Raw genomic sequence first — 253,999 nt, forward strand, 5'->3', positions numbered from 1 at the left:
TTAACGAACAAATCGCTAGTTGTTGTTTGAACTTGCTATTAGGTGTTAACGAAGACGCTCGATTAGAAATGGAAAAGTGCCGATGACTGGATTTAATCAAATTACAAATCAAAATTAATATTTCTCTGGGAGGTGACACCCGGGTCAAAGTTCGATGGCCAAGAATTACCAATTCCAGCGCCCACAAAAGCTCACAAGTGATGAAAATCACTGGGTACATTTAAGCAGACAAACTAAACCAAAGAGACCAAAAACAACCAACGTTTCGAGTAAATTAACTGTTCCTCTTCAGGTAGTATAGGTATTTAAAGCCATAATGTACGATTTCAAATTGTGACACGATCTGGTCCATGGGGACCAAAGGCGGCAAATTTGAAACTGAGATATAGGTAAAAATAAGGAGTAAAAAACAATAAAATACATAAGAAAATAGACATTTAAAAACTTCATAATTTCATAACCAAGTATGCTAGGCCTTTGGTGTTTTCAGTAAATGAAAGCCAATTGCAAGTATAACATGTATAATGTAATAATTATAGTAACTCAATTTTCAAAAATGCCTCCTTTGGCCCCCCATGGACCAGATCGTGTCACAATTGTAAATTTGTCATTCTTTACCCTAATAACTACCGGGAAGGGTTTTTGTCCTATTTAATCCGAAACAACAAGGTTAAGTGAAAGAACCCCCACTGACTATGGAGTTGCATGGTGGACTCCAAGTCATTATTATGCCTCAAGTCAAAATTATCATGTTGACCTATACAAACACAACAAATTTGGCAGATTCCATTTTAAAAAAGTGCGAACAAATCAAGTTTCAAAAATAAAATTCATATTCTAAGAGCTTACATTATGGTTTGAAAGAAATATGCAGCAACCAAGCAACATGCAAATGAAAATAATAAGAAACGCCTTTCATTCACCTTACATTTAGATATTTAAGTGTTAATATCTAACCTTTACCGTCTAAGCACTTGCTGCAAGACAAAGTACCTTGTGCAAGTGTATATGTAATACAGTATTCATTGCTTTACGTACAATTGTGACAACGTTATATCTGTTGGTCATTTCATATAGGCCTATTGCACAAATAGCTGTGTTACACAGGGATATATTGGAATTTGAATCGCTAAGGTTGACTAGTCAGGTCATTTGTGTAGGCCATTTGATAGCTTATAGATATTAACTGTGAGTGTGATGGTCAAACTTTAAGTCAAAGATGAATTGACCCATACCGTGAGCCGACACGGCAAATATAATGGATCAATTCAACTTTTACGAAGTGATTATATTTATATTATTACACGAATTTAAGACAGTCAATATTTGTTGTATATCACTAATCCAAAGCATGAAGAATATCTCAAATTTAAAACATTTACGGAACGAGCAATTTGAGACCATTGTCGTTCAAAACTGACAGAAATAAAAATGACAGAAATAATTAGCTTGTTAACCAGATTTGATCAACGTTAAAAGTTGCCCTCTGTGTTGACCTTTGGCCTTGAATATGGCCGAAGTGCCAAGAATTATTTTTGTTAACATCTTCAATGTGTTAATGGACCGGGTTGCAACATTTGCACAGTATTTTGAGTGGGACATGAGTGCACATCAGACATAAATCGAATCGCTTTCTGAATACGAGGAATGTACTTCTGATATCAAGTTGTTGTTTTTTTGGCAAATTATTTTAAAAAAATTCATTTTTCATATTTAACTGTCCTCGAAGTAAAATTTATTTTATAAACATACTGATATGTACTTTAAGTGCATGTAGCTGGGAGGAAAAGACGATGATCATTTGAAAATGTTGACCTTTCACATTGAAGACACACATTGCTTTCCCAAAAAGACCTACATTTTGTTAGGTCTGTTAAATAGCAAAAATATCAATTTTTTAATTTGCCATAAAATTTGTATTATATCGCAAATTTCAAAAAATCTAAAGTATTTGATATCAGAAGGATATGCTTTGTATCCAGAATGCAATTCGGTATGTCTGATGTATTTAGGCCACACATAAAATCTGGGCAAAGGTAGGTGTCCCACCCCTTAAGGGAAGTTAAAAAAGTTGGTTTGGTAGAAATAGAAATACACCTCAAAACTTGATATACACTGGACTAGGCCGTGGTTGGTTCGTCAGACTGTGGTAGTTAATGGCAAAAATATCAAATGGTATCAGCCAACAAATTGCACTGTCTAGAATTTATGTACACCTCATCAAATTATTACACCTCATAAATATTCATAAGCAAATCATGTCACATTATTGGTCAATCGCAAGACACTTCACTCTACTTGCTTAGTGCTTCGGAGGGCACTTTAAGCTGTCGGTCCCGTGTACATGCATATTTTCTCACATTAATGTAGTGTGCACGTTAAAGAACGTCACAGGCTATTCGAAAAGAGCAGGGGATCATCCCGGTCATGTTGACTGTACTTCAAAATACACTCATCTACTCTAGGCTCCAGAGTAAAAATAAGTACAGCTTGCCTGTACGCAGTGCGACAATACTCATACATATGAGGGAGGCACTTATAAGGAAGAAGAAGAAGAAGAACACGGGCTATTTTCTGGTGTTAAGTGCAATATTTTCTAAGCACCATGTGGCCTGTACACAAAGCTGAAAGATGAAGGTCAGCCAAATCCAATGATATTTGGTACTTAGTCTAGCTAGGTCAGATGGTTCACAACTATGATAGTAAAAAGATCAGGTGACCCCCCCCCCCGGGGGGAAATGCCATGACCCCCCCTAAAATGGGCCCTCCTTTGACCTTCCTCAGAATTGATATAGCTTAAAAATGAACAACGTTTGACATCATGGAAATATACTTCAAAATAGCCTGGGTTTGATAGAAAATTGCACATATTGGAACTGAACTATGTTTTATATGATGATTTATTCAGAATTTTAAAATTCCTCTGGTATAATTATGTAAAATCATGGTGAATTTGGGGTAAAAACAGGAATTTTCATAATTTTGAAACTAGCGAAAAAAACGCATTTTCAAATCACATTTTCTGCTATATTCAGGCTAACATTGGATCAAACCTTGGGGATAGTATAACCAATATGTTGTACTTTTGAAATATGTTTTAATTTACGTGGTACTTTTTTCCTATACTGCAGGGGAGTTTGATTATTTTGGCGGATTTTCTGTTTTTTTGTAAGGCTTAATTGATGTTTCCCAAACTTATTACTCGGGGAGCAAGGGGCACATCCTGTGCATCCCCCAGGACTAAACCAAACCAACTTTTTTAGGTTTCTGAGATGACCCAAAAACATAATCAGGATGTTCCCAAAATATAAATTGGCTCCAAGTGGGTTTTTCCAAGATGGCGTCCAAAATGGCCCCCAAATGCAGGTAATCACTATAAATGACCATTATATGAATACTATTTCTGAATCAAACTAACCGTTTTAGCTTAATTAAAGAGCCCAGCATAAATGCAAGTTGATATAAATGATAAAACGTCCCAAGAGTCAGTGTATATTCAAAATGGCGCCCAAAATGGCCGCCAAATGCAGGTAAGCACTATAAATGACCATATATGAATAATATTTCTGAATCAAACTAACCTTTTTAGCTTAGTTAAAGAGCCCTGCATAAACTCAAGTTGATATTAAGAAAAAGAATTCCCAACAGTCAGTATATTTTCAAAATGGCGCCCAAAATAGCCGCCAAATACTGAAAAAAGACTATATGTTATCATATAACAGGATTTTTCTGAACCAAACTATACATGTAACCTTTTGGCTTGATTTAGGGCCTATTATACTTCTAAGATAAGATAAAGGGAAAAAGCATCCCAGCCATCAGTGTCCTTCTGTGATAGCACATAAAATGGCCTCCGAAATTGGCACCAATACTAAAAATGACTAAAAATTCTCAAATATTAATGTTTATTCAGTCAAATATAAAGTCACACTTGAGACATCTTTGAACCTGAATGAAAAAAAAAACACAATTAAAATATATAGCAAATATTGTTTCCTCCCTATTACAAGTTTACATCACTAATGATATAAATAAATAAATGGAAGTTTCCTATAGCGGATGTATACTTTTCTCACTATTGAACAGGTTAACATCAACAATGACATTTGATCAACGTTGAAATTTGCCCTCTGTGTTGACCTTTGGCCTTGAATATGGCCGAAGTGCCAAGAATTATTTTTGTTAACATCTTCAATGTGTTAATGGACCGGGTTGCAACATTTGCACAGTATTTTGAGTGGGACATGAGTGCACATCAGACATAAATCGAATTGCTTTCTGAATACGAGGAATGTACTTCTGATATCAAGTTGTTGTTTTTTTGGCAAATTATTTAAAAAAAATTCATTTTTCATATTTAACTGTCCTCGAAGTAAAATTTATTTTATAAACATACTGATATGTACTTAAGTGCATGTAGCTGGGAGGAAAAGACGATGATCATTTGAAAATGTTGACCTTTCACATTGAAGACACACATTGCTTTCCCAAAAAGACCTAAATTTTGTTAGGTCTGTTAAATAGCAAAAATATCCATTTTTTAATTTGCCATAAAATTTGTATTATATCGCAAATTTCAAAAAATCTAAAGTATTTGATATCAGAAGGACATGCTTTGTATCCAGAATGCAATTCGGTATGTCTGATGTATTTAGGCCACACATAAAATCTGGGCAAAGGTAGGTGTCCCACCCCTTAAGGGAAGTTAAAAAAGTTGGTTTGGTAGAAATAGAAATACACCTCAAAACTTGATATACACTGGACTAGGCCGTGGTTGGTTCGTCCGACTGTGGTAGTTAATGGCAAAAATATAAAATGGTATCAGCCAACAAATTGCACTGTCTAGAATTTATGTACACCTCATCAAATTATTACACCTCATAAATATTCATAAGCAAATCATGTCACATTATTGGTCAATCGCAAACAACACGGGCTATTTTCTGGTGTTCGTTTAAAAACGAAAAATCAAGAAGAAACACAACATTGTATAAATGATCTCTGAATAAAATAAATAAAGTTTGTCAACTAGTGTGAAAGACCTTACCAAAGTAGTCCTTTTGTTGCAATGACTAAGAAATAGTATAGTTTTGCTATATGTAAATAAAGTTTGTCAACTAGTGTGAAAGACCATACCAAAGTAGTCCTTTTGTCGCAATGATTAAGAAATAGTATAGTTTTGCTATATGTGACTTACCGTTTAAAACGGTGACGTCTTTGCCAGGCAGTTTGCTGACAATTCCCATTGTTCTTTGCTGATGGCAATATGCGCGCGCATCATATTTTATTCAGGACCCGTGCTTTTGAAACTCCCGCCACATAAGGGTTATTGAACAGTATAGTGGGTGTATGCATTTCGCTCAAGCATATCGACATACCAGTCCCTTGCTTTTGTTTCTTAAACATTGAGGTCAACTTATCTATAGTTCAAAACCTGACAAAAATGCTCTGATCTTTACCAAAATACTTTTAAAGTGTTCGCCAAGCAACCCAGAAAAAATGTATTGCGCAGCATATTCACTTACATCGGTGAGATAGATCAATGTCTACAGTCAGCACAATCAATAAGGTAGCAGTTCATAAATCACAACCTTATATAGCGAAAGTGAGAGTCGATTTTTATAGTAACCTTGATTTTCGAAATCGACCTTCACTTTGGTTATAAGGTCATATTTCATGACCTGCTACCTTAGTTATTGTGATGACTGTATATGGGACTCAATAGACATTATTTTTTTACCATAAAAGATTATCCTGGCTATTGAAAAGCTATAAAAATAGAAATAAAAAAACACTTGTCTGCTTTCTGACCTCTGTCGAGACCAGATTGTGACCTCCTTAGACCTTCACAGAACTCCAGAAGGATGTCAGATACAGGTAAAAGTAGTGTTTTTAAGAGATCTTTTCAAAACAAAAAAGAAATATTTGGTGAACCTTGCAACAATTCGATTTGATTCAATTTATTGACCAATCATCAAAAGAATAATTATACACATATTTATTAGAAATATTACAATGTAATCAATTATATCTTGAAGAGTAAATACATTCCGATACAGGATCATTGTAAAGTTAACATGTTAAAAATATTTCAATACATTATTATAAGTGGTACAAGTGAATACATTCTGATACGGGTAACATAACGCAAATATTTCAACAGTATAAACTGTAACAATAAAAGGTATAGAATTACAATTTTGCTTTTTAGAAAAAAAATACATAAAAGAGATTCTTTAATAGATAATGTAATAGGTAATGGGATAAATATATAACTTCTTGGCATACGGAAAAACACCTTTACTTGGTTTCTTTACTACTATCTCATTTGACTAAATCTTCCAGAAAAGGAGTTTGACCACTTTTGATATTTTGGCGCATATCAAGCTTAAGCTTGCATCGCGTAAAATTGGTTTTCATGCATAACAGCTGCATTTTTGCTTTTCAGAAAAAATAAAAAACAAAAGGGGTCACGGCATAAATATGATTAGCAGAAGAATCAGTAATATATAAAAACTTGAATTGGTTTCCTTCCTATTTTAGGTTCAACCGCTATGCCCGATTTTACTTAAAGCCAGAATTATTGTAACATTTGCTGAGGAAGACGCCACCAATATGTTTCAACCCATGATTTTATTGTACTTATTAAACTAGCATACCCTGCAAAAATCAAGAATATAATGTGATAAAGTTTTGACAAAATACGAGATTTTAAAACTCAGGAACCGTCGTTTAACTATTACGATGGAAATATTAGTCGAACGCGTACATGATATTCATAATACAGTACGTAATCCTGGCGGGACGGATTTACACATCAAAGGATCGTACCGTAACACAACCGACGGAATGACACGTATTTGCGATATCGGCGCTGGTAGTAAATTCCAATTTTCTTTGTATTACCTCAGTTGTTTGCCTCACAATTAAAAGAGGACATATCTGATAAAAACATTTCATGGCAAATAAATACTAATCTAAATGTTACAATACGGCTTTAGTCGTCCGAGTTGGGTCATTTTTTTGTTGACATGTTCGCGCGTATCAAGTTTGTACCGGGAAAATGATCTTTCATACTAATCGTCAAATATTTCAGAAAAAAGTAAAGGGTTTTCATGTTTTTTCACTTAGTTGACATTAGTAAGTAAATAATATGACATTTATCTCAAATTTATAAATTACCCATCTTATGAGCACCGACCAGATGGTTTATTATTCAACTCAATACACAAAGACACAGAAGTGACCAAGCTTTTTCATGACTACTTTACACAACTGGCCATATCTTTGCTTGTAGACCACCAATTTTACTGAAACAAAGCTTGTGTAGTAGCTTTAAAAATTATCACGTAAAATTTAACACAATCAATAAGTGACAAGTTTGCCAAATACAACTGTCTAAATTGTGGGTTTTTTTTTTTTTACAACCTGTATAGAAAAAACATATATGAAATGAATATTAAAAGAAATAAGCCAATGGTAGACAAAATAGCAAGGATACCGGGTGTCCCAAAAAAGGTTACATGTAGATTTTTTGAAAACAATCTAAGTTAATGTTAACAAATATAAATGTGCTTTTTACTACATAATATATGCACAGCTGTGTACTAGTACCGCTGTGAATGTCAAGTTCACAACGTGCGTACTGAGCCCACATTTCACGCATTCCTGAGGAAGCTGTTTACGTGACATAATGCAATACAAGGCTCAGTACAACAGTCACAGCTACCGTGCATTTTGCGGGGTATTTGAGAAGGCCCAACCGTATTATGGTAGATGCTGTATTTTATTGACAGAAAAGAAAACTTTTCAGCTTTATTTCAAGAGTTCAATCAGAAATATTTTTACAGTGTATTACACAACACAGCAGTGATTTCAACAAAACACAAACAAAGTATAAATGCAAGCGCAAAGATTGTTACTAATTTCACAATGTTGATGATAGGAGATACAGCGTGCAGAAACCCCTTCACCCCTTCGTGTTATCTCTAACATGTCTAATGACCACATTTCTTAATTTGCTACCACCAATGCAGTGTACAATATTTAATTTTTCAATATGTTTCTTTTGTGCAATAAGTTCAACCATGAAAAAAGAAGAGAAAAATAAAAAGTAATGAAGGAAAAACAAAGATGTGCTTTTGATCAACTTCCGTTGTGCGACGATTTGATGGTTAACTACTCTTGACACCGCTGTCATCTTGCGCTCATAAGTTAAGTTGGGTTTAATGAAACTCTGCAGACAACTACAAAGCAAATGAATGAATAATACCTGAAAATATTACATTGTTTTGTTGTACCATTACAAAATGCGTTTCATTTTCTACATGTAACCTTTTTATGGGACACCTTGTACATACTACAATGATACGTTCATCAGAAGAAGACGAATAAGCCCAATCGCCATTGTAATTTCCGCTTTTTGAGAGCATTTTTGGGACACTTTGACCTTTGACATATCGGAAAAATAGCTGTAATTATTATTAATCAATTTATTGATTCAGCCTCATTAAATACGACAATTAACAAATTAGGCAATTTCACTATAATATGAGCACCATAATGTAAACTCATGGAAAGCACATTTTATATCAAACTATTAGTTAACACACCGTCTCCATACACACCCCAATTACTTTTTAGCCCGTGTGGTTTATGCAAACCCCTTACAGACTAGTATTGGCACTTCGAGAAACAAATTCCATAGTTAATGTCAAGTTTGTAATAAGAATGTACATAGAAGCCAAAATATGTTACAAGTCAGTAAGGCATTTAATAATAAATTCTACTATGATAATACTGAAATATACAAATCGATAATTGACGAGGCCCCCGCTAAATACAGAGCGTGGGGTGCAGAAACAGAGGCATTAAAGTAAAATGAAATTGGTGATTTTCTCAAAACACTGCTAAAATGAATACTTTTATATAAATTATATTATCATCAATTTTAGACAATATAAACCAATAATCCTCGAGGAAGGCATACAAAGCATTATAAACAGGACCAGATTTTTATATTTGTGCTTTAAAAAAAGTTGTAGGTGGGTTAACAAATTTTAGGATAACTTCCGGGTGCTGAATCCAAAACAATTGCTGCATTTTGGCGTCTTAACCTTCAAATCCCCCCCCCCCCCCGAAAGCTAAATGGCTGCCATTTGCAACATATTTTCCCTAAATCTTGGCTTCCCATGTTTATTATGGTGAGGATGTTAACTTAAAAACTATACAATCTTTTAAGTTGCAATCCTTTTAATGGCCGTCTGTCCGATTTCAGCATAAGTGCCCTATACTTAAAACTACCAAAATTCACGATCTTTGCTCTCTATATCCCATGACGTTTGACCTACCACATGGGTTATTTGCCAGCATTGTATATACCAAGTATGTGCCTCGTAGCCGATACATCGCAGGCAGGGTTGCGCCTTGTTCTTGCGCCAGAAGAGAAAAAAAGCCGCGCAAAGACGCGCACTAACGAAGGAAGATAAGACTAAACACAAGGAGAATATCTCTGCACCGTTTGTTACACGTTGTGACTTCAGAGATCAAATATATATTGGAGTTGAAGTCCGAGTTTGATAATTTAACCACCAAAAACTTCTTTTGATGAGTTATATCCATATAACCAAGATCAGGTCATTGGAAGTGGCATGGTTAGATAATCTAAATCACCTTGTCTTTTGGACAAGATCAGGTAGTCGATATCGTGAAGTAAATAATTATTATCTGACCAACATCATACTGATTCTATATTTATCTCGTTATGTCGTCAAATATATCATGATATAGGATGGCTATTGACGCTTCGTCATTGTTTGCATCTCATGTACAGTAAGATCGCATCACAAATATTTTGGATCAGTCAAACCTGTTTTCCCAAGGAGAGCAGATAGTTTCTTCTTCCATTCTTCAGCTGTTCAGTATTTAATTACTTATTACATACAAAGTCATGTTTCATTCATATGTTGCTATGGAACTTAGCGTCCTGCAATACAATAAAAGGTACAATAATTAACGAATAAAATCAATAATTGTGCGCACAGATAGGTAATAACTCCCTTGCTGAAACCTGACCGAGATCTGATATCAGGGTTATGCACACAGGGAGTATGATATATGCGAGCTGTAGATGGTGCAATTATGGACCTTTACTGGTTGACAGCGTTTGATCGAGATATCTCGAATTTGTGTTTTGGTGGGTGAGTGCATATATAATATACATTTCATCAAAACAAAAGGTTATTTTACTGACCTGACAGTTTTTAAGATCTTGAGCGATGGACATTTTCAGATCCAGAATAATATATGACTAATATAATGTTGATCCAACTTTTATCTGCAAACAGTTGCTACACTAAGCCGAGAAGTGATTCGTTTAAGTTACTAAAATTTTGTGTACCCATGTCTCTTTTGACTTTCGAATGAATCAACTTTTCTTTTCAATAAAATGCTTTCTAAAAATGCGAGTGACCGTCCCCGTCATTGTTTCAACAAGTCATTTCCTTTTTCAGTGAAATTCTTGTTTGCTTTGTTGCCTCTTTTCATTTAATCATGCGTAATCTTGCGCATGGTTAAATGTCCACTCGAAACAGTCATCATACTGTTAAATGTTTATCCTCCTTTTCTGACAGAACACCCCAGCAAACACAAAATGTTTTCGACATCATTCGCAAAAGGTTAGAAAAGGTTGCCAGAAAACATTTAAATGTCGAGTTATAGAGAGGGTATGTAAAGGGTGTAAAACGGATTCATAGCATTCAAAAACATTTTTTGATAACGTGCTGTAAATAGTCTAACATAATGTTATTTAAGTATTGACAAAATATTTGGCAACAAATGTTTGCAACAATATTTTACAATAACATTTTTAAAACAATTTACAAATATTTTGTATTATTTGTAGTGTGTTTTCATACATACATTTAAAATAAAGTATATCAAAACTACAAAAACATTTCCAGAAAGAGTGACAGAATTCACCCTATACACATACTTGCACCCAGGTATAATTTCCGCATCCACTACACTTCTGAAAATATAAATTACTAGATTTTGCGGTTCTCGGGTTGTGCGGTTCTCGAGATAGACTTATCTCTAATTACCTTGCAATAACAATTTTAAACTACAATGATATACGTCTCTCAATGATTAAAGACCCTATTTGACACATCTAAAATCAACTCAGTTTTGTAGCTGTGACCACGGTGACGCTTACTTTGGTACCCATAATCTGGAAACCCATCGTTCGCCTCTTCCATGCCCTGTCCTGCTACCACATGAGGACCCCGAAAATACCCCCGAAAGTAGTATCTGGCCGTTACTAAAGTTTGTTCGGCTTATATAAGGCGGAAAAACTAAGACTCATAACACCATTTATCAACGCATTTGGGTGCAATGATACGCGTGAATTGGGACTTTATTGACGCGTGAAGTAACAAAAGCCGAATAATTTCCGCCTTATATAAGCCGAACGCACTTTAAACATGCTAAAGTAATGAAATCATAACGGGTTATAGGTTAGAGTTAGGGTTTAAGTTTATCCTATTCAAATGTTAACTACGGGAAAAAAATATTATGATTATATACGTGTGCCGTATTGAAATGTGAGTTGAAAATCGGCTTATTAATCTGATGAGATGCACCTGCACGATGAGTTGATGAGATGCACCTGCACGTTTATGCGCACCGCGTGCACGCATTAGCGCCCGCGCGCACACGATAGCTCGCGGACGGACGGACGGACAGACGGACACGCCGTGATTCATGATGCAGTCATGTTTACAGTAGAATTCATCTCGACCTTTGCAGGACTTAAACCCCATTAAAAGCTATTAAACCAAGATAACACTCATTGAAACAGCTCAACTGATTAAATCGGATCTTCTCCGGTTGTGCACAAGTGTCTGTTTTACATGTGCGATATCGCAATAAAGCTGGTATTATAGCTTCAGTTGGGTAACCGATTATAAAGGAAACGAAAGAAAACAATGGTATGTGTACCTTTGTTCACGAAATGAGACAATGGCGTGCTTTTTGTAAACCAGCATTCTTGAAAATGAGCAACATAATGATTGTTGACTTAACACGGTTTGGAAATAATTTCTTCATATTTTTGGTGTTATCTGTCGTTTACATATCCTTCCTAAAACACAAAAGTGCGACCCTCTCCAAACACCTAAATTAGCTAAAAATTTAGGCCATGTTACAAAACTATATTTTCTAGAATTTCATAGAATAATTTAAATGTAGCTTGTACCCTTTTTTGTGGCATCCTTCAGAAGTGAGCGGTCCGATACCAATATTTTCGGTCAAATCTCCATTCAATTAACACGGGGAGTTGGCTAGCTATGCCTTGCCCTCACTCATATTTTACAAACGTGCGACCATTTCTGAACATCTAACCTAGCTGTAATATTAGGTCATGTTAGAGAAATATATTTGCTAGAAGTTTGGAGAATAAATTAAATATTGGCTGGTTATTTTTCACACAGTGATGTTAACTAGGCAAGTGTCCATTCTTCCAACATACATCATTTGTAGAGGTCACGCGTCAATGGTGAGAGCACTGTGTATTGTGTATAGGAAAACGGACAGTAACTGCAGTATGTAGTATTATGATTCGCACTGCTGTTGGAATAACACGGGCATTTAGGTCAATGTTATTATTATATGTTTATAAAAAATGAAATTTCACATACCAGGTGGTGTCGTGACGGGTTTCGGAATTATAGAGATACGTACAACGTACATTTCGTCACTCATTAAACCATGTAACTTTTTTCTTCTTTCATCTGCCTTGGCATCATCCATGCTATTCCACTCATCAGTGTCAGATATTCGATATTCAATCTGAAACCCCTCCACTGGAGAATCGATTGGAAACGTCCAATACACCGAAAGCGATCCATTAAAGCTCCATAACGATCCTTCCTGTATTACGCCTTGATCTTGAGGAAATACAAGAAAAAAGCAGTAATCGTAATAATAATTATAATAAAAAATAGTAGTAGTAGTAGTAGTTGTAGTAGTAGTAGTAGTAGTAGTAGTAGTAGTAGTAGTAGTAGTAGTAGTAGTAGTAGTAGTAGTAGTAGTAGAAAAGTGCACGCAGACAAGAAGTAAAAAGATTCGTATACTGTTTTTTCGTTTCTACCTAGCGTTTTGTGATTTCTCACCCTTCTGTGTATGCTAAGTTGGCTTACTTGTAATTACTATTAATAGTATTATACCTATCACGTGTCATCGCATCATCTTTAACACAATCCTCGCTGCTGTTGTGATATATAGGATAAAGACAAATCATATACAGTATAGACAACTAGGCATATAATTAAAATATTAAATTAATATTAAATTGATTAAATAAACCAGAATTTAATGCCTATTAAAAAACCCAGAATTTGTTTGTACATTCACGAATCATGAACCCAAGTGCATTTATAATAGTTCAGCAGTTCAGTCATGGTAATATTCGGTAAAGGATATTAGAGTGTAGATGCATAGCACCAACGGGACTGGTCAATTCTAAGCTCTATGTAATTCCTTGTAAAATGTAGATTTAATTTTATTAAAATTTGATATACTTATGATTAATATATTTATTTGAATTGAAGTGTTTAACAATGAGGACAAAGGTATTGTTTTAGCCGCTGTCGTGCATCTATCGTCTCATGTAACACGCAACGTTATTATTTTGTCGTAAAAAAACTCGGCTTCGCCTCGTTGTTTTACTTAAATGTTATGATTGCCGGAGTAAAATTGGTTGTTCAGGTCAACTGTTAATTGTTAAAAAGTTCAATTTTTAACAAGCGTGTTGTATTGTGTAGCTATACAACATACACGTATATAAAACACACATTCACATACCAGGTATCGGGACTGTTGTTGGCGTGATAGTAAGCGGAATGCTAGAGATCCGTACGTAATACAACCTTCTAATCAACACCTTCAATCTTATCATTCTTTGATCTACAGTTGCATACTCGATATTCCACGCATCAGTACCATCTAAATTGTATTCAATCATAAAGCCCGCCACGGGAAACTCAGTTGGCCATGCCCACACCACCAGTAGCGAATAGTCATAAGCCGTTAACCATCCATCGTATATTATAACATTTTGACCTTTAAAGAGCAAACAGAACACGTCAATGCAATTTGTATGATGACTTTATATATCATATAGGCCTACAGTAACACTTTATGCAGTATGGGGATTGTGATAGGAGATACATTTGATAAATGTGATTGTTAATATCCAAAAGTAGAATCGTGTTCAACTAATAAAACAGATATAAAGGTCCAGTAAAATATGAAGTAAGGATAAACAATGTTTGCCTAGCAATGATGTAATTGCACTAAAATATGTTATGGTGGACACTTTTCAAATAAAATAATGAAATAGCACAAGGATATATCGCAAAAGATCAAACATGCACATCCTGTCATATGGCTCAGCTCTAACTCCCAAGGGGTGGTGTGGAGCACGTGGAGGTTTCCGCTGCGTATTCCTGCCAGGTGAGCGAAAAATAGTGTAGTGTTGAAGTTAAAACTTTAATTCATTTTTTCTACCTCTACGTATGAATATCCACTCGTATATTGTTAATTCTAGTCTGCAGGACTTTCATGAATCGATGAGAGAGTTTTTATCTCAATATAAAATTAGCGTTGTTAGTAGTTTTCGGATTTTTCAAGGAAAACGAAAATGTGAGATTCTGAAGGACAAACCAGAAAGAGTATCCCAAAAAGACTTCAAAGTGATTCTCGTTTTCTATTAAACTTGATCTGTATAAAGGTTTCCTAAAGCATTTCAAAGTCTTAAATGTGTTGAAAAAACTATACAAAATGACTAATCCCAGAAATTGAGGCAGGAGGGGAGAAGTACCAGAAAATTCATTTTAGACGGCCTTATTTGAATTTCATATACCTGATGTCGGATCCGTTGTTGCATGAACTGTCGATGGAACAATTGTGCTAATAAGTTGAACGGCGGAAATCCGTAGATCATACATTCCTTTCGTCAACTCCTCCAAATTTAACATTCTTTCATCCTCAGTGGCAAATTCGACACTCCATGTATCAGTCCCGGATAGTTTATGTTCAATCTTAAAACTGTCTACTGTCAAAATTATTGGCCATGTCCATCTCACCAGGAGCGAATTATTATAGCATATTAACCATCCGTCATATATTAAGACTGGACCTTATAAGGGATTAACCAAAACAATCCAAACATTACGTTTTTAATGATGATGATGATGATGATGATGATGATGATGATGATGATGATGATGATGATGATGATGATGATGATGATGATGATGATGATGATGATGATGATTCGTAGGGCTTCGGAGGTTCCATTTACGTAGGGCAAAACTACTTGTCATTTTGTCCCATGTATTATACTTGTTGCCGTTCTTGGACTTGCCTTCCTTTGCTTTCGCAGCTGTGTCCGCTCTGTGGTGACGGGTCTGAAAGTTTAATTAGTCAACCTTGTAAATCACTGTAACTGTAACACGGTCAATCTATCCAAATCTATGAATGGCCAAGTGGTCCAAAAAACGCGTAAGATAAACGTGTAAGGTTACACGTGTAAGATTGCATCTTATACGCGTAAGATTGCTTCTTATACGTGTAAGAATGAAGCGGGATTTTTAAATTGACGAATCACAGAGTAAGAAATCAGAAACAACCAATCATCTCACGCGTAACAAACTTCAACCAATAATATGTAAAGACGTTTTGTGATTTGTAACACCCACGACTTCTTATACGTGTAAGATTTGGATTTTAGTGATGGACGATATGTGATATTATTGGCGGCGTACCGATGATAATGAGAGCACGTCACCAAAATCGTAAACGAGGCATTTTCTTAATTTGTATTGAGTGCTACAATGTCCTGTATTTTATGACGAATCTCTGTCAGGAATTGTTCCGACTGTTGGTCCGTCATGGTCACATCCCGATTTATCTCACTTTTGACTACTTATCAGTTATCTGGAGTCAATTAATACTCATATCAATTAAATTTCAAGAGGTGATGGTAAAATAATCACGTTTGCGAAAACTACCGCGGTGCAGATCGATATCGAGGCTGAGATTATTCGACACTCGTCGTACCAGTCAAATCGGAATACCGTCCATCCCTAAGAGGCAATTCTTACGCGTATAAGAAATGATATGGTGAGATTTCATTGGTCGAAGATGAATACGCGTAAGATGATAGGTTGTTTTGGGTTTAAATATGGGTTCTTTATATATGATTCGTCAATTTAAGCATCCCGCTAGATTCTAAGACGTATAAGATGCAATCTTACACGCATAAGATGCAATCTTACACGTGTAAGATGCAATCTTACACGCATAAGATGCCATCTTACACGTGTAAGGTTACACGTATAATCTTACACGTTTTTTGGTCCACTTGGCCATTCATACAAATCTTACCAGCTGTTGAGGATAGATTATTGATCATCTTGAAAAGTGAGGAATACCATCACAAGTGTGATAAACATCTTTAGTGACACTAATACATATAAGAACCAGTAACTAAAAGAAGCAATTAGACATTCAGCTCAGACCCATTGTTTGCAGCATCGGGACAATTACATACAGTTGTGCAAAATTGTTAGCTGACATATTATCCCCTCTTGCTGGTAATACAACACACCACGTTGCCAAGTCCTAGGATTTCACTGACGGGATACAGATATCCCCTATCGTCTGTAACTTGTATATGGAACAGTTAGAACAGGAAATCATAAGATAAGCTCCATATCCCCTTGTGGTGGATCCGTTATGTTGACGATACCCATACAAAGTTAAAGAACCAATGTGCGGAGGAACTTACGAATCTCCTTAATTCAGTCGATCCTGACATCAAGTTTATGGAAGAAGGCGAAGAATATAGGTAACTTTCATAACTTAACTCTCACACAGTCATCCAATGTCATGGCAAACTGAAAATAAAAATCTACAGGGAACCGACTCACGCGGATCAGTACTTGAACTTTGAATAAAATCATTCCGTCCAGCATAAACTGGGTGTAATCCAGACCCTACACCACAGAGCAAACAGCATTATTTCTGAACAGGATGACATAGATGAGGAGAAATCACACATTAACAGTGCACTAAAGAAGTGCGGTTATCCAGAGGGCATTTGACAAATCTACAAAATAAAAGGAAGCCAAATAAAAAAAAAAAGCAGCAAGAACAGAACCAACGTTAAGACAAATGGACAAGCAGTTCTGCCCTACCAATATATAACATCCACTTTCAGAATGTCCAGAATGTTTTATATTGCTGAGACAGAACGATCATTGCAAACGGGATTCTTAGAACACCATCGTCCGGGAGAAATACTCTCGGACGAAGAGAAAGCATAGTGTATGGTCAATAAAATTCGCTCTATTAAACGTACATTCTATAAATTTCTATATATTTATGCTGCTGATGATGATTATGGTAATAATAAAATTATTATATACCTGGTGTCGGATTGGTTGTGGCATGACCTGTCGATGGAACAGTTGTGCTAATAAGCGGAGCGGCAGAAATCCGTACATAATACATTCCTCTAATCAACCCATGCAAAATAAACAGTCTTTCATCCGTTGTGGCAAATTTGACAGTCCAAGTATCAGTTCCGTTTTGTCTATACTCAATCTTAAAACTGTCTACTGGCAATGTGATTGGCCACGTCCATCTCACCGGGAGCGAAGTATCATAGCATTCTAGCCACCCGTCATATATGATGTCTGGACCTTAATAATAATAATAATAATAATAATAATAATAATAATAATAATAATAATAATAATAATAATAATAATAATAATAATAATAATAATAATAATAACATAATAACAACAATAATAATAATAATAATAATAATAATAATAATAATAATAATAATAATAATAATAATAATAATAATAATAAAATAATTAAAACATTAAATTAATTGGTCTAAACAAAATATGGTTATACCTGGTGCATTTGTAGAAACTGATATCCCTGCTGTACGTGATGTTTCAGTAAAGCTCACTACTTCTGTTGCTCTGGAAACACTAGTGTATAATATTTCATCTGTACTCGATGTCTCTGTAGCATCCACTAGTTCTGTTGTACTAGATTCCTCTGTCGTACCCATTAGGTCGCTGACACCAAATGTCTCTGTTGTAATCAATTGTTCGATTGTTCTTGTTGTATCTGTTGTACCCATCAGATCACTTGTACTCGATGTCTCTGCTGTAATCAGTTGTTCCGTTGTACTTGGTGTATCTGTTGTACCCATTAGCTCGGCTGCACTTGATGTGTCCGCTGTAATCAATTGTTCCGTTGTACTTGGTGTATCTGTTGTACCCATCAGTTCGCTTGTACTTGATGTATCTGTTGTACCCATTAGCTCGGCTTTACTTGAAGTCTCCGTTGTAATCAATTGTTCTGTTGTACTTGGTGTATCTGTTGTACCCATTAGCTCGACTTTACTTGAAGTCTCCGTTGTAATCAATTGTTCTGTTGTACTTGGTGTATCTGTTGTACCCATTAGGTCGGCTGTACTCGATGTCTCCGTTGTAATCAATTGTTCTGATGTACTTGGTGTATCTGTTGTACCCATTAGGTCGGCTGTACTTGATGCCTCTGTTGTAATCAATTGTTCTGTTGTACTTGATGTATCTGTTGTACCTATTAATTCGGTTGTACTTGATGCCTCTGTTGTAATCAATTGTTCTGATGTACTTGATGCACTTGATGTACGTGTTGAATTCATTAGTTCAGTTGTTCGAGATCTCTCTGTTGTAATCAACTGTTCTGTAGTACTTGATCTGTCTGTTGCATCCAATATTTCAGTTTTACTAGTAATCTCTGTTGTTCTTATTTTATCTGTTGTACTTGATAATTGCGTAGTACCCAGAAATTCGGTGTTACTGAATGTCTTTGTGTTGTCGAATGGCGTTGTTATTGGTGGTGGTGTTGCCGTTGTATTTGTTTTTAGTTGATGAGGCGGTTCTGGTAATTGTGGCGGTGGTTGTTCTGAGCAATTTTTAAATGACTCTGAGGTACCCAAATAATCCATTATACTCAATGTATCCAATAGTTTGACTTTACATGTCCCTGCGATGCTCACTAATTCTGATGTACTTGATTGTTCTGTTGTACCGGGACGTTCTGCTGTGCTAAATCCGTCTGTAGTATCCACTGGTTCTGTTGTATGTGTTAAGTTTGCTGTAGCTAACGGTGTCATTGTGGTCGATCCTAAATAAAGTTTAAGAAACAAAACCCGTATTATGGTGTGCATCCACTGGTACCAAAGGTCAGCTAGTCGTAACGGACACCGGTACAAAGCATCGCCAATCCGAAAGCTCGATAGCACCTTAAGCCTAACACTAATTCTAAACCAAACCCTAACCACATGACCCTAAACCTAACCCTAACGTTAACTTTCGGAATAGCGAACCGTTTTCAATTTTCGGACTAGAGTAGATCTTTTTTCGGATTTGCGAACCGTACTTTCAGACTAGCGAAAATCGGAAGTAGCGAACTTTATGACTAGCGGTCACCCACAGTCCTTTATACTCTCTCCAATTAATTATTTCATATTTTCATATTTTGATAATGCGATAATGAAGCTTTAAAGTCAATCATTGAGATATTCCAGTTGAAATACATTCACCCCTACAGAAGACATGACCTTTGTCTCCTACACATGGAGTGTATATTTTCAAATAGATTCACCCGTTCAGGTTTACTCAATTTAAAATGTAAACTTGACATTGAGTATGGAATATTTCTTCCCAAGACTAGCTTAGAAGACGTCTGCATGAACCACACGGGCTAAATATTTATGATGTAAAATAGTTGTTTGATAGAAAATGTGCTTTTGATGAGTGTACATTATGGTGCTTTTGGGGGGACACAATTTCGAACTTTATGCACCAATGTTCTGTTGTTATCAAGTTTATTGGGATTTGAGGTGATATGTCCTAAACATCGTCAACAATTGGCATTCGTCAGAGCTGAAATGTACCTGCAATGTACCATTTTTTTTTCAAATGGGAGCAGCTGAAAATATGGCCCTTAAAGGTGGTACATACTCAGAAAGTTTGAATGTCCTCCTCTTGGGTCAAATGTTATAAACTTACGCATATGGAAAGGTTTCTATACAAAAACAATTCTCTTATAAACCATCTATGCACAATTTCCACCTCGATACACCTAAGCACACATTTTCTTCCAAGAGCGTCCAAGCAGAGAACAGCAAGCAGTGAATTTTCTCCACGCAGTCTTTGATTAGACTACACGGTTGAGTGCATAGCATCGTATGAGCTGTGGAGCTTCTAGCTGGAAAATGGGCCTCTGTAATTGGTTTTTGTCGAAACCTCAAGTGTTCCCTTCATCCAATCAGACCTTTTTTATATTAAAAAAAAGCTAACACTTCTACCTAAAAACACTACTTTCGTCACTAGGTCAACAGATAACACAACTCAATGTTATAGCAAGGCGAATGTGGTATATCTGTTGAAAACTACCTATCCAAGCACAATTTTTGACCAAAATGGAGGTTTTAAAAGTCAAAACCTCAAGGGCTCCTTACAATATTTGTCAAATTTTATATCATTAAATGAAAAAGCACACTTATATTGTCCATAGCGTCATTAGAATGAGCAATGGTCAATTCTCTTTAAATTGCAAATCTTGTGCAAAAAGTTACTATTTTCGCCTGTTTTGTCATACGCACTAGAGTTTTGAATGAGAAAACCGACATTTTGGTGAGAAACGACCAAAATGGAAAGAATTTAAATTTTCTCATTCAAAACAAATTATTATTATTTTCTCATCCAAAAGAATGAGAAATTTCGTCTAGTGACGGTTGTAAATTCAATGAACTATGACTTTGCTAAAGAGCGCTCACAAATTGATATGGTACCAAAAAACTGCGCGGATATCCGGTTGTCCAATGAATTCACGCTAGTTATTTGTGTATAGTAAGTTTATAACACTTGGGCCCAGGGGCCATTCAGAATTTCTGAGTACGTATCATTTTTAAGAGTCAAGAGTGTTTTTCAGTTCTGATCAACACTTGTTTGTATTTAGGATCAGTACATATCACCTCAAACTGCAATAAATTTGATAATATCAAAACAATGTTCAGAAATTCAGAACCCCCCCCACACACACACACACACACCCCCCCACACACTGAAATTCAGTCTCATTATATCCGCCATTTTTAGCTAGTTTACAACATTATGAGCACCATAATGTTAACGTACGGAAAGCACATTTTCTATCAAACAATTATTTTACACACCCCAATAATTAATATTTAGTTCGTACGACTTCCAGATCAGTCTTGGCACGTTAAGAAATATTCCATACTTAATGTCAAGTTTGTGCATATTCCCTGTGTGAAAGATTGAGGCCATATCTTAAATAGGGTATACATGTATCATGAATTTTAGCTAGAATAACCCATTACAAACCTTTTAATGATGAGAAAGATATGCTGCAGATGATTATTTCTTAATTTCACTAATTATGCTTGTAATTAGCTAATGCAATGCTAAGTTCGGATCACGTACATATGTGCAGAAGAATATTGAGTACAAATTGTAGAAAAAGAATAGTTAGGCGACTGGTGTTTTGCGCTTAAGTCAAATAATACAATTTAATGCAACTCGGTCTTTTAAGATACTGATGTATTGTTAACTTTGAACAAACGGGGTATCAAAATGCGGTACATAAACCACCTTTCTTTCTATATTGAAATAATTATTGTAGTTCTGAAGGTATTTGTAACGGCTTTGTTATTTTATGTGAGGTATTTTATATTTAATTAAACCGAGATCATACATACCTAATACAGTGGTTGTGTTACATAAATATACCGCTTCGTCACTGCCATCAACGCAATCAGAAACACCGTCACAAACAAAACTGCCATTAATACATCCACCAGCGGTACAATTGAATTCGTTGTTTGTAGCATTACATACACAGCCATCAACTTCATCACTGTAGTCTCTGCAGTCATTGTAGTGGTCACATCTCCAATGTTGAGGAATGCATATGCCATTGGGGCACCTATAAGATCCTTCAGCACATTGGGTACAGTTGACTTCATCACTACCATCTGGACAGTCATCTAAGGAATCACAGCGTTTAACTCTTGGAATACACATCTGACCATCAGAACAGATGTACTCGTTTTCAGCACAGTCAACTTTAATAGAGTAAATAAGTCGGAATAAAATATATGTGTTATGTTACTGCTGAGTCTTAGCTACCTGTTAAAGCGATGATTTTCGATGTTTTAAAATGAGTTTGGTTTTTTTTTTTCAAACCTGATTTTCTGGTATATTTGTATTGGTTACATTATGTCCCAACTTACACCTAATTGGATTTAGCCAAATTCATAGTGTTTTTTAAGACAACAGAGTTTGTTGAGCAACAGTTTAGCGGCTAAGATAGTAAGTATTTTTTTGTGTTATTTTACCTTAATGGCTTAATTATTATCAGAATACTACTAATATTTTACAATATTTGCCAAAGAATTTTACCGAAATCGAATAATTATGGCTTATCCAACGGAAAATCATTATATTATTATTATCACGAATACCTAAAACCCACGTTTGCTTTTTGTCAAATTGACAGATTAAAAATAGGTAATGAACGTAGTAGCAGTCAAATTGTACATAATCTATATGAATTGGTATGACTGATGTTTTAACTAAAGGATTGTAACACATGTATTTTTTTCTACTTCACATTGATGTCCACCCCAACACATTCTTGTACCAAATCTTGAAATAATTACATTTTTCCATGGGTATAAAAATTTTACCGGATTTCATTAATTATATGCATACACGTTTATATGCAACTTTTTTGTCGCCAAAAGGTGCTGTATTCACTATACTTGAAGACATTTTTCCAATCCCATCCCTCAAAAGGAAATCTACGCCACTGTTCCGGGGACACATTCCAAGCAGATCCTAAGACTCCTCAGACCCGCCCAGTGCGACGAGGGTGTTGACGCGCTTACAATCCCAAACAGCATGAACGATGCCTGTCCCCTCATTTATTATGTTTGCCCTCGCTTGCCCCCCCCCCCAATGGTTCGTTGTAATCCATAAAATATACAGCACGGGGTATTATATTATACGGGTATTAAAATAATGACTAAAATGAGGCTAATAATGAATAAGACATTGAATTTCACCTTTTAGAAATATCATGGGCTGATTAACAATGTGTATACTTTAAAAGGCAAATTCACAATGCAAAATATCACAGACTGAAAACATAACCCGCTAAAACCCACTAATTGTTATGAATTACCGTCGTAAAAGCCTATCCCACAATTTGAAATACAATATACCTGTTTGTCCTTGAACGCTGGATATAGCAAAGCAAAAGAGTATAGAGCACAGCAACACATACATCGTCCTGTAGGTATAATCAATATATAAAGCACACAACAAATAATTATGATAGTTGAAACATTGAAACATAGTATCTATATTCATTGTTTTTTCTTTTTCTCTCTTTCTTTTGTCTTTCTTTCTTTCCTTCTTTCTTTCTTTCTTTCAAACGTTCAATTGATTTTATCACTTTTGGGCAAACATAATGGCAAATGTGTGCTTCCTTCGTTTAAGGGGGTACTACACCCCTGGCCAATTTTGTGCCTATTTTTGCATTTTTCTCAAAAATGATAGCGCATTGGTGCCAAGTAAGATATGTATATTATAGGGACAAGGACTACAACTACTGCACTGAAAATGTTAATTCAGCACAGACAACAGTTGCGGAGTTACAGTCAAAAATGAGGGAAAACCAATATTTGATCAATAAATCAATAACTACTTGTCTTGAGTCATTGAAATTCCAGTGTAATAACTGGATTCGTTGCCCCTATAATATACGTAACTTTTGTTACCAGTGTTTTTTAGTTTTTGAGAAAAATGCAAAAATAGTCACAAATTTATCAAGGGGTGTAGTACCCCCTTAAAGGTATAGTGGTCAAATCCAAGATCTAGCATGCTAGGGTCATGGAAATAGTATAGGTAATTATATTAAATAAGTAGACAGCCGAAACCAATTTTACACGCATACACTTGTAAATTGTTGACATGGACTGATTTATGTAACTAGGGTTTATGTATACATTATATTTCAAAAGTTTCCATGACTACTTGATTTCATGAGAATACACATGAATAATGTTCATATTAAATGATCAAATGACTCGTAAATTCTGCATAACTAAGAATAAAGTTCATTACGCATGTTGCATGTAGACTTAGGACTATTAAGTTTAATTACCATGATAGAAATATACAATGACTTCTTCTTCCATTTTCTTTTTACAGTCAATAAAGTTTCAAAATTCATAACCATACATTTTTGCCAAGGATTATATAATTTAGTAAACATGGAAACATATGAATTCAAAGTATATGATTTGTAGAATGAACTTTTGCAAAACCCCAAAGTGTTATGTTTCAATAATATATTGTTTTAGATAATGACAATCGATTTTTTTCGGCTGCTTCGACCAACAATACCTCGTATACCCTTAAAAGGGCCCGTATTGCTCCTTGTCCATGGGCGCCGAGGCTCTTGCTACGCCACTGCTTTTACAATGTTAAAATGTAATAGATGGAAGCAGCTGATTTACGCTTTCGAGCGTTTCAATGAATCTGTCGAAAAATAGTATTTTAACTAAATTGTCACCTTCTTTAAACATAAAAGGCGATTTGTAGTGCATTATGTTTTATAAACCGACTGGCCTCAGCACACTTTACCAACAAAACTTGCATAATGTTAATTTTACAACTAAAGTTTGAAAAAGGAATCAAATTTGAATGCCGTAACCACATTTTTATCGACACATTTTTGTTGTCTTTAAGGGTAGACGAGGTATTGTTGGTCGAAGTAAAGTAAAATCATTATGTAGAACAATATATTATTGAAAAATAACACCTTAATGTTTTGCAAAAGTTCATTCTGCAAATCATATACTTTGCAAACTTGCTTAATTTATTGTTGTTAATGAGCTATGTACGTTTTACAAAAGTGTTGTTGTTTCAGCCCTCTTTACAACGTAACTCAAGAACCGCAGCACCTATAAAAGTATATCTGTGATATTTTAATTCTTCTACACACTCGCTATGAATTGAGCAATACAGTTTTTGCCAAAGCTCACTACCATTCGTAAGATGCTCTGAACTACCAAATCACAACAGTTTAAAATAATTAATGTGCACCGGTATTAATGACCTTGCATAAGGTAATATTTTTGTTTAAATGTTACAACTTACCTGTGTCGTAATGCTGACTGTAGGTGGTGAAGCTTAATATACATGTAGTTACACTACAATATTCTTTGCACTGATAATAATGATAGCATAAGCATAGCGAACTTGATATCAATGTGTAACACGTTCTGCATGTATTCCTATTTCGGAAAAAGGCATGCGATGTAGGAGGCAATCAATTCACTTAATTTGTTACCAAGTACAGGTAAACTGTTGTGTTATTTGAAGTAATCAATCGAATCGGTCAACTATACACTATGTATACCAGGCTGCGTGTTGAAGGTGCTATTGTTTCTCGCGGAAAGTCTGACCTGGGCGCTATTATTTACCATTATCATTGTCACAAAGACTTTTTCTATTAAATCCCGTTCCTAGCGGCAAGTGTACGTAACAATTAGCAACCAGATTTTTTTTAGTTAATTTGTTTTCTGTCGAGCAGTATTTTGAGACCTTCTCCCTCAAAAAGACCCACACATTATTTTATTCCAATAAAACTTTCAAATATGTCAAATTATACATCTGGCCCAACGGATCCCAGAAATGTAATGTTTGCACATGTACGGCCTATCGTTAAGAAGTTATGGGACACAAAAGGCCACCGGGCGATTTGCTTGTTGTGTATGTGTCAAATGTCAAAGCTGCTGCAATATTCGTAAAAGTTGAGGCAAATTGTTCACCTAGCTTAGAGGTTTCAGAAAAAGAATAGTAAACACTGAACGCTGAATGATGAAGATTGAACAATGAACGTTATGCTGGAGACTGAACACTGAAAACGCCGACCATCCTGTTCATAATGTGGCTAGTTTACAACATACGGTCATGAGTTCGGTCATCAAATTCCAGATTCAGTCATGTGCCCGAGTCATGTGAAGTAGGGCCTACTTTTACGCTTATTGTGGCAAGCCATTAGAGCCACAATCATTCAACTGTGGGCGGGAAAACATTACAAACAAACGCATTGTGGAATTTCCACAACACATTTATTGCAAGCCATCTAGAATTGAGAAATGCTGCTCTAAACTCCGAAAAATTAACCTTTTAAATTAAATAAAGTTCTTTGGACCAAACTTTGGTAAATTGTATGACCTAAGAATGTATATAGCTCTATAATACATTCACTAAGTGGTAATTGCTACCTGTAGTTTCAACTGATGGTCCAATAATGGTGAATTTGTCTTGGTATCATATGTAAATTTATTGTACTAATCTTCTTTGTATTCATTTCGATTCTTAACGTTTTGAAGTGTCGAATTTTGTTCACGGAGAAAGAGGGATGTGCGCAAGGCTTGTGGTAGTTTTCGCTAAGGAGACGGACCATGCAATTTTGCTGGGTGGTGAGGGAAAGTGCGGAAGGGAAGCATGGTCAGTGCGGGGTGGGGGTGTTGTGAGTATTCAAATTTAGACTCAGGGTCCGATTAAACTTAAACCTAGTGCAAATAATCCGTTATATGAGAGAACCATGAACAAATCAATTTGAGATCATCAGAGGTCAAAAGTCAAATGGGTCCAAATGTTAAACTTTGTTCAATTTAGTCAAATGAGGAAACATGAAGAGGTCAAATGTTAGAATGGGCCCGATTGGGATTAAACTTATTACATACATCATTGATGTGAGGGGAACATTGAAAAGGTCAACCTGGGGTCAATCGAAGTCAAACGACAAATGTTACAATGGGCATATTTGGGCTTAAATTTGGTGCAAATTATCCTTGATATAAGGGAACATGAAAAGGTAAACCTGAGTTTACACGAGGTTAAAGGTCAAATGAGATCTATTAAAATCCACCGCCGGTATCTGTGGCTCTTGATGCACAGTATCTCTTTTTAGTTTTGTAGCAGTCCAGTACCATGGTTGGACTATGTGGCATATATTTTTTGCCATATAAAATTCAGAAGTATTAATAGTAGGCCTATATAAAGAGCAATTTAACATTTTATACAAAGACTTGTAGGCAAAATACAAACGAATGTCAGTTATAATAATAATATAGCACACAATTAACTGTACAACAAATAATTTGCATTGGAGAACAAACTGATGATAATGAAGTAATAGTCTCTAAATTATGCAAGATGGAGTACTATTCTACCTTTTGTCCTCTCTCTACCCATAGCAACGACAGAGATCGTGGTACAAACAAATGAAACCTTTGGAAATCTTGCATATTGGGAAATTTGGGAAAAATAGGGTATTTGTACTCAGAATTTGTAAATCCATAAATGAAAATTTGAAGGGGTTGATTCACTTCAAAAATGTGCAATAAACGTTACTAATCCCCACAATCAACGCTACATCTTTTAGTAATCAATTGAACTGGTCAACTATAAACTTTGCACTGCCATGCATATAAAATGTGTTATTTTTCTGGTGGCAAGTCTAACCTCGACGCTATAATTTGCCATTATCATTGTCATCTGATAAATACTCGTTTCATTTCACCGTGGCAACAACCCTCACTGCGTAGTTCGTGTTACACAATGTGCCCTATAGTAAGCCAATGATTTGGGATATTTTTGTGTTCCCTGATAGATAACCCCCTGAGATAAATTATTAGCGTGAAACAACGCACAGGTGTTGGCCCTGATCATTTGTTCGTATATCCGCCATTTTGGATTTTTGCCATTTTGTGCATTTTGAAACCAAAGACCAATTTTTTTTCTTTTTTTAAAGTCCCCAATTAATCTGTATGCAATTACCTATCATGTGAGACATGTTAATGGCTTGGCTTCGATTTAGTTTTCTTCTTCTGACAATTTTCACTTTACGGCCGCCATCTTGGATTTTGGGCTGAATTTGCATAAATTTTCAAGTTTTACCGGATTTTTAAGCCGAAGGCGAATTTTTTCTTCAAATTTTGAAGTCGCCAAGTAATCCTTGTACAATTATCGTTCATATAGTACATGCAAATTGGTTGGCTTCGACTTAGTTATCTTTTTTTGAACTTTTTTGAACAAGTGATTAAGCGGTCTATGTACATCAACCCCTGTGAACGCCTTCTGTCGTTGAAAATACCTCACGAAAGTATGCATGTATATGTTGTATGATAGAGGGCGCATCATCTCCTCTAGAAATAATAAACAAAACCGTTAGTGAGACCGTATTTGAGGCATTATGTTAATGTCTCCATATGGGTATTACTACAGCACCGGTTTGTATTCCAAGTACAAATAAAAAAACATTTAGAAACATCTATACCAAAAAGCTGATATTCTATTTAATGAAAGATCTTCTTTTTTTTATGTGTATTGTATGCGCAATTTTTTATTTTTTTACAAATTTGGCATTCGATAACCCGTTTTGGAATATTGGTAATTTATAAAGATGGGGTAGTTACCTTTTGATTTGTTTATAAACAAACCCTTAAGCAACGAGGGGAATACAGGGTGAACAAGGTGGAACAAGAATTCTAGAAATTAAATATAAAAAAACTTGTGAAGAGGATTGATTTAGTCCGCCACCCAGTTATTATCCATGACCCATAAAAAACACCGATATAAGCCAAATATTTTAGAACTCAACATTTTTCTTGCTTCACAGATCTAGGATCTGCACTTTTTTTTTTTTTTAGTGCCCATTTATCTATCGTTATCGATTAGGCCAGGCTCCACCATGAAATGTTGCTGGGGTAGGGGTATAACCAAACTTCTTCCCGCGAGTCTGTCGCCTTCTAGTATGGTATGGTAATGTCAAAAAACAGCTCCTGTAGGATTCTTGTGCTAAAATTGTTTTCCGGCAGTTCTAGGTTCTTAAGGGCTCAAACTATCAGAAATTGATGTGGTTCAAATTTTCCCGGCTCAAACTATCAGAAATTAATGTGGTTCAAAATTTCCCGAACCCTGCGCTCTTTCTGGGGGGTCACCCAGCAGAATTTCAGTCAATTTTCGTAAAACTAAAGTTGTTTTGTGGGTTTCTAAATATTCTGAGTTGATTAATTACACTTTTAAACCAATAAGAAGTGTTCTTTTTGACTTTTCGGAGCAGCAGCAAGGGTCTCTATTTAGCTGGGACCTCCGAACTGACCCTGTCCCTTTTCAGTCATATTTTCACTCTTCGGCCTAATCCTTCTAGCTCTTTCTCTTTTCTTGTCCAATATAACAACTTTTACCATCATTTGATCATTCAAGACCATGCATGCTGCCTTGCATGGTCTTGGTAAAACATATTATTGATGCAAGTGAGTGTTTTGAGTGCAATATCAAAAATTCTTGAAAATCAGTTTATGTTCAATTGGAAGATTTTTTGACATCAAACAACATTTTGTATGAACACCAATCAGGTTTCAGAAGCAAGTTTTCAACAGATTCTTGTCTCATTCATTTGATGGACCATATCAAAACTCAATCTTCCCGTGGTTTATATACAGGCATGATCATGATTGATCTCCAAAAGCTTTTGACACGGTCAACCATCAAATCTTATGTGAGAAATTAAATGCAATGGGAGTTGAATCTGTTGACTGGTTTCATTCATATCTTTCAAATAGGCAGAAAATAGTTCAAATTAACAATGCTGATTCTCAATCTCTTAAAATTTCATGTGGTGTGCCCCATGGTAGCATACTGAGGCCACTCTTATTTTTATGTTACATTAATGATATGATCATTAGTATAGATCCAGACTGTAAATTGAGGTTGTATGCAGACGACAGTACAATCCTATTTTCTCATACAGATCCTAGTGTCATATCACAAAAATTAGGCCAAGTTCTTGAGTCTTGCAGCAATTGGCTGGTAGACAACAAATTGTCTTTACATCTCGGCAAGACTGAAAGTATTATCTTCGGATCCAAAAGGTAAATAAAAAATGTTGACAATTTTTCTGTTGAATGCTCTGGCCAGATTATCAAAGGCCAGGAGTCTGTGAAATATCTGGGTATTAACATTGACCAATCTGTGTCTGGGGAAGCAATTGCAAACAATATTATTCAAAAGGCAAATTCCAGGATTAAATTTATGTATCGCAATGGCAGCTGTCTCAACCAAAACTGTCGCAAAATTCTGTGTTCAGCTTTAATACAATGCCACTTTGCTTATTCATCTTCTTCATGGTATTCCGGACTCAGTCAATGGCTTAAAAACAAACTTCAAATCACTCAAAATAAAATGGTGCGCTATATTTTAAATCTAGAACCCCGGTCACATATTGGTCAAACCGAACTCAACAGTCTGAATTTTTTTTTAATGTAGAGTGTCGAGTAAAATTTTTAAAATTATGTCATGTGCACAAAATTTATTATGGGTCAAGTGCCCCTACCTGTGCCAGTTTTTACCAAAACCTCAGAAATTCACAACTATAATACTAGAAGGCGGCTTTTTAATTTCCATGTGCCTAAAATCAAAAGTTCAGCTGGCACTACTTTTTATTACAGTGCAATACGGGATTGGAACATGCTTCCAAATGACATCAAAAATATCCCCAATCTTAATCATTTCAAGAGTGCAATAAGGAAACTTTTCAGTAATGGCTAATTTCCAGTGGGGTCTGTTGTCCATTGTGTGCTTTCTTTCTTCATTTGTTTATACTCTTGCCTTTTTTGCCAAAATCTTTCTTTCAAGGACCCCATTGGAAATAAGCCTGAAACATTGGCTTTATGGGTTATCCCGGTTCCTAGTGTATTTTTATCTTCACATTGTATATCTTTTAATTTCTTATTTTGTCAAGTGTTATATTTATGTAATGTATTTTAATCTGTGCAATATAATATTTGTATGTATTTTGTATTATGGAACCAAATAAAATCAATCAATCAATCAATCAATCAATCAAAGTGGGATCTTCGATGGCAAAGCTTACAAGGGTGGCCTTGAGTACCACATCAGTACCAGCCTTGAAATTATGATGTTGCGTTTTAATGCCAATTTATCGACACTTCCAAAAGCTCCAGTTTGTACCGGAGCAGTGATCTCAAGGGCAAACTCGATAAACATATAACCCACAGATGGTAGAGATCTTTGGAGAAATCCAGTACTGGTACTCAGGAAATGTCATGCCACTGGAAGATGAAAGACATTGGCAAGTTCATTCAGTTCTTGACCTTAGTATCTTCACCAGGTAGATCCTGCAAACATGGGTATAGACATCAAAATTATGCTTGCAGGAGCTTCAAGGACTGAGATATAGATAATTTTCATTTTCAACGTCGGCCATTTTGAAATTTTGGCAGTCATCTTGGAAATTTAGGTCCCCTGTTCATGTAAGTGATACTATAGGATTCCTTGACCCTAAAAACATGGGTGTAGACATCATAATTATGCTGCTAGGAGCTTCACTGGCCTAGTTATGTTGATTTTTGTGATTTTGGCGGCCATTTTGAAAAAAGCGCCCTCACCGCCTCACCCACCGCTGGCCAATGTGCAGGCAAGTGGATTTCAAGACCTCAATGCATTATGATCACAAAAATACCTGCCTCAATAAATCCCCCTGGGGGAGTGAGGTTAGCATAGCCCACAGTCTATATGTGCAGAAAATCTCTAACATGGTCAATTTAAGAGGTCATTGCACTTTAAATGTCCTTGCCCAAAAACGACTTTACCCACACACATTGTTTTTGGTCATCTTTTTGTGAACATAATGGGTCAGTTTTTGAGTAAGAATGTTTAAGTAATACATTCACGCTTTTCAGGAAATTATAAGTTTTATGTCAGGTCAATTTGCAAAATATGGTTAAAAAAGCTAAATTTTGACGTTTTTTGGCTCAAAATTAGGGTCAAAACATTGTTAAATCTCATTGATATTGATTTTGTTTGATAGATAATTTCAATATCTTTCATTAGACATCAAAAATGTGAAAATCAAGGCTGTTGTTAAAAATGGCATGCATAATACGAATTATACAGGAAAACGGGTCAAATTTGAGGTCATTGACCTCTGATGTCACGCTCCACCGCTCATGACACGCAAGACTTCACCTTTCAGATGTCCCATGGGATGTTCTATCCAACTATCATAACAAGACACCTGGTCATTTTTGTCAAAGAAATGCTTGCTATCTACCATATACTAGTTGTTTGCTTTAAGTAGTTGTCATATCCCTGGGTTTCATTAAAATCGACAAATGGAAAACCATAAAACGTTCCACGTCCGTGCTTGATACATATCATTGTTTGATATTTGAATCCGTGAACAGATTGAAATTCAAAATTTAAAAAATATAGGAAAGCTGTCTTAATTGTGCAAATACATAAAGCATGTTTGATTCGAGAATCTAAATTCCCACAAATCAATATTTCCAACGGTAGATTCTTTCAGTGTACGATGCGCCTATCAAACATTTTCCCCTGGAACACTGCAGCCTAGCAAACACAAACAATGTTCTGAAAACGTTTATTCGAAACATTTAAATAATATTTTAAATGTCGGGTTATATAAATGTCATGAATACATTTTAAAACGTAATTGTAAAATATTTTGGGCAAATACGGATGGATGGAACCTCGCTCTAGTCCGAATTTGTTCAGGTGACATGTACGTTGCAGAATAACATGTTGCTGCTCTTTCTTCATCTGCTGAATATTTGTAGTTATTACAGGTTCCACTGTCATGTTGCTATAGACATGATAGAGTTTAGCGACCTGTAATACGGGAAAAGAAACTTGAATTAACAGAATAGAAGAAAATTGGGATTCGAAGAGAATATTTTGATTTAACAAGTTTGGGATGAAATCAAAACTTGACCGGTTTTTGAACGCGTTCCATTGTTAAGAAGAATAGAAAACGGCTTCAATCGGACGGGACCGCCACGAACCGGCGGTCGACCGCCGGTCAAGTTTTGATTTCATCCCTTATTCAATCATATGTTGCAATTCCAAATGTTGTTACTTCTGAGAAGCAGGAACTCCGTCCAGTGACTTTCTTCTTAAGGGTAGATGCGGTATTGTTGGTCGAAGCAGCCGAAAAATCTATTTTTATTGTCTAAATCAATATATTATTGAAAAATAACACTTTGATGTTTTGCAAAAGGCCATTCTACAAATCACATACTTTGAAAACTTGCTTAATTTATTGTTGTTAATGAGTTATGTACATTTTACAAAAGTGTTGTTGTTTCAGCCCTCATTACAACATAACTCAAAAACCACAGGACCTACAAAAGTATTTCTGTGAAATATGAATTCTTCTTCACGCTCGTAAGGAAATGTGTAATGCATTGTTTGCCAAAGCTCATTACCATTCGCAAGATGTTGTGAACTACCAAATCGCAACGCTTTAAAATAGTGTATTACCCTAACCCAGTTTCCCCTCGTCTTACACACCAAGCATGAAATTAGTTATTCAAATTTAATGAATAGCGAAGCGGTCTTACAATTTATTTCGTCGGAGTTGTCGCCACAATTATTTTCCCCATCGCATAGCAGGTTCAAAGCAATACACCGCATGTTAACGCATTGGTATTCACATAAAGCTACAGAGGTTTGAAAAAAAAAGAAAAAAGACATTTATTCATTATGCAAGCCAAATAAGTATAACAAACATATCTTGTGGAGTATACTACTAGACAGTATAAGGTACTCGAATTAATCTATAATTTTTGTTTCACTTCGAAATTACCCAGGTTTGCAGTAATTATAACCATGCAAACCAAATAAGTGTGACAAATATATCTTGTGGAGTGTACTATTAGACAGTTATATGTACTCGAATTAATCTTTTAATTAAACTTTTTTCGTGTCGAAAGACACAGGTCTGCTGTAACGAAAAATGTAACAGTCTTCTTATTCTCCATGCAGGCCTACATGGTTTTTTTTAAACCATAATTCATCTTTGGGTGTGTTTTTTTTCATTATATTTTTTATAAATTATTTGTCAATACTATTTATCACATATTCCCAGGCCTTTTTCCATTACCAACTATTCATTTCTATTCTACCTGTTGTATTTATTTACCCTGTCATCTCATTTGTCTTTTTTTTTATCCAACTTAAGTTATTCTACTTCCTTCCCATTGTTATAGGAACCACTAGGTCCTTCACTCTCTCAATTAACAACGCAATTTATATTCCGCTTTGGCATTCATTATTGACCACTTTATCATATCTATTTAGTCTTAGTTTCTGCCCTATTTAGCTAATTCTAGTATAAATGTGTGTTTGTGTGTTGTCTTTTTACTCTACCTTTGATAAAGACCCTGTTTACACAAAATTAGAAAGCAGAGTTTCAATAATCGGTTTTTCTAAAAACAAATTTAAAAAAGTACGAAAACTTCACTTACCAGGTGTCGGACCTGTATTAAGCAGAATGATAGAGATCCGTAAATAAATGTCTCCTCTCAATGGACCCTGTAACGTCAGCATTCTTGCATCTGCCGTCGCATCCACATTACTGAACGAATCCGTTCCAAATAATCTGTATTCAATTCGAAAACCAGCTACTGGATTCTCAATTGGCCACGTCCACTGCACTGTGAATGTTTCATCATAATTCCTTACCCATCCTTCATATATTAGATCTATAGAAGGAAATAGGTTAGCATAAGTAAAAAGAGATGACGATGACGATGATGATGATGATATGAGGAGGAGGACGAGGAGGAGAACGAGGACGGGGAGGACGAGGACGAGGAGGACGAGGATGAGGATGATGCTGAGGAGGAGGAGGAGGAGGAGGAGGGGCAGGAGGAGGAGGAGGTGGAGGAGGATGGTAAATAATGATGATGGTGGTGGTAATACTATCCAGTTTACACTGGTATGTAAAACGTACTATTGTAGCCTTAGTTTGACGAACTTTCTCAAACTTAGATGAAGAACACTCAGACAATGTACTTCCCATTCCAGAAAAAACAGCACTAATTTCTGGTATTAAAAATATTATCAAGTTCTGCTGAATGAAAGATATCTCAATCCTAATAGTTCATTTAGTACCAGCTGGAGATAAAAGGAAAAGTTCACTATTTCATTAATTCCTTGAAAAAAAGAGCCAAACACATGAATTTTTGGCATGTTTTCTGACAATCGAGGCACATAACAGGCGAAACTAATAACTTTTCGCGCAAGATTTGCAATTTAAAGAGGATTGTTCATTGCTCAATACAATAAAGCTAGTATAATGGACAATATAAGTATGCTCTTTCATTTAATGATCACTTGAGGTTTTGTCTTTTAAAACCTACATTTTGGTCAAAAAGTGTGCTTGAGTAGGTCTTTTTCAACAGATTTAACCAATTCGCCTTGCTATTATAAACATTGAATTACTGATGTTGACGTAATGAAAAAATTAGTTTTTAGTAGGAGGTGTTAGCTTTTATTCGATATTGCATGAAGGGAGCACTTGCGGTTTTGACAAAAAGCAATCACAAATGCCTATTTTCTAATAGTAACCAGCTAGAAGCTCACACAGCTCTTATGATACTATGCACTCAATGTAGTGTAAACAAAGATTCAAACAATTCCCTGCTTGCTTGGAAGTTCTTGGACGAAATTGTGTGCTTGGGTGTATCGAGGTGGAAACTGTGCATAGATGCGTTTATAAGAGAATCGTTTTGTAGCCAAATCTTTCCATATGGACTTGGAAAAGTCTAAGTAATCAAAATTGTAAGTATATAAATGCCGAAATTTTGCTCTAATGAAAAATGAAACATGTCTTTTACTTAGAACAAGTCTTTGTGCTTGAGTGTCACATCATTCGAAAAGCACCCTAAAACGCGGGGTTTTGGCGCGTATTTCCAAAACTTGCCCAAATTTTAAAATTTGACTTTTTTGACAGTTAGATCTAACTAACGAAAAGATTAGGATTTAGCTATGTTTCATTTGGCAAAACAGGATGATATTTTTGCTGTATTTTTCTGTAATGCGGAGTATACCCAAACTGTATTATGTGGCGGTCTAAAAAGACCAAAAAGTGCAGCCGTGACCTTGAAATAACCTCTGACGACTTTGAAATGACCGTGGACAAAATTGTCTTTTCGTGAAGAATGTGTGCGTTAAGTTTCACATCAATCATAACAAAATTGACGTTTGTTTGACCTTTGGTGAACTTGAAATGACCTTCGTCATATTGTGAATCATATCAGCATCGCATATATTAAAGTTAGTTCAAATTGGACTAGCTTTAGCATTTTAAGCCAAATCTGATTACAATACTATACGCATCTAATGCAAGAGCTCTTTTGGCATTGTTCTAATGCTCACAGCACTTAATATGCAGAAAATAATAAATGTGAGGTGACTTTCAGTAATCAACCCTGTTTTAACCCCTGCATAACCTAAACTTTAAAATCTATGTACACGCCAGAGACACCAGCTATAATGTCAATGCATTTGCATCAGTTTCATATCTGTACCATGTAATCTCAGGAAAAGAGGCATTTTGAAGGTAGTTTATTATATACGCCATCAGTGAACTTTGACCCCAAATCTGTGAGGACCCCATAGGCCCCGGATAATAGCCAAAGTCCATGCCCAAATCTCATTATTATATAATGTAATCTGTAGGAAAAGCATTTTGGTAAAAATCGCATTTTTAGCCAAAATTACTCATGCGCGATATTTGACCCCAAAATGGGTCATTAAAGTTAAGACTAGGATTGTGGAGCTATTGGTTGTGACTGAAGACGAATGAGCCGTAAATTCCTCCCCCGGTCAATTTTGTTTTATTTCGTGTTTAGAAAATATACAAATATACATCATAAGCTTTAAAATGGTATATCATTTGACCTCAAACGATATCCAGAAGCGGGTTTATGGTTTGTTGAACTTTGTTTGACTATCAAATGAGTCATGCACATTTTACACTGTAACTCAGAATGCAATTTAGGACATTTACGGTCACAAATATTAAAGGGGCTAGAGGAAATTATATCAATTTGCGAGAAAGAAGAAGCAGAAACTCTAAAGTTCGGTTGGACTACTTTCACATACTTGGAGTCGGTACAGTTGTTTGCGCTGTTGTGCTAATAAGCCGACCGGTAGAAATCCGTACATCATACACTCCGGTCATTATTCCCAGTAAATTCGCCTGTCTTTGTCTTGCTGTGGCATATATGACATTCCACGTATCAGTCCCAGAAAATTTATATTCAATGATAAAACCATCTACTGGAAGGTGCCTTGGCCATGACCATCTAACCACAAACAAACCACCATAGCATTGTATCCATCCTTCGTATATAATGGTTTGATCTTTAGAAAGGGAATAACCAAAAAGATCAAGGTTTTGGATATTAATTTATTGATATTACTCCATTAGATTTTACTGTTTTATATTATTTATTTTTTTAAAGACAGATGTTGGAGATAAAACAATCTTTAACCATTTATTCATTCACATTCTGATTTGATGTTCAAATTTTATAAATTTTATGTGTTTCAAAATATTTTCATTGTGTTTAAAGATTACCAGGTCGGTGGTGAAAACGTAAATTATGGACGTTAATAATGTTTAACACCACCAGTGCTGCTGGATCCAGTCAGCACACATGACTAAGAAACCAGTTGAATGCCAAAACGTAAGTCTTCAAAAAAGTAAGTACTCTGTACGTGGATATGTTTTATATATCTTCACCTACTAATTGAACTTTGAACAATCCAAATGAACCCGGTACCACATTCTAAAATTTATTAACCCAAGCAAGTTAATATCGTTCAATTTTATCCCCTCGCCATATTTATTTTAGGGCTTGAATTTTACTAAGGTATACAAATGTAGAGAATAAACTTAATAAATTAATACCTGGGGGAGTCCGAACGGTTGTGGTAATAAGAGGAATGATATAGATCCGTACATTGTATGTTTCTCGTCTTATTATCCCTGATAACTCTTTCATTCTTTCCTTTGCTATGGCATACACGATATTCCAGGCATCAGTACCAGTGGATTTATATTCAATCTTAATGCCATCAACTTGAAACTCAATTGGCCACGCCCACCTCACAAGGACTGAATCGTCATAACTCCTTAACCGTACGTCATATATAATATTTGGATCTTTCAAAGGGAAAACAAAACTAAACAAGGTAATAAAGTTTGATGATGATGTTGATGATGATGATGATGATGATAAAGATGAAGATGATGATGATTCTACGTACCTGGTATTGTAGGTACGGTAGAGGTAGGCATCGTTGTTTGAACGGTTGAGCTAATAAGTGGAACGGCAGATATCCGTACATTATACAATCCTTTCGGCATCCCGTGAAAAATATACAGTCTTTCATCCGCCTGGACAAAGTTAACAGTCCACGTATCAGTCCCAGATAGTTTATATTCAATCTTAAAACTGTCTATGGAATACGTACTTGGCCATGACCAAATCACCCGGAGTAAACCACCATAGTATTGTATCCATCCTTCGTATATAACGTTTGGATCTTTAAAAAGTAAATATCAAAAAAGAATATAAACAATAATAATGATATTTGTCAAAATCGAAAGGGCTCTATAATAAAGGGTGGGGTATCAATTCCGATATAAACGTTTGATTAAGGAAGCTATTAGATGTCAGGAAGCGGAGGGGCGCCACCATGAACAGATATGAAGGTCAATATCAACTTTCTCACATTTTTGATAAACCGCTACATCCTGTGTCAAAAATCCATCAAAACATCTAACAGAAAAAAAGCAACTGTCAATACCAAGTCAATCACCAGGAAATCAATGGTTGATTGAATGACCAGTTCTCAGTAGCAGTCTTCATTTAGTTTTAACAAAATATCAGAGTGGTTCTCGAAACGTACACATTAAGTGCAATTTATTTGATGAGAAATAAGAACCTTTTGATTGGGGATATATAATTTCTATTGTGTCGCACAACATTTGTATCCAGATTATTATTATGTCCCGATATGGCTGGTCGGATAATATTAACATCGCCGCAGCGCATCCGATGATGAAATGGAACAATCGTACCCATGTAATAAATGGGTCGATCAAGAACGTTGTGGACTGTCCACAGCTTTTGAGAAAAATATCGTGGAAACGATCAAAGTTGCAAAGAATTGAATATTTATCATCAAGTTTGTTAAGTGGAAGTTTAAATCTCTGAGATATTCTCAAGGTGGTTCCCCTGCTCTGAGCTTAGGTCAAGTATGCAACTCCAGAAACGAGCACAATTCAAACCATACCGGTTCAAAACTGACCGATTCAAGAACAGCACACTGCCCTATCTTACCAGTCTTTTAAATGAGCTACCCTCCTATACTTCTTAAATCATATAATTTTTTGTGTGTGCTAGCTGCTTGCATGGTTTTCATCAGTTTCTTTTTTAACTTTTAATAAAGTGCCTTTTAGCTTGTATATGCACAATAAAAGTCATTCACCCAAAATAATGTGAAATATCTATCCAATTTAGTATAAAAAGTTTTTTTGCATTACATGTAAGTAGGCTTTCCTACCAGTGCACTACTTTTATCTTTTTGACTTCTTACGAATTCGATTTTAATTGTGTTTTTATAATTTTGTTTCTTTGAATATATGTTTGATGTAGTAATATATTACTTTCAAATTGTACATAGATATTTTTGATGTATTAATTAATGTATAAATGTAAATTTTGATGTTTGTAAATTGTAAATTGTGTTGCAATCCAGTTTTTTACTGCTATGACATTTAATAAGATATAACTGAAATAAAAACTTATTGGATCTGACCATATTTAGAAACGTTTAATTGTTTCTTTTGTCGCTTTTAACGCTACATATATTGAACAAAAACATCTAGTCTAAGTAAATTGAATACACTGATAATGATGATGATATAAATAGTAAATAAATAGTAGTAAACTGCTCAAATAAAGAAAGTCCGCAGTCATGTAACCCAACCTACACCAAAACATGATCTTGTTATGACAATTTGATTGATACGGTTGTGTGCATAATCTTGTTAGCTCCAATCTGATACCAAATTTGCTACCAAACACTCAAAAGTGACAAAGATTGATGCCAGTTTATGGCATTTGGTGCATTTTCAAAAGTTGCAAATCAAAATGAAGCACACGGTCGAAATTGCTTAGCGTGGCAATATGGGTCAAGCTTGCTTGCCCACGATGGGTCCATGTCGACTATCCCAAATGGCGCTTTATTCATTGTTATTCGCGTGGTCCGTTTTTAATTTGCATCTTTTGAAAATGCACCAAATTTCATATACTGGTATCAATCTCTGTGAATTTAGAGTTTTCGGCAGCAAATTTGGTATCAAATTGCAGCTAACAAGATTCTGAACACGACCTTTTCAATCAGATTGTCATAACAAGATCAGGTTTTGGTGTAGGACAGGTTACATGACTGCGGACTTTCTTTATTTGAGCAGTTTATTACTGTACTACCAACTAATTATCTTGAACCTATAATAATAATATCATATATCAGAAAGGTTGCTCCGCCAAATTAAACGTCTATCGCGAACAAATTTATGACACACGTATTGCAAATAAACAGGCACAGATACCAAATTTTCTAGGTCTAATCTTATTGTTATATATACCTGATACTTTTGTGGTAGTAGAGCTCAATACTTCTGTTCTTCTCGTAACGTCAGTGGCATTGAACACTTCAGCTGTACTATATGTCTCGGTGGCATCCAATAGTTCTGTTGTACTTGATGTTGTGCCCAGCAGTTCTACTGTACCTGGTGCTTCTTCGGTGCCTAGCACTGTTCGACTTGATATGTCACGGGTAGTTGTACTCAAGAATCCCGTTGTGTTGAGAAAGTGTGTGGTACCCGAAAGTTCTACTGTACTTAATGCATCAGTGGTAGGCAATAGTTCGGCTGTACTAGATGTATCTGTGGTACCCAAGAGTTCAGTTGTACTTGATGTATCTGTAGTACTCAATAGTGCAGCTGTACTTGAAGTATCTGTTGTACTCGGTAGGTTTGTGGTACGTAATGTACCCCTAGAACTCTTTATCTTTGTTGTTCTTGGTATATCTGCGGTACTTAATAATTCGGCAGTACTTAATGTATCCATGGTACTTAATAATTTGGCTGTACTTGCTGTATCTGCAGTACTCAATAATTCGGCTGTTCTTGATGTATCCATGGTATTTAATAAGTCGACTGTACTTAACGTATTTGTGGTACGCAATAATTCTGCTGTACTTGATGTATCTGTGTTACGCAATAGTTCCGCTGTACTTGACGTATCTGTGGTACTTAATAGTTCGGCTGTACCTGGTGCTTTTTGGTGCCTAGCACTGTTGTGCTTGATATATCATGGGTAGTTGTACCTAAGAATCCCGTTGTGTTGAGAAATTGTGTGGTACCCGAAAGTTCTACTGTACTTGATGTATCTGTGGTACGCAATAGTCCGACTGTACTTGGTGTATCTGTAGTACTCAATAGTTCGGCTTTACTTGATGTATCTGTAGTACTCAATAGTTCGGCTGTACTTGATGTATCTGTGGTACTAAATAATACGGCTGTACTTGATGTATCTGTGTTACGCAATAGTTCGGATGTACTTAATGTGTCTGCGGTACTGAATAATTCGGCAGTACTTGGTGTATCTGTGGTACTTAATAATTCGGCTGTACTTGACGTATCTGTGGTACTCAATAATTCGGCTGTACTTGGTGTATCTGTGGTACTCAATAATTCGGCTGTACTTGATGTATCTGTGGTACTTAATAGTTCGGCTGTACCTGGTGCTTCTTTGGTGCCTAGCACTGTTGTGCTTGATATATCATGGGTAGTTGTACCTAAGAATCCCGTTGTGTTGAGAAATTGTGTGGTACCCGAAAGTTCTACTGTACTTGATGTATCTGTGGTACGCAATAGTCCGGCTGTACTTGATGTATCTGTAGTACTCAATAGTTCGGCTGTACTTGATGTATCTGCAGTACTCAATAGTTCGGCTGTACTTAATCTGTCTGCGGTACTGAATAATTCGGCAGTACTTGGTGTATCTGTGGTACTGAATAATTCGGCTGTACTTGACGTATCTGTGGTACTCAATAATTCGGCTGTACTTGATGTATCCAAGGTACTTAATAATTCGGCTGTACTTGACGTATCTGTGGTAAGCAATAGTTCGCCTGCTGTACGTGATGTTTCAGTTATTGTTGTTGGTGGTGGTGGCAATGCCGTTGTATTTGTTTTTGGTTGAGGTGGTGGTGGTGGTGGTAGACCTGGTGGTGGTCGTTCTGAGCAATTTTTAAATGACTCTGAGGTACTCAAACAATCCATTATACCCGATGTACCCAATAGTTTGATTTTACATGTGGTACCAGTGAGTTCTGCTGTGCTTAATACATCTGTGGTATTCGTTGTTGTATCTGCTAATTTTGTTGCAGCTACCGGTGTCATTGTGGTCGATCCTAAATAAAATTAAAAACAAAACCGGTATTATGGTGTACATCCGCTGGTTAAGTAAATTATTGAGCTATTCCAGTTAATATACATTCGCCCCTAATGGAAGACATGACCTTAATCTCCTACACATGTACCGTATATTTTAAATAGAGTCACCCATTGAATCTTGAATAAAAATTGTGATTAGCTAGTGGTGTTTTGCGCTGAATTCAAATAATATATACAATTCAATGCAACTTTTAAATTCGAGGTTTGATCTTTTAAGATACTGCTGTATTGTTAACTTTGGACAAATGGGGTATCAACATACGCATAAGCCACCTCCACCAAATTAAACGTTGTATGTTGCACACCCTTAGCAGCAAGCAGACATATAGTCTATAGTTTATAGTGGTCTAAACAAAATATGGTTATACATTATTTTGTAGAAATCGATTTACCTGCTGTACGTGATGTTTCAGTTATTGTTGTTGGTGGTGGTGTTGCCGTTGTATTTGTTTTTGGTTGAGGTGGTGGTGGTGGTAGGCCTGGTGGTGGTCGTTCTGAACAATTTTTAAATGACTCTGAGGTACTCAGACAATCCATTATACTCGATATACCAAATAGTTCGATTTTACATGTCCCTGCGATGCTCACTAATTCTGATGTACTTGATTGTTCTGTGGTACCAGCGAGTTCAACTGTGCTTAATACGTCTGTGGTATCCGTTACTTCTGTGGTATCGAATGGGGTTGTTGGTGGTGGTGGTGTTGCCGTTGTATTTGTTTTTCGTCGAGGTGGTGGTAATGGTAAAGGTGGTGGTGATTGTTCTGAGCAATTTTTAAATGACTCTGAGGTACCCAAACAATCCATTATACTCGATATACCAAATAGTTCGATTTTACATGTCCCTGCGATGCTCACTATTTCTGATGTACTTGATTGTTCTGTGGTATCAGCGAGTTCTACTGTGCTTAATACGTCTGTGGTATCCGTTGATGTATCTGCTAGTTTTGTTGTAGCTACCGGTGTCATTGTGGTCGATCCTAAATAAAATTAAAAACAAAACCGGTATTATGGTGTACATCCGCTGGTCAAAAGGTCAGCTAGTCCTAACGCGCACCGGTACAAAGCATCGCCAATCCGAAAGCTCGATAACACCTTAGGTCTAACACTAATTCTAAACCAAACCCTAACCCCATGACCCTAAACCTGCCCCTAACCTTAACTATCGGGAGTCACTTTTTGTGAGGTATTCATTTAATTAAACCAGAATTAAACATACCGAATACAGTGGTTGTGTTACATAAATATACCGCTTCATCACTGCCATCAAAGCAATCAGAAACACCGTCACAAACAAAAATGCCAATAATACATCCACCAGCGGTACATTTGAATTCGTTGTTTGTAGCATTACATACACAGCCATCAACTTCATCACTGTAGTCTCCACAGTCATTGTAGAGGTCACATCTCCAAAGTTCAGGAATGCATTTACCATTGGGGCACCTATAAGATCCTTCAGTACATTGCCTACAGTTGACTTCATCACTACCATCTGGACAATCATCGAAGGAATCACAGCGTTTAACTCTTGGAATACACATCTGACCACCAGAACAGATGTACTCATTTTCAGCACAGTCATCTTCAATAGAGTAAATAAGTCGGAATATAATACATTTTGTATGTTACTGTTGGGTGTGAACTACCTGTTAAAGCCATAATGTTTTTTTTTGTTTTCAAACCTGATTTTCTGCATATGTTTAATGGTTACAATGGTTTAATGGTCTCAACATACACCTAATTGGATTCAGTTAAATTCAATGTGTTTTTAGGATAACAGAGCAAGTTTGTTAAGCAACAGCTGAGTGGGTAAGAGAGTAAGTAATTTTTGTTTCATTTTACCTTATTAGTTTGGCTTAATTATTATCAGAAAGCTTTTCTAACAGTTAATAATACAAATATAACAATATTTGCCAAAGAAGAACCAAATTAAAATTTGACCGAAATCGTATTTAAACAGTTGCATTCTTTTCTTTAAAACCTGATATCTGACTCCAAGGGGATGTTTTCGAACATCTGAAATTTATTATATTATTATTATCACGAATACCTAAAACCCACGTTGGCTTTATGTCAAATTAACGGATTTACAATAGGTAATGAACGTAGTAGCAGTCAAATTGTGCACATCTATATTAATGGGTCTGATTGATGTTTTAATTAAAGGTGGTGGGCCCCATTGTAACATGTTGATATCCACTCCCACACATTTTTGTACCAAATCATGAGTTAACTGATTGCTCCTGTGGTTTGGATTCTATTAGCAACACTGCATATCACATTGGCGAATATAACTACGATATTACATGATTTACGGGGCGGTGTAACACCAAACTATCATGTCTTTGCTCATTATGATATCACCTGACCAAAACATATTCCAGACCTAAAATCTTACTATGGGTATAAAATGTGAAATTTGACCGGATTTCATTGATTGCTTGCATACACGTTTATATGCAAAAATATTGTCCGTCATATACTTTTCATTAATAGATTCCAATTTTTGTAACGTTTAGACTGTGTTTTGGTGTGTATTCTGAAGTAAATTTGAGTAAAATGTGTTTTTTTAACCTGAGCTCTTTGCGATCCATAAAATATACAGCACCCACGTTCAACCAAGTCCTGTATAGACGTCGTTCTACTTTCAGAGACGGGGTATTAAAATAATGGCTGAAATAAGACTAATAATGAATAAGACATTGGATTGTACCTTTAAAAATTATCAAATAAACATGTCTCACTTTGCTATTTTGTTTCCAATTTTATATTGAGTGTTGATTTCTTTTATTTACTAAATGAACAACGTTCTGACAATCGGATTTATTTTCTTGCAAATGTTGATTAGGCTGATTAACAACGTGTACTCTTTAGAAGGCAAAATGCAAAATATCACAGACTGAAAATACAATAGGCCTACCTATTTGTCCTTGAACCCCGTATATGGAACTGGATATAGCAAAACAAAAGAGTATAGAGCACAGCAACACATACATCCTCCTGTAGATAAAATAAATACAGCAGGCACAAAAAGAAACTCGTCAGTTATAGTCATCCTTGCTCTTCAACAACCTGATCATTTTGGATTATTCCGAAATATACATTTTGTTAATTGGACTTCGCTTTCTTATTTGACACCCTGTTCGTTAAAGTCGAGCAAGAATTGAGCAAGATATGCGCCTCCAAACTCCTCAAAGCCCAAAATCAAAAGTTGCAATTTTAACGATTCAACTGTGCATGTTACATTGGGATATTCCTGAAAAAAAAAAATGAGTTCGGATTTCTGGACTTTTTGTCCAGTCGTGATCGTTGAAAATCCAGACTTTTAAAGTGTCCAAAGGCGAACAAATCCAGCAGAAAAGTAGTTCAAAGTCAGAAATCTGCTATTTGGGAGCTCATTTCGGAAATTTCTGTGAGGAGGCGCATATCTTGGTCAATTCTTGCTTGATTTTCACAAACAGGGTGTCAAATGAGAAAGCGAAGTCCAAATAACAAAATGTATATTTCGGAATATTCCAAAATTATCAGGTTGTTGAAGAGCAAGGATGACTATAACTTTTTGTGCCTATTGTATATAAAATACATTACGAATAATTGTTATAGTTGAAACATTGAAACAAAGTATCTATATTCATTGTTCTTTCTCTCTCTCTCTCTTTCTTTCTTCCTTCCTCTTCCTCTTCCTCTTCCTTCCTTCCTTCCTTCCTTCCTTCCTTCCTTCCTTCCTTCCTTCCTTCCTTTCTTTCTTTCTTTCTTTCTTTCTTTCTTTCTTTCTTTCTTTCTTTCTTTCTTTCTTTCTTCCTTTCTTTCTTTCTTTCTTTCTTTCTTTCTTTCTTTCTTTCTTTCTTTCTTTCTTTCTTTCTTTCTTCCTTTCTTTCTTTCTTTGTTTCTTTCGTTCTTTCTTTTTCCCTTCATTCCTTTCTTATTTCCTTCCTTTCTTCTTGATGTTTTACAATATCAAAACAAAATACAAATAAATATGAATGGATACAAAAATCATCTTACAAAGGGATTAAGAACTATGCAAAAAACCAGGACAGATAACAAGGACCGCAGTACCGATAAACAAGCAAAGCGTGCGAACTCTGGGTTAATGAAAGGAAAATCCCTTATTATTGAGACATAACCATCTGCACCAAAATATACAAAAGGCCTATTTCGAATAAATGGGGCCAAATATCAAAATTATAGTTATGTGTCATACACTAAAGTTTCGTATAGTTTGGTAATGTTTTATACATGTTCAGGGTGCAAAACAAATCTTTCACAACCTTTCATGAAGTTTTCACCCTGGAACATGTATTAAACATTATAAAACCCTAAGAAACTATGCGTAACTTTTGTGTATACATGTTGAGGGGCCAAGTGGACTTACGGTCTTCTTGGGCTCAGGTCTTCATTTATTAAACGTGTAAACGAATCATATAACTTGCATTACATAGTAAGATATAATAATGAGACATTTGTAAACCGGGTTTCTTTTAATTTTTACAAAAAATTAAAAGATTAAATGGTTACGATAGTTTAGCAATTAGCGACCGATTTAATGACTGTGCCTTGCATAAGATAATGTTTTTAAAGGTAACATCTTACCTGTGTCTTAACGCTGACTTACGTGGTGAAGCTTAATATACATGTAGTTACACTACAATATTCATTGCACTGATAATAATGATAGCATAAGCACAGCGAACGTGATTTCAATATGTGCCACACGGTCTTTATGTAATTCCTATTTCCAAACTATGCGTGCGATTTAGGAGGCAATAATATACACTTAATTTGTTACGAAGTATAGGTAATCTGTTGTGCATTTGAGAGTAATCAATTGAATCGGTCAACTATACACTATGTATATACCAGGCTGCGTGAAGTTATATTCTTGCTCGCGGTAATGCACCTGTCAATTGCAACCCCGGACCCTGGGTACCTGGGGATGAGCCCTGAACTTGACATCGTGTGATTTGACTCAATATTTATTCCGGGGGTGCCGGGTGTTGGCCGAGACTGGTATAAGAATTGACGTTGGCCAAAACCCAGGGAAATTGGGCGGGGACATTGCCGTGGTTTGCTAAAAGGATCTACAATTTATGGGCCATGGATATTAATAATTCACTGAGTCGTCACATTGTTAATGTTCATAATCCGATTCCGAAAACAAAATCATGGGCGTTGTTTACAAATCTGTAGTAGTAGGGCAACTTAGCCAGACCACACTGGCTTAACATGCAAGTGCAAACACGGGCCTGCTATTGTTTTAAAGTTTTAAACCATCCGGCTGATAGCAAAGCTTTAAATGATTAGACCTACACTAAATAAAAATTCCTTTAAAAGGAATAGGGCGAGCCAATGAACTGTCAAGATAAAGGTGTAGTTCCATATTGCAGTATTACTTCGATTTTCACTTGTCATCATTAGCAGAGGAGTGAAATTTTGATTGAAAGAATTAAACTACGAAGGTTGGTGTTGGAAGTTATCTAAATGACGAAGAGACCAAGGAGAGCAATCAAATTAGGACAAAAAATTTTTAAAAAACCTACACCATAGGCCCGGACCATAGGACTGTACGGTAAAACATGTACCAGCAGGCTACTTTTTAGTCACCCCACCTTTGTAGGACTACACAACAAAAAAGCCCTCCACCACCGGTAAAATATTTAGAGGACTAAGCCAATTAAACATTGAATCCAAAACCATTATGTAAATAAGATAATGGTCATTAAAATGGGCTCACAGACATGAGTTCATTATTATGTAAATGAGATGTTCAATGTTTGCATGCGATCTCAATAAAAATTCCCTTTAAAAGGGAAAGCCAGCTTCAATGCAGAAGAGGTCTTGTAATTAGTTTGGGTGGAAGGCATTTTCAGTATCACGCTTTTTTAGGATCCATCATGTTTCATGACAGTCCACCAAACCATCAATGATGAGAACATGCACACAGAAAAAGCAAACCAAACATTAACTCCTATAACTTCCTGTCAACTCTTTAATTCATTACTCCACATTGTTCTGTCTTTTTGTGCTTTTCTGCCTTTTAGGCTACCCTTAGCTCATTATTAATATTAAGAAATACACTGCAGCTTTTAGCTAATTGGCTAAAAACTGCCATTCTACTTGCCTTATACATGCACATTAATTTTATATTAATTCGCAATGTATACTTACTCTAGCACATTATAAAATTATAAATACTGCTCACTCCAATCATGGAAGTAAGGATGTCTCTTACTTCCATGCTCCAATCTTAACTTTTAAACTTTTTGAATGTGTTGGTTGTTAGTCCGATACTCCGGCGAAGCTATGAATTCTATAGTTCTCTTCAATCATTTTGTTGAATGCCATAATAATTATTTAATAATCAACATGATCAAATAAAAAAAGGTGGATTCACTTTAGTCATTTTATCAGTTATAATTGATAGAATTATACAATAATTCATTTGTTTACCTACCTATTTATAATACATGTCAAATGGGGTATATTGTTCAATGGGCCTACATGTATAAATTATGGCCATATCATAGATAGGCCCTGAAATTGAATCGGATTTTTCCCGTTCAAAAACAAAACTGATGTTTAAGAAATCAATTATTTCATTAATGACATTTTGAGTCATTTTTATCCATAAAACGATACAGGATATAGAATATTGTTACTTTGACTTTTACGTCCATAAAGGTTTTAATCATAGACCCTGGAAATAGGGTCTATGTTTTAATCATGTAATATCAATACACTCGCATCTCATGCTGTGCTGGTCTCCAGGAGGTCTGCAAATGTAAGAAAGCCTGATTATAAACCATAGATTTTATTCGTTGATATGCTGTGGAAATAATTATAGGCCTGGCATATAACTTTTAATGTCATATTTCCTTCAAACCATAACTTTTGAAATTCTCACTCGTTTTCATTCGTTGAAACGGCCAAACATTCTCTCGTTTTCTTACAAATCGAATATCAGGTCTTGTATATATTTTCACCGTAAAAAGTTCCGCAAAGTAATTCAAACCAATGCTAGTACCCAGTATGGGAACAAACCAAAAGATCGATGACGTCCTATAAACGTAACTAGTTTCGTTTCTCAGACGACCCCCTCCCTCCCTACCAGAAACGTAATAATGAAATGTTAAAAGTTTTGACATAATAATAATAATGACACATTCTTCAGACCGATGTTTTTGTACAAACGTAATCGAGTATTTTACCCCCTCCCCCCTAAACGAATTCGTTTATAGGACGTCATCGATATTTTGGTTTGTTCCCTTAAATATCTTTAGCAAACAAAGACGATCTCCGAATTAGACAGCTAGCTCTTATCTGGCGAAAAAGGACCGCATGTTGACATAAATTAATTGACTGTGAGGTTGACAAATAAAATCGGTGTGTGAATAGTTAATTTGGTGACCGACTATCAGTTGGCACGGTAACTTAATCTGTTTACGCCCTAGTGGTAGAAAATGTACCTTGCGCCCAACGTTACGTAAAAACTGGCAATCATGCTTGACAAACAAAGAAATGAAAATAATCTGTTGCAACTTTCGGATTTGCATACAAGTAATTCTAGTTCTACAACAACAGGTTTTATTATTTCTTTTAATACAAACACATTGCTGCCTAAAATGACATTATAGCACTGATTAGATATCAAAATGAAGTAATAATTACAAATTTTCATGAACACTATCGCCTCTGTAATTTCCCGAGTATATAGACAGCACGAATATTTTCTGCAACGCTGTGACCAATATGTATGTCAAAACCCAGCGCAAAGGGCGAGAAATGCTCCGCATTTCTCGCCCAAAAATAAAATCGACCGTGATAATAAATGAATCCGTGATACTTTTCTGACATCGATCGACTGCTTCAGCCATCGTGCTTGGCCATATGGAAGACTATTTTACTGGCCAGGTAGTGTACATGTTTTGTTTATCAATTCTCGAGCTATATTTTTCTTTACATTCACCGCAACATGTTTTTTCTTCTTAAAATATAATTATAGGTGTTTGATATAAAAATTGACAATGTCTTATGTTATTATACAGATTTATAAAACTTTATCGTTATTATTAGACCTTTTTCATGTCGGGCATATCTAGGCATTAAGAGCTGAAATCTAGGAGATAACGCTGACGAAACTTCGGCCAGGTACAAGTGACCTTGTGAACGAAGGGGGTCGCCGTAGATAGCTGGTCGGGGTATTTTTACAGGACATGCAAATGTAGCCGACAATCGGGCGTTACCCTGATCGGAACCGCCTGTAAACGAGGTCTTTATCATGGATCATCTTCCCCTTGATCACCTGATGAACCACGGGGAGAGCGGAGATTTTTTTGGTCCTGCGGGGAATTGAACCCGGAACCTCTCGCACCAAAGGCAAATACCTTAACCAGTGTGCCACGCTGCTTCCTATTTTAGAGTTTCCGCAACAAGGTAAGTAACTGCCGTATTTTCAATGGAACACACAAATAGCATGAATAGGCCTACCTTTGAAGCATTTAGAATTCCATCCAAAGCTCGGCAGCCCATTGAAGACATACCTGCCGAATTTTGAACCCGCATGACAATTTCGCCCGGGACGGGTCAGGTGTTTACTTGGGACATGAACTTTTAAACACCAAATCCCTGGCTATCCCGGGTACCCAGGGACGGGGTTACATTTGATATGAACATAAGTCTAACCTTGCGGCTATTATTTACCATAATATCATTGTCATTCGCAACATCTATTCGTTTCATTTCACCGTTGCAACAACCCCATTGCGATGTTCGTGTAAAAATGCCTCAGTAAGACAACGGTTTAGCATATATTTGTGTTCCCTTATAGAGTAACTTTGTGCCAAGTTTGCTGTTGAATGTTCCAAGTCAGATACTCTAGTTGATTCCCTATCGATAGTGGTACCCATAGTATGAGATTACGACAAACAAGAGTCTATCAGGAATTCAAATATAGAACCAAGAAATATGGGGATAGCCCCATCCCATTCCTGTGCAGGTTTCTATATATAAAATAAGAAGCATGTATGCGTTTTCCCTCTTCCAGTTTATCTAATTTGTACCTCACATGTGTTGCATTTGGGAGGGGAATAATTTTGGTTTTATTGACATTTACTTTTTGCAGTATTTTCATAAATATGTAATCTGAAATTGTTTGCTTTTGATATCAATGTTGATTAGAAATCTTTCTGATTGTTTTTAATATGCAAATCACATGTAATTTGCCCATTGGCCACGATTTTATGAGTGAAAATAAAATACAAATACAAGTACAAAAGAGTACCCTCTGAGATAAATTAATAGCGTGAAACAGCGCCTCCTGTCATGTTAAATGCCCCTCTAAAATAGAGAAATATAGTAGCCAGCAGGGGCGATCAGGAAAAATACAGACTTGCCATTTAATATAGAATTTTTTCGCATAATTTCAAGACTGGTCTGGAAGGGGTCTGCATAAACAGCACGGGCTAAGTACAAATTGGGGTGTGTCGGGAGATAGTGTAAAATACTTTTTAACAGAAAATGTGCGTTCCATTAGTTTACATTATGGCACTCATAATGTAGTGAATTAGCCTAAAATGGCGGATTTAAGGAGACTAAGTTTAATTTTTGTGGTGGTAAAATTCTGAATTTCAGCAACTTAATTCTGATATTGTCAAATTTATTGAGGTTTGAGGCGATATTTACTGAACATAATTACCAATAAGTGTTCATCAGAATTGAAATGCACTTGTAACAAAACAGACCTCATTGAAGTGGCAACCTTAATTAGCATGAGGCGCATTGATATGTAAATAGCGTATTGTTATTCAAATGTGCGCCATGACTTATAGAGAGTGGTAGTCATGTTATGCAGACGGAGAATGGCTCGATGCACCAGGCATGTCAAATTGCTGAGTGAATCCCTCATTTCAAATATATAGTTTTGGTTTCTCTATTGTTCAGAAACCAAAAATCAAGGGATTAAAATGTGGAGATGAACTGGTATGCAATCATAACACTATTGTGCTGGGAGGACACAAGAGGGTATATATAATCAAACGTATAATGGCCTATAACCATACGTATATAATAGCCTATTGTGCTAACATTTTCATTATCGATATCTATCAACGCGGACGACTTTTGATGCTCTCTGCCGTATGTGGCACACTTCCATGACACCATAAAATTACACCCGAGTTGATAAGTTATGCATAGACATCATGTGCATATATTGAGGGGTGGGGTGGGGGTGTTTTGTTTATTTGTCTGATATATAAACGATGCATGATGATGTAGATGATTTGATTATGAATTAGATTATTCCCCGGAAAGCACAACCCATACCTCTTTATGTTCCCTCCGCCACATATATATAACCTCCTCCCTCCCCCCTCCCCACACTCGATATCGACTCTTCCCTATTATTCCACTCCACTCTTGAGCCCCCTCTCCCCCTCCTTCCTTCCCACTTCCAATGCTCTTCCAGAGGGCTGTTTCTCTTTCTCCCTTACCCTTACCCCCTCCCCCTCACACACACATACCCTCTTTCCCTGGCGATCTCTTCTATCTCTCTCTCTCTCTATTCTCCAATAAATAAATTGAATAAAAGTTAGTTTAAACCAGCTTTCTATGATATTGATCTTCCGTCATGCGACATGCACATAAATAGAGTTGTGTATAATAGTGTTTATAACACTGAAGTCATAATCTGTCAAGTGCCTATTGTAATGTCTGTGGAAATATTTCGATGGTCTATATATTTTCACAGTGAAATCAGCTTAGGCTAATTCGTAGTCTCAAGTCAATGCTTTCAAACTAAATCAATGCTTTCAAATGTAGACTGCTTTGTTCGACTTCTCTGCTCGTGAATATTGCACTGCGAAATTTAAACATTTCTTTTGTATACTTAGAGTAGGTAACTTCAAATCAAATAATTTTACGATCCACACCACTTATAAGAAACTGAAACCAAAACCGAAACTGACTGACACAAATGTTCGGTTTTAAACAAAAGGTAGAAACAATGAGTTCGATATCTTATGATTCAAGTGGTTAGGCAGGACAATAGGAAACCACGTGACCAAAACCAAAACCAAAACTAAAACTATATATTTGAAATGAGGCAATGTGTATAAATCCCCTTTCTGTATAATAAGGTAATAAGCTAGTATATTTGTATACCAGTCTGTTAATAACAAAACGAAATGAGCATCATATTAAATATATTAAGTAAACATCTCAAAAAAAGTAATTAACCCCCCCTCCTTGTGGCAATTTGTAGCAATTGACTAAATAAGTGACTAACCCAAGATTTGAAAGTTGCAGTAAATTCTATTGATCTGTATTCAGTATAATGGAAAGAAATCTGTGTAATGATATCTGAGTGTTTTTGTATTGTTGTAAGCAACGTGGTAAGTGCAACTTTCAAATCTGGACCTCACTACATTAAATTGACCGGTGTTTAATTGTTTTCTGCGCTATCGTATCAAATGAGGTCTCAAAATGCGCAGAAATAAATTCTGCTTCCAACGCATTTTACAGATTTGAAAAATGGTCATTATTTAAGGGAGGTTAGTTACTTTTTTGAGATGTTTATATACACTTTGAAATTTACGTGAATTTGAAGTGCAGAGCTCCGAAATCTAGCTAAGTCGGGTGGTGTGAAATTATGCTGTGTGACACCCTCTGCGTGATAGAATTATATTCATAAAACATTGAATTTAACAGATATATGGGCAGGCAACCTCGATTTATCAGCATTTAAAAGATACGTTAATTAACAAAGATAAATAATCAAGAATACAAATGACAATTTAACAAGTAAACAAGCCTGAAATCTTAATACAGGGTGACCCAGAATGATCTATACCGGGAAAGATGGAATTTTTTAGGTATGAAGGGTATGTTAAATGGTCATATTGTTTTGCATTTTAAGTTCTACATATATTTAGCTTTATAAGATTTTTTAGATTTTAAAAATTGGACGTTTCTAGTAGAAGTTATAGAAGATTGCGTAAAAATGGTGAATTCTAAGTTTTGACAACGCAACCTATTTTGAAAATCTGTAACATTACTAACCGTTCAGCACAAAGTTATTTGGAAAAAGTTATGCAGGTATTTTATGTTGTGCCCTGTTCATATTTCCACTAAATAGCCGATATCTATCTATTATTTATGACGTTACAAAGCAATCATTATATGAAATTAAGGATTTGTGGCCTAATCCCATTCTCTCTTTGGCTGTAGTTTTAAATATAGTTATTGTGGTGTGAGGTCCATGTCATTTGAAATGCTTGCAGAGATCGAACTGGTTGTGGTACAGAAAAGACGGCTCCTCAATTTACTGTACAGCAGCGTGGATTTCTTTCAAAACTTACTGGCAAACCGGCAGCTATGTTGAGACGCAAAGAAGATTCATTAGACGATAGTGTATAACGTAAAGAAGTTTGACGAGCACGGAACTGTCAGGAATCGGCAGAGTGAAGCTTCAGGTGCTCGTAAGACTGTAAGAACTAGAGCGAACATTGCAGCTGTCCGGCAAGCTTTAAGGCGCAACCCCAACAGTAGTTGTCGTCGAAATGCTGTACCAAACATCCCACGTTCTTCATTTAATCGTATCGTGCCATTTTTCAAAGGTATGCGAGTCGTTTTTCATCGATTTTACATTATTGCATGCCACGCCAAAACAAATAAAGGTAGCGTGCTGAAATTAACAGAATAAGTAGGAGACATGTCCAACATTATAATGCTGGTATCACAAATAGATACACTGCCCGTCTTCTATTTTTAGTTATTTTTGTAAACACGGTACAAATCATCCTGGGACACCCTGTATGTTGCCACGTGATTTCCCGAACACATGATATGTCAACATGTGACCATTAGTCAGAATTACCGTAAATATTTGGAGCGTATTGGTGCATGGCTTGCACACAGTCGTAGTCAACTGTGTATTTCTTTACCTCCATAAAATCAATAATTCACGCTGGGAGCCAAGTAACATTCTGTCTGATTAGTGCGGATTGGTGTTTTATTTTACTTGAGAACATAAATGCAAACACATAGACGAATACGGCGCCATGATGGAGGGTCATGTGGGGTGTCAAAGGTTTTTGTAACTTCAAATACTACTTGTATTTCATACCCTGAATCTGTCACGTATTTCTTTCGTCTTATTGACAGCAAGTCATAATTTTGACGAAGGGGTGGGTCTAATTCTCAATTATAAACGTCATATACCATTATACTTTTAGTATTTGGTACTAAATGTAGGTCCTATAGCTACAAGTCTCCTCTATACCAAAATGTTCCCTCACCATAATGTCGCTATGACGTTATAATGTGAGCGCCCAGGGGCGTAGCAAGAGCCTCCGGGGCCCATGGACAAGGAGCAGTACGGCCCTTTTGATCAGGGCGGGATTTACCTTTTTGGGGCCCTGGACCAGGTCAAAATTCACGTGCTCACGTGCCGAGGAAGACATGATTGTGCACTCAGTCAGTGGCCAAGTTTTGGTTTACGTATAATGCGGATGCATTGTAGAGGGGGGCTAACATTTTTTTTAATTCAATTCCAGACTATTTTAGCCCCAAATCAACACGAATTTTGTTATTTGAATGCACGCGAAGCGCAGGAAATGCACCAAAAAATCCCGGGCCCAGCTGGCCCAATGCTAAACCCAGCCTTGCATTTAACATCTCCATTATCAGCCCTTAATTAATCATTTTCGCTTTAGTGCTCGGGGCCCCGAAGCCTCGAGGCCCATAGACTTCGTCCACCATGTCCCCCCGCTTGCTACGCCACTGTGAGCGCCCTCTTGTAAATTTGGGGAATTATGTTATAGGCAACATTTTTTCCAAATTTTCGCCTAAATATAAAAGAAAATTACCATTTCAAACACATGTTTGGGCGTAAAGACTCGCATTTCTTTATGAAAGATGAAATATTAACCCCGCCCCCCCCCCCTACCCCCGCCACCCTCCTTCGTAGTTCTGGTGTTAATATGTGACAGATGAGGTGTCAAATGGCTCAGACAAAATTAAAGCATACAAATAACACACTTTTCCATCTTAAAAAAAATATTTTTAAAAACAAATAATACTTTCTGAGTATATATTCTAGGCTTGTATTAGATTACATTTGGTGTTTTTCCTGATTACATTGATAAGAAATACCACAATTGAGATAATACATATTAACAAATCACAATTAGGACAAATAAATCTTGTCTATTATATAATTTTCTAACACGGGTACATTTAAGATACTCTTTTTTTACGCATTTTACACATTTTATCACGCATTTTACACGTTTAAATATACTTTTATATGTGAGATATTAAATTCCGCCAGGAGCAGCCTCACTAATTTTCAAGTTTCCGACCCCGAAATTTTAAGAGAGAGAATTAGTTACAGCGATCACGGTATGTAAATTTTAGAAACTTGAAAACACGGGTTGAAAACTTGATGGGAAAATAGAATGAAAGTGTACTCAGAAACAAGAATGAAAGTGTACTCAGGGAGCTGGACGTATCATGTCAGCCAAATTTTCCAGTTGAACAACAAAACTAGGATTTTATGCTCTTTGCTTGGCTCAATTTTTACGGGTCATGCGGACCCGTTCCGTAGGACATTTGCGGGTCCGTGCCTACTTTCACGGGTATTTGACGCATTATTTCAGGGTACCTTTCGTGGATCCCTAGGTGAGGTCACAAGAAAACAATTCGAATTCCATTTCGATTGCGAATGGCGGGCCGTCAAGGTTTGGCGAACTGACCAAAAATGGGAATTTAAAGGCTCCAAATGACAAAGTGCTCTGTTTGATGAGCATTTTCTTCTTAATTGAATAATTTGTGACCCTCTTGTTGAATGTGGTCACTCACTGGCTGTCTCTGAAATGCCTAATGCCAAAAAGATACATTTCTGACTTTCGTTGGGCTTTGGGGGGCAAAATCGGTACTTCGTACTGCTGAATCCAAATACTTTTTATTTTGAAGAACCCATGATAATGTCACAGAGCACTTATAGGTCCTAATTATGTTCAGAATGGATTAAACATGTGCCAATGTCTATGAGCAGTTCAAAAAAAGAAAAATTTCTAGACCCCCTGCAGAATGTTAGGGCTCCCTAGAGTGGTTCAGCCACAAATCGCACTTAACATCGGCAGATTTTGACCCATAGTAACTTTAGATGTACACCAGATATGCATTTCTAGTCTTATAATTATACAGGTGTTGAATTTTCTATAACATAATGGAAAACCATAAAAGGTATCATGCCCAGTGCATGAAACATATCATTGATTGATATTTGGATCCGTGAACAGATTGAAAATTCAAAATTCAAAAAAATATACAAAAGCTGTTTAAAGGAGGATTTCGTGATCCTAGCATTCTCTTTTTATGACATTTTTCAGTAGATATCCACAAAAACAGCTTATACCCAAATTTCCAATTTCCAAAGGTTTCCAGTGGTATGAAAATCTCAACGATTTTTGAAAAAAGTGGGGGTGAGGCTGTGGATCACGAAATGCCCTTTTAAATGTGCAAATACATAAAGTATGTTTGATTCGGGTATTTAAATTCCCACAAATCAATGTTTCAAACGGTACATTCTTTCAGGGTAAGGTTGCGCCAGTCGTGTACTGCTATTCTTGGTAACAATTCAATTATTCAGCTGCTGAGTATTGCAAAGTTATTAGATGTTTCATCACAAGTTGCTATTACGTTTAGTGACCTGTAATACGACCAAATAAATTAACAGGAAAAGAGACAACTGGGGATTAATAACAAAAAGTTACCATATTGTTTCTTGCAATGCAAGAGAAAAGACGAAGCAACCTGTTGGTTTTATTCAAGGGATGAAATCAGAACTCGACCGGTGGTTGACCGGCGGTTCCGGTCGGCGGTTGAATCGCGTTCCGTTGTTTAGAATAGAAACTGGCTCCAACCGAACGTAACCGGCTGGAACCGGCTGTCGACCGCCGGTCGTGTTCTTATTTCATCCTCAACATATTGTTATCGCGGAGGAGAGGTCAACCGCTACATGCAATGATATCCTCTCTTCTTTTCTGCATGCTCTTATTACATAATATAATATGACATTAATTAATGTCAGTGAAGTTGTTGCCACAAATATGTTTCCCATCGCATGTCAAGGGGAAAAGCAATACATAGCAGTAATTGTTTTCGTCTTTGCACCGAATCCCCCCCCAAACATGAAAGCTTACGCCCCTTGATAGACTCGCTGCTTCAAGCGTTACCTGCCTCGAACATCACAACGGACACCGGAGCATCACCTAGCTCACTCATTGGCTATATCGTGCATAGGATGATTAAAATAATTAAACAGTAAAATGTATTGTATAATTATATTGGATTTAAAACTGTAGAATATTAGAATCAACATTTAGTTTAGAGTTTGCATGCTTTAGTTACATCAGACCTATTTAAAGACAGACTAGGAAATGGGGGCAGTAGAATAAAAAACAAAATAACAAATAAACAAACATGGAACTTTATACTGACCTGAAATAGCTTGCACTGTAAGCAAGTATTCTGTTTCCGGCGTTATTCCCGGTAATGTTAATTGTCGGTCTTCTGGAGCAGCTGTCTTTGTGGTCATTGCATCACTAGACCCTTTGATCTTATACTGGATGAGAAAACCCGCAATTTCGTCGTTTTGTTCCTGTGGCCATGTCCAATATATAGTGATAACATCACTAGGGGATTGGATCGTCTTTGAAACTAGCTGGGTCGTGCCTGTAAAAGAAAAAAAGCCTAGATGGCACAGCTGCGTTTGAACAAACACGAATATCTATGCCCGTGACGTTCACCTTAACACCCCTAACCCACCATGACACAAATAAATCAACCATGACACCTCAACCCACCATGACACCCATATCCATTAACCCAGTATAACACCCCTTAATCCCTAGACCGCCTTCTTTAAAGTACTGCAAATAAAAAGCACCCAATTGTTACAATGTAGGTCTAAGCTTTCATTATTTTGAATAAATAACCGAACTGAAAATTTGAGCATGCTAATCAGCTAATTCAAAACCAGCCTAATCAAAAAAATAAAGATACAGTACTCATGCTTTGCAAATTTGGCATTTTGACCCCCCATGTAGATACACTTTGGTTCCTCATGAAATTTGCCACATTTTGGTATAAATGTCGATATATTTTGGATAAGATTTGGCATATAAGCTAATTGAGCTCATGTATATGACTTAGGGCCACGAGGCTGCTTTATTTGTAGAGATACCACATGATACATTTGGGTATGTGACCTGTGGAGCCGAGACCAAAGTAATTTTTGATCTTTGAATATTTTGCTGCATGTCTCAGTCGAAGGGCAGTTTATCTGCAAGATCCTTTCTATTGTTTTGTTTAATAGTAGTTTTCTACTTTTTTTCCCATTATCTAATTATTTTAGTCATATCCATTCTTTGCACATTTTTATGACCTGGTAGACTTCAAGAAAAACTAATGGACCACACAAGAAAAGAAAACCATCAGAATCACAGAAATTGCGTTAGACCAAGGTCACCCTATGGCATATCTATAACAATTGTATTTACCTGGTATCGGGTCTGTTATGGCATTAAGCGAAATGGTCGAGATCCGTAAAAACACATCTCCTCTCATCACCCCTTGCAACGTTATCATTCTTGCATCTGCCGTGGCAAACACAATACACCACGGATCAGTCCCAGATAATCTATATTCAATCTGAAAACCACCTACTGGAGACTCAATTGGCCACGTCCACTCCACCAAAAACGTATCATCAAAATTCCTCACCCATCCTTCATATAAGACAGTCGGATCTGTAAAAGGAAACGAACAAAAATAATTTAAAAAATATATCAAAACAAATATCGTCTGTTTTGAAACAGACAGCCAAACAGAGAGGATGGTTGAATGAAAAAGAATTTTGTAACTTGAAGACCTGAGCGCAAGAAGACCGTAACTCCACTTGGCCCCTCAACATGTATATACTAAAGTTACGTATAGTTTCTTTGGGTTTTATAATGTTTAATACATGTTCCAGGTTGAATACATCATGAAAGGTTGTGAAAGATTTGTTTTGGCCCCTGAACATGTATAAAACATTACTGAACTATACGAAACTACACGCAGCTTTAGTGTATACATGTTGAGGGGCCAAGAGGACTAACGGTTTTCTTGCGCTCATGTCTTCACTTATTGTTTCTCCCCGTTTGGCTCTCTGATCATCTGATCTGAAAGAAAGACCCTATTCTCAATTTCTTTACTAAGTTATTATTCCCCTCTGTTTCACTATCTGATATAAAGAAATAAGCACCCGCCAAATAAAATCATATTCTTTATTAAGTTATTGTTATTCTCAGCTTCAGTCTCTGTCACGAAATGAACCTCCATTTTTATTATCAATCTTATCCTCCTATTGAATTCTTATCTTTGTGTTTGGCTCTCTTCTTAAATAAAGACAAAATAAAGACCCTAAACTATTTTCAATCTTTGCCTGCGTAAGAGAGTAGACATTTTTGTGCACATACCTATTTCTCAAATATTTAAAATGCACACATTATGCATTTAATAGTCAAGAGTCAAGAATTCACAATAATGTATTTTAGTTATGCTGGTAATTAGTACATAACATCGTGCATTCGTAAGTTTACTCGAACTGCTATCGTAAGAAATGCTAGCGAGACTCAATGTAGACCACCACTCCGGCCAAGGACATACATGTGCAGCTACATTTTACCTACCTGGCGTCGCTACTAATGGTGGGGCGGTTGTGCTAGTCGGCCCTGATTTGGTAAAACGATCTAACTTGAAATTTGGATATTTTGAGATAAATCCATATCATGGGTATTGTGAGGGCGCTCTTTCCATTGGTGACATCCTAAAATCACCACCATGTCTCCAAATAATGAGATTTTTATATTTTCTAAGACATAAGATCTGTTTCATAATTTATTTTATTCAGAAAGAAAAACGTCAAGTGTTCAAACTTAAAAGCTCTTTTTCTCGAAACAGCAATTTTAATTTCAAGTTCGATCATTTTACCAAATCAGGGCGTAATGTGCCGAGCGATACATATCTGTACATAAAGGTGCAGCTACATTTTACCTACCTGGCGTCGCTACTAATGGTGGTGCGGTTGTGCTAATGTGCCGAGCGATACATATCTGTACATCATACATTCCTCTCGTCCCTACTATAGTTAACATCCTTTGACTTGCTGTAGCATACTCGATATTCCACGTAGAAGACCTAGTTAATTTATATTTAATTAAAAACCCATCTACTGGAATGTCTCTTGGCCATGCCCAATGAGCAACGAACGAACCATCATAGCAATATATCCATCCTTCATAAATAATGTATGTACCTTTGAGAAGGGAAAAGCAAACAGATCGAACTTTATTTGTGGTGGTTGAGCAAAGTTGGCTAAGATCCCTCCTTTACTTTTTGCATCAGTTCCGTTCGGTTCATCCACTCTAAGTTTAAACCATAATGTGTGATTTGCTCCACGACGACGCCCTCAATTTTCTCGAATTTCTACTTTTTGCATGATTGTAAAGCCAAGTACATGTTAAATTACAGCAAAATTTAAAAAGTTGGTTTGGTAGAGTCCTGTGAGGGGGGAGGTGTCATCGTTAACTCCCCGTAGATACCGGACTAGGTTAAGTTAAACTGATTCTTGAGTACGCTAGTGTTGTGTGGCATTCTAGTATTTCAATTAAGCAATCCAAAGACCTTCAGTCTATTCAAAAAGAGCCTGTAGAAAAATCCTGGGAGGAGATTACAGTTCATATGTAAACTTGACTCCCTGTCTGATAGGAGGGTGCAACACTGTCGTAGGTTTGCTGAAGGGCTGCCTAGAAATGAACGAACACAGTCATTAATCCCTCCTACCCGACTTCAGAGCCATGGTCGCAATTTGCGTAATTCCCACACTTTTTCCAAATTCTGTGCCAGGACCGAGCGCTTTCGACTGAATCCTATCCCATATTTTGCTGATCTTTTAAATCAGTAATCTCCTCTTAGGATTGTTCTTCAGTACAATGAATGCTGTTTTTATGGTCTGGTGCAGCTGTTATAATTTTTGATTCTTTATTGGCAATATCTATTATAATTGTTTTGAAATTTAATGTATTTTGAATTTTTTCCAAAACATGTGCAATAAAATGTTAAATGTTGGTATTTATACAGCGCCTTTCACATGTGAACATGTACCGGTACCAAAGCGCTTTACATTTATTCCGCCGTCGTTAGAATATGTCAGCTGCCATACAATGCCCAAGGCATGCTCATACCTTTGGGCGGCGCTCAATGGACAGTATTCATAACAGCTCCCCATTTCACACCTGGGTGGAGAGGAGTAATCGAGATAAAGTGCCTTACTCAAGGGCACAACACGATGGCGTCGCCGGGGCTCGAACCCGCAACCTTCCGATTATGAGTCGTAGCCCGTTCCGCTCGGCCACCGTGCTCCCTAATATTTGATAAAAGTTAATATTTTTTGTGCAATTTGTTTTGATGTCTTAAAGTGTTCAATCTTTTTAATACGTATAATTGCTTTGTAATTGTACATGAAATTTGGCCACAATATGTGATAAAATAAAATAAAATAAAATACAATACCAATACCGAAAATAATTTGTCTTAAAATATCGACCAGAAGAAACTACTTGTTTCTTAAGTCTTCTATTACAAACCTGTTGTTGTCGACGGTAACTCCGTTGTTGGGGAGACAGTGGTGAAGTAGGGAACAACGGAGACTAGCACGTCATACTTTTCTCCTTCCATTAATTCCTCCAAGTTTACTGCTCTCTCATCTGCTTCCGCATACGTGACATTCCAGGTAGCAGTCCCAAACAATCTATATTGGACCTTAAAGCCGCCTACTGGATCCGTGGAACGCCAAGTCCACATTATTAGAAATGGTGTCTCATACGCTATCATCCATCCTTCTAATATAATAGGATCTAATAAAAAGAGCGTTACAATACGAATAGTCATTTTACGGAAGTTGTCACTATTTGCCCTTTGCACGGATTCACCATCTTGCTGTCAAAACGAGGTTTTCCCTGCAAACTCATGCGCAAAATGTGCATTTTTGTTTTTCGCACTTTTCTAGCAACGCGTCAGAAGACTTTTGCAAAGCGTACGCGTTAGGCGCACGCGCACACAGCACGCATTTTGCGGGTTGAACCTCGTTTTGAGATGATCGTGTGATCGATGAATATCGCATGAGCTCAAGGCCTGATAGACTACGGTGTATTGAGTGATCGAGTATATAGGAAAGTTGTGGGCGTACGGCAATCCACGTTGCCCTCCGTTGTCCATTAATGTACTTTTAGTGACTTTAGAAGCTCTGTGCGATTACGGATGTATGAATTAATATGGAAGAGGTATTAATAATAACCCTCAAGATGTTGAGAATATTGTGTTAAACATTGAGGTAAATATGCCTAGTTTAGCAAAGGTAAATGAAGGCGGCAATTGGTGTGAAATGTGTCAGTACAGTGATGTGAATATGACTTGGCTGAATAATAAGGGACGGCTTCTAATCTCAACCGCGGTTGCTCATCGGTTCCGACCAGTAGAGTTTTGAAGCCGCCCCTAAGAAATGATAAGCAGATTCATTCTGTGCTTGACACCTTGCTCTAATGAAAGAAACTAGGATTAATACATGATCGTAGCCTCGATTGTGAAATACTAGAAAAACATCAGGAAAACTTGTTTGCAATGAATTTAATCTAATCTTAATATTATTCTTAGAGATTCGTTTATCAAAAGACTTAAGGTGTAGAATAAAAAGAAATATTATCGTAGTGAATTTAAGAAAAGTGTATATGCATGACAGCAGGACCTGGTTAATTATTGTATGCTGGATATCGCAGATTTGAGAGCCGTTACGGGGGTCCTACTACCAGAGTCGACCTAAGCAAGTGAATAAGCAATATATCGGTGATGGCAAAGGATAAGTCATGCCTTAAAACTTCTTCCAGGTCGATTTTGGGAGGCCACTAAGACGATAGCCCACCAAAACGATGCCACATACCAAAGAGACTAGACACTAATATATATGTGTAAATTAATAACTTTAAATACCTTGTGTCGGGCCACTTATTTTCGGAATGATAGAGATTCGTACATCGTACGCCTCTCCTCTCATTAACAGTGGTATTTCTTTCATTCTTTCATCTGACTCGGCATTTACGATATTCCAGGCATCAGTACCAGTGGATTTATATTCAATCTTAAAGCCAGCTACAGGAATCTCGATTGGCCATGTCCACTTCACACATAGTGAATCTCCGTAACTCCTTAGCCATCCTTCATATAGAACATTTTGATCTTTCAAAGGAAATAAATAACTGTAATTTAAGTGCTTATGCTAATAAATTAACAATAACAATAATAATAATGACAACCATATTAAAATACAACATTAAAAATTCGACATCATTTCATCATCATTGCTATGAATATTTGTATGTCCCTAAATAGTTTTACCCTTGTAGAGTAAATTAGATTGGTAAGCTTTTAATCACCTGTCACTTGGTAGTCTTAAAGGAGATGCCCATATTATTATTATTATTGATAAAAGTCATCCTTATAACCGTTATTTAAATTACACATACCAGGTATTGCTGGCACGGTTGTGGTAGGGAATGTTGTTGGAACGGTTGTGGTAAGAGGCAGAACGACAGAAATTCGTATATTATACATTCCTTCCGGTATCCCCTGGAAAATAAACAGTCTTTCATCTGCCATAGTAAATTCGACAGTCCAAGTATCAGTCCCAGTTAGTTTATATTCAATCTTAAAACTGTCTACTGGAGACGTACTTGGCCATGACCAGATCACCCGGAGTAAATCACCATAGTAGTGTATCCATCCTTCGTATATAACGTTTGGATCTTTAAAAAGTAAATATCAATAGTAACGATGGTCAAAATCGATAGATCTGAGGAGGGGTATCAATTCTGGGGTATCAAAAGGTTGGGGTATCAATTCTGCACGTTTACTGGGCCCATTTACGATTCATAGCTATTCATGTAAAGGGACGGCTTCAAAATTCAACAGCCGGTTTCACCCGGTTCCGCCCTACTAATTGGACTTTAGGGGACTTTTGATGTATTCTTTAATATAGTTTTTTTAAATAAATGGTGACTAAATGTTTGCTGTTACAATTAGTGAAAGCCCTGCTTTTCCTTAAATTGATTGGCTTATTCTTGGAAGTCATGAGACTCAGATTAGGTTCACAGGTACAGCAGACGCGTCGGCTTTCTAGAAATTGAGGCGTCTAGTTGGATTTTGGGGGACTTTGATATGTTTTTGTGTTAGGTGTTGGGAGATAGATGCATGCAAAATGGATGCTGTTACAGTTGTGGTGATTTACTTGATTTGATTGGCCTAGATTCGCCATATAAATGAATAAACACAATAGAGGGTTCAATCTGCCATGCAAATTAGACAGTGTCGCACTTTTGCCGTTGGGCTTGTGAAAATTTGATTCCTAAGTCATCCGCCTACTCAACAGGAGTTCAACATTAAAACTGCCATGCTATATAATTGCTTCATTACAGTGACTCAAATGTTTATACCTTAAGGTGGTCTTACACCCCCTGATAAATGTTGTGACTAATTGGCATTGTTCTCACAAAATAACTATACACTGGTAACAAAAGTTATGTATATTATAGGGGCAACGAATCCAATTACTTCACTAAAATTTCAGTGATTCAAGACAAGTGGTTCATTATATATGTTAAGATTCTAGCGGTACCTCTTTTTCTATCATAAACCGCTTGTCTTGAGTCACTGAAAGTCTAGTGTGGTAACTGGATTCATTGCCCTTAATATACATAACTTTTGATGCCAGCGTGTTATTATTTTTTGAGAAAAATGCAAAAATAGTCACAAATTTATCAAGGGGTGTAGTACCACCTTAACGTCTTCTAGCCGTTAAGCATTAACATTAGGTATGACTGTGTCAATTTTTGTTATAATTAATAACACGGATTCGTATTCTAAAACCTACGAGTCCAAATGGCCCAAAAAACTTGATATAAGTGCGTCTGCTTTTGTAAAGTTGTTTTCTTTATTCTTCTTCCGTGACCACAAATGATCGTGCTAGAATGTAAAATTTTCGACATTTTGAGCAGGTTATTATTATTTTTCAATTTTTGAAAGAATTACTCATCTAAATATGAAATAACGTCTCAAAATATGGAAATATTATACCTGCTTCTTATTATTTTTTACATTAAACGGACCGATAAATAAACCAATACAAACCTGTTGTTGTTGATGCTGTTGTTGTTGAAGGCAACTCAGTAATGGGGGCGAAAGTGGTGTAGTAGGGAAGAACTGATATCCGCACGTCATACTTTTCTCGCTCCACCAACTCTTCCAAGTTAACCGCTCTATCGTTTGCTCCAGCATACGCGACCTTCCACGTATCAGTACCAAGCAATTTATATTCTATCTGAAAGCCGCCTACTGGATCCGCTAGTGACCAGGTCCACAATATTGGAAAAGGTATCTCATAAGCTACCAGCTTTCCTTCGAAAATTATAATTATTGGATCTAATAAAGATAAAACATTTATGCTTCAACACAAATTCCTCGCTCAACATTTGCAGGCAAATTATTATTATTAACAAAAAAGTTTATGGTTTATGGTAACAGACGTGCCGGACGTTCTACAGCTTTTTAGAAACATGTTGTGGGAAACGACTAAATTCGAACAGAATTGAGTGTTTATCATCAACTTTGTTAAATGGAAGTTAAAAACTTTTGGGTCTGACCATATTTAGCATTATTTTATTTATCGCTATACTTTGTCAAATATTGAATAAAAACATGACAATAAAAAAGTAAATTGAACACACTTTAATAATAATGATCATATTAAAATATATTGACAGTATTAAGTAATAATACTACTAACTACTAATCTACTATGAACAGTCCTGGTGAATATCTTCAAGAATATCTTCAATAATACTACTAATTATAATTTTGATTTACTATAGTACCTAAAAATTATATCGAACTTGTAATAAAGAATTAGTGAAAACTTGGATTCCGCAAACCATCATGTTTGAACGACATATATCAGGAAGGTTGCTCCGCTAAATTAAACTCCTATCGCGAACAAATTCTTAACAGATGTATTACAAAATTAACACGCAATTTTGAGCATCAAAATTGTAAAACTACTTTCAAAAAGGCAGATCCCAAATTTTCCAGATCTATATCATACCTGATACTTCGGTGGTACCAACAGTTTCAGTTTCTACTGTTTCAGTAGAGCTCAATACTTCTGTTCTTCTCGTAACGTCAGTGGCATTGAACACTTCAGCTGTACTAGATGTCTCAGTGGCGTCCGATAGTCCTGTTGTACTTGATTTTCCTGTAGTAGCCAATAGTTCTGTTGTATCAAATGACGTTGTTGCTGCTGCTGTTGTTGTTTTTGATTGAGGCAGACGGGTTGTTTTTGGTGTTGGTGGTTGTATTGATGTTCTTGATGACTCCGTGGTAACCAACAACTCGGTTGTTCCTACTTTCTCCGTTATACCTGGTGGTTTTGTAGTACCCAACAGTTCGGCTGTACTTGATATCTTTGCGGTACCCAGTTCTTCCGTTGTGTGTATAGCTTCTGTGGTACCCGGGTCTTCTGTTGTGTGCATAGTATCTGTTTTGCGCGATTGCTGTGTTGAACTGAACGTTTCTGTAGTACCCAATAGTTCTGCTGTACTTGATATCTTTGTGGTTCCCGGTCCTTCCGTTGTGTGTATAGCTTCTGTTTTGCGCGATTGTTTTGTTGATCGGAACGTTTCAGTTGTACCCAACAGTTCGGCTGTACTTGATGTATCGGTGGTACCCGGTAGGTATGTTGTACCTAATTTGTCTGTAGAACTCAATGTCTCTGATGCTTCTGGTGTATCTCCGGTACTAAATAATTCGGCTGTACTTAATGTATTCATGGTACTTGATAATTCTGCTGTACTTGATATTTCTTGGGTACGCAATTGTTCTGCTGTACTTGATGTCTCTGTGGTACCCGGTACGTATGTTGTACCTAATTTGTCTGTAGAACTCAATGTCTCTGTTGCTTCTGGTGTATCTACGGTACTAAATAATTCGACTGTACTTAATGTATCCATGGTACTTGATAATTCTGCTGTACTTGATATATCTTGGGTAGGCAATAGTTCGGCTGTGCTTGATGTATCTGTGCTACCCAATAATTCGGTCGTGCTTGATATATCGGCTGTACTCAATGATGTATGGGTACTTCCCAATAGTTCGGCTGTACTTGGTGTATCTGTGGTACGCAATAGTTCGGCTGTACTTAATGTGTCTGCGGTACTGAGGAATTCGGCTGTACGTGATGTATGGGTACTGCCCAATAGTTCGGCTGTACTTGATGTGTCTGCGGTACTCAATAGTTCGGCTGTACTTGATGTATCTGTTCTACCCAATATTTCGGTTGTACTGGACGTATCTGTGGTACGCATTAGTTCGGCTGTACTTGAGGTATCTGCGGTACTCAATAATTCGGCTGTACTTGATACATCTGTGGTACGCAATAATTCGACTGTACTTGACGTATCGGTGGTACGCAATAGTTCAGCTGTAATTGACGCATCTGCAGTGCTGAATAATTCGGCTGTACTTAATGTATCAGCGGTACTCAATAATGCGGCTGTACTTGATATATCTGCGGTACTCAATAATTCGGCTGTACTTGATATCTCTGCGGTACTCAATAAATCGGCTGTACTTGGTTGATTTGTGGTACCCAGTATGCTTGTTGTATGTAATGCGTCTGTAGAACTCAATATCTTTGTTGTTATTGACGTATCTGCGGTACTAAATAATTCGACTGTACTTGATGTTTCCATGGTACTCATTATTTCGGATGTACTTAATGTATCCGTGGTACTCAATAGTTCGGCTGTACTTGATGTATCTGTGGTACTCAATCGTTCGGCTGTACTTGATGTATATGTGGCACCCGGTAGGTATGGTGTACGCAATTTCTCTGTAGAACTCAATATCTCCGTTGTTCCTAAAGTATCACCGGTAATAAATAATTCGGCTGTACTTAATGCATCGATGGTACTTGATATATCTGCTGTACTTGACGTATCTGTGGTAAGCAATAGTTCGGCTGTACTTAATGTTTCTGCGGTACTCATTAATTCGGATGTGATTGATGTGTCTGCAGTACTCAATAATTCGGCTGTGATTGTTGTATCTGTGGTACTTAATAATTTGGCTGTGCTTGAGGTATCTGCGGTACTCAATAATTCGACTGTACTTGGTGTATCTGCGGTACTCAATAATTCGACTGTGCTCGATGTATCTGTGGTACTGAATGATTCGGCTGTGCTTGATGTATCTGCAGTACTCAATACTTCGGCTGTGCTTGATTTACTCAATAATTCGGCTGTGCTTGATGTATCTGCAGTACTCAATAATTCGGCTATGCTTGATGTATCTGCAGTACTCAATAATTGGGCTGTGCTTGATGTATCTGCAGTACTCAATAATTCGGCTATGCTTGATGTATCTGCAGTACTCAATAATTCGGCTGTGCTTAATGTATCTGTGGTACTTAATAATTTGGCTGTGCTTGATGTATCTGTGGTACTCAATAGTTCGGCTGTGCTTGATGTATCTGCAGTACTCAATAATTCGGCTGTTGTTGATGTATCTACAGTACTCAATAGTTCGGCTGTGCTTGATGTATCTGCAGTACTCAATAATTCGACTGTACTTGGTGTATCTGTGGTACTCAATAGTTCGGCTGTGCTTGATGTATCTGTGGTACTCAATAGTTCGGCTGTGCTTGATGTATCTGCAGTACTCAATAATTCGGCTGTTGTTGATGTATCTACAGTACTCAATAGTTCGGCTGTGCTTGATGTATCTGCAGTACTCAATAATTCGACTGTACTTGGTGTATCTGTGGTACTCAATAGTTCGGCTGTGCTTGATGTATCTGTGGTACTCAATAGTTCGGCTGTGCTTGATGTATCTGCAGTACTCAATAATTCGGCTGTGCTCGATGTATATACAGTACTCAATAATTCGACTGTACTTGATGTATCTGCAGTACTCAATAATTCGGCTGTGCTTGATGTATCTACAGTACTCGATAATTCGGCTGTGCTTGATGTATCTGCAGTACTCAATAATTCGACTGTGCTTGATGTATCAGCAGTACTCAATAATTCGACTGTACTTGATGTATCTGCAGTACTCAATAATTCGACTGTACTTGGTGTATCTGTGGTACTCAATAGTTCGGCTGTGCTTGATGTATCTGTGGTACTCAATAGTTCGGCTGTGCTTGATGTATCTGCAGTACTCAATAATTCGGCTGTTGTTGATGTATCTACAGTACTCAATAGTTCGGCTGGGCTTGATGTATCTGCAGTACTCAATAATTCGACTGTACTTGGTGTATCTGTGGTACTCAATAGTTCGGCTGTGCTTGATGTATCTGTGGTACTCAATAGTTCGGCTGTGCTTGATATATCTGCAGTACTCAATAATTGGGCTGTGCTTGATGTATCTGCGGTACTCAATAATTCGACTGTACTTGGTGTATCTGTGGTACTCAATAGTTCGGCTGTGCTTGATGTATCTGTGGTACTCAATAGTTCGGCTGTGCTTGATGTATCTGCAGTACTCAATAATTCGGCTGTTGTTGATGTATCTACAGTACTCAATAGTTCGGCTGTGCTTGATGTATCTGCAGTATTCAATAATTCGACTGTACTTGGTGTATCTGTGGTACTCAATAGTTCGGCTGTGCTTGATGTATCTGTGGTACTCAATAGTTCGGCTGTTCTTGATGTATCTGCAGTACTCAATAATTCGGCTGTGCTCGATGTATATACAGTACTCAATAATTCGACTGTACTTGATGTATCTGCAGTACTCAATAATTCGGCTGTGCTTGATGTATCTACAGTACTCGATAATTCGGCTGTGCTTGATGTATCTGCAGTACTCAATAATTCGACTGTGCTTGATGTATCTGCAGTACTCAATAATTCGACTGTACTTGATGTATCTGCAGTACTCAATAATTCGGCTGTGCTTGATGTATCTGCAGTACTCAATAATTTGGCTGTGCTCGATGTATCTGCAGTACTCAATAATTCGGCTGTGCTTGATGTATCTGCAGTACTCAATAATTGGGCTGTGCTTGATGTATCTGCAGTACTCAATAATTCGGCTGTGCTTGATGTATCTGCAGTACTCAATAATTCGGCTGTGCTTGAGGTATCTGCGGTACTCAATAATTCGACTGTACTTGGTGTATCTGCGGTACTGAATAATTCGGCTGTGCTCGATGTATCTGTGGTACTGAATGATTCGGCTGTGCTTGATGTATCTGCAGTACTCAATACTTCGGCTGTGCTTGATTTACTCAATAATTCGGCTGTGCTTGATGTATCTGCAGTACTCAATAATTCGGCTATGCTTGATGTATCTGCAGTACTCAATGATTCGGCTGTGCTTGATTTACTCAATAATTCGGCTGTGCTTGATGTATCTGCAGTACTCAATAATTCGACTGTGCTTGATGTATCTGCGGTACTCAATAATTCGGTTGTGCTTAATGTATCTGTGGTACTCAATAATTCGGCTGTGCTTGATGTATCTGCAGTACTCAATAATTGGGCTGTGCTTGATGTATCTACAGTACTCAATAATTCGGCTGTGCTCGATGTATCTGCAGTACTCAATAATTCGGCTGTGCTCGATGTATCTGCAGTACTCAATAATTGGGCTGTGCTTGATGTATCTGCAGTACTCAATAATTGGGCTATGCTTGATGTATCTGCAGTACTCAATAATTCGGCTGTGCTCGATGTATCTGCAGTACTCAATAATTCGGCTGTGCTCGATGTATCTGCAGTACTGAATAATTGGGCTATGCTTGATGTATCTGCAGTACTCAATGATTCGGCTGTGCTTGATTTACTCAATAATTCGGCTGTGCTTGATGTATCTGCAGTACTCAATAATTCGACTGTGCTTGATGTATCTGCAGTACTCAATAAAACGACTGTGCTTGATGTATCTGCAGTACTCAATAATTCGGCTGTGCTTAATGTATCTGTAGTACTCAATAATTCGGCTGTGCTTGATGTATCTACAGTACTCAATAATTCGGCTGTGCTTGATGTATCTGCAGTACTAAATCTATCTATGGTTGTGTGAATAGTGTCTGTTAAACGAGACTCTTTTGTTGAACCCAAAGTTTCTGTGGTATCTAATAGTCCTGAAGTTTCTGTCATTTCTGATGTTTCTGGTGTACTTAATGCATCTACTGTACTCGATATTATTGTAGTCCTTGATGTGTCTGTGATATCCACAAATACTGTACTAGATATTCCCATGGTACCACCAGATAGCTTTGTTGTACTTGATATCGCTGTGGTACCTAATAGTTGTGTTGTACTTAATGTATCCGTGGTGCCCGATATTTCTGTTGCCTGTGATGTTTCTGCCGTACTTAAGAATTCTGATGTACTGATTCCCTCCTTGGTAGCCACTTCAGTTTTGCGTGTAGTCTCCACTGTACTTAACGTACCCGTGGTACCCGATTTTTCTGTTGTTCTTGGTGTCTTTGTGATACCCGATAGTTCTGTTGTACTAAGTGATGATGTGATACCTAATGGGTCTGTCGTAATTGATATCGTTGTGGTCTCCACAATGTTTGCTGCACTTGATGTATCCGTAGTGGAACCAAAGTCCGCTGTACGAAATATCTGTGTGGTGTCTGTTGGTTCCGCGGTTGAACCTGAAAATGAATCAAGAAGACATAACTTTCATAGGAGGGATCATCATTACTAAGTTATTTGTTAGAATAACTTACGTAATGGTGTAAATTGGTTTCACTCCCAAATATCTAAAACTATAGTGTACATACCATTTATGCGAACCATTACTGTTAATCAGCTTGACAACATCATTATAGTCCAATAAATTCTCGTAACAATCGTGCAAATCATGTTAAATTTGTTGTATTTGGTAGAGATACACTACTCCCAAAAAGTTGGCAAACATTGTTTAAAACGTACCTTCTTCCTCGGGTTTTGATTCTGTAATGGATATAACAGTTTCCATGTCTTCAGTAGTCATGCCACATAAATCTGCTGCTTCATCACTGGCATCACCACAATCTGTATCACCATTACAAATCAAAGTACCATGGATGCATCCACCTGCAGCGCATGTGAATTCCATGATTGGATCACATACACAACCATCAACTTCATCACTGTTGTCTGGACAGTCTGTGCGATTATCACATCTATATTCTTCGGGGATGCAATAGCTGTAATTACTACATAGATACAATCCTTCAGCACATTCTGTACAGTTGACTTCATCACTGCCATCAAAGCAATCTGCTCGACTATCACAAACCCAAGTACCATCGACGCACCCACCAGCAGCACATGTAAATTCACTGGTTGGGTCACACACACATCCATCAACTTCATCACTGTTGTCTTCACAGTCAGGGTGATAATCACAACGGACATATTCTGGAATACACGTCTTCCCATCAGCGCATCTGAACTCGCCTTCAGCACATTCACCTATGAAAGAATAAGATGTTCTAAAAATGTATCCTTCACTTGCTTATGTTTTTCAGTATCATGCAGTGTTCTTACTTTCACTTTTCTGTGCAGAATTAAATGAAAATGAGCGTGTTTATTTGTTTTATTGTTTTATGCTGATCACGAAACTTTATATAGATATATATTATGTATCTTAAAAGCCTTGGCGACCTTATACGGCTTTTGTATCTGGTCCAGAGATTACTTTTATTGCAAGCAGTAAGTAGACATATACACAAATCCATGTCAAAAATGGTCAATCAAAACCCCACCCGCACCAAACAATAAAGCAATCACGCCATCAACCCTAACACTACCAGATACTACAAAATACTACTTGATATATGCACTAGGCGTGCGTGCATCCCACGTGATGTGATGATGCAATCACCAAAGTGATTATAGGCACGCTTTCGTTGACCAGGCCAACGGATGACCCGTGGCTAAGTGTCGCCGACCTAGTGCTTGGCATGCGAGGGGTTTCGGGTTCGAATCTCACCCAGAGCAAACAACATCTCTGTGTGTTTTCTCTCTTTATTCCTTCCTTCTATCCCTTCTATTCGCCAAAAAGCCGGCGGGGCGTTAGGAAGAGAATGTTGGCAAACAATATCTAAAACATACCTGGTTCATCAGGTTCTGAGTCAGTAGTGGGTATATCAGTTTCCAAATCTTCAGTGGCAATGCCTGCTGTTGTCATACCACATAAATCTGCTGCTTCATCACTGCCATCAACACAATCAGTTTCACCATCACAAACCCAAGTACCATGAATGCATCTACCTGTACTTTTACATGTGAATTCAATGCTTGTATTGCACACGCAACCATCAACCTCATCCCTGCTGTCTGGACAATCAATGAAATAATTACATCTCCATTCTTCAGGGATGCATTTGCCATTGCTACATAAATATAATCCTTCAACACATCCAGTACAGTTGACTTCATCACTACCATCAAAGCAATTTGGTCTCCCATCGCATACCCACGTACTATTGATGCATCCACCAGTACTGCACTCGAATTCAATGCTTGGATCACACACACAATTGTCAACTTCGTCACTGTTGTCTTGGCAGTCATTATAATAATCACATCGCCATTCGTCAGGAATACAATGGTTATTGTTGGTACAAAGATACGATCCTTCTGCACACTCAGTACAGTTGAATTCATCACTGGCATCCATCAAGCAATCCACGTCACCGTCACACGCAAATGTACCATTGGTACATCCACCTGTAGTACACTCAAAATCAATAGGCGGATCACAAACGCAACCGTCAACTTCATCACTGTAGTCTTCACAGTCAGGGTAATAATCACAACGGAAGTCTTCGGGTATACATTTCTTACCATCAGCGCATCTGAACTCGTCCTCAACACATTCACCTACAAAAGAGTCAGTAAGTGGAAACAGTTATGGTTACATTTTCACTTTTACCAATAAGTATAGTCTGCCAGTGTGCAGGTATAATATTGCATGATGCGCAACTTCAACCTTTGCTTTGCTTTGTCTGGTTCTAGGTACTGGTGGCAATAAGATCAGCCCACATGTCCCTAATCACCTCTCTGCGTAGTCTTCTTCAACATCGGACTAAGGATAAGGAATCCCTGACAGAAACCTCTACTGACACCACGTCCTGCCAGCGCTTCGGTATATGGCATAAATCCCTCATGAAACTATGGGAGACAAGGAAATAAGAGGTCATAAAGCCCATGGCCAGAAGGGGCGCAAACATCAAGGACCTGGTGATTGCAGATTACCCAGTCGTGACATAAGATGTAAATCTATGTATGGCGTCACACAGTCAAAGCAAATAGGAAGCAAGCTGTGTGACTGATGATGGTCACAAGAGTGGACAAACACGACTCAACATAATTATGTACGTATAATACAAGAATATTGAGAACGGAAGTATCACTTGAATCATTGCTAGACAAACTGAAAGACTTCAAGTGGGACATAATGGGTCTATGTGAAACAAAACGAGAATGAGAGGGCATTGAAGAACTCGAGGGAGGTGCTTGGCTCTATAACCAAGGAAAAACAGAGGCAAACAAAAATGCTAAGGGAATTGGATTTCTTATCCACCCAAAATTCAAAGACTATGTAAAGGACATGAAATATTACTCAGATAGAGTGATCTCTCTCATAGTACAGTTGACAGGAAACAAACAGCTTTGCGTAATTCAATTTATACACCAACATCGGACTATGATGATGAAAAAGTAAATAAGGCGATAGAAGACAGCAAAGCTGAGTACACCATAGTAATGGGTGACTTCAACGCCAAGATAGAAGAATCTCAACCTGGAGAAGAATCCATCATGGGAAGATTTAGAGTTGGAGAAAGAAACAAAAGAGGGACATGCTACTTGAGTTTGCTGCCCAACAAGGACTTATCATTGCTAACACATACTTCAAGAAACATAAAAACAGGTATTGGAACTGGGAAAGTCCAAACGGAATTACAAAGAACCAAATAGACTTTATAAAAGTAGCCAGTGTGGAATTGTTGAGGATTGTTCTGTCATCACAGGTGTAGACGTTGGTAGTGACCACGGGATGGTGAGAGCAAAGATACACATAGACAGGAAATTGGCAAGACTCAAAATCATCAGAAATCAAAAGAAAAGCAAGTTGAACATACTGACACTGAAAAAATTGAAGACTGATTTTTAATTGGAGTTGAAAACCCGATTTGCATGTCTGGACATAGAAAATGCAGATATAGACACCAAATATGAGCTTATATCCAATACAATAGTGGAGGCAGCTGAAGAAATAGCGCCAAGAGAGAAAAGACCAAACAGACCACAGAGGTGGACAAGGCAATCAAATAGTTAGATAAGAAAAAGAAAAGTCGAGAAAGAAGCAGAAAAAGAAAAAAAGCAGCAAATTGAATCCATCGTAGAAAGTGGCAAGGGACCAAAACAGAATACAAAAATGAACAGCAAGAAAACAATAATTAGCCAAATGAGACAAAAGAATGGAAGTATCACCACAGACAGAGAAGAAATTCTACCAAGACCTGTACAGCAGTAAAGCAGATGAAAACATCGGAAACAGAGTACCACCACAAAATCAACCGACGACACTGAAGTGCCAAATATAACTGTTAGAGAAGTGGAAATGGCTGTAAAACAAATGAAAGACAATAAAGCACCAGTACCACATGACGTATCAAGTGACATTTTTAAGATAGGAGGGGAGGAGATCAACAAACAGTTGGTGAAACTCTACAATCAAATCCTGAAAGACAAGAAGATACCTGAGAAATGGAAAGAGGCAAAGTTCATTCTACTTCTTAAAAAGGGGATAAAGCAGACATCAAGAATTACGGGCCGATAAGTTTGCTTTCTCATGCATATACGATATTTACTAGAATTTAATTTGAGTTTTAAAATGTCACCTTTAAATTGCCCTCAATAGAAGGTTTTGTTTTCAAGAGGTTTTACTGCCTGAACAGAATTGATCATGTCTCACCTCCTTTTTGAGTTTTTTTAACATAATTCATGACCTTTGTCACATATACTGATTTTTTAAACTAAATTGCAGGCGGTTGAGTTAAGAACATAGGATCAGGACATAATTAGCGCCCCCTAGAAATTACCTTTATCTTGGTCAGAAAATCATTTAAAAAGGGCTGTGAACTTTTTCAATATTAAAACAGAATATTGTTTTGGTCTGATTAACAACGTGTCATAGACAAATAATATACAGACCATTCACCAACAGGCAATGACCAATGAAGGCCAATCGTGCCATAAAGCGCGCGCACAAAAATGGTGCCCCAATTCTGCACATGTTAAAGCGTGTGTCAAAGCACAGTCTGTGAACATTTCGCGTAAATGTACCGTAAAAGGCACCGTAGAATTGTATTTAAATTAAACCAATTAAACTTTGAATATACCTCCATGATAGGCACAGACGACGTGCGTGTGACTTGTTAGACACGCGCGAGTGAACGACCGGCCCTCATGAACAGGCAAATATTCTCACCATACAATTCACGGTAACTTTGCTTCTTGGTGAATAGTCTGTGTTTGATATTAGTCTATGCAACGTGTATTGGGCCACAAAAATTGCTGGCTTGTCCATAGATTAATTTCAGAAGTTTCGTCGGTCGGTCGGGAAAAGTTTTTTTTCTTATATATTTTTTTCTCCCCAAGTACCGAAAGTATAATGTGAAGTACTTGTTTGTATGCAAAACACTAACTGACCACAGAATTTCCACCAAAGACAAATTCGAAGTAAACCCAATTTTATTTGCATGTACATGTATTGCAGACTTAAAATAAAGCATTTTTAAGTTAAACAATGTTTTACTTGTGTAGACGCTGAGGATGATAATACGAAATATCGGAACCCATAGCCAGGTACGACTAGACAGGGGGAAACATGTAGGAAATGATATTTTATATTTCTTTTATATCTTCAGTTTTATATCTTCATGACTTTTGGGGGAAATTGTACAAAAAACTTTCTTCAAAAAAAAGTGTTATGGTCGGGACTGCCGAGACGGTCGGTCAGACGAGAACAAGCAAACAATTTTTTTTTGCCTTACTAAAAAGCAAAGAAATTCACAATGCAAACGGTTATCAAGGAATAAAATCAAAATACCTGTTTGTCCTTGAACCCGGTATGTAGAACTAGCTATCACAAAGCCAAACACAATAGACCACAGAAATGCATGCATTGTACTGGAAATGACAAAAATAGACATATATCGTATGATTGTACACTAAGGGACTGCTGATGAAGTTGGCGGCAAAACTTACTTTTTCTTTAGCCCCTCGGGGGAGAAGCGGCCACGGTACGCCACTGATAAGTAATCAGTTCATTTTCTTTAGAACTACAAAGGGAGGGGTTGTACCATTCCTCAACCCCACCCCCCCCCCCCCAAGATATTTAATATGTCATAATACGCCTAAACGACCTAAGCTAATGGGGCTGTGCAATAATTATGAGCCCTGGAGGAGGGTAAACTTGGGGAGGGGGCAAGACATTTTTGGCGAGCCGAAAGGGGTGGCAAAATTGTTTGGCAAGCCGGGGGGGGCAAGCGATTTTTGGCACACATTCATAGGATGCCTTTTAAATAAAACGCTCTAAAAAGGCTTACAAAAACAGTACGGAAACGTTTAATTTTCCTCCTCGCTGCGCTCGCAACATGTATCTAGACCAGTTAAGGTTTGTAAATTGGGATTCAAAAAATTTCGCATGCGCAATGGGGGGGGAATACTTTTTGGCAAGCCGAGAGGGGGGGCAAGCGATTTTGACGAGCCGTTTGGAAATTTTACCCCCGGGGGCTCATCTTTTGAGCTCAACTTAATGATACAATTTACTGGCTATCAAAAATGACCATAGGGGGGTGAGGAGGCCCATCCTTGGTTTTTACAGTAAATTCAATGATTTTCATTTCGCTACTCACGTTTTTACTTGTTAGTAACTCGGTGAAAAATTCGGTGAAAATCGCATTTTCGTAGAACTTTTAGCCAAAAATCAATTTAGCCTATACTGTTGTACATAGCCATATTTACCCAAATTGGGCACCTCACATTATAACGTCATAGCGACATTATGTGGGGAATGTTTGTACTTTATTTTTTATAATTAAGAATTGCAAACCCCCTTCGTAGTTAATAAAAAATATGGCTCAGAAGTTATTGGGTTATATCTGCATTACGATGACCTCTATACACACAAAACCGTAAAATAAAAATAAATAAGTCATTCAAATATTATTTGTGTCGTAACTGTCGTTTCTCTCTTTTTGACATTGACATTGGAGATAGAGGTGTAAATTCCGCGAAGCAGATTGAATATCACGCGGTTCCAGCTTACCTTTTGCCATTTGTAAAGCTAGAATTGTCAAATATGTCGTGGGTAACATTGAATGCACGATCCCCGTTGAATATTTGGGAAGGGTTATCCCTCCCCTCATTCACCGTGATCTACTCATATGCACACTAGCTATTGAAGAACATAGTGGTGCAGTGATGATTTAGGGATTCAATCATGTTTCACCGTTGTTCATCACCGTTTAACAACGATGCGGTCGCGTCGTCTGCGTGGTTTACTCCGAGCTAAAGATTGTATAATTCACGATTATTTCACGAGGAAATGTCAGTTAATCATTGTCACTAAGCCTTACAAAAACTTCGATGATTTCTCTGTTAATATCATCAATAAAACTACAGAATAAAACGGCAAAATTTAGCCGCTCTCTGAAAATACTGAATTCAACTTGTAAGCTTGCATACGCACAAAGGTTCCAGGCATGACGAATTTTACGCGCTCTCGCGTAACGCGTAGTCTCGCTCGCGTTCGCGTATACGCTACAGTAAAAGTGTGGATTCATCACGAATTAACAACGGTTGGCTCCTGAATAAAAGGTATAGGAGGAGTTGTTGAATCCTAAATATTCCTAAATATTGTTTATACCCTATCTTCATTAGAAATTTAAATATTTTTGAAGGGATATTAAATATTGTTACAACATTAAAAACACCAACTCATTTGAAAACCAGCCAAAACCAGTGCACAGTGCCTAAATATTTTGTACACACCAATGAGCAATGAGGTCAACGTCTGCATCACTGTAAAAACCGCATGATGATACTGTCAGCAAAGAGTGTATGGAAAGGGTATTCTTGTGTGTGGGTAAAATATATTGTTTAAACTGTATTACCAGAATTTATTTTTTATATAAAAATACCAAAGAAAGTTCCAATCCCATTAATAATTTTCACGTTATTGAGAGTCTCGCCAAACTTCACCATGTCTATACACTACACTATTGCGGTTAGAATGGATTCATACATAAGTTCTACCAGTAATTTTTTCTTATCTATTACAATGTATTAGATCTTATGTAAGGTGTCCAAATATTTATGGTGGTTAGGATGGTTATAGCTCTAGTATTATACACTCCTCAAAAGAATTAAAGGATCAGTTGAATATAATCAGCATTTTTGAAAACATTGGATATGATGATAATATTATTGATTATTGTGCTTGTGACGTATAGACCCAAACCAACATCACATACACAAACCCATTTTCCCCCTCCACTCAAGATGTGGGTGATATCGAATATTTGTAATGAGTGAATTTTGTATAAAACTTGATGAAAAATCAAGCACATTATTATCAATAATATTATCATCATATCCAATGTTTTCAAAGATGCTGATTATAATCAACTGATCCTTTAATTCTTTTGAGGAGTGTAGTTGACTCACATAATTGAAACAAGGGTATTACAGACTTGTATTTTTTTGTCAAAGCGTATTCGCCTGTCCACGAATCACGATCGCAGACTGGTTCTTAGCATTACAGGTTCGCTCCTTTATTTCCACACGAATGAAACTCTTGCCAACAGAAGATGAAATATTCCTGAGGGTCACTCCCATGTAAAGGTGGTACGGGTATGTGCGGCGGTCAATGGTCCCTTATTCAGGCTCTCCGGCAGTTCCTTCTGAAGACCCAAACTCTGAACATTTTAGCTCTTGAGCTCAAATTTTGGGGACAATTGACTTGGCCCAATTTTAGCTCAAAAGCCTATAATTTGGTCGAATTTAGTTCACAGACCCCCACAAAAAAATCACTTCATAAAGCCCTTATTTTGCCCAAAAACTCAGTCTTTAATCCCCAAAGTTCGCACACCCCTACCAAAACTTAAGTTGAGTGCCCCCCCCCCCCTCCGCCCAACCAAACATGATTGACAATTTTATATTCTAAATTTTGAAATCGATTGGAGAGCACCCTATTGACGCTATGCCACTGCTTTGTTATCCACAGTCTCACCCCACCAACTTACTCCAAAAAGGTAAGATTTTAATACCATCAGAAACTTAAAACTCCAAATTATTCTTGCAGATAAATTTTTCTTGGCTGTCGACATTCCGAAATTACAGTACAGCTAAGCATGGGCGATGTAATACATGTCATTATGCGTAAATTGCAAAATCAATGTCGGAATCAACTGTAATTTTGGAAATAAGCTTTGTTTAGTGGATATCTATTGAACAAAGAAGATGCTAAAATCACCAAAATACCTCTATAAGTTAAATCTGGGGATCTAAGACGTGATTGAACATTTTACAACTTTGCCGATTAATGTAAACAACGACGAGCGATTACCAATAGACCGGTTTCAAAGTTGAGAATCACTCGCCCTCTTAGAAACGTATGATTACAGTTCTTGGAGTGTAAGTACTTTTAAAAGAAAATTCTTTGCCCACTAGTGAGATAAAAAAAAATGTCCCAAACAATTTCATTATTCAACTGTAAAATTGGAAATGCAAAAAATCTTGCTGCCGAAGGAGGTAGAAGAAACTCAATTCTGACACCTTCTTCGCCATATACAGGTGATAAAAAAGAAATTATGTTCTATGGATTCCACCAAACAAAATTTGAAACAAAATTACAAATACTTGTTTTCTGTACAAATGAATATCGAAATAAATTTCAAAAGAATTTTGAACTTAAGAAATATATACAGATTATTTGATTCTGTAATTCATTAACAATGATCCTACCATCCTCTTTTTATGATTATTTTTCAGTAGATATCCACGAAAAAACCTTATTCCCAAAATTTCAGTTGATTCCGATTTTGCGTTTGCAAGTTATGCACGATTATGTGTATTGCACTACTGTAATTTCGTTCTGGTGTACCAGAACGTAATTAAAATTTGGCGATATTTTTGCTGAACGAATTAATCTGCAAGAATTTTTTTATATATAAACACTTTGTAGCTATAGGTTCCCAGTGGTATACAAATCTCAACTTGTTTTGAGTGGGGGGACGAGGTTGTGGATCACGAAATTCCCTTTTAAAACAAAGTAATATAAGACTATTGTAAGGACTGTATTGTAACCATGAATTGTTATTAGAATATACACGGATCAATAACTGACATCATGATTAATTGTAATGGTAAATATTGGACCAGTCTATTCCCTTGGACACGATAAAGGATAGTAACAAACACACACATTCCTTTCGTTTAGTTTTAACAAAATTTAACATGCAAAGCAAAAGAAGCGACTTTCACTCCGAGTTTAAACTGTAGGTTTCAAACATCTTACCTTTCTCTTCTAAACAGCCTGGTGGAAGACGGTACCTTGTGAAAAGTGTTATACAGCATTCATTGCACAATAATGTACATGGTAACCTAGCCGAACCTAACCGAACGGGGTATCACTCTCCAAGTGAGCTGTATTCATATTTTACAAAGTAGCATTGCAATTTAGGAGACAATAAGTATATATGAACATTTTATTATTTTGAATAGTTTGATAAATTTGTTTTTCAAAGGTGACGGTTCATTAGACAGGACATATGATGATTGGAAAAAAATAAATCACAATTTTCAATAATACACAATTATATTGTCCTGTTTTTCAAATTGCAACATAACCAAATCCACATCCTTTAGTTGAACCTAGAGAAGATGTCTTACACTTCCCACAATGCAATTCATCAATAACAATTTTATGTACTGATTTGCTATCTAGTACAACATGGGTCGATAGTGACAAAAAGTACCTCAGTGAACAGAGCACATCCAGATCTTGTAAAATTATGAGTATCTCTGGACTATCGACCCATGTTTAGCCAGTCTATTTTCAAAATGAAAACAATGTGATCCTGTACACAGTAATAACAGTGTCATATGATGTAATGAGGTAATGCGTCATGTTGCAAAGGATTATGGGAAGGGCAAGATACCTTCTCTGAATTGAACCCAATAGTATTAAGGTGACATAATGATATATATCTACTTTTAGGTGGCAAAGAGAAAAACAAGCATGTTTTAATACAACCGCAGTCACTAAATGTCAAGATATGGCACAAGTCAAAGCAGCGAGTCTAATAGGCTAAGATATTAATCTTAATCTTACTAATTTATGTCAGTTGTAGATAATTAGTAATTGATTAGAATATAAAATGAATTTTCTAAAATATGCCTATAGCATGTACAGACTGAGAAAAACCTTAATTACAAAAAAATAAAACTAGATATCAAATTGGACTTTTATTGCCAGTTAGGTACAACTAAATATCTAACAAAAGAACTCAATTTAAAATTTGTAATATATTTGTCTGGAATAAAGAATAAGTATAGTTCATAGCAATGTCATCTGATAGTATAGATAATAGAATCAGCCAACTATATACCACATATGCAGGTCACTGTGACAGGTGAAATGGCCCATTCCAGTTGAAATCCATACACCTCCTGTGGACGAAATGACCTTAATCTCACACACAAGGTGTGTAGATTTCAAATGGAATCACCCTTTCAGGTAACCCCATTTGAAATTCTCACTCCCTATGTGGATGAGTACGGTCATGTCTTCCATAGGGGATGTATGGATTTCAATTGGAATATAGCCCACAATTTTCCATTTTTCCCGTGGCACTTTTGGCCTCATAAATCAATTGGTGCCATTTCACAATCTTTTTGTTTCGTGGTTTTTCTTTCTTTTTTCGTTCTTCAAGTATAATAATTACTAATCTGTGATATAAGTTTAAAATGATCAGAGTAACCCTGTACACTACAGGCAACCCTGTTCTACATGTAGGTTGATCAAAACATAATTAGAAATAACAAATGCATTTTATTTGGAAGAGAGATTAATTAACAGTTTAGTTGGTACTAAATAATGAATCGAAATTGTCCAACACTTACGTTTATTTTCGTGATGTTCCAGAGCCGCTAATATCCTACAGATATCGGTGTTGTTATGGTTATTGTTGTTATTGTTGTTGTTGTTGTTGTTGTTGTTGTTGTTGTTGTTGTTGTTGTTGTTGTTGTTGTAGGATCTTTAAATAGTGAAAAAAATAGGGAAATAGTCGAAATTAATATCGACGGACGACGCTTTATCAGTTTCATGGTACAGAAATGACTTTAAATATGCACGATGAAATATTGTCAGGATACAGACATAAATATAGTTTGATCCGGGATGTAACGCTCAATGAAATGCGCACTGACGCCACTGCCACATCATAGTGAAAAATGGTATGGTTACATTAGCAACTACTTTAAACTGTTACCACTTGGTAGTTCACAGCATCTTGCGAATGGTAGTGAGCTTTGACAAAAATTGCATTGATCATTTCATAGCGAGTGTGTAGAAGAATTCAAATATCAGAGATATAGTTTTGTAGGTCCTGTGGTTCTTGAGTTATGTTATAAAGAGGGCTGAAACAACAATACTTTTGTAAAACGTACATAACTCATTAACAGCAATAAATCAAGCAAGTTTTCTAGGTATATCATTTGTAGAGTGAACTATTGCAAAACATCAAAGTGTTATTTTTCAACAATATATTGACTAAGATAATGAAAATCGATTTTTTTTTGCTGCTTCGACCAACTTAACATAACATTAGTAAGTTTCGCTTTTTAATAATCGATACCCTTGAAATTTCCAACATATATGCATTTCTACCCGCAAGCTACCAACATGTGTCGGAATATAGCATAGTAAAAATTGAGAACATTTTGAGAGAGAAGACAATAACACGCCTGAGGCTCCAACTCTCGCAGATCGTATTCCCCAGGGCGACGATTGCGCAGCGCCTAAGACCTAGTTCGGCCATCTCACTCTCCAAGATAAACAGTTTACCGCTAATGATAGACAATTCAGCCCGAAGATGCTTCTCGACTGAGATGATAAAAAGTAAATAAGTCCAATAGGTAACTCCAGAGGGACAGATACATAGGCTAATTATTAAGTTATTTATAATGTAATGCCGTTAAAGAAAGAAGAAAAATTAACAAAATGCGACGCCGCAGCTAAAATCAACTCCATGTTAAAATCCCACCCTGATAATATGTTACAATTCCTAGTGTTATATATAAAAATGGTTGATATTAAACTACAGTCCGTATTTGTTCAACCGACACATACGCTGCGGTTTAACTCGCTAAATGTTATTCAGCCTGATGCCACTATATTCGATTGATAACGTCTCTTCTGGTGCTGTGTTATTGGTAGATATTACATATTTCATTCACATGTTACACTACAAGATTCCAATTGGGCCGCTTGCGCATGTACACCGTTGCCAAGGTACTTGGGTGGTATTGTGCTGTACCAGGGGAGTACCAGTGTAGCACCAGTGCAGTACCGCTGCTGGTGGGTCCTGTGCAGTAGCAGTATTGGTACGGTGTAGGTACTTGTGTGTACCAGTCAGGTACCTTGCGACGGTGTACCTGTGCAGGCGGGTACAAAGGGAATCTTATAAGTATAGTTTGTTATCCTGCTGGATGATGCGGTTACGTTTTTCAGCTGCAGAGTGTTGATATTTATTTACATTTATATTCACATTACTGTTAAAGAGATTGTTATCCACAGTTATCCAGTCGTGTACTGCTATTCTTGGTTACAATTCAATTATTCAGCTGCTGAGTATAACAAAGTTATTAGACGTTTCATCACAAGTTGCTATTACGTTTAGTGACCTGTAATATGATCAACAGGAAAAGACAGACAGGAAAAGAGACAACTTGTTATTAATAACAAAAAGGTTACCCGTTACCATATTGTTTGTTGCAATGCAGGTGTGAAGATTAAGCAACCTGTAGGTTTTATTCAAGGGATGAAATCAGAACTCGACTGGTGGTTGACCGGCGGTTCCGGCCGGCGGTTGAACCGCGTTCCATTGTTTAGAACAATAGAAGCTGGCTCCAACCGGACGGAACCGTCTGGAACCGGCTGTCGACCGCCGGTCGAGTTCTTATTTCATCCTCAACATATTGTTATCGCGGAGGAGAGGTCAACCGCTACATGCAATGATATCCTCTCTTCTTTTCTGCATGCTCTTATTACATAATATAATATGACATTAATTAATCGCACTTTCAGTGAAGTTGTTGCCACAAATACGTTTCCATCGCATATCAAGGGGTGAGCAATACATCGCATTCAAGAACATCGGTATTCAACGTCTCTTTGCCATGAATCTGAAACACTTTAATCAGTATGCAAGCCAAATAGGGTTGAAGCATGTTGTGAAGTGTACAATGTCCAATTTTGTCGACAGTCGTGTGCACTCGATTCCATATAGAAATGATTTTCTTTAAATTTTACCACCAACATATCCAAATCTGCCATCACCTAGGTCTCAGTGACGTTGCGTTAGTCATCCTAGGAGTGGTGGGCACCGACCATGATAGAGATGAGATGGGGGAGTGGGTTCAACAATCATGATGGGGGCACCGGAACTGGTTGAGGGACACAAGCCCTTTTTCCCTTTTAAGGGATTTTCTTAATTTCCAAATCGAGGGATGGACGTGTCCTCCGTGCCCCTATGACGCTACGCCGCTGCATGACGGTAGGTCTGGTGTTTTTGGACCAGAAATGGACCCAAAATAGTGTAAATTATACAATTTGTGCGCACTACGCATGCACATCGTCCCAATAAAGCCCTCTTTGGAAGATTGAATACAAAGTCTTAAACAGTCTCAGAAAACAAAAGTTTATTACATCCCACCGATAATTGAATTGAACATTTCGCTGCATATTTTAGTAACATCAGACCTAGTTGAAGACAGATTAGGAAATGATGGCGGTAGAATTGAAATAAACTTTGAACTTTATACTGACCTAAATAAGCTTGCACTGTAATCAAGTATTCTGTTTCCGGCGTTATTTCCGATAGTGTTAATTGTCGGTCTTCTGGAGCAGCTGTCATTGTGTTCATTGCATCACTAGACCCTTTGATCTTATACTGGATGAGAAAACCCGCAATTTCGTCGTTTTGTTCCTGTGGCCAAGTCCAATATATGATGATAACATCACTAGGGGATTGGATTGTCTTTGAAATTAGCTGGGTCGTGCCTGTAACAGAAAAAAGACTAGATGGCACAGCTGCGTTTGAACAAACACGAATATCTATGCCCGTGACTTCCACCCTAACACCCCTTAAGCCACCATGACACCCCTTGGCCCACCTTGACACCTATTAATCAACCATGACACCTCAACCCACCATGATACCCATATCCATTAACCCAGTATAACACCCCTTAATCCCTAGCCCGCCTTCTTCAAAGCACTGCAAATAAAAAGCACCCAATTGTTAGGTCTAAGCTTTCATTATTTTGAACAAAGAACCGAACTGAAAATTTGAGCATGCTAATCAGCTAATTCAAAACCAGCCTAATCAAAAAATAAAGATACAGTACTCATGCTTTGGATATTTGGCATTTTGACCCCCATGTAGATACACTTTGGACAACATGTGAGTATCATATCATACCATTTTATTTGCCAGTAAAAAACACATACACGTATAAAATATTGCACAATATCAAAATTACACACTTACATATAAATTACACGTGCAAAAAAATATAAAATGCAAACCGTGGAAGGTCATATAGCAAGACATTGAATCGACCCATGTTGGAGAAACTAGAGAGATGGCATGCCTTAACCAGGAACAAAAACAAAGGACAAGAGAACCCCTGGCAGGGATAGCCAGATAGTGACAAAGTCACTTTCAAAGTGGCTAAACCTAATTGGTTCCCACAGGAACACAGACAAGCAGCACAGGGGAACGTGGCAAAGGATGCAATCTGCCTATATTCGGGGCAAAGGATGCAATCTGCCTATATTCTCCAACATAAGAAGAGGCTTGAAAATAAGCACAAAATGAAAATAAGCACAAACCTTTAGGTAAAAAATAAGCCTAACTAAATACTATTTTGAATTCCAACTAATTGTATTTTTATGTTAGCTAGCTAATTTGCATATAACTTAAAACGGAAGGAACCAATGAAAAAATAAAGCTCATGTTGCTCATGAAATTTGCCACGTGGTATCAATGTCGATATATTTTGGATAAGATTTGGCATGTGAGCTAATTGAGCTCATGTATATGACTTAGGGCCATGAGGCTGCTTTATTTGCAGAGATATCACATGATACGTATATCTACATTTGGGCATGTGACCTCTGGAGCCGAGACCAAAGTAATTTTTGATCTTTGAATATTTTGCTGCATGTCTCAGTCGAAGGGCAGTTTATCTGCAAGATCCTTTCTATTGTTTGGTTTAATAGTAGTTTTCTACTTTTTTTCCTATTATCTAATTATTTTAGTCGTATCCGTTCTTTGCACATTTTATGACCTGGTAGACTTCAAGAAAAACTAATGGACCGCACAAGAAAAGAAAACCATCCGAATCACAAAAATGGTGTTTGAACAAGGTCATCTATTGTATAGCTATAACAAGATCTAAGCGCAAGAAGACCGTAAGTCCACTTGGCCCCTCAACATGTATGCACTCAAGTTGCGTATAGTTTCGTATAGTTTGGTAATGTTTTATACATGTTCAGGGGCCAAAACCAATCTTTCACAACCTTTCATGATCTTTTCACCCTGGAACATGTATTAAACATTATAAAACCCTAAGAAACTATACGTAACTTTAGTGTATACATGTTGAGGGGCCAAGTGGACTTACGGTCTTCTTGCGCTCAGGTCTTCAATTGTATTTACCTGGTATCGGGTCTGTTATGGCATTAAGCGAAATGGTCGAGATCCGTAAAAATACATCTCCTCTCATCACCCCTTGCAACGTTATCATTCTTGCATCTGCCGTGGCAAACACAATACACCACGGATCAGTCCCAGATAATCTATATTCAATCTGAAAACCACCTACTGGAGACTCAATTGGCCACGTCCACTCCACCAAAAACGTATCATCAAAATTCCTCACCCATCCTTCATATAAGACAGTCGGATCTGTAAAAGGAAACGAACTATACTTTGATCAGCTCGTAATCGACGGGCCTTATAACATCGCGGATTAATATCAATATATTTGAGAATTGCCTTGTGACACCTCACCAGAAGCATCACAAATTATTAATTGAAGTCCTATACTTTGTCTACTTTATTTAACACGCACAATCTAGATCAGACGGGTCAACTATATCAAACTTAACGTGGGTCTACTTTTCGGCGTAGTGGTAAAAGCCTAACAATTCCCGCCGATTACGAGTCGATCAAAGTATAGAATAATTTAAAAATATATCAAAACAAATATCGTCTGCTTTAAAACAGACAGCCAAACAGAGAGGATGGTTGAATGGAAAAGAATTTTGTAACTTATTGTTTCTCTCCGTTTGGCTCTCTGATCATCTGATCGGAAAGAAAGACCCTATTCTCAATATCTTTACTAAATTATTACTCCCCTCTGTTTCACTATCTGATAAGAAATAAGCACCCGCCATTTCCTTTGGAAAAAGAATTAAATCATATTCAATGTCTTTATTAAGTTATTGTTATTCTCAGTTTCAGTCTCTGTCGAATGAACCTCCATTTTATTATCAATCTTACCCGCCTATTGAATTCTTATCTTTTTGTTTGGCTCTCTTGTTAAATAAAGACCCTAAACCATTTTCAATATCTTTCCCTGCGTAAGAGAGTAGATATGTATTGTGCACATACCTATTTCTCAAATATTTAACATGCACATATTGTGCATTTAGTCAAGAGCCAAGAATTCACAATAATGTATTTTAGTTATGCTGGTAATAGGTGCATAACACCGTGCATTCGTAAGTTTACTCGAACTGCTATCGTAAGAGAAGCTAGCGCGACTCAATGTAGACCATAACGAGGCCACTCCGGCCAAGGACATAAATGTGCAGCTACATTTTACCTACCTTGCGTCGCTACTAATGGTGGGGCGGTTGTGCTAATGGACCGAGCGGTAGATATCAGTATATTATACATTCCTCTCGTCCCTACTATAGTTAACATCCTTTGACTTGCTGTAGCATACTCGCTATTCCACGTAGTAGACCCAGTTAATTTATATTGAATTAAAAACCCATCTACTGGAATGTCTCTTGGCCATGCCCAATGAGCAACGAACGAACCATCATAGCAATATATCCATCCTTCATAAATAATGTATGTATCTTTGAGAAGGGAAAAAACAAACAGATCGAACTTTATTGGTGGTGGTTGAGTAAAGTTGGCTAAGATCCCTCCTTAACTTTTTGCATCAGTTCCGTTCGGCTCACCCAGTTTAAACCATAATGTGTGATTTGCTCCACGGCGACGCCCTCAATTTTTCTCGAATTTCTACTTTTTGAATGATTGTAATGCCCAGTACATGTTAAATTACAACAAAATTTAAAAAGTTGGTTTGGTAGAGTCCTGTGAGGGGGGTCATCGTTAACTACCCGTAGATACCGGACTAGGTTATGTTAGACTGATTCTTGAGTACGCTAGTGTTGTGTGGCATTCTAGTATTTCAATTAAGCAATCCAAAGACCTTGAGTCTATTCAAAAAAGAGCCTGTATAACAATCCTGGGAGGAGATTACAGTTCATATCATGATGCGCTGCTCAGCTGTAAACTTGACTCCCTGTCTGATAGGAGGCTGCAACACTGTCGTAGGTTTGCTGAAGGACTGCCTAAAAAAATGAACGAACACAGTCATTATTCCCTCCTACCAGACTTCAGAGCCATGGTCGCAATTTGAGTAATTCCCACAATGTTTCCAAATTCCGTGCCAGGCCCGAGCGCTTTCGGCTGAGTCCTATCCCATATTTTGTTGATCTTTTAAATCAGTAATCTCCTCTTCGGATTGTTCCTCAGTGCCATGAATGCTGTTTTTATGGTCTGGTGCAGCTGTTATAATAATTCTTTATTGTCAATATTTATTATAATTGTTTTGAAATTTAATATATTTTGACGTTTTCCAAAACATGTGCAATATTTGTTAAAGTTAATATTTTGTGTGCAATTTGTTTTTGATGTCTTTTAAATTTCTGTAAGTGTTCAATCTTTTTAATGTTTTAATGCGTATAATTGCTTTGTAATTGTACATGTAATTTGGCCATTTGGCTACGATATATGATTTAATAAAACACCGATACCGAAAATAATTTGTCTTAAAATATCGAGCAGAAGAAAATACTTGTTTCTTAAGTCTTCTATTACAAACCTGTTGTTGTCGACGGTAACTCCGTTGTTGGGGAGACAGTGGTGAAGTAGGGAACAACGGAGACTAGCACGTCATACTTTTCTCCTTCCATTAATCCCTCCAAATAAACGGCTCTCTCATCTGCTTCCGCATACGTGACATTCCAGGTAGCAGTCCCAGACAATCTATATTGAACCTTAAAGCCGCCTGTAGGATCCGTGGAAGGCCAAGTCCACATTATTAGATGTGGTGTCTCATACGCTATCATCCATCCTTCTAATATAATAGGATCTAATAAAAAGAGCGATTACAATACGAGTAGTCATTTTACGGAAGTTGTCGCCTTACTATTCGCCCTTTGCACGGATCCGCCATCTTACTGTCAAAACGAGGTTCTCCCTGCAAACGCATGCGCAAAATATGCATTTTTGTTTTTCACGCTTTTCTAGCAACGCGTCAGAAGACTTTTGCAAAGCGTACGCGTTAGACGTACGTGCACACAACACGCATTTTGCTGGTTGAACCTCGTTTTGAGATGATCGTATGATCGATGAATATCGCATTAGCTCAAGGCCTGATAGACTACGGTGTGTTGAAAAAAAATGACTCCTTTTTTGAGAAAATAAGACGTTTAAAATCGATATTCCGCAAAAAAAGACTGTAAGCGGTGAGTTCCTTTGAACGAGACAGATTTGACCCAGAAAAAAGTTGACGTCATGAAATGAAATGTGCCCGCTTTGAGAGAAACACTCCCAATGCACAGAACGTATAATGTTGTTGTTCTCAGAAAAAAAAACCTCTGAATCAAGTATTACAAATTTAATGGTTTTTAAACATATGGATAAAATCAGGCCGCTTCATTATTATATATTAGTAAATTGATATTACAATTCATATGTATATCATCACATATCAATTTGTAAGCACTCTTTTCTAAAAGTCACAGTTCATTGAATTTACAAACGTATGACAAAACAGGCGAAAATAGTAACTTTCTGCACGAGATTTGCAATTTAAAGAGAATTGACCATTGCTCATTCTAGTGACGCTAGTATATGAACAATATAAGTGTGCTTTTTCATTTAAGGACATAAAAATTGAAAAATATTGTAAGGAACACTTGAGGTTGGACTTTTAACACCTACATTTTGGTCAAAAATGTGCTTGGATAGATAGTTTTCAACAGATTCTCCACATTCGCCTTGCTATAACATTGAATTGCGTTATATGTTGACCTAGTGACGAAAAGCGTTTTTAGGGGGAAGTGTTAGCTTTCATTTGACATAACAAAAGTCTGAGTGGATGAAGGGAACACTTGAGGTTTCGACAAAAGCCAATCAAAGAGGCCCATTTTTCAGCTAGAAGCTCCACAGCTCGTACATTGCTATGTACTCAACCGTGTGGTGGAGACATTCACTGCCTGTTGTTCTCTGCTTGGAAGCTCCAGGACGAAAATGTGTGCTCAGGTGTATCGAGGTGGAACTTGTGCGCATGACGGTTTATAAGAGAATCGTTTTTGTATAGAAACCTTTCCATATATAAAAAATAAAAAATAAGATAATATTTTAGAGCAATATGTTCCTTCAAGATCTTAGAATTTCAGCGTGATCAACATTGTACTTATTATGTATTATTATTATGTACTACATGTACCAGGAAAGTTGAGATAGAGGGGAACGGCGGGTAATCCCGAACGCGGGGTAATCCTGAACGTTGCTATTGTAGCTAACCTGAGAAAGGTGACGCTCTCACACTACTTTGCAGCAAAAGCTATACTACAAAGATAAATTCACAGAATGCACATTTGGGTTAAGAGGTTAGTGGCTCTTCTCACAAGATATTAAAAACGAAATTAGACACTTTTGACTTTTGATCATCGGTTTCGGATGCGTAGGAAATATTGTAGTGATAAAGAGGGGTGGACTGTACAATGAATAAGACAATAGGACGATTGCTTAAAGATATGGCATGACCATATCGTGTTGATATTTATAGCCTATCAGTACAAGTAAGAAAATGTAATACATGAGAGGTGGGGTAATCCCGAACGGCTATAGAAAACAGTAATGATACCGCGTGCGGGGTAATCGCCAACGACCGCCATGAGTGAGATGTTTTTATCTGCATTGATCTACAGTGCTATAATATATATCATAAGCTGGATATGAACTAATCTTTCATCGAGGTTCTAGAAATAAATTAAAAGTTATAATCAAAAATTCAATTATTTTTAACACTCCAAATTGATTCTTCAATGAGCTTTCCAGTACCGTTCGGGATTACCCCCAGACCGCGGGGTAATCCCGAAAAAACGCAATTTTCTTTGTTTCATCATATCTTCTTGCTATTATTAATTAAGGTTTAGTTAATGAGAGCATGCTTATAATTAAAATATTACCCACATATTGGTATGGTTTATTATATAGGCTTAAATGAAAATGTGTTCGGGATTACCCCACTCTCCCCTTTAAAGTCCGCTTTTTACGTCATTCAGCCCGCTGCCTTGAAAATCATTTCGCTTCGAACGGGGAAGGACCCGTACGAGGCCGCATTTTACCAACACTATTTCTCTTCTTTTTTTCAGGAGAAATACAAATAAAATGTAATTGTAATTGTAATGTAATAATTATTCTCTTCGAATGGAGTTAAACTTGTCCGAGCAATATATATGCCCTTTAATAATTAATCAGTCGTTTGCTTACTTAATTTACCCTCAAGATGTTGAGAGTATTGTGTTAGTCATTGAGGTAAATAGGCCTAGTTTAGCAAAGGTAAATGAAGGCGGCAATTGGTGTGAAATGTGTCAGTACAGTGATGTGAATATGACTTGGCTGAATGATAAGGGACGGCTTCCAATCTCAACCGCGGTTTCTCATCGGTTCCGACCGGTAGAGTTTTGAAGCCGCCCCTAAGAAATGATAAACAGATTCATTTTGTGCTTGACGCAATTGCTCTAATGAAAGAAACTAGGACTAATCAGGAAAACTTGTTTGCAATGAATTTAATCTAAGCTTAATTTTATTCTTAGAGATTCGTTTATCAAAAGAATTAGGGTGTAGAATAAAAAGAAATATTATCGTGGTGAATTTGAGAAAAGTGTATATAATTATGCATGCATGACAGCAGGGCATGGTTAATTATTGTATGCTGGATATCGCAGTTTGGAGAGCCGTTGCGGGGTCCTACTACAAGAGTCAACCTAAGCAAGCGACCCAGCAAACACAAAAACGTTTTAAAAACGTTTTAAATAAGTTATATTTTGGCTTTTGGTTTAGGTAAAAACGTTTTAATAACATTAAAATGTCGGGTTATGTAAAGGTCATGATATCGTTTTAAAACGTTTTGTATGAAAACACACTACAACAATATTTTTAAATGTTTTCAAAAAATGTTATTGTAAACTATTTTTCCAAACATTTTTGCCAAATATTGTGTCAATACTTAGATAACATTATGTTAAAATATTTGAACCCAGGAAACACAGAAATGTTCTTAAAATGTTTTTTTCAAAACCTTTTAAGAACATTTAAATGTCGGGTTATATAAAGGTCATGAAAACGTTTTAAAATGTTATTGAAAATATTTTGGGCAAACATTTTTCGCAAAATATTTTTTCAACCCCAAAATAACATTCTGTTCAGAATGTTTTGTATTAAATTTTCAAGAATGTTTTTGGAATGTTATTAAAACGTTTTTATACCCTTTATATAACCCGACATTTAAACATTATCTGTAAAACATTTTTGTTTGCTGAGCCATAGATTATCAACAAATGTTTTTTAAGGTTATGAAAACGTTGTATACTCTTAATATACCCTTAATATAACCCGACATTTAAACGGTTTCTGACAACCTTTTATAACCTTTTGCGAATGATGTCGAAAACGTTTTGTGTTTGCTGGGGAGTAAGCAATATATTGGTGACAGCAAAGGATAAGTAGCATAGGATTAGTAACGCCTCAAAACCTCTTCCAGGTCCATTTTGGGAGGCCACTAAGACGATAGTCCACTACGATGCCACATACCAAATAGGTATAAATTAAAAACTTAAAATACCTTGTATCGGACCATTTGTGGTAATATTCGGAACGATAGAGATTCGTACATCGTACGCCTCTCCTCTCATTAACAATGGTATTTCTTTCATTCTTTCATCTGACTCGGCATTTACGATATTCCACACATCAGTACCAGTGGATTTATATTCAATCTTAAAGCCAGCTACAGGAATCTCGATTGGCCATGTCCACTTCACACATAGTGAATCTCCGTAACTCCTTAGCCATCCTTCATATAGAACATTTTGATCTTTCAAAGGAAATAAATAACTGTAATTTAAGTGCTTATGCTAATAACAATAACAACAATAATAATGACAACAATATTAAAATACAACATTAAAAATTCATCGTCATTTCATCATCATCAGCGTTTGAAATAATGCGCGTCCTTGCGTTAAATACCCGTGAAAGTAGGCGCGGACCCGCAAATTTCCTACAGTACGGGTCCGCGTGACCCGTACAAATTGAACCAAGCAAAGAGCAGAAAATCCTAGTTTAGTTGTTCCACTGGAAAATCTGGTTCACATAATACGTCCAGCTCCCTCGGTACACTTTCATTTTAGTTTCCCATCAAGTTTTCAACCCAGTTTTTTCAATTGTCTTGAAAATTAGTGAGGACCCTTGAAATTTCAAAGGCAAGGGTCCGGGTCGGACCCATGAAAATTGGTGAGGACCCTTGGATTTTTTTTTCTTATTTCAAGGCCTGATCATCATCATCATTCTCATCATCATTGAATATTTGTATTTCCGTCGCTAAATAGTTTTTAATTAAAGTTTTCATGACACGTCAAAATTTCAGAGACCCTTGTTGTAGAATAAACTAGATTGGTAAGCTTTAAAAAATTGCTATTCTTTTGTATGTGTATTGTCCATCACCTGTCACTTGGTAGTCTTGCATCATATCTTAAGGAGATGCCCATATTATTATTATTATTATTATTATTATTATTATTATTATTATTATTTTATTTTATTTTTATTTTTTATTATTATTATTGATAAGAAGTCATCCTTATAACCGTTATTTAAATTACACATACCAGGTATTGCTGGCACGGTTGTGGTAGGCAATGTTGTTGGAACGGTTGTGGTAAGAGGCAGAACGGCAGAAATTCGTATATTATACATTCCTTCCGGCATCCCCTGGAAAATAAACAGTCTTTCATCTGCCATAGTAAATTCGACAGTCCAAGTATCAGTCCCAGTTAGTTTATATTCAATTTTAAAACTGTCTACTGGAGACGTACTTGGCCATGACCAGATCACCCGGAGTAAATCACCATAGTATTGCATCCATCCTTCGTATATAACGTTTGAATCTTTAAAAAGGAAATAACAAAATACAATAAAAAAATAATACTAATTAGTCAACGTTGACAGGCTTTTGACACGAAAATCTTATAACTATTCATTGGAGATAACGAAATACCGTAAAACCTCGTCTACAAGCATATGTAGTGTTTTTGATGAAAGCAAAATTAATACGACACAGCCGAAAATATGTCAATACAATAGATTGGTCTTACAATAATACTTGTTTGTATAAGCTTGTATCAGTTATTTATTTGCTCAAACTCCATTATGTTATAATTCTGTCGATCAGCAAAATAGAACCCATATAACAAAACAAAAAATATTGGATAGCGATCAACATTAAACTGTAAATAAGCCACGAAAAGAAGGCATATCTTGAAGAATAAGGGGAATTAATAATGGATAGCGATCAACATTAAACTGTAAATAAGCCACGAAAAGAAGGCATATCTTGAAGAATAAGGGGAATTAAGGGGTAAAATATAACGTATGCGTCATTTAAGGCACACGTGAAATCGAGGCCGAAGTCAGGTAAGTTCCTCTTTGCAAGGCCGCAGGGCTGGCAAGCTCCCATAGTTAAGTTATACGATAGTTGGTTCCAATTTAACAATAGCCCGGAAGGGCCACAAAGCAAGGTGAATCTCCCTGATCCTTAATATTACCCTTTTTATATTGTGTATAGTTTTTAAGAAGTGTCGCAAATGTTGACGCAAATCGGTATTACCTTAACGTCTTCAACCCATTAAACATTAACAATCAGTATGACTGCGTCATATCTACGGGTCCAAATTGACCATAAAAAGAGATATAAGTGCTCCTGTTTTTGTGATACTTGTCTTGTTTCGTGACACAAATCATCATGGTAAAATGTAAGATTTGCAACCGTTTTCAGCATTTTATTAAGATAATTATTTAAGTAATCGATTCAATTTTACACAAGATGGGAGGTTTCCTAATATGTGAATATGATAATGTTCATTATTATATTTGATATTAAAAATAAATGTAATAAAATATTTTAAAATATATCATTACACTAGTATTATTTTACATTAATTTCTGAAAGAATTTGCTGAAAGAAGGATTGTCTCAAAAATATGGGCATGAAAATATTATATCTGCTTTCTTAGTACAACTTTGAATTAAGGGCAGAGTAATGGGAGAGAACATGGACCTTTTCGGGCATCATTATTTCTGAATTATATGTCCAAAGTATATAACACTATACATTTTTGGAAAGGAAACGAGCCAAGGAATCCCATGGTGACGTCAGATTTGTTCAAAAATCTCGAGTTTTTGAAAAAATCACACAAATTCACTGTTTTACCCCAATTTTTTTGTGACAACTTAGAAAAAAATCCGGTCGGAAGAAAAAAAAATTCAGTTAGCTTTTCATGAAGAAGAGACATGAACTTAGGGAAGGCTTTTTTATTTTTTCGAAATTCGTCTCTTTTATGAAATATTGAAAGCAATTTTGTCACTCTATTAAGCTAAATATTGCAGATAACGGTGTATATTTTTGTTTAAAACAAATATTTTGAAAAAATGAGAAAACCTTCCCTAGACTTTGATGTACTTTAAACAATAGTGCAAAAAGTTTTCCTTTTGCTTGCATATTTATTGAGTTATCTTGTCACAAAAATCTTGCAATATTGTCAAAAGTGAACTCTGAGAAATCGACGTTTTAGTAAAAAAATGTCAAAATTATGCACAAAACTTCCTTATATTTTAAAACGGTAAGACTTTCACGCTTGTAAAAGCTGTATCTGGTGCATGGTCTAAATATGCATCTTTTTGCACCAATGAATCTATAATGTCTGCTTTCAGTGCGCCAAAATTCAAAATAATTAAAAAATCTAAACGGCATTTTGAGTGAAATTTTTTGTTTTGTTTACACACATTTGCTGGTGTTAACAACATACCGAATGCGCCTTGACTGCGTTGGACATACGCGCAGAGTTGCGCCGCATCACGCGACGCAAATCGCGCGCGTAATCACAACATTTCGCATTCGCGCATTTCTGACTCATTATTTCCCGCCAATTTACTAGGCTGTCTTGAGCCATGTGACTTTTTAGAGTTGAAAAGAGTGAAATAAGTCAAGCAAAAATACGAGTAAATATTAGCAAGTTGTATTTTATCAGTTTCAAGTGAAAGAATACATCTTAGTGTTGATAAATATCAAGAAATCTCAAATTCGGGTGTGGACGAATGTGTCTTCCATTACTCTGGCCTTAAACAGACCCATAAATAAAACATTCCAAACCTGCTGTAGCTGCTGTTGATGTTGTTAAAGGCAACTGAGTTGTTGGGGCAACAGTGGCGAAGTAGGAAAGTACGGATACGTGCACGTCATACTTTTCTCGTTCCATTAACCCGTCCAAGTAAACCGCTCTCTCGTGTGCTTCAACATACGTGACCGTCCACATATCAGTCCCTATTGATTTAAATTTAATCTGAAAGCCGCCTGCTGGATCCGCTAGTGACCAGGTCCACGTAATCGGAACAGGAATCTCATAGGCTACCACCTGTCCTTCGAATATTATAGTCATAGGATCTAATAGAAGAAGATATGATAATGATGACAATAATAGTGATGAGTACTATAATAATAATAGCGAATGAAGAGATGTTTAAATTTTGGGAATAGACATGTAGATTTAAAACTGATCAACAACACTCACATTTTTTAATAATATTATTGAATATATTAAACAAATACGAATGTGTACGTGGGAAACACGAAACGAACTCTAGCCGAACTTTAAAAAAACTCATTTTCCAGAATATATGATTTACCTACTAGAAATATCATCCCAAATGAACAAAATGACATTGGTAAGGTCTAGAAACCCTAGATGGTAATCATTCAATCGACCAACAGCAATGAAATAGTCTCTGAAATAGTCATTTAAAATATTTGACAAGATATTGAAGAAGATGCAGAAATTTTTGTGAGATCTTGTAAGATACTAAATAATAAGTGATATTTGGTTTTGTCACATCCATTAGGCCTTTCATGAGGTTTTGTCCAAATTATATTGAGCCTGGACAATACCGTGAAAATTTGGGTTTTGTAAAATTTACAACTTCATGTTGGACTGTCACTCATTCGGAAGGTTTCACCGCCATGTTAACGTTGCATATGTGACTCATCGGGCAAAAATGCCTAACGAGCTCGCATTTTGCAACATAATCACATTGTTTGTTTTTTTAATCTCTATTGGGGCCACAAAAACATAGCGGAGACCAAATTCACCCACTCTAATCCAATGGTCATACCTGATGCTTTCGTGGTACCGATTGTTGTAGAAGCTGATATTCCTGCTGAACGTGATGTTTTCATAGAACCAAAAACTTCTGTTGTTTTGAAAATGTCAGTGGTATTCAATATTTCAGATGTACTCGATGTCTCAGTGACACCCAATGGTTCAGTTGTGACAGGTGTATCCGCTGTACCCAATAGTTCTGTTGCATCGTATGGCGTTGTTGTTTGTGGTATTTTTGTTGTTTGTCGTGTAGGTGGTAAGGTTGGTGGTGGGGGTGTTAGTTTTGATGATGTTTTGGATGGCTCTGTGGTACCAAATAATCCGCCTGTACTTAATGTTACCGTTGTATCCGGTCGATTTGTGGAACCCAATTGTTTTGATGTACCTACTGTCTCTGTAGCACCCAATACTTCTGTTGTTCTTAAAGTCTCTTTGGTAACCAATAATTTTGTGTTACTGAAATATGTTGTGGTGCCCAATAATTCGGCTGTACTTAATTTCGATTTGGTACCCGGTCTTTCCGTTGTTTGGGCAGTCTCAGTTGAACGAGATTGTTGTGTTAGATTGACCGTTTTGGTGGTTGGCAACTGTTGGGATGTACTTATTTTTTCCGGGGTACCTGGTCGTTCTGTGGTGCCCGTTGTCTCTGTTGCTCTAGATTGTTGTGTTGAACTGACAGTTTGTGTAGTACCCAATAGTTCGGATGTACTCATTTTCTCTGGGGTAACAGGTCGAACTGTTGTGCCGGTAGTGTCTGTTGCTCGAGATTGGTATGTTGAACTGATAGTTTGTGTGGTTCCCAATAGATCGGATGTACTCATTTTCTCTGGGGTAACAGGTCGCTTTGTTGTGCCAGTACTATCTGTTACTCGAGATTGGTGTGTTGAACTGATAGTTTGTGTGGTGCCCAATAGTTCGGATGTAATCATTTTCTCTGCGGTAACAGGTCGCTCAGTTGTGCCGGTAGTGTCTGTTGCTCGAGATTGGTATGTTGAACTGATAGTTTGTGTAGTACCCAATAGATCAGATGTACTCATTTTCTTTGGGGTAACAGGTCGTTCTGTTGTGCCGGTAGTGTCTGTTGCTCGAGATTGGTGTGTTGAACTGATAGTTTGTGTGGTGCCCAATAGTTCCGATGTACTCATTTCCTCTGGGGTAACAGGTCGCTCTGTTGTGCTGGTAGTGTCTGTTGTTCGAGATTGTTGTGTTGAACTGATAGTTTGTGTAGTACCCAATAGATCAGATGTACTCATTTTCTTTGGGGTAACAGGTCGTTCTGTTGTGCTGGTAGTGTCTGTTGCTTGAGATTGATATGTTGAACTGACGGTTTGTGTGGTTCCCAATAGATCGGATGTACTAATTTTCTCTGGGGTAACAGGTCGCTCTGTTGTGCTGGTAGTGTCTGTTGTTCGAGATTGTTGTGTTGAACTGATAGTTTGTGTAGTACCCAATAGATCAAATGTACTCATTTTCTTTGGGGTAACAGGTTGCACTGTTGTGCCGGTAGTGTCTGTTCCTCGAGATTGATATGTTGAACTGACGGTTTGTGTAGTATCCAATAGATCAGATGTACTCATTTTCTCTGGGGTAACAGGTCGTTCTGTTGTGCTGGTAGTGTCTGTTGTTCGAGATTGTTGTGTTGAACTGACAGTTTGTGTAGTACCCAATAGTTCGGATGTAATCATTTTCTTTGGGGTAACAGGTCGCTCTGTTGTGCCGGTAGTGTCTGTTGCTCGAGATTGATATGTTGAACTGAGAGTTTGTGTGGTTCCCAATAGATCGGATGTACTCATTTTCTCTGGGGTAACAGATCGCTCCGTTGTGCCGGTAGTGTCTGTTGCTCGAGATTGATATGTTGAACTGACGGTTTGTGTAGTACCCAATATTTCGGATGTACTCATTTTCTCTGGGGTAACAGGTCGTTCTGTTGTGCCGGTAGTGTCTGTTGCTCGAGATTGGTGTGTTGAACTGACAGTTTGTGTAGTACCCAATAGATCGGATGTACTCATTTTCTCTGGGGTTACAGGTCGTTCTGTTGTGCCGGTAGTGTCTGTTGCTCGAGATTGATATGTTAAACTGACAGTTTGTGTAGTACCCAATAGATCGGATGTACTCATTTTCTCTGGGGTAACAGGTCGTTCTGTTGTGCCGGTAGTGTCTGTTGCTCGAGATTGATATGTTGAACTGACGGTTTGTGTAGTACCCAATATTTCGGATGTACTCATTTTCTCTGGGGTTACATTTCGCTCTGTTGTGCTGGTAGTGTCTGTTGCTCGAGATTGATATGTTGAACTGACAGTGTGTGTGGTGCCCAATATTTCGGATGTACTCATTTTCTCTGGAGTAACAGGTGGCTCTGTTGTGCCGGTAGTGTCTGTTGCTCGAGATTGATATGTTGAACTGACAGTTAGTGTAGTACCCAATAGATCTGATGTACTCATTTTCTCTGGGGTAACAGGTCGCTCCGTTGTGCCGGTAGTGTCTGTTGCTCGAGATTGATATGTTGAACTGACAGTTTGTGTAGTACCCAATAGATCGGATGTACTCATTTTCTCTGGGGTAACAGGTCGCTCTGTTGTGCCGGTAGTGTCTGTTGCTCGAGATTGATATGTCGAACTGACAGTTTGTGTAGTACCCAATAGATCAGATGTACTCATTTTCTCTGGGGTAACAGGTCGCTCTGTTGTGCCGGTAGTGTCTGTTGCTCGAGATTGATATGTTGAACTGACAGTTTGTGTAGTACCCAATAGATCGGATGTACTCATTTTCTCTGGGGTAACAGGTCGCTCTGTTGTGCCGGTAGTGTCTGTTGCTCGAGATTGATATGTTGAACTGATAGTTTGTGTAGTACCCAATAGATCGGATGTACTCATTTTCTCTGGGGTAACAGGTCGCTCCGTTGTGCCGGTAGTGTCTGTTGCTCGAGATTGATATGTTGAACTGACAGTTAGTGTAGTACCCAATAGATCTGATGTACTCATTTTCTCTGGGGTAACAGGTCGCACTGTTGTGCCGGTAGTGTCTGTTGCTCGAGATTGATATGTTGAACTGACAGTTAGTGTAGTACCCAATAGTTCGGATGTACTCATTTTCTCTGGGGTAACAGGTCGCTCTGTTGTGCCGGTAGGGTCTGTCGCTCGAGATTGATATGTTGGACTGACAGTTTGTGTAGTACCCAATAGATCAGATGTACCCATTTTCTCTGGGGTAACAGATCGCTCCGTTGTGCCTGTAGTGTCTGTTGCTCGAGATTGATATGTTGAACTGACAGTTAGTGTAGTACCCAATAGATCTGATGTACTCATTTTCTCTGGGGTAACAGGTCGCTCCGTTGTGCCTGTAGTGTCTGTTGCTCGAGATTGGTGTGTTGAACTAACAGGTCGCACTGTTGTGCTGGTAGTGTCTGTTGCTCGAGATTGATATGTTGAACGGACAGTTTGTGTGGTGCCCAATAGATCGGATGTACTAATTTTCTCTGGGGTAACAGGTCGCTCTGTTGGGCCAGTACTATCTGTTGCTCGAGATTGTTGCGTTGAACTGTCAGTTTGTGTAGTACCCAATATATTGGATGTACTCATTTTCTCTGGGGTAACAGGTCGCTCTGTTGTGCCGGTAGTGTCTGTTGCTCGAGATTGGTGTGTTGAACTGAGAGTTTGTGTAGTACCCAATAGATCGGATGTACTCATTTTCTCTGGGGTAACATGTCGCACTGTTGTGCCGGTAGTGTCTGTTGTTCGAGATTCTTGTGTTGAACTGACAGTTTGTGTGGTGCCCAATTTTTCGGATGTACTCATTTTCTCTGGGGTAACAGGTCGCTCTGTTGTGCCGGTAGTGTCTGTTGTTCGAGATTCTTGTGTTGAACTGACAGTTTGTGTGGTGCCCAATTTTTCGGATGTACTCATTTTCTCTGGGGTAACAGGTCGCTCTGTTGTGTCGGTAGTGTCTGTTGCTCGAGATTGATATGTTGAACTGACAGTTAGTGTAGTACCCAATAGATCTGATGTACTCATTTTCTCTGGGGTAACAGGTCGCTCTGTTGTGCCGGTAGTGTCTGTTGGTCGAGATTGTTGTGTTGAACTGACAGTTTGTGTGGTGCCCAATTGTTCTGATGTACTCATTTTCTTTGGGGTAACAGGTGGCTCTGTTGTGTCGGTAGTGTCTGTTGCTCGAGATTGGTATGTTGAGTACTTTTGGGTACCCGATCCCTCGGTTGTGTGAGTTGTATATGTCGTACGAGATTGTTGCGTGTAACTGATATTTTCTGTGGTACGCAATAGTTTGGATGTACTTGATGAAATCGTGGTACCAGTTGTTGGTAGATTTGTTGTTTCCATTCCATCTCCTGTACTTGATAGATCAGTGGTTTTGTATTCTGGTTTCTTAGATGCCACTGGAGTCATTATGGTTGAACCTTAGATAAACAAAAAAAAAGAAAAAATGCTTTCAACGAATAGGTCATGCTCTAGCCTCGCATCAGATGTTCTGTATAATACATTATTGTAAAGGTAGTTTAAACGCAACGTTCTAAGCAAAGTGGTCCCTTCAGGAATGGTAAAATGGATACGATATTTACCTATGCAAAATATAACACTAAATACCCAAATTAGGATTGTTTACTATGCACAAGTCTACATAGGCTGAGCACCGTTTGAATCGTTTACCTTAAAAAGATCAATATGTTAGTTGTGCCTTTTTGCAATGGCGGGCTTAGAGGTGTCAAATGATAATCATCCATATTATCGTTTTTGCAGTCTAACGAAGGGAAGTGTATGTGCTACTCACCCCTCATGATTTTGTTCTGTTGACGTAAAACGTTCAACTAAATGCCAAGCGACATCATGATATTGTCCAACCATCCTTTGCGCTCAATTTAGCGAAACAAAATACACTTTACCTAGAGGTGGGGTGATCTTTAACTTTAAAGGTAGGGAGTGTTGAGACCCAAGTACACTTTTGTTGTCCAATTTGCGTGATTTATGAGCAAACTGGTAGATTATGACGTTATTTTAGGAATACTTTTGCTTATTTTGATATCAATGAAAAGCAGAAACTCATATGTACCCATAGCAGACGTTTTATAGAGCCTAAATGCAGAGGAGCTGCAACTACAGGTCCCCGGCTCATTAGAGGATGTTAGAAAAATGCTTACTTAGACGACGGTTAAAATGATACCTGTGCACATTGTAACCTAAAGTGGTGTATTTACCGGGTAACTTATCATAATGCGCAAATAGCAGTACTACTAATTCGGTGTTGCCCACCTGCTGATAAACTGTTGTTCATGCCATTAATAAATGAAACATATCTGAGATCCTATCACAGGCCTAACGTTTTAATTGTAGAAGGTTCGAACCCTGGCGGTGCCTAGTATGCTCTCGTGGAAAATTGAGTTAGCTTGAAATCCCCCAGGACAAGGAACTTACTGCTAATTGTCGCGTTGTAACCCGTGCGAAACTCGGGGAGCTGATCCTGGTTGCTATGGTTATTTGTGGAATGTCTAGGGTGTGAGCTCTTGTGTAGCAGCAAAGTCCCTGATTTGTTGTTAAATGGTTTATGGAATGATGTGGGGCCGTAGTGGTCAGTGACAACCTGTAAAGTGTGCTGAGGCTCGTGGATCAACGTTTAGGCGTTGTGCCTGTGCGTAGCGCACTATAAATCACTGCGCTTTTTTTAAGTACGAACTTTCGGCTGACGCCAGAATCTTTATTTTCAAGGGGTAAGCAACAGGATGAGACTATAATTTTGTGTGTATTACCACAATATGCCTGGTCTCCTTCTTGGAATCCTGGAATTTATCACTGTGTATTGTGATTGGAGAATGGAATACGACAAACAAAACTGTCGTATCGTGGATGAAAGAATCATATCAAAAAACGTGTAGTAGTCGTCCCTGTCTGGCTGTGTAACACTATCGCCATTTTTGTAGAAAAACTTTGTAAAAAAAAAATTGCTTGCCAAACTATATTAAAACCCATGTGAATTATGTTTCCTGTATAACGCAGCTAAAATAAAATTTGTTCCATTTTACTTCAACAATGAAAAACAAGACGACATACTGAATTCAGTTGTATAGCCACACAAATCTGGTGCTTCATCACTGGCATCAATGCAGTCGTAAACACCATCACAAACGTAATTTATCAAAATGCACCCACCAGCAGTGCAATTGAATTCAGTTGTTGGATCATCACACGGACAGCCAACTTCATCACTGTAGTCTTCACAGTCATTGAAGAGGTCGCATCTCCAAATTTCAGGAATGCATTTGCCATTAGTACAATGATATTGTCCTTCAGCACATTCAGTACAGTTGGATTCATCCCCTCCATCTGGACAGTCATCGTAGGAATCACATCTCAATTGTTCAGAAATGCAGTAGCCATTGGTACATAAAAATCCTTCAACACATTCAGTACAGTTGACTTCATCACTACCATCAAAGCAATTTGGTCTGCCATCGCATACCCACGTAATATTGATGCATCCACCAGTACTACACTCGAATTCAATGAGCGGATCACACACACAGTTGTCAACTTCGTCACTGTTGTCTTGGCAGTCATTATAATAATCACATCGCCATTCGTCAGGAATACAATGGTTATTGTTGGTACAAAGATATGATCCTTCAGCACACTCAGTACAGTTGAATTCATCACTGGCATCCAGACAATCCAATCTACCATCACACGCAAATGTACCATTGGTACATCCACCTGTAGTACACTCGAATTCAATGAGCGGATCACAGACGCAACCGTCAACTTCATCACTGTAGTCTTCACAGTCAGGGTAATAATCACAACGGAAGTCTTCAGGAATACACGTCGTACCATTATCGCATCTGAATTCGTCTACATCACATGCACCTACGAAAGAGTAATAAGGTCGAAACACGTATTCTTTAATTTTGACGATTTTCAAGAAAAGATTTATTTAACTCTTGTCAACCAGACATACCTATTTTATACGACTGAAACCTTCAGTCTTCAGGTTTGTGATGCAAATGACCTTAAGTACCGGACACTTCCGGTGTTGATGACAGTCGGCGAGGAATGCCCTATATGATTCTGTCCCAGCCGTGTGAAAGTTTGGCCCGTACGCCTCTTCCAGGGTTGAATGATGGTAGCTCAGCCCTCACCCATATTGCCTCAAGCACGTCACGCTCAAACCAACGACTGAGAGTTTCAGTCGCAACGTCGGTTCATCCGTGTAAAGCTGAATTTATACTCAATCGCCAAGCGATTGCGATTAAACGCTTTTGAAAAGCGATGGGCAATCGCCGAATTTTGCGATGCATCGCTCGTCGCTTTTGCGTTTATACTTATCACGGAGATTGCAGTCGACAATTAAAATATTCTAAATGCCACAAAATACATTTTTAAAACATCAGTTGCTGTCAATAATTATTGCTTTTAATTAATTCATCACCAAAAATTAATAATCAAGAAAGGTAAATTAATTAGCAAAAAAATAGATTCAGATGGTTGTATATGATTGGTTGACGCATTCACGGGTCAAGCGATATCGCAGGGAAGTTGAGATTTCTTCAACTTACAAAAGCGTGGTCGTTTTTGCCTCGGCGATTTGAATGGATTGATCGGCTTGACGCTCTGGAAATGTAAGTAAACATTGAGTATGCGTGAAAATCGCTTTTCTGCAAAAGCGATCGAGTATAAATTCAGCTTAAGCCGTGTTTTGTGTGCCGTTCTTTAAAAACGTTTTTTGTTTGTCTGTTGTTTGTTTGATTGTTTCTGATAATAAGTTTTGTTTGTTCAACCACCGATATTGCATTCACGTAAAATAGAAGCTTCATAGAAATATTGCTGTAATGATCAGGTATTGTCCCTTGTACCTAATAAACACCTCAAAAAAGTAACTAACCCCCTTAAATAATGGCCATTACTTAAAAAGGGGCTATTGCATTGCAAATCCGTAAAATTCGTTAGAAAATTTATTTCTGCGCATTTTGACACCTCATTTGATACGATGGCCCAGAAAACAATAAAATACCGATCAATTTAATGTAGTGAGGTCCAGATTTGAAAGTTGCACTTACATACAAAATTTTACAATACAAAAACACTCAGATATCATTACACAGATCTGATTTAAATGTACGCTGTGACGTCAATATTTAGTCAATTTGCTGCAAATGAGGTGTCACAATGTGCAGAAATAAATTGCGTTTCCAACGCATTTTACAGCTTTGTAATAATCAGCAGTTTTTGAATAATAGTCATTATTTAAGGGGGTTAGTTACTTTTTTTGAGATGTTTAGTTCGGTTGTACCTGATATCTCTGTCCTGTTCTCCATTTGTTCTGTTGTATGTTTAGTTTCTCGTGTCTGAGCTTGTTGTGATGAGCTGAGCATCTCTGTTCTACCCGATAGGTTTGATGTCCTTGTTGTATCTGTGGTATCCGATATTTCTGTTGTTCTTGATGTCTCTGCGGTACTCAATATTTCTTTTGAACTAAGCAATGTTGTAGTACCCGTCGGCTCTGTAGTGCGTGATGTCTCTGTGGTCTCCAACACATTCGCTGTACTTGATGCATCCGTAGTACCCAATATTTTTGCTGTCGTTGGTGAATAAGTGGAAACTGGTACCGCTGTACTTAATATCTTTGTGGTATCTGCTGGTTTCGTAGATGTTACTTCTGTCATTGTGGTTAAACCTTAAATTGAAAGGAAACAGGAGTTTCATATCAGGGAGCATCTTCATTATTTTATAGTAGGAGGGTTAAAGTCCACGTGGAAAACTTAATCACTAAGACTATTTACGTTTACAATAATTGGTTAAATTTATTGATAATATCTATTATTTCAGTCACAAAAATCTCAAAATCTCAATTTATGCGGAATACTAATGTTTATCACTGACATTATGCAGCGATTATGATGCTCGAAACACTAACCCGGAGACTTTGTATAAAAAACAACAAAAAAGCTAATGTAATAAATAAGTCGAAGTTTCAATCGAAAACTGGCATCACAAATTATCGTGTCTATAGACAATTATCCGTTTCCGTTTCACGAATGGTCCACAGATAACCCTAACCCATACCAATATCAAAATCACGAAATCTAACCACTGCCTATAGCTTTTGAATAATTTGGTACAGTTTGGACTACAAATATGTGCTCTCGTTACCATGGCTCCATTTTTAGAACATGCAGAAGGAGCAAAATAAAGCCTAAGCTATATACGACCAAGTAGCGCATAAATGTGTAGCATTTTTGCTTGGGTTAAAAATTATACAATTAAATGCTTTTTGTTGAATTGCCAATTAATTTCTGACGTTCTCCCCACGTCAATATCCCAGCAAATCTCTACCACCGGGAATTGAACCCAGGACCTCATGTACTAAAGGCAAGTACAGGCTGTATCAAAATGTTTGGTACCCATCGTTTTTGGTGTTTATTGACAAGCCTGCTTCCTCAAAATGTAACATTGGAGCCACTTGAAATGCCCAGGATTTATAGTTTTAGGACCTTTCATAACATTTTTCTATAAATAAGGTAGCTCCTATGTTGCATTTTGTTCTGGTAGTCTTGTCCATAATAACTGGAAACTGATGGGTACCAATACTTTTGATACAACCTGTCCTAACCATTAGGCCACCCTCTGCCCCATTTAATTATGTTTCTGGTGCATGATACTGGCATTTCTCTTTACTTTAACTTATTATATTGTATAAGAAGCCTTTCCCATTGATTTTATGACCAATAATGAAACAAAACTTGTACATACTAATTTCAGTTGTTTTGCCACATAAATCTGTTGCTTCATCACTGCCATCGATACAATCTACCATGCCATCACAGACCCATGTACTCATTACACATCCACCAACAGTACAATTAAATTCCATGTTTGGATTATCACATGCACACCCGTCAATCTCATCACTGTTGTCTTCACAGTCGTTATAGTAATTGCATCGATACTCTTCGGGAATGCAATTTCCATTAGGACATTTATACAATCCTTCAGCACATTCAGAACAGTCGGCTTCATCACTACCATCAGGACAGTCATCGAAGAAATCACACCGTAAATGTTCCTCGATACACGTTAGGCCATCTGCACATCTGTACTCATATTCGGTACACCCAACTAGAAAAGAGTCAATCAATATGTGTTACTTTGGACTACCTCCATTTAGAAATTGACACAATTTTCATCTTTTGGGGATTTCTTATTAACAACTAGCATAATTTTAGTAAGATAATGTGTTTTAATCTCAATCTGGTAATAAATAACCAGCTAAAATGTGAGATTAAATAAGATAACATGATAAGAAATACTCAACAGGTAATCTAGTGTCAGTAAAGGACACCTGGGCCCGGTTCGCGATCAACAGTGTATTAAAATAAAATTAATACCGTAGTATATTTATGTACGACATAATGATCAAAGGGAATGGGTCGCATGTTAGCGGTTTTCAATTAGAAGTTTTTTACGTCAATACCTGGCACGTCAGTTCTGCCTTCTGTAGATGGTATATCAGTGACCATGCTTTTACTTGTGACGTCACATGAAGCTGCAGCTTCGTCACTGCCATCTTGACAATCATAACCGCCGTCACATTTCCAATATTCATATATACAAGAACCATCGTCGCACATGAAGAACCCGGTCTGACAAGACCCTGTACACAATAAACATCGTAAATAAGAATGTGGCCTTAAATTTGATCATTAATGCCACTCTTAACAGATATTTAACAGACGCGTGTGTTAATGTGGCCAATTCAGATTCTAATCATGCAATCATTTGAATATCACACATAGGGTTTTTCAAATATTCCTGGGCGTAGATCCCGGGGGTTGGGGGATTTATCCCCCTCCCCTCAATATTTTTCCAGGGGGATAGTCCATACAATCATCCCACAAATGTTTTCGCCTGATAATGGGTTTCTGACCAAATTAACGTCATATTTGCCCATTTTAGCCACAAAAGTGCAAATTTTCGCGCATTTGTTCTACTTTTACACCATATGCCACCAGTTTAGCTTCAAAATAATAATAATATTATGTTGCCTAAGTAATTCGTTTGTCATTTCTTCAGTTTTTAACATCAAAAATGGCAATACCAGAGCATAGGAAAGGAATGGAGACCTACTTGACTGCACGTTGGTATTAAATCAACTATTTTCCAAGATGTAATAAACAATGAGCATGATAAGTAACCCATATCCAACACAACTGCTAAAGAGTTGAACTGGATGCAAAATGATGAGCAACCTGGGGCCCCTCGCAGTGTGATACTATACATCCCAAAAACAGACATCCCATCAAATATAACAGTGTTTACATGCAAGAACAGGCTTTTAAAACACGTGTTTGGAAAAAATCGATTTATTTTTCTTGAGAATCAGTGCATCAATGTAGCAAATAGTTTTAGATTCACATGAGATTCATTATGCCGTAATGCTAAGAATTAAGGGTAGACTAGGTATTGTTGGTCAAAGCAACCAAAAAATTAGATTTTCATTTTCTAAATCAATATATTATTGAAAAATAACACTTTGATATTTTGCAATTCTACGAATCATATAGTTTGAAAACTTGCTTGATTTATTGTTGTTGATGAGTTTGAGCCCTCTTTACAACATAACTCAAGAATCACATGACCTTCACAAGTATGTGATACTTGAATTCTTGTACACACTCGCTATGAAATGATCAATGCAATTTTTGCCAAAGCTCATACCATTCGCAAGATACTGTGAACTACCAAAACAGTTAAAAATAGCTGCTAACCTTAAGCAGCTTCGAACTTCTTTATTGTAAAGTTTGTTCGGCTTATAATAGGCGCAAAAATGAGACTCGTAACATCGTGTATTGATATTATGGCAAGCACGCGGTTGGGCGCAGCACTAATGATAGTTACGCGTTGCACAATGCGTGACTATGGGCACGCCAATGTGAATTTACGCGCAAGAACGGTGGAACTTTAATGACGAGCGCAAAAGAAAAACCGAATAAAGTTTTGCCTATTATAAGCCGAACAAACTTTAGAATGTAGTTAATCTAAAGGTAAAAATGGCATATAAAAAGGCCAGAAAAGACATTTCTGGGGTTAGTGTAGCTTGGGACTGACAGATCTCTGAGAATCACATTAATATATCCGTACTACTCGTATTATACAGTTATGCGATACTAGATGTCAATACGGTACCTGATTGTACTGTGGTACTCAACAGTGTTGCCGTACTCGATGTCTCGATGGAAGTGGATACTGAAGTAGGACCTGAAGTGAAAACGTGACCTTCAAGTTAGACTACAGGTAATTGGTGCATACTACTTTTAACTATTATTCTTATCTCTTTACAAGTTGCTATTATTTAACAATAATTGTTCGCAACACCAATTACCAAAAAAGTATGGATTAATAGGTATTTCATATCTAACATGCACAATCATGCATTTCGTTCATTCCAATGGTAATGCGAAACAATGATATTCCCAAGCGTAATTCAAAACAGTTAAACAAAATGACCGCTAAAAAGCGAATATCATTTTAATATTAATGTAGTAGTTGGTATTATGTCCAATGGTGGCGAAATTCTACTTGCTGGTTCTATTTTGTTATCGGGATAAGTAAGATTAAACTGCGCAAGGATTTGTTGTTGTTGTCATGATGCAGTCATGTCTACAGTAGAATTCATCTCGACCTTTGCAGGACTTAAACCCCATTAAAAGCTATTAAACCAAGATAACACTCATTGAAACAGCTCAACTGATTAAATCGGATCTTCTCTGGTTGTGCACATGTGTCTGTTTTATATGTGCGGTATCGCTATGAGGTGCTATAATACAGCTTCAGTTGGGTAACTGATTATAAAGGAAACGCAAGGAAACAATGGTATGTGGACCTTTGTTCACGAAATGAGACAATGGCCTGCTTTTTGTTAACCAGCATTCTTGAAAATGAGCAACATAATGATTGTTGACTTAACACGGTTTGGAAATAATTTCTTCATATTTTTGGTGTTATCTGTCGTTTACATATCCTTCCTAAAACACAAAAGTGCGACTATTTCCAAACACCTAAATTAGCTAAAAATTTAGGACAAAACTATATTTTCTAGAATTTCATAGAATAGTTTAAATGTAGCTTGTACCGTTTTTTTGTGGCATCCTTCAGAACGGAGCGGTCCGTTACCAATATAGCTCAATATTTTCGGTCAAATCTCCATTCAATTAACACGGGGAGTTGGCTAGCTATGAGCTAGCTATGCTTTGCCCGCACTCATATTCTACGAAAGTGCGACTATTTCTGAACATCTAACCTAGCTGTAATTTTAGGTCATGTTAGAGAAATATATTTGCTAGAAGTTTGGAGAATAGTTTAAATATTGGCCGGTTATTTTTCACACAGTGATGTTAACTAGGCAAATGCAACATACTTCTAACATACACTATTTGTAAAGGTCGCGCGTCAATGGTGAGAGCACTGTGTATTGTGTATAGGAAAACGGACAGTAACTGCAGTATGTTTTACAAATTCATAAAAGAATGCTGATATTATGAAGAGAAAACAAACCGAATGATTGATGTGTACAGTATATCAAATAGATTTCCCCTTGATCAGAAATTCGTGTAGTCAAGTTTTCATTAAGTACTCCGCCAAGCATTCCAACACATTTTCCAAGGACAACGTTCATACTTAGATAAAGGAATGTACATTATGTTTCGGGTGCATGAAGCTGAATTTGCTGTTGACTTTAATTCGATACATTTATAAGAAGATAAAAAATACAGTCTTTCCCATTTAATATTGAATTTATGACCAATTATGAAACAAAACTTGTACATACTAATTTTAGTTGTTTCGGCACACAAATCTATTGCTTCATCGCTGCCATCAATGCAATCTACCATGCCATCACAAACCCATGTACTCAATACGCATCCACCAACAGTACAATTGAATTCTGTGTTTGGATTATCACATGCACACCCGTCAACCTCATCACTGTTATCTTCACAGTCGTTATAGTAATTGCATCGATATTCTTCGGGAATACAATTGCCATTAGAACATTTGTACAATCCTTCAGCACATTCAGAGCAGTCGGCTTCATCACTACCATCAGGACAGTCATCGAAGAAATCACACCGTAAATGTTCCTCGATACACGTTAGGCCATCCGCACATCTGTACTCATATTCAGCACACTCAACTAGAAGCGCAGAAGGAAAACTGAATAAGTTTCGCCTATTATAAGCCGAACAAACTTTAGAATGTAGTTAATCTAAAGGTAACAATGGTATATAAAAAGGCCAACAATTACATGTGTGTGGTTTGTGTAGTTTGGGACTAACAGATCTCTGAGGATCCCATTAATATATCCGTACTACTCGTATTATACAGTTATACGATACTAGATGTCAATACGGTACCTGATTGTGCTGTTGTACTCAACATGCTTGCCGTACTCGATGTCTCGATGGAAGCGGATACTGAAGTAGGACCTGAAGTGAAAACATGACCTTCCAGTTAGACTACAGGTAATTGGTGCATATTGATTTTAACCATTGTTCTTATCTCTTTACAGGTTACTATTATTTAACAATTGTTTGCAACACCAATTTACCAAAAAACTATGGATTAATAGGTATTTAACATGTAACATGCACACTCATTCAAATCGTCCATTCTATCTGTTAGTCTATTTCATTATCGGGATAAATAATATCAAACTGCACACGGACTTCGTTAATTATTTTGAAATTTAATAAAAGACTGCTGATTTGTTTCCGAAACGAGCCGAATGATTGATCCGGACAGTATATCGAATAGATTTTCCCTTGGTCAGAAATTCGTGGTGTTAAGCTTCATTGAGTATTCCAAGAATTCCAACATGTTCTCCAAGGACAACGTTCATGCCTCTATTTGCATTATTGTCCATTTGAACACTGGGATGGATTGGGAACAGTCAGGGGTTAACACCCTCCTCTTTTAGAGATTGGCTGCGAGATACATGAACAGGTATGGCTCTCTGTACACAGGACCGACGGCCTAACGTCCCTTCTGAAGGGCGGAGCACTTTTATGATTCATTTACCCAATTGTAAATATACGATGGGGTAGCGGAAGTCTGGATTTAATCTACAGAGGTTGTCTATCTCCACCGCAGGGAATTGAACACGGGACCTCATGCACTAAATGCAAGTACCCTAACAATTAGGCCACCCTCTGCCCATTTAATTATGTGTCTGGTGGATGACACTGACATTTCTGTTTACTTTAATTCGTTATATTTTTTAAGAAGCATAATACAGTCTTTCCCATTTAACATTGATTTCATGACCAATAATGAAACTAAACTTGTACATACTAATTTCAGTTGTTTCGGTACACAAATCTGTTGTTTCATCACTGCCATCAATGCAATCTTCCGTGCCATCACAGACCCATGTACTCATTACACATCCACCAGCAGTACAATTGAATTCCGTGTTTGGATTATCACATGCACACCCATCAATCTCATCACTGTTGTCTTCACAGTCGCTATAATAATTACATCGATATTCTTCGAGAATACATCTGCCATTAGGACATTTATACAATCCTTCAGCACATTCAAGGCAGTCGACTTCATCACTACCATCTAAACAGTCATCGAATGAATCACAACGTAAATGTTCCTCGATACACGTTAGGCCATCCGCACATTTGTACTCATATTCAGCACACTCAACTAGAAAAGAGTAAATCAATATGTGTTACATTCATTTCTGTGAGAAAATAACACGATTTGTATCATTTTGGGCTTTCTTATTAATAACCAGCATATTTTTGGTTAGAGAGTGTGTTTTAATAACTGTATGATATCTCCATTGGGTAATAAATTAAGATAAAAGTAATTTGGGGAAGACAACCGGCTTTATGCTGGTTTCATACTCTCTGCCGCTTGCCGCCGAGCGGCGTGATGCTTCATCATGCCGTTTGCACTTATCTGCAAGCGGAGCGGTACACCGCTGAGCGGCGGAGGCATGCCTCTGGAAGCCACTCTTGCCGCTCAGCACCGCTCCAAAATCGTATTTTGTTCTCATACGTCAGAGTGGCACCGCTCCGAGTTGACTTGAATTCAACTCCCATCGGTGCTGCTGCCGCGGCAAGGCGGTGGAGTGATCGATATATCACCGCTAGCGCTGCGACTGCGCAGTAAAGCAAAATTATCTTCAGAGCGGCAAAGCGGCAGGAACGTATGAAACCAGCATTAGCATTAGTATCAAATAGCAATAGACAAGCAAATTCGCAAACTCATTCAAAGTGCAAGAAATACCTGGTACGTCAGTTCTGCCTTCTGTAAATGGTATATCAGTGACCATGCTTCTACTTGTGACGTCACATGAAGCTGCAGCTTCGTCACTGCCATCTTGGCAATCAAACCCGCCGTCACATTTCCAATATTCATATATACAAGAACCATCGTCGCACATAAAGAAACCGCTCTGACAAGACCCTGTACACAATAAACATCGTAAATAAGAATGTGGCCTTAAATTCATTAATGCCCCTCTTAACAGATATTTAACAGACGCGTGTGTTAATGTGGCCAATTCAGATTCTAATCATGCAATCATTTGAATATCGCACATAGGGTTTTCCAAATATAAAGCAGGTAAGCGAAGCGTTGTAGCAAGTAATTCTTTTGTCATTTCTTCTGTATTAGCATAGAAAATGGTAATACCAGAGCAAAGGAAAAGAATGGAGACCTACTTGACTGTGTTTGTATTAAATCAACTATTTTACAACATGGAATAAGTAATGAGCATGATGAGTAACACATATCCAACACAACTGCTAACGAGTTGGACTAGAAGCAAAATGATGAGCAACCTGGGACCCATCGCAAGGGGGTTACTATATACATCCCAAAAACAGACATACCATCAAATATGACAGTGTTTACATGCGAGAACATGATTTTAAACACGTGTTTAGAAAAAAAAAATCGATTCATTTTTCTTGAGAATCAGTGCATCAATGTAGCAAATAGTATTGAATTCCAACGCATTTTACAGATTTGTAATACAATAGCCCCTTTTTGAATAATCGCCATTATTTAAGAGAGGTTAGTTACTTTTTTTTAGATGTTTGTATCCGTATTATACAGTTACCCGATACTGGATGTCAATACTGTACCTGATTGTGCTGTGGTAATCAACAGTTTTGCCGTACTCGATGTCTCGATGGAAGCGGATACTGAAGTAGGACCTGAAGTAAAAACGTGACCTTCCATTTAGGCTACAGGTAATTGATGCATATTATTTTTAACTATTGTTCTTATCTCTTTACAAGTTGCTAATATTTAACAATTGAATATATGAATACAAAAGCCACCCAAGTCCATACTTTGGCCAAATTGAGTTAAGCATGGGAAATTGTTGGTATACATAGGCCTGTCATATGTATGAAAGAACAACTCAAATTCATCCTCTGTGTCTATTGAAAGAATCACCCAATTCCATGATTTGAGTCTTGTAACACATTGATTGAAATCCAGTATGTATAAAAGTCCACTTGTAACACATTCATTGCTAGAGAGTGACTTTTGAAGAAAAAAAATGGGTTTAATAAAGGAAAGTGTGTGGTTTATATTGCATGGCAGAATGCTTATCAACATTATACATACCTGTGTGCTTTATTTTGTATTATCTTACTAGTGGCAATCTCATTCTAACATTGTTGTCTTTGTATATGATTCAAACAACCACCCAAGTCCAAAATTTAAAATGAACCCCACGAAGTCCCTGAAATGCTAATCGTCATACCTAATACAGGTTAATCCACTCATTTGCACGTAAAACTTACCATATTGACCAGGTAAATCTAAATGAAGGAATTAAAATGATACACAGGTTTTTCTCTCAAAATCACTTCCCATGGACTTGGGTGGCTTTTGTATTCATATATTCAATTGTTTGCAAAACCAATTTACAAAAAAAGTATGGATTAGGTAATTAACCGTTAACATGCACAATCCTGCAATTCGTTCATTCCCATGGTAATGCCAACCAATGATATTTTCATGCGTAATTCAAAACAGTTAAACAAAATGACCGCTAAAAAGCGAATACCATTTGAATAATAATGTAGTAGTTGGTATTATGTCCAATGGTGCACAATTCTGCTTGCTGATTCTATTTTGTTATCGGGATAAGTGAGATTAAACTGCGCAAGGATTTGTTGGGTTTTTTTTTACAAATTCATAAAAACAAGCCGAATGATTGGTATGTACAGTATATCAAATACATTTCCCTTGGTCAGAAATTCGTGTAGTCAAGACTTCATTAGTACTCCTTCAAGAATTCCAACACGTTTTCCAAGGACAACGTTCATGCTTAGAAAAAGGAATGCACATTATGTTCGGGTGCATGAAGCTGAATTTTCTGTTGACTTTAATTCGTTACATTTTAAAAGCAGATACAAAATACAGTCTTTCACATTTGTTATTGAATTTATGACCAATTATGAGCTTGTACATACTAATTTTAGTTGGTTCGGTACACAAATCTGTTGCTTCATCACTGCCATCAATACAATCTACCATGCCATCACAGACCCACGTACTCATAACACATCCACCAAGAGTACAATTGAATTCTGTGTTTGGATTATCACATGCACACCCGTCAACCTCATCACTGTTATCTTCACAGTCGTTATAGTAATTGCATCGATATTCGTCGGGAATACAATTGCCATTAGGACATTTATACAATCCTTCAGCACATTCAGAACAGTCGGCTTCATCACTACCATCAGGACAGTCATCGAAGAAATCACAACGTAAATGTTCCTCGATACACGTTAGGCCATCCGCACATCTGTACTCATATTCAGCACACTCAACTAGAAAAGAGTAAATCAATATGTGTTACAATCAACTGCTTTCAATTTTATTTAAGAACTCTGGGTTTAAGTGTCTTTATTGACCATAGGCGTAGATCCGGGGGGGGGGGGGTTGCCAGGGGGGGAAAGGCCCATACAATCATCCCCCACCCCCAATGTTGACGCCTGAATATGGGTTTCTGACCAAATTAACCTCAAATTTGCCAATTTTAGCCCCAAAAGGTCAAATTTTCACGCTATTCGCACGCATTATTCCATTTTGCACCATATTTCATCAGTTTAGCTTTAAAATAGCAAACTTTTCGCGCGCATTTGTACCATAAACTTATTCTGCCGCCAAAAGGTGTCGGATTTACTACACTTCAAGATTTTTTTCCAACCCCATCCCACCCCTCCTCCACCCCCAATGTCATAAAGAAATCTCCACTGTTATTGACGAGCGCCTATTATAAGCCGAACAAACTTTAGAAGGTAGTTATTCTAAAGGTAAAAACGGTATAAAAGGCTAAAAAATTACATGTGTGGTGTTAGTATAGTCCGGGACTGACAGATCTCTGAGGATCACATATCCATACTACTCGTATTATACAGTTCTACGATACTAGATGTCAATACGGTACCTGATTGTGCTACGGTACTCAACATTGTTGCCGTACTCGATGTCTCGATAGAAGCGGATACTGAAGTAGGACCTGAAGTGAAAACATGACCTTCCAGTTAGACTACAGGTAATTGAGGCATGTTGATTTTAACTATTGTTCTTATCTCTTTACAGGTTACTATTATTTATTCATAACCTCATTAATAAACGCGATGCGTGCGATCCAATTACATTTAGTTATTTGTGAAAACGCGAACGCAAATCGAGGTCATTAATATCTCACAATTGACCGCAAAATGCGTAATTGTTCCAATGTCGCACACAATTGACCGGCGTTTGCGTGTTGTTGTGCGTCGAACAAACTGCGCGCGCGCTGGCTGCCGTATTTGGATTGCGCGCTTCCATATTTGGACAGATTGTGATACGCGCTTTTGTTATTGGTCGTCCTGTTTTAGCCTGATCGATTTTTGGAAAGGGAAGATATAAAAATCATCTAGTTTTATAAACTTTTGAGCAAAATTTTTGTTAAGGTGAAGAGATTACAGTGACGGTTATGAATGAGGTTAATAACTTTGCATCGGTAATTTGTCGGGCATTGTGAAAAATCTAAACATTTTGCTTTGGACCTCGGAATATCCCTCGGGGCGGTTCCAAAGGCAAAATGTTTAGATTTTTCACAATGCCCTCCAAATAACCGATGCGCAGTTATTAACCTCTAAACAATTGTTTGCAACACAATTTACCAAAAAAGTATGGATTAATAGGTATTTAACATGTAACATGCACAATCATGCAAATCGTTCATTCTATCTGTTAGTCTATTTCATTATCGGGATAAATAATCGTGGTCTTTCCCATTTAATATTGATTTTATGACCAATAATGAAACCAAACTTATACATACTAATTTCAGTTGTTTTGGAACACAAATCTGTTGCTTCATCACTGCCGTCAATACAATCTACCATGCCATCACAGACCCATATACTCATAACACATCCACCAAGAGTACAATTGAATTCTGTGTTTGGATTATCACATGCACACCCGTCAATCTCATCACTGTTGTCTTCACAGTCGTTATAGTAATTGCATCGATATTCTTCGGGAATGCAATTGCCATTAGGACATTTATACAATCCTTCAGCACATTCAGAGCAGTCGGCTTCATCACTACCATCAGGACAGTCATCGAAGAAATCACACCGTAAATGTTCCTCGATACACGTTAGGCCATCCGCACATCTGTACTCATATTCAGCACACTCAACTAGAAAAGAGTAAATCAATATGTGTTACTTTGGACTACCTTCATTTTTTATATATAAGAAATTTACACAATTTTCATCTTTTGGGGGATTTCTTATTAACAACTAGCATTATTTTAGACAGATAATGGGTTTTAATTGTATGACATCTCAATTCGGTAATAAATAACCAGATAAAATGTGAGATTAAATAAGATTACATGCTAAACAGTATAGTAATCTAGTGTCAGTAAAGGACACCTGGTCCCGGTTCGCGATCGACAGTTTATGTCCTATGTAATTGACATATCACGCGATGTACGTATTAACATAAAATTAATAGTCTATTTATGTATCAAGGGGAATGGGTCGCATGTTAGCGGTTTTCAATTAGAAGTTATTTACATAATTTTCTGGCAGTTTACCAATGCTACATTTTGATGTAAACCCCAACAAAATCGGACATCTGGTTAGCAATTTATTGATGGCTGAAAACAATATAAAACAAAAGAGTTTGAACACTGTTTTTGCCAATATCTTAAAAACAATATTAGGGACATCTGATTCATTCCCCTTGATCATGTCCCATATGACTGTCGCAAGATTACGTCCGAGTTTCGCAAAGTCAGTAGTACTGAAAGCTATTGTACTTAAAGCAACAGTACTCTAAGGGCCGTGTGCACAAAAGAGTTAGACCGGGTCTAAAGTTAGACCTGGTCTAAGTGGAATTTAGTCCCAGGAAAAAGGACATTTTCCTTTACATTTGCTTAAGTTATTTTGTATTATTTTTGAACTTTGCATTGAAATCTTTAGAATTTGTTAGCTACTCTAGGAAGGAAATAAGAGTAAAGGACCATTCCTGATGGAACTAAATTCCACTTAGACCAGGTCTAACCTTAGACCCGGTCTAACTCTTTTGTGCATACGGACCAAGTCTCTGTACCTAATTGTGTTGTGGTACTCAACATTTTCGCTGTATTCGATGTATCTATTGTACGTGCTTCTGTGGTACTCAAGAGTTTTGCCGTACTTAATGTTTCGGTGGAAACATGTACTTCTATTGTACTCGATAATCGTGTGGCATCCGGTGATTGTGTTCTAGTTGTTGATTTTGTAGTATCCACTTGTGTCGTTATGGTCGGACCTGAAGTGAAAACGTGGGCAATTAAAAAACATCCTCCCAGTTAGGCAACATATAATTGATGTAAATTACCTTTAATTGATAATACAGGGTGTCCCAATAAAAAGAGGCCCCTCATTGCGCCCTCTTTTTCTCCTATTTCTGAAAAGTTGATCAAATATATTTTGGTATGTAAAAAAACCTTAAGTTAGTAGCTTTAATAAACCAAAACAATTATATCGATCGGCTCACAACTTTTGAAGATATGCTCTTTTAAAGAAATGTACCCGTTTTTCACTCTGTCCACGGAGAAGGTTTGGCTACTTCAAAGATTGAAAGGAGTACACATACCATGCATGAATATCAAACATTCCTCAATGATAACTTTATAAAATAACTTTATTTATGGAATGGGCTTTACCGGTGGGTTTATGGGCAATGGATTTTGTTTATAGTGTCATTAATTGGTGGGTAAAATGGATGCCGAATGGGACTTCTTTTGCTTTACTTGCGATTACTTATTTTTTCTTGGTTATTTATGCCTTTTTGTTTTATTATGTTTCTTACTTTCTTAATTTGTTGTTTCTTGCTTTCTTTTTTTTCATTTACAATATAAGTCATTTCTCTTTTTAGGATAAAAGGTAGCCCTAAAAGGCTGTTTGGTTTGTCTTTGGTTCTTCTGAAGTGAGTTTACTGTGCTGCTCTGCCCTCTACCTGGTTGCCTCCTTGGCGAATACAGGTTTCAGCCCTGGTCCTCATTGCATCAATTGCGTTGCGTACCATCCTTGTGCGCCGGATACTTGCGAATGCATTCAGTAATACGTTTGCGAAGATCTTGGATTTTGCCACAAAGGAAAAAATCAAGTGGTGTGAGGTCTGGTGATCGTGCAGGCCACTCCACAGCATGAGCCATCCCATCCACTCTGTTTGCTATCCGTGGACAGAGTGAAAAACGGGTACTTTTATTCAAAAGGGCATATCTTCAAAAGTTGTGACCCGATTGAAATAATTGTTTTGGTTTATTAAAGCTAACGATTAAAGGTTTTTTACATACCAAAATATATTTAATCAACTTTTCAGAAATAGGAGAAAAAAAGGGCGCAATGAGGGGCCTCTTTTTTTGGGGACACCCTGTAGTAGCCATTGGCAGACCCAATGGCACTAATTACTTTCACACACTGGCTCTTGAGTCTATATGGATCAATCCAAAAGTTTAAACTTCTGCTGCTCTGGGTAATGAATGTTATCGTTAATTATTTCATTGTCAGTTATCCTGCCTTATTGTATTTGTGTAAAATCGGACCACCTTTTAAGTATTTCTGGCCCCCTGCTGTATGGTATGGGAGGCGGAGCCAACACGTGAAGTCATTTGTACGTCCTGAATGTCCCACCTTATAATCTACTGTAGTTGACCATTTAAATTTATCATCCTTTAAATCCCACCATGGAAAATCCACCAATCCTGTTCTGATCCAACAGCAATCTATCCATGAGAAAAATGGTCTACTGTATTTAGAATATACAATGAACTATGAACTCTAATACTGGGTATGATGCTATCTCATTAAGAATGCAACCTTGGTTGTTTATGCACAGATCCTGTGGTTTGTGTTACCTGACCCAGATATAGAGCTACCCATCTGGACCACGTGGGTAGTGGGTTGGGTTAATAGGGACATGCATAAACATGTATGTCTTATCTGTTATTGGTTGAGATTACCACCCACATTGATTTTTTACTTCATTAACATTCATCTCAGATTGGAGATGAAAGAGGTTGAGTCTATGTGTTAAGATATAGTGGGTCACACAGGTTATATTCAACTAGAGCAGTCCTTTTTTTCTCTGGGCATGGCAGTCACTGGATGTGGATGTGTTGTGTTGTGTTTTATGCATGGAATTGTATGACTTGTTTAAATAAAAATTCCTTTAAGGTGGTATTGGATGCATTTTCTAGAAATAAGGAAATGCTTTGAGCATGTTTTAAACAGATTAATTGAGTAGGGTAAAGTACACTGATCAATATGCCTTTTGTTTGAAGCAAATCGGACATACGGTTTCTATACTACATCAAATTATATTTTCTTTGTATCTTATTGTTTTTATCAATAATCAATATAGTTAATGAGCTAAAAGGACTGTAAAGGCTCATTAATATGTAATTTTTGCCAATATTTTGCTAAAATCAATGCATAAATGTTCATGGTACTTTTATTTTGCATACTTTTGCCCTGAAACTTGGTCAAAGTGTTTCTAATATGTTCTAATGTATTATATAGTGAAGCCGCCCCCTCATTTGCATATTTGCATAATTAATGAGCTAATTTGCATAAATGCTAATTAATTATGCAAATTAGGGCGGCTAGCTCATTAATTATGCATAAATTATCTGGAAGTCATTAGGAACACTTTGACCAAGTTTGAAACCAATATTCTGTTAAATAAAATGTTATGAACATTTATGCATTGATTTTAGCAAAATATTAACAAAATTATATTAATGAGCACTTTCAAGTCATATTAGCTCATTAACTGTATTGATTATTGATAAAAACAATACAATACAAAGACATTTAAAATGTATGTATTATGAAAACCGTATGTCCGATTAGCTTCAAACAAAAGGCATATGGATCAGTGTTCTCTGCCCTACTCAATTAATATGTTTAAAACATAAATAGAGCACTTCCAAAATGGGTCCAGAACCACCTTAAAAAGGAACAGGGCGAGCAAAATAGGAAGTGTCAAGATAAAGGTGTAGTAATTTTATTGTTTGAACTGTTTCTATAATTCGCATCGATCATAATGATCTTGCAATGAGACTGTACAGTGTATGGACGGTTTTATAATACACACAATTATTTCTTTGCATTGTATTATTTTTATCAATAATCAATGAACCAATATGACTGACTCGAAAGTGCTCATTAATATTCAATAACATTTTTATTTAATAGAATACTGGTTTCAAACTTGGTCAAAGTGTTCCTAATGACTTCCAGATAATTAATTAGTTAGCTGCTCTACTTTGCATAATTAATTTTTCTATTTAAAAGCTGACAGGGTAGTATTTGCACTTATTGAGAACATTTCATTAGTTTCCGCTGAATGTTATACGCTATAATAATGCGCATAATTATGCGCCCATCATCATGATTAATGTTTACATGATAGGCCTACGTCTGTTTTACATGTCAATGTCGTTCCGCGGTTATTCGTTAAAACGAAAATAATTGCACCTAGGCCTAGATAAAACATTTCTTCTTTATCGATGAATGAAGAAATGAAAAAAATTATCGAAGAAATGAAAAAAAAACCAAAACAAACAATCTTATTAGAGATGTGACGGCCATACTATGAATTCAAAAGATCAAAACATTACATGATGTTCCGAAAGTCATAACAGAAGAAGATCAAAAGAAGGTTGATTAATACGGTTGTGGTTATGCCAATAATGGCCCAGAACCACCTTAAGATCTACGCATGACGACATCATAAACTTTTTTTATTGTCATTGCATGCTGTAGGCCTATTTAACTATTCTACTGCTAGCAACATTTGGCATTTATTGAACATTGACTTCAACGTGTACAGCTGTATACCACCACACCATGTTCAACCAAGTTAGCAGATAAAGGGCAACCAGTTATTGACTTTTCTCCTGGTAAATTGGTCAATAAGCAAACATTCTTGGTCTGAGCAATCCGACAGCCTCGCCTCATGTTGACATAAATTAATTGACTGTAGTATCATTAACAGATTCTATACGCTATAGCAAAACAACAAGCACATACAGGCAAGTATTTTACCAGTATCAATAAAACTATAATGAGGCTATTAATGTAGTCCAACTGTACGTACAATCTGGCAATACCGCTAAATCTTAAAGAAATGAAAAATATCTGTTGCAATTTTCGGATTTGCATAAAAGTAATTCTAGTTCATCCAAGTTGTAAAACAATTATTTCTTTTAATACAAACACATTCCTTGGTAAGACAACTTTATAGCGCTGTTTGAATATCAACATGAAGTAGTAATGACAAATTTAAATGTACACTATCGCCTCTGTAGTTTCCTGATTACATAGACAGCACGATTATTTTATTTTTATTCTGCAACGCTGTGAGGAAATAAGTAAGCCAAAACCCATCGCAATAAGGACTACAAAGCAGTCTAGTCCCACCTAGGCGGGCTGTTTTGGGTGTCGGCGTGTACTTACAGTTAGTCCATTATTTGGTAGACCTTGTTACTTGTGATACGTGTTGTTTTTACAGAAACGTCGGTTGTTTTGTCTGTTATAACTTACATTTTGGTTATTGTTGTAAAGTTTCTAACTTTAATTGTTATGTTATAATCTCTTTGACAGATGCTGTTATAAAACATTTTTTATAAAGCCTAAATCCACAAAACAGTATTACTGCTCTTAACATTTATAAAATCTGCATAATTTAGTATTGATTTTATGGCCAATAAAGAAATAAAACTTGTACATACTAATTTCAGTTGTTTCGGCACATAAATATGTTGCTTCATCACTGCCATCGATGCAATCTACAATGCCATCACAAACCCATGTACTTCTTACGCATCCACCAGCAGTGCAATTGAATTCCGTGTTCGGCTTATCACATGCACACCCCTCAACCTCATCACTGTAGTCTCCACAGTCATTCATGTAATCACACTGTAATTGTTCAGGAATACAATTGCCATTGGCACAATGATATAATCCTGATGCACATTCAAGGCAGTCGACTTCATCACTACCATCTGTACAGTCATCGTAGGAATCACAACGTTTATGTTCCTCAATACACATTTGACCATCCGCACATCTGTACTCATTTCCACCACATTCAGCTGCAAAAGAGTAAACAGGTCGGAAAAATGATTCAATTCCGAAATAAAACTGGAATTAAAGTGTGTTGCATTTACATTTACACATATTAGTGTCTGTTTAGAACTTAACGATGGGTCGTAACTTCGTAATTTCTTAATCATTAAGTGGACAGTGCCTAGATCGGATCGAAGCAGAAAGAAATGTAAAAAGCCGAAATCACTGGTCATTCCGTATCATAACCATTCACTTGTTTTAACCCATTAATAGCTAAGCTAATTTGTGCATGGATTGAGTCAAATTGCCCAAGGGTATGTAGGGTGTACTCATACAAGACAGGCCCACCAGTACTGGTCAATACTGATCTTTACTTGTCCATTATGAACACATCCTGCATACCCTGATGGGAATACTACCTGTCAGAATGGGTGTCAGAATGGATGTCAAAGATCTGATCAAAACTCGGAAAGAGTGTCTAATGGCCATCCTTTTGTAAGAGATTCTATTTGAATCGCTTGGCATTTCGTTGTGGTAATAGAAAGACAAGAATGGATGAAGAAAATACATGCGCGTAGCCAGCATTGTCAGTCGGGGGGGGGGGGGCAGGGCAAACGTCAGTATCGTCCCTATTTTTCTCCTCCCTTCCCCCTTTTCTTTTCCCCTCCCCTTTCCCCTCTTTCCCTCTCCTTCCCCTTTTCTTTCTCCCTCTCCTCCTCTTTCTCTTCTCTTTCTCCCTCTCCTTCCCCTTCTTTCTCTCTTTCTTCTCGTCCCCATTTCCGCTTCTCCGCCCCCATTTTAGGTGTCCGGGGTAGTCTTCTCCCCTGCACCCTCCCCCTGCTACGCTACTAATCGTTATACTGTACATAGTTCATCTGGATACCTGATTGTGCTGTGGTACTCGAACGTTCTTCAGCTGTAGTCGTTGCCTCGTGGGTGTCTGTCTGATCTGTGGTACTCAATAGTTTTGCTATACTCGATGTCTCTATAGTACTTGATTGATATGTGCTACTTAATAGTTTTTTCGTACTCAATGTCTCGGTGGTAACAGGTACTTCTATTGTACTGGATAATTCTGTAGCATGTGGTGATTCTTTGGCAGTTGTTGATTTTGCAGTAGTCACTGGTGTCACTGTAGTTGGATCTAAATTGTCAACAGCAGTAAATAAATATTGTACAATGCCTACATATCACCTTACAATTTGACAACATATAATCCATACATTTAAATGTAACCGTTTGGTGCAAACAAGTAATTGTTACATTCTCACCTTATCAGATAAACACCTTAAAGAAAGTAACTAACCCCCCTTAAATAATGACCATTATTCAAAAACAGGCGATTGTATTACAAATCTGTAAAATGCGTTGAAAGCAGAATTTATTTCTGCACATTTTGACACCTCATTTGTAGCAATTGCTTACATTTAAATTAATGTAACCCAAGATTTGAATGTTGCAGTAAATTCTATTGATTTTGTATTCAGTATAAATGGAAGGAAATCTGTGTACTGATATCTGAGTGTTTTTGTATTGTATATGTTCAACTTTCAAATCTGGACATCACTACATTAAATTGACCGGTCTTTTATTGTTTTTTTATTGGCTATCGTATCAAATGAAGTGTCAAAATGCGCCGGAATAAATTCTACTTCCAGCGCATTTTACAGATTTGTAATACAATAGTTATTTTTGAATAATGACCATCATTCAAGGGGGTTAGTTACTTCTTTTGAGATGTTTATGCAACATTAAATCCCAGATTTGTACATATTGCTTTTTCGTTTTATTTAAAAGGCGCCCTGTGAATGTGTGCCAAAAATCGCTCTCATCCTCTTGGCTTGCCAATCCCCCCCCCCCCTTTCGGCTTGCTAAAAATTGCTCCCCCCCCCCCCCAATTTTACCCTCCCATCAGGGCTCATAACTATTGCACAGCCCCTTACAAACGCAGATTCTTTACAATCAGACGCCTCAAAGCACATCTACATTGAGTCACCTGGACATTATGTGAATTTAGACCAGCTCAAGATCTTGTGCTGATACTGCAGATGATTTAAACGAGAACGAGGCGTCAAGGAAGCTGTGCAGATCTAAGTTAACTAGTACAAACTTCTAGGAGTCTACGACCTGATGATACACACAATATAATTGAAGACCGAATTAAAAAGTGTATTTTGTGTCTGACGTCGGGGCAAAGGCGCATTTTTGGTCTTGTTGACAGGCCGTCATACCCAAACTAGTATATTTAATTTTGTCTTCAATTATAGCCTCACTCCCGCTGATGAAAGATGGAGAGCTAGCCAACAGCAATTTCCGAGTTAGGAATAATTTCTTGTGTTTGGGATAAATCATATTAAACATCCATATACAAGTATAATATCTAGAGCCAAATGATCGTAAAGGCAATTCAAACAGTTGAACGCGGGAAAACATAAATCAAGGGGTTGGGTACAACATCATCATCCCCTTTGGTATGATGAGGTCAATTCATTGATATTACCTGGTACGGCAGTTGTTGCTAAATTTTCAGTGACTGAGTAAATGGTTGTGAGGCGACAGGCTGCTTCATCACTGCCATCATCACAATCCGCTTTACCATCACACACTAAATTTGCATCGATGCATCCTCCATCATCGCAAACGCTTTCTGTGGATCTACAGCAGCCAGGCGTTTCATCACTTCCATCTGAACAGTCATAATAATCGTCGCAATACCAATTATCTGGAATGCAGCCACCATCGTTACATTCAAACTCCTCGCTCTGACAAGAACCTGTGCCCAATATACACAAATAACGATGGTAAAACAAATTGTAAAACAAATACACTAAAGTTGCGTAAAGTTTCGTATAGTTTGGTAATGTTTTATTATACATGTTCAGGGGCAAAAACAAATCTTTCACAACCTTTCATGATGTTTTCACCCTGGAACATATATTAAACATTATAAAACCCTAAGAAACTATACGTAACTTTAGTGTGTAGAGGTGAACTTGGCCCCTATTGAAAGGTCTGACACATAACAAACTATACATTTTTGGAATCATCATGACCATACGAGTAATTTGATATAATACTTGACACAATTGGAGCATTTTGAAAATTTGACCCCCATGTGACCTTGATTAACCCCTCCCCGGAATGCCCGGAAGTTTCAGGAGGTGAGCCCAAGCTAAATGTATTCAGAATCAATCAAAGATCCCAAAACGACTCTCAAACTTTTGTTCTATGATTTAGTCACGGAATCTACAGGCTGGTCCTCTACTATATATAATATTATTTGAAAACGTTTGGATTTTGTCTGGTGTTTGATTTTACGGGGATGACGCAGCACACTTTATGCATTTTACTGACATGAACAAACATCGTCTGCCCTTCCATATTCCATATGTGTTTATATCGCCCAAATCGCTTGTTTGGTTCAAAGTTCAATTCCACATTTACATTTATTAACGCGAATGCTAATCGCAAAGTAGGAAACAAACAGGGGCGTAGCCAGCTTTCTTGGTCAGAGGGGGCAAAATAATTTTTTGGGGCACAGACAAAAAAAATTGCAGTTGCATCATACAATACATATACCTGTTTTGTTTTTAGAGAGACTGTACTCTTCGAGCTTACAAATAAGGCTTATTGTGACGATGTGTGCGAAAAAATTGTATTAATTTGCACTATTTTCGCCTATGATCGTGAAAAAGGGGCTCCTTGCTCCTTTTCTTTTCCTTTGCCCTTCAGATTTTCTCTTTCATTTTTTGTCACAGGGGCACTTTTTTCTTTCTTTTTTGTCAGGGGCACTCTTCCCCCCCGCCACCCCTGCTGGCTGCGCTACTGGAAACAATGGACACAGATGATTTTTCATACTGGTAAATGTAAGTTACGGTGGCATACTTACATACTTACATACCATGTAGTCTACACATTATCAATTGTTTAAATAAATTCTAAAATTTTGTCTTTATACATGGATAAAATTACTTACTGCATGATCCAGATCAAATACCTTAATTGGATAGCAACGTAGGATTGTTTTTTTTGTGGGATCTGAGAGTACAGCAGCCATATCGAATTGCATTCTGAATACGAGGTTTATTCTTCTAATATAAAAAAAAAATTGACCTTTCATAATTATTGAAGATATACATTTTTCGCACAAAATACCTAATTGTTTGGTGTTTTGGGGAAAAAATCTATATCTTCAAAGTTCGAAATTTTCATATGATGGACGGCTTTTCATCCCAGCTGCATACATTTTAAGTACAACTTCGAGGACTGTTAAATTGCAAAAAGTTCCTTCATTTGCCATAAAATGTGTATTATATCACGAATTAAAAAATTATTTGATATCAAAGGACATTCCTCGTATTTAGAATGTAATTTGGTATGTCTGATGTGTTGTCAGGTCCTACGAAAAATACATGAAAACGTCGCTATCCAAGCCCCTAATACGTCAATAGATCAGATGGCCTCATTATGCAATAAGGATTGGATGTGAACATTTGCCAGTGTAAGTCCAATTGTTCTGATTATAGATCAAACTAATTAATATTAAATAGCTGTATTAACAATTAACCGATTCCATATTTATGCAAAGAAAAATGCTCTTTACACATAAAGTGTGCGTGAAAGGTGCCCAAAACCACTCAGCGTGTAAATCACGATGTGCTTGGGTTATTTCCATTTATACAGTTATAGCGCCTTCGTGCTTTGTGATTTCCCTAAACCAATCATGACTAACTCGCTCAATAGAGGTTGTTCGAGATAATTATTAATATCGTATGGTCAGAGCCAAACGGTGCATTTTTAGCCAAAATGAGATTTTGGTAGCAAAATAATCCTTAGGGAGGGATCATTATTAAATTGACTTGAGGAGGGGGGGGGGCATGACATTTTGACCTTATTATTGGAGGGGGCATGAAATACAAGGAATGGAGGATTAAAGGGGGACGTGAAATTTTTGTGCAAAAATATAATTATGAAAATCTTTCATTCCTCCCCTGACGTAACTAACGATCCCTCCCTTACTACACTGGGCATCTTATGATTATATAGCCATAAGGGACCGTTCACAAACACTTGTTGGGGGCCTGATACAAAATATTTTCATCGTGAAATTTTTTCGGGGACCCTCTTTTAAGATCTCAAAAATTTCAGCCCCCCCCCCCCCCTATTTTTTTGACGTGAAAATTATTGGTCAACCCCATAAAAAAGCATATAAACTCAAATATCCCAGGAAAATGTGTGGTCATTTTTTCACCCCCCCGAGTCAAAACTTTTAAGGGGCCCCTTTTTGCATCAGGCCCCCTAACAAGTGTTTGTGAACGGTATCTAATCAAGCTGCAGCCACAGAAACTGTAATCAGTGAAAATGTAAAGCCCTAAGAGCAACACTATGCATGAAATGCGTGAGAGCCAAAGGCCCTAAGTACAAAAATAATTGTATCTTATAATGGATTTTTTGTATACCATAAACAAGTTATAGCCACAGAACTGTTATCAGCGGAAATGTGAATCCCTAAATGCAACACTATTCATCAAATGTATCAGAGCCAGAAGGCCCTTTAAAAAAGTATATAAACGCCTGTATCATTACATGACGTTTCTGTACTTAGGGCCTTTTGACTCTGAACCCAAGATCTATATTTAACATGGTGGTCTACTTGTTTAATGATATTCATGTATATGGGAAGGTTTGGGGCATGCCTGTTTTTGCCACGACTTATGTCGACTTATTATCAGCATTATGTCAACATGACGCCAAGACAACTTACCAAAAAATGTAAGTTAACATGGCAAGATAAATTATCAAGCCAAGTCGACATACCAAACAATGGATGTGGTCTTGGCGAAATAAATTATCATGCCAAGTCAACTTAGCATAAATGGATGTCGACATGGCAGGATAACTTGTCACATCAAGTTGACTTAACAAAAAAATGTTTTAGTTTAGGAGATACAAATGTCTCCCAATTTACACGAATACGTTGTATTTTGGCTATTATTTTTCCTGTGAAACGGGAGTAAATTATTGTTCAAGGTCGTGAAAGGTGCCCCAAATCAACTCAGTTTAGAAATCATGCTGGATTTCTGTTATTTTTCCATTCACACAGTTATAGCGCCCTCGTGCTTTAAATGCCTTTATGGTGTTCGTCACATTCCTATCGGAACGTGACGAACACCATTCGAACCTAATACCTATAGATTTATATCTTCCGCTCTTCTCCAACGTGCCTCTTTAGCTCAGTTGGTTAGAGCGTCGTGCTAGTAATACGAAGGTCGCCGGTTCGAATCCGGCCGGATGCACTGGGGTTTTTTTTTCAACGTTTATGTGCACTGGTCTACTCTGGGGAAAGATTAAAGTTTGTTCAATTCATAAATTTTTTTAATTTTTGTCCCTGTGGAATCTAAATGTTGAAAATTTCCCCTGTAACACACGAAATGTACATCGTAGATAGGTCAAACTATACTCTTTCTGAATCCTTATGATGACAGCAATACATTGGTATTATTTTAAGAAGATTTGACCAACTTTATAATTTCAAACCTGCATAAGCGACCATTTGGGATATTTGCAATTAAAGACCCATTCAGTGATCCCAGCGAAAGTGTAAAAAAATAAAAAATTGTTCATAAATTGCTTAAAAGTGAAGGATAAGTCATTCAAATTATCATTTGGTATTATTGAAATGAAAAATTTGGCAAAAAACGAAGAAAACAACAGTTTTGATGAAGTTGAAGCCCCATTCAAATATATACATGTAGCTAATTTAGATACTGTCAGTATCTAAATTACAGATCCATATAAATGTTTATTTTTGTCTTAAATACACGGCTTTCGGCTGAACCACTAATAGGCTATGTTAACACATTGTTGACAAAGACAAAAGTACCAAAATCTGAATTTTGATGATTTTTACGATCGTATCAGCAAATCACTGAATGGGCCTTTAATTATGCACTGTTCCTTGGATATTCGGGTAATTTCGATTATAGTGTTTTTGTATGGGAGATTCCTCGTCAAGACCACTTCAAAATAACAAAGTTATTAAAATACCTCTAAATAAACCAATGAAACTGAAAATAATGAAAGTATAAAAATAAATACGTGACTCATACAGGGAAACGAATTGGTAAACGGCATTCAAAGGCAAGAGATTTATACCTACAAAATACATACCAGCAAACACAAAAAAATGGTGAGTTTTTTGTGTTTTGGGGTTTTTTGGGTTTTTACCTTAGCCAAATGGCATTTGGCTAAGGGTCTCTTTTTCTTAGGTTCTGATTCTTTCTTTCTTTCTTTCTTCTACCAATCGTATAATGAGCCATCGTAGCCATATGCGTTTGTCAATTTTGACGAAATTTGGTTATTATGACCATTGGGGGGTGCCACAAATGTCATGTAAAAATGTCTGGCGCAAATGTCATGTCAAGGTCATTGTAGCCCAAAACGTGTTTTTCACTTAAAATGCTACCCCTTCCCCATATTACATAGCACCGTGACATCACTTGCACACATGCATCGTCTATAGCCAGTGTCTAAAGGTTGGACACAGAATTGGGGTCAAATGTCATTTAGGGGTCATTTCCGGCATGTAACCAAATACCTTCAATCGGTCGTCGTAGCCATATGCTTTTTGCCATGTTGACCATAGTTGAGCATTAAGACCATTGGGTGGTGCCACAAATGCCATGAGATCATTTGCGTTCAAAGTTCTTCCACTTACGGACAATGACGAAAGACGTGATTTTCACTAAAATTTACTAGGGGGCCCTATGACCCCCTGATAGATTTACACACAAATATGTCATCCATACAGCAAAGATATATAGTCCTTACAAGCCCATTGTGGTTCAATGAGCCATGTAAAATAATAATTGGGCTGATCATACCTCATTATGTGTACTTTAAAGTATACATTATAGTAAGAATAGGAATGTCCTTGCAAGGCTTTGTAAAGATAGGTAAACAATCTTTACAGAGCCTTCCAAGGGCATCTGTGTATTTACCTAGCTGAGCTACAACCTTGGCGAAAAATTTTGCCACACCTGAGCGTTAATTGGCCAACATCCTGCCCCGCTGCCCTATTGCAATGTTGATTTGCACAAAATCGTCATCATATCTACATTACAGTCTCCCAACATTGAAAAATGGGGGGGGGGAAGAGGTAAGTGTAAGCTGAATGTACATTTGCAACTATTATACAAAATAATACAGAACTATCACATATTTGGCTCCGATTGCGTGCTTTTAACACCAGAACGTGCAGGAGTGGCAACGAATTTCCGCCAAGGTTGTAGGTCCTGTTTTTATATCCGATTCTTCTTCTTTCTTTCTTTACCAAATACTTTCAAAATGATGCTGCTCCCGTAAATTACATGTAGGCCTACGTATGCCGTCACCACCATGAACCATAGTCTGGTGGTACAAATGTCGCATGAACAACTCTAAGTCAAAGGTCATAAAAAGATCAACATCACTGGCTAAGGGCCGTGCTCTGTGAGCACAATGTCTAGTTTTTGTGTTTTTTTGTGGGGTTTTTTTTGGTTTTTGTTTTTCTTTTTCTTTTTGGTTTTTTAATAAACATGATTTGTTTTTGGTCAAAACATATAGAATAACATTTAATGTCTGTTGGGTTTAAAACGTCTTATAATAATGTAATTGAAAATATTTGTGCCAAAATAATTTTGTAAACGCTTTTAAATAATACTACGTTAGAATGCGTTTCATCAAATTTTCACAAACATTTTAAAAGTTCTAAAAACTTTTTTACCCTGTCTATATCCTTTATATAGACTGACATTTAAACGTTTTCTGGAGACTGTTGTATGTGTGCTGGGACACGAGTATTAGTATCTTAATTGTTAATATCAGTTGATATATTAGTTATTTTTTCCACACAAAAGACATGTTTCGCAGCTTACCTTGCCATCTTAGGGTCATTGAATTTCTATGCTTGTATCGTCTATATTCCTTTGAATTATGTTGACATTTATTCTTTAATGAAAACCCACGCTAATACAAATTATACTTATTGGATTTCTTTACCTGCTATAGCATTTGATATCAGCGCATACCGATGCATGTTATTTTTCTCACGCCATTTGATTTCAATTATTATTATTATTATTATTATTATTATTATTATTATTATTATTATTATTATTATTATTATTGTTGTTGTTGTTGTTGTTGTTGTTGTTGTTGTTGTTGTTGTTGTTGTTGTTGTTATTATTATATTATTATTATTATTATTATTATTATTATTATTATTATTATTATTATTATTATTATATTATTATTATTATTATTATTATTATTATTATTATTACTACTACTATAAGCTGCACAGTTAAAAGTATAGGAAGGTTTGTTCCCTGTTTAGCAACTGAACACTAGATTAAGCTCTTAAACGCTTAATAGATTCTAAACACATTTACATGTCTTATATCAATATTTGACTATATAGATTCAACTACACCATTTTCATCCTGATATTGCAATGACATCAACGCGTTGAGGCAGCCATTTCCTGCTCGTATCTGTGCGGCGTCCTTAAACGCGTGCGTATGTACACCAGCGCTTTCAACGAAGGTTAATGATTTGAAGCTGCGCCCAATGAAATGGGCACTGGCGTCACACGAGGATTTAAAATGAATCTAATACAATACCTGATCTTCAACAGCCTATGTTTCTCTACTTTATTAATAGCAACTCCAACATGTCCAAGGCAAATGATTGTGTTCAACACCAGAAACGTAGGAACATAATATAAGAAAACTGCTCATTTAATAGCACTGATCAGGGGATGATGTCAAGGTCAGGAAGACACAGTAAAAACAGAGTGCAGAGGACGTGACTGGGTTGGTCAAGGAATGCGTCAGGATGTACCCTGCCACAACACCTATTTAACATATATGTGATGCGATCAAGCAAAATCAGTCGGAACTCGCAAATATTGATTTTGAGATATAGCCGAATAAAGGAAATATTTCCTTTTGTTTCTTTTTGTTTTGGAAACTCTTTAATTGCTCATATCTTTGGAACTGGTTGTTCAATTTCAATGGGGTTTTCTGCAAAATCCAGCTTTGTAAATGTTTTTTACTCTCCTGTAAGAAACTGAAAATTTATTATTGCCGAGTTCCGACTGATTTTGCTTGATCGCATCACATATGCAGAAAATTGATCAGGAACAGGAGTTTCCTTTTTTTCCTGGAACTCTAAGAATCAGAAAATAAGTGTTACTTTTGACAAATTGAATCTGTAGTTCTAACAAAAACAGTTGTGGGTTTTCTGTGACGGTATGTGCGTTGGCATGCTCTAAATTTTGTGGGAACGGATTGTAGGTTAAAAAGCGTTAAAAAGTACCATTAATTATACCCAAAGCAATGACTATACCAACCGATACAATGATTGCATTCACGCTGGTAAAGTGGTAATACAGATCCAATTAAGGCTTATTTTGAACATGTTAAAGGAACAAGCGCAACAAATTAGTCAGACTGTTTGGTTCATTGCATCGTTGATTGAGATCAATAGGGTATAAAGCCGCTTAAAATTCTATCATGACAGTTCACTGATTTTCGAGAATATCGAACTGTAAAACGTCAACAGCAGGTAAAAACACAGTAAATATAAGTTGCTGAAGATACATTCATTGAATATTATGTACGAGTATTGGTGTAACTTATTGACGTACTTTTCTACTTCATTTTATTTGGCAATTTTAGTAATCCCAGCGAATGTGTAAAAAATGAAATTGTATAAATTACAAAAAAGTTATGGATAATTCGTTAAAATTGTCATCGTTTATTATTGAAATGAAAAATATTATTTGGCAAAAACGAGGAAAACAGAGCAGCAGCCGATTTGCCCTTCTTTTTGTTCGTTTTCAAACTATAGCGGAAGTTTATAATGCGTGTTTTTTCAAAAGCTATGATTTCTCATCCTAATTAATGAGAAGTACTAATTAACGTATAAACAACTTGGCCTGTCACATTGTTTTGAACGAGACAAATTAACACGATAATTAATATCTACGCCCAGTGGTGAATTTCAGTGGGGTGGGAGGCAAAATCAACAAATGTTGTGCAAAATTACTGCAAAAAGTGGAAATGTTCGTAATTTTATTTTTTTTCGGGGGGCAACAGGGGCAAGAGTTCTGACTGGATGGCATTCCCCATGGCCCCCCGTGGCGCCGCCACTGTCTATACCCCGATCAGTCCCAGAGGGTTTTAAAGGAGTATTTCGTGATCCTAGCATCCACTTTTTATGACATTTTTCAGTACATATGCACGAAAAAAGCATATTCCCAAAATTTCAGTTGATTCCGATTTTGCGTTTGCGAGTTATGCATGATTATGTGTATTACACTGCTTAATAGACAATACGTTGTAATTTCGTTCTGGTGCACCAGAACGAAATTCAAATTTCGATATCTTTGCTAAACGAATTAATCTGCAAGAAATATTTTGTACATAAACATTATGTAGCCAGAGGTTTCCAGTGATATAAAAATCTCAACTTTTTTTGAGAAAAGTGGGGGATGAGGCTGTGGATCACGAAATGCCCCTTTAAAGGTTCATAGAAATGAGAAAATGATAAATTTTGTCTAATTCTGATCGCTTTTGAAAGAATTCTCATTTTAAATAAAAAATTAAGTAATTAAGTTTAAGTAAAATTGTTTACCTCTAATTGACAATTTCAACCCGCCCCCTGATATGTGTTAAATACTAGAGCCTGAACGTCGCATCAACGTGATTTATTTCCCATGTCGATCCGATTTACCACATGATAGTAAACCCAACTCATTAGCAATTTTACCGTGATAATATAAATTGAATTCTTTTGATTCATCTGAAAAACAGGATATTGGGTTCAATTGCTTTGAATGACTTGAATGATATGAATGGACATGTAACCTTGACTTTATATAGCTCCTTCAAAGCGAGACCCCACAACTGCAAGTCAGACACGTGTGTATTATGCCGGGGTATACTAGTATGTCACCTAGCCTTACAGCTCCCACGGCTCACAGTATTCATGCAGCATAATAATAAATAAATAAATAAATAAATAAATCAGTTTGACCCACTTTTTAACAATTGCTAAATGGAGTTTTTTTAGTGACTGTATGAGAATGATTGATACCCATAGTTATTGAAAAGCTTGTTTGTCAAAACATACATCGGTCACAAAATGATAAGAATCTAGAACTGTGTTACCCTTCATGATGTTAATCGGTCAATTAGTTTGTATTATACTGTATCATAACATCTTTATTGGTAATATTAACATAAGAAAGTTCGGTGTAATATAATGGTGTCAGGTTCAATAACTATGGTATATATTTTTATTGCTAGGAGCTGGAAAAGGGATATGTTTTCATCTTATTTAAGTCAAAATGGTCCATATCTTACCCAATAATCTTTTGTGATTTTGCTCTCACCGAAATGCCCCTTACGCGCTGGTCGACTTAAGGTCACACCTTATATTGGCTTATCCGGCGATCCATCAAATGTTTTAATTGCCCTAAATTTCTATCTGTGATTAACTCATTTCAATGGAATTTTGTGTACAGGTGATATAATAGAATCACCACATGACACTTTTGAACTTTATATTGAGTGTCCTCTTTTCAAAATAAGCTTTTTTTGTATGAAAAATTGGTTATAAGGCTCATTAAAGATCAAGATCATTTAAGCTGTTTTTGCTGGTCGACTTGGGGTCAGAGTATATAGCATTATATATAACAAAATGCAAAAATATGCAAAATTTAACATGTCAGTTTTAGACTATTTTAGCCCAAATTGAAGTTGAATTTTACTATATAACAGGCCAATGCACGCGAAGCGCGCAAAATTTTGCCATTTTTTACCCTATTTCGGCTAAAATGCTGCACGGGGTAATTTTGAAGTCGAGGGACAAAATGAGGCTACCTAATGCATCTGATGTATAGTAAAGGTGCATGGGGGTATATAGACATACGTCTCACTTCTAACGTTATAAACATCTCAAAAAAAGTAACTAACCTCCCTTAAATAATGGCCATTATTCCAAAACGGGCGATTGTATTACAAATCTGTAAAATGCGCTGGAAGCAGAATTTATTTCTGCGCATTTTGACACCTCATTTGTAGCAATTGTTTTAATATTGACGTCACAACGTACATTTAAATCAATGTAACCCATGATGTGAAAGTTGCAGTGAATTCTATTGATTTATATTCAGTATAATGGAAGGAAATTTGTGTAATGATATCTGTGTGTTTTTGTATTGTTGTAAGTGCAACTTTCAAATCTGGACCTTACTACATTAAATCGACCGGTGTTTAATTGTTTTCTGGGCTATCGTATCAAATGAGGTGTCAAAATGCGCAGAAATAAATTATTTAAGAGGGTTAGTTACTTTTTTTTAGATGTTTATATACACGACATGCAAAACCTCGATTTGCATGCGAGACCGAGTAGGGGTGATAAAAGATGTTTCTTTAATTTGGTCATTGACGACAAAAGAAATCACCAAATTATGAAACCAAAACAGATGGAAGGTATCACTTGAATGCGGACAATGGGCCTGCAGCTACACGAGGGTTTATGAAATGACCTTGACGACCAAGTAAAATAAAATCAATAAGAGCAATACGTTCAAAGTGCTCCATGTAAGCATTCGCTGCCAACGGGCTACAAGGGCTGCCCATCGCACACCCATCTTTTTGCTGGTAATTTTGTCCCCTAAACAACATCTTCAAGTTTGACGTCATCAACATCTGTGACGTCATCGGAGGTGTCCTAGTACTACATCACTAGCAACAACAATCTTCAGAGCAATAACATCCGCTGAAGACGCCGGTTGACCCGGTGAAAGCGCTCCGGTGAGTGTACCAAATTTGAGTAGCGTAGAAGTATAAATTTGCTTTCTATATTATATCATGACCATCCTTGCATCATATAGGTAACGGTAGTGATGAATCCCGATGTATGTTTTAACATTATTTTCATTTTCTATTTGTATCTTATTCTATATAATACATAATTCCACATTTATTTGGAGTATTATAACCTGTATTTTGTACAACTTTTTTTTTCAATGGTCGAGGCCCAATGCCCTTTAACCTTTTCTCAACGCTCCATATAGCAGAAAAATTAGCCATAAACACGCTTACTTATTTTTCGCATCGCTAAGATACGTGATCATCTGACGTCAATTGCTTGTTATGGACGCACCATTTGTTTTTTCTTTTTCTTTTTTAAATGTTTCCTTTATTTTTTTTTACCGCGGTCAAAACATTTTATATTTTTGTTTTAATTTCAATTTTAATGTATACCTTTATACAAATTGGCGGGGGATTTGTTTTACTCTTAAGTAAGGCATTTTTTTTATCTGTCCTTAGTGGGCGTATTTATTGTTCTACCTCCCCCCCTCAAATGAAATGGTGTGCCCCTTATTGGTAGGCTGGTGACCAAATCAAATAAAGTCAAAAATTCAATTGAAGTGCTGTGGGTGTATATGTTTACCTTCCGTCAAGGCTGAGATCTCATGGGTAAAAACACACTTACCAGTAAAATATAATTGAAAACCGACTAAAAAGACTAGCTTGCGTCTGACGTCAGGGCAAAGCGAGACGTGATTGGTTGCTGACCTGCGCAGTACAGCATTTTTGGTCTAGTTGACAGGACATCATACGCAAACTAGTTTTTTAATTCGGTCTTCTATTATATTGTTTTAAAAAGGCTTAGGCATATACCCATCCATGTCTAATCGTCAAAGCACCCTTATCACACAAATATCCCAATGTTATAAATTTTATTAGGCCATGTATAATCAAGCTTTGCCGTAATTTAAACTTCATGTTCGTTTTCGAAATTAGGCTCTCGAATACAGGCGAGATTTAAAAAAAAACCAATGCGTCTGATTGCATCATACGCTTGTTAAATCCTTACAGTATTACTATGCGACGATTTATTTGTATATTTAAACCACAAACTATGCATTTATTACAAAGCATTCTAAACGATTGTCGTCAACTAGAATATAAATACCTGTTTGTCCTTGGACTCCGTAGTTAGAACTGGATATCAGAAAGCCTAATAGCATCGAACCCAGAAACGCATGCATCATCCTGTAGATAACAAATATAGAAATAATAATAAATAATAGACATAAATACACAAGATGAGCAGGGCTCAAAATAAGACCGTACCTCATGCCTAAACCACGTGAAAATTGCGGGGCGGTGAAATAGTGACTATTCTGACTAATCAGCATCAACGTCAATCAATGACATTACCTGCTGATGCTATGCGCATCTGAAATCTTACAAGTGTAAAAAATGTGGACCAGTGTAAGATTAAACTTTAGAATATGAGTTCGTGCCAGTAAACATGGATGAGATTGGCAGATTTCAAAAGCAAGAGTTGGTTTATTTCGAGCACTGACGATGGGTAGATGCTGCTCAACTTGGCTTTGCTTTTGTACCCTACACGGATTTTAGATGGTTAATTTAATGTGTAGTATATCACTCATAAACATCTCAAAAAAAGTAATTACCCCCCTTAAATAATTGTCATTATTCAATAACGGACTATTGTATTACAAATCTGTAACATGCGTTGGAAGCAGAATTTATTTCTGCACATTTTGACACCTCATTTGATATACGATAGCCCAGAAAACAATAAAACACCGGTCAATTTAATCTAGTAAGATCCAGATTTGAAAGTTGCACTATACAAATTTTTACAATACAAAAACACTCAGATATCATTACACAGATTTCCTTCAAATCTTGGGTTACATTGATTTTAATGTACGCTGCAACGTCAATATTAAGACAATTGCTACAAATGAGGTGTCAAAATGCGCAGAAATAAATTCTTTCTTCGAACGCATTTTACAGATTTGGAATACAGTAGCCCGTTTTTTGATTAATGGTCATTATTTAAGGGGAGTAATTAATTTTGTTGAGATGTTTACATAAATTGGAAAGTTCTGCCGTGGTCCAATTCATTGTCGAAATTTACCAGTAACTTAATCGGCGAGTCCACAAGGCAGCGCACGCGCAAATACTAAGGAACTTGCACAATTTGTACACTCTCTTGCACGTACCCGTATATAATATCTAACCCAGACAAGGAAACTTGTACGCAATCAATATTGGTTAAAACTGTAACACGGTTGTTGTTAATGGTAAAAATAGTCAAATCAACCAATAAATGTCAAAAATTTATTTTAATATTATCTATTCTAGTTTACAGTGACACCTTATTATTTTCCCTGGACCATTGGATGCATTGAATTAGGTACTAGCATATTACTTGGAAATCAATATTAACAGTGTCAGATCTAGACTAGTGCTAGTTTTCGTGTCCCTCCCGTGAACGTAAACCTAATCCTACCCAGGAAAATATGCACGAGGTGTCACTAGTGTTGAAACTGATAATAATGAACGCATTCAGTTGAACTCGAAACTATGCAGAAGTTTGTCATAACTAAAGTATTGACTAAATGATCATAAAAAGTTATTACTTTGGTCGCAATTAAAGAATCCTGTATTGTTATCGATTGCAACATATTTCGGCATGAATATAATAAGAGCTCCGTTATTGAGCAATTCTGATTTGGGATCTACCGATTTATTGACCTTCAAGCCCAGAATAAAATTTACCTAGAGAGCTAGTAAACAGCGGGAGTATATGGTGACTGAAAAGATCAGACATGAAACAGCTATTAATTGCGCAGTACAAAATGATACAATTCCGAGTTTTATGTACAAATGTAATAGTTAGAGTAAGTGAACTAAGGAGAAGTCTAGTAAAATTGCCAAATCAACCAATAAAAAGTTAAGTAAATGAGTGGAACCTGCATTTATTTACAGGACGGAGTGCTTATCTGTCTTTCGCCAGCAATTAGGTCAGACTTCACCGTGAAATATTTCTGTGGGGGATCGTCAAGCCTCCTTTACAACGAGTGTGTTACTTTCCCAGCGTTAAAGAATGCAGGTCTCCATTTATACAGAATGTAATAATGAAAATTACACAAATGCAATTTCGCTTCTCAGAAAAAAATTAAAGAGCTCATGGCAACAATGTTATAATCAGCAACATCTTAGCTAACAGAAAAACTTTACTTGGTTTCTTTACTACATGTAGTGCGGGCTCAAACGCGTTGCTCAATTAACTTAATTGTCCAGAAAATTAGTTGGGCCACTTTTGACATTTTCGCGTATATCAAGCTTGATTAGCAATTGCATTTTTGCTTTTCAGAATAAAATAAAAGGAGTCATGACGTATTAATTGATACGACGTAGAATCATTAATATCCTGACTAAATGAAAAACTTTACTTAAGACACGATCTGGTCCATGGGGGCCAAAGGAGGCATTTTTTAAAATTGAGTAACTGTAATTATTACATTATACATACAATAGGCTATCACTTACTGAACACACCAAAGGTCTAGCATACTTGGTTCTAAAGTTATGAAGTTTTTTGATGTCTATTTTCTTATGTATTTTATTGTTTTTTACTCCATATTGTTAGCTTTATTTCAGTTTAAAATTTGCCGCCTTTGGCCCCCATGGACCAGATCGTGTCACTTATGGTCCTAATTCAGATTCAAACGCTATGCCCAGTTTGGGCCACTTTTTGCCAATTTCAAACATCAAGTTTGGACCCGTAAAATGAACTCTCATGCTTAGCGTCATACATTTCATACAAAAGCAAAGGTTTTTCATGTTTTTCTTTCGCTTAACTTACATTAGTAAAATTACAAAATCATTAATTAATAAAATATCACTTCAAAAGCTTGTTTAAAATTACCCATCTTAAGACCACCGACCAGATAGTTCATGATTCAACTCAATTCAGTCACTTTTGCTAAGCTTGTCGACCACCAATTTCATTGAGACAAAGCTTATGTAGTGACTTAAGAAATTACCTTGACGATCAAGTAAAATACAATCAATGAGTGACACGTTTGCCTAATACTATTTTCTAAATTGTATAATTTTTTGGTTACAACCTGTACACCCAGGTGGAGAGGAACAATCGACATAAAGTGCCTTACTCAAGTCAAGGGTACAAGACGATGGCATCCCGCTCCAGAACTTTTCTACCACCAGTGTACCCCCTTTTTAAACAATAATTAATACCGATAGGCCCCTACTTACCGACGTTAGTAGGCACATACCCGTCTCGTCCACCTGGGAGTGCTGAACACTATCTTTATTTGTTACGTGGTATATCGAAAGGAGACACTTTTGGACAGGACGTGAATAGAGAAAAAGCAAAACAAATTTCTGGGGGTGATTTTTTCACAATTTGGGTTTGTTGCAAATTTGCGATGTTAAGGGATGGGGCATGAACGTTTGGACAGTATTTATTGTGGGACATTAGAGCTCATCAGAGATATAGAATTACATTCTGAAATTCTGAGCAAAATATCATTATTTAAGACACGCAAAACACTCAAAATTGATAAACTACCCAAAAGTGTCTATTTTTTGCTATACCACATCACATTTGATCGCAGAACTCAGCAGAATAAAATGTACATCTTTCTTTTTAATTTCGATATAGATCAGTTCAAACGCACCCTGTATCTGTTGCTACAGTTGACCTCACACTTTGAAATACCTATAATAATAATATTGTCGCATAGACAGTATAGATTTACAGGTTGGTGTTATTTAGTCATAGTCAAGTATTTACCCTTTGTGATATGCGCTTTGGCTTTTCATGGTATAAAGCAACAAGGAGAAGTAATTTGCCATGCTGAATTAAAAAGGTCTTGTACAGGGTGGTCCAAAAGCAAACGTTAATTCCGCCACGTTAAAAAGTTAGTTTGAAATATGTATTGCATATAAAGATCTGAGCACAAGAAGACCGTAAGTCAACTTGGCCCCTCAACATGTATACACTAAAGTTACGTATAGTTTCTTAGGGTTTTATAATGTTTAATACATGTTCTGAAAACATCAAATTGTGAAAGATTTGTTTTGGCAAATCCTGAACATGTATAAAATATTACCAACATTTTTTTCTTCAACAAATACTCTTAAATAGATATTCATTCAGAATATGAAGACCTGAGCGCAAGAAGACCGTAAGTCCACTTGGCCCCTCAACATGTATACACTAAAATTGCGTATAGTTTCGTATACTGAAAAAAAGTAAATTACAAATGTGGCACCAGTTTTAAGTCAAAGGGTCAAAATTAAATTTTGATTATAGTGAACTAAGTTTAGGAAAATTGTTGCGAGAATCGGTTTTCTGTCTCGCCGAATGTGCAGCCCGATGGCATTATGAAAATTACCTATGGTGTTGCGTTAAATCTACATGCATTTATAAATAATTGTCTTTTCTTTTAATTTATTCTATGATGTTTTATAAAATTGGCATAAGAAATTTGTGAGTACGGTTTATGGTTTTACTTTACTGTGATTTTATTGTAAGTGCAGAATTCACTCATATCTGCTAATCATGTCTTCATTATCACGATTATCATTATCATATGCCTGTAATCTGTCGTCAGAAAATATGGATTGATATAAGTATTTTAGAAATAAGCAATAAGCACGCATCATAAGTGTTATAACATAAATTATGTCCAGATATAGGTCTTGTGAATATTATAACAACTTGCAGTGATGCGACAAGTTAGATTATAGGGAATACAGATTATTTGGTAATGTGGGTGCATGCCTGGCTTCCCCCTAAATAACGGAACAAGGTCAAAGTGCAACCTAAAATTTGACATTTGACCTTTTTGCCTACAGCTTGAGAACCGATTTAAATTTGACCCCTGTGTAAAGTTCAATGACCGTATTAACATGCTCCCCTCCCCCACCTGAATTCTGGGTAAGTTTTTGTGAGATACTTTCAGACATATACTTTCATAAAATTGAAGACCAAATTAGAAAGACTAGTTTGCGTATGACGTCCTGTCAACTAGACTAAAAATGCCTAACTGCGCAGGTCAGCAACAAATCACGTCGCGACTTTGCCATGACGTCACACGAAAACTAATCTTTTTAATTCGGTCTTCAATTATACGATAGATGCCACTCCATAAAAAAATTGTGCTAAAAAATTATGCTGCACTTCTATAACTGCTTACAAATATCATCGCTACACTTTAAATAAACGTCACAATTGTTTTTAAGTTATTCATTAACACACCGAACGCACTATGCGCTCTCAAACCCAAACTGCCTGTCACATGGTTAATAAAACGACAGCCAAAAGGAGGGTGGTCGATCCCATGGGTACGAAAATACACCCTGATTCACATAACAGGTCATCAAAAAGCAGGCAGACACTCAAATTGCAGATATTCTGAATTACTAACACTAGGTGGAACTAAAAATCTGGTCACCAATAAATAAAATCAATAAATATTGGGGGTCCATTGGATAAAAATGGTGTTACAAAATAATTATCAATTTCAAGGTCACAATAATTTTATATTCTTGGTTATAAAACTAAACATAACGCAAAGCAAATTAAAGTTTCAATTATAATTAATACGTCCTAGATGTAGGACGGCATAGCCAAACATAAAATACGTCAGAATATACGCGTATTTAAAGTATTTTCTTCATTTTAAGTACTACTCGCAATGATTTTTAAGAATAATTTTGTAATGTTTAAAAAATTCAATTTTTTGTCCTATATTAACCAAATATGTTAACTCAAAATATTATGCTTGCTAATGAAATCCTACAAATCAACACGCATGCGCTGAATGTTGGAGCTTTTACAACACAGTGGTCCATATACATTCAAAGTTCGAGTACATAATAGTCTATATAATCTACCTAGAGTCACCGGCACTAGCTTTGAAGTTCAGCGTGTGCTGCGTTGGATTAGCGTGGTTTCTTGCATGTACATATGCGGCACATTGATCGCGCGCGTAAAAGTATGTACACGCACCAAGTAGCGCTAAGCTAACGCAGAACACGCTGTGCCGTTGACTGGAGGTAGATAATAGACTATAGGCGCATTAGCATCGTAGCGCGTGTATTGATCTGTCCAATTTACCACCAAGTTAAACCAGGGATGGTTAAACACAGTGTTCGCTAATAATCAAATACTACAAGCATAAAATAATGTAGCAAGTGACTCCTAATCCCAATACATACGATTAAATGTAGTTTGAACAAAATTCTTACCTTTACTTCAAAGTTGTCTGGTGGGAAAAAGATCCAGGCTGTAAAATATCACACTTAATGCACAAGGTGATTTGTTACCGAAAGTGATATCAATGTGTCAAACGGTCCGTATCCAAAGTTGGTATTCGACATAAAGTCAGTGAAATATGTATATTATTTTTCATATTTTTCACTCTCTAATGATAAAGGTTAAGCAAATAGGTCAAATGTTACTAATCAGTGATCAATAGATTCAACCAACTAAACCAACCAAGCAGGTCTCGAGTTCACTTTGACCTTGACGCTAATTACCGTTGCAACATGCACATAATATGGATCATGTCACCAGATAAATCATATTCCATGACGTATAAGCTAATCATGCGATCTTACCAACTTGTCAAATCGGTAAATTAATGTGATCAAAATGTTGATCATAAAATCTTATGGGCTGTAAAGTTTGGTACTAAGTCACAGACTTCATTGTCCCCGTCGAACGAATTCTCAAATAAGCTTCGTTTGTCATGTGAGTCGTTTGTCGGGTGAGTGAGTGTGTGTGTGGTAAAAAAAAAGATGACCCCTGACAGTCTGTGGTCATTTAACGGTCATCCTTTGATGCGTTTCAATTCATCAAGGTCACAGTGACCCATGGATTCAATAAATTGTAATTCTGCTGAAAATAGAATGAACGAATTTCACCCCTTCAGCAATAATACCCCAAAATATATATTTACTTGGGCATAATAGTAGCGTTTTTAGCACAAAAAAGACACCTTTTACTTGTTCTTTTGGTTCTGCATAGTGGAAAGGTGGGTACGGGTGTGCGGATAAGATGAGCGAAAATATTTTAGATTTCGGCACATTTATAATTTCAATCTCCAATAAACTATTTTGGGTCTATTTTCATCAAATATGGTATGTATAATTTCAAGGTAGACTTTTGATGTTACAGTCAAGGTCGTTCTTTAAAACTTTTTGACACGAAATAAAGGACAAGTTAACTATGATTAAATGAATGTACTTTATTTATTATTTTGTTAAAACTGGTACGACATTCGGAATGTTTTCCTACATTGAACAAGAATTGAATTTCAGGCTAGGATAGTTTGTGAATAGGCCTGTATGGTAGCAAAGGTCATACGTGATGTTAATATTATTACTTCATTGCGGATAAACCCGGGAAAATACATTCTGACTAAACCCAGTCAAGTGGAACTACATTTATGTAACTGTTTATGGTAGTCACGAGGTGTTCCAAAATGCAATATTGGATTTAAAGTACATAATAAAACGCTACCAAAACGCCAGGGACGGAGAGTGTAGCGTGGGTATTTGTAGCAAAATCATTTTTCATTTTCAAGAACAACTTTATTGCTCATTTGATAGCAATTGAGCTTTTTTAGTAAAAATGACGCTGGTGGCAGATATTCTTCTGTCAATGGGCTATTCCATTTAAAATCCGCACTACCCCTGTGAAAGATTTAATTAAAGTCTTCCACATACATGTAGGGAGTATGAGTTTTGAATAGAATAGAAAATTGGGTAACTTCAATTTGAAATACTCACTCCTGTTGTGAAAGATAAAGATAAAGCCATAATACAAGGGGAGTATGAGTTTCAAAATGATTAACCCTGACAATTACATTTGAAAAACATACTCCTCCTGTGGAAGATATATATTTCCAAAAATCTTCCACATGGGTAGCCCTGTATAATGGCTTTATCTATATCCTCCACAACAAGAGTGAGTATTTCAACTGGAATAGCCCAATGCACAGCGCATTATGTGATTCACTCAAATCAAAAGACAAAAATGTTGAAAATTGAAAACTACCATTACTAACTTGCTCAGTACCTTATTGAGGTTGAAGCACCATGTCTCTTGAATACTTGGTTACAAAGTTATTAACATTTCATATGTCCATAATTTGTCTTATGCTTTTTCCCCTCACTTTTTGCCTATATCTCAGTTTAATAATTGCCGACTTTAGCCTGATTGGATCAGATCTGGTCACATATCGACCGCTTGTAGCACAAAAAGGTTGTTTTGGGGTTTGATTTTTTTTTTCAAATCAGTCACTTGAATATTGTACTATGAGCATTGTCGTGTGTAAATTTAAAGCCAATGACATTGGACATTTCAGACATTTAGTGCCTCTACAATTATGATCGCTGCTGTATAATGCCAAGTTTGATTGGTTGGGTTCTGGTTGAGTTGGTTGCTTGGATTGTTTGGCGATTGATTACTGGTTAATTTAACCATTTGTGACATTTTTCAATACCTGTATTTATCCTATTCAATACGAAAGACAAGGTAGATCAATATATTCAGGAAAGAAAGTCCTATTAGGGAACGGCAAGGTCATCAACCCCAGGACCTCAACCATGCTAAGTGGGGATAGAACTGCTATATGCTAACCCGCTTCCCCTCAAAGTCTAATCGGACATTTTAAAAACATCCGATAGCTTTGAGTTTGCACATTACAATCCTAAAAATCCAGTGTCAAGGGACCGATTATGAAAAACCAATTGAAGGCACATTCATATCGAGGGTTGAGAGCTAGAAAGCTACAACTCACAATCACCTGCTCCCACAAAATGAGCATAAAGTCGACAGGGCACAGTAAAAGATACAGTCCATTAATCATGACAAAATTAAATCAATTGAAAACAAAAGACATTGTAGTGGAAATATTGGTTTTTGAAAACCAAAGCAAGGAGCCAACTTTATGCTCATTTGGTGAGAGCTGGTCATAGTGATCGAGTCCCTTGTCCCTTGTGGATGAACAAGTATAATGTGGCCACAACAGATTGGTTGCAGTTAAGGTTAGTAACTAATTAAATTGTTGCGATTTGGTAGTTCACAGCATCTTGCGAATGGTAGTGATCTTTGGCAAAAATTGCATTGATCATTCCATATCGAGTGTGTAGAAGAATTCAAATATCACAATACTTTTGTAGGTCCTGTGGTTTGTGAGTTATGTTATAAAGAGGGCTGAAACAACAACACTTTTGTAAAACGTACATAACTCATTAACAATAATACATCAAGGAAGTTTTCAAAGTATATGATTTAAACAAATAAATAAATTTCGGTATTTATATGGCACCTTATCACAGATCACGGAGTGTTCAAAGCGCTGTAATTTCGCTGCCATGGTGAATCATTACAATCAGATCGCATCAACTAGGCATTGTGCAGCCGGAATAGCCAAACCTATCTGCACTTAGATTGTAACATCCACCATTTATCTGTGCAGCTACCCAAATTCTATTGGGTGAAGGAAGTTTTTGTTAACCAAACAACTAATCACCGATTTTTTTAAGCAGGAGGAAACCGGAGATCCAGGAGAAAACCTGCGAGAGCGAGCATGGAATCGGGATAAACCAAGTGCACATGAGTCCTTGGGCCGCGCCGGGGCTTGAACCCGGGACCTCAGTGGTGCAAAGCGAGGGAACTAGCGCTGCGCTAACTCGCCCTCCCATTTGTAGAATGAACCTTTGCAAAACATCAAAGTGTTACTTTACAATAATATATTGCTTTAGATAGTGAAACCTCGTCTACCTTAAGAGGCTGGATGCTTACATTCAACTTATCTCTGATGAGCACTCCTTTGATATGTACGCCTTTATCAAAAAGAGTCTTCGCTCTAGATATTTGCAACTATAGGGTCCACAACTTATATGTTCCCCCTAATACTTCTTAAAATAAGGCGGAAAATATCTTACGAAATGTAAAAATGTAAAAAGATATGTATTGCCCTATTTGTTTTACCCCTGTGGATCAATTTATAGCGACACGCATTATTGCGTTCAGTCACAATGGTTAATTGTGTAAGAAAATAGGCCATTTTAAAAGTTGCGCCCTAGTCCATAGCATGCAGTCAGGTTTCTTTAACAGACACATGAATATGCATGGCCTTCAGTATTGTTTGAGAGTTGACTCCTATGCACTGAGCTGCAACTTTTAACACTGTTTAAAACGGTATCATTTTACATATTAAGCCATTGTGACTGAACGCAATGACGTGTGACGCTATAAATTGATCAATATGTGTAAAACAAATAAGGCTACATCTTTTACATTTGTATTTCGTCTTTTTTGATGATATGAATTTAGATTTGAAAGATATTTACAGGATTCCTTTGCCTTCCTCCCTATCAACCAAACTTAGGTATTTTCAGTTCAAAAATTCTGCATAGAATTATTGGTATAATTGAAAATCTGTTTAAATACGGTTATGATGATTCAAATCTATGTATCCTCTGTAGTAAGGGGTTAGAAAATATCCTGCATTTATTTTGGCAATGTGGTACTTCGGTTCAATTTTGGAAGAAGGTCCAAGATAATTTTTTTTTTAAAGTTAGTCTTACCATGAAAGATGTTCTGTTGGGAATATTAGATGTTGATTATTGTCATTATAATTTTGTTGTTCTTCATTGGAAAAAGTTTATTTATGTATGCTTAATAATGTCGCCGAGACTGAAAAACACATTGCAAACAATGAATGGAAAAAAAGATGGAACTCTATCAATATGTAATAACTGTTACTTTCATAAGTGTAATATTATTGCAGTTTTGTATATTTGTTGCTCATACAACTATGTATAATTGAATTGAGATCATGTTTGATAAATAAATGCACAGGGCACCTGTGTGTGCTCTCTGGAAAGAGAAAAAGGGGAACTTATAAGTTGTGGACCCAATAGTTCAGCTTACCATTTGATAGTAGATAAATCTCTTCTTGCCAACCAAATAACGTCACACTATAGACATAATTTCTCCGCCCCAGTGATTTTTTTAAACACGTGTTGAAAAATTAAATTCATGTTATTCATTAAATGTATTATTGTTTAAACTGACAAATTATTATATGGGTGATTGATCAAAGATAAAATCAAAGAAACAATGATCACGTTGCGGTATTACACATATACAATCCAATGAAATAACATACCTAACTTCTGAATGTCCCAGTAATTAGGAATCAAACTGTAAAATGATTACATGCGATTTGCGTTTACTTGGGTACCTGAATCAAAGTACTTAACCCTTACTAAGTGTATCATTGTTTTAAGTACAAGTATATTAATGCAATAATTAAGTAATTTAATATTTTCTGACAATAATAGTCAGAAAATGTGCTCAAAGTATCGATTCTTATGAGAGTCCACATAGCCTCAAAATGTGGTTCGTGTGAAATGTAAATAATTTATGAATCAACATTTTCTGGTGCATCCTCCTAAGTAGTACACTTTACAAATGTGCTATTCCCTGTTAAAGAAGACATGGACTTTTTCAGAAAAATCAAGTTATTTTCAAAATACTAACGAAGACTTTCTTCCTTCTTATGAAGTATACCTGGAATTCATAGTTGGTTGAATGAAATTTGTCTGAAACTATGATTTCCTTACACACGTATGCCTGATCCATAATGAATAAATGAAGCTATCTAAACAAACATTAATATACAATATTCAAGCCTCAATACTTAAACTACAAAATACCCATATACGCTGGCGAAGTGACGTAATAAATCGGATTAACTACCATAGCAACAGGTGAAAACAATTTTGAATATATAGCGCCTCACTACACGCAGGTTGCATTGATCACCTGTGTATGTGATAGGAACTTATAAGGGGTGAACTTATAAGTTGTGGACCCAATAGTTCAGCCTACCATTTGCATGTAAATAAATCTCTTCTTGTCAACCAAATAACATTACACTACAGTACCGGTCTTTTCAAAGATACTAATCTTACAGGTGCGAGTGATCAACATGATATGGGTTCAATGCAGATGTACCGCGTAAACATACCAGAGCAGCGCGGTATATTTAAAAATTGTTTTCACCTAATTGCTATGGTAGTTAATCCGATTATTACACAACTTCGTCAACGTATACATACCCCATATAAAAAGGTCAGACGCCCACGAGAGTAGCTTGGTGAAATCGGTTTTGCCGTTTAGCGCTACGCGATCATCTCATTTTAGACATATCATAAGGCCAAATAAAAAATATACATGTTTCACGTCCCCTCCCGCTTCCTTTTTGAGGGGTCTTCAATTATATACATAATTTTTTTTTGAAATTCAGTTATAACTCTTTAAAAAATATGTCTAGGAAGTTGAGATGCTTTATATAATTGTCCCTTTTCCAGGTATTATTGTATACGATTACACCGCTCTAATTATGGGTATTTACACCGGTTTTGCGATAAAAATGGAAAAATAAAAAGCCCCCCTTTTTTTAGTATACCTTTTCTTTACAATACAACAGTAAAAATATAATCCCAAAGAAACCATTTTATCACCGTTTGTTGTGTCTTGCATACAGAAATGGTTTTTTTAGACGGTTATAATCCAACTCCTATTTTGAGCGACCCTCTGTTACGAAAATGTAACCCAATGGAATCACGGTCGGTTTGCAGAACCAGTTTTTAATTTTTTTGCATAAAATAATAAATTTCACTGTGCCTCAAGCTCCTCCATCCCCTATGGGGAAGGAATGGATTTAAGATTAGCAAATTGAGCTATTATACAGGGTTTTAGAACACCGGCACCAATGCCTTTTGTTTGGATTGTGCTTCCACCCCTCTTAAAGTCATAGGACGAGGGTGAAAGGGTCCAGGTGTAATCATTTGGTAATTAGTTTATTACTAAATAACTAATGATATGGATCTACACAGTCCATAGGCATTTTCTGTGTAGTGGTCAATAGCATGAGGATTTGGTCGCACTTAATGTTCTTAGTATGTACCACGTGCGTATTTATGTATTTAATAGCCGAAGCTACAATCAAAGAAATTAATGTTGTCACACTCTGGCATACTAAAATGTAAATTGCCACCCCTCTCCTCCAGTTCAATGTTGATGAAAGAACCTTTTCCAGTCGGCTCTCCAGTCTCCCCAACATTGATTGAGGGGGAATGGGGGAGGGAATGGGAAAGGAGAAGGTATGTACTTCTCATCAAACATAGTTATACTAATTTCACTGAACTATCAGAGCGGCAATGAAGAGTTCCAACATATTGTCAAGGTGTGCCAACTATTAATTTCGTTGGTTGTAGCTGCCAGGAGAGGGGGTAGAACAACAATAACAACATTTGTTCCGGTGCATTGAAACGTTTAAATAAGTGTTCAATTGGTAATCGTAAATCCATTCCTCGCGATCACATTAAAGTTAAATTTTTATAAGTTAGAACTAAATTAAATGATTATGATTTAGCTATGTTTTATATACAAAACAGGATAATGCTTTTTAAATCCAAACAATTAGAGCTGCATTAACCTGGAATCGGGAGTAGATTTGATTCACTGTCCGCAAATCCAAATCCCTCACCACATCGAGTATACTTTTTCAAGAATTGTGTATAAAGCTTCTCCCTGTGCTGCTACAGCTGCTACTGCTGAGTACAATGTAGTTATCGCTATGGACCACAATGGCCTCATCCCAATGGCATAATTCAATAACCTCAATTAAACAATCACAAAATTTCACCTCAAGTTGCAGAGTATGAGTTTTTGTACTCAAAATTTCAAACGTCATTCAATGAATGTGCAAATGGATTGGGGTTAAAGAACTGTGACCCTGATAGATGAGAATGTTGTGGATCCTAGTGTATGATGTTTGGTTTCCATGCTGACTTATCTTTAGTCACCTGTAATGTCAGTGGAATTAACAAGATCAGAAAAGTAACTAAAATAAGAGGGTATATAAAAATGTCAAAAGATTCTAATTTTGTATACAACTTACACAATACCATCAAAATGATAAGTATCAGAAGAGAAAAAAAAGAAGACAAACAAAAAATAAACATTAAGAACAAAAACAAGAACATGCTTACGCTGTGGAAGTTGATGTAAACGTTGTGGGGCAGTGTGTATGTGGGTATAAACCGACATTATGTGGGTATTCACTCGTACAAAGCGACGTTATGGGGTTTATTCCCCACAACGTTATACACATACAAACGTTACGTATACAGTAAACCAAAGAATTAAGGTACCAGTTGTGTTTACACCTATTTATCCTACATAAAGACTTATTATGTCAAAATTAAAACCAGCAACTAATACCTGTACTCTTGAGCTCTAATTTAAGACATTATTTGTTGAAATTGGCTGAGAATGGTGATCTAAAACCTAATAAAGAAACGAAATCAAAAGTTGCACTTTTGTGTTCTAATCAATGAAAGCACGACGCTAGTTTTAACGTGCTAATCAATGGAAGCACGGCGCTAGTTCTCATGTTCGCGAACGCTTTGTGTCAGAGGATGATTTAAGAAAGCCCCATCATGCACTGCAAACGTGTTATCACTAGAGTTTCAACTGCCACTTTACTTTTCAAATCTCATTGAATTCTGTGCAAAAGATGTTGTTTAAGAAGTGTGCGTGTGTCATTATTACTTGGTCGATTTCAGAACAAAAGTGATGTATGCATAAAGGATAATTCACACCTTCTGTAGGTAACATAAAATGTGAAATCGACTAGCATTTTGAATGCGTTTTTATTGTAAATATATCAGTCTAAATTCAAATTTAACCATGCCCATCAATGCAATGTGCGAGTAGTGGTGTCATGTTTACTCACACAGCTGTGCTAACCGCAAGTCAACACAATGACGTGGTGGGAAGTGCTTAAATCATCCTCTGGCTTTGTGTACAGATCAATAGGACATGCAATGGATCAAGCTGCAACTTTTAAATTAGCATCTTCCTTGTGTGTTCGGATCGTCGTGTCTTTTTTTTTGTTGACCAAATCAGGTCTTAAATTCGACCTAAAAGATGCAGCTATTGGTCATTCTGTAGGATTTTCAGGGGGTGAAAATAACTGGTACCTTAATTCTTTGGCTTACTGTACGTTCTTGCTTATAGGGGTTAGTCGATGTTCAATAAATGAATGAATGAAGAAACAAATATATGAAATCAACTTACAATTAATCTCATCCGAGTTGTCACGGCAGTCATCTTTGCCATCACAAATCAAATTAACAGCGATACATCTTAAATTGCGACATCGGGTTTGGTTATCGCTTGGACATGGACCTAGAATTATTCGAAATGTTCGACATGTTTTAACGAGGTAGAATGGCACTTTTTAACAGTGGCATAGCGAGGGGCGGAGCAGGGAGAACAAGTGTCCTGAGTACCACCTTAGGGGCGCAGAATTGACCAATTCAGCAAGATTCTGCGCCCCATCCAAGCGATGAAAGTCACAAATAGTCACTTGAAAGATCAATTTAAGACCGAAATTTAACTTCAATATAACCAAAAGTAGGCCCCTAATAAGTGGTGTTTGCTCCAGGCGTAAGTGTTCCATAAATGGGGGCGCCATTATGTATCCTTGGCCCAGGGTGACACAGCCCTAAGCTACGCCATTACTTTTTAAGGCTTAGGCAAAGGCAAAACAAACTAAAGATGTTTGGTTGTACTCAACGGCTCGCACATCATTTTGCGGTCGTTAGCAGTTATGTTGGCTCTAATTGTCAAATACTTTTGTATTACTTAATCAGATCAATTTGGTAAGGAAATGTCAAATATTTAAGGGTCACTATTCCATATTTTCTGTGAGGATCTGTTAGATGTCAGTGAATTTTAATTCTTAGATAAACAAGGTAAACAATGTGTATTTAAAAAAAGTTCATTAGAGTTTCAAGTTTTTAATAATAACCAACACTTTATCCTCGAGACACTCGCAGAAAAAGGCAAATTCAGTATAACAAAAATTTACAATAGATTTTGTATTAATGCGGTAAAAGACAAAGGTGTAAATGTTTGGGCTATTCCATTTAAAATCCACATTACCCCTGTGGAAGATTTAGCTTAAAGTCTTCCGCAGAGGGAATATGACTTTTGAATACAATAGACAATTGGATAACTTCCATTTGAAATACTCACACCAGCTGTGAAAGATATAGGCAAAGCCATAATACATGGGGAGTATGGGTTTCAAAATGATTAACCTTGACCAGTTACATTTGAAAAACATTATCCCTCTGTGGAAGATATTTCCAAAATCTTCCACAGGGGTTGTGTGGATTTTAAATAGAATAGCCCAATGTATAATAGGCTACCATCCATAAGCATTTTAGTCGGGTTATGTTATCGCTCAAAAGCCCAATTTCGTAAATCGTGCATATATTTTGAGCGATAACAAAGCCATACATGGACCTATACGAATGATTGAAATAGTGACTCACATTTCAATGCAGTGTCAAAAATGAGATTGTTCAGCGCGTTTGGGATATGCATTTCGTGTAAAAAGGTTCAAATGCTTTTCTCTTTGTTTTACAATTCAATTTTACAATGCAATGTTATTATAGTTTTATGTAAGATGTTCTTGGATATCTAAAAAACATAGGCAAACGATACGATTAGATGTCTGCATCATGATCAGTATCAAATGATATGAATATTATTAGGTTGTTGGATGTCCTAGTTGGAAAACCAATACTGTGGTACTCACAATATAGTTCATCAACCTTTGTTTCTGCGCAATCTACCAATGAATCACAAAAAAACCAGTCTCCAATACATGGCCCATGAGATGAACAGGGAAAATAGCCTGTGTCGCAAGGATCTAAAATAAGAACAATTAAATCTAATTAAGTGAGCAAAATAGTGCTTAGCAGAACCAGCAAAATAATTATCAAAATATTTACTAAATTTTCTTTTCCAAAGCATCCGGCTTATTTCACACACTAAACAGGTGCAGTCTTGAAATTATAATGCACCTAGTATCTGATCAGTTGTCAATCAAACAAGTATAAACTGAATTTGATCACCGCCCCCCCCCCCCTGACAAACATTATCATGAGAAGATTAATGTCTTATGATTTGCAATAGCAGTGTGTTTAGAGAGCATAGGGTTTAGGACTGAGGGAGGGTGACAATGGTGACTTGTGCTTCTTCAGTCTCTCCCCGATATGTCTCCCAGTCTAGTGTGCTTCGACTATATTTATAAATACGTATTTATAAATATGCACGTGATCACCTCCGCGGTGCCATAACAGCTTGTAGACAGTAAGTCTCGGAGTGACGTTCTACATAGCGAGTGGTCTTCCTGCACATTTAAATGCAATGGAGGTAAACAACACGAGACTACTGGTAATCATTATTATCTATTTTGTTCAACTTTGATTAAAAACGTTTCCGTCAATAAATATTTTTCCGTCGGCAAATATTTCAAAAATGTTCTTTTTATACAACATGTTACAAATTCGTAATCCCCCATATGTAATAATTTTGCTATTCAATTAATACTTAAATTTGATGATAATGATCGAAAGAGTCAATAAGATGAGGATTTGGTCACGCTTGCTGGCCTTGGTATGTCGTGCCCATGGGTCACGTGCATGTTTATATATATATCCTAAAATACACTTCAATTTATCCTCCGGGGCTTATGATGAAAATGGTAGTTGGATTATATATATATGCTTAGAGTGTGATTAAACTTCACAATTCCAAAGGTAAAATACAACACTTACTACGTAAAAATCCCTAGTATTATAATACTAATATTGTCTAATTTTTGTCTAATTATTTTTGCCAGCATGTAATAACTTACATTCAGTTGTTGTAGGAAGTTCTGCTGTGCTAAGCTTCGTTGTTGTGGATGGTTCTGTTGTAGCTACCATTCGCATTGTGGTCGGACCTTATACAACAATACAACAATAAAGATCAAACAAATCAATTAATAGTTTACCATGCAAACAATGGAAGAGGTTCATGCATCGTACACTCTTTATACCAACTAACGAGATCAAATTAATTATCGCACACTGGCACAATTAAACATGAAATTACATTTGAAACATGACGTGCAGCAGATAAACCAGAGAAAAAACTCCGGACATACCTGCCTGTGCGGGGATTAGAACCCAAGACCTTTCGCTTGTCGGGCGAACGCTCTAGCAACTGAGCGACACAGACTGTCCTTGATAACAGGGCACTAATGGATAATGAGCTAAATAATGTGGCCATTATTCCAAAACGGTTGAATGTATGCCAAATTTGAGATGTGCATGGGAAGCAGAATTTATTTCTGCGAATTATGACACCGCATCTGTTGCAATGGTCCCCGGGGCAATGGTCTCGACATAAATTCTGCTTCGACTACATATCCCAAATTTGGCATATGATTAAACGTTTTAGAACAATGGTCATTCATAAAGGGGGATAATTACTTATTGGTAGGTGTTTAAAATACATGTATAAAAAAAGTATTGAGTAATCCTTTCTTCCCTTATTCTTTGGACAATGTGGTTATGAACTAATCACAAAACAATTTTAAACACGTTATAGGGAGTGTCAAAATATCAGAAGGTATCAGAATATTACTTTTATATTCCTTTAACTGCTTTAAGCTTTATTATATTATTTGCACTATATATTATTTCCTTTCCAGGAAAAAAAGTACGCACCCTTCTCAAATTAATAAACAGAATTGTCATAGGGGAAAAGTCACAAAATTATAATTAATTAACTCTTTAATATCTGTGTCATTTAAAGATTTAAAGAAGACACTCTCATGCTATTAAAAAAAACATGTACCAATGATTCCTACATATTGCATGTACCATAATAAACATCTACAAAAATAATTACCCCTTTAATGGATGACCATTTTCCCAAAATGGTTGATTATATGCCAAATTTGAGATATGCATTCGACGCATAATTTATTTTTGCGCATTATGACGCCTTATTTGATGCAATGGTCCCAATATTGATGTCGCAGCGTACATTTAAATGAACATAACCCTGGATGTGAAAGTTGCAGTAAAATCCTAAAATCCTATTGCCTTGTATTCAGTATCCGTTAAAGGAAATCTGTTTGGCTCTCATTGAATTATACTTTTTGTTTCATGCTCTTGGAGGAGATCAAAACATGCGATAATCAATAACAAACAATAATTGTCATCATTCACATCAGTGATCATTATTCAAAAGTAACACAGCTGTTATAAATACCTATATAGCGTCAGAACTAATAATTGTGTTCACAATATTTGAACATAGAAAGAAGGGTGATTTATTTACGCGCATTTTGATACCCCATTTGTCTAATTTCATTCAATATTAACAACACACCAGTGTTTTTAAAGAAAAATACCCGAATTTAAAAGCACTACTGTGTTCTAATATTGAACGACATTTCACAAATTGGATATCAAAATGCGCGTATTAAAATAAATCATCCTTCTTTATATGTCGACGAAATATTTTGAAATCAATTAGTAGTTCTGAAGCTATAAGCGTATTTATAACAGCTGCGTTATTTTTTGTGCAGACTTTACATTACTTTCAGTTATAAATTAAAACGCCTCTAAATAATTGGGAAAAGTTACATAATTAAAAAACGATGAGAAAGAAAAGACGTAGAAGCCTATATTCAGTCTTCGAATTAAATGAAAACTGCAGCAAGTCTTTTTAAATTACAAAGACAATGTATATAAAATCATCTTACAATTTGTTTCATCGGAGTTGTCACGACAATTATCTTCCCCATTGCAAACCAGGTCAGAATCAATGCACCTTAAGGTACCACATCGGAATTTACGGTCACCGCCTGGACATGCACCTAGATAAATTATTACAATTCATGGTGAATCATTTTGACTTACTGTAGCTTACTGTTGCCTAAACCTTGTCATAGCTGGCATGTAAAGGATGTTTTACAGATATTTATGACATTCTAATGCTATATTAAATAAAGACAGTTGGAAATGTGATTTCGCTTCAAGTCACATAGTTATTGTATGCTTTAATTGCTCAAGTATAAAAGGTGTTGATTTCTGATGATTTTTCATTCACCTGAGGTTTATACTTCATTCAGTGATCCCAGCGCAAGTGTAAAAAAATAAATTGTTTATAAATTGTTTAAAAGTGAAGGATAAGTCATTCAAGTTGTCATTTGGTACTTACTGAAATGACAAATTTGGCAAAAAACGAAGAAAACATCAGTACGGACGAAGTTGAAGCACCATTCAAATACATCAGATACTGTCAGTATCTAAATTACAGATTCGTGTCAAATGTCTTATTTTGTCTTAAATACTTGCCTCTCGGCCGAACTACTCGCAGGGTATGTTAGCACATCTATGACAATGACAAAAATCTGAATTTTGATGATTTTTTTCGATCGTCCGGATGAACAAATCACTGAATGTGCCTTTAAGAACGCTTTATTAAGAACGCTATATTAATAGGCCTTATTTCCTTATAAATCTATTTTATCTTACAATCTATTTCGTCCATGTATGTTTCACAATCTGGAAGGTTATCACAAACACGACTCGATATTATACACGGTCCAGTGGGTGAGCAGGCAAAGAAACCTGCACCGCAAAGATCTAAAATAAAAAATAAAAACTTTCTGAATTAAACTAGGTCAATTCATGGAGTAGGTATGTAAATAATAGCCAGGTAAATATCACATCATTATAGTTTGACATACAACATAGGGCAATGCACTTGAATCCCGTACGTATGGACCTGACCCTTAACCCCGTTGGGCGCAAATAATCTGGTTGTTATGGTTGTATGGTTTTATGAAGGTCTCTCTATTAAATATTGTGCCCGCCTCTAGATGTCCCTTTGGCACTGCAAATGCAATAGCCACGAATCAGTCACTTGGGCTAAACTATAACATTTCCTTTAGCAGAAAATGTCCATGGGAATTTTAGTTGAAATTACTTTTTGCGAGGTTACGCCCACATTATGACATCATAGCCCCGTTAAATGAGGCAATCTTGTAACACCTCTACCACCACCTCCCCCTTAGTAAGCAGTGGCGTAACCAGGGGAGCCTTGGGCAAACTGCCCCCCCCCCCCACCCCCCACCCCGACAATTATCATGGGTAAAATGGGGATGGCAAAGAGTCCTTAAAATGACTAAAATGGGACAAAATATTTGACAAATGGGGACGAAAATTAGGCTTTGCCCCCGCATGCTAAAATTCCGGCAACGCTACTGTTAGTAGGTTGAGGGTTGATTTAGTTTTACCTACCACTTATACATGTTATACCGTCTCCACTATACCCAATATTGCATGAACATGAATAGGACCCATCGGTATTCGTGCATGTAGCATCGTCATGGCAGTTGTTTTCCCCATTTGAACACTCATTTGCATCTGTTAAATATTATAAATATACTTACAAAGATAATTATTTTATTAAAATAACGGATATGAGTAAGGTCAAATAAAAGCTTCAAGCATTAGAAAATGGAGCCTATGTAAAGTGATGGCTTAGAATGTGATTTTGAGTTTTACCGACACCGACACACGTGATGCCATCTCCGATTGCGCTGTACCCAATATTGAATGCACATGAAAAGTAACATGAATCATCGACATAGCATGTGTGTTTACAATTTGTATCTGTTGAAATATCAAGTTAATTTGGTTAAGTAAAGTTGTCTCAAATTTAATATTGTTTAAAATAAAAGTATTTATTGGAGTATTAATTTAAATTAACATACCAGTACACACGATACCATCTCCAGTATACCCACTATTGCATGAACATGAGAAGGAAGCAAGGGTATTGGTGCATGTAGCATCGGCATGGCAGTTGTGCTCCCCATTTATACACTCATCTATATCTGTTGAATATTATGAAGATACTTGTTTATTGTTACCAAAGGCCAAGAATGGATAAAGTGAAATGTAAACGCTAATGTAAAAACAACTGAGAATCCTAAGTTGCCAGTTGCATATACCATCTTTCGGAATCACTGTGATCTCGCTTTTTCACCAGGCATTATTTATATGTGTGAAGTACTTCAACATCACTCCATGATGAAGTTCCATCTTGCACTGTCCTTCTCCCCCCGATGCGCCCAGGTTTCTACCCTTACGACATCCTCTATGCCACCACAAATTACTACCCCCCCCCCTCCCCCCGATTTTCCTATCGGAATCACAGTGGCTTCGCTGCTGCATTTATCACTGTGGAAATCACTGTCGTGTTGTTTTGATTGCAATACTAGTAGGGCCCTTATTCAACCATCACCTACTCTTGATCTGTTTTACCGCGCATAATTTCGTTTTAAGGGCTTAATTGTTCCTCAAAGTTTGCACACTGACTAGAAAGAAATGCTTAGATGATAATTACCTGATTCATGTGTCAAAACTGATTGTGTGGTAGTCACCATTTTCATTGTGGTCGGACCTTAATTTAGAAACAAATCAAGCAAAAATAAACAAATAGTACAAAATACGTTATAAATAAATGCCACCTTTGGTTCCCATGGAGCAGATCGTGTCACATCCATTAAAATATCTATTATACATAACATTCAAAGGATAATGACTATTATACATAAGGTAAAGGTAAAGGTAAAGGAGACGATCCTGTATAAACAGTAACCGGAGTGGCCATCTCTCTTTCATTTGCCAGACTCCTCCATGATTGCTATAGGGGGATCGATACACCTGCTCCACAGCGAGTCTGTTACCTTCCCAGCATTTAAGAATGCCGGTGCCCATTTATACACCTGGGTGGAGAGGAGTAATCGAGATAAAGTGCCTTCGCCATACTTTGAGATAATTTTATAGGTTTGCAGGTTGTATCAATAATTTTTAATATTGTGCATGTATTATCATGTTTCAGTTGATTGGGCACTATGTCTTTGAGTTGGTTACGTTTGGGGGTATGTAATGACCTTTTGTAGGACGAGGGTGAAGAGTCACGGGTATTATGAGTAGAAAATAAAAGATACATTTCAGTAAAACAAACCTCCTAAATAATTGGAAACGATATTGATTGTTTGGCACACAAACTAGCCAAAGAAGATGAGGAAGAAGATAACGTATCTTACACACCAGCAAACCTTTATATTCCATCTTTGAATGAAAACACGCTTTAATAGCTGTCAGGTCTTTTTAAATTACAAAGGCAATATAAAATTATCTTACAATTTGTTTCATCGGAGTTGTCCCGACAATCATTTTGCCCATTGCAAACCAGGTCAGAATCAATACACCTTAAGGTACCACATCGGAATTCACGGTCGCCACCTGGACATCGACCTAGATGAATTATTAAATTCATTGTTATTTACGTTGACTTACTGTTGTCTAAACCTTGTCATAGCTGGCATGTACAGGATGTTTTGCAGATATCAAATGACATTCTTATGCTAATAGAGACTTATGTTGGAAATGTGATTTTACTTCCAAATGTATCTTTTGCTACAAAATATACGGTACAATGTACTTGATACAGTTAGAAGCTTTCACTCTCAGTTTTCTTACTGTTAAAGGCTCCAAAAGTGCTTGGCATTTGAGGAAGAATTTGGATAAATGATGTTAGTCACATAGTTATTGTATGCTTTTATTGCTCAAGTATGGAAGGGGTTGATTTCTGATAATTTTTCATTCACCAGACTGGTTCATTCTTCATGTTAAGAACGCTTTATTAAGAACGCTTTATTAAGAACGCTATATTAATAGGTCTTATTGCATTTCCTGATAAATTTGATTTATCTTACAATGTATTTCATCCATGTATGTTTCACTGCAATCTGGAAAGTTATCACAAACACGACTCGATATTATACATGGTCCATTGGCTGAGCAGGCAAAGAAACCTGCACCGCAAAGATCTAAAATTAAAAAAAAAACATTTTCTGAATTAAACTAGGTCAATTTATTAAGTAGATATGCAAGTAATAGCCAGGTAAATATCACATCATTATAGTTCGACAAGTATGCAAAATAAGGCAGTGCACTTGCATCCCGTACGACTGGACCTGACTCGCAACCCCGTTGTGCCCCAGTAGACTTGTTGTTATGGTTTTATGAAGAAGGTCTCTCTAATATTTTGCCCACCCCTAGATTTCCCTTCGATTATGAAAGGATAATAACGGCACTGCAAATGCCCTAACCAGGAATTACTCACTTAGGTTAAACTATACATTTCCTTTCATCTTTGGCAGGAAATATGTCCACGGAAATTTTAGTTGACAATAACTTTTTGTGAGGTTACGTTCACATTATGATGTCATAGCCACGTTACATGAGGTTATCTTGCAAAACCTCCACCTAACCCTTAGTAGGCAGTGGTGTAGCCAGGGAGGAGCCGGGGCAAATTGCTCCCAACCCCCACCACACAGGAAATTGTCAGGAAGTAAAGTTGACAAAAAAATGACAAATGTGGACGAAAATTTGGCTTTGCCCCCTCACATTAAAATTTCCGGCTACACTACTGTTAGTAAGTTTAGGGTTAATTTAGTTTTACCTACCACTTATACACGTGATACCATCTCCACTATACCCAGTATTGCATGAGCATGAATAGGACCCATCGGTATTGGTACATGTAGCATCGTCATGACAGTTGTGTTCCCCATTTGAACACTCATTTGTATCTGTTGAAATATTATAAAGATACTTATAAAGCTTCAAGCATTGAGAAATGGAGCCTACGTGAAGTGATGGCTTAGACCTTTTTAAAGTACAAGCTTTAGTTAATCACACCGGCACAAGGATACCATATCTGATCGCGCTGCACCCACTCAGAATGGATGGTTTGAGCCAAGTTGTTTCATTTTCCAATTATATTGTCTGGTTGACACCTTTCCACATTCTTGCTTTGTAGATTAACTGGGAGGAATTTTAAAGACCTATAAGCATTTACTTTCCTGCTTGTTTGAGAAACATATGTCTAATATTAATATTGTAATTCGGAACTTGCAATTTTTATGCTAAATTTGGCAAAATCTATTGCAGCGGTTCCTTTTCGTCATTTTTGTCCAGCAAAAATTTTTGGGGAAACTCTTTTACTAAGTAAAATAACATAAACAAATCTATATAACAAAAGTATTACCAGAACACGTTACACCATCCCCGTCAAATCCTTCATTACACTCGCATGTAAAGCTGCCTGGTGTATTCGTACACGTAGCGTATAGATTACAAATAGATGAACCGTCTACGCACTCATCGATATCTAAAAAATAATAACCAGCATAACAAGTTAGAATATAAGTATGACAGAATGAAGTTGTATGACTCTTATGACCTCTTATGACCTTGGACAAAATTGTGTTTTCATGAAGAATGCATGCACTGGGCAAAACAAAGGACAAAAAAGCATAAAAGAATGACAGAACAAAGAAGGATAGACAAAAAAAAAGAATAGGATAAAAGGGAAAAAAGGAAAGAAAGTGACAATTTTTTTTAGATATACCTAGTTTCAAGACAATTTATATGCTTTTACCTTGACACTGTTGTCCATTACCCCAATATCCAACTTCACATACGCAATCAAAGCTTCCAATAGTGTTCTGGCATCTTGCGTTCACATCGCAACCTGCCACGCCCTGTGAGCATTCATTTGTATCTAGAGTACGAATAATCAAAATGATAGTAAATAACTTTTAATATTGTCTTTTAGTTTAATTATTCAAATTTCCATTCTTTGTGGCCTGTAATTGGCATAAGTAAATATTTACTGAAAGAGTTGTTATCACCGTAATTACTGTGCCTATTGTAAGACAAATATCGTCGCGATTCTGGCAAAACATCATACAAATATAATATATTGTACATATTTAACACATGGCAGCTATTGGAAGTTTTGCCAGGACAGCGACGATATACCTACTTTGTTTAGAATAGTATTATCTTAGTTGTAAGCTCATGTCAAGCCCCGAATGTCAAACACACACACCCAAATCACACACACATAAACACACATAAATACACACCCAACTTAAACAACCTACCTTCACATGATACAACCCCATCCCCATACCAGCCTTCCATACATGAGCATACATAGGTTCCCTCAGTGTTGACACATGTGGCATATGCATGACATGGATCAGATGAACATTCGTCATAATCTGTAATTCAAAATTCAAAGCTTGAAAGTATATATAATATATTCCAAATGAATCTTTCTGTTAAGACATCATGCATACTCTGCATGTTAGAACTTATGTCATGAATGAAAAGAGTCATAAATTGCTCCAGTCCAATTGCAGCAGTCCTTACCTTGACATGTGTTAACGCCGTCTCCAGACAGACCTTCATTACAGGTGCATTCGAAGCTCCCTGGTGTGTTGGTGCACGCTGCATTTGGATTACAGTTGTGGCTTCCGATGAGGCATTCATTGTTATCTATAAAATAAAGAAACATATTTGTTTGACCCAGTATTAAAGTTATTACAACAATAAAATATTATTGTAATTGTATATAACCCAGATGGGGATCATTGTTTAAACCTGCTTTCCAGAAAGTGACCTTTATTTGAGGCATTTAAGGGATGGGGTATGAACGTTTGGACAGTATTTTATTGTGGGACATTAGAGCACATCAGACATATCGAATTGCATTCTGAATACGAAGAATGTCCTTCTGATATCAAATAATTTTGATCGACGATCAATTGAAAATTTTGACCTTTTGTATTGAAGATATGGATTTTTTTTCCCAAAACACCAAAAAAATTGCTCTTTTGGGGAAAAATCCATATCTTCAATATGAAAGGTCAAAATGCTCAATTGATCGTCGGCTTTTCCTCCCAGCTACATACACTTTAAGAATATATCATTAGATTTACTTCGAAGACTGTTAAATATCAAAAATGTGAAAAATATCAAATTTTAATAATTTGTCATAAAATTTGTATTATATCGTGAATTTCAAAAAATGAAAATTATTTGATATCAGAAAGATATTCTTCGTATTCAGAATGCAATTCGATATGTCTGATGTGCTCTCATATCCCACAAAAAATACTGTCGAATTAATTGTCAAATGTCTGGGTGTGTTTCTAATACATTGGGTGTATTCCTAATACATTTATGTTGTATTCCTAGACATTAGGGCTATTCTTAATGTATTTGGGTGTAATTCTAATACATTTGGTTGCATTTTTAATATATTTGGGTGTATACAGTGTCATGCTGGAAGTATTTAACTTGAGTAATAATAACTCGGTGTAATAAAATATTGCTAAAAGTATTACACTTGTTTAATAATTCAAATATCAATCAATACATTAAAAATCTGTTTTTCCTTGTTGTAATGGATAACCGCAAAAAGAAATATTTCCCACATGGGGCGATATTGTGATGTTAATTGTCACTTACAGCTATTTGTGGCATTACACATTGTAGCAGTTATTCTGTGTGTTTTTATAGCAGTATATATAAGTATTTCAAATCCATCTTACCATAACATACATTCCCAACCCCAACAAATCCACTTCTGCATACACACGTGTAACTTCCATCTGTATTAACACAATCAGCATTAGCTTGACAATTATATGTCGAGATACACTCGTTCACATCTGGATATTTCAATAAATACAAAGAAAACAGTATAACAATAAACACCTGTATGTGGGAACATGTTGGTTGCTTGGGCTATTCAGTTTGAAATCCGAACACCCCTTATGGAATTTATGACCTTAATCTTCTACACAGTGAGTGTGAATTTCAAATTGAAATTTACGCCCCTTGTATGGGAGATTAAGATAATCACTTCCACAGACGCTGTAAGGATTTCAACTGGTGTGTGTAATTGCGTTATTTCTGCCATAGACCATGTTTTCATTTTCACAACTCAACTTAGGTGCGCCTAATGAGGTGACCACAAAAAAACAGTGTCATGTAAATAGGGGCAGTAGAAGTTATGATCCAAATTGGTCAATAAATTACAATAAGGGTGGTCTTAAATTGTTGGTCTAGTAAAGTATATAAAAGTATACATATTTAGAATGGAAATGACTTGATTAATCCATCTGTGAGGCCAAATTTGGGCAAAAATGCTCAGTTTTGGAGAAAATCCTAAAAACAGCTTCTTTTTTTAACCCAATTTTTTTTAAATTAATTTTTATTAACTTTTATTTTGTTTTTGTTTTTTTGAATTTTGACCAACTTTTAATTCCAGGGTTAAGACCACCCTTAAAGGAAGGTGACCTGATATATTTGGCAAATCGAATTCTTTAAAACTTTCGCATAACATAAAATGATGTCCCGTTCAATCATTCATGCAAAAGAACATGTACATGTTTATTATAAATGTGACTAATTGCTTATGGAATTACTGATATTTATACAGCGTGATATTGGTAGTCTACAGTGTTTTTATTATTGATAGTCATCATGATCATGTAATATATTGATTTCAAATGAAAGACCCTATTTTTCCCAGTATCATATTGAAATTAGAAGTTCCAACTCGGTGTATTTCCGAAGATATCATCAAAAACCTGTTTAATTAGTCTCGGTTAATAGTTAACTTAAGTTAAACTGTTTAATTAGTCTCAGTCTCAAAATTACATAGTTGGGTGGATGTGATTCATTTTTTAATATTTTTTAAACGACCAGATGCACCTCAGCATTATGCAATTGTAATGTTTTGTATTATATGACAGGTTATGCCCTTTGGTAGCAAATATTATGCTGTTACTAACCTTCATCGCAACGAGCTCCAGAAAGGCCATCTGGGCACACACAATGAAATCCGAAATCATGTGCATAACACGTACCACCCCAATAACATGGCGATGAGGAACAGGCATCTGCCAAAAGGAGAGAAAAGCATTAACTTAAAAAGGTTTATGATGCCCAAAGGAAAAATCATGGAATATTCTGATGGATTTCACCATCCACTGATTTTAATCTATAAGCCCCTCCCATAAATTCTGATATAATTTAAGACATATAAAGAAAAAAAGAAAGGAAGACATTTTAAGAAATAAAGATACGAATGTTTGATGGCATGTAAAACTACGTAATTTTTAAGAAAAAGTGAACACTGATGGCGATATTTATCTTAAATCGTGTGTTCATCTTATTATAGTGTTATAGTGGCTTTATAAGACCAAAAAAATAATAACAAATAGAAGGACATTTTCAAAAACCTGAAGGGATAACTTATATTATTTGGCTGAATTAAATTTGAAATATATGTAAATAGCGCCCTCAATTTGAACACAAATATTCAGTTTATAGATTAAAAATCGCTACTAAAAGCAGAAAAAGATGAATAAGTTAATAAAGAAACGACAATATATGTTAAAAATAGCTAAAACATATATATTAATGTGATGTGTAGTTAATATATTACGTGGTAAAAAGGTTGCAGGTCTATAATAGGGTTATCAGTTCTACCAAAGTAACCATACATCACAGAGAGTGGAAACCTATCTTTTTCTTACTGCCTGTTGCTAGACAAACAACTTGCCACAGGTTTCATGAAAATCGGAGCAACTTTAATTTTTGACCCCTGTGCAACTTGGAAATTGACCTTCGACCCTTCTGGCATATAACTCCACAACCACGGGCCGTATACGCACAAATTTTATATTTTTATGATTCTTATGATCAGACGGATACTTTTAGATGCTAATGAGTGAAATCAGAGCATGTTTAATTTTTGACCACTGTAATAGTGATCCACGAATAAAACTCATTCCCAAAAGTCCAGTTGATTTGGACATCGAATTTGCGAGTGTGGATAGTGCACCATAAGCCAGAAAATTACACAAATATAATTTAGTCCAAATTTTCTTTGTTGGTTACAGTTTCTCATCCGTTGAAAAACGTTGATAACGATAAACTTGATTAGATTTTTGATTGACAAATCCAAAAGTACTCACTCGTTTTAGACTTTCGCCATCTTGGCTGATGGCTTCTTCAGAATGACCATTGGGATCCACTTTTCCCGCGGGATTGACCGCTGTTTCCGGCGATTTTCTCATCCCTCGGTGGCTTAGTTCGTATTAGTGGATCGTATACATGGTCTAGAGAGTAACTCCCGATGTCCCTGTTGACTGTTCTGTCCCCCCGCCTTCTAATCCAAATAGCTTCTCTGATCAGTCGAGTTTGTTGGTTGCCGTCTTTCTCAAGTAATTTAGGCTCATCCCAATTTATGACATGGTTCTCGATTGCGATGTGGTCGGTTATCGCGGATTTGTTTTGTTCCGAGGTTGACATTGTTCTGTTTTTTCTGGTGTATTTCCTGTTTGCAACTTTCTCCGCATCTTTCTGGTGTTCCTTAAGCCTTACTCCAAATGGACGGCCCGTCTCGCCGATGTATGACTTGTCGCACCCTTTACAACCAATCTCGTAAACGACCCCGTAGTCGCCTTATTCACAAACACACCTATTCAAGAGACAATGGCGATCATAAGAGAAAGACTAGAAGAGGACACAACTAAGCCACCGAGGGATGAGAAAATCGCCGGAAACAGCGGTCAATCCCGCGGGAAAAGTGGATCCCAATGGTCATTCTGAAGAAGCCATCAGCCAAGATGGCGAAAGTCTAAAACGAGTGAGTACTTTTGGATTTGTCAATCAAAAATCTAATCAAGTTTAATTTCTACAATCCTACAAATGCATCTATTTCATGAGTTGATAACGATGATAAAGTAGAGGAAGAAAAGATGAAGTAAAAGAGGATGAATAAGATGAAGTCCACGACGAGGGTGATGATGATGACAATGATGATGATGTTGAAGAAGATGGTGATGATAAATTGATGATGATGATGATGATAATGACAGCTAATGACAATGATGATGATTATGATGTCCAAAAACTAGAAAGGTACAAACACAAACAGGCTGATAAAACATTACCTAATTCACAATTTATTCCGTTGTAGCCGTCATTGCAACGGCACACATAACCATTTTCACCATCAACACAGCTACCCCCATTCACACACGGAGTACTATCACACTCGTTTATATCTGAAACATTTAAGAAACAGCGATAAGAAATAAAGAACTGTGTGTATTGTATGCAGGTGGGTGAGGTGTGCGTTAATAAAGACCTGAAACGTGCACCTTGATCCGAGGTTTTTACCGCCTATAAACGGGTACTGCAAACGAGGACGTGACGGTTGACGGGAATCATTCAAAATGCAAAACAGCGCATGATTCGCCGTTTAAACCAATGTCCACATTTGCTGGGGTTAGGGGGACCCGGCCACATCGATTGGAAAGGGTCTGATGCGTTCGGTTGGTGGCTTCGGTTTGTCGGTTAATTTCGGTTTGTGGGAGTGTATAATTTGTTTGGGTCCACGGTTGCATTCCTTTGCAAGTGCGTAGTGGGTATGAGGGGTGGATGTATTTTAGGTTTAGTTAAAGGTGGGTGGGCTCGGGTGCGTAGGGGGTGTGAGTAGGGGTACATGTGTGTTAGGGTGCATACATACTCAGTTCACAATTAGTTCCAATATAACCCGATACACAGTCACAAAAATATCTGTCCATAACTCCCTGATAACAAGTCGCTCCATTCTGACACGGTTCACTATCACACTCATTTATATCTGAAATAATAACGGAGACAATGCAACATCTGGTATTGAAATATGTTCCGTCACGGTCTTAATACTTGTATGCTATTAAAGGAGTATTTCGTGATCCTAGCGTCCTCTATTTATGACATTTTTCAGTAGATATCTACGAAAAAAACCTATTCCCAAAATTTCAGTTGATTCCGATTTTGCGTTCGCGAGTTATGCATGATTGTGTATTACACTGCTCCATAGACAATGCGTTGTAATTTCATTCTGGTGCACCAGAACGAAATTCAAATTTCACGATATCTTTGCTAAACGAATTAATCTGCAAGAAATATTTTGCACATAAACATTATGCAGCCAGAGGTTTCTTTTTTTGAGAAAAGTGGGGGGATGAGGCTGTGGATCACAAATCCCTTTTAACTTATTGTGTGGCAACGTCCGGGGGTACTCAACTTTAGAAGTGACGGGTATATGTGTCTACCAGGGTCCCGAAGTAAGGGCCTATCGATACAAACGTTATTTTTAAAAAGGGGGGTCATTGGGTACAAACAAAATGGAAAAGAGGGTCATTGGGTATAATATAGTGTAAAAAGGAGGTTATAGGTATAAAATGTCAAAAATGGATCATCGGGTAGAAAACTCTATTTCTTGACACAAATTTCCAATAAAAATTACATAAATAACAGAATTATTATTATTTTGTGACATTTTGATGATACAATTTTCGTAAAAAGGGGTCATTGGGTACCGGACATATCTTCGTGTCAAAAATTGCCGTGATAGTACGGCGAATTCTCTCGTTTTTCAAAAGCTACGCATGGCGATTTTGTTCGAGATAGGCCGAGCGACTCAGGCTAAGCATACCATTTACACGATATGAGATACCACAGAGTTTCTATTCTACACGTAAGTTACGATTTGCGCCTGCTCAGTACCCCATGATGTTGCCATTACAAGAAAATTCGATTTGTTGTCAGGTAAAACCCAGGTCCCCTAATAGGCGATTGCTGTTGTCGTTATACGCATATAGTTTACTGCATTTTATACATTACGATTTTTAAATCGTACATTAAAATTGTGATATATTCAACTGTTTGAGAATTAAAATCATATAAAGCTCAGATCCACGCGCTCTATAGAATATTAAATCACAAGTCTATAAAACAATGCACTATATCGAGAGCTATCGAGACACTATGCAACTTTCTTTATCTGCGTCAATAATAGAATATTGGTTTTTATCGAATTGAATGCATCTCTACATTTTGAGTTTGTACTTCAGCACTGAGCGATCTAGCCAGTCATATAGGACTCCTTTTCTTGCGTTCGGTGAAATACCAATCGCCCGTCGCTCACCAACGGCATGAACGGAGTATTAAGTTGCATGGCAAAAATCTTTATAATACAGGGTGTCGACACTTTGCGGGTATGACTTTTAAAAAGGGGGGTCATCGGATATATTCGACTTCAAAAGAGGGGCCTATTGACAGGACATACCGTCACTTCAAAGGTTGAGTTCCCCCGGGAACAGCCACATTGGCCCAACTGACGGTCTAAGATCTACCGACGGTCATGTTGAGCGACGGCACTCTACATTGCATTGAGGTCCATCACTAACAGTCTGATTTTAAGTTGAATTGCTCCGAAATACGCAAAGAAGACACACACACGTATATTAGGGCGGACTTTTGAGTTCACTTATTTTTTTAATCAAACCTTTTTCAACTGTATATACTTAAACGATTATTTCATCAGGACTGTTATTTGGTAAATATTCTGACAATGTCTGCCATAAGATCCCCTCTTTCGTGGGGTCTCCATACTATCATAAATATCACGGAAAACGGCTAAATAATGAACCGTGAACCACGGTGTATTCCCGGGGGTGTATCGTAGCAGGAACACCGCAGTAAAGGCCAATGTTGTACTGCCCTCATACGGCCAGTCGCGCCGGCGGATTGGTCTATACCAGTAATTGTATAAGACGCCATCTACATTGTATTTGTAATTATGTTTGTATCCCTCATACCCCGGAAGGGGTCGATAGAGATCGAATAAAAGTTTATCATTTGATGGACGCCTGAACCTGAACCTGAAACAGTCCCGGTCAACACCTGGCTCCTCCCCGGACAAATTTTGAGTCAAATTCAGGGTCACATGATGTCAAGTCTCGGGTCATCCCCGGGTACCCAGGGGCCGGGGTTGCATTTGACAGGTGCATTGTGAGCTTCAGAAACGGTTTTGAGGGTTCTACGATTAGGGGAAGTGTGTCGGTTGCACATGAAAAATCCAATCAGATCCAGCTTCAGAGGTTATTTGAACAATTTCGTATTTTTGTCATGTATTAGATTACTCACCTGGTGGCTGAGTAGTTGGTGCTTGAGCGGTGGTTGTCACATCTGGTGGCATACGAGCTGGAAAAAATGCCAGGAATCCTTCATCATCTACACTGTGTTATTAGTAAACACCATTGAAGGTGAGGTTTAGACCCCAATCTGAGGCTGTTCTAACTATTATAACTAAGCTGAAGTATATTCAATACTTATTGCTATGGCATGGAGAGTGATACAATAAAAAAAAATTCGTAGTGAGGGCGCATTTTTCAAAATGGCCGCCAGAATCCCATATAATGGCATTTTCATAGAAACTTAACGTCATTGTGAGATTTTTTAAAATTTAATTTTATTTGCAAATATGGTGTAATATTGACTCAAGCCTACTTTTGAAAACAAAACACAATGATAGAGGGCGCTTTTTAAAATGGCCACCAAAATGCCTTAAAATCCCATATAATGGCATTTAAACAGCAATTTGAAGTAATTGTTTCGATTTTTTATTTTATTCTATTTGCAAATATGGTGTCATATTGACTCAAACCCACTTTTGTAACCGAAAAGCTGTGATAGAGGGAGCTTTTTGAAAAAATGGCTGCCAAAATGTCTTTAAATGATTCAAATGTACTACAAATCTAGCTGGTTTTAAAGTTATTACCATAGCCTTTGTGTAATTTTGCACTGAAAATGATTGACATTTTATTTATTTATTCTTTTCTCTTATTCATGGACTGGAAATACGCACTACCACAAAAAGCTGACAGAGTCATTTCTTTCCGCCTTTTTTATGATTTGTCATCAGCAATTTGGTGCAACTTTTAATGACTCTTCAGGTTTGCAATATGTCTTATCCGGCTAAATGTTCCATAGGCCCATAGAAGGTTTTCCTCAACATAACCCATTATATTGTTGCATGCACCAGGGGCTCAAGGAGTGCAGCAAAATTGTGACAATCAGCCTGAAATGGATGATGAAATGTGATTTTACTTTTCCTTTGGGGCAATTTCCCGGCATAAATGGAGTGCACCAAAAACCGCTCATTCAAAATATATTTTTCTCTGGAAACCCAGGTGAGCTAGTGGTGTTCACCATGTTATACAAAATGTATTACGATTAATGTCATGAGTTCGCCCTTGAAATATCACGAGTCCACCCCTGAAATTTTCCTTTTCAAAAGGACAATATAATCTAGTGAACCCACGAACTGACATGACTGAGTCGTAAAAAGGGGTGAAAATAATGAGTTTCAGCCCCGATTCACCACCATTTCCTTAGCAACAGTGATGAATGTTTCCGAAGCTTGTCTGATTTTTTAATTCTGCAAATATACCCACACTGATAGCGTGGCAACCACAAATCGACACTATTTCACGATATCTCCGGAACTACATCGATTTGGAACGTCAAATTTCAGGATGGTAATGAGAAAAACAGATGTTGTATGATACCAGTATCTCCTAAACAATGAGGTAAATCGGGGTAAAGCTGTCGATCGGTACACGAGCCACACTGGTACAATTATTTTGGACATGTTATCATTGGCCTTATGGCGGAATACGCGGATTTACGGTTTCTCTACCGGAAGTCAATTTGTGCCGAAATTCCTTCCCACAATGCAATAAGCGTTTTGCATAACAATAGATACCGTTCGGAGGTTAACCAATTTTCTTTGTTATGCAATACGCATATTGCATTGTGGGAAGGAATTTCGGCACAAATTGAATTCCGGTAGAAAAGCCCTAAATCCGCGTATTAAGGGGCTTGGGGTTTTAACCTATTAACCTAGACTTAAAGCCATATTATAACATTTGCTGAGGAGGACGCCCTCACTGATTTTTTAAAATTCATATTTTTACACGATTATATTGTACTTTATTAAACCAATATACCCTGCAAAAATCTAGACTCTAGGTGCTGTAATTTGTCAAAATCCGAGATTTACAATAAAACGATGGAACCGGCGTTTTATTATTACGATGGAATTATTAGTCGAACGCATACACGATGTTCATAACACACAGTACGTACACGGCGTGCGGGACGCTGATCTACACAACAAAGGGTCGTACCATAACATAACCGAAGGAGTGGTACGTATTGGCGACATATGCGCTGGTAGTAAATTCCAATTTGCTTTGCTTGGCCGTAGTTGTTCGGCTCAAAAATAAAAGGGGATATATCTGACAGTAAAAACTAACATTTTATGGCAAAGAAATGCCAATCTATATTGTATGAAAATGTTATAGTATGGCTTTCATCCTCCAGTCCTTCAACATCTACGCACGGTCATCGGGTTGTGGCAACGTAAAAGATTGCGGGTAATTTAGACGTCGCAGACTCGCAGTTCCGGGCCTGGAAGGATTCAAGCTATAGTTTTAACCTACCTTCTTCTGTCGAGGATACGGTAGTTGGGGCGATGGTGCGGATGATTGGAATAATGAGTATCCGTACATAATACCGTTCTCCTCTTAATATGCCATACAGTTGAAACATCCTTTCATTTTCCGCGGCAAATTCGGTATTCCATTCATCGGTATTAGATGATTTATATTCAATCTGAAAGCCACTCACTGGAATCTCGGGCCAGGACCATACCACAAGAAGAGGGTCAGTATAAGCTACTGTCCATCCTTCAAATATGATGTTTGGATCTGAAAAATAAAACAACAAGAATAATAATACAAAATGCACACAATTACAACCATAATAGCAATTATTCCGATAGCGACGACGACAACAACGATGATGATGATGATGGTGATGATGATGATGATGATGATTTCATTTCATTTCATTTCATATTTATTGAAAATAACATCGTGGCAAATTGCCAAATTGCGTCACTTTTTACAATATTAAAACATCAAAAAATTATTTACTATTATTACACATAAAAGTTATTAAAATACATATTACAAGAAATAAACATAAGAAAAACATATAATATTCAGAATTATGATGATGATGATGATGATGATGATGATGATGATGATGATGATGATGGTGACGGTGACGGTGATGGTGATGATGATGATGATGATGATGACGATGAAGACGACGAATGTTTTTATCTCAACGTGACATTTCGCCACCACTTCTGGCAATGTATTATGTTTTTGGATTGAAAAATAATCGGCCAGAATGCTCCATCTCTATCCGTATAAGGAGTATAATACATTCGACAAGGAATTTGAGTCGTTCCATTTTATGAACTTCTTAAGGGATCTAAAATGAGCGTTTATTGCGTTTCGACAGTATTTTTTGTGGGACATGAGAGAACCTCAGACTTATCGAATTGCATTCTGAATACGAAGCATGTCTTTCTAATATCAAATAATTTTCATTTTTGAAAATCACAATATAATACAAATTTTATGACAAATTATAAAAATTTGATATTTTTCAAATTTTTGATATATAACAGTCCTCGAAGTAAATTATATAAATCTAATGATATATTCTTAAAGTGTATGTAGCAGGGAGGAAAAGCCGACGGTCAATTGAAAATGTTGAGCTTTCATATTAAAGATATGGATTTTTTTCCCAAAAAGACCTAATTTTTTCGGTGTTTTGGGGAAAAAAATCCATATCTTCAATACGAAAGGTGAAAATTTTCAATTGATCGTCGGCTTTTCATCCCACCTACATACACTTTAAGTATAAATCATCAGATTATAAAGTTTACTTCAAGTACTGTTAAATATTAAAAATATCAATTTTTAATGATTTGCCATAAAATGTGTATTAAATTGCGAATTTCAAAAAATCAAAATTATTTGATATCAGCATGACATTCTTCGTATTCAGAATGCAATTCGATATGTCTGATGTGCTCTAATGTCCCAAAATAAATACTGTCTAAACGTTCATACCCCAGCCCTTAAACAGTGTTGTTACTAAAGACAAACTATTAGAAGATAATATGCACACGGGAATATAAGGGATGGCTCAAAAAAACATGAAAAAGTATCATTCAACTACAAGATATTTGGCATATGCCTGGTAAATATAATGGTGTATATCAATACATGTTGATGGTACATGTACGGAAGGGGAGGTTATAATCAAACAAAAAAACAAAACAATAGAAAGTTGTTATTATTAACACCATATGATATAGGCCTATGTGACAAAAGCAATATGCGGTCGAGGGATAAACAATAGCATATTATTACCAGTCAACAGATGGTGTCAATGTTAGTCCTATCATTATTTGCTGGCGAAGTGACGTGATGATTGGATTAACTACCATAGCAATAGGTGGAAACATTTTTTGATTATATCGCGCTGCACTAGTACATCCACGCAGTACCTCTGCGTTGAACTATATCATGCTGATCACTCGCACCTCGATTAGTATCTTTGAAAAGAGCGGTATTGTATTCAATCTATGATTGCAGACATACACAGGTGATGAGTGCAACCTATTTGTAGTGCTGCGCGATATATTCAATATTAACCTATAATTGCTATGGTAGATAATCCAAATATTACGTTACTTCGCCGGCAAATTCCATGAAATAAGGTTGCAAAGATACACCTTGTTCAAAGCAACGGTCTTCAAGCATATAATGCTAGCATTATCAATAGCCCACCTGTTATTGGTAATAAAGTTGTTGGCGCGACGGTGGTGACGAGTGGAATGATGAAGATCCGAACATCGTACAGTTCTCGCCTCATCAACCCCTGCAGGTATAACATTCTTTCATCTGCTGGAACAAGCGCAGTATTCCAAGCATCAGTTCCCGACCATTTATATTCAATCTTGAAGCCATCCACTGGCACATCGGTTGGCCACGCCCAAAACAGTGGATAGGGTATGAGGTGAGTTACTATCCACCCTTGAAATATGACATTTAGATCTAAGGAAAAGAGAATCATAAATATAATTGAAGACAAAGATAAAAAAGACTAGTTTGCGTCTGACGTCACTGTCAATCAAATTCTCTACGATCCTCGATTGGTTAATTAGCGCGTAAAAGGAAGGTCGATTTATCTGGTGCTGATCGGAGAAAAGGATAGCAGTAAATGGCGAAAAATTACGTACTTTTACAAGGCAAAAAGAAACTTTTCTACGCATTGTTGACATGGTGCCTTCGCGAAAGAAAGTTTCCTACTATTAAGACCTAACTTTTGAGATGGTTTGTATGTTTAAAGGTGCAAAATTAACAATAAGGCGCCCGGTTTTACCGCCGTGTTCAGCAAGTCATCATCACGACACTTGTAAACAAACCGTGGTCGAGTTTGATTGACAGATGACGTCAGACGCGATAATATCTTTTTATCTCTGTCTTTGATAATAAATAGTGGTAATTTCATCACGACGCATGTGCATCATACTGAAATGGAAAATTATGTTTGCAGGTAGAGTTTAGAGACGTTTCATCTCCCGTGTGAAATATTTTATCAGTAATGCACGATGGAAGCGCGATGGAACAGTCCTCTTTTCTAGACATAACTTCTAACCATTTTAAACAAATTCGATAATATCGGAGTTCGTGCTCGTATTAGCCGCTACATAATTCTGAATCTTCTGCTTGACGGCATAGTAAAGATTAATGGTATACATTACATAATATCATATTGTTTTATTTCTACTAACATTTTGTTACATTATGACAATAATATAGACCACTTGACATGTGACGTCATTGCCCGGCAGTATGCGCACGCATTATGGCACTTTCCATTGTTCTTTGCCCTGCAGTGTGCGTGCGCATCGTAGTTTGCTCAGGGCATGTGTATTTTAAATCTCCCACCATATTTCATATAGTACAAGAAAGCCATTGAACAGTGAAGCGGTTCGTTCGAGCATATCGAAAGACCAATCCCTCGCCTTTGTTGATAAACATTGATGTTCACAAAAACATATTCTACTTGCTCAATGGTATCCATACTGCTAATCTTTTTGATCAAATAAACTGGTGGCTTATAATTTATGTTCAAAATAGGTGTGTTTTAGCTATATTTTATAGTTTTACATACCAATACATACAGTGCCATCTCCGCTATACCCACTATTGCATGCACATGAGAAGGAACCCATGGTATTAGTACATGTTGCATCGCCATGACAGTTGTGTTCGCCAATTGTACACTCATTTATATCTGTTAAAATATCACAAAAATACTTAAAACGTTTTTTAGTCACACCACATAAATGATATTTAGGCATAACTTCTAAACATTCTGAAATGATTTAATAAGGTGTCTGGTTCATAATAGCTGCTAGATGATTGTAAATTTTATAATATTTATATTCAACCCACAATTCAGTTTGGGTTTTAAAAAAAACCAACCAGCTCAGATTTAATATTCAAAAAAGATGTAATTATTTTTTTAGCTTTAAGTTAGTTTTACCCACCAATACATGTAATACCATCTGCTATCATATAGCACTACTTTCATCTCACTGTTATTTTGAGATTGTAGCTCTCTTCATTGTTCAATTGAGTATCCTATGCTTTACACATTTTACATTCTATAATATCATATCATTTTATTTCATTTCACTAGAATATTTCGGTGCAAAAGGTCTATAAAGTGCTTTTTAGCTTAAATGTACTTTTACATACCATGACACGAGATACCATCTCCGCCATACCCAATATTGCATGCACATGAGAAGCCACCAGTGGTATTGGTGCATGTAGCATCGACATGACAGTTGTGTTCACCATTTGTACACTCATTTGTATCTGTTAAAATATCATTAAGATTCCGACAACAATGCTCAGTATCAATTCACCAAAGATCGGCGTTAGAACAGACAAATGTCTACCAATATTTTTCAGCATTTCAACATGATTACAATAAAACGAATTCGAGAAAATACTGTGGTATCTATCACGTTCATATTAGATGTTATGAGATTGTGGATCCCCTCATTTTTCAGATTTCCTAGTCGTATATTTTATATAATATCAATTTATGTCAACCTTTTGTTGAACGTGACTTAGACAGAGGATTACGTAAAACAATTATACCGTTATTGCCAAGTTGCGTACAACTTAACATTAAAGCCATATTATAACATTTGCTGAGGAGAATGCCCTCATTTTTTTTTAATTCTGTTTCTTACATGATTGTAATGTACATTAGTCAATAAAGATACTCTGCAAAAATCAAGACTTTAGGTGCTGTAGTTTTGTCAAAATCCGAGATTTTGAATAAAACGCTGGAACCGTCGTTTTATTATTACGATGGAAATATTAGTCGAACACGAATTTACCTCACTTGTTCGGCTCAAAATTAAAAGGGGACATATCTGACAGTAAGAGCTAACATTTTATGGAAAATAAATACTGATCTATTTTTACAGAAATGTTATATGGCTTTAATTTGTTATTGCAATTAAACAATACCTGTTTGTCCATGAACTCCGTATAGGGAGCTAGACAGTAGAAAGCCAAGTACAATGGAACATAGGAACTCATTCATTGTCCTGTAAATGGTAATAATTATGTATTAAAATGTTACTTTATTTTGAACAGTCGGGGGAATCGAGACCCGTGCGCCCCCACCTAACAAATACACACAGATTTTGAAAATCTGCGAACGCCACTGAAAAATTTCGAATGTTTTATTTATCGATAAGCAAAAAAATATTATGTTAAAATGATTAAGGTATCCAACTAGCACGGTGGATTTCTGACAAATGAGCAGTTTTTAAGAAAAGCGCCCAACTTGATTTTCCATGCAATATGTTTTCGTCGACCATAACAACATTCCTTAATTTTCCAAATCGATGCAAACTGCATTATTTATGTTTAAAGATACACAACTAGAAAAAGGTTATTCTCGTTTTTGAGTGAAGTGTTCACAACCTCTCCTCTCCTCTCCTGGGTTGCTCATCCACGCTTTTTGATTCGTTGTTATTTGATGCCTTTGTATGAATCTCTGATTGTATTGTTTTGTTTATTTATATTGGGATTTCTATAATGTTATTGCTTCAGGTGGTACTACACCCTTGATAAATTTTGTGACTAATTTTGAATTTTTCTCAAGAAATAACTACACACTGGTAACAAAAGCTATGTATATTATAGGGGCAAAGAATCCAATTACTTCACTGAAATTTCAGTGATTCAAGACAAGTGGTTCATTGTATGTGTTAAGAAATGAGGTATATTCTAGCGGTACCTTTTTTCTTATCATAAATAACCTACCGCTTGTCTTGAGTCACTGAAATTCTAGTGTAGTAACTGGATTCCTTGCCCCTATAATATACAGAACATTTGTTACCAGTGTGTTATTATTGTTTGAGAAAAATGTAAAAATAGTTACAAATTTATCAAGGGGTAGTACCACCTTATCTTTCTTATGTACCTGTATTTGTATAATGTTTTTAACCATAGTGTACTTTTTAAGTGTAATAAGTATTTCACTGTATCTTGTTATATTACTTGGTTGTATCAAATGTTTGTTGTAGTTTTTATATGTAAAGTGCCCAGAGGCTTATGCAATGGGCGCTATAGAAATCTCTATTATTATTATTATTATTATTATTATTATTATTATTATTATTATTATTATTATTATTATTATTATTATTATTAATATTTGAATAAGGACCTTATGCTATTTTCATACCTTAAAATTTCAAAAGTCAAATTTTGATTCTGTTTGACCCACTTCTGACATATTTAGAAAAAATCTAAACGAATAGAAAAATATAGAGTGGTCCCTGCTTCCAAATCTTAAAAACAGATACAAAGATATCACATTACCTTCTAAGTCTTCTAAGCCGCCGGATGGAATACTGTGTAGTTCTTTAATTCCACATGCAATACAGCATTCATAGCATTAATTACAATAATGAGAGTACAACCGTAATGTATGTGATACATATGTTTGTCAAGTTCCAAACAAGGTATTCGGCATAAAAGACAAAACCATGTATTATTATTTATCATATAGTTTGCTTTAATGGTACAGGTTCACTGAGCACGTCATTGTTAAGAATCAGGCGATCTGTAGAATCAGACAAACACTATATCACGAGTTCAGACAACAATCGATTAGATTTTCGTATTTGTTCAGTTTATTTCTTATTTTATTATTATATCTGATTTCATTTTACTTTATTTTAAGCACGTCTGACCTGGAACTACTTGTTGTTGTTGCTAAGTCTTACTGTATCGTTTAATACGATAGGTTAGTGGCAAAACAAATTGTGAATTATTGTTATCAAAATGAATCTCAAATTTAAAAATAAAATCGTATAAATTAAGAGCCTTTGATATCATTCATAAACACTTTTCATTATAAACATTAGTCTCCAGGTCTTGTGTTACACGTTTTGTTTGAAAGGAATATCAAAGGATGACTCCGGCAATCACAACATTATGCCTTTTTTTTATATGTAAGAAAAATAATTATCAAGTACGAATCACGTGGTTTATTTAAAACAAACTCATAGTGACCATAAAAACGAATAAAAACATCCGTCTCTCAACACGTCATATTCAATATTCCCGGGCGCCGAAATTGTCGAGTGCAATGACGTCCCAGTATTACAATGAAGGCTGACGACAATTGAACACAAATAACCATTACGTCATTGCACTTAGACAATTCCGGCGCGGGAATTTTGAATATCGCGTGTTGAGAGCCGACTGTTTTTATTGGTTTTTATGGTCAACATGAGCTTGTTTTAAGTAAAACCATGTGATTCGTGTTGGATAATTATTTTTCTAAAATATAAGGCATAATGTTATGATTCCCTTTAAGTATAAAAATCAGACAAATATTATATAGACTTCGTTTTGTTTCTTCTTATAATTACTATTTAAGGTTACTATGTAAAATATTATTCATAAAAAAATTATTTCGATTCAATTTTTACAGTCACACTGACAGTTTTGCCCGACACATGATTAACGGTTATGATAATTGTTCATGATTTGTCATAGCATGATAAGGTATTTGAATTTGATCGACAATACGACAGGATTTCACAAGAAGGAGGGACAACTCTCGATTCTCCCTACGATCTATACTCAAAGCCTAAAATGTATTATTATTTTGAATGTACCCTCTTCCGTCTCTTTGGGTATACTGCACATGATACAATTTGTTCATTTGTTCCTATAACCTACACTCTTAAAACGATCTCCTCACTTTTTGAAGGGAAACTATTCAGATGGGACATATTTTCTCTAGCACTTGTTCAGTGCCTGTATGGGACCATGGCAATCCCTCTCTGACATTACGCTCGCCTCTCGCGCTTCGAGCTCGCTATCGGCTGTCGCGATCAGAGGGAACTGAGCCAGTTCTAATTTTCTCTTCAAAAATGAATCGGATATTCTCATGACAATGATAAGAAACTCATCAAATTAGATCAGATCGCCTTGTCATTTAAATCATAAAAGGGATAGAGTATTGTCAAAAATGACTCAACTTACCAAATATTTGAGTAGTTTGTCTTGTCAAAAATGACCAGATAAATCAAATAACCTAATCTTGTCAAAATGAAATGGGTAATCTTGTCAAAATTGGAGATCTTGGCCATTTGAATAGTCAAAATAAAACGGAACTATTCACTTTGATAAGATTGTCGGATCAAAGTGATAATATACCGAATCAAAATGAACAGTATATCTCATCAAAACGAATAGTTATGGGATCAAAAATAAATGAGTAGGGATTTGGTTGAAAAAATAGCATTATTTATTCATTTATGTATTTATATATTAATTAATTAATTAATTATTTATTTATTTATTAATTATTTATTTATTTATTTATTTATTTATTTATTTATTTATTTATTTATTTATTTATTTATTTATTTATTTATTTATTTATTTATTTATTTATTTATTTAATTAATTAATTAATTAATTAATTATTAATAAGTTATATCAACAATTGCACAATAGCATATAAGGAACACATTCAAGAGAGTCCAGAGAATGGCCGGGGCGAACAGGTGCATATGCACCTCTAAGACCGCCCACCAAATCCAAAAAGAAGAGAAGGGAAAAATAAATTTGATGTTGAAAATGCAGGTTAAGATACGTTTGCCTGCAATTCGGACAATTACAAAAGGAGGTCCAAGTGCAAACACAAGTTGCATCAAAGGTGCGAGCAAATTTAGACTGGTTGCTTGTTGCTTAAATGAAGCAACAGAATTTGCGGATCTGATAATACTAGGGGGCTGGTTCCAAATGGGCACCATGCGCAGAAATTAGAGTGTAGTACTATGACTACTGATTGAATTCACACAAATGACTGAATATAAGACATGAGCAGAGTTTTGGAATTAAATCACATACTAGAACTTACCTTTTGCAATTTGCGACGTTGCGTCTGGAACCACCAGATCTAGACAACTAACCCGCTGGGCTGGTCACGTGATAGCAGGGGCGTAGCAAGAGCATCAGTGGCTCATGGACAAGGGGAATGCAGTACGAGCCCTTTTAACAAGGGCGGAATTTGCCTCATGGGGGCCCTGGGCCAGGCCGATATTTGGAGGCCCCGAACTCATGTGCCGAGGAAGGCATATGCACTCAAGTTTTGGTATAATATAAAGTAGGACTAACCTATTTTGTTCCGATGTTACTAGAACATTTGCGCGCAAAGCACGCAAAAAAAATCGATTTCAGACTATTTTAGTCCCAGATCAACATGAAGTTTGCAATTTGAATGCGCGCGAATCGCGGAAAATTTTACAATTTTGCCTTATTTTGGCCAAAAACATGCTTTTATTTGGGGTTTAAAAAAAGATGCATAGGGCAATTTTGGGGCCCTGGACCCGGGCCCATCTGGCCAATGGTAAATCCGGCCCTGCTCTCCGTAATCAGCCCTTATTAAATTTTCGGTTTTGTACTCGGGGCCCCTGAACTCTCAGGCCCATGGACTTCGTCCACCCTGTCCCCCCGCTTGCTACGCCCCTGCTTGATAAACGACTAGGTTTCCTCCCGATAGCCTGGTCTCATGGATGAGATAAGTTAAAGCGGAGTCCCCTTTTCTTGTTCAGTGATGGTTGCTCAATAGGCTGGTCAAATAAAAAAAAAATTGCCCACCACTAATTGCAACAGAATCAATTTTGCATGCGTCCATCTCCCAAAAGCTCACACAAAAACATATCAAAAGTCCCCCAAAATCCAAGGAGTGGAACACTGCCTTATTTGCATAAATCCAAAACGGCCGCTTAAGGGGTGAAATTTCAAATTTGGTCAAATCTTGCTACAAACCATACCAATGTCATAAGGATTCAGAAAAAGTATAGTTTGACCTATCGCCGATCTACATTTCTTGAGTTATAGTCCCATTGAGCCGTGTTGACCTTGACCTGTTTTGAGATGTTACCTGTGTGACAAAACATCCAAAACAATGCAACTTTTATCATTTCGATTTATTTTTGCCAAAGGAACAATTTGATACCATCAGTTAGATTAATATTGGACCATATTTCAATTGTAAACGCCCATGGGCCCAAAATTTGATCTTTGATCTTTTTGCCTTTAACTAAAGAACTATATGCTGGATTGCTGGATACTGGTCAAACTATACATTTTCTGAATCCTTATGATGATAGCAATGCACTGGTATGGTTATTAACAAGATTTTACTAACTTAATAATTTCACTCCTGCATAAGCGGCCATTTTGGATTTATGCAAATTAAGCACTGTTCCACTACATGGATTTTTGGGGACTTTTGATGTGTTATTTGAGGTGCTATAGCCTCATTTTAGACCATTTTAGGCACTTAATGGCTCATACAATAAGAACCCAGCCCGTACTGCAACTATGCAACAAAATGCCTCGAATGCAAGTACGAATAAACTTAAATACTTCTAAGAGGGGCTATAGCCAAAACAAAAAATGTGCCACACCCCAGCAAACACAAAACCTTTAAAAAAACAAAAAAACAACAACAACAACAAAACGATTACATGTTGGGATATATTCAGCAAACAATTTTGCCAACAAATAGATTCTGATAAAATTTTGAAATTTTTAAAATGTTGTTGGTGTAGTGTTTCTTCCTATCAAACGTTTAAAAATTGTTATGACCATGAGAAACCCAGGGTCTTTTTATCTTTTCAGTTTCCGTAAGTCTATTGTTCAGATACGAAAACGCAAGGGATTCAGTAAGTTTACTGTAATCTGACTTCATTGTTAACTCTGAAGTACCAATCAGCTGATTTCAATAGAGGTGATTGCCTGTGTCAATAAAAGCGGGAGAGACAAAATTATTTAATGGTCTAGCGCCCTCTCGTCTTTGATCTACATTAATTTGACAAAATGCATGCCAATCCGAATGACAAAGTCAACTTTTTTCTGTAAAAACGTTGAAAATAAGCCCTTAAATCACAAAAGGTCCGCTGATGAGCCTGTCGCACCCAATGCACTTGTGCTGGGCCACAGTGTCGCCCTTCTCTCGTATCAATGTCTATCTCCCTATTTTGCTTCCTCCTGCTCCCCCCCATGATCAGGCTCCCCACTCCCTCCCCGGTCCCTATTCTCTCCTCTCGAGTTCTTCTCTTTCTAGTCTTTCCTTCTCTCCCTCTACTCTCTTTCTTCCTCACCCCCTCCCACTCTCACTTATTCAGTCTCAAGTATCTCCCTCCCTCCCTCCCCCTCGCGAAATTTATCAGTATGATCCATGACTGAAAATAAGCTCTGCAAAAATAAACATTTAAATTAAACCCGAGCCTTGCATATAGACCCAACCAATTATCAGATTAGCTTGCCATTGGTACGAATGAATAGAATACATTATCTTTGCTCCAATGCAATTCCTTTGTATTGCATTTCAATATAAAATATGATTACCAAATCACCACTTGCACGCGCCTCATTGGGAGATATTTGACTAATTCAGACGCTCGTTTAATCGCCATATGAAAGACTTTTGCTTATAACTTGGCAACATGGTTAGTATATATTTAAATGCAAGACTATTTTTAGGAGCCACTTACGTCTAGGCCGTAAAATTTAGACTCTTCTTTTGTCTAGATTAGCACCCAACCGCACATCTCAAGGTTTTATGTAAAAAATCAATATAACTTACCAAAACGAAAACTGAAATTCACGAGCTTCAAATTTTCAGTAACTAACAAAAGGCTAGAATAAAAGATTGGTCACACCTGGGAGACTACCACTTCAGAATAACAATGACTTACAAAACTGATACGGATACGGAAACAGAAACTGAAAAGATAAAACGACGGCCAGCATCAACTAAATTCTCGCGATTCCAAACACAGCGCGCCACCAACGACGGCAGTGAAAATTGGCATTTCCCGTGTCTGGGGTCGACATCCTTTTTCATCAACCATAGCTGACCATGTTTGTGATTATTACTCTAAAAACACGATGTTTTATAGTACTTTTGAATTTTTTGAGATTTTCTGTGTATTGCAGTTTGATATTCACAGATGTCCTTTTCTAAAACCCGCAAACTTGATGTTGATACTAGGTGTTTCCTTTTTGTTATACATTTTCTAAAACCGCCCTTTTTTGTTTTTTAAACTTTACGATGCTTTTCAGCCCGATACGCGCGAGCCTAGTCAATGCGAAGTAGGCCTAGGCCTGTCCTTTTTTTTTAATGGAAAACGCATAGGTTTTATTTTGGTTATTAGAATAAATTGTTTTAATTCTTTCTGAATTTATTGAATATAACACCAGCATACTTAAGAACATCCATACTATAATAGGTGTTGCGTTTTTGTAATCGGCCTACATTTTCTAAAAATGGGTTGTTTTTTTTTGCATGAAGGCGCTTTAGCGGCCCGCCGCGCGGGATAGGCCTACAGCAAAGAAATTCAAGTAAATTTTAAAAAGATTCTTAATGTCTCATTACTTATAAACATGTATCACATTGGTTTTTGTTATTATTGTAATTGTTTGATTTGTCCTTATTTTATTTTTAGCCTAAATTTGTATTTTTAATTATATTACTATCAAACATTAAAAAAATTACGATCGCAGTAAAAACACATTGTAGGCATAGCCTACCGCATAAAAATAACATTTATTTTTTTGTTAGTATTTCAATTTGAGACTTTAATGCATAAGTTCAACAATACCTCATAGAGTTTTAGCCTTATAATAAAGATGAAGAAAGTTTCAAACTGCAAAAGAGTACATGAATTTTAAAAGATCATTATTTTAAGGCATATCAAGAAAATATGCATGAAAAAACTTCATAACTTTAGAACCAAGTATGCTAGACCTTTGGTGTTTTCAGTTCAAAATGATAGCTATTGTACGTGTAATGTATAATATTTACAGTAACACAGTTTTCAAAAATGCCTCCTTTGGCCCCCATGAACCAGATCGTGTCACAATGTCATGCCCGATTTTAATTCATGTTTCTTTTTCATATTTTATTTTTACTTCCGCTTTCTTGCATGTCATACCATCTTTATTTCATCTTTCCCTTTAATAATTCATAACCTAAGGAAATTTACTCTTAATGTAGGCCTAGGCATACTCCCAAATAGCACACGTTGGTTGGAATGAGTTTCTTTTTAGTCATATTATCGGTCGGCACCACATTGAAAAATCAAAAACTTTTTCGACTAAATATTCAATTGGACAATGTTAAACACCTAGGCCTAGGCCTATACATGTTTTTTTTTAAAGAAAAAGAAAACGAGAAAGATTAAAATCTTTCCCATTTTCTTTTTCTTTCTCATGAAATTGTAAGTCAACACTGTGAAAAGAACTGAACTGTAGTGTAGCCCAACCTTTACGGCATTGTGGACTTTGGCCAAATTGGAAAGGTTTAAATTCGGAGGGTCGACATTTCTTGCATATTAAATAATGGATCAGGCCCATGGATCAAGGACTCAACCTACAAAGTAAAGAGGTCAAATCTGGGGATGGACTTTATTGGAGGTGTGAACGCATTGTTTAGGCCTGCTTCATTTGAGACTGAAGGGGCGAACCGGGACATCCCCCCCCCCCCCACCGATTTACGGTGAAGGATATACTGCACAATAAGGGACAATTTGCAGTTGATGTTTTTGACAAAAACAAGATAACTTAGCATGCTTAACAATGTAGTTTGGAGGCCTTTTATAGGCCTAAATGAAAATGAAAACGTGCCTATTCATACAGAAGTGTAGGCCTATTCGAGCCCCGCACCAAATTTATTGAGGGAGTGAGCCCACAGCCCCCGATTCATAAGCCTATGTAATTTTGTTGACAGAATTGCACCACGAGAGTTTATTTTAAAAATTAACAGGTTTATTTGTTTAGTACAAGTATATATTTTCTCCCGACATTATACATTGGGGCCAAAGTGTTTTGTTTATAGGGCTATATAGAAGGAAATGGCTTCTAAATTTACGACCTTTCGTGATCATACAGTAGGCCTACGTGCTACAAAGAGCGTTTCAAAACGTCACACGAAAAATGCTTTAAAACGATTAATTAATATCTATTCAAGTTTGTAAAAAAGGTTATAATGTAAAACATCAATAGGCCTAGGTTAGGAAAAAAAAATAAAAATAAAAATAAGACAAGCGTTCAAAACATTTATGAAAACAAAAAAGCTTTTATCTTAATCATGTATCACGCATGGTAATAATTATGGGAAAAGTTATCCAAACAAGAAATTAAAAAGGCACGAATTTGCGTTTTAGATACAATTTCCTGTTTGAAATTGTCTTGCATCAAAAGCATTTGCTATTATAGGCCTATCCAAACTCGAAAATTGACATTTTGACATCGGGTTTATATGCCTAGATGGTCGATCAGAGACATCAACATTTTTGACATCGAGTTTTAACCGTATTCCGTAAATGGTTGAATAGGAATAGAGTAGGCCTACATTTGAAATTCGAAAACGTTTTCATCGTATTAAAAAAAATGCTTTACGCTGTCCATGCTGTTAAAATAGGGCCTATCAATATTGAATATTTCGTTATTCTAAATATTGAGAATTAGGCCTACTTTACTTAAAACAAACAAGGTTTAAATAGTGTTGGTTTTTTAAGGATATATTCATGAGGGTCTAAGTAGGCCTATCCCCAATCATATTTTCAGTGTTTTCTTTTCTTGTAAACGAGAGCCTAAAGTATTTTCCCAAGCGCCTCGGATCGGGTTCGGAAAAGTTTGAAAATAAGGGTTTAATTGATGCCCATTATTTTGTGTGGGAATATGCCTAACACTCTGAACATTCACAGAGGTAGGCCTAAACCATGAATGTCGAAATTAACTTAAAAAGGAGGCAGAAAAAAAAACACATTAAAAAAATAAATGCTTTACCCTGTCCATGCTGTTAAAATATGTATTGAATATTTCGTTATTCTAAATATTGAGAATTAGGCCTACTTTACTTAAAACAAACAAGGTTTTAAAATTGTGTTTTTTAAGGATATATGCATGAGGGTCTAAGTAGGCCTATCCCCAATCATATTTTTTTTAATCAAGTCTATTATAGGCCTACTTACAACAAAGCTTAAAGACCTGAAAGTGTTTTCTTTTCTTGTAAACGAGAGCCTAAAGTATTTTGCCCAAGCGCCTCGGAAAGTTCGGAAAAGTTTGAAAATAAGGGTTTAATTGATGCCCATTATTTTCTGTGGGAATAGGCCTAACACTCTGAACATTCACAGAGGTAGGCCTAAACCATGACTGTCGAAATTAACTTTAAAAAAGGAGGCAGAAATGAAAAAAAATCGTCGTTTCCGTTTCCTTGGTCGATGGTTCATCGTCGACGCGTCGTGGATGTCGACTTTTACCCATGATGCTCTGCGCGAAGTAGATCAGCCAGGCGTGATCGTAGGTGGCGCGCTGTATTTGGAATCGCGAGAATTGATATCATGGGCGTTGGCTCTTATTAAATTAGTTCCTTGTTATGCAAATGAGACAGAGTTATTTTCCTGACTATAATATTTTGTTGTTGAAAAATACTTCATAGCATAAACTATTCCCACCAAAAGTCTGCACCGAAAAGATCACGTCGCCTTAACAGTTTAGTTCAGGATGAAATTCACAGTTTCTGTTCAACTTGATGATTCACATAATTTATTAGATATTTTGATGTAAATATAAAGTAGAATAAGATGTCCGACACATCACTATGTACGAATAATGTTAAATCACCTTGTACTACTTATGAAAGATTTAATTGAGCAATGTCATTTAAATTAGTTGTAGGATGACCTATCGTAGTACATCCTTCCAAGCATGAACGGCTTCATTAGGAAACATCATCATTAGCATGATGCGTTTTCAAGAATGTGGACGCTTTGTTCTCTTACTCTTACTTTTTCATGCAACAAACCACATCACAAGCAGTGATACAGAAACAGAGGTTGATGACGAAACTGTCACTGATATTATCACTGTCACCGAAACTCTCTCTGTCACAGAAATTGCCACTGTCTTCGACATTATCGCTATCATCGAAACTGTCACTGACACTGAAGCATCATGGTTTGACAATACAACTCATAATGATAGTAAAAAAGGTGATGAGGACATTTTTGACGAAACCGATTCTGATTTAATTCGCTTAGTTATCGGTTGCATTTTCATCTTTTTTACTATCTTCACAATCTTCAGTAACGGTTTAGTTTTGGTGACATTCTTGTGTCGACCAAACCTTCGCACCTACTTCAACTATTTCTTGATCGGTATCACTGTAGCTGACTTTGGCGTTAGTATTGTTAGCATGCCTTCATTCTGTGGTCAGTTATTCTTGGGATATTGGCCTCTAAGTGCAGACATGTGTGTCTTCTTTGCATTTATTGATATAATATTGGCCCAGGCATCGAATCATTCAGTCGTAATGTTATCGATTGATCGATATGTTTTACTGGCTAAACCGTTATGGCATTTGGAGCGACGTACCATTGGCAGGGTTGTGAAGTTCATGAGTATCGCGTACGGGTTACCGCTGCTACTTTGGTTGCCAATTGCGGTTCACTTCCGCCTCCGGTTAGAACATCTACCTCCTGGTACCTGTGTTTCACAATTAGCAAACGACATTTGGATTGGGATTTTAATTGGTTTCATTTATTGGGTACCGTTCATCCTGTTCAAACATATTGTGTTATCAGAGCAAGACGTCAGAAAAATGCGACTCTAAATGCACCTCCTCAGAGTAGTACGAATCCGAAATCAGTCACCAGCCAGAAGATTGCCAACCACGTCTCTGATTTAGATGCAACCACGAGCAGCACGAAAGACCTACCACTAAGCGAGTTGGTTGCAAAGTCCGAGAAGTGTGAGAGTCAATTGAGAGCTACTGAAAGTCATCCTGGACCAGCCTCTGGGCCCTCCACTTCGAAGGTATCGTTGGTTTCTAGTGATATTCCATCTACCAGTGGCACCATTGCTGCACGAATTCAACAGCGGTTAAATGAGAAGGAAAGAAAGACGAAAGAGAGTGAGAGACGCGCTACGCGCACCTTGACGCTGCTAGTGGTGGTGATGTTGATAACCTGGACACCATGGTCGGTCCTGGTTATCGTTGCTTCTTTCTGCCCAATGTGCTTTCCATGGTACATTTACGAAGTAAGTTTTAGACGCGTATGCGTATTTGTGCGTTTGTACTTTGTACATATTTTTTGGTTCTGTTTGTCTGTCTAATTATATCTATTTTCTAGCCTTAGTCAAAAGGTTACCACTGACCAATATCTCCATATACTATATAAATATCCATGTGTGGTGGCCAGACGATTCGAGACTAGTAAACGGTTGTGTTTCATTAGTGATAGGGAAGAGGGCAGTGGCGTAGCTAGAAAAAATGGCACCAGGGGCCAAGGATACATAATGGCGCCCCCAATTCTTGAAACAATTGCGCGCAAAAATTTGAACTTTCCCTGTATCCGCTTCACGCATTACAACACGTTGCAATACGCCGAGTGACAAACTGAAATGAGGTCTGACATCATCGCCCAATTTGCATCTCGCTGTGATTTGATAGTGTATTCACTATGCAAATAACCACTTTCCTAGCTTGCTCCACAGTGTATCAAGAACTAACCCTTTGTTATGCTAAATAGCTTTCCCAATTTTACGTGCTAAAGGCCACACTTGCCATACCTCAGTAAACATCAAAAGAGGAGCTACCAGTTTCCCGTGTGTGGGAATTTCTAGCGCACTTGTGTATAATATTTGTATATTTGCCAAATGCCAAATATGGACATCGTGACCAATATTTGTGAATATTGCATGATAACTCTAAGCTAGAATATACCTTATGGTCGAAAATATCTAGTGAGTTTGATATTTTATAAATGAACTGTAGTATGAATGGCAGCACGCCGTCATCCACATCCACATTCACTACGAAACAGGGTGAATGGGAGATGTCCTCTTAACTTTTTCTAATGGTGATTGGAACGATCAACCCATTGCCGTTAGGACGTCCACCTTACTTCCAATTTGTTCAAACGCAACTCTTTGTTTCTTTGTTTGTCAAGAGCGCAGACCCTCGACATACCTCATTATTATGTTCTTTGAATTGTATTTACCATGTTATTGTATGCGCAGTGAGCTTTGCGCCTCCTGAGAAAGGCGTATTTTTGAAATGCTATGTAATGCAATGAATGTATCAGGGGTGTTAACGTTATTGATTAATTATTCCTAATTGTCATTGCTTCAATGATTTTCTAGATCTTCGCTAATCATTGGTGGTGTAATGTTTATACAGCAGTCACCTTCCCCACCACACTTACAAATTTGGTACAGATCACATTCACCTTCTTGAACACTTTGATTTATCACAGTTATACCTGATGAGACCGGATCTGGAGCAACCTGAGAAAGAACCGTCAGTAGCTTGCTGTCTAGGTTCCACCACCTCAAGGTCAGATGGTCAAGATGAGTTGGGTTCAGTACCATATCTTATAGCGCTAGATATTGGCCTGGACATGGCCACGGCGTATATGTTCTATCCATGCTCCCTAAATCCCCAGCAAACACAAAACGTTTTCAATATCATTCGCAAAAGGTTATAAAAGGTTGTCAGAAAACGTTTAAATGTCGGGTTATATAAAGGGTATAAGAGTATAAAACGTTTTCATAACCTTACAAAACATTTTTTGATAATCTGCTGCTCAGCAAACAAAAATGTTTTATAGAAAACGTTTAAATGTCGGGTTATATAAACGGTATAAAAACGTTTTAATAACATTCCAAAAACATTCTTGAAAACTTGATACAAAACATTCTAAACAGAATGTTATTTTGGGGTTGAAAAAATATTTTAGAAAATTGTTTGACCAAAATATTTTCAATAACGTTTTAAAAACGTTTTCATGACCTTTATATAACCCGACATTTAAATGTTATTAAAAGGTTTTGAAAAAATATTTTAAGAACATTTCTGTGTTTACTGGCTTCAAATATTTTAACATAATGTTATTTAAGTATTGACACAATATTTGGCAAACATGTTTGCAAAAATAGTTTACAATAACATTTTTTGAAAACATTAAAAATATTGTTGTGGTGTGTTTTCATACAAAACGTTTCAAAACGCTATCATGACCTTTATATAACCCGACATTTTAATGTTATTAAAACGTTTTTACCTAAACCAAAAGCCAACATATAACTTATTTAAAACGTTTTTAAAACGTTTTTGTGTTTGCTGGGTCGGTGGCAGTTTGTCAACTCCTTGTTCATCTTTGAGTTGCTTGAATCAAAACCATGAGCATCTTTGCTTGCCCAATGTGGACCCACTTGGACAGAAAAGAGAGCAAAGAAACTTTTCACATCCACGTAGAATCCCCTTCGCCAAGACCAGCTAGTGCTATCAAAATTGTGGTGCATATTACCTTCTTTCTCTTTCCTTGGATATGTCCTGTGGTATCACAGCCTGTAAGAGCATACCAGTTAATCAAAACGGCTGATTTCTCTGGGCCAATCTTGTCATATATAGGTTGCAGGAAGACTTTGTGTCGTCTTTCACTTGTACCTATGATTAGCGCAGAATTGTTGCCAAGTAGTGGTGTTCTTCGACGTTCGTAGAGACAAAGTAGAACATCTGTGTCTTGTGAATATATGTGGACATTCTTCCAGTTGCTCGCAACTTCTACAGCATGGTAAGAGTGTCGGCCTCTTCCGTGTGTGCTGACATTGTTTGACAGTCATAATTCGCCTTGACCTCCTGCCGTGTTGCAGTCATAACCTGGACGTTACTGTAGCGGATGAGCCGATGGAAAAGGAAGAGAGTTAGCCAATCCTTTGTGCTGCTGCTGGCGAGAAACATCTTTTTTGTCTTTTTGTCCCTTCACCTTGCCTTTCCGCCGTTCTATAATGATATGTTTCTTCAGTGCTGCTTTCTTTGAGTAGTCAAATATAACTCGCACTTGACAATATCCTTAAGCCTTTGAGGCAATGAGTGTGACGAAGGATGTTGCAAGCTCTTTGCAAGTCTTGAAATTCCTGGGCCTCAAAAAACAGATGATTAATTGTGTTTTCAACTAATTAAGTGTCCCTGGTTAAAGAAGAAATAAAAGAAACAAACAAACAAAAGGAATTCTTCATTGCATTGCAACTCCTGAAATACTCCCATTCCATCAACTTCAAGATACGTCCCCGATCTATCTTCAAACTTGGTAGGCTGTGCAGAATCGTTAGGTGTCATTTGCCACCAGATCTTCCAGAAGCGTTATCACTTGTCTGTAGTGGGATGAAAAAATCCATCCGGTGCCATAAGAACTTTGTCGGTATATGCATTCTGATTACTTCTTCCAAATTGACGCTCTCTCAAGATGACCTTTCGTTGACATGTTGAGGTGTTCCATCGCCTGATCAACCCCAGTTCGTGTGAATGGAATATGGTTGCTGGTATTAACTGCAAACTCGCAGTTGGTGAAGCTCTGCCATAGTTCTGGGTCAGTTTTATGGCATCCATGTGTGAGATGAATTCTGAAATGTTTTGAGCATAATCTAGCCTGAAATAGGCAAAGATGAACTTGCAAAGATGCTCCGGTGGTACCAAGTAGAGCCGCCAATTACCCTCCCGTATAGGCCTCTGGAAACCAATCCTGGCTTCATATACCATCCATGGCCACGGGTTGGAGACTTGGAGCCTCTTGACTCCACCTCGACTCGAAGCTGGTGAACTTCAACATGCATGTTGACACTGTGGCAAAGAAAGCCAATTCCACCAAAGCCTTCCTCAATAGACAAATCGGCCACTGTGGACAAAAGGTCAAGGAGACCAGCTACAAAACCTTCATCTGCCCAATAGTTGAGTATGCTGCTGCTACCTGGGACCCTCATACACAACGCAACATCAGACAGATTGAGCAGGTGCAGAGAAATTGTGCAAGGTTTGTCACAGGTATCTAAGATCGTTGCAGCAGTGTGTCAGCCATGGTTCAAGATCTCCAATTGCCCACCTGAGCTTGGCTACCAGACGTCTCCAAAGCAGGCTGGAGATGATGTATCGCATTCCGTTTGACCTCATCGACATCAGGTGGTCCCAGTACATGCCTCCGCTAGCTTCAAACACCAAATGCCATGGTTCCCGCTTTCAAAATCCGCGATGCAGTTTGACAACTTAAAAGTTATACTTTCCACGCACTATCCGTGACTGGAACAGCCTGTTAACCGACCCAGCTGCATCCTGTTTCTTTAACGCTGTCAAGACTGCGTTGAAGGCCTGCTGGCAGCAATCACCTTGCTGAACAGTCTTACTCGCACCTGAGGAGGAGGAGGAGGAGGAGGACTAGGAGCAGGAGGAGGACTAGCGTCTAACTCTCGTAGCTGTTTCTCCCAATTAAAGGATCCTATCTCCATTATAAATGCCTGGTGCACTTTGCAACGCCTGTCTTATCCCTGCATGCTTCAGTCCGCTGCTTTATACTGGCTACCACCAGGGTGTTACGTACAACGGGTTGATCCTCAAAGAATTTCTCCAATCAGAGATTGAAGAGTGCCTAAAGAGTTAACTGGTTAGCTTCGATCGCTCTGTTGTAACGATTGTTATTTAGTTTCATTTACCAGCAATGTTTAGATAAGCAGTTGTCTCAACTATAATGCATTTGGTACCCAAACTCTTTGCACACATTACGAATATATTTAAAATGATGTTGAACACCAAATATCATACAGATTGGTTCAAAAATGTGGCAATTGAAGGATTGGTATTATTCCAATCATAAATACATTGTTATTATTGGAATCCTCATATGTCAAAACATATGGTTAGTCATCAAAAACATCTTCCTATGTCCATTGGTTCAAAAGTTATGGCATTTTACGTAAAAAAGCCTGAAATATGGCGGCCATCTTGGATTTTTGCTAATTAGGAGTATTTCTAGTGCTCTTATTTTGTTTTCAATGACTCGTTGGCCCTTTTATGTGAGTTAAGATAGAATATAATAAATAATGTATGACATTTTGAATGAATAGTTAATGAATGGTTAATTGATATTTTTTTCTAAAAATTGGCGGCCATTTTGAAATTCAAAATGGAGGCTCTTAATGTTAATGGAAAAACTGGCAACCACCTTTTTCTTAATCAGCGATGGTTTTAGATGGGTTTAAAGATCGTTGCCAAGAATCTACCCAAAAATGTGCTTTTTTTTACATAAGCCAACAGAAATTTGTAGCGAATGAGCTGTATTATTATTATTATTATTATTATTATTATTATTATTATTATTATTACATGTATTATTATTATTGACCAAACTAATCAAATTTACCGTTTACTGTCTTTTCAGGTGAGTTTGTTCTTGACATGTTTAAACAGCGCAGCTAATCCACGGTGTTACGCGGCTGGGAATGCGTCAGTTCGTCAAGCCATGTTGGAAATCGTGCAATGTAATGGTTACAACGAGCTCGGCGGAGACCATAATTATAATAGAATTCGATGTAAATAGACCTTTTTCCCTCTTTCCCATCATGCACTATTCCAGGGGGGTATGAGTGTCGCAAAATACGTCATCTCCCCGGGGGAGTACAGAGTTAAGTTCATTACATACCGGAATACGGACATTTCGGCTGGTGCCTTCATCACAAAAAAGGAATCGCCGATAATAGCTGATCATGATGCAGTCATGTCTACAGTAGATTTCATCTCGACCTTTGCAGGACTTAACCCCATTAAAAGCTATTAAACCAAGATAACACTCATTGCAACAGCTCAACTGATTAAATCGGATCTTCTCTGGTTGTGCACAAGTGACTGTTTTCATGTGCGATATCGCAATAAAGCTGGTATTCATAGCTTCAGTTGGGTAACCGATTATAAAGGAAACGAAAGGAAACAATGTTATGTGTGGCTTTGTTCACGAAATCAGACAATGTCGTGCTTTTTGTAAACCAGCATTCTTGAAAATGAGCAACATAATGATTTTTGACTTAACACGGTTTAGAAATAATTTCTTCATATTTTTGGTGTTATCTGTCGTTTACATGTCCTTCCTAAAACACAAAAGTACGACCCTCTCCAAACACCTAAATTAGCTAAAAATTTAGGACATGTTACAAAACTTTATTTTCTAGAACCTATTTAGAATAATTTAAATGTAGCTTTTACCGGTTTTTTGTGGCATCCTTCAGAAGTGAGCGGTCCGATACCAATATTTTCGGTCAAATCTCCATTCAAATAACACGGGGAGTTGGCTAGCTATGCCTTGCCCTCACTCATATTTTACAAAAGTACGACCATTTCTGAACATCTAACCTAGCTGTAATTTTAGGTCATGTTAGAGAAATATATTTGCTAGAAGTTTTGGAGAATAAATAAAATATTGGCTGGTTATTTTTCACACAGTGATGTTAACTAGGCAAGTGTCCATTCTCCCAACATACATCATTTGTAGGGGTCACGCGTCAATGGTGAGAGCACTGTGTATTGTGTATAGGAAAACGGACAGTAACTGCAGTATGTAATCATAATAATGGTTGGTCAGTTTGGTCAATTTAGCTCCGCGGAGCAAAAAGTAAGCTACGCGTAGCAGCTCCACGTTGTGGCGGTTGCGGCCGTCCATAGACTTCGAGTATAGCATGTCTAGGGTTTCAGATCAAATAGTTTTCACTTTTCTCAGCACAAATCACTTTTGCCAATATCATGTGACTCACTATTAGCCAATCAGAAGACACAAATCTATATGATATAATGTATATACACTTCACATTAAATCCACTCCCCCAATTCATTGCCGTGCTCGCGGGATTCATTGTAAGTCGGAGGTGGCATGGACACGTGACGTACAAGGCTGACAGCCCGTTCAAAATAGCACGGTTGTTTAATAGTTTTTCAAACAAAACATCATGCACAACCAAATATTAGGCTTAAACAGCTAAATGTGATATTATAATAAAATATACAGATGCTTTTGAGTCATTCTCAACTTTAATTTGCCCTCTTTAAAAAATTATTCACTTTTATAGCATTTTTGGAAGCTTTTCGGATATAAAATGTATCTATTAATAACAAAATTGGTGGCGCTATTTAGTAACTGGAAATTACTCTTTCAAGCTTTTAATACAAATAATTCCTTTTATTGTTTGATAAAATATGTTTATAAAATTTCTTTGTTGCTTGTTTCACCTATTCCAGCAGTTTTAATGACAATATTAATCACCTACCCCTTGCAAATAAAGAAATCTGATTTAGGATAAATAGCGCCATCTATAGTTTGCATTTAGTTAATAATGAAGCCAATTCTATATACATCAAACAACCGTGATAGACGGTTAGCAGTTAAAAATTGAAAACACAACATACTTACAGTGAGGTACTTTGTCGTAGGAGCAAAATTTTTTACCAACACCGGCCTCGAGCTGTGGCCCTGTTGGCGACCAAAATTTATATTACATAAATTTTCCGCCCTTTGTAATAACTATTCTTGCCGCCCATTAAGTGCCGCACTTTGTTCTTTAATAATTCTTCATGCCGCCCCTGTATCTTCCGCCGCACCTTCTTTTTTTGCCGCCCCTTACTTTAACCCCGGGGGCTTGCGCTCCCAAAGGCCCCCTCCAAATACGCGCATGGTGAGGTCTATTTGGTGGAGGTGCGACTGCACCGCCTGCTTATCGCAATACAAAAAGGAAGAAACTGTACATTTAAACACCAATAGATTGTTCATATAAATTGGGTATTGGACTTGAAGTCTAATGCTGGCAATCATGAGTGCATCCGTTTACATTATTGTATGATATCAACAAAGAGCTAAATGCAAGATTGTTAACACATTGTCCATCAGCGGAGGTTACCTACTGTAACATACATATTGGGGGCAGGGAAAGTTATTTGTATTATTTGAAAACTGCAACTTTTAAATTCTGGTATTTAAAAAAAAACCACTACTGTGTTGCTAATATTGAATATCGTTCCTCCTTTCTATGAATACAATACATTCGAAGAGAATAATTATTACTAATGTTATCTGTGGTTGCAGTACAGTTTAGAGAAATTATTAAGGCATGGGGTATGGGCGAACTTGAAGTACAGGTATCTGGAGAGGGGAAGCAATGAGTTACCCCAAATCACAGCGGCAGGTAGTCAGTGGGCCGCCGAGTGCTAATATATATTTATTTTGGAAGGTTCGTGTTTGTTTTAAATTTTGGGGCGTTTTCCCAAAATTTGATATTTTTGGTGATATTTCAAAAAAGCGACATGCCAAAGACAACTCTTTGGGCACATAGTTTGTTATTGTTATAGCAGTTCATTTCAACATACCTACGTTACCATCTGCTTGGGTGATTTAGTAATATTATTACGCTGCTTTTAGAATTTTTACCTGATCGTCGGCTTTTGCAGGCAACAGAATGCAGATTGGCTCACGATATATATGTCGTATTCCTCTATGTGGATCTATTGATGATAAAATTACTTTGAATTCCTTGTAACAAAATGTTTTTAAGTGTTATAAAAACGTTTTATACCCTTTATATAACCCGACATTTAAACGTTTTCTGATAACCTTATATATCCTTTTGCGAATGATGTCGAAATCGTTTTGTGTTTGCTGGGTATCTACTGCGGCTTTTGGTATTGACGAAGTAACTATCTACTGCTGACATTTGGTATTGATGAAGTAGCTATCTACTGCTGTCATCGGTATTGATGAAGTAGCTATCTACTGATGATATTGCTATTAATGAAGTAGCTTTTTGAAGATCTTGGCAGGCTAGACCTGCATGGAAAGGATCTACGACTGTTGCAGAACCTTTATTGGAACCAACCAGCGTGCATAAGGGTGGATGGAGATTGTAGTGAATATACAAGCATTAAGAGAGGAGTCAGACAGGGATGAGGAGGATCTGCAAAGGCTTCTTGATGTGGTGGTTCAGGAAAGTGAGAGGAAAGGTTTATCTTTAAATTGCAAGAAGACAGAATGTATGGTGGTATCAAAGACTGAAATCCCAACATGCATATTGAAGGTGAAAGATCAAAGAATTAAGCAAGTTTCCTCCTTCAACTACCTTGGCAGTCTAATCACAGAAGATGCCAGATGCATTAAGGAGATTAAGAGAAGGATTGCACTGGCTAAGTCTGCGTTCTCAAAGTTAGACAAGATCCTAAAAAACAGTGCCCTCGGTATGGAGACCAGAATTCGGGTACTCAACTGCTATGTCGTCCCTGTATTAATGTATGGAAGTGAAGCATGGTCAATAACAACAGACATTAAAAGAAGATTGGAGAGCTGCGAGATGTGGTTCCTTAGAAGAATGATGAAGATCCCGTGGACTGATAAAGTGTCTAATGACGATGTCCTAAGAAGAGCAAATGTGATCAGGAAGCTGTTACGTGAAATCAGAGTTAAGCAGCTCAAATTCCTTGGTCATATCCTCAGAAAGGATGGTTTCGAGAACCTAGTATTGACAGGAAGAATAGAAGGAACAAGGAGCAGAGGCAGGAAGAGAGTGATGTGGTTATCAAATCTGAAAGAATGGCTAAAAGAAAGGGGAGCGGAACATAAAGCGACAGAGCTTCTGGAGATGGCTTATAACAGAGAATTGTGGCATGACATGATCGCCAACGTCTTAGGATATGGCACCTAGAGAGAGAGAGAGAGAGAGAGCTATTATATTACTGCTGATATTGGTATTGACAAACTAGCTATCTGCTGCTGATAATGGAATTGATGAAGTAGCTATCTACGGCTGATATTGGTATTGATGAAGTAGCTACTAATACCACTGTCAGCAGTAGATAACTATTTCATCAATACCAATATCAACAGTATTCGCTACTTCATCAATACCAATATCGGCAGTAAATACTAGTATGTGCCCCAAAAAATATACAACAAAATTCACTAAAAGTTAAGTATTTTGTCATCAAACATTAATTTTCACTTGTTTTGATATTTATCCCCATTTGTTTGAATTTGGAATATTCTGGAGATTCAAAGAATATTCTGAAATGCTAACGATTAAAGTGAACAAGAAATTTATATCTAGTTATAGTCAAAAATTTCTAGAAACATTTGGATACTACTATAATGATCATGAATCTTCTAGAACATTAAGTGGTGGCGCTATTACAATAACCATCTATACATTCTAATGAAATCTGATTGGTTTATGTTGAGGTAATGTACTATATTTAGAAATGATGTACACAGATTATTGATTGTCATTGGCTTGTGGTGATCTAATGAGATATTTTTAGAAATGCTGTAATATCCCATACGTAAGATTATTCTAGAATGGTAAGAAATGATATATAAAGCCTGGATATATGAAATGATCGCGACAGCAGACTAGAGTTTTTAGAGGGACCTCTTTGAAACTTATTTTAGCCAGTGCAGTATTGGTACAAAAGCTACCACTATTGTGTGAATTTTTTTAAACTTCGGTTTGCAGTTGTTGTGTGTGTTGGAGAGAAGAAAATACGCCAAAGTTGACCGGTAGTAGAGGCAATAGTGCTTGATATTTGTCGACTCAAAGAAGCGGCAGACTGACATATCTTCATCAAAGAAGTGTGGTATTTTGACTGTTATCTGACTGTCAAGTAGAGCAGAAAGCTTCCCCTAGAGATCTCCGAGAGAGGAACTTATGGTCAACATAGGAGACCACTTGAAAAGCACTAGCATATCAGCTAGCATAGTGAAAACATAGACTTTGGACTGAGATTGTGGTAGACCAGGGGTTTTCCTTGGATAGCCAGGATCTTGGACATTCCCGGATCTCGGATCAAGAACTGACACAATCAACGGAATAGCTAAAGAAATTCTTGGCAGTAATATTAAGATTGATTTTGTATGAGTTTGTATTGTTATTTGATTGACAGCCATACTGTACTAATTAATAATTAATAATTAAATTGTTCTATATGTGTGTTTGGTGTTGTGTGAACTCGGTAGCAGGTGATTTTGGCCTGAGTCATTTTAGTGACCATAACAATAGCTACTTCGTCAATACCAATAACAGCAGTAGATAGCTACTTCATCAATACCAATATCAGACGCAGATACCTACTTCATCAATACCATTATCAGCAGTAGGTACTAGTAGCTAGTTCATCAATACCAATATCAGCAGTATTAGCTACTTCGTCAATACCACTATCAGCAGTAAATAGCTACTTCATCAATAACAATATCAGCAGTAAATAGGTTCTTCATCAACACTACTATCAGCAGTAGATCGATACTTCATCAATTTCAATATAGCAGTAGAAAGCTACTTCATCAATACCACAATATCAACCGGCCGCAGATAGCTACTTCATCATTACCATTATCAGCAGTAGATAACTAGTTCATCAATACCAATATCAGTAATATTAGCTTACTTCATCAATACCGATATCAGCAGTAGATAGCTACTTCATCAATATCACTATCAGCAGTAGATAGCTACTTCATCAATACCGATATCAGCAGTAGATAGCTACTTCATCAATATCACTATCAGCAGTAGATAGCTACTTCATCAATACCGATATCAGCAGTAGATAGCTACTTCATCAATATCACTATCAGCAGTAGATAGCTACTTCATCAATACCGATATCAGCAGTAGATAGCTACTTCATCAATATCACTATCAGCAGTAGATCGCTACTTCATCAATACCGATATCAGCAGTAGATAGCTACTTCATCAATATCACTATCAGCAGTAGATAGCTACTTCATCAATACCGATATCAGCAGTAGATAGCTACTTCATCAATATCACTATCAGCAGTAGATAGCTACTTCATCAATACCGATATCAGCAGTAGATAGCTACTGCATCAATATCACTATCAGCAGTAGATAGCTACTTCATCAATACCGATATCAGCAGTAGATAGCTACTTCATCAATACCAATATCAGCGGTATAAGGTACGCCATCAATACAACTATCAGCAACAGATCGCTACTTCATCAATACCACCACTATCAGCAGTATTATAGGTACTTCAATAATACCAATATTAGCAAGAACGATATGGCGTAATGGCGAAACGTCGGGTACCAACAAATTGAGTGATAATTGTGCTAATTATTCACATTTCCGTTGAACATGTTTTCGTTTTCTCACATAGATGCATATTGCGGACAATACTTGACATTGTGTGTAAGTTTGAAGACAATCCATATCCTAAACTAAAAGGGTTACCCACTTTAAAGTTGTCAGCGGCGGCGGGAGTATTACAATTTAGTGGTGGGGAGGGGGGGACGAGCATATTTTGTTCCAGTTTTACTCATTAATGGGACTTTTTTTGCACCATTTTAGACCCAAATGAGGCGTGTTTTGGTATTTTGTGTGCCAGTGCCCGCAAAGTGCGCAAAATTGTGCAATTTTACCTTATGGGCCCAAACCAGCGTGTTTTCATCAGTAGATATGACATTGACTTATATTTCTTTTGAAACAAAAACAATTTTCTAGTGCGAAAATGTCATCTGTAGCTGTAACAAAGAACTTGTACCAATTTAACTTTATGCTAGCTATAGTAATATAAGTGATTACAAGAATTTTTGTTAACCTCGAATTGTTATGGTTTTTTTTCACTAATCCCCTTCATTAATCATTGAAAATCGACATGTTGTTTTCGCGGCAAGGACAAGTTTTGATTAAATATCTTGTTTTATTTTATATAAATCTGCAGTAATCCTCTACATAAATCAGTTTCTACATTCTTATGACTAAGTAAAGAGGAACACAAGACGTGTTTTAGTTAACCTATAATCAGTACTACAACAACTGCATTCTATGTTTCAGATGGATTTGAAAAGACCATCTGCATGCCAAACATAAACATAAAAATAATTTGTATACCCCCTTTGAAAACGAGTGCATTGCATACGTATTTGCTCAATTAGCATTTTGTGCAAATTTTATTACAAACTTGAATGTTGTTCTTTTTAAGGGCTGGGGTATGAACGTTTGGACATTATTTATTGTGGGACATTAGAGCACATCAGACATATCGAATTGCATTCTGAATACGAAGAATGTCCTTCTGATATCAAATAATTTTGATTTTTGAAATTCGCAATGTAATACACATTTTATGGCAAATGATTAAAATTGATATTTTTGATATTTAACAGTACTAGAAGTAAACTTTATAAATCTGATGATCTATACTTAAATTGTATGTAGGTGGGATGAAAAGCCGACGATCAATTGAAAATATTTTGACCTTTCTTATTGAAGATATGAATTTTTTTCCCAAAACACCTACATACACTTTAAGAATATATCATTAGATTTATAAAATTTACTTCCAGGACTGTTATATATCAAATTTTAATAATTTGTCATAAAATTTATATTATATCGTGAATTTCAAAAAATTAAAATTATTTGATATCAGAAATACATTCTTCGTATTCAGAATGCAATTCGATATGTCTGATGTGACTATCGAATTCCTCAAAACGCTCATTCCAGATCCCTTAACAAAAACAAAAAATGTCCTATACCCCAACGATCACAAAGCCTGTTACAAAAACGTTTAAAAAGAGTATAAAACGTTTTACTGTCTGAAAATATTTTGAAAAACTGCTGCAAACAGTCTAACATAATGACAACATTTTAAAATGTTGTAATGTTTTTCCTTAATAATGTTTCATGACCTTTATACAGCTCGATATTTTAAATGTTAAAACCATTAAAACCATAATCGCGTTGATAACAAGTTTGCTGGGACTTTAGTGGTTATAAAACAAAGATGCCCTCGTAAAATTTAAGTAATTGAACTAATTAGTCTATACTGGGAAACCCTAATTAATTAATTCCAAGGATAATGTGTAAAATAATGATAATAAATTACGTATAACAAATTATTACAGGGTGCGTGAAAGGATTCATGTACAAAACTAGAGAAAAAGGCACCTTACTATATCAACATTATTTTAAAGGAGCATTTTGTGATTTTAGGATCCACTTTTTAGGGTATATGGGTCGATGGATATCAACGACAAAAAAGATTTATTTCCAAAATTTCAATTGATTCGAACAATGAATGTGCGACATAACTGCGCGTTTAAGCCAAATCGGCATTGAATTTTGCATTGCATCATGGCCAGTGTTTGTAGTTTTGGGACATATTCCCCTCTGACCTATCGGGAAAATTGCTTTTTTGTGCGTACAAAACTAACGTTATTTAAAATGTTTTACTGGGATAAAATATTGTTAAAAAAAATTAAAATGTCTTATATTAATTATTTACAATATTGTTAATGATAACATTATTACAATAATAAATGAATGAATAATAATAACAGCAATTTCCCCGATATGTCATAGGTCAAAGCTGCTCTCAAAAACTGGAAGTTACAATGCCGATTGGGCTTATTACATTTCGATGATTCACATAATTGATTAGATATTTTGATAAGGTACCGTACCATATAGATGTCCGACACATCACAATGTAACAGTAATTTTGAATCACCCTATACTGCTTATGATAGATCTAATTGAGGATTGTGATTAAGAGCTATTTAGATTAGTTATGGCATTTATCATATCAAAGTACATCCTTTCAAACAAGAACGACTTCATTAGGAAACATCATCATTAGCATGATGCGTTTTCAAGAATGCGGACGATTTGTTCTCTTACTCTTACTTTTTCATGCAACAAATCACATCACAAGCAGTGATACCGAAACAGAGGTTGATGACGAAGCATCATGGTATGACAATACAACTCATAATGATGGTAACAAAGGTGATGAGGACATTTTTGACGGAAGCGACTCTGATTTAATTCGCTTAGTTATCGGTGGCATTTTCATCTTTTTAACTATCTTCACAATCTTCAGTAACGGTTTAGTTTTGGTAACATTATTGTGTCGACCACACCTCCGCACGTACTTCAACTATTTCTTGATCGGTATCACTGTAGCTGACTTTGGCGTTAGTATTGTTAGCATGCCTTCATTCTGTGGTCAGTTATTCTTGGGATATTGGCCTCTAAGTGCAGACATGTGTGTCTTCTTTGCATTTATTGATATAATATTGGCCCAGGCATCGAATCAATCAGTCGTAATGTTATCGATTGATCGATATGTTTTACTGGCTAAACCGTTATGGCATTTGGAGCGACGTACCATTGGCAGGATTGTGAAGTTCTTGAGTATCGCGTACGGGTTACCGCTGCTACTTTGGTTGCCAATTGCGGTTCACTTCCGCCTCCGGTTAGAACATCTACCTCCTGGTACCTGTGTTTCACAATTAGCAAACGACATTTGGATTGGGATTTTAATTGGTTTCATTTATTGGGTACCGTTCATCCTGCTTCTTATAGTCAACATCAAAACATATTGTGTCATCAGAGCAAGACGTCAGAAAAATGCGACTCTAAATGCACCACCTCAGAGTAGTACGAATCCGAAATCAGTCACCAGCCACGTCTCTGATTTAGATGCAGCCACGAGCAGCACAAAAGACCTACCACTAAGCGAGTTGGTTGCAAAGTTCGAGAAGTGTGAGAGTCAATTGAAAGCTACTGAAAGTCATCCTGGACCAGCCTCTGGGCCCTCCACTTCGAAGGTATCGTTGGTTTCTAGTGATATTCCATCTACCAGTGGCACCATTGCTGCACGAATTCAACAGCGGTTAAATGAGAAGGAAAGAAAGACGAAAGAGAGTGAGAGACGCGCTGCGCGCACCTTGACGCTGCTAGTGGTGGTGATGTTGATAACCTGGACACCATGGTCGGTCCTGGTTATCGTTGCTTCTTTCTGCCCAATGTGCTTTCCATGGTACATTTACGAAGTAAGTTTTAGACGCGTATGCGTATTTGTGCGTTTGTACTTTGTACATATTTTTTGGTTCTGTTTGTCTGTCTAATTATATCTATTTTCTAGTCTTAGTCAAAAGGTTACCACTGACCAATATCTCCATATACTATATAAATGTCCATGTGTAGTGGCCAGACGATTCGAGACTAGTACACGGTTGTGTTTCATTAGTGATAAGGAAGAGGGCAGTGGCGTAGCTAGAAAAAATGGCACCAGGGGCCAAGGATACATAATGGCGCCCCCAATTCTTGAAACAATTGCGCGCAAAAATTTGAACTTTCCCTGTATCCGCTTCACGCATTACAACACGTTGCAATACGCCGAGTGACAAACTTAAATGAGGTCTGACATCATCGCCCAATTTACATCTCGCTGTGATTTGATAGTGTATTCACTATGCAAATAACCACTTTCCTAGCTTGCTCCACAGTGTATCAAAAACTAACCCTTTGTTATGCTAAATAGCTTTCCCAATTTTACGTGCTAAAGGCCACACTTGCCATACCTCAGTAAACATCAAAAGAGGAGCTACCAGTTTCCCGTGTGTGGGAATTTCTAGCGCACTTGTGTACAATATTTGTATATTTGCCAAATGCCAAATATGGACATCGTGACCAATATTTGTGAATATTGCATGATAACTCTAAGCTAGAATATACCTTATGGTCGAAAATATCTAGTGAGTTTGATATTTTATAAATGAACTGTAGTATGAATGGCAGCACGCCGTCATCCACATCCACATTCACTACGAAACAGGGTGAATGGGAGATGTCCTCTTAACTTTTTCTAATGGTGATTGGAACGATCAACCCATTGCCGTTAGGACGTCCACCTTACGTCCAATTTGTAACAAGTATGTTCAAACGCAACTCTTTGTTTCTTTGTTTGTCAAGAGCGCAGACCCTCGACATACCTCATTATTATGTTCTTTGAATTGTATTTACCATGTTATTGTATGCGCAGTGAGCTTTGCGCCTCCTGAGAAAAGCGTATTTTTGAAATGCTATGTAATGCAATGCATGTATCAGGGGTGTTAACGTTATTGACTAATTATTCCTAATTGTCATTGCTTCAATGATTTTCTAGATCTTCGCTAATCATTGGTGGTGTAATGTTTATACAGCAGTCACCTTCCCCACCACACTTACAAATTTGGTACAGATCACATTGTTTCCTATGCCTGGGCACCTTCTTGAACACTTTGATTTATCACAGTTATACCTGATGAGACCGGATCTGGAACAACCTGAGAAAGAACCGTCAGTAGCTTGCTGTCTAGGTTCCACCACCTCAAGGTCAGATGGTCAAGATGAGTTGGGTTCAGTACCATATCTTATAGCGCTAGATATTGACCTGGACATGGCCACGGCGTATATGTTCTATCCATGCTCCCTAAATCCCCAGCAAACACAAAACGTTTTCAATATCATTCGCAAAAGGTTATAAAAGGTTGTCAGAAAACGTTTAAATGTCGGGTTATATAAAGGGTATATTAAGAGTATAAAACGTTTTCATAACCTTACAAAACATTTTTTGATAATCTGCTGCTCAGCAAACAAAATGTTTTATAGAAAACGTTTAAATGTCGGGTTATATAAAGGGTATAAAAACGTTTTAATAACATTCCAAAAACATTCTTGAAAACTTGATACAAAACATTCTAAACAGAATGTTATTTTGGGGTTGAAAAATATTTTAGAAAATTGTTTGACCAAAATATTTTCAATAACGTTTTAAAAACGTTTTCATGACCTTTATATAACCAGACATTTAAATGTTATTAAAAGGTTTTGAAAAAAATATTTTAAGAACATTTCTGTGTTTACTGGGTTCAAATATTTTAACATAATGTTATTTAAGTATTGACACAATATTTGGCAAAATTTTTGCAAAAATAGTTTACAATAACATTTTTTGAAAACATTAAAAATATTGTTGTGGTGTGTTTTCATACAAAACGTTTTAAAACGCTATCATGACCTTTATATAACCCGACATTTTAATGTTATTAAAACGTTTTTACCTAAACCAAAAGCCAACATATAACTTATTTAAAACGTTTTTAAAACGTTTTGTGTTTGCTGGGTCGGTGGCAGTTTGTCAACTCCTTGTTCATCTTTGAGTTGCTTGAATCAAAACCATGAGCATCTTTGCTTGCCCAATGTGGACCCACTTGGACAGAAAAGAGAGCAAAGAAACTTTTCACATCCACGTAGAATCCCCTTCGCCAAGACCAGCTAGTGCTATCAAAATTGTGGTGCATATTACCTTCTTTCTCTTTCCTTGGATATGTCCTGTCGTATCACAGCCTGTAAGAGCATACCAGTTAATCAAAACGGCTGATTTCTCTGGGCCAATCTTGTCATATATAGGTTGCAGGAAGACTTTGTGTCGTCTTTCACTTGTACCTATGATTAGCGCAGAATTGTTGCCAAGTAGTGGTGTTCTTCGACGTTCGTAGAGACAAAGTAGAACATCTGTGTCTTGTGAATATATGTGGACATTCTTCCAGTTGCTCGCAACTTCTACAGCATGGTAAGAGTGTCGGCCTCTTCCGTGTGTCCTGACATTGTTTGACAGTCATAATTCGCCTTGACCTCCTGCCGTGTTGCAGTCATAACCTGGACGTTACTGTAGCGGATGAGCCGATGGAAAAGGTAGAGGGTTAGCCAATCCTTTGTGCTGCTGCTGGCGAGAAACATCTTTTTGTCTTTTTGTCCCTTCACCTTGCCTTTCCGCCGTTCTATAATAATATGTTTCTTCAGTGCTGCTTTCTTTGAGTAGTCAAATATAACTCGCACTTGACAATATCCTTAAGCCTTTGAGTCAATGAGTGTGACGAAGGATGTTGCAAGCTCTTTGCAAGTCTTGAAATTCCTGGGCCTCAAAAAACAGATGATTAATTGTGTTTTCAACTGATTAAGTGTCCCTGGTTAAAGAAGAAATAAAAGAAACAAACAAACAAAAGGAATTCTTCATTGCATTGCAACTCCTGAAATACTCCCATTCCATCAACTTCAAGATACGTCCCCGATCTATCTTCAAACTTGGTAGGCTGTGCAGAATCGTTAGGTGTCATTTGCCGCCTGATCTTCCAGAAGCGTTATCACTTGTCTGTAGTGGGATGAAAACATCCATCCGGTGCCATAAGAACTTTGTCGGTATATGCATTCTGATTACTTCTTCCAAATTGACGCTCTCTCGAGATGACCTTTCGTTGACATGTTGAGGTGTTCCATCGCCTGATCAACCCCAGTTCGTGTGAATGGAATGTGGTTGCTGGTATTAACTGCAAACTCGCAGTTGGTGAAGCTCTGCCATAGTTCTGGGTCAGTTTTATGGCATCCATGTGTGAGATGAATTCTGAAATGTTTTGAGCATAATCTAGCCTGAAATAGGCAAAGATGAACTTGCAAAGATGCTCCGGTGGTACCAAGTAGAGTCGCCAATTACCCTCCCGTATAGGCCTCTGGAAACCAATCCTGGCTTCATATACCATCCATGGCTACGGGTTGGAGACTTGGAGCTTCTTGACTCCACCTCGACTCGAAGCTGGTGAACTTCAACATGCATGTTGACACTGTGGCAAAGAAAGCCAATTCCACCAGAGCCTTCCTCAATAGACAAATCGGCCACTGTGGACACAAGGTCAAGGAGACCAGCTACAAAACCTTCATCTGCCCAATAGTTGAGTATGCTGCTGCTACCTGGGACCCTCATACACAACGCAACATCAGACAGATTGAGCAGGTGCAGAGAAATTGTGCAAGGTTTGTCACAGGTATCTAAGATCGTTGCAGCAGTGTGGCAGCCATGGTTCAAGATCTCCAATTGCCCACCTGAGCTTGGCTACCAGACGTCTCCAAAGCAGGCTGGAGATGATGTATCGCATTCCGTTTGACCTCATCGACATCAGGTGGTCCCAGTACATGACTCCGCTAGCTTCAAACACCAAATGCCATGGTTCCCGCTTTCAAAATCCGCGATGCAGTTTGACAACTTAAAAGTTATACTTTCCACGCACTATCCGTGACTGGAACAGCCTGTTAACCGACCCAACTGCATCCTGTTTCTTTAACGCTGTCAAGACTGCGTTGAAGGCCTGCTGGCAGCAATCACCTTGCTGAACAGTCTTACTCGCACCTGAGGAGGAGGAGGAAGAGGACTAGGAGCAGGAGGAGGACTAGCGTCTAACTCTCGTAGCTGTTTCTCCCAATTTAAGGATCCTATCTCCATTATAAATGCCTGGTGCACTTTGCAACGCCTGTCTTATCCCTGCATGCTTCAGTCCGCTGCTTTATACTGGCTACCACCAGGGTGTTACGTACAACGGGGTGATACTCAAAGAATTTCTGCAATCAGAGATTGAAGAGTGCCTAAAGAGTTAACTGGTTAGCTTCGATCGCTCTGTTGTAACGATTGTTATTTAGTTTCATTTACCAGCAATGTTTAGATAAGCAGTTGTCTCAACTATAATGCATTTGGTACCCAAACTCTTTGCACACATTACGAATATATTTAAAATGATGTTGAACACCAAATATCATACAGATTGGTTCAAAATGTGGCAATTGAAGGATTGGTATTATTCCAATCATAAATACATTGTTATTATTGGAATCCTCATATGTCAAAACATATGGTTAGTCATCAAAAACATCTTCCTATGTCCATTGGTTCAAAAGTTATGGCATTTTACGTAAAAAAGCCTGAAATATGGCGGCCATCTTGGATTTTTCCTAATTAGGAGTATTTCTAGTGCTCTTATTTTGTTTTCAATGATTCGTTGGCCCTTTTATGTGAGTTAAGATAGAATATAATAAATAATGTATGACATTTTGAATGAATAGTTAATGAATGGTTAATTGATATTTTTTTCTAAAAATTGGCGGCCATTTTGAAATTCAAAATGGAGGCTCTTAATGTTAATGGAAAAACTGGCAACCACCTTTTTCTTAATCAGCGATGTTTTTAGATGGGTTTAAACATCGTTGCCAAGAATCTACCCAAAAATTTGCTTTTTTTTTACATAAGCCAACAGAAATTTGTAGCGAATGAGCTGTATTATTATCATTATTATTATTATTATATTATTATTATTATTATTATTATTATTATTATTATTATTATTATTATTATTATTATTATTATTATTATTACATGTATTATTATTATTGACCAAACTAATACAATTTACCGTTTAATTTACTGTCTTTTCAGGTGAGTTTGTTCTTGACATGTTTAAACAGCGCAGCTAATCCATGGTGTTACGCGGCTGGGATTGCGTCAGTTCGTCAAGCCATGTTGGAAATTGTGCAATGTAAATGGTTACAACGAACTCGGCGGAGACCATAATTATATACACATCGATGTAAATAGTTACAATCGGCTCAGCGGAAACCCATAAACCATAATTATACAAGACGGTTTAAGGACATAAATAAATGTATGAATACTCGATATATCTGTGCTTTTATTCTGTGGTGGGACTATACTCTCTTATTTTTCTTATAGTTGTGAGGACAGATCCCTACCTGTAGAGTATCTCTTAGTATAGAATCACGGCGGCAGTGTTTTTAAAATGCGTAAAAACAACATGATTTTAATGCTAATTATTGAACATTCTGAGGAGGTCTGATAAATTTCATATTAGGGAAATGGGACTGGGCGAATTTATGTATGACGTAGAGAGGAGTGGTATAGAATCAGATGTGCACCTAAGCATTATGTCGCTGTTTTGTCAAAACCTCCAACAGCTGCTAGGTGTTAATGTACAATCTATATAATAATACTGGTAGTCTGTGAATCTATGACTCTCTCTATGAGCTTCTATGAGTCTCCGTAAGCCTACTTTCTCGGAAACTTGGGGTCCCACATTCTTCAAACTTGGTGGATGGGTGCGACTTGGTCCGAACCAGGTCAAGTTTGCATTTGTTAGTGGATACTGCCCGGAGACCCCATCCTGGGGTCTTCTCTCTTACTCTCTTATTAACACCATTGACCAATGACCAGGTAACTAACATATGCGCTTGGTGGGTGGATGTAACTAAAGAAATTACCACCGAAGCAAGACCAAAAGGTGTTATTGGAAAATTTTGCAAAATGAATACCTAATTGAAGCGATTTGGTGGACCATTTTGGCACTTTTATAGTGTGTAAAATGTTAGTTTGAAAAAGCCGAAAATTTGTAAAATGTCGGTCCAAGAAGCCTTTCGTGGAAACGTTTTCCCTATTGTTGTAGGCTTATAAATATTATTGTTTAAACCATAAATTGGCAAATGTTGAAAGCAGAAGCGCGAAAATGGCCCAGTCTTTATCCACTACGCAGGGGGGTGTCTGAGAGGAGATGTGCCCCCTGAGAAGTAAGAAACTTTTGCAAAATGAAAACATAATGGTGGACCATTTTGGCACTATTAGAGTGTAAAATTTTAGTTTAAAAAAGCCGAAAATTTGTGAAATGACGGTCCATGAAGCCTTTCGTGGACAAGTTTTCCCTATTGTTGTAGGCCTATAAATAATTGTTTTAAACATAAATTTGCAAATGTTGAATGCAGAAGCGAAAATAGCCAGTGTTTATTCACTACGCAGGGGGTGTCTGAGAGGGGATCATGGTGTTCCCCCCTTGGGAGGTTGGAAAATTTTGCAAAATGAAGACCTAATTGACTTCCTCCTCTCCTCTCCTCTCCTCTCCTCCTCCCCCCTCCCCTCCCTCCCCCCCTCCCTCCTCCCCTCCCTCCTCCCTCCCCTCCCTCCTCTCCTCCCTCCCCCTCCCCTCCCCTCTCCTCCCCTCTCCTCTCCCCTCCCCTCCTCTCCTCTCCTCTCCTCTCCTCTCCTCTCCTCTCCTCTCCTCTCCTCTCTCTCCTCTCCTCTCCTCTCCTCTCCTCTCCTCCTCCTCCCTCTCCTCTCCTCCTCTCTCCTCTCCTCTCCTCTCCTCTCCTCCTCTCCTCTCCTCTCCTCTCTCCTCTCCTCTCTCTCTCCTCTCCTCTCCTCTCCTCTCTTGAGGGAGGAGGGCCCGCCGCCCCCTAAACTGCGTCTGCTGTAAAGTTAGTGACCAATACTCCAGGCTGGAGTTGTTTGATCATAAACGTGCAGTCGGTGATTTTTGAAACCAAGGCCATAATTCTTCTTAAATAAACCTAAATCAAAATGTATATCGCGTGTAGGAAACCTGAAACAATTACAGTTGAAGTTCAAGTTGATGTTTCACATTATTCGATTTTGATTTGTAAGTTATTACAAGATGTTTGACATATTACAATGTAAAAATTATTTTGAACCACCCTGTACAGTTAGTTAATCCTCCGCACGCGGGTGTTGACGGCAGACGACATATCATCAGCCAAGTATATGACTTATGACATCTACTAATTTATGGAAATATGATGAAAATACGTTAAGGCATAGCCTATGGTACATCGATACCCAAAAGAACGACTTCGTTAAGGAAACTCGTGATTAGAATGATGGGGTTTCAGGAATGTGGACGATTTGTTCTCTTACTCTTGCTTTTTCATGCAACAAACCACATCACAAGCAGTGATACAGAAACAGAGGTTGATAACGAAACTGTCACTAATATTATCACTGTCACCGAAACCCTCTCTGTCACCGAAATTGCCACTGTCTTCGACATTATCACAGTCACCGAAACTGTCACTGACACTGAAGCATTATGGTTTGACAATACAACTCATAATGACAGTAAAAAAGGTGATGAGGACATTTTTGACGAAACCGATTCTGATTTAATTCGCTTAGTTATCGGTTGCATTTTCATCTTTTTTACTATCTTCACAATCTTCATTAACGGTTTAGTTTTGGTAACATTCTTGTGTCGACCAAACCTTCGCACCTACTTCAACTATTTCTTGATCGGTATCACGGTAGCTGACTTTAGCGTTAGTATTGTTAGCATGCCTTCATTCTGTGGTCAGTTATTCTTGGGATATTTGCCTCTAAGTGCAGACATGTGTGTCTTCTTTGGATTTATTGATATAGTAATGACCCAGGCATCGAATCAATCTGTCGTAATGTTATCGATTGATCGATATGTTTCACTGGCTAGACCGTTATGGCATTTGGAGCGACGTACCATTGGCAGGGTTGTGAAATTCATGAGTATCGCGTACGGGTTACCGCTGCTACTTTGGTTGCCAATTGCGGTTCACTTGCGCCTCCAGTTAGAACATCTACCTCCTGGTACTTGTGTTTCACAATTAGCAAACGAAATTTGGATTGGGATTTTAATTGCTTTCCTTTATTGGGTACCGTTCATCCTGCTTCTTATAGTCAACATCAAAACATATTGTGTCATCAGAGCAAGACGTCAGAAAAATGCGACTCTAAATGCAACTCCTCAGAGTAGTACGAATCCGAAATCAGTCACCAGCCAGAAGATTGCCCACCACGTCTCTGATTTAGATGCAGCCACGAGCAGCACGGAAGACCTACCACTAAGCGAATTGGTTGCAAAGTCCAAGAAGAGTGCACGTCAATTAAGATCGACTTCGAAGGTATCGTTGGTTTCTAGTGATATTCCATCTACCAGTGGCACCATTGCTGCACGAATTCAACAGCGGTTAAATGAGAAGGAAAGAAAGACGAAAGAGAGTGAGAGACGCGCTGCGCGCACCTTGACGCTGCTGGTGGTGGTGATGTTAATAACCTGGACACCATATTCCGTCATGGTTGTCATTGCTTCTTTTTGTCCAACATGCTTTCCATGGTACATTTACGAAGTAAGTTTTAGACGCATATGCGTATGCGTATTTGTGCGTTTGTACTTTACATATTTTTTGGTTCTGTTTGTCTGTCTAATTATATCTATTTTCTAGTCTTAGTCAAAAGGTTACCACTGATCAATATCTCCATGTAATTTACTATATAAATATCCATGTGTGGTGGCCAGACGATTCGAGACTAGTACACGGTTGTCAGTTATCACAGCTTGCACTATTAAAAACGATTGCTGTTTCATTAGTGATAGGGAAGAGGGCAGTGGCGTAGCTAGAAATAAAAATCCCTTTAAAAAGGAAATGGGCGTACCAAAGAAAACTGTCAATGATTTTGCACCAAAAATGGTCAAAAAATGCAAAATTTTCAAAAAAATCATAAAAAAGCCTGATTTTCGCCCAAATTTCAAATATTTTTGGTGAAGTTGGTCAAAATTCAAAAAATGAAAAAACGGTCCCTATATATTTTTATCTAGTTTTTAAAAATTAATAAAAAAAATTTTTTTTGGCCAAACAATTTTTTTGTTACGTTGCACGAAAAAATTTGGGCCAAAAAACCCGTTTTGGGGGATTTTCTCCAAAAATGAGGATTTTGGCCCAAATTGGACCTCACAGATGAATTCATCAAGTCATTTCCATTCTAAAAATGTATACTTTTATATTGTTTAGACTAATAATTTAGCAGTTATGAGGCCCGAAAGTTTTCATAATTCCAGGGTTCAGACCAACCTTAAGGATTCTATCTCCATTATAAATGCCTGGTGCACTTTGCAACGCCTGTCTTATCAATGCATGCTTCAGTCCGCTGCTTTATACTGGCTACCAGGGTGTTACGTACAACGGGTTGATCCTCAAAGAATTTCTCCAATCAGAGATTGAAGAGTGCCTAAAGAGTTAACTGGTTAGCTTCGATCGCTCTGTTGTAACGATTGTTATTTAGTTTCATTCACCAGCAATATTTAGATAAACGGTTGTCTCAACTATAACGCATTTGGTACCCAAACTCTTTGCACACATTACGAATATATTTAAAATGATGTTGAACACCAAATATCATACAGATTGGTTCAAAAATGTGGCAATTGAAGGATTGGTATTATTCTAATCATAAATACATTGTTATTATTGGAATCCTCATATGTCAAAACATATGGTTAGTCATCAAAAACATCTTCCTATGTCCATTGGTTCAAAAGTTATGGCATTTTACGTAAAAAAAGCCTGAAATATGGCGGCCATCTTGGATTTTTGCTAATTAGAAGTATTTCTAGTGCTCTTATTCTGTTTTCAATGATTCGTTGGCCCTTTTATGTGAGTTAAGATAGAATAAAATAAATAATGTATGACATTTTGAATGAATAGTTATGGTTAATTGATAATTTTTTCTAAAAATTGGCGGCCATTTTGTAATTCAAAATGGAGGCTCTTAATGTTAATGGAAAAACTGGCAACCACCTTTTTCTTAATCAGTGATGCTTTTAGATGTGTTTAAACATGGTTGCCAAGAATATACCCAAAAATTTGGTTTTTTTTACATAAGCCAACAGAAATTTGTAGCGAATGAGCTGTATTATTATCATTATTATTATTATTATTATTATTATTATTATTATTATTATTATTATTATTATTATTATTATTATTATTTACCGTTTACTGTCTTTTCAGGTGAGTTTGTTCTTGACATGTTTAAACAGCGCAGCTAATCCATGGTGTTACGCGGCTAGGAATGTGTCAGTTCGTCAAGCCATGTTGGAAATCGTGCAATGTAAATGGTTACAACGAGCTCGGCGGAGACCATAATTATATACACATCGATGTAAGTAGTTACAATCGGCTCATCGGAAACCCATAAACCACAATTATACAAGACGGATTTCGTCAAAATGCAGATTGCACTGGACATAAATAAATGTATGAATATTCGATATATCTATGCTTTTATTCTATGGTGGGACTATACTCTCTTATTTTTCTTTTAGTTGTGAGGACAGATCCCTACCTGTAGAGTATCTCTTAGTATAGAATCACGGCGGCATTTGTCATCGGGCCAAGTGTTTTTAAAATGCGTAAAAACAACTTGATTTTAATGCTAATTATTGCACATTCTGAGAAGGTCTGATAAATTTCATATATAGGGAAATGGCACTGGGCGAATTTATGTATGACGCAGAGAGGAGTGGTATAGAATCAGATGTGCATCTAAGCATTGTGTCGCTATTCTGTCAAAACCTCCAACAGCTGCTATGTGTTAAATATGTACAATCTATATAATAATACTGGTAGTCTGTGACTCTATGACTCTCTCTATGAGCTTTTATGACATACTGCAGTTACTGTCCGTTTTCCTATACACAATACACAGTGCTCTTACCAGTGACGCGTAACCTCTACAAATAGAGTATGTTAATGACATATTTTATGACATACTGCAGTTACTGTCCGTTTTCCTATACACAATACACAGTGCTCTTACCAGTGACGCGTAACCTCTACAAATAGAGTATGTTAAAAGTATGGGTAATTGCCTAGTTAACGTCGCTGTGTGAAAAATAACCGGCCAATATTAAAAGTACTCTTCTAAAATTCTAGAAAATATAGTTTTGTAACATGACCTAAATTTTTAGCTAATTTAGATGTTTGGAAATATTCGTACTTTGGTGTTTTAGTGTATGTTATAGGTAATAGTACATTGCCTAGTTAACGTCGCTGTGTGAAAAATAACGTAAAAATAAAGTAAAATTTATTTTCCATGCCAATTTTTTTCGGTCCGCCATAACTACTTACCCTAAATATCAAAATTGACAAAAATGGCATATCTGTGTTCTAAAGACACAAATCTAGAAAGTGTTTTCTCAAATTTTTGAATTTTTTCTTCGTTTTGAAAATATACCTTAAATTATCTCAAATTTTGGTCAAAATTGAAAAAAAGTCAAATTTTGATCTTTTTTGGCCCATATTTTGAAAACGAAGAAAAAATTCAAAATTTAAGAAAACACTTTCTAGATGCGTGTCTTTAAAACACAAATATGCAATTTTCATCAATTTTGATATTTTGGGTAACATGTTATGGCGGACCGAAAAAAATTGGCATGGAAAATCAATTTTGGCGCTTTTCTCAAAAACTGCTCATTTTTGCATAAATTTGCCGTGCTAGTTAGATTCCTTGTGTCATTTCCTTTCTGAAAATGTATACTTTTATGTACTTATCATCATTACTTTTAAAGATACACTACAAAATAATGTTTAAAATTTCCGACTTTGAGTGATCCTGTGTGCCCCCTTAAAGATTACTTACATAATAGAAAACAGTGTGTGTATTACAATTCTTGTAAATCTGAATATAAAGATATAATATGTGGAGTACCTCAAGGCTCCATTATTGTTCATTTTGTATGTTAATGATATTATAAATACTTCCACCATTCTAAAATTTGTCTTGTTTGCCGATGATACTACTATAACTTATTCACATAAGGACATTGTGTCCAAATACGATCTTATCAACAATGAATTAAAAGAAGTTAATAATTGGTTTAAGGCTAATAAGCTATCAGTGAATGCAAACAAGACTAATTATATGGTGCTTGGTACAAATTACAAAACATCACGCGTATTGTACAATGTTACTAATAATATTATATTAGATAATGTAATCCTGGAAAGGTTGAATAAGACCAATTTTCTTGGAGTGACAATTGATGAGAATCTAACTTGGAAATTTCATATTACCAACATCTCAAAGAATATATCTAGAGGTGTTGGTGTAATAAACCAACTGAAACATTTTGTTCCCGAGCGAATAATGTATTCACTATATTGTACTTTAATACTTCCTTACATAAACTACGGTATCTTAGCATGGGGAAATACTTGTCAAAAATATTTGGAAAAGATTTTCAAACTTTTCAAAAAAGCCCTTAGAATGATATCGAATAGTCACTTTTTAAGTCACTCAGCCCCTATTTTCAAGAATTACAATTTGCTTAATGTTTATGATAGTTATGATCTCGAACTAAGCACTTTTATGTACAAGTATAATACCAATCAGTTATCAAAGGCCTTCAATAGTTATTTTGTTGAGCAGAGGAATCACCTCAGGTATCACACAAGAAACGCTGAAGATTACAAGATCTGTCTTACAAAAACAGAGTTTGCTATCAAAACAATAAGAACTGCCGGGCCAAGAAAATGGCATTCGATTGACAGATGCGCCAAAACGGCTACAACAGTAAAACTCTTTAGATCCCAAATTAAAACAAACCTTATGGAAATGTACACTTAATACCTCTTAGTTTGGATTTACTTATGTTTATTTTTCCCCCTTTTAAAACCTTTTTCTTAATCAGTGATGTTTTTAGATGTGTTTAAACATGTTTGCCAAGAATATACCCAAAAATTTGCTTTTTTTACATAAGCCAACAGAAATTTGTAGCGAATGAGCTGTATTATTATCATTATTATTATTATTATTATTATTATTATTATTATTATTATTATTATTATTATTATTATCAATTACCGTTTACTGTCTTTTCAGACACTGCAAAAACAAGTGTTTATATTTAAACATTATTTAAGTTTATCAGAGCAACACTTAATAAACACATAATTCATGTTAATGGTCTAACACTAATGTTAATTTTTCTAACACTAATGTTCATAAATTAACACTTGGTGTTATATTACAAACATTAGTGTTTGTAATATAACACCAAGTGTTAATTTATGAACATTAGTGTTAGACCATTAACATGAATTATGTGTTTATTAAGTGTTGCTCTGATAAACACAATATGGTGTTTAAATATAAACACTTGTTTTTGCAGTGAGGTGTGTTTGTTCTTGACATGTTTAAACAGCGCAGCTAATCCATGGTGTTACGCGGCTGGGAATGCGTCAGTTCGACAAGCCATGTTGGAAATCGTGCGATGTAAATGGTTACAATGAGCTCGTCAGAAACCATAATAGAATTCGATGTAAATAGTTACAATAGGCTCGTCGGAATCTCAAAAATCATGATTATATAAACAAGACGGATTTTGTCAAAATGCAGATTGCATAGGACAAATATACACTGTTAAAAATTGTATAAGATATTTTCTGTATGTAACAGACACTTTACATATATTTTACGAAAATTCGTTTTGAATTACAAAAAAAGTATGTATTTCTACGGAAAAAAATAAATACAGTGGAAAACGGAAATTTTGCTGCCAGAAAAATGTTAAATAACGTTAAAATAAAATAACGGAAATATTTCCGTCAACAAAAGTCATTGAAGAAAATTTACTGTATTTAACAAAATGTTTAACACTGTAAGTATGAAATAATATTATTTGATGTATAAGTTGATGTATGTTTGGATGTTTTAAGTTATTAATTATTTTATGTATACTATATAGTATTACATGTATATTTTATGACACAGAGAAATGTAAATAACTAGCCAAAGATTTTTACTTTATGAATTTAATATTTGATGTATTTGATATATGGTTCTATTTGGATGTTTGTATTTTTAATCATTCTAATATGTATAATTCTACCAATTACTATGTACTTTATATTTTATGACATGACACAGGGCCCCTGTAATAGCAGATTTATCTGAAGGGTAACCCTGTATAAATATGGTTTTAATAAATAAATAAATAATAAATATGCCAATAAGAATACTTTAATCATAATCTAAGGTCAGTTGATATTTCTTTCATTGAAATGATTTTACACTAGGCAGTTTCCGTTAGTTTACGGAAACTGTTTTTACAGCATTTTAACAGTGTAAAGGGGCTGTGCAATAACCAGGGGTAGTCAATTCATGCTAATGATCTCAGCCTACCGACTTCTATGGCCGGCCTCATCCGCCATAACGTGGAGCTGCTACGCGTAGCTTATTTTTCGCTTCGCTGAGCTAAATTGACCGATCATGTTAGAGCTTTTCATTACGCGGAGCCAGTAGAACCTGTAAAGTGTGCTGAGGCTTGTGGATCAACGCCCGGGATCAACGCCTAGGCGTTGTGCCTGTGCGTAGCGCACTATAAATCACTGTGCTTTTTTTAGATACATCCTCGTTCCAGAGAGAGAAAACTGGTCAAAATCAACTGATGTTTACTGTGGTGATTTTAATTGAATTGAATGTAAACAAACAGTTGTAAACAGGATACCAGTAAGCATGGTAAGTGTCAATGTTGCCTTGCATGCCTGTGTGATGTGTGCAGGCCAGGATCACTGACACTGCACTGTAATGCCATGCTGCTAGCATGTGATCATAATAAATCAACATATTGTTGAATGTTGCTGATTAAACTATTTTTACTATAAGTAAAACCAACTCTGGTTTGCAGAAGCTCCCATCGAATTCCCTCGTAGGCCTATCAAGCATCCACATATTAGGCCTATTTATGATACATGGCCCCTGTATAGCAAATAGTATGACATTCTTGTATACTGCGCCAATAAAGTATCCTTACACTTGGAAAAATAATCATAATTTCAAAACTGAACAATATTGGGGTAAATTTGTTTTTTTAATAAATGCACTATCTAATCCTGCACATTATGACACCACATTGAATCCAATGTGACCTCTAGAAGTAAAGTTACAAGCAATTGAATAGACAAAGGTACAGTTTTAAAAGTGATAAACTGGCCTATACAAGGCGCAAAAAGATTCCAACAAGCGAAACAAAGAGACAACACAGCTTCTTCAATGAAGCGTTATTTAAAGCAGTTTTTATTTCAGTTTTCATTTTATTTGTCAGTTCTCTTGTTTCAGTTTTCTTTTGTTCCTTTTGTTCTTAACTAAAGCCAAACGCATAAATTAGTCATTCACCACTCTCAAACCAGATGTCTAGTCTGTGGAGTTCTGAATAGGCCAGTTTGTCACTTTTAAAACTGGACCTTTGTCTAATCAAATGCTTGTAACTTTGCTTCTTGAAGTCACATCGGATTCAATGTGGTGTCATAATGTGCAGGATTAAATAGGGCATCTATTAAAAAAGCAAATTAACCCCAATATTGTTCAGTTTCGAAGTTGTGATTATTTTTCCAAGTGTAAGGATACTTTATTGGCGCAGTATATGATAAATATTAGGAGAAGAAAGTCCACACTGTTAAAGTTTTGCTCCTACGACAAAGTACCTCACTGTAGGCCTATAAGTATGTTGTGTTTTCAATTTTTAACTGCTGCTATTTTGAACGGGCTGTCAGCCTTGTATGTCACGTATCGCGTGTCCTATACCATGCTACCTCCTAATTACAATGAATCCCGCGTGCCCCCCACGCGGGATTCATTGTAATTAGGAGGTAGCATGGTATAGGATGGGGGGATTTAATGTGAAGTGTATATACATTATCGTAAAGATTTGTGTCTTCTGATTGGCTAAAAGTGAGTCACATGACATTGGCAAAAGTGATTTCTGCTTAGAGAAGTGAAAACTATTTGATCTGAAACCCTAGCCATGCTATCATACTATGGACGGCCGCAACCGCCACAAGGTGGAGCTGCTACGTGTAGCTTACTTTCTGCTCCGCGGAGCTAAATTGACCAATCATGTTAGAGTTTTTCATTAAGCGGAGGTAAAACTGACCAATCAAATACGACTTGCTCATTACGTGAAGCGAATTTATTCATTTCTAGAATTTGCATGACGAGCTCCACGTAGTTGTAAGATATCCTCGGTCACGAAAGTTTTTGTCATTCAAAAAGCAGTGAATGAAAAAAGTGTGCTGTTGCTTGTGGATCAACGTCTAGGCGTTGTGCTTGTGCGTAGCGCACTATAAATCACTGCGCTTTTTTTCCTTTTTTTTCATGCCGCCCCTGTATCTTCCGCTGCCCCTTCTTTTTTGCCGCCCCTTACATTAACTCCGGGGGCTAGCGCCCCCAAAGGCCGCCTCCAAATACGCGCATGGTGAGTGCTATTTGGTGGAGGTGCGATTTATATATATATAAATTGGATATTGGACTTGAAGTCCAAGGTTGGCAATCATGGGTGCATCCGTTTTCATTATTGTATGAAATCAACAAAGAGCTAAATGCAAGATTGTTAACACATTGTTCATCAGCGGAGGTTACCTACTGTAAAGTACATATTGGGGGCAGGGAAAGTTATTTGTATTATTTGAAAACTGCAACTTTTAAATTATGGTATTTAAAAAAAACACTAATGTGTTGTTAATATTGAATATCGATCCTCCTTTCTATGAATACAATACATTCGAAGAGAATAATTATTACTAATGTTATCTATTATTACTAATATTTAAAATTAAAAACTTCGGTCGAAGTTTTGCCACAAGTTTAAAAAAATAACGGTTAGTTCATGAAAAAGAAGAAGTGAAATTTAGCAAAACGCGACGAGGTTTATTTGCCCGTATTAGAGCTCTATTGTTCCGCTATTGTATCCGCTATTGTATCCACTATTGTATTCTATTCATAAAAGCTACTGCAAGAATCGCGGCAATCCCTGATATTGCAGGTGTCTACAGACGGCGTTTCGCATTTATTAACATTCAAAATGATCCGATACTCTTACATTTATAGACTTATTACCGCTTTTTATATCATATTCAGAAATTGCAATTATGAAAACTACAAACTTTGAAAGTGAAATATATTTACCATCGAAAATATATCATACTTAAATTCTATAGAATCTATAGATACCCAACCCAGAAGTGCCCATTTCTAAATTTTTGAGTGAACACGATAATGCGATTGATTTTCTTACACGTAAAATACGGCCAATTCAGAGAGAAAATCTTGTTTCACGTATAGGGCCAGCTAAGGGCCTACTATAGACATTTTCTTTTTGTTGGCTGGCCGCTGAGCTACATCTTTTTACTAATTATAGATACGTCAAAACGTGTTCCCATGTTGAAAGTGTACAAGCTATTTCTACTTGCTTTAGAGAGAGCACAATTGAATGAACACGATTTATTTATGCCAGGATTTCATTTAATATAACTATTTTTTATTTTAATAATACCCCATACCTAACAAGAACATAAGGAAATATTGAAAAGGCCATAAATATACGCACTCATGCATAGGGAGACAAACATGATAAAGTTAATCTGTTCTTTTCATTCTCGTTCATTAACCTTTGGAACATTTCACAATCCTTCTCGGCAATCTAGGGCCATAGGCCTATAATAATTTAAATCGTGAAATGGAACAACACGCAAATTAAAGCAGCGCGAGCGAAAGCAGTCGCAGACAAACTCTAGATATTAAATGAAATGCAAAGAAAGAGGAAGAGAGACTGATGAAAATAAAGGAACAAAGTCAAGAATGAACAAGAAAGAGAAAATAGAAAGAAAGAAAGAAAGAAAGAAAGAAAGAAAGAAAGAAAAAAAAGAAAAACAAAAGAAGAAAGAAAAAAAGAAAAAAAAAAAGAAACAAAGAAAAGAAAAAAGAAAAAGAAAAGGAAAGGAAAGAATGAAAGTAGGCCTATGAAAGAAAGAAAGAAAATAAGAAAGAAAGAAAGAAAGAAAGAAAAAAGAAAGAAAGAAAGAAAGAAAAAGAGGAAGAAAGAAAGAAAGAAAGAAAGAAAGAAAGAAAGAAAGAAAGAAAGAAAGAAAGAAAGAAAGAAAGAAAGAAAGAAAGAAGGAGAGAAAGAAAGGAAGGAAGAAAGAAAGAATGAAAGAAAGGAAAAAAGCAAGGAAGGAAAATGAAAAGAGAAGAAAGAAATAAAGAAAAGAAAAAGAACTAAAAAGGAAAGGAATAATGAAAGTAGGCCTATGATAGAAAGAAAGAAAAACGAAAGAAAGGAGGTAAGAAAGAAAGAGAGAAAGAAAGAAGGGGAGAAAGAAAGAAAGAGAGAAAAGAAAGAAAGAGAGAAAGAAATTAATACAAAAAACTGCTATAATGGAGAGAATGAAGATCTACCAAATGGGCAGGGCGTGACCAAAAGGAAATTAAAGTTTGAATGCAGAAAATTGGACATTAAGTCCGATGCTATCAGGGCCATCAAGGGTGCCGTAATGGCATATAGTATGTATATGAATGGATGAAATAAATTGATTGATTGATTGTATGTTGTTTCTTCAACCAACGCTAGTGATCTGAACCTGAGGTTTGGAGAAGGCCAGTGACTTTAAGATCAGACGGAATATGGGGAATCTCGTTGTAGTGGCGCGTGATGGGAGTGTCACCGTTGTTTTTGCTCACTTTGATAAAGTACTTTTGTACGAAAGTCAGTGTATAATTTTATATTAAAACATCGTTGAACAACACCATTTTGTTCAATTACTTTTCACTTTTTACCATGCGATGTTACGTGGAACTCTTAATTTTTTCTGCACCAAATAATGAGATTTATATATTTTCTAAGACATTAGATCTGTTTAATAATTTATTTGATTCAAAAAGAAAAACGTCAAGTGTTCAAACTTTAAAGCTCTTTTTCTCGAAACAGCGATTTTAATTTCAAGTTAGATTATTTTACCAAATCAGGGCCGAATTAGGCTGTTTAGCTTAATCATGTGAAGTGACCTCTTGAAATGATATCACACTGATCAGACTGATCTTTATGTTATTACAGTGAGGCCCACATACAAAGTTCAACAAAAAGTGAACGATGTTATAGCTTGGAGGGCTAACAAACCAACACCGCCAAGTTCGACTGACGTGTGTACACTAAAAACAACCACAAACCGCGAAATATGGATATCCAACTAGTTTGCGGCTCGAAGCTTCAAAACACCACTCATCCAGAAATATGGATATCCAACTAGTTTACCCCGCAGGGCTACAAAGAACCATTAACCGCGAAATATGGATATCCAACTAGTTCGCCTCGCATGGCTATAAAGAACCCACTTACTGCGCAATATTTTTTACCTCAAAAAAGAATTAATATCTACCAAAAACGTTTCAAAACGTAAAACGGGGCCAAAGTTTAAAAAATCTTTCCTGTGTGGCTTTTCACCCTTTTTTAAACTTGGTCCCATTTATGAAAGTTTCTAAAGACCCATATGAAGTCATCTTTAGGCTACTTGTTTGTTTTCTTAGTTGTCATTGTTCATTTTGTAGAGTAAATGAATTAATGTTCGTGCGTGATTGAAGTTTTTCCATAAAGACGTTATAATGTATTTTGATTTAAGCAAAAGTAGCAAATACTCACTTTGTTAAATTCTTCATCGTCTTGTGCGATTCCGCGCCTCATGTACAGATGTAGGGCCTATATGCAAGTTGACAGACAGTCAATTTGCTAAGTATATATAATACTCTACTACTCTCTATGAACACGCAATTTTGATGTATTTTGATAATACATAGCCTATGCTTTTGAACAGTCTTAAACCTAATTGTAGAAATTACTACTATACTGAATGGGACCAAGTTTTAAAAAGGGTGAAAAGCCACACAGGAAAGATTTTTTAAACTTTGGCCCCTTTTTACGTTTTGAAACGTTTTTTGGTAGATTGTATTTTACTCGTATATCTGCAGCTCATAGGCACAGTACCAGGGGCCCAGATAACACACGGACGTCGGTCCGACGTCGGATATAAGGAGCTAGCAAAGTCGACCGGACGTCGGGATTCGTGTCGGGTGCTCATCGGGGGTGCATCCTGCCGTCGACACGTAAAAGACGTTGTTCCAACGCTGGGCCGTCGTTTTGCCTACTGTCATGCCGATTTTATTCCGATGTTTAAAAGGGTTGTCCCGACGTGGGACCAACTTTTTCATGTCGACTTGAAAAGGACGTCGTTCCGACTTAGGGGACAATGTTTTGCCGGCTACGGACCTTACTTATGCCGACGAGAAAAGTACGTTGGATTGTTTTAGGGCCAACTCTTTGCCTACGCTAGTGCCGATGGTATACCAACATATAAAGTACGTTGGTTTTACTTACACTTTTTGCCACTGCTGATTGTATACGACATGATGGTCCGACTTCGTAAAGTACGGCAACGGAAGTTGTGAAGGCATCGTAGTGAGGAGAATCCTAGTTGTAAACACATAAAACCATGACGTAGTCATACACCGACCATGATAAAGTAAAGTACATCATGTAGTAAATGTATGACCCCGTGGTTAAACATGTTTCTGTTGACCGTTTTCTTTCACAAACATCAGTAAACGTCTGTGCCTACCTGTTTCGAGATTTAAAAAGATCTAATATAGCAATAGGCCTACATTAGGCCCTAACTGGTTAAACATGAGTGAATTTGATGTATATAGTTTAATAGGTTTACACGTTAAAAATTCAAATTGGAAGAAAAATATTTAGAAAATACTTACTTGAACCTGCATAGGCCTAAGCTAGATCCTTCTACTTCTACGCAAGTGCTTCTCAAAGCCTGCTCGGCAACTAGACAACACTTATCTCCTCATCACTCTTCAATGAATACGAGCAGCAATCATATAAACAGTATAATGTACAGCCAAAAAGATATAATATTATCCATAACTTCCAAAAAATATTAACGATAGGCCTATAGCGATTGTCTCTTTGTGCCATTTGAATTTCAACTGCCACGCACTGCTGTATGTAATTCTACAGCGTGCATTGGCTGTACATGTTTACGGCAACGGAGGCCAAAAGTTCACTGCCAACACTGGGCAACAGGGGTTAAGAGCAGTTCAAATGTTATAACGGTTTTGTATAGTCTCATCACCCGTGAGCTGCCTACTCATTTCAAAACGAACATCGTCATGATAATAGCTAGCCTATGACTGGGTCATCATTTCAACTCTAAAATCGAGATTATAATATAGCTTAATATTGCTAGTAGGCCTAGGCATGTGCCTATTTTTTTGTGGGGAAATCTTTTTGTTTTGCGTTAGTCATTTACACAGGTTATTATTATTATGACGTGAGTTTTAAAATTGTTCAACACATTTAGTATATCACTTTCGACCAGGTAATGTAGGCCTACAGAACAGGTATAAAGATGAGCCATTGCCGGGGGGGCTATGAATTAAGTAATTAATAGGCCTACCCCATTCCAGGCAAAGAAATTTTTAACCCAATTTTGCAATTTAAATTATGCAAATAAAGATCGTCCTATACGTATATAGGCCTATATGGTTCACTGTCGTTGGACCAACGTTTTACCGACTACCCATAAAAGACGTCGTTACTCGACCGTAGGTCCGACTTTTTTCCGACTATGCATGAAAGACGCCGGCTGACTGTTGTTGGCCCGACGTCCTTCCAACTATCTGAAGAAGACGTCGTTACATTGCCGTAGGCCCGACGCCGTTCCGTAGAAGCAAGGGCGACTCCGACGTGTTCCCACCATGTCCAACCCATTGCCAACGTAGGCCCGACGTATCGGTGTTTACTGGGGGTAGCCCATACAACTTTGTTGTTCCTCTTTAGGTCAAGCTAGTCACACATTCTACAACACCACTATTCATCATTGGAACGCTTTGCCAAAGGGAATCAAGCAAGTTAATAAATCAATACTTTCAAAATTTTAGTCAAAAAACACCTTGCTGGTCAAGCTAATTAATTTGAGCTGGTCTCACTTCATGTGCAATATTTTGTGTTGGTGTTTCATTTTTTTTGTCCTTAGTGTTCTTTGCATTACCCTCCCCTCACATGTTTAAGGACCCCAATGGAAATAAGCTTTTCTTTTGAAAAGCTTTTTGGGCTATCCTTGGTGCTCTGCTGTTTTATGATGTTTTTATAATGTTTTATCATCTTATTGTACGTGTTGTTTTTAAAATGTTGTTAATTATTGTTAATTGTCTATTTGTAGTAAACATTGTAATTTTCTGAGTACCGAATGAAATCAAATCAAATCAAAGCATCTGTGGTTGCAGTACAGTTTAGAGAAATAATGTGGCTGGTTGTTTGGCTAAAAAACGAAAATTATTAAAATATCGGAATTCAAGCAGGCGACCCGTATGGTGTGCAAAAGACGTTGCAAATTGTCGATGAAAGATCTTATAAATTAAAATCACGGACAGTTAAGCTCCACAATAGGCATCTACATTCGCTTTTCAGAAACATACCACTCTTTTTTCAGCAATCGCTGAAACCTAAATATGCAATTCCAGGCGATTTGTAAAAAACAGTGTGCTGTGAGCGTATTTGACTATGAACTTGGGACTCCGAAACAAATGCTTGCATTGGTGCCAGACCTTAATGATTCGATAATTAGGCCCCAATAATGGCTTTCATTTTAATTTTTTTATTAAACTGAGAATTTTTACTTTTTGAGAAATAATGGGCTCAACCCCTTAACACATTATAGGCGTGTTTATTTATAACGACTGCGTTGCTAAACTGACAATGGTGAATCGAGTCACGTCAAGTCACCATAACATGTGACTCGTGTCCGAGTCAGTGATTTGACGTGTTACAACACGGGTGCTCAATTAAAACACTCTGATTGGTTGAAAGTTTTAAAAATACGTATTAGCTCGTGTTTAATGTCTTTCAAAATATCACCGCTCAAGCTGTGTAGTGCTCAGAGTGTTGACATTATGAATGAAATCTCATACAATAGGTGAGATGACAGGGAGAGCTAATTTGCAACACTTAGTGCTGGACAATTATTTATTCTAAAAATAATTGGTGCCATTCGCTGCTTGATTGTTTGACAAGTGACTCTCAGCATCTTTCCAAGAAAATATGCTGTCAATTAAGTCACAATGCAGTATTGGTAGTGCTACTTGATTTATCCATTTATTAATATCTTAGTGAAAACCACAACTTTAAAAAATAACACACAAAATAAGTAGCATCAACAAGTATTGTATTCCATATTATTTATTCCATTACAATTCAGTACGACCAGGTCAGGTTGTTATTAGAATCCTTGTCTATTATTTGAGCGCAAAAAGTTTAATCAAAATGTCAATAAAATTCTCCTGGTCAAGTATTATTATGCATGCTACAAATAAATATTTACCCTCGGCAAGAAAGTTTTTAAAAAAAAGAAAAATATTTGCTGTAACCTTTCTTGATGAAAGGTACTTGAACACTGTCAGTCAGAGTGACAATGAAAACTAACTTTTGTCCTTGCTGCCATGGCAACATCCCAAAAATCCGAATTTCTTTGTTTTGTTTGTGCTTTATTCCTTTGCTGATATATATTTGTATTATATTTACCTATATTCCAAGCGTATACACTTAGTTTTAGAATATTTATTATATAGGCTTATCACATTAAACAGTTATATTTTGGACCAAGTCAAGATCCTCGACTGGGAACCAAAGTACATCAGAGTCAACCAACCTTCACTTAACCGTGACGGGAGCCAATACCGGTTACCAAGAGTCTACGACCAAGTGTTGGGGTCAAGTGTCCAAAAGGTCATTGATCCCAAACTTGGGTTGCCAGTCTCCCGATGAAGGTCGAAGTTACGACCGAAAATTTGAGGTCAAAAGTTTAAAACCATTAAACTTTATTATTATTACTGACGCAGATATATATAAGGAGGATAAGGTGTTTCTCAAACACCTTGATTGAACGACCTTAAAATTACTCCATATGTATGAATGCAAACGGTGATTATGTCAATTCGGAATAGCGAATGGTAAGTTACACGTTCGGAAAAGCGAACCTTCGGAATAGCGAACCTTCGGAATGGCGGGCCTTCAGAATAGCGAGAGGGGGATTTTTGTATTATTATAATCATCATGATTATAAGTCATTGAAATCGACGTTCCGCTCTTTGACGAAGCCTTTTGCTTGTTTTTGTTATCCGGCAGGAAAACATATTATCAGTAATTACAGTAATTATCCACATGATTATTGGTTAAGAGATATTGCTTTAGTATATCAAGTGTCCTTTTGATAAACATATTGTTGCGAGTCGGAAAGACTCAATAGTGCTCAGCACTATGTCGAGTCGTGTGATTTCGGTGTTAAAAGCAAACTTTCACTTGATTTTGTCTCTTGTGGGGGTAAATAATGGGAAAAAAGATGTTTGCATTTTTTATTTCGTGGGAAGTGGTAAAATCCAAGATGGCCGCCAAAATCCTATAAAACTGACTGACATATGCAAAAAAAGCTATATATCACTCTCAAAATATGCTAAAAATGTAAATTTCAAACACTGGAACTATGTAGGCTTGTGTCAGACACTCAAAGAAAGATTTAATATTTCGGGGTAAGTGGTAAAATCCAAGATGGCCGCCAAAATCCTATAAAACTGACTGACACATGCAAAAAAAGCTATATATCGCTCTCCCAGCAAACACAAAACGTTTACAAAACGTTTTTGTTAGGTTCTGGTTAGGTCTTTTACGTCTTCGTCTTCCAAAACGTGTTTAAAACGTGTTTAAAACGTGTTTAAAACGTTGCGATTTGGTTATAATGTTGAAGCTTAAATTTAGTTTTATTAGTAAGTTCACAGGACGTGTTGTGAACGTTATAAAATGAACGTTATTTCGCGACGTGTATAAAACATTCGCCTGCAACTTTCTCAAAACATATTGTGCTGACGTCTGTTAAACGTTTCTTTATCAATAGAATATTGGAAATGTAGGCCTACAATAGAATGTACTGAATGTAGGCCTAAAAGAAGAATTTAAATTCTGCAAGTAGAAATTTGATTTTAATTTATTCATAAACGTGTACAAGATGACGCGTTTATTTGCATTTTGCATAGGCCTATGGAGTCAATATATTAAATAATTATTGCGATTTTGTATTTATATACTCATGCATAAATAGTTCTATAGGCCTATATGTACACGTAGAACGCAAACATTTCAAAAAGTGAAAGGGAAGTTAAAGATTTCAAATGGTCCCATGAAAACGGTGTATATGTGCCTACACTTTCACTTGTCTTGACCTCAAGAGCAAGACTATAATAGCACCCACGCAGAATATGGAAAGAATGCAACAGGTTGAACTTGACCTTAACGGTCACTCACCAAAGCAAGTACAGTACTATGTGCAACGTGTATGTATCAACTGTATTATTATGTATGCCGGAATCTCACTGTGACACATGGCTCCGGGAATAATTCCTCTCTATATATATATTATCAAAGCATCAACGTTTTCCAAGAAGTGACATTTTCAGGTAGGCCTATAGTGATGTTTTTTCCTTGATTTGTGTTACCGACTAACCACTTCCCTGTGAAAACGGAAAGTGTGTTGTAGTGTTTGTAATGCAAGTGTCTTGTTGGTACATGTATTGGCGGAATGATTAAGGTGCAAACATAATAATTATCCCAAACAGGTATCATACAGGGATGTGTTTCTGCTTATCGTGTATATTTTTCCCGGGATCATGCGGATATTCCTGCCGGTAAAATAAAGAACCTGCTGCTGCTGTCGAATACGTAACTGTTGAGGTCATACGTATTACCTTTGGTGTGAATACTATCATCATCATGGTAGACGTATCACTACAAACGGTTCTCGTGTTTATACTACAGTTTTCGTCCGGAGTTTTCGTCACTTGGTCACGTAAAACTGCCATGGACCGCGTTTTTTCTTCTAGAAGCCGGACCTATAGTTTTGTAGGCCTATATTATGTATGATATTTTTGGTACTTTGTAAAGTGTACTATAAAAGTTTTCAATACGTCATTATAACGTTCTAAATATGTAGTAGAAACGTAACATAAGCATGATAAGTGCGTCCTGCAATAAAAAAAAAAAATATACAATACGTTTTTTACGTTCCTATAACGTTTTCATATATACGTTCGTTGCGTGCTCCAACGTCCGATACGTTTTCTGTAGGTCCTGGATACGTCCTGGGTGACAGAAAGAAAGGTTTTTAAAACGTTGTTTACGTTGTGAAAACGTTTTTAGAACGTCTCTTAAAGAGCCGTAATTGGTGACCAGGCCAGCCAAGCACCATATCTGTCACCAATAGCACCCATAAAATTTGACCTTATTGACCTTTTTTCTATTTCTAAGATTCAAACCTGTTTACAAGTTGTCAAATTCCTTATACTAGATTGTAAAAAATGTCATTATCCAATTATGAACACCTCCCTTGTGTATGTAGTTGGGGCAGTAAATACGGCCCTTTAATAACGTTTTTAGAACGTCAAAAACCTTCAACAAAATTACGTGTTTAAAACGTTTTATCGAAACGTCTAGAAAACGTCAATGGTACTTTCTCAGAACGTTTTGAGAACGTTATTTGGTATATGCTAAAATGTAAATTTCAAACACTGGAACTATGTAGCCTTGTGTCAGACACTCAAATAAAGATTTAATATTTCGGGGTAAGTGGTAAAATCCAAGATGGCCGCCAAAATCCTATAAAACTGACTGACACATGCAAAAAAAGCTATATATCGCTCTCAAAATATGCTAAAATGTAAATTTCAAACACTGGAACTATGTAGCCTTGTGTCAGGCACTCAAAGAAAGATTTAATATTTCAGGGTAAGTGGTAAAATCCAAGATGGCCACCAAAATCTTGTAAAACTGACTGACACATGCAAAAAAAAGCCATATACCTCTCTCAAAGTATGCTCAAAAACTCAAAGATAACTTTAATATTCAAGAATTATGATTATTATTCAATATGGCGACCAATATGGCTGCTTATATACTGCTTAAATGTATATAAATGCATGAGTTTGTTTTTATGATCACGTTTCCAAGTGTATAATTATGTCTTTAAACCAAAAGCACAATGTTTTACATAACCAGACCCCTTGCCAGGTCCAAGATGGACGACATATCAGATACAGTACCTACTCATGGCACTAGTGCATGGTTATACACCACCAATAGGCCTGGGTGATGCATGGAAATGATGAACTATTTGTTTGCGTGGCATCTGAGAAGACTGTTTAAAATCACTGTATTGACCAAGTTATATTGCCAAAAAGTACATTTTGGGTTTTGATACTTCGAAATGGTATATTTTTCTCATTATATGACACCTTTTAGCATATATTCGCTCTATCTAATTAATTGCATCTTTCAGCTTCGAGGGCGCAATGCCATTTTGTTTGCAGTTCAGTGCATTTAAACAACAAAAGTCTCATTTCAACCTATGTCGAGTTTTTGATCATTTTTAATCATTAAATAATCTAGTTTCACCTGATATTGGTGGCGTTTAACTATATTAAAGCAGGTGAGAGTTCTAAATTTGAGAAAATTTCACCCGAAATCAGCCATTTTGCCATTGACAACAGTGTAATGGCTTTAGGGGTTTAGACTGCGTTATCCTAGATTCACGTCCCTTATCGGGGGTTAGGGCACCTTATCTGGGGTTTAGACTGCATTATCCTAGATCCACGTTCCTGATCTGGGGTTAGGGCACCTTATATGGGGTATAGACTGCATTATCCTAGATTCAGGTCCCTTATCTGGGGTTAGGGCACCTTACCTTGGTTTAGATGCCTTATTTGGGATTTAGACTGCCTTATATGGGGTTTGTGTTTCTTATCTAGGGTTTAAGGTGCCGTATTTGGGTTTTTTAAACTGCCTTATCTGGAGCTTACGTCCCTTATCTGGGGTTTAGATGCCTTATCTGGGGTCTAGACTGTGTTATCCCCAGTTAACTTCCCTTATCAGTGGTTAAGGCAGCTTATTTGGGGTTTAGACTGCATTATCCTATATTTACATCTGAGATTAAGGTGCCTTATCTGGAGTTTAGACTGCCTTATCTGGGGTTTACGTCCCTTATCAGGGGTTAAGGCGCCTTATCTGGGTTTAGACTGCCTTATGTATGGTTTACATCCCTTTTTGGGGTTTATCCCTTATGGTTTACATCCCTTATTTGGAGCCTTATGGGGTTTAAATGCCTTATCTGGGGTTTAGACTATGTTATCCTAGGTTTACGTCCCTCATCTGAAGTTAAGGCGCCTTATCTGGGATTTAGATGCCTTATGTGGGATTTAGATGCCTTATCTGGTGTTAAGGTGCCTTATCTGGGGTTTAAACTGCCTTATCTGGGGTTTACGTCTCTTATCTGGGGTTTATGTCTCTTATCTGGGGTTAAGGCGCCCTATCTGGGGTTTAGGTGCCTTATCTGGGGTTTACGACCCTTATCGGGGTTAACGATCCTTATCTAGAGTTAAGGCACCTTACGTGGGGTTTCGATGCCTTATCTGTGGTTTATGTTCCTTATTTAGGGTTAAGGCACCTTATTGGGGTTTGGACTGCTTTATCTGGAATCTATGTCCCTTAAGCTGGGTTTACGGCGCCTTATCTGGGGTTTAGATACCTTATCTGGGGTTTAGACTGCGTTATGCTAAGGTTAGCCCCAGGTAAGGATCGTAAACCCCGGATAAGGCCGTATAAACCACTGATAAGATAAGATAAAGGCTAAATTCTGCATTTTAGTGGTGGTTATTTTTAAATTTTGGCGGCCATCTTGGGATTTAAAGTCCTGTGCTGTTTTAGATTATACCAATGGATTTCTAGACCCTGTAAACATGGGTATAGACACCAGCATCATACTTCTAGGACTTTCTGCACCCGAGATATAGCCAAATTAATTTTCACTGGCGGCCATTTTGAAATTTTGGCAGCCATTTTGGAATGATAGGTCAAAGGCTGTTGTAAATGACTCTATTGGATTCCTTGACCCTGAAAACATGGGTATAGACATCAGAATCGTGCTGCTGGGTGCTTCTCTGACCAAGTTATTGTGATTTTAAGGGATTTTGGCGGCCATTTTGAAAAACGCCCTCTACCAAGAGTTCCCCACACTTTTCGATGGTGCAGACCCCTCTCATTTTATTCAGCGTCCTCAAGTCTATAAAGAAACACCTTCAAAACTTCTTGTACTCAACCCTAGAATGGGACTTCCATTCTGTACCCTACTAAAGCGCAATTTATGAGTAAAATATGGCAAATTTTCAATCACGGCGGCCATCTTGGATTTTAGGCACTAAACGGTCTTTAAAAAAATGCAAACATGTTTTATTTCAATCTTTACCTTTCAATGTAATGAAATCAATTGAGAAATTGCTTTTAACAAACAAATCGCACGACTTCCCCTTTGTTCAACATAGCGCTGTGCACTACAAGGCCAAAACCCATTTTTCTCATGCTCACGTAACAGGAATGCATAACAAAAACAACACATTGTTTGTATATAACAAAATCTAAAATCCTTAATGAAAAACAGAGTGTGATTTGATGCTATTCTGGCATATAAACATAAATGCAATACGATAAGTAGAAGCAAGAATCAAAATTATCTTCAAAATGAAACAAAAACAAATATGATTATTGGTATGGTATGAGAGATCATAGTCAGTACAATAGAAATTGTTGTAATAAAAATAAAAATATGCGCATGCGTTGATGGTATGCATGATTAAAAGTACCAAAAATGTATGAAAACCAGAAACTTTAATCAAAAAAGCGCTAAAAATATGACTAATACGAGGTTTGCGGAACAGTAGCTGTGTGAGTGAATTGCTATACTATCAGTCTCATGCTAAAATTAGACATACTTTTCGAAATTCAAATTTCTTATTCAATCCAGAGCCTCTCTATGGTGTGCTACTTTGATTACAAAAACATGACCTTTTGAAAACAAAGGGTTCATTATTTTAAGAAAGAAATGTTTGTGATTTCACCACTGGGACCTCCCTTTTTAATAATCAGTAGATACCCAATCGAATCAGGTACTATTTGTTAAATTAAATATCAAAGAACAATGGGTGATAAAGCCTACTCAAAATTGGAGATATTCAACATGATCCCTTATCTTTAATGAAATTGGTATAGTTCTAAAAAAAAGTAGGCCTACAACTAGCATCATTTCTATGTTATCGGTCTACAAAGTTGCAAAAACCGCGCCAGATTCCATAATTTTATTCTCGAGATATTTGGAATTATGTAACAATACCTCAATATGGCGCGAGATTTTCTTGTCTACTTTTCACCATGTTTCACCATAAATCAGGCAGTGTCCATACGCTATTGTGTTTATGCAAATGTCATTACGTAATCAAGTATTCAACATCGCTAATACATATTTGTTTTGAAAGACAAAAGTACAAACTTGTAGCCTATTTATAGCGTAAGTAATACGCCGTAGAAGTAACGCCATAATCGGATTAACTACCATAGCAATAGATGAATACAATTTTGACTATATCGCCCCGCACTACAACGTGCACGCGGTACCGATGCATTGAACCATTAGATGTCAAAGAAAGGCTGATCACTCACACCTGTATTAAAGATAAGTATCTTTGAAAAGAGTGGTATTGTATTCAATCTTTGTTTGCTGACATACACAGGTGATTAGTTCAATCTGCTTGTAGTGCAGGGCGGTCTATTCAAAAATTGTATTCATCTATTGCTATGGCAGTTAATCCTATTATGACGTCATTTCTCAAAACCTACTCATTTTTGCAGGAATCCACCATGCTAGTTGGATTCCTTGCATCATTTCCTTTCTAAAAATGTATACTTTTATATATTTATCATCATTATTTTTAAAGATACAGTACAAAACAATGTCTAAAATTTCCCACTTTGAGGGATCTTGCGTGGTATACACGTTTTTGCTTCTCATATCAAAATCACTTGATCAATACAACCCAAAATTGTGAAGCATATTGTTTTATTATGATAGGCCTAAATGTAACATAGATAACAGTAGGTCTAAATGGAAAAAAATATCACACTTTTTTGCAATCAACGTTCTGCTTGTAGTTGTTTGTTCGATATAAACATTTTCCTCTAATCAAGCTTATTAAAACTAGAGAGGCCCTAATTAACTAACCAACCTGAGAGCTCAGTATTGTTTTGATATAAAACGTGGGAAACATATTCCTCTAATCAAGCTTATTAAAAACTAGATAATTAATTGGGATTCCAGGTAAAAACCACATGTGTCTGCTCACAGTCAAAAAATTTTTATTGCATGAGGCGAAAGGGCTTTGGTAGTAGGTTACAAAAAGTCACATCAAAAATTCATCCGGAGCTTCTTGCCATAGCAACGGCAGATTTTGGGGTGAAAATAAGAGAAAATATACACTTTTCTGAATTGCTCTTGACTTAAAATTTGAGGTCACATCAAAAAAGCAACCTCATCACCATAAAGTACCATCTTTGCACTTTTTCTAGAGGCAAAAAATATTTCAATAATATTTCCCCATGTGCAATTTTAGGGATGGGCAACATTGACAATTTAGCACTTTTGAAAAAATGACATATTTACCCTATCTTTGAAGTCAAGAAACTAATTTTGCTTGAGCACTCAGAATTATTTTCTCTTTGGTGGTACTTGAGCAGACATTGCCCCTTCCAAATCTGGTAAAATAACTCTGGGGCTATTTGTCCTGTAAAGCCAGTGTTACCAGAAAGTTTGCCAACTTTAAAAAAAATGCACTTTTCGAAATAATGCATTTTCTACATATTTTCTCATATAACTTTTTATACGACCAACTTAATTGAAATATTTACCCTTTGCGTACAAGGTTTGACCTACAACTGCTTCCGGAAGCAACACTTAGAGGCTGCAGAAGAGTCGTGTTCTGCAAAAACCGGTATTGCCAGAAAATCCGACTTTTTAAACATATAGATATTTCCAATAAGCGCATTTACTACAGGCTCTAGGGAGGAGTTCGTGTACATGACTCTTTCAGAAATTTACCTTGCATTTTCATGTTATATAAATTATGCAAAGACCTTCAAAAATTTTGAGTAAGAAAATCAGATCAAGTGCAATCAAAAATGGCGTCCAAAATGGTAAGTTCCAGTATTAGATTTAATTCCAAAACTTAGTGAAGGGGAAGGTGTTGCAACAATTCACAGACTATGTAACAAGATTTGGCACAGTAAAGAATGGCCAGAGGACTGGAAAAAGGCAGTATTCCTACCTTTACCAAAGAAGGGAGACACAAGGGAATGTGCTAACAACCGCACCATCGCTTTAATTTCACATGCTAGTATTCCTCCTCCATATCATTGCTGTGAGAATTAGAAATCATCTTGAGAATGAATTACCACCAGAGCAGGCTGGCTTTAGAAGGGGGAAGAGGGACAAGAAACCAAATTGGCAATTTGAGGAATTTAATGGAGAAAATAGGGAATTCCAGCAACCATTATACCTTTGCTTCATTTACTACTCAAAGGCATTTGATTGTGTGCTGCATAGGCAGCTATGGAGAATAATGAAAGAAATGGGGTTCCCCGAGCATGTGACCGATCTGATTTGCTCATTATATCACAACCAAGAAGCCACCGTTAGAACAGATAGTGGAGACAGTGAGTGGTTCACTATTGGCCAAGGCGTTCGTCAAGGATGCATTCTGTCACCGTACCTTTTCAACATATGTGACCGTACAGCACGAATGAGCCGTAAATGTCCTCAATTGTATTCTGAGTTACAGTGTAAAATGGGCATGAAGGTCATATTCATAGGTATTTCAATTTGGTGCTACGTGTATCTCATTAAATGAGGTACACGTAGCACCAAATTGAGGTACCTATGAATACGACCTTCATGCCCATTTTACACTGTAACTCAGAATACAATTGAGGACATTTACGGCTCATTCGTGCTGTACGGTCACATATATGCAGAGTACATCATATGAGGAGAGCATTTGTTGGTGTTACAGGTCAGGTGTCAGTCGGAGGACGAAAGATAAACAACCTCAGATACGCTGACGACACCACCCTTATTGCAAAGTCATCAGATGAGCTTCAGGACCTCAATGTCAAGAAAACAAAGATAATGATCTGTGGAGGAGATACAAATCAGCAAGTGAAGGTGAATGGAGAAGATATGGAACAAGTTGACACTTTCAACTTTCTGGGATCACTTATAGACAATGCAGGGGGCAGTTTACAGGAAATCGGAAGACGCCTAGCCATGGCAAGATCATCGGCAATTGCGTTGACAGATATATGGAAAGACATTTCTAAAGCTACCAAGATTCATGGCATTTGAAATGTGGTGCTGGTGGAAGATGCTGAGAATATCGTGGAAAGAACATAAGACCAACGAATTTGTAAGAAACCAAATTGGAGACCATGCTTCCATGTGCCAAAAAATAGATCGTTTAAACTGGCGTATTTTGGCCACATTTCTAGAAGAGATGGTGACAGCATTGAGAAGATAATTATGCAAGCTCACGTAGAAGGCAGTCGTAGAAGAGGTAGAAAGAAGCTTAGATGGACTGATGGAATTAAACAATTAACAGGCCTTTCTCTCGTCGCAGCCCACCGTCTGGCTCAAGACAGAAGCTGCTGGAATACCATCATCAACAGGGTCACAAAGGGTCAGTCATGACCCGTAGGACCACGACGAGGACGAGGTTGAAGGGGGATCATAAAATTATTCTTGAATATGAAGAAATGTGATTTTTTGTGGGTGTCGGAGAAACCCACTGTAAATTCCCATTCCAATTCGCATTAAAAACGTTTTTGTGTTCATATCAAGGCATGGATTCAAAAAAACGCATTTCGCATTTGACTTTTTAGACCTGCTACAGGAAACAAACATGTTGTTTGTTTTTTTTGCCTAATCCACGAAAAAACGTTATTCCCAAAATCATCAGTTGATTCAGATTTTGCGGCTGCGAGTTGCGCACGATTAGGTGTATTAAAGCCATTGTTTTGTAATAATTTTATTGTTCTGTTCAGTGCTCGGTCACCCACCTTTGCGCAGTATTTTTGTGGGGTCTGAGAGCACACCAAATTGCATTCTGAATAGGGCCTACAAGGAATGTAGGCCCTGATGCTGATATCAAAGAATTTTGATTTTTTTGAAATTCGTGATATAACACAAATTTTATGGCAAATAATATATATATATTTTTTATGTTTGATACAATGTAGTACGGAGCCTCATGGGTGACATGTAACAAATATTTTTTTAAATTATCCCGAGATAATCAGGTTATATCGGGATAATTATCCCGGGATAATCATGTTATCCCGGGATAATCAGGTTATCCCGGGATAATCAGGTTATCCCGGGATAATTATCCGAGATAATCATGTTATCCCGGAATAATCAGGTTATCCCGGATAATCAGGTTATCCCGGATAATCAGGTTATCCGAGATAATCATGTTATCCTGAGATAACCTGATTATCCCGGATAACATGATTATCTCGATAATTATCCCGAGATAACCTGATTATCTCGGGATAATTTTCAAAAAATATGTTACATGTCACCCATGAGGCTCCGTTCACCGTTTTTACACAATATCCTGTAACTTCTATTAGAAACGTCCAATTTTTAAAATCTAAAATTCCTAAGAAAGCTAAATATATGTAAATTTTATAATTTAAAGCAATACTACCAATAGTAATGCTATTCATACCTAACAAGAATTTGTCTTTAAAAAGACAAGTTCACGGATCAGGTGTATAGTAGGCCTACTTTGAGCTACTTTGGTCTAACATTTAATATTCATATCTAACCTACATTGTACTCTGCACTTATTCGACAATAAATAAGTGATATGAGGCTTAATAATGATACTTGCGTCTTGACTCTGGAAAACAATTTTTTAACCATAAAAATATGGGGTATTTGGATGACAGAACATGTGCTGGTAATGTGGTCTTTGGGTGACAGTGATGGTGAAAAGGGGGGTCTTAATAGCCCTACATACGCGTTACCTCGAAAGTGGGAGTGTCCCCCACCCCCCGGATTTCAACACACCACATCAAAGCTCCCATTGTGCGCCCCATTCCTTTTTAAAGGAATTTTTATTAAGCCACTTTCAGGAAACAAATTTGGCTATAACTGTCAAGAAGAAAATTGTATGCAAGATGCCTTATCACTTATGTAAACAAATTACACAGCTATTTTGGTCTTGCTAGATATTGTCAGGGATATTGTCTCATAGCCCTGCTTTTATGAACACCAATTATTATTTTGTACCAGAAAATATATTATACAGGTTTATACACACATTGCTGGGTTATTACAAGAGTCAATACCGTAAACATTCAATTAAGGGGTGGTGCAATAATTATGTGTATTCCCCGGAGGGGTGAATTATAGGGGGGGGCAAAGATTTTTGGCAGGCCAAAAGGGGGGGGTAAGCATTTTTGGCAGGTCGAAAGGGGGGTCAAGCGATTTTGGCAGGTCGAAAGGGGGGCAAGCAATTTTTGGCACAGATATTTTGGGCACCGTTTCTATATTACGCCCTAAAAAGGCGTAGGAAAACGTTACAAACACGTTCAAATATGCAAAATTTCCTGCTCGCTGCGCTCGCATTATATGTTAAGACAATTTAAGGTTTTAAATTCGGGTTCCCCAAAATCTTGCATGTGTAAGGGGGGGGCAAAGATTTTTGGCACGTCAAAGGGGGGGCAAAGGTTTTTGGCACGTCGAAAGGGGGGGCAAAGGTTTTTTGGCACGGCCAAAGGGGGGGGGGGCAAGCGATTTTTGGCAGACCCTTTTGAGAATTCACCCCCCCCGGGGGGACATATAATTATTGCACCACCCCTAACTACATGTGTAGATAATGGACTTAGTTTTGTGCAATGTGGTTATTGAACTTTTTCTGAAGTAAATCGCCTGCTGCATAGTTTTCTATACATACCGGTAGATGGGTAAATCACAAAATAAACATTGCTGACCATAACCTGCCTAGTTTTGATTAACCAATCAGTTATGTGTATTGTCAGCATGTGATGGCTATAAGCCAATTGCAAACATGTTTATAAAAAAAGGGTAAAAATGTCCTACAATGAGCAGTCTCTTTGACGGGTTTAAGGGCTGATAGCCCTTGTCATGTGGAGCAGGATTAGATAAATGCATACAAACTAGGGTATGAGATATTAGGAATTATTTCCTAGTCTCTTAACCACAGGGTTGGTGGGCTAAATAGCTATTCAGGACACAGGATATGTAAGGGATATGTAAGGGATAAATTGTGCATATGAGATGACTAGCAGGGCCGTTAGCGATTCGATACAGCGGTAGGTGGACAAGACTTACAGAGATTAGAATAAAAAATAAAACGAGAAGCACAAAAAATACTATCCCAGCGCCCTCGATATATATGCATTGAGGGAGAAATACAAAACAGTGTTGCCTGTTTGTGACCAATGTTTTAAAAGAGGGAAACAAAGATGTACATGTAACCAAATACCTAAATATGCTGCTGTTTCTGTATTAAAATTACATAGTACAATTATCTCACTTGATCACTAAAACCGTTGGCTGGGGGTACATGTGTCACCGTCTGTCACGTGATCATTTCCGGTTAAAGGTTGTCCACTTTCAGTCACTGATGGTCAAAAACGTGATTTTCACTAAAATGCTACTCCTTCCACTTACTATAACACAGCATCGTGACATCACTTGCACACATGCATTATCTATAGCGAGTGTCTAAAAGTTGTACACAGAATTGGGGTCAAAGGTCACCAGACACTATGAAATTTTGACAATGAAAAAAGCAGTGAAAAGCAAACCTCAACACTGAAACGACCAAAACAAAAGAAAGTCAACTCTGAAATTGTGTTTCAGAAGTATTTCAGTGTATTTTCAGTATTTTGATAAAAATTGATATGAGCAATGATTCAGAGGAGAGATTTACATAACAATAGCACTGGTCAGCTCATTTCAGTGTGATTAAATCAATTTCAGTGGGATTAAGGAATCCCTGTTATTACCACTGCCACGGTTGTGAACAATTTCAGTGTGATTTACCAAGAGGTCAATTCTTTTCAGTAGATTTTCAGTGTGCTTTGCCCCATGTTAAAGTTTTCAGAGATATTTCAGTGAAAATGAGCACTATTCTCATTTGCATAGCTGCATAACAAAGGGGTTTGTTTTCAGTGTGATTTTTCACACTGAATTTTTTCAGCATATTTTCAGTGTTGATGTAAATTTCAGTGTGATTTTCATTCTCAAAATTTCATAGTGAGATACCGTCAAAATGCTGCTGCTTCCGCAAATTACATAGTGTCATACTAAACTAACTAAAGCCTACCTTGGGCGTATCCACAAACTATTTAATAAAGATAATGTCAGGTTTTTGCCTTTATTAAAATTCTTTATGGACATAGGCCTACCCATGGTTGTTTGATGTGATCATTTATTAAATTTTGTAACAAAACATTATATATATTTCGGATATAGATAAATATCAGACATTCTACGCTTATGGGGTGGTTTTCGAAGGGCCTCCTCGAGGTCAAAGGTCATCTAGGGTCAAATGTTAGAGTATGCCCAATTGGGCTTAAACATGGTAAAAAGAATCATTGATATGTCAGGAACATGTCATAAAGTCAAAAAGGGTCATCAGGGGTCAAGCAGTATCACTATCATGCAGCTGGTGCCCTCGGCTGTTTGATGTACATAGAATTGGCTTCATTATTAACTAAATACAAACTATAGATGGGGCTATTTATCTTAAATCATATTTCTTTTTTGCAAGGGTTAGGTGATTAATACCGCCATTAAAACAGCTGGAATAGGTGAAACAAGCAACAAGGAAATTTTATAAACATAATTTTTATTTTTATCAAACATTAAAAGGAATTATTTGTATTAAAAGCTTGAAAGGGTAATTTCCAGTAACTAAATAGCGCCACCAAATTTGTCATTAATAGATGCATTTTATATCCGAAAAAGCTTTAAAAAATACTATACACAGTGGCGTACCGTGGTCGCTCCTACCCCAGGGGGCTGAAGGAAAATAAATTTTGCCGCCCCTTCCCCAACAGCCCGAAAAGGTTGACCCAATTTTTTTTCGTTGGTTTGAAAAAGTTAAGAGCAGCAAAAAAAAAAAAAAAAAAAAAAAAAAGATTTTAGGCGCTAGTGCCCTAAAAGCAACAACCATTTTTTCAAATTTTGTTATACTTTTTCACATTTTTCCGCCTTTTTCCATTACTAATTCTTTTTGCCGCCCCTTCATTTTCGCCGCCCTGTTTTTGCCGCCTTTCTTCTGCCGCCCCTTCATTTTGGCCACCCCCTACTTTTACCCGGGGACTCACGCACCCAAAGCCCCCCAATATACGCGCATGATACAAGTGAATAATTTTGTAAAAGAGGGGAAATTAAAGTTGAGAACAAATCAAAAGCATCTGTATACATTAGCACGATATCACTTTTAGCTGTTTAAGCCTAAAATTTGGATATACATGATGTTTTGTTTGAAAAACTAATAAATGATCCCATCAAACAACCATAATACATGTAGCTACAGGGCCATTACAGCTGCAGGTGCACTATAGAGGGAACACAGTACCAAATAAAGCACTCTTTCAGACTTGGCAAAAGTTGTTTTGTCATTTTTGTGATTTATTTGACTGCGAGATCAATATTAGTTATGTATTCAATATAGTACAGGAAGTGGAAAAGAAAAAAATCTGTCTATTTCTACTCTATAAATCTACCCTATTTTGCAATAACCTGTTACATTAATGGGCTATTCCATTTAAAACCCACACTACCCCTGTGGAAGATTTTAAAAATATCTTCCACAGGATGAGTGTGAATTTCAAATGGAATTAAGGCAGCTCTATTTGAAACTCATTCTCCATCAGAGGAAGATTCAGGTTGAATCTTTCTCAGAGGGTGTATGAAATTAAAATGGAGCTGCCTAATGTGTTAATTTTATTTGAGATTCACACTCCCCCTGTGGAAGATATTTCCAAAATCTAACACAGGGGTAGTGTGGGTTTTAAATGGAATAGCCCAATACAACAATTCTGTGGCCTAATACTAACTTGATATCCCACAGTTCCACAATCCTTGAGTTACAGTCATGGACGTGTAGAGTAACACCATATCTATCTTTGTTAAAAAAACAAACAGCCTGGATAAGCAACTAGAGGGCAGTATTATATTTTCTCACGTAAGTTCATGCATGGAGTAAAAACTTGGAGTGAAAATTGATTTTTCTCCGTTTAGTGTCTATGTGGGATTTCGTTCAGATTGCATGTAGGGGGCATGTCAGCAGCGTTTTTGTTTTTTGGGTTTTTTTTGCCTAAGTGATAATGTCACTGATGTAAAGATCCAAACAATAATATAAGCCCTAACAGTTTAATTTTCAAGTTAAGATCTGAAGTCATTGTGGTAACAGATCTGTCATTGAAGAAAGTACACTATAAGCCACGGTATATGATAGCTTCATGTTTGAGTTCAGATATGAAGTCACTGCAGTGTCCGTATAAGTGATGTCACTCCTGCCATGCCAGAGAAAAGTATCTTACACTTCCCATAATGCATTTTCCCATTTCAATTGTCTGCACTGATTTGGGTCAATATGTGACAATAAGTGGCTCGATGACCCTCATCTTGCCAAATATGTTTACTTCTTGACTATCAACCCACGTTTAGCCAGTCTATTCGCAACATGAAAACAAAGTAATAGGAGTGTCATTTGATGAAATGTGGTGATGCATCATGTTGCAAAGGATTCTGGGAAGCAGGCCCGTAGCCAGGGGGGTGTGGGGGTGCCAAAGAAAATCCCCCAAAATGCCAAAGGCCCAAAAAGTCCCCTTTTTTTGAATAAAAAAAGTCCCGTTTGTGAGCGTAGCGAGCGAAAAAAATAGGTTTTTTATGCCTTTTTGGTCGAAAAATCCGCACACAGTCCAAAAGGTCCAAATTTTCAAAAAAAAAGTCCACTTTTTCAAAATCCGCACCCCCCCCAAAAATAAATCCTGGCTACGGGCCTGCTGGGAATGATAAGATATCTTCTCTACAAGGAACCAACCACCTCTACAATGTATAAGGTACAATAATTTCATATCCAAGTTCGAAGATCAATTTCACAAAAAGTTCTAAACCCATCGTATTAAAGGCAATTCAAGAGAGCCATATTAGTTTGATTTTTTGATCTACCACCAACACTTGGTCGGTCCTTAATATATGTGACCCCTCGGCACAACTGAGCCCTGAAGTCGCCAATCATCATTTTTGAGATATTCAACCAAAATATTCTGCTTGAAATTAGCTTTAAAATGATGTATATCATGTCTATAGTACTTGTCATTTAAGTAGTGAAAAATCAATAAAACAGTCAATAAATCCTTTGTTTCCTATTGTTTATTGTTAAGTTCGATGGAGCATATCTCGGTAGTGGCACTGGCGACATCCGGGCTCAGTTGTGCCGAGGGGTCACATATATGAAATCAAAAGCCATAATGTACGATTTCTGTAAAATGTTTGTTATTCTTTACCCAAAGTGCTAAAATAATATTAGCAATACCTGTCACAAAGGGTTTCTGTCCATTTTAAACTGAAATCACAAGGTAAAGTTGAAAGGAACACCTGTGGCTATTTGGCTGTTTATCGGGATTTAAAGTCAAAATTATGACTTTATGTTCAAATTGCTCTGTTGACCTACAAACACAACACATTTGGCTGATACCATTTAGGTGTGTAAGTTGAGACATGATTGTGTAAACGTTGCAAATATGCCAAAATATCTAGTATGGAAACATTTAACCAATTTCATATTACAAGATTTACAATATGGCTTTAATGGACTATTCTTAATTCGTCGGCAGAGTGCAACACTATCGTAAGTGCAGTAGAATGCAATAGCTGCCATTTACAACATTTCAATTAATGTACTTACTTTTAACCAATAACACTAGAAAAAACACCTAATATATGTAAAGGTGATATCTTGGGGTTAACTTAGTGGCCATCCGGAAAGTATACAGAACATCAACACTTTACAGTGAGCACGAGGAGGGGATTGTGCTGCAAACATTAGTTGTTTTACAAAAAGCAGCTATTACATTCTACTGCACTTACGATAAGTGTTGCAATCTGCCGACGAATTATGATACCTTTGTATGTAATAATATTGACCAATACACAATTACCATTAATTCTGATTAATTGGTGGATAGTTTATTAATAACAGGTATCAAAGCAGCATCGACGATCGATCCATGGATCAAACAAATTTGGCTCTGGTGCCTCAGGTAGGACAGCCCAAATGGTTCAATCAGATCAGCAAAGAGTCGCTAACGCATTCTAGGGAAGGGGTACTGTATAAGTGGTAATTTTTGCGTACAGTTATTTTTGCAATTTGGAGTCAGGTACAAAACACACCAAAGATCCTATACTTGTAATACATTATTGCATACATTCGCGAGGTGCTATTTTCGCGGTTGGAGCTCTATTACCACTTATACAGTACCCGGATATTAGCAAAGATCAAATCCATAAAAGCCTGTAGAAACTGGCAGGCTTTGCTGAATTTTCACATGCCGCTCTAATACCACCGTTGACCAAAAATCTTGCTTGCTTGAATTGAAAACCCTTGAATGATATACCTAATTGACATTCTACTGACTGAAGACAACCACCCCAGTCATGCTTGTTTAATGACCACTTGAGCATTTGATGAATGGGTCATTATCAGTCTCTCCCGGTACTCACAGCAGTACGTGACACATGAATGTGTTACTGGTGGAAGTGACATGTTTAGATGATGTTATCTGCAGCAGTGACATCTGACCAGTCTCTGCAATTCACGCCTATTGGAGCTAAATAACAATATGTATCATGTCAGTAAGTGACTGTTGTGTGTCTGGATGAAGAGAATAGTATTTCCCCAAGTAAACATAGGATACTGATGAAGGTCAGATGGACCTGTGGTTTGAAATCAGTCATAATTGGGTGTGCTAATGCTCCTCTTTGGGGGTCTATTACACCAAAAGAAATCAAAAGATTGTAATTCTATCTTGATAATCTGTTACCATGGTACTTTGAGATCATGTTTACATAGTTAATATCTTTGCGACTCTCATTTCTGTAGGTGCTACTGTTAATTGAAAACAGGAAGTTATGGCCAATATTTTCCAAGTGTTACTTGGTAGGGTAACACTCTTGGCAGCCATGTTTTTTAATGGTTTTCTATGTTACTGCATGCTGTAACATTGTAAAATGTGACCTCAAATTGACCTCATTTGAAGGGCACCGCCAAGAT

The 253,999-nt window shown here is 36.8% G+C and overlaps 7 protein-coding genes, 1 long non-coding RNA gene and 1 other non-coding gene across 10 annotated transcripts; 3 read left to right on the forward strand and 6 right to left on the reverse strand.

Moving 5' to 3' along the window:
- Nucleotides 1-56,577: 56,577 nt before the first annotated feature.
- Nucleotides 56,578-69,875, reverse strand: LOC140162642 (uncharacterized). The gene is made up of 9 exons (XM_072185919.1): nucleotides 67,874-69,875; nucleotides 66,904-67,194; nucleotides 65,244-65,522; nucleotides 64,711-64,956; nucleotides 63,312-63,581; nucleotides 61,724-61,981; nucleotides 60,183-60,431; nucleotides 59,122-59,355; nucleotides 56,578-58,330 (listed from the first exon to the last, which is right to left on the reverse strand). Exons 1-9 carry the CDS (start codon nucleotides 69,813-69,815, stop codon nucleotides 58,323-58,325), a joined length of 3,777 nt encoding a protein of 1,258 aa, XP_072042020.1. The 5' UTR covers nucleotides 69,816-69,875; the 3' UTR covers nucleotides 56,578-58,322.
- Nucleotides 69,876-84,304: 14,429 nt separating this feature from the next.
- LOC140162641 (uncharacterized) lies at nucleotides 84,305-103,241 on the reverse strand. 2 transcript variants are annotated; one of them, XM_072185917.1, is made up of 9 exons: nucleotides 100,901-103,241; nucleotides 99,885-100,175; nucleotides 97,345-97,623; nucleotides 96,300-96,551; nucleotides 92,265-92,534; nucleotides 90,973-91,230; nucleotides 89,798-90,046; nucleotides 87,901-88,134; nucleotides 84,305-86,756 (listed from the first exon to the last, which is right to left on the reverse strand). In XM_072185917.1, exons 1-9 carry the CDS (start codon nucleotides 103,218-103,220, stop codon nucleotides 86,749-86,751), a joined length of 4,161 nt encoding a protein of 1,386 aa, XP_072042018.1. In that variant the 5' UTR covers nucleotides 103,221-103,241; the 3' UTR covers nucleotides 84,305-86,748. The 2 variants fall into 2 exon arrangements, with proteins under 2 accessions (XP_072042018.1, XP_072042019.1); XM_072185918.1 differs by lacking the exon at nucleotides 90,973-91,230.
- An 83-nt stretch (nucleotides 103,242-103,324) lies between these two features.
- LOC140161734 (uncharacterized) lies at nucleotides 103,325-156,166 on the reverse strand. The gene is made up of 11 exons (XM_072185031.1): nucleotides 156,057-156,166; nucleotides 142,601-142,680; nucleotides 130,068-130,340; nucleotides 128,451-128,711; nucleotides 127,228-127,593; nucleotides 122,556-122,756; nucleotides 110,640-111,005; nucleotides 109,180-109,563; nucleotides 106,944-107,756; nucleotides 103,401-105,298; nucleotides 103,325-103,369 (listed from the first exon to the last, which is right to left on the reverse strand). Exons 1-11 carry the CDS (start codon nucleotides 156,164-156,166, stop codon nucleotides 103,325-103,327), a joined length of 4,797 nt encoding a protein of 1,598 aa, XP_072041132.1.
- Nucleotides 133,790-133,863, forward strand: Trnat-agu (transfer RNA threonine (anticodon AGU)). Its single transcript has one exon. It is a non-coding gene; the product is annotated as a tRNA-Thr (tRNA).
- On the reverse strand, nucleotides 154,973-169,852 carry LOC140161735 (uncharacterized). Its single transcript, XM_072185033.1, has 12 exons — nucleotides 169,831-169,852; nucleotides 168,730-168,855; nucleotides 168,459-168,578; nucleotides 167,951-168,073; nucleotides 167,558-167,680; nucleotides 166,974-167,099; nucleotides 166,221-166,334; nucleotides 165,646-165,759; nucleotides 160,287-160,373; nucleotides 159,183-159,296; nucleotides 157,652-157,762; nucleotides 154,973-156,375 (listed from the first exon to the last, which is right to left on the reverse strand). Exons 1-12 carry the CDS (start codon nucleotides 169,850-169,852, stop codon nucleotides 156,368-156,370), a joined length of 1,188 nt encoding a protein of 395 aa, XP_072041134.1. The 3' UTR covers nucleotides 154,973-156,367.
- A 2,902-nt stretch (nucleotides 169,853-172,754) lies between these two features.
- Nucleotides 172,755-179,538, reverse strand: LOC140161736 (uncharacterized). Its single transcript, XM_072185034.1, has 6 exons — nucleotides 179,511-179,538; nucleotides 178,719-178,985; nucleotides 176,359-176,415; nucleotides 173,909-174,025; nucleotides 173,331-173,444; nucleotides 172,755-172,855 (listed from the first exon to the last, which is right to left on the reverse strand). Exons 1-6 carry the CDS (start codon nucleotides 179,536-179,538, stop codon nucleotides 172,755-172,757), a joined length of 684 nt encoding a protein of 227 aa, XP_072041135.1.
- A 3,374-nt stretch (nucleotides 179,539-182,912) lies between these two features.
- On the reverse strand, nucleotides 182,913-185,216 carry LOC140162156 (uncharacterized). The gene is made up of 3 exons (XR_011860204.1): nucleotides 185,064-185,216; nucleotides 183,699-183,778; nucleotides 182,913-183,032 (listed from the first exon to the last, which is right to left on the reverse strand). It is a non-coding gene; the product is annotated as an uncharacterized lncRNA (long non-coding RNA).
- Nucleotides 185,217-218,937: 33,721 nt separating this feature from the next.
- LOC140161737 (muscarinic acetylcholine receptor M1-like) lies at nucleotides 218,938-222,009 on the forward strand. The gene is made up of 2 exons (XM_072185035.1): nucleotides 218,938-220,212; nucleotides 221,875-222,009. The coding sequence occupies exons 1-2, from the start codon at nucleotides 218,938-218,940 to the stop codon at nucleotides 222,007-222,009; spliced, it is 1,410 nt and encodes a 469-aa protein (XP_072041136.1).
- Nucleotides 222,010-244,009: 22,000 nt separating this feature from the next.
- On the forward strand, nucleotides 244,010-245,022 carry LOC140161738 (uncharacterized). The gene is made up of 2 exons (XM_072185036.1): nucleotides 244,010-244,334; nucleotides 244,691-245,022. The coding sequence occupies exons 1-2, from the start codon at nucleotides 244,010-244,012 to the stop codon at nucleotides 245,020-245,022; spliced, it is 657 nt and encodes a 218-aa protein (XP_072041137.1).
- The last annotated feature ends 8,977 nt before the right edge of the window (nucleotides 245,023-253,999 follow it).

The sequence above is a fragment of the Amphiura filiformis genome, chromosome 10 (assembly GCF_039555335.1).
Source record: "Amphiura filiformis chromosome 10, Afil_fr2py, whole genome shotgun sequence".
NCBI classification, from domain to species: Eukaryota; Metazoa; Echinodermata; class Ophiuroidea; order Amphilepidida; family Amphiuridae; genus Amphiura; species Amphiura filiformis.

Excerpts from the sequence above, each read along its gene's own strand:
- LOC140162642 (XM_072185919.1), bottom strand. The coding sequence starts at position 69,815 with ATGAGTACCGCAGAAACATTAAGTACAGCCGAACTATTGCTTACCACA. Across the intron at positions 64,957-65,243 it reads AACCGTGCCAGCAATACCTG|ATCAAAATGTTCTATATGAA; the intron begins GTATGTGTAATT and ends TTCCTTTGAAAG. Across the intron at positions 60,432-61,723 it reads ACCATTAGTAGCGACGCCAG|ATCCGACTGTCTTATATGAA; the intron begins GTAGGTAAAATG and ends TTCCTTTTACAG.
- LOC140162641 (XM_072185917.1), bottom strand. The coding sequence starts at position 103,220 with ATGAGTACATCCGAAATATTGGGCACCACACACACTGTCAGTTCAACA. Across the intron at positions 97,624-99,884 it reads ATCAACAGCAGCTACAGCAG|ATTCAAACGTTATATACGAA; the intron begins GTTTGGAATGTT and ends TCCTTTTTAAAG. Across the intron at positions 90,047-90,972 it reads ACCATTAGTAGCGACGCAAG|ATCCGACTGTCTTATATGAA; the intron begins GTAGGTAAAATG and ends TTCCTTTTACAG.
- LOC140161734 (XM_072185031.1), bottom strand. The coding sequence starts at position 156,166 with ATGAGGCCATTGTGGTCCATAGCGATAACTACATTGTACTCAGCAGTA. Across the intron at positions 122,757-127,227 it reads TGCCGAAACAACTGAAATTA|GTCCGACCATAACGACACAA; the intron begins GTATGTACAAGT and ends TTTTCACTTCAG. Across the intron at positions 107,757-109,179 it reads GAACAGGACAGAGATATCAG|GTGCATGTGATGTAGACGAA; the intron begins GTACAACCGAAC and ends ACTCTTTCGTAG.
- LOC140161735 (XM_072185033.1), bottom strand. The coding sequence starts at position 169,852 with ATGTGTAATGCCACAAATAGCT. Across the intron at positions 168,074-168,458 it reads TGGGGTTGTATCATGTGAAG|ATACAAATGAATGCTCACAG; the intron begins GTAGGTTGTTTA and ends TTCGTACTCTAG. Across the intron at positions 159,297-160,286 it reads ACTTCCTACAACAACTGAAT|ATCCTTGCGACACAGGCTAT; the intron begins GTAAGTTATTAC and ends TTCTTATTTTAG.
- LOC140161736 (XM_072185034.1), bottom strand. The coding sequence starts at position 179,538 with ATGGAACGACTCAAATTCCTTGTCGAAT. Across the intron at positions 174,026-176,358 it reads ACCAACTACTCAGCCACCAG|ATATAAATGAGTGTGATAGT; the intron begins GTGAGTAATCTA and ends TTATTATTTCAG. Across the intron at positions 173,445-173,908 it reads TGGAACTAATTGTGAACTGA|ATATAAACGAGTGTGATAGT; the intron begins GTATGTATGCAC and ends TAAATGTTTCAG.
- LOC140161737 (XM_072185035.1), top strand. The coding sequence starts at position 218,938 with ATGGGGTTTCAGGAATGTGGACGATTTGTTCTCTTACTCTTGCTTTTT. Across the intron at positions 220,213-221,874 it reads TTCCATGGTACATTTACGAA|GTGAGTTTGTTCTTGACATG; the intron begins GTAAGTTTTAGA and ends CTGTCTTTTCAG.
- LOC140161738 (XM_072185036.1), top strand. The coding sequence starts at position 244,010 with ATGCTAGTATTCCTCCTCCATATCATTGCTGTGAGAATTAGAAATCAT. Across the intron at positions 244,335-244,690 it reads TAGAACAGATAGTGGAGACA|GTCAGGTGTCAGTCGGAGGA; the intron begins GTGAGTGGTTCA and ends TTGGTGTTACAG.